Raw genomic sequence first — 288,358 nt, 5'->3', positions numbered from 1 at the left:
CCGCGATGCCTTTCTATCTTCACCTCCTCTTGGTAGGATAATAGCAAAGTGTTTTCTTCTGGTCCCGAGCAAAGATCTTCTCACCTACAGCTGCTGAAAAAATGCCTCTACTTTCCGATGATTCTGCTTTTTCGTCGGACAAAGACACATTAGGTTTAATTTCTTTCCCCAGCTAAAACACCAAAAGAGCCTTTCAACTACATTCAAACAGGCAGGAAACTGTTTTGATCCCCTGTCCCTATGATGTTTCTGCTCTTTCCACTGGATTTGAAGGTGATACTTTGGCGCATGTCGTAGCTCCCGGTTACATCATGAGCCGGCTAACAGGCTCACGTCCTCAGGGCGGCTCCTGGCAAGTCCAGTCCAGAGGAAACACAGAGGTGACTGAGCTGTGACAGTCAGAGCATCTGGGAAAGCCCTGCCTGAGGAGGTTTGACTAGTAGCAGCTGTGTTGAGAGAAAAAAAGAGACACTTTGAATCAGGCTTATTTTTACTCTCGCTAGATTTTCTTTTCAGGGTTTTTGTTTTACTATAACTTCCTAGCTAAAAACATTGCTAATTCTTAATGACGAGTGCAGTGCCTGTTCTAAACCTGCCTGTTTGGAATGGGCTGTTCCTTCGACCTGTGTTAATGCTCCGGAGATGCTTCAGAATGATTCCAGGTCATTAGTGAGTCCTCCTCGAACACTTCTACAATATACTGCCACTTTTTATTGTTTGAATGCAGAATGCTGTGTGCAGAACTTTTTTTAAACGGTCTGTGTAGCAGAGTGAAGTGAGAAAACTATGTGTTCATCCTACCTGGTTCATCCGTACTGAAACCATGATCCACTTAATTCTATGATTTAAAAGTTGTCAACCAACCTGAATTTGCTTTCTTACTTTTCACGTGTGTGGTGATGATTAACTAAACCACTGCTACATGCATTTTATTTGGGGTATTTTTTCAAAATAAAAGCACCGCAATTCAGCTCTATAGAAACCATCAGAGCAGCACAAAATAACACTGTGTTTTTATTTTGTAGATGAGGAAGAGGAAGTGATTATTTTAGCATTGTTGCCATGACGCAGATTGGCCCCCGACAACAACGCATGTCTGTCAGTGTCAGTCCAATGTGGTTAATTAACTGATAGATGATATTGCTGCAAGGCAGTTTATCTGAGGACGTAGAAAAGGACACGTTCAACTCGATTCAGAGACTGACTGTTAATTACTGACTAACCGCTTATTCTAAATGTTTTAATATTGAACGTGTCACGTGTCACATCACACCAAGTTCGTCGATCCATGATTTGCATTCCACACACGGACAGACAGAAAGAGATTTTAGAAGATAGCAGGTAGATTACCTTGGATTTTTTCATTTCCTCACAGCAAATAATAATTAATAACGATAAAATGTTATGAGACTCTACATGCAGAGGTTTGCTTTTACTTAGTGGACGTGAAGGAGTGTCCTCGTGCTCGCTGCCCCTGCCAACCTTTCATGGCTGTCAGATTGTGTCCTGGGTGCCCTGGCCTGCCGTGATACGGAATTGAATTGTGCTGCAGGGACTTGGTGAGGGCAGATTGCTCTGAGAGTCAGGAGCCACATTCCGGCTGCTCGATACTGTTATGCCTCCATTTTAGCATCTCCAACCTGCTCAGGGACGCCGGCGCCTCTCTGCGTGCGTACCAGCAGCTGATTCCTCAGATGGAGGTGAGATTAGACAGTCAGTAAGAAGGACTGTTATCTGCAGCCTTGTTCTTCAGAGGAAATTACACAGTGCAAGGCTGTTTTTAAAAAAAAAGCCCCTATAGGTGAGATCAATAAGTGAATATAACAATCTGTGGGCTGTGGGATACATGGGTGTGTGTTTTAATTTACAGAGAAAAATGAAAGTTTTATCGTATTGATATGTATCAAACTTCTCTGGCTTTGTTTTTAAGTGAGATTTGATATCAGTATGTATTTCATCATTTCTGTAAAAGGTTAGTTTGACCTCTGTTGTCATATAACACTCTGTGTTTTAGGATTTACTTAAGTGCAGTATTTGTTTGACTGGTATAAGACAGTATCAAAACACCCGTGATTATTAATTATCTTTAATTAATCACAATTTATAATTCACTCAATTCTAATCACATCATTAATGACTTGCTGTTTGCTGCTGTATTGTAAACTTCCCAGCTGGGCGGACATGTGACAGTTAATAGTGAATAAACATCAATAAAATAACATTTCCTGAACACAATTTTTCATGGTTTGCTCAAGGTGGCACAGTCAGATATTTGCCAGCCGCAGTTTGACTGGGATTGTTTTTACTGTGTGTGTGCGTGTGTGTGCGTGTGTGTGTGTGTCATAAAGGCGAGATGTCGTCCTGGAAACAGAGTTTTTTGGCAGGTGGTTACATGTCTGTGTGTCAGTCCCTCTGTGCACACATTTTTGTCATTGTGATACTTGTGATAGGTTTGTGGTTGACACTTCAAAGACAGGTGTGACATGACCCATGAGCACCAAGCACTACTTCAGTATTTTCAAGGCCACATCTTCATGGTGAACCTGTGGAAGATTAATAATTTCCAGAATAGATTTTACATAATGTATGGTATAAAAACATGAAACACTGTTACATATGTTTTTTTCTTTCCTTATATACACAAACCATTTGAGACATCTTCTCAAAGCATGAACTAGCCATGTCGTCAGATCCGGCTTCCATCACAACAGCCTTTCCCAGAAGTGTAACCATGGCGACATAGTTTTTGGAAAATCCTCGCTAAATCCAGTAATAACCATTAACAAATTCACAAAAAAGCCGCCTCCCAGTGTTCTCGTGAAAGAGCTGCTTTTTAGAGCGGGAACAGTGACTGATCCAGGACTAGTGTAAACGGTAAAAACATTTATCGTAAACAGGACAATAAGAGGTGCTCGGAAAACAACAGCACTTGAACTGTTGAACTGAACAAACCCAAATAGAAAGAGAGCAGCAGCAGCGTTGGCAGCAAGTTGATGTGGGTGAAATCAAAGTGGTGAAAACAACAAAAAAAAAAGAGCTGTAATATCAGTCGTTTTTCACTTCACAGCTGACGCTCTCAGTTGGCCTCAAAATGCTCCTCTTCACCCTGATGATGCACCGTGTGATCAGAGCCGAGAGCGAGCCGGCTCCCGACCGGAAAACCTGCAGCATCACACCGGCTCCCCCGACCCAGACCCCAGCGACTGAGACGATTTGAAACCATGACTCGGTTAAATCTAGAACTCTGCTTGAACTCTAACATGCTCCTTTGGAGAGATAACAGCTGAATTGGAACACAACCTACGTGTCTATTAATGTATTAAAAATATAGTGTATCCAGAAAGTAGTCAGAACCACTGGCAGTTCTGAGGCCGGTACAAGATTCAGCTAATCTGTACACATTATATAACTGTCTGAACATGTTTGTCCTATTATTATTTGGATTGCTTAGACCCACTCGAATCATCTTTTTTAATCATTGGTCAACACTAATTATCAAACATAGCTAATTAAGCAGCAGACAATGTGTGTGCTTTTCAAAATTAGACTCAACAAAACACAATGATCTGCTCTCACTGCACCTCATTAGATTGAGAAATTCATTTTGTAGTGTGTAGGTGAGAATCCAGCATTAATCCAGACACCAACAACTATTCTTTTCATTAAATCCTCACAAATTAATGCAGATTCAAATGAAAAATAGGGGGGAAATTGAGTAAATAAAGAGGCAAGAACTTATAATGTACTGTAATAAATTATAAAAATGTGTACAATATGAAAATATGTGTCATAGATTGTGAGGAAGATGTGCAAGGTGAGAAAGTAATTGAAGCAGGGCCGGGTCTAGGCAGGGGCAAGAGGGGGCCTGGCCCCCTCAAATAAATGTTGTGCCCCCTCAAACTAAATCCCAATTTATAATAATAATAATATAATAAAGCACAATGCCCCCTCAAGATTTGTGGCTGCCCCCTCATACATGCCTGTCTAGACCCGGCCCTGAATTGAAGGTGTGTCAGTTAACGCTTAATGCCAATGAGAAGCTCAGTGACGGTCTCTGAAAATCTGTTGAAGACATGTTGAGATAAGTGGACTCAGCTTGACTTGACCAGGGCTCTGGATCTGAAGACTGTATAGTTGACGGGGGGAGGAGGGTCACAGCAAATCACTGAAATGACACATGACAGCCAGAGACAGGAGAACAGATTTAAAGTTTGACAGCAGTGAAGTGATTGGCTGATGGAGATCATGGCAGCATTAGTTTGGTTTACTGTAAACATCCTAGAGTCGTCTGATTAGAGGAGGCGGGGGGAGTGAGAGAGAACTGAGTGGACGAGACACACAGAGAAAGTCTTTCTGATTGAACCCATGTTTAAAACCCAGCCTACGTCACTGCAGAGCCCAGTGACAGGAAAGAGAAACGATACAGAACAAATGGAGGAGGTGTTGGGGTGGAGCCCTTCTCACATGAATCTTTCTGCAGGAAAAACGACTGTGTAATAGTTGCAAGGACAGAATGATTAAAAGGGCAATAACAAGGAAAATTATGAGTTGCCGTAGTAAACAGGGAGGAAAGTAACATGATTAAATGAAAAGACGTGGAAGTGGCAGGTAGGACAGAGCGTCCTTCCCTGAGCGAACCACAGTGTGTGAGTGCAGAGCTACTGGAAGACCTGAATCAACGTTTCACTGGCCAATGATACACTGTGTGTTATGGTCCTAAGGGTGAGGATTAGTGACAATCCACACTGACTAAACATGACAACAGGTTTGTTTTTTGCCAAAATATCTGGTCTTGCAGCGCAGCATTCATTCCCAGTGACTGTGGCATTATGAAACTCTGTAATGGTTGTGTTGATGCACTCGCAGCACGCCGTTATGGTTTTGGGAAACATCCTGGTCTGGTTTAATAAAGAACAAGATTCATGGTGTTTAGTTACATTTAATAAAAACCACAACCTTTCCCTAACCTCAAACAAAGTGCTCTCCTCTCCTCGACCCCACCACAGACTGGTCCGACTGTGAAGCGCCCCCCCCGGACTTTGATGAGACCTCTTAGCACTTTGTCTGCCTACTCTCCTCCTCCACTTCCTCCTGGCTGCTGCCGGTATCCAGCTTCATTCATTAAGAGAGAGAGAGAGAGAGTGTGTTGTTATCCAGCAGGTGAAAGAGTTTATGTGTTGGCTGCTGCAGTTCAGTGGTGTGTGTAAATGTAATGTGGGGCCGACCTGGGTCCTGATATCTACGAGTAAACCTGAAGTTGTAGATGAAATAGAGCTGATTACTTAAAACTGAAAGTGTAGTTTACAATTATTTTTTCCACCCGTAAATTAGGTATACAAACAGTATTGATTTAAATACTTTCATTATCTCTCAGTCAAAGGTTGTGCTGCAATATACACCAATCACCCACACAAAAAGAGTATAATAACTGGTTTTAATGGTGTGGCTGATCGCTGTGTATCCATTGCGGCTCCTTCTAATCCGTGAGTTTTTTTGATTTAAACCTTAATTTGTAGTTTCATTTATTTTTCATGAGATCATGCCTCGACTAAGTCAAAGATAAAGCAATTACCCACAACAGTGAAGCCCGTCATAATGTATGTGATTGGTGCGTATTGTATCGCAGTGGCAGTTAATAGGACATTTATTTGGAGATAATAAGTATTTAAATCAAAATGCAAATCACAGACACAGGCAATAAGAGCTAAGCTGCTTGTCAAGCAGAGTGCAGGGACGAGACTCTGCAGACATAGTCCACTGTCTGTCTTTAGGGTTTCTGCGAATCTTAAGAAGTCTACAATTCAATTATCTCAAAAATATATTAAAATATTAAGCACCAACATCTTTAGGAAGGTCTTAATTATATCAACGTTTAATTTAAAGGGAGTTTTAAATGTTTTGTGGACATGCATAATTCATTAGTTCATTGATATAAAACTAAAATCAAGACCTAGTGGAGCTGATAACCAAATTAGACTTGGACAAATTGTATCTCCGTACAATCGGCTGTAGATTCCGAAAGTCTCTGAGATAACTTTGCATTTGAAGGGTCATTCTCTACAAGCTACTTCACCTTATTTTCAATTATAAGGATGTGTAAATAATTCTGGGACACGGATATTATCTCCAATGTCTCATATTTGACACAAGTATTGAATCTAATTGCCTACGGTGTTCAAAAGGGTCTTAACAAGTCAAACTTTTAACATGTCGCAACCTGCAGAAACCCTGGACTGTAACTCCAGAGTTGTCTCCTCCAGGTGCAGGCTATAGTCTGGCCTGTATGGAAAGTGCCAACAGCAATAAATAGCCAAGGAAATGAGTTTGGAGAGATTTTTAACACTGGATGGTCTCTGCAGCGAGTGCACATGTTTATGGAAAGTCTCGAGGGGAATCAGTCTGTTCCGGTTTAATGCTTAAAGCAGGCGAAAGTTTGTCGCACAGAACTTGAGTGAGTTTTACATAAACTCTGGAAACAACCGAGTAGGCGTTTTTTATAAAGCCAAATTTGTGTGTGACCCTATGGTTGTACTTGCCAGCAGTGGCGGTTCGTCATACAGGGCGCTGGGGCGCCGCCCACCCTACAATTTGTATTTTCAATGTCAAAAAACATTATATATCAAATAATTTAATAAGAAATGTATTGTTTTAAGGCGTTAAATGTGTGCCGGAGACCGTAAGCCCCTGTCAAAAACCACTTAATATATTATATTTGGTAATATATTTGCCATTCGTTATCACTGAGAGAGAAGCCACTCCTCCCTGTGGGCGCCGGGCAAGTGGAAGTCTATGGAAGCCAACAAAAGGGGCAGGAACATTTGAGCAAGGACAGCTTCTCAATGGCGGATGACAGTTCGAGCCATGGGCGCACTTCACTTGCGCCTACAGCCAATGAAAGGGTTTCTTATACATCATGCTGACAGGACTGTCCAATCAGAGACCTTATCACTGATCTACAGGAGCTGCATAGTTAGCAGATACTTTTAATCTGCACGGAGGTGCAGCTCCGGTCCCGGAGCACTGAGTGAGACAGGTAGAGGACAGACAGTGGACAGATAGAAGCATTGTTGTTTACTGTGTCGTGTGTGTAGTTTTATCGATCAGTAATAATCAGCTGAAATTTTTAACCACATGTTAACGTGCATGGGGACGTGCTCCTCCGGGACCGTCCCCGGGGACATCCCGGTCTCGGTCACCTCCCGGAGCACCGGAGCCCCTCCCCGGGGAACCGGGACGTCCGGGACGACCGGGACGCGACCGGAGCACCTCCCGGGTGCACCTCCCTCCGGTGCTCCGGAGACCGGGACCGGAGCACCTCCCGGGTGCACCTCCCTCCGGTGCTCCGGAGACCGGGACCGGAGCACCTCCCGAAGCACCGGAGCACCTCCCCGGGGACCGGGACGTCCCCGGGGACGTCCCGGAGACGGTCCCGGAGGAGCACGTCCCCGGGGACGTCCCGGTCCGGAGGTCCCCGGAGCACCCCGGAGTTTTTTTTTTCTCATTGCGGTGGGCTATTTAAACCGCGCCGCCCAAGTGCGCCCCCCCCAAAAAAAATGTCACCAGCCGCCACTGCTTGCCAGTAAGAGTGTGGATACCCAACCCAAACCCATTGGTCCGTGTGGGTTTGGACAAAAGAGTTTAAATGATATCACATTATATTGTTATACAGCTTCGGGTCCAGTTCAGCCACAATAACTGCTTTGTTTACTGGACTTTTTACACTGTACATGTCTGAACTCTGGGAAAACATTTGTTTTGGAGAAAAACAGAATGTGTGTCGTGTTCGGACAGAACCCAGGCTGCACTCGGTTACCAGTGTAAACCTGCAATATGTATCAATATATCAAATGCACAGACGTATCAGTGGAGAAGAGCTGTTTGTTGGTACAGTGCTACCCAGCTCACTCTACTGCTGCACGGGAACTTGTCTTCAACACAGCATCACTATGTCTCGAGCAGAATGCATTTTTTAAAACCACCTAATAAATATATCATACACAAAAACTTTTAGGGCACTGGAGGATTTAAAATAAATGAGGGACCATTAGATGAAAAAGCAATTTTGCAAATGATGCTGGCAGTTGCCGGGTGACAAATTGCTGCATATCCAGCATTTGTGTTTGTTTAATGTGAAACCGCGGCGTCAGTCCGTCAATAACCACTGTAATCATCCTCCGAGTTACCTCTGTCGGCCATTGGACAGCACTGATGACGATTTAAATCATTTAGATTAGCACATTTAGTTCCTTTGAGGCTTTGCGGCCATGCCAGACTGTGACTGACAGGCCATAAAACGCCTGTAGGACAGGAGGACATTCACAGTGGGAATGAATGGACAGAAGGAAACTAACACTGCAGGTGTAAATGTGTTTGCTCGACTCCCCTACAGCTGAGGGAATTAAGTCATCTGTGTCATATGATGTCATCTGTTACAGAAATAGGTTTGAACTGTCAGAGCCAATGATGTTCGAGACAGAAACGTGCAACTCCGGGAATGTCAATGAGGGATGATTGCTGCAGTGTTGCGTCAAATTGATGTGCGCTGATGGACTGAATACATTCCGTCTGAGGTGTACACGGCTGTTCAGGAGTCATTCACAATAAAGTATGACTCAATTATTAATTTCCCAGTTTTAATGCAATTTGAGCGTTAGACACAAAGTGACCGAGCCGTCACCGCCGTTCTTTAACGTCACCGATCTTCACCGGCTAAATATATAGTATTAAATGCGTCTTAAAGCTTTTTTTCAGACAGATGACTTCTCGTGATGAGAGCGTTGAGTGAGAGCGTTGTCGCAGGTGCCGCCCGAGGCTCTGATGCAACCTGCTGCAAATACGTTGAGGAATTATTAGAAGGCTCCTTGAAAAAGATTTTCGTCGAAACTTTTAATGGCTCTGAATAATTAAGTTCCTTTAAACAACTGCCAGGCCTCATTATTGTTTCCCTGTTTGCCTGAGGTGACTTGGAATTTTCCTCTCCCCCCCCACTTACAGTTTTCTAAACAATTAACATCAGATTTTATTACTAAGCTGTCAGCATTTTTTTCTTCCTGTCTGCTTTTTATGTTTTGTTTTTTTCATGGTTATTCAAATATCTTCTCTATCTGAATTATCCTTCTTTAACAATCTCTAACTTCTTTAAAAAACAACATCTTATTTTCACTCTTCGTAGACATTTCAATGCTTCTGTGTTCATGGCACCTTCTCTTCTTCTGACAATGTTTTCCACAATGTGTATTAATTTGCAGCTACTGCATTTATTCCCTCATCTAATTCTTACACCAAGTTTCTGTTACTGTATGTAAAGATAAGGATTTTACAATTCAGCGAAGCAATGAGTGACTACATGACACAAGTTGTTTATTGTTTCTGATCCAATTTTCTGACTTTCATTACAAACACTTTACCAACATAGGACTTTTATTTTCTTTTGTTGGTTTTACTTCCTCATTGTTTTTTTCTACAGACACACTTCTTTAAAATTAATAATAATCAACCAATTTCTTATCCATAACCAATACCGCTTATCCTTTGAGGGTCGCAGGGGGGAGCTGGAGCCAATCCCAGCTGCCATGAGGCGAGAGGCGGGGTCACAGGAGTATTACAGGGCCAAGGCAGGAGGACAGACAATTTTTCACACATATATTCTTCTTGGAATCTTCGGTCACACAGAGACACCCCCCACCGAGTCGACGATGCTCACACCCACCGCACCTCTGTGACGCCCCAATCAATCAATTTTTCTTCTACTTTTCACCTCATTAAATCCCACTATGGAGGAAAATTAATATGTATTATATGAGCTATGGAAGAACAGTGTGACTTGAGGGGCAAGGTGTAATTAAAAAAGTATGATTCAATGATATAGAACATATGAAAATCCACAGTATTTATACATGTTGTAAAACTGGCCGTTATTCTGCATGAAACCTGTAAAACAGGTCGTTAATCATGTCCCCATATCATCTTTATATCTTTATATCCGTGAACTACAGTAGAAGTTTTACCCTTTAAATGTTATGATAAAAATAGGATATTCGTTGCTCCAGCCAATGCCACAAAACCTCTTAAGTGCAGCTGTGGGAACACACATCACCCGTCGAGCAGCAGCGTCTCCTGTGTCCCGTTTAGAGATTTCCTGCAACACTCACAACTAATATGTCAGAAATTTAATTGAAAAAGTTGCTCAGCCCCTTTGTTTCAGGGAGGAGCCGCTCACAGGCCACCGAGGAAATGAGACGGGTAAAAAAAGAAAGCTGCGCCTCGGAGCAGGAGTCCAGTGAGCTGGAAGCAAAGTCATCACACACGCTCGCATCATTTAGTTCTCAGAAATGGAGAAGTTCTCCTTCAGACTGTGGACGCACTTTGGCCATTTTGTGTCTTGTCTGTGTTGTCGTGGCCTGAGGGTTACTCTCCCCCTGGGGGTTCCCACTGGATCTCCATGTGGGTGGAAGTGTTTCGCTCACGGCCGGGCTACGAGGGGGGGGGGGCAGCCTTCCAGCTCGGCTCTGATGAAACCGAGGAGACAAGAGTGTGTCCTTTGGTTATGTATATTTCAACCTCTGTGCTGGAGACGTCTCCCTGAGATGCTGACAAAACCGTGTTCAAATCCCCAATTTAAACGCTCAGTTTGCTCAGCATTACACAGCACGTCAGTCACTCAGTCGGGTCGGTTGTGCTGTGTCACTGTGAGGAACAGAGAGGGAAGTGGATTATGTTCAGTGCTCTGTTCAGTAAACATTGTACCAGGTTACGAAGAAAGATACAAGACATCCACGGCCAAGTCATGCTTCACATCCGGGTGGAGTGCAGTTCCTACTGAGGCAGTGGAGTTGAGAGTAATAATGTCTGTCTGTCTGTGGAATGCTTATCTTATGAACTGTTTACCTCATGGGCTTCCCACATGTTTATGGCCCAGGGAAGAGCGTCCTCAGTTTTGGGTGCTGTGTGGACACTATATTCATTATTAATAAAATCTGAACAAGCAGGCAGACGGTGCCTTGCAGTCAGCGGGGGGTTGCCGCTTCACAGGCAGCCTGCAGACCGAGCCGTCTCCTTCTATGTCCTCAGACAACCTGCTGCAGTGGTTTGGTAACTGGTGGCACGTGAGGCCAACACTGGCCCCAGCAGTAACAGCTACTTTATTTTTATTTCACTGTATCTGATTGACACATGTTCACACGAGTGACAGTTGCTGATCTCCATTATTACAACACTCATAAAATCCCTTCCTTCTTAAAAAGGTTGTTTACATTGTAAAAACACAATATTTTAGCTGTTTGAGAGCTTTTATTTTGGAAAGTTATGAACTTTGGGGTAAGATTGTGTCGACTGCTTAACAGACCTCTGGAATAGTCGATATCAAATAATAAACAAAATGTAAAATAACAGTTAGGAAATCATTCAAACTTATATATAAACCACACATGTGAACAGTAATTAAGTTAATTCTGTTTGATTTTATAAAAAACATTGACTATGACATCTTCATTGTAGATGAACCAGGTAGGATGAACACAAAGTTCCCTTACTTCACTCTGCATCATTGATTGTTAAAAATAAGATCCACACACAAACTATATTGTAGAACTGTTTGAGGAGGTCTCACTAATGACAAGGAATAATTCTGAAGTAACTCCAAGGCATTAACACATGAGAAGAGAACAGCCCATTCCGAACAGGCACTGCTTTCATTTCATGTTGTTTTTGGCAGATCATTTTTTTCCACCAAACAACTTATTGCCATCCGAACCCACACAAAACCTTAAAAAATGCAAATAGTGTGCTCGCTCTTTTTTAATAATTCTTCAAAGAATATTCCCAGAAACTGCAGCGTCTACTGACAAACTGTGTTCTCTCAGCTTTTCAATCCATTGTTTAAGAAAACCAGCATTATTTGGGTTATTATTTTTACAGTTTTTTTACACAGTTAAACATGTCAAAGGGTCAAATGCAGGTTATGACTCAGCTCCGACTAAAGAGGTAATTTGCCTTTGTGGAACAGAGATTTTTTTCGGTCGTGAGAATAAGAGCATAATTTCTGCAGGTTTTTCGAAAATCCAACCAGTCTTGTCAACATTTATTATTTATGATAAATGTCTAAAACCCTAATAATAAACTGCAGCAGCTCTCTAGGTGGAGGAAGACATGGTATCATGAAATACAATACAACACCTTCAGGAACTTTGCATCACATTATAGGGAAATAATAATGTGTCTGTGAGCGTCTGTTACTCAACCAGTGCTAAATACAGAAAAGTGTGGAATTTTAAGGATCAAAAAACTTGCCAAAGGAATTTTTCCTTTTTTTTACTGCACAAAAGTCAGAAGTAGTTCACTCTGCAGCAGACATTTACCCTGGATGCTGTAAACGCTTCACCGCACCAACACATATTTGTGCAAGTGCCATGGTTTAGGGATAATTGTGTCCAGAAAGAAAGAGTTTACAGCACAATGATGAATGTGGATGCTCTTTCCCACTGAGCAGGGGCGGCACAGGCTGACCCACTTTGGACCCACATGTGAAGGTGATGTATGGGGGGTGCTGGGAGGAAGGAACAAGGCTTTCACTGTGAGGCGTGAACGAGAACCGACTGTGTTTCCCCTCCTGCGTCTTATTACTCCAGTTTTATCGGCTGCTGGAAACTGTCATGTCGCCACGTCACCTCGTCTTTTCTCCACAAACGTGCGGTCATGCTTCTTCTTGAGATCCTGGCACTTTGAAAAAAGGAACCCGGGGAGATGTGGTTTAATGATGGTGATAAAATATTAAAAATGTAATGACTTAGAGCAATGAATTATGGACCAAATACGGAGCCCTGTGGATTCACATAACAAAGGCTCAGAAGTAGACTTGGAAAAAAGTAGTAAAGTAGAAAGCCACTGTTGGGGTATATTGTGCTGCTGCTGGAAACCAGTTCTCCAGTCAGGCGTGTTTTTAATATTTCCAGTCAGAGGAAGAAACCTCCATATTTGAGGTCAAACTCTAATGTGGTGGCCACGTTGGGATCAGTTGGGATTTGTGGGGTCCTCAGATAGTTGCTGAGAGTCAATGATACATGATACCTATAAGGATGCAGGGTAATTGCCGGTTACATTGAGAACATGACAAATTGCCTCCACCGCGGCGAGGTCCCTCAAGTGAAACAAGCCGCCACCGGGTCACTCCCGGGTTAAGAGTGTTATCAGCTGCTGACCTTGACTGTTCCCTCTCACTTGTGCGTGGCATGGGGTGCAGGTGGCGGGGGGATCGAAGCTAGAATGACCATTACAAGTCTGATTGAGATCGACCAAGTGTTTGGGAGAGGAAACGTGCACAGGCCTGCAACCCAGCTGATGTCTTATCCGTAATGAGCCATTGAATTTTAAAGATTATTCCCTTTAATTTTGGGTGGCTTAGGTTTATTTCTTTGATAAATCTGCACATGAATGCAAATATAAAGCTATGTCCAGCCAGGACATGACACATAAACCCTGCAAATCCAGAAATTGTCATTTTCAGTACAAATTAATCAAACAAACACAATACCTGGGCTTTCGAGGATCTGGTTTAGTTTTTATGCACATTTGACAGATCCAGGCTGCGGCTGCTCCTCCCTGCCTCCCTCCCTTTGTGCACAGATCACCAGCTGCTGGTGGTAGCTTCATATTTACTGTGAGGACGCAAGAGCGGTATTGACCGTCTTGTATGACTCTCTGGCGCAAGAGTGAATTAAGTGCATATCCCAAAATATCGAACTATTCCCTGACGGCCCGGCTCGTTAGCCTGTCTGTGTCCGATGGTAAAGTGTTCTATCTTTTCTTAGATATGTGTGCCCGTCTAATGATGTAAAAGCTGAATCACTTACACTTGGGTTGTTTGAAGCTCTTAATATTCATAGAGCTCCCCATCAAAAAAAATAAGTAAATACATAATTTATTGCATCTTGTGTCCCATCATTAAATCACACCCTGTGACATTAAACTTCGAAATATGAAAGCAAAGCCTTTTCAATGACCTATCAATATTTAATTTGTCCTCATCAAATTTGCCTTTGCGGCTCATATTTTTAGATGGAATTTGTTATGCCATAATTCAGTGGGTGGCGCCTCATGTGTATCCAAATGGAGAATGTGGTGAAAGGATGATAACTCGCTAACTCCCTTGATCTTTAGCTGGCTCGGCTCCACGGCTGAATCCTACGTGGTAATGGTTGCTGCTATTTTAAACGGGGGGGGGGGGGGGATCCATTGGGGATGCATCTCTTTTGCATTAAACCATTTCATTCTGACAACTCTCCCTGGGCTGCTGACAAATACAAGTTTGGGAGGCTGGATAGCTGCTCACACTTACATATTAGACAAGAAAGCCCCTGTGATATTTCAGCCATGCTACTTTTTCTTTGCGTCCTGGAGGAGTGTGCATGAGATAAGCACGTCCAGTTCTCTCACTCTAAAAGATGTTTTGGGAACAGCTTTAAAAAAAAGAAGAAACCCACAGGCAGAAGATTTAGACGCTGCTGTACTGTTTTGCTGCTTTCCACGAGGTGCTCACACAGCCGAGGCTTTGAAATCAACTCCTGATCTAAATATAACTCCCTCAGTTTTACCTTTTCTCTGTGTAAACAGGTGAACGCAGGACCGCCGAGCCCCTGTGGTTTCTGCAAGCCCTTGTTTGGAGAGAGCTGCCGTGTTACAGGTGGAGCGAGGGATGTTAATCACCTCGGTGGATTCACAAGATGCTGCCTTTCTCCTCTTTCTTTTGTTCCGTCTCTTTATTGGTCAATTAATTACGCAACAATGCACAGGTGATTCATCTGAGAGCAGAAAATGTTTAAGCCTTTCTTCTTCCTTTTCCGCATGTACACAGTAACCAGGGGGGAAGGCTTTTTATCATATGTCAGAGAGGTGCACGCTACCCTCCCCCCCCCCTCCTTTAATGTACAGGAAGCTTTTAATGTAGCTTCTGAAAGACTCTTTCAAGGCACTGACATCAAAAGGATTTGCGAGCAGCCACCAATTAGGCCTTGAGTCTATAAATTGTTGATTTTAAACCGTTGAAACTAAATACTGCAAAGTGTCGACACCAGAAATAAGGACACGGAGCTCGTGGTGTCTCTTGAGGAAAAACATGAATGGAGGTTTCGCAGCAAGTTTAAATATTCACTGTGTTGGTGGTTTTGTTGCGTTCGTTGCCTCACACGTGGAAAAGTTCCACGATGCGACTACACACTCATGACGTGACCATTCTACATAGAGGAGTCTGTTTCCATTCTTCATAATGTTCCTGTGGGGAGCCCGGCGACAGTGAACAAGAGCATCCCCCCCGATCTCGCTACTACTGCTTAGCCCATGTGAAGTTATCTTGCATTCGGATGGCTTGTGTTCTCCCCACAGCCGACCTGTCAGCTTAACTGTAATGGAGCAGGGAGAAGAAGTGATGAAAAATGTATAGAAATCAGTGTAACCCCCGACATCCCTGCAGGCTGCACGTGGAACCTGGAGCTTCGCACTGCAGCACTTTCCTCCATCCCGCACCTCAGTGGGGAGGTCAGCCGTACTATTTCCCACACTCCACTCGACTAAGTAAAAAAATAAATAAAATACACAATGGTTTTTCCCTGCACTGATGTGACGGCCACCTCTGCTGACAGCCCTGTCAGGAGCACATCACATTAAACAGGGAGGAGTTCTCAGGGGAGGTGTCACTCCTTTATTACTAAACTAAAAGTTCAGTGCAGACTTTTATTTTTTTTATTAATTATTTTTTACAACATGGTGGTTGATTGGAGAGAAATATGTGAATGGTTGGATCCTGTCGTACTTTTGTTTGACCGTAAAGACTTGTTCATGCTGCCTCCATGTTAAAAAAAGATTTCAAATGATGAATGAACTGTCACTGCCTCCAGACTTCCATGCATCCTTTACATTGGCACTAGAAGGAAGCGGAGAGTGGAGAGCTTCTGAAAACAAGAAATAAGGTGTTGTGATAATGTTCGTCTCAAACTTACCAACTCTTAAAGTCCTACCTCAAAACTTTCCGCCATTGTTGACATTTTCTTTCTCCCGTTTTATCTGGTCTGTCCGTGAATGAGAGCTTTGAGAAGACGTGCAGAAGTACGGTTGAATTGAATGCAGAGTACGTACGGAAGTCTCCGTCTAGTGCTGTGTACGTATTTCACATTGAGCTCAAATGACCTGTAAAGCTAGGGTTGGTAATCCTGGCTACGCTAGCAAGAGCAGGCTGCATCCCAATCCTACCCAACACTTGAAGCCACATTGTCTAACAACTGTCAGAACTTTTTGTATGAATCCCCAGCTGAGGTCCCCGGTGCAGTGAGAGCACGGGAAGGCTGTGTGCAGGCGGGATGGTCATTGATCGACAGGTACGCCAGCCAATCATGTTATTCAGGCCGAATGATGGGATTGGTCATTGATGACTATCGAGGTGTGAAGAGTATTTCAATGAATAAGATAAAAGCCTGTCAGAAACAACTTTCAAACTCTACCTTTTAATAAGCTCACAAATAAAATCAGCTTGTATGTGAGGGATTTTTTTATGTCCCCAGTTGGCTGAGTTTTTTTTTCTGTTCGCAAGTTTTTTTTTTACAATCACATCACACCCCATCTATCCCAGTATCACCCTGTATCTATTTATTTTACCAGCAACCATGTCTATTAAAGTGGCATCAACATGAATAGGTCGTATTTCAATCATCATCTTATTCTTCTTCCCCCAACCTCTGCTCTGAAACAATATTATCCAGGTGGTTTCATATTAATACATGCCTCAGTTCACATGACTCCATTTGTTGCCACCTCTTGCATGTGACCTTCAAGATTCCTAATAGCAGGGTATCAATGACCTGAAGGAGTGTAAACGCCCGGGAGCTCACAAAGCCTCTGGGAGAATTGTTGAAACATCTTCTACAACAACAGTGAGGAGTCAAAAAAAATAAAGGATTTGATCTCATGAAAATATCAAGAAAAATGCTTCAGAACCCCTTGAATTTCACAAACCCATGGGAGTCAGAGTAGTGCAATGACAATGACGACTTCAAAAGGGAGTCACACTGTACGTATGGGAGATAAATGAAACAGTAAATTGCCGTCTGTCCTCCTGCGCCAGACAAAGGAAGAGAATCTGCTCCTCTCTCTCTCTCTCTCTCTCTCTCTCTCTCTCTCTCTCTCTCTCTCTCTCTCTCTCTCTGTCATCTGTCGCAGGGCCGGAGCTCAGCCTGGAAACCATCAGGAAGAAGATGCGTCTCTAGAGGCAGCGACGCCTCGTGAGAGAGGCAGCTCTTAATCATCGGGGACCCAGTTATCTGGCATGTTCTGGTAGATGCGTGCTCACCTTGCACCGGAGCCGTGTGCAGGGGTCACCTGCCTTACGCACAGCTGAGCGACTGAGTTACAAACACTTAGGGATAATTTATGTGACAGATGTTGCCCTGTGACAGCTTACATCACAAAATATGTTGTCCAGTGGCACAATGAATACAAAATGCATCCAGGAAGGAAATGTGTGGTTTGCAGCACAAAACAGAAATGGAGGCAGTGAAGCTCTTTCAGTTTTTGACTCTAAACCTTCAAACGTGCGAACGATATTCAACATCTCGTCCTATATTCTCAATCAAAGGGAGGCACCAACAAAACCAGGATGTTTTGGGTTTTATCTGAAATACAGTTGCCATAAGTATCGGTAATATTCCTATAAACAAACTGCAAAACGGTTGAACGACTTCAACGTCACCATCTGTCGTGCTTAAGCCGTCTGCACATGCCTGTCCCCTCAGAAATTTAGTAATAGCTTTGCCTTTAGAGCAAGAGTATAAACACAATGAGGCTGTAAAGGTGAACTGGAGAATAGATCAGAGTCTTCATGTTTGGCATGAGGATGTTTATTGTCCCAGATAACCGTCTCACTTGGCCTCCTGTTGACAATTGTCTTTTTTAAGAGTCTGTAAATTTACTGATGTATTTTCTTCGGCAGAATAAAATGTCTGGAGCTTGTGTTAACCACAAGTATTGTTTTTGTCCAATTATTTTCCAGCCAGTTTGGTTGAATTACTTATTTGATGACATGGAAACAGGATGAATTGGCATGATTGACAGCTGAAACTGACAACCACACAATTAACTCCAGTTGCTGTCGGGATAGAGACGGATACACAGGGCCAGGAGATTCTGGACTAACCAACTACTTCAGGTTACAGATTAAATTCTTTAAAGACTGTTCTTTGGCCTCAAGATGGCAAGTAGACAAAACATGTCCAATTGGAGAATGACACAGGGAATCCATCTCCCCTCCATTAGGTCGGTATGGGAGTAGCAGCCACTGAGGACTGTTTTAGCCGGGTGCTGAGAGCAGCCGGGAGGATGATCATTTGTTACCAGTCATTCAAGAGGCCCCGGACCGATCTGAGATAGCAGGAGGGAGAGGCTGAGGTTTTTTTGGGGGGTGGTTCAGGTGTAATGGACATACAGCACAGCACAGGGGGATTTTTACAACACTTTCTGAAACCACTCGCTGATAATTGAGACCGAAAAGCAGGAGATGGGCATTTACCAGGCGGCTAAGATGCGAGACACGATGGAGAGGTCTCACAAGATGATGTTTACACCGGTTCGTAGTCGCACTGCATGTTCTCATATCACAGGTTGTGCCTGGTCCGGTCCAACAATCTGTCAAAAAATATCAATTTTGTAGTGTAGAAGTCATCTGTCAGACTTTGCTGTACAGCTGTGGTTAACCCACTGATCGCCCACTAAGCTCTGCTACATCTGTTGATCCTTCCACTCTTGCACAGCACATAAGCAGTTTACAACGATCGCGGCAGCAGATTCACCATTTAAATATAGCGTAGCGTGAGCAGCATGTCACACCAGCTCGGCTGCTTCCTCTCGGTCTGCAGAAGATGCGTTCAGGCACGGTAATCATGTTGTAAGTCACATGTGTTTTGGAAGCGTTCAGACACCAATCACTGCATGAAAAATAGATTAAATGTGTAAACATATGCTTGAAGTTGCATGTGAAGCACGACAAGGCGATATGTCACATCGCCTCTGAAGACGGCTGCATTCTTTTTTTAAATTATCTTAGTGAGGTGGACGACTGACAATGCTCCTGAAACATTGTGATGATTTGTTCACTGGAGCAACTTTACTTGTGCGTATTGATTGAATCATTATGCACATTTGCACATGAATGACCGATTCCTCATCCATTACAATAAGATGCCATCAGGGTGATATCTAGAATCTTTGATAATCCTCAGAATCTCCATCTGTCATCAGATCACAATGTCAGTTGTACATTCCTTATGCCACTTGCCAAAAGCTAAAATGCTTAACTTAGTTGTTGAACATGTTAAAAAAACAACTGCAATACAATCGTGTCAGACGCCATTATCAGCATATTTGAATTCTATGTAAAATGTTATTTTACTGTCAACATTGAAAAGTAAAGTTATCTTATTTAAATAATATGGATGGTTGCATTTGTCCATATCAGTTAAATTTGGAGGGATCTAACAAAATGTCCCAATTACAATGACTTTGTCTCCTGGCAGCGTAAATATGCCGCGTCCATAATCTGCATGTGCACACACCCACGCACTGTCCTGACTGAGGAAAAAGTCTTGGCTCGAGTGCACGACTCGGAGATACAGCGTGGAAGTTCAAACAGTTCTCCTTCAACACAGATATGCAGAGGAAGTCAGGTGGAGCGGAATGGCGTGTGGCGATGTCGACTGGCAGGCAGAGGTCAGCCACAGGTGGGCAAGCACACCTGGTGAACAGGACAAAGGGGAAGGCAACATGCAAAGTCATTAAAAAAAAGAAGATAGATAAAAAGAGGAAGGAAGGAATTATAGACAACTGGCGGATTGAAAAAGCACCAGTTTACAGATACGTTAGCAAAACACTCAGCCTGACATCGTGTTGTGTTGACCGGCCGAGTTGGAATCAGCAAGGACTGATGGACGGCATCTGGCAAATAATCCGATTTTATAACTGAGGTGAAGTCAGACTGGTGGACAAAGGCCACTAACCTACAACCAAGCCAGTTCCCCACAAGTGCCAGTCTTGGCTCATCACCAGTTGTGGCAGTTGCCAACAATGGCTTATTTTAATTAAGCCATTGTTCATTTCCTGCCATTTCCCCCCCCACGCCAACCCTGTCATCAGTTGAAGGATGGACTTGAGTATTATGAAGTGATGACAGCTCTTTTTCTAAATGACGCATAACTCGACCAACTCTCAAAGACACACAGCAATGAATAAACCAAGTAACATGAAGAGAGGAAATAAAATCCATAAACTTGTCCATGTTGAAAAATTCATAAACTGCAGCAGCAAGTGAAGTTCATGTCCAGAACTGTAAATAGAAGTCCAGCAGCAGGTGTGCATGAAGACCACTTCCTGGACTCCTGGTCTGGATGCTGCACCCTGAGCTGAGGACCAGAGTCGACAGACAGATGTTCATATTCTGTCCACAAACTAGAAAGTATTGCGGAGATACCAAATTGTCTCACTCTGAAGAATTCTGTTATAAATAATTAAAACGATTTCAGCACTTTCACAAATCAAACACGCAAAAGTTACTGAAATGATAAAAAAGTAATGAAAACCTTTAATGTGACCTGAGCGACAGAAAGAAGACTGGAGAGTTCTGGAAACTGGTCAGTAGTGACCTTCCAACTGTAATGTGTCATCAACGAGCAATACAACGCAACAATAACCCTGAAAACAAGCATTTCACACAACCACAGCAACACTTCTCTACACACATTCAACGCTTGCAATGTAGGACACATTCCACAAAAAAATAAGGACTGAACAGATGAATGTTAACAGGGAATTGGAAAATAAATTACTGATAAATTCAACCCAACCCAAGCTCGATGTTTTCCCTGATTAAACCCAAATATCATCAAAACCTTTTGGACTAAACCGGGACTCTTTTGTCCGGGTATCTGCGCTCCAATACACAATCATTGCAGCCATAGCAACCAAGGAGGCCATCCTTGGAATTCTTGTGAAGGAATTCTCTTAAAGCTTCAATATACACCTGGTGTCACGGTCTCTGCCCTCTGGCTTTCTGGAAGATCTGCTCCTTACGCCGTCAATAGATGAGAAAACCAAACAGCAGCCGGCACATTTGTAGAGAACTTTCAAATCCAGTGTTAGCATTGCCTTTTTAACAGAGTGGGGTTTATATTTATTCACTGCTAATTGGGCAACACCTCTAGCACACCCAATGAGAGAAATCGCACCTTAATGGCCATTACGCACCTTTTCGAGCACACACGTCGTTCACTTCGGAAAACAAATCAAAACTGGCCAAAACATTATAAGCTTGAAGGTGCCCCTGCTTTTCCTCCTGCTCCTCTCCCATCTGTTTTCTCTCCAGGTTATAAAAACCTGATTGTTTTCCACCTGTGCAATCCGGTCAAGTCCGTTCATTGGTTTCCTCGTGGATTTCAAGCCGGCCTATCATCATGGTGGGGTCCTCAATGAAAGGAAGAGTTCAGGGGCTCACTCTCATTCACTGTGATCTCGACCCACCCGAGCTGCTGCCCGCACCATTAGAGAAAACTTGTTAAGGAATAATAGAAGAAGGTGTGTGGAGGGAGGCAGGACAACAGGCGAGTTGGGAAACCGTTCACATTTCACACGTAGTTGACTTAATGTGTAGAGACATTAAGTTTAAGGGTTGGTGCCACCTCCGTATTGGTTTTGGTGAAGCTCTTTTTCTCGGTAATATACAAGTTTGGTCTTTTGTTTGTATGTTTTCGGCTGTCGAGATTTGTTAGCCCCAGTTTCATTGTATCGATTTCACATGGTTTGGCACAACCACTGTGTCGTGTCCTCCCCCACATGTTTATTAGATTTGTGTTGAGATGAGTTGTATAGTTGTATGAGTTGTAAATAATTTCTACCCCTTCTTTGGATGTCGTGCTGTTGTCTCTCTGGGTCTCAGTGGGGCACTGACTCTGTGAATCATCGCTGGTTGTGTATTCCATTAAAATATCGATTAGATGTCCTAAGTGACAAATGAAAGGGTGGAATGCAGGAATGGCATTACTCTTTTTAATCAAAGCCCCTGCATTAAAAGCTATTGAGCTCAAATGATGAACTAATACAGCACAAAAACATACTGTGTAAGGAAAGACTTCACCATCATAAATCAAAAACATTTTTAAGTCAAAGTCCTGCTTTCATCAGTCAGACTACTGATGTTGTGTAGTGGAAATTACTTTCAATCTATGGGGGAAAGTAAGTTTGAAGCGACAGATCTCATCCAGAATTTCCAATTGGGCTTAAAGTTGAATTTGTCAAACTTCCATTTTGTTGTAAGAAATTTCACAGACGTGTTATGGCCTCACTAGGTCAGAGGCCCATTCACTGTTCAGGAACAAACACAGATAAATGGGATGTCATCGCTCATTCTAAAGTTCTCCCTCTGGTTTCGGGCTTTAGGGGAGATGCTGTTTGTTTGCAGCAAGAATGAAATGAAAGTACAATAAGAGACATTCCCACTAGAGGGTCTGAGGGGAGACCCCTGACACATATGTCAATGCAGTGTTTCCCATTCATTATTTAGACTGTGGTGGGCCGCCATATTCTAGGTTATCATCTATTTTTGACACCTGCAATTAAAAAAGAGATCTGTAATTTGGCGATTTACTCCATTATTGCATTGTATAATTGTGTTATATTTTTACTGTCCATGCAAGAAAGTCAAGACTTCGTAGTTTCAGCTGCAGTGGTTACATGCGATACAGATCTCTCTCTCTCACGTGAGAACTTGTCCTTCTCTCTTTAGTCTGTGTATATGTCACTTGGAGTCTGTCTTTGTCTCCAATGATAGATTGGATTCAGCTGCTGTAAAGAAACTGAAAAGTAAAATCCATGATCCTGCCAATTATTCGGATTCCCTCCAAAACTTTACGGGTTCTTCCTCTGGTCATGAGCCACTCATCCCGAAAATGGCACTGAAGCCAGTCGAGTAGTTTTTGTATAATCCTTGTAACTAAAATACAAACGCAGATACAAATATAACCACCTTGGTGCATCATGGTCTTTATGAGCAGCAAGAATAACTGTCTCAAAGTTCTTTATGATTCTTACACTCAGTTAAGCAGCATTAACACCTACACTGTAAAAATGGTAACTAGTAATTGTTGATCTCATAAGAATTTTCTAATTAAACTGACTCAGAAATAAGGCTTTGCAATATGCAATCTATAAAATCTTGTCTGTCCAGCAATTTTCTCTCATTGTTGTCCTAACTACTATTTTAAATCAGCACAACAAGGATTTGTAAATTTTTGAGCAGATTTTTGAGTTAAATTGGGCCAACTCAGTAGATTCCAGTTCCGGTTTTAACGGCTCTCTGCTGAACCTGAGCGGGACATTTTCTGGATGGACAACGACGTGGAGCCCACAACAATTTTGCTCAAGAAGGTATGGTAAGTGCGTTTTTACTTTTATCACATTAAATTACGTTAGTTCTGGCATAGACTGGCATGTTTATAGCACTTCTGCTGTGGTTAAATTTGTTAAGATAACCCGTTTTGTATTTTGCCCATGCAAACGCGAGTGGTCATGCATACGCTTTCATGGGGCAGACACAGTGGCGGCTGGTGACATTTTGGGGGGAGCACCTCCGTGCACCTCCGAGACGTCCCGGACCCGGGTGCACCTCCAGGTGCGGGACCCGGTCCCGGTGCACCTCCAGGTGCTCCGGGTCCCGGGACCTCCAGGTGCCTCCAGGTGCCGGACCGGCGCCTCCAGGTCCGGCACCTGGAGCCGGACCGGCGCACCTCCAGGTGCCCATGCAAACGCGAGTGGTCATGCATACGCTTTCATGGGGCAGACACAGTGGCGGCTGGTGACATTTTGGGGGGAGCACCTCCGTGCACCTCCGAGACGTCCCGGACCCGGTCCGGGACCTCCAGGTGCCGGACCGGAACCGGGTCCCGGTCCGGGACGTCAGTTGCATCCCGGACCAGGACCGGGTCCCGGACCGGGACGTCCCCTCCGGACGAACTTTAGAGGCTAATACAGACTAAACACAGAGGAGCATTTTATTCTCTGCAGCATTATGTGTTATCAGAATCGGTCAATAATTATGGAGTTATATTTCCACATTTCTATGATGTCATTTACTGTATTTACAGTTGAATGAATGATGCTGACTGTGAGTTATGAGATTATAATACTGTATTTGTGTCTGTTGAATATAATGCAGCTAAATAAAAACATTGTGAACTACTAACAGCCTCATAATTAACGTCAGAGAATTTTTAATAATATGAAAATGCAAAGTTTTATTTCCTGCATCAAAATTTCAAATGCACAAACAGCAGACTGCCCTCCTCGCATAATAGCCTAGCTCTCAAATTTGAATGTATTTATCCTGTTTATAGTCTAAGACAGACGGGCTCTGTTTCACTGGTAGAATTTATATGCTTATGGACAAATGACTCGTAAGATCTGGATCTGTTTAGTGACTCAGAAAGATTTGAATCCCTAAAAGGATTCAAGTTTGACATCTGTAGTTGTGTTATAAATTACAGAGACTGTTGTGAAAGTGATTGTAGCAAAACTGACTTTGTGTTATATGTGTCTCTTGTGTTTCAGAGGTGGATTTCATGCACTGTAAATTTTGCAAATTTGAAAGCTCCAGCCAAGAGACTCTTCTCAAGCATTTGCGGCTTCATCACGGACAAGGTGCACACTGGCCTTGCATTCATACAGACTGTGTTTGTGTATTTAAAACACCTGGAGCGTTACGATCACACATCTCAAGATCACACTCAACAGTGAAATCCCATGAAAATTTTACATTTCAGTGTGAATTGTGTGATTTTAAAGAAATTTGCAGTGAAAAAATTTTTTGGAACCATCTCGGACATCATTTAAAGAAACGAGAAACTGTACAATGTCCCTTTCTAAGGTGTACCTTTAAAACAAACACTCGCCCAACCTTCAGTTCTCACAAAAGTCGAAACCATAAACATTTTACACTTAAGGATTTCCGAACAATAGCAAGAACTGTTACTGAAGATGAGATAATTGATGATGAACAATCTGATAGTGAAGCAGGGACATCAGCTCATAATACTGTGAGACTAAATGAGGTTGAAGATAGTGTTGAGGATGTAGATAGTGAGACTCTTGAGCACAAATTAGCTTCTCTCTTTTTGTCTATGCAAACTGTGTTGCATGTTTCTCGAGGTGCAACACAAAAGATTGTAGAAGATTTGCATAATCTGCTGTCTTTCTCTAACATTCAAACTTTGAACAGTGTCAAAGAGATCCTTTCAAAACATAAAATTGAAGTAAATGATTCTGTTTTGCAAGAAATTTCTAGTGCTATAGTTCAAACTAATCCACTCATTTTAACAACATTAGAGAAAGGATCCCTATCTACAGATCACCGAAGGAATATATATTTCAAAGAGCACTTTCCTGTTATTGAACCCACAGAATATCTGTACAACACAGCCCATAAAAACTAATTTGTATATATATCAGTCACCAAAGTACTTGAAACTTTACTTGGATGTTCAGATTTTTTGGACAAAATTGTATTTGATCAAAGAGATTTATCTGGTAACTTTAAGTCTTTTCAGGACGGCAAGTACTACAAGGAGAACAAGCTACTGGGACAACAAAACATCTGTATCAGTTTGGCATTATATATTGATGATTTTGAAGTTTGTAACCCACTGGGCACCTCTAGAAAAATCCATAAGATTACTGCAGTATATTGGGTAGTTCTAAATTTACCAGTCAGGTTTCGATCGAGTCTCACTTCAATTCAGGTAGCTCTCTTGGGTAAAAGTGTGGATGTCAAACAATATGGTTATGAAAAGTTTCTTGAGCCATTGCTTAAAGACATAAAGTGTCTAGAACAAGAGGGAATTTTTGTTGAAGTTGTGGGTCAGTTTGTTAAAAGCACTGTATATTGTGTTTGTGCTGATAACCTTGGTGCACATGGTCTTGCAGGCTTTCAAGAAAGTTTTACTGTTGAAAAGTTCTGTCGGTTTTGTTTGATAAGTCGGGACCAAATTGCAACCACTGAAGTTAATGATTTCCAATTGAGAAGTGTTGAGCAACATAACTTGTTTCTGGAAGAGCTTAGGCAGAAGTGCGTTAAAAGTGTTAATGGGGTTAAAAGTGAATGTGTCCTGGGAAAACATCTCCTGTTCTTTCACCCAATAACTGGATTTCCTCCAGATGTTTTGCATGACCTTTTTGAAGGAGTCATCCCTGTGGAATTGTCCTTATGTTTGAAAAATCTGATCTCAAAAGGCTTTATGACATTTGATGCATTAAATGACTGCATAAAATCATTTCCCTACAAGTATTCAGACAAAGTAAACAAGCCTCAAAAAATTCCAAAAGCAAGCTTTGAAAAAGGAACAATTGGAGGTAATGGGCATGAAAATTGGACACTGCTGCGCTTACTTCCTTTTATAGTTGGACGTAAGATACCAGAACAGGAGCCTGCCTGGGAGATTTTGATGGACCTCAAGGAAATTGTTGACATTGTTGTGTCAAACTGTCTCTCTGAGGAAGCATTGTGTTATTTATCTTGTAAACTACTGGATCATCGCAAGTTGCTCACCAGTACCTTTCCAGAGTTCAGACTGAGGCCAAAACACCACTTCATTGACCACTACCCACAACTTATTCGCTGCTATGGACCTTTAGTGGAATTGTGGACAATGAGATTCGAGGCAAAACATAGCTTCTTTAAAAAGGTTGTCCATGACACTCACAACTGGAAAAATGTGCTGCTCACTCTCTCCTCAAAACACCAGCAGATGATGGCCTACCATCTGGACAGCGGGAACCTTTTCAAGCCAAAACTGTATGTTGAAAATGTGAAAGTGGTCAGGGTTTCAGATCTGGATCCATCAATCAAGTGTGAAATACTGAAGAAGTACCCACATCTAGACAGTGTGTCTCTGTCTAAAACAATTCACCTGCATGGGACACAGTATGCAGCGGGCATGATTTTATCTGCTGGACAGTGCAGTGGCCTCCCGGAATTCCATAAGATTGTGAGCATTCTTGTCATTGCAAAGGATGTGGCATTCATTTGTAAAAGACTGTCTTCCTGGTACGTTGAACATTTCAGGTCCTATGAGCTTGAATATCACACCTGTGCAGACCTTCTTCTTCTGGATCCAGATGTGCTGACGGATTACCACCCTCTAGCAGCATACACAGTTGGTGGAAAGCTTATGGTGACCCCAAGGAAGTTCATTCTCCATTAAAGCTATTCAAAATGGTATGTTCTTTTCCCTCTCCTCTGCTCTCCTCCTCCTCTGTGTCTCCTCTCCTCACTCTCTCTTCTCTCTCCTCCCCCTCTGTCTCTCATCTGCTCACTCTCTCCCCTCTTCTCCTCTCTCACCACCCTCTGTCTCTCCTCTCCTCACCAACTCTCTTCTCCTGTCCTCTGCTCCCCTCTTTCCTTTCCTTTTGCTTTTCTTCTCTTCTCATTTGGACACTAAATTATTTGTTAATCAAACATAATCAGCTGATAAATCTCTCTCCTCTCTTTTCAGACTTTGTTACTTCGGGTCGTTCTTTCTACCAGAGAAGCCCGGCGAATCCAGCTTCCTGAAGTCCCAACATCTGTGGGGCAATTTATTGATATACTGAAAGAGAGACTTGAACTTCAAGGTGATTTCTCACTACAGTTTGAGGATCCAGAGTTTGGAAATGCACTCTGCAACTTAACAGAAATGTCTGAATTACCAGCTGAGCGTGCAGTCTTGCATATAATGTGGAACAGTGATTCATGTCCACTTGACCAATCCACTAGTTCAGTCTCCTCTCAGGACACACTCAGTGTTCACTCTGAAGATTTTAGGCCTAGTTGGACTGATTCTATCCAGAATAATTTAAGGCAAGTCGCAGAGTGGCCATCTCCATTTCCTATCCCTAAGTTTGCATATGATGTGGAACTGAAATTGTGTAAGGCCAATGACACATATGAAAAGTCAAAGAAGGGCCTTGCAGTGACAAGAGACATGAAAATGGAGATACTGGATAAAATTGCACAGGCAATTTTTGAAATCAAAAGCTACCCCGAGAAAGATGAGCTTGAGTCAGTTGCCGCTGCGCTGGTTCATAAGTATCCATGCCTGAAGGAGCCAAGTGGCATCACAGGCCATGAGGGATGGAAAACAAGTATCAAGTACAAACTTGGAAACTACAGATCAAAGCTTCGCCAGGCAGGATGCAATGAGGTAAATGTGAACAGGAAAAGAAAAGAGGGGGGTGAAGATGACAGCCCGTTCACCCTGAAGAAGCCCAAACGTGGAGAGGTCAATCATGTGCCAGATTATCCACAACACCATGATGATTCTACACTTGAAGAGGAAAGAGTTGCTCTGGTTGATGAAATGAAAAAGAAGAAAAGGAACATGACATTGATACAGCAGAAGATGGAGCTGACGTTTTCCCTCAGGCGGAGAGAAGTCGTGGAGCGTCAGCCTATGGTATCTGAGGTCCAAGAGAGGTGGCCTGCGCTGTTTTCGTCTCAGGAGGTAAGGATGTCCTAATTTATTTAGCAATTGTCTTATACAACTACATTGGCTTTTCTTGAAGAAGAACAGTATCTACTGGGGAAATGTGTCAATTCTGTCTTGCCAGTGTTACATTTAAATCTATGATCCATTTGATTCTGTGACCTGTCCTAATTTTCTTACCCTAACCATCTCACTCCTATGGAAGCCCATTTCTTCCAGTTAAAGAAAAAAAAATCCCCATGCTTAATTGAAATTGCAATTACAATTAATTACAATATTTTGTTGATTTTCTTGTTTAGATATCTGAAGAATTTCGGCGTATCACCAGCAAAGACCTCCTGGGGACTTTTAATGCATCTCTTGAAAGATTTGGACCTGGCCTGCTAAAACTCTACCGGACTAAGAAGGGTGGTTTTGGCCAAGAAATGGAAGACCTCCTTGATAAACTCGATGATCAGGTGAGTGAAGTGCTCCTTTGCCTGGCATTTTTAGAAGAGCATGAATATACTTTCTTATAACAGACACAGAAAAAGATGTTGGCTGCTGTAAAAACTACCTTAGTGGATATGCTTCAGTAAAAATGGATGTCCGCAGTCCTTCCTTTGTGTTTTGGTGGCATTTGGTTTAACAGTATTTTAATTTGTTAAAGTAAAGTTGTGTGTGCTTCATCTTCAGTACTATAAAAGATTTCTGATTTTGCATTATGTGTATGTTCAGTACAGTACTATACTTATTGAAATACTTATTTTCTTACTCTTTAGACATCTGACATTGTTACACACAGAAAGACAGCAGCACTGAGAGGCTTGCCCATTTTCCTCCGCGAAGATACCAAAAAGTTTTTCATGAAGTGCTTGGTAAGTACTAGTAACTGTAGCAAAAAGATAAATACTTCAGGCCATGTAGCTAATTCCTCATTCTCATGAGATGTTTTAAAGTAGTAGTTCATCCAAAATGGAAATATACACCTCCCCAGTGCAGTTTATCAGTGCAGTAATCATATTTCTCTGATTTGTTCATATTTTCATACATTGTTCACACTAACTTTTTTACAATTCATGTAAATCAACCTCCTTTTCACAAGTTGTACTTCTAAACTACTAAATCTATTTTCAGCTATTACGTCAGCTATGTTGCCATTGCTTCATCAATTTTCTTTGGCTGTCAGGTTCCAGTGTATAGCTGCCCATTTTCTTATGCCTTTTTAACATTTCAACTGTTTTTAGCCGTTATGAAGCCAATCATATCTCAGCCTACAAATTATACTTTTCAGCTTTAGCACGGTCCTTCTCAGCATTCACACACATTTTCTTCAGAAAATGCTCTTTCTAGTTTGTCAAGGCTCAAATGCATCTGTTATTTTTCCTCAGGACACTGACATTTTGGCACCAGTGCTGGAAGGGGCGTCTGTGGCCATCCTCACCATCCTAGATGACGAAGCCGACATCTCACATGCTCGAGACCATGCAGTTGTTTTGGAAGGGGGCATCGTGCTGCATGAAATGGAAAACCTCTCCTCTGCGTTCGCCTACCTCTTTGGCCTTCTATATGCCCTCAATATAAATTACCCCAAACAGTTGAGGTATACATTTGAAGCCATCCAGACTATCTTTTTTGAGCTTGGTGGCTCTCGGTGCTCCCAGCGCACAAGATCTTTGAAAACGAAACTTTTATTTTGAATACACATTGTGTATGTGTTTGAATACACATTGTTTATGTGTTTAAATATACACATTGTTGTATGTGTATGTGTTTAAATATACACATTGTTGTATGTGTATGTGTTTAAATACACATTGTGTATGTGTATGTGTTTCAATATACACCTTGTTGTATGTGTATGTGTTTAAATATACACATTGTTGTATGTGTATGTGTTTGAATACACATACACAATGTGTATGTGTCTAAATATACACATTGTTGTATGTGTATGTGTTTGAATATACACATTGTGTATGTGTATGTGTTTGAATACACATTGTTGTATGTGTATACAAAAATGGTTAGTCATTCAATTTGATGTTGCGAACTAATTTGAGAAGAATGTTTTTTTACAAAGGCGCTTAACCCGCCTGTTCAAAATAAATAAAAAAATATAAAGAAATAAAGAAATATTTCAGATAACATTCAGCTGTACTGTGTTTTATTTATTATCTGATTATTTATACAGATAAAATGTATGTTTATTCAACAAGAATATTTGTGTTTGGTGCATCTAGGAATATATGCCATTGAAGGGATAATTGTACGTTTATTCAACAAGAATACCTACGTTTAAAGGAGGTACAAATGCATGACATTGAGGGGCATAATTGTTTATTAATTCAACAAAAAAATCTGCGTTTAGTGAAGGTAGAAATACATGGCATTCAAGCAAGAATTTCTTTATTAGTCTCACATGATTATCCTAATTAGGTGAACAAGAAGATCCAAGTTGGCAGAACTCTTTGCAGAACTTGAAAACCTTAGTTAAGTCAACAACAGCAGGCAAAAGTTGAGAAAACTCAAAAATCTCTTGCATCATGTTGCCTTGATATTTTACGTTTTCTCAACTTTTTCTTTTTTACAGTGTACGTTCCAATTAAATCCAGAAGAAGAAACATGGAGAATCACTGAAAGTTCCAGTTAAGATAGATGTTAGTGGGCAGACACCGGCTGTGTTATCTGCGCTTCATTAGTTTATTATTTCATCTCCATTAAGGTTTTTGTTTTGAAAGGCATTGAAGGTAAATTTGAATGTTAGGTCAAGTGCATAACTGAGCAACACAGCATGCCACAAGCATTTGCGACTGAAGGGATCGTGTTCAGTACGTTCACATTTTCAATTACAGTGAAGTTACTTATTTTATACCTGATATGTGGAAATCTGCGGTCTGATATATGAATAAGAAAATCAACATAAAAAGTCATAGAGAATATTTATCTTCAAGTTGAACTTATGAGTTCTTCTTGGTTTAGTTTGCCCACATCCTCCCCCTCACTCATGATGAGACAGTTCAGCAGAACTCTCTTCTTGTCCATGTCAGCTCTGCAGCGCTTCTACAGCTCGGGCCTCTGGTGATGATTTGGATTTGCCACAACAATGTCCTGCATTAGATTGTAAAGCAGTTGCATAGATTTCTTTGATTCCTGTTGAAACGAGTAATATGTGATTAAATGTGCTATTCACAGGTTGAAACCTGGAACAACAATGGTCATGATGTTTATTTTGTTATTGTTGTACAATCTGAGACCAGTAGATCTTTGCTGTGTTTAATGTTAATTCAACATCCAATGTGTATCGTATTAGTCGCATCCACTCCATCAGCTGTGTGCAACCTTTCGCTTCAATTTCACATTAAATACTGTATTGCCCTTGACTGTGATAGGAACATTAACTGGAAAACTTGTCTGCGGAAGATGTATTCTCAGTATTTGTACCTGTCAGAGCTCCAGGTAAGGGTTAACACAGCCCGGTGATCTGGTCTCTCGTCCTCAGAAAGCTGTTTATCATCAACATGGCATTTCAATCAGGGGAGACACAGTGGATAAATAAAGATAATTGGTTATTATACAGAAGATGTAGGGATAATAAATGTTTGGCCTGGAAAGTCTCAGACGCTCAGACTCAGGAGGAAGATTTTAATCGAGGGGCTTCAGCCCTGAGCAGCAGCATAATAAATTCCCCCATGGAGTCCGGGCACTGATGGTGGTGGTTGAAGACTTCTGATGAGGCTGATGAAGTGATGAAGCAGATGAATCTCCGGAGGCGGTGGAGGGGCATGAATAAATGCAGCATCTTTAAACAAGATCAGGTCGACACCTAATACGTATAAAGCTGGAACGTGTGTGGTCGAAGTGAGAAATTAAGGAAGTTGTTAAAAACTGTTCTGGTACCGCAATACCACAGGAGGAACTCCCAACACTTGGCCAGTCGGATGTGTGTTTGTGTGTGTGTGTGTGTGTGTTTATAGATGTCGTCTTTGTATTTGCAGCAGATGCCGTCCAGCATCTATTTAATTTCTGGCACCAGTGCTGTCCTGCTGCCCAGCTCAGGGAGATCCACTGGGGAGATAGAGATTGACAGCAGGTAGGAGGTTTGTGGCGAGGAAGTCCCTGCGCCGTCCTGACCACCTGCAAGCCAGCCTGTCAATCCAACATCCAATCCCATTAAGTCCACAGTAAGACTTGTGGCTTCTGCTGGCCCCCCACGACCTGCAAACCCACAACAGCTTATCTGGGTTTAGTTTTATCTTTTCCAGATATTCGAGGGGGAAATTGAGCCGAACACACATTATTGCAATGCACTGATTGCGTATACTTCTATCGTCTCTTACTCATCGTTGGCGGAAGTTATTTCTGTGAAGACCGCCATTGAACAAAGTGGATTATGTTCTCCTGTGCAAATTTGAAAGTCTGCCTTTTGAAGAGGAATTTGAGCAAAAAACGCTTGAGTGCACGCCTGCAAGAGGATAATGCCAGAAACCAAGCTGCTTGTTAAAATAATTGTGGCATTAACGGGGAGTGGTTCGCCAGGAAATAACGATAACTGTGAGTTTGTCCCAAAAAATGTGCTTCTCGTATCCTCGTATCCACGGGAACTGTGCATGGTCAAGAACAGACTCTCATCTTCTGAAGGGTTTCTGGGAGGGTTACAGAACATGAAAGGAGCAGGAGTGATCTGACAACTCGGATAAATTGGGCTTCCTCAGCAGAGCAAATGCAGCTACTCTAATTGACAGCACAGCACTGTACAAACAGGGAAGTGAGCAGACCACCAGCAAGTGGAGGGGAGGAGGTACCTTTTGTATTATCAACATTATTAAACTATTAATCGCTATAAATCACGGTATGACAAATTGTTAAATTGTGTATTCTGTCCTGTCAAAAAACACAAAAAAAGGAGAAAGCTTTAGAGCAGTGGTTCTTAACCTGGGTTCGATCGAACCCCAGGGGTTCGGTGAGTCACTCTCAGGGGTTCGGCAGGGGTCAAGACACACACAGTATAGCCCGGTTCACACTGGCAATATCTGGCCGTTTTTGTTGGCCGTCAAAAAATCGGCTGCAGACAATTTGGCAACACACAATTTTTCTTCGCCGTGTCAGATTACAAATATTTTGTTGCTTAGTAAAAATTAGTTACATAAAAGAAATTCAGCCCACTCGTATTATTCGTGAAGTCCCCCTCCGCTTGGCCGTCATTGGCTGCAGCTGATCACGCCACATTGCTTATCTTTGATACCTCTGCTGCTTGGTGCGCTCAGTAGTCGACTTGTGGCTGTTGTGATTGTACGTCATTCAGCAGAGCCAGCTTCAACAGCAACTCTTCAGAACAACAACGCCCTCAACGTTTTGGTGACCCTTGAGATACTCACACCGTTTGTTACAACTTATTTTTGCGAGCAATACTTTTCGAGGATGGTAGACATGAAAATTAAGAAAAGGAACAGACTTTGTTGTGAAAATGATATGAGAGTCGCACTTGCCAAGGTGAAGCCGCGCATTTCTGAAGCTGTATCTGAAAGGCAACAGCAAAAGTCACATTGATTTGCAATAAATATTATTTATTATATTAGTTATGTTTTTGTGTGAAATTCCTGTTTGTTGGTTTTGTTCTTTGAACACAGTGATTTTGTGTGCACTTGATGCATGGTTAATTTTGTGCACTAACAAAATATATACCTATGTTTTGAAGAAATAATATTTTATTTGTCCAATTATGAAGGGTTCCGTGAATGCACTGATGAAGCTTGCAGGGTTCAGTACCTCCAATAAGGTTAAGAACCACTGCTTTAGAGGGTTCCTGTGTCGAGTTTCAGTCAGTTCAATTGGTGGTAAAGTTTGACATCAGATTTACTCTTTGAGGATATTGATATTTTGTAAATGTCACGGGTAACGATTAGGACTCAGACTGGGCCCCCAAACGCTGTTAGAGACGATCTACATAGAGGGAGCTTGTCAGGGACCATTCAAAAAGGCTCAAGGACAAGGTGTTAAAAAGGACATTTTCTCCTTTTAATATTGCAACTGTTCAAAAGTTGCTCGCAAGTTCAAAAAGTACATCAATTCTGTGTGACATAAGAAACGAGAAAAGAGCTACAAAATGGGCAGTAACTCAAAAAGAGGTCACCTCAGCAATAAAGAGGTTTAACTCAAACAACCTGACCTGCTCACAAATGACACAGGGAGCTTACAAAGACGTTGACTAGTCCTAGACAGTCACAAATGTTGACTGTGCTAACTACTAAAATTAACTAACCAACAAACTTGTGTGTTAAGCAAACGATGAAGAAACCATAAAAAGATAGGATTTGAAAAATCTTAAATCAATGTTCCTCCCCTTACTGTTATGAAAATACATACTTTTTTTTAAATTTATATATTTATTTCTGCAACAATGAAAGATACCTAAATTGTAGAATTAATTTGGAACAATAATGGTACAGAGGTGCTATTTGCAGATGGGTGAAAGACGGTAATCTCGGTCCTTGTTCTACTGTGTGCACATCTCCACCACAGCATGACAAGCATTTTCTCAAGAGCACTTGTTTATTCTCAACTCGAGACTGATCTCATCCCGTCTAGGAGAAGAGAGGGAAAGATAAAAATAAAAAGCTAGAGACAAGCGGAGATTGTTTGATTCGGACAAACAAGCTATTTAACCTGTATCAAGAACACACAATGAGGCCTTGTCTGATCTATGCTTCAAGACAAAGCGTTCTGCTGTGAAATATAGAATAAAGAATGTAGAATACAACATTTATTTGATCCGTGAACCCTTTTCAGAGTTCAGTTAATGCTGCGCTAGTGTGAACCCGAAGAGAGAGCTGGGACTGAGAGAGGAAACCTAAGACATTAGCAAGGCTTTCTCCGACCATCCATCAATCAGGGTAGGCCATTAGGTAAGGTGGCAAACCACAACCACAAACTGTCAGGTTCTGTAAATGCAATCAACACCAACTCATGCAAGATTAACAACAGAGGGAGGGAGAGCGGAGGGAGGTACAGCAAGGGAGGCCCCGAGTGCATCTCCCGATAAAGACTCTATGAAGGATCAGCTGTCTACGCCGCCGCTGATGTAACACTGAGACCCTGTTCCCTTCTCCAGCACTCCTCCTCCAAGCATCACGGGTATTATAGAAAACAGATGGCGCCTGTCTGTAAATGCATCCTGGCTGATGGCGACCATGCGGTTCAGCCGCGGTGTTTCAGTGTTTCCGTTCTTGAAACCTTTCCGAGGGGAAGAGCTGCGGTGAGAGTGGAAACAAAGTCGGTGTTTGAGTTCAATCCAACTGAACCAAAGATCCATAGATATTCTTAAATTTAAAAGCAGTTAAGTCTACCTCAACAATTTTTGCTTTTGTGCCAAATAGAGGAGAAACGTATGATAATGGCTTTCGATTTCCTTTAAAGACAAAATCAGTGTTGGTCAGATTGTCAGACTGATTGGGACTGAACTCGAGAGACCAGCAGAGACATCATAGCCACTGCATGGACGGAACTTGTATTATGAGAAATTCCCTCCATGTCCCATTTGCTAACATGGATGAGGTGGAGTTTATGACCTATACTACAGCCGGCCACCAGGGGGATATGAAGACGTTTCGGCTTCACTTCCCGAGAGCAGTCATGTCATCCATCTTTACATCAAGTCTATGCACCGAGGCCAGACTGCACACTACAGTGACTCTTTGTCGCCCCTTGAGATGCAAAGCGGTATAACACAACAGGGCTAGCCAGTTAGCATGCTATCTAGTTCTTATTTAACATTAAAACCGTTACATTCTGTTTATAATCTTAGTTAATGATTTAATGTTTTAAACTAATACACTTATAAGTTGACAACACCGGTGTCTCTTTTCATTAGGAAACAGGTCGAGGTAGGAAAAGGCACAGGTGTCAAAATAAAATGAATAGTCGTTATGAAAAGTCCATTTCGCTGCTTCAGTTTCAGGGTCCTGGTATTTAGCAAGCTGGCTCTCTGTCATATTTTCATGGATTACCGGGACATCCAATAGTGTCACAATTTGCCCACCAATTAGTGAACAATCTACTGTAATGCAGGCAGTGTCACATTCAGTGCTACCTCATCTACTGCGATGAGATGTATAATACATTTTAATATAAGTCTAGCTTGTGTGCATGCATTGGCTCTGCAAGGCTGTTACCTTGTTTTATCAGCTTTTAATAACCTGATGGTCTGATGATGTTTTTCAAGTGAACATTGAAAAAAATAGTTGTTTGCTCTTGATGAAAGGATTAGATGCTCGTGTTTTACTTTCCAGCTCGGAATGGAAAGGACAGAAAACCCCAGAATCATGTTTAAGCCATTTATTTTTACAGAGAAAACATCATGGCAAAATCGATTGGTAGGATTTTGGTTGTCGATAGAGCAGCAAGTGTGAAGAGTAATTGTAGAATCTAAGTCGTACAAATACCAATTTTAGGTAATGATGGGTATTAAACTCCTGTTCAAAATATCAGTACAAAAGAGTTTGATGTTTCGCGCATAGTTAAAAGGACTTAGTTACCAAAGTTACCAAACCATTTACAGTATAATTCTGCCTTCCCAGCAGTACTGGGAATTATTGAATACATAAAGCTTAGATTAGAATAGAATATTGTTATAATAAAAATAAAGATAATATTAATAAAACAGCACTTTTCTGAACAATATCACACAGTGCCTTATATTGAAAAAACAACAGTGGAACATGATCATTAAAAAAAGAACAAGAAAACAAGAGAAAATAGAATAATATGAATAAATATTATTAGCCAGTGGATACAAGAGCCAATGCAAATTTTTTGGAAAAGCTTTCATAAAATCCATAGTGTGGAAAAGCTTCGTCACCCTTTGTTGCAGGTTGAGACCAGCAGGGCTCCATCCGTGGATCTCAGCGGTCGAGAGGGTTCGTTCCAGGTCAATAAATCTGAAAGGTATTTGGGTGCAAGGCCATTTAAGCCCTTGAAAGTGAGCAATAGAATTTTAAAATCAATACAAAATGCAAGAGGGAGGCGAGCACATGCAGGGTAATGTGGTCCAGCCTGTTTGTCGCAGTGATGAGCCGGGCAGCAGCATTTTGTATTAATTGAAGACGATGGAGGGAGGCCTGAGTAAAGTGCATTAAGGCGATGGAATCATTCATTCAGACTTGTATCTCGTGTTTGATAGGGATGACGACTGAGATCCGAAAACCATGTAGTATCCCCACGAACTCAGCAGCTGTCTGTCTGTCTGCTTGTTAATGTTGGAGTAAGACCAAAGACTGACACTTTTAAAGGAGCCTCCCTTTAGCAAGTGCCTGCTTTATTTTATTCATTACTTACAAGTCTGGTAACTTTCCAGGATAATGTAAAGCTTCAAATACAAGCTGTCTCTCTCCCGTCCCGCTGGGCATTTTGCTTCTTCCCTTCCAGGACAGATCAGAGACACAGCAATAAAACCAAGCCTCTCCCTCCCTCCCTCCATTTCTCAATCTCTCTCTCAATACAATGTATAGGCATTTATATAAAGAGAAAGTGCTGCACACATGCACTGTATGAAGTGCTATATAAGTGCAGACCATTCACCTCATATACTCGCGCTCCAAAGTTGTCTTAAGTCCTATTCACCACATGTATGGCTGCCAGTCCAGTTTTGAAATTGGGGGAAATGTCAGTGAAAAACTTTTTATTTGAACACGTACATGGGAAAGTAGAGAAACCTGCTGTGGTCAGTTACTTTTTTTCTCCCAGAGCTTATTACTTGTAATGCTTCAGCTGCTTTCAGACATTGGTGACATTTGTAACACAAGATGGAATAGACAAAGAATAGATTAATCTCAGGATGAAAAAGAGGTGGCACACATGTGACATCCTGCCCCCCCATCGCCTCCATTCACCTGAGTGCTCCGGAGGTTTCTGTGTTGTTGTGAATACGTCCGAGTGGAGAATCTCCTGCTGTGTTGTTCGTGTGCCAAACACAACCCTCCATTGTGTGGTCGTCCTCCAGAGTTCATGTCTGAAACATTTTCTGTGTCTGGGATTTTTATATTTGTTCAACAACGGCAACTACAATCTGCAGAGCTTTTAAAAACTCAAAGTAAAAAGCTTTTCACTTCCCCACCGCCTCAATTCTCAGTTTTTTTTTGTTTTTCTTGGCTCTTTGCTTTCTCACCTCCATTGTCCCTGCCTACTGTACTTTTTTTCTCTCTTCACATTTAGCGCTGATTAGACTGCACATGACATCATTGAGTTTTGATAGAAAATTACAGACTCGGATCTGGAGCTCAGCGGGCACTTATCCGTGTAGAACCACGGCGCATATCAATAAGCCCAGGCAAAGAGAAAAAGAAAGAAAGTAAAATTCCTTTCCCGAGGCCCACGGCTAATATTCTTCATTACGAGGCTGTTTTGACGTCAGCGGCTGCATCTCCACGGGAAAATCTCCAGGTCTCCATTGTATTTGATTTTCCTCTGTGATCAGAGGAGGCCAATTTCTGAACCTTCCCATAGGCATGATGAAAACCCGCAGTATAATGGATTATTTCTGCTCGTATAGCCACTCGCCCTCCAAAGACCAAAACTCCTTTCTCTCTCTCTCTTCCTCTCCTGCTGCTCTTGCCCTCTCTTCCTCTCCTCCATCCAGCGCTGCAGGAATATCGCACGTTTTTACAGGTTGAGACAGACACAAAGCCGGAGGCAAACCGAATCGCCGACATTATTGCTGCGCCGCTCTCCTCCGACAACAATAACACTATTCAGCAACCTTACTGGGACACTGTTAGCCATTGCCTGTTGATAGGCAACTACCTCTCTCTCTCTCTCTCTCTCTCTCTCTCTCTCTCTCTCTCTCCCTCTCTTTAAATCTCTGACTGCCTGTCCACTTGGAAAAGGTCATTAATATTCCTTTCCTGAGTGGAGGCTTTAGTTTCAGGCGGATCACGTGGAGCGTTCTGGCTGCAGCCCCCCCCACCAGCACACCAGCCCACTCTTACAACTCAGATAATTACCTAGCTATTTAGATGTTGCTGAGGAGGTGTGTGTGTGTGTGTAAGTGTGTGTGTGTGTGTGTGTGTGTGTGTGTGTGTGTGTATAGGCTGTGTGTGTTTGTGCGGGTGTTGGCCTGCTGCCACAACTTGTGAAAGAAGCACCATGAAGTGGATCTGTCACTATGAGTTAGAGACACCGGGCGGCTGCTGGGTCAGAAAAAAGAAAAAGGCACAGGACCACGAAACCAAACTATCGAAGCCGCCCAATCAGACTGCGTGTATATTCACGCTCAGTGAGCGGATTCTGACATTGCATTTTCTTTTTTTTCTCACGTTGCGGTTGCTGTTTTTGTGATACTAACCGCAACAGTCCACATCTCTCATTCATGTCCCGATTAATTACGCAGGATCTAATCGAAAGCTGTCATATTTCTTCAGCTAATAGGCTGGCGAGGTGAAAGGCTTTTTTCCCCGAAAGGTCAGCCGACTCACATCCCCACTCTCGACCCCCCCTTCGGCTCAACCCACCCACACCTCTTAAATCTCTATCAGGAACGGGAAGAGCCATTCATTAGCTCTGTGCCTAACGCCTGTTTCCTTCATCTCGCCCCTCAGGTGCCCCATGCCGCCTCCTCACTGCTGCCGCTTCCTTTTCCGTCCATCTTCCCTTTTCCTCAGTAGAAACACTTAACATGGAAACACCCCTGGAGGAACAGTGAGTACTGCTGGGTAACTGCTATCACACCCTTGTAGCTCACACACACACACGCACAGGAACCACCTTGTCTCTCCTCTGCTGCCTCCCTGTCTCTCCCTCCTTCATGTTGAAACCATCACTATCCTTCTGTGTCTCCTGCTTCTGCCTCCTCTGGACTCCTCTCCTCTCCTCTGCTGCCAATCAGTGAAGCATTTCTCGAAAGAAGCCACTTGTGACAGCGAGTGTGAATGTGCAGTGACGGCACGCTTGTGTGTGCACGCGCGTGGATACTGTACGGGCAACAAAGCCCTCGCACCACACTGAAGACGGCTTCAAGCACCTTCCCACCCCCCCGAGCCAGGAGCTGAGATTGGGTTCATTATTCACTTGAGTTCCATCTGTGAGAGGAAAGAGACGGTCTGTGTTGGGGCTCCTCTGACCTCACAGTCCACTGGGAACCAGCAGGAAACACTGGGCTTTAACTGTCACATAGGTGGACACATAGCTATTGGACTTGTTCTGCCAGTACGGTGTCTAATGCCTCAGGAACATTTAGCTGATGCTGGAGTTTTTATATTTGAACATAAAGTCTATTTTCTATTTGTCCCTTTGGGCTTATTATCGTATAGCGTCATTGCATGAGTTGTGCCGCTGATGTGAATATGACGAATATGTGAATAACACATGAAGCAGCACTTAAATAGAATTTCCATGCATCCCTAGATGGCAGTAGTAAGTTAGATATCAGTGCGCTGCCTGCCACAGAGAAGAGAGGGTGTCTTTGAATTTGTATGAGCGTGTGTCTGCTCGTTTGTTTTCCCCTCGTGGTTGATAAAGTGTGCCGGTATAATTTCAAAAAATACATTTAAACGAAAAATGTGATATTGGATGGGGGGGAAAAATGCATGATATTCAAAATCGCCCTGCTGTTACTCACTTTCACAACCCAGGTTTCTCCTTCACTCCTGAATAAATACAGATTGGGGAAGGAAATTATTATTTATTTTTTAGTATTTTTTTCCTTCTTCACGCGAAGGCAATTAACTTGAAATTGCTTTGTTCAAATTGCTCCTGAAACAGCTTAGTACCAGAACAGGAAGCGGCATCACAGCTACTCTGTATTTGTGAGAATTAAATGTATCATGTTCATCTCCTCTGTGATGTGCATGAAATTGCACAGTGTTTGCACGAACGCTGGCTGTTGATGGAATTTCTGTACGTAAGCAAACAAGTAATATCTCCGTGATGGAAGTCATATTCTGGCAAAAAAACATCTATATTTAGGAGAGGAAACACAAAAGCAAACTATTGTTTTAGCCACGGCCGACTGGCTGTGAATGAGGAGTCTTTAATCAGTTGTGAAGGGAGCTCATCCCAGTGAAACACACACAGCTCTGCCCTCACGTTACTGCGACAGGAAGCAGCAGTTTAATCTCACCCCTCCCAAAAAAAATGCAAGTCACTTTCGTGCAGAGTGCAGTGATTCATGCAGCAAATGGGCCTGTCATCCCACTGCTTGATTAACAAGCCCAGAGACCCCCGGAGGAGCCCCGGAGGGTCCTCATCACTTTATGGCCCCGGCGGAGAATCGTGCTCACCCTTCACAAACAAGACGGACCTGTTCTCCATCTGATGCCATCCCTTATTTCAGGACGATAACTGTCAAAAGAAACAAAACACACACCTCAGAGCAGATTCGTTGGCCGATCTTCGCTCATTCTTCATTTTCTAGAATTGCGTTTTTACCTCCGAGCAGGCATCTGAGTGCAGAGGCTATAGGCTGGGGTGAAAACCCACGAGCATCGGTGTTATTAGCCTGATAATGAGCCTGCGACTATGACCGGGTCAAGCAGGGTCAATGGCTGCTGCTTATTTTAGAGGACGACACTGCCGTCTGAAGCGAGAGTATCTCAGTGCGGCCAAATGCTGTGTGAGGAGTAGCATGCTGAGCAGCAGTCATCATGTCAGTCAGCGGGAGGAGGTCCGAGGGCAGAGAGTGACCCGCGGAGCGTCACTGCACACAGATCCAGTTTGACCCTGAGGTCACACGGGGTCCTGCGCTGTGCGACCGCAGAGCCGTGTGTCGCTGTGCCCGCTCAACAGGGGGCCGACAGGACCCATCCGCTCCTGCATGTCAGGACCTGCACCGCAAGTGAGTGACACGCGATGCCTGAGCGGCCTGTTAGGCTGCCCCAGCCTCTGCCCCTGTCTCCTGATTCCCTCTGACACATCTGCACTGAAGCAAGGCCTGTGCCGGACCGCAGTGAGCATTACTTTTATTGACAGGTTCATGGCTTCTTTGTGCACATCAACACTCAGATTTACCCCGAAGGGCGTTGAATCGAAGCTGATGCGATTGTGTAGAGGGGGAGGACTTTTTTTTTTTTTTTTTTCTAATTAAGGGTTAAGGTGAAAAGATAAGGACACCCGGCATTGACAGCTCACACAGCTCGAGCCATTCAGGATGTACATGAAGCAGAGCTCTGTGCAGCGGTCAGAACAAGTTGGGAGCATTTCAATCACAATCCTGCCTCTATGATTGCCGCGGAAAAGTGCTGTCTGCTCGCTCTATTCAGAGGAAAGAAAGCCTCATGAAATTATTCTGCTTCTTTTTTTTTTTTTTTTTTTTTTGAGAAAAAGAAAACAGTGCAAACCTGGCACGGAGAAACAGCAGATAGTCTGTGAAGAAACTATCCTTGAAGACTTGGACTTTCTCATTTCTCTGCGACAACTCAATAATAAAACATGACACATTGTTCCGCATGAAAGTTGCCACCTCATCGAGGGTACGTTTTTTTTTCCTGTCACCTTAAACAATGTTTCGCTTAATGAATTCACGACAGCGTGACGGGTCCTCGTCTGTGAGTGGCACTAACAGCTGGGTTCATCAGGGGATAACACACGTGTTGCGGTATCATGTGTGTTTTAGAAAGGCCACATTTAAAACAGGATATGTGAATAAGCTGATAGTGATGCAGCTGTTTAATTTCTGCCTGCCATTAGCTTCAGAGGCGGGTGTTAACAGAGGCTGGGCTCACTGACTTCATTAGCGCCAGACGTCACCTATTAGCGGCGGATCTTTTATTTGCAGTCGCTCCATTCTTATCACTAAAAGCATTGCACAACAAGTGGTAAATGAAAGGAGATAGGGAACCATCCTCCAGGTTGAGGGAGTGCTTATCGAGGATTCGAGCTTGGATCCTGGCGAGGCGGTCGGCTGCAGGACAAGTCTTTACAAAACTGCTCGTTGCCATTTACTTGCCTTTTACCTTTGAGATACCTCACCGGTCCAGAAGAGAGAACAGCAAGGATTTTTCTTTTTTCCCCTTCTTGTCTTCGCTGCAGTCGATTGCCGGTGTAAACACTGAAGCTGGAAACCGCACTATCCCTGTAACCGACCTTATTTCTCTCGGATATGAAAAGCACCTTGTAGGATTTGTATATATGTAATGTTTTTTTCTTAGGCCAAAGATGATAAATTAGTTATTTACTTGGAAAGCAATCTCTGTTCGGGCAGCTGCTGATTCCAAGGTCATGACCCCTCCCTGCACGGACAGAGCACATTTGCATTTGTTTGCAGTCAATCTCTGAGTCTACTGGGAGTTTCTGCACAATACCACAGTATACGAGTACAAGCCAATAAGCTTCCACCCGCCGAATTCCTCCAGTAAAAAACAATGCACCTCTGCATTTGGCTTCAGTCACTATTGCTCAGATCATTTTGAATGATCTGGCTTTCTTCTCCTGCGGCTCCTGCGCAGTGCGATGCCGTCCTGCTTCTCTGAAGTTCTCCCACTCTCTCGCTCAGAGGCAACATCCACAGCATATAACAGAAAAACAAAATGCAGCAGACTCCTCCAACGTCGGCCAGTGCTCCGGCAGACACGAGAACGTCAGTAACACTTCAGCCATGAGGAACAGCGCAGAGCAAAGCATTCTGAGAGATTTTCATTGCAGGGAAATGTCAAAAAAAGCAATGAAATAGGTTTCACAGGTGAGTTCTGGACTGGGAATGGCAGACGTGAGTGTTGAGGCTAGTGTAATTGACAGTATGGGGACCACAATGAGCCTGGATGAAATGAGATAGGAGGAAACCACACTGAAGTTCAATAACTCATTCCTCATAACTACTGTCTTTCTGTCCTAATTCAAAAGCTATGTTAGGAAAAGAGTGATTCTTTCCTGGTAAAATACTTGCACTATGGGTACATTTAACTTTGAGTTTTCCTGTAATACATACGATGATGTAATGTGCTTCATTGTAGTTTTCGATACTCTGGTGAACCATTTGAACTTGAACTTCATTTCCATTTCATGACTCAACATGCAGGAGCGTTATGTAGAAGCATTGTGCACATACACTTTGCACTTGTGTTCTCAATGCACAGTTCATGCAAGATTCAGCAGCAGGTCAGGCCAGGAGCGACGGCACTTCATTCTTTCCCATTAAAACCAGGAGATTCCTGAGAAGAGAGGAGAAGAGAGGAAGAACCAGACTGCAGCGACCAACAAGGGACAGTTTATCTCAGCGGCCAACATCTGTTAAGCAAACATCTGTTAAGTCCTATAGGGGCGTTCAAGTTCATGTCTCTTGCTCTGGCAAAAAATATCCACACACACTTGTCTTGAAAGGCAGCAACTTATTTATCCAACTGAATGTCATAAAAAACAATCTACAAATTATAGCTCACTTCATTGGTGTCACTTCACAAATACCTGGAATATTTTCACTCCCGGTATTTTTGCATTGAATTGGTGTCATGTATCTGGTTTCTCTGCAGAATAGGATCTATCCTAAACCAGACTGTGGTGTGATCTGTGTGGTCCAGTGAGTGACGCTCTGACGTGTCCTTGAAAGTGAAGAGTCTGCAGCTTCTCATGTCACAGATTCACAGATTCACAGATTCACCGTGGGATCCGTGGCACGTTTCTCCCGCTGCTGCCTCCATCCCGCAGGATGGGTGCTTTTCGTCTATTTCGATTCACTGACACTGTGTGCTGGAGACAATAATGCGAGCTGAGATTACTCATTCCCTCATCATATGACTTTCTTTCTTTCCTTCTTTCTTTGAGGACCCCCCCCCCACAGGACCTCAGCCCGCAGCCTGACTCCCACTCCTCCTGACTGTACAGCTCTAACCTTTCAGTCGAGCTGCGCCACCTCGCCGGCGTTTAATCATTGAGAGGAAGACAGGGAACGTACTCATTCTTTATCCTCCATCCACACACTCCCACCCCGCCTTCCCTCTGCGCCTCTGCCACACTCTCTCCATCCCTCTCTCTCTCTCCCTCCATCCTTCTCTCCGGTGCATGTGCATGTGTCGCGGGAGCCGGGGGAGCGCTGCACGGCTCTGCGCACTGGTTCCACTGGACAGCTCCCAGTGCTCGTGCTGGTGGCGGTGGCGACGGTGGTAGTGCATGGTGGAGGGGCAGACCGGACCCGGACCTGGACCCGGAGCGAGGAGCGAGGACCGGGAGAAGCACCGCGGCTGCAGCCCGCAACCCGCTCCACCGAATCATGTCCGAATTCGTCCTGCTCGCCTTCCTAGCCTTCCTGTTCTCGGGATTATTTCCACGCACCGAGCCCTCGCTGCTGCTGCCGGAGGAGGAGGAGAGAGGTAAGGAGGAACCGGGGCCGGTCGGGAATGCGCAGTCCGGGGGACATTTGGCACGATGTCCTCCGTGGTATACCGGGGGCGCAGGATGTTGAGAGGCTGCTGGATGCAAAACCTCCTGTTCTCACCTGGGGAGGTCCACGGATGCTAAAGAGTTGAATCCTCCTTTAATTCTATGGGACGCCTGCATCTTTATTGTGTGTGTGGTTGTTGCCATCATCATTCAGGGGCTGTTAGAAATGTTGGATTATTTGGCTGATAAATCACAAACAACGCTCTCTCCTTCCCTCCCTCTCCTTCCTATATAATAAGTCTGTGAACTTGCTCTGTGCATTCAGCAGAGATGCTGCTGCTGGGTGTTTTCTCAGGAACAGTCTGGAGGCTTGTTGGGAACCAGTAGAGAGAGAGAGAGAGAGATTGAGAGAGATTCAGCAGCCGCGTAAATAGCGGCGACATCCCGCGGTGCAGCAGGTGAAAAGCTCCCTGTGCCAAAGAGGCTTCTGTGCATCACCGCCGAGGATCGTTCATTGTTGCAACGACGCGATTGATGGAGAGAGAGAGAGTGTGTGTCTGTGTGTGTGTGTGTGTGTGTGTGTGTGTGTGTGTGTGTGTGTGTGTGTGTGTGTGTGTGTGTGTGTGTGTGTGTGTGTGGACGTCGGGGAACTCATTGTTGAGCCGCCTATTGATTGTTGCGTGTCTGAATTTCTTATCTCGATCATAATTACGGAACCATCACAGCTGCCTGTCTTTATGGAACATGCATGTGGAGAGATCATGAAGGTTAATCAATCCTTTCACATTCATAGAGTTCATTTCATTTTCTATGGCAACATTGTTGAAAGTATCACAGTCCTTTAACCAGATGGATACTTACACATAATGTATAGGAAAGAATTGTGAGGATACTTGCTTTCAATGAAAATGTGAATTCCTGCTCAACATAGTTTCCCTCATGCTTGAAATTAAAAATTCCCACATTTTTAATTTGCTCCACTTGCGCACACACACATGCAGAATAACATGTGTCTGTCATACAAGCAGTAGGATGTAGTAGAATACTCTTGTGGAATGTGTATCCAAGTATTGCATGCCTAGATGTCATCCCCCCCACTCCCCACTTTTTAATTCCCCCAGCATACAGAGCAGTGACTGCTCGGCTTGTTGTGACATCATCCCAAATGTCACCAAATAACCCCCCCACCCCCCCGCCGCCGCCATCTCTCCACACCCCCCCTCACAACCCAGCGTGCATAACAGCGTCCTGGAGTGTGCCCTGGCAATCACACCCCCAGCACGAAGAGCACTCTTTACCTCTCTGTGTGCATGAAATGAAAAGATGAATTTGTGTTTCGAACTTCCCCGAGTCCACTCTCTGAGAGCTGGTGTGTGTGTGTGTGTGTGTGTGTGTATGTGTGTGTTTGTGTGTGTGTGTGTCTGGGGGGGTACTTTAGGAGTTTGTGTTTGTCAGCATTGCTGGACTGAGCTTTATTAGTGTAGCTTGACTCAGAGTGAGGAATTGTGTCCTGTCAGATTGTCTCCTCTGGGCTACTTGAACAACATTAAAATTGTTCATGTCTTGAACAGTTAGGATGACACACACGCACATACACACGCACGCTTACAGACACACACACACACACACACACACTCACACACACAGATCTTAAAGTAGATGCATCTCAGCCAGGGCCGGGTCTAGACAGGCATCTATGAGGGGGCAGCCACAAATCTTGAGGGGGCATTGTGCTTTATTATATTATTATTATTATTATAAATTGGGATTTAGTTTGAGGGGGCACAACATTTATTTGAGGGGGCCAGGCCCCCTCTTGCCCCTGCCTAGACCCGGCCCTGATCTCAGCCCACATTTCGATTCTGTCCTGCCCCCTCTGCTACGAACTGATAATAAATGAAAGCTCTCATAGCTGGGTCTAATTGGACAGTAATGATAATAGCATTTCTTATTTCTTCCAACACCAAAGCAGGTTGTTAGCGTAATTAGTTTGAAATTAATTTGCCTTGTGGTAGCGGCGTTATAACGTTGAATGCCAAGTAGTGAGGCCGTGGTTCTCTCTGCACGACTCTGAAGCCTTTCCAGAGCTCCATTCACAGAAAGGGATTGTCTGTTTGAAATGCCTCGGCTGTGTTCTTCTCCTTATCGCTCGTGTCCATCTAACATTGAGCGGGCTTGACCTGGCCGAGGCCGGCATGCAAGGCAGCGCACTCTGCTGATGTGACAGAAACGACAGGCGGCGAGAAGTTTCAGCACACCGCCGCCTGTTTATTTTTGAAAATGAAAATACCCTTGGTCTCAGCCAGCGACCTCAGTGCCAGATAAGCATCATCCAGTACAAACAGCTCAAGGTTGTTTGAAACGTATACCTCATTTAAAAGGCGATGGTATAGCGGGAGACAGAGATAGGTCCGTGCACTAATGCAGGGGAGGCTGCCTTCAGGAGCTAATTGAATAAGATAGTGAGATAATGTGGCTGAAGTGTATTTAAGTGGTTCTGTACAAGTGTGTTAGAGTCCAGCACAGGAAACCTGCACGAGGGAGAAGTCATTCAGTGTCTGTGTGCTATATCTGCCATAAGTCTATAGGTATCCTTTATTTTAATGGCTCCCTTTACATTTTTCAAAAAGTCATTACCCTTATGAAACGGTTTCTAATGAGTTTTCTTTACATCCAAAAAGTATAATTTTAGGTTAAATGACAATGTAACCAAACAACGAATGTTAAGGATATTAAATAATATTAGAATAAATTTTCCATTCAACAAAATTAAAAAAGTGTTATGAAGACCTTCATAATAAATAAAGTGTTTTTTTGTTTTCTGTCATTGTTTTATAACTAGTTCAGTAGAATAACAAAGCCCAGTGACGACATTGACCTTTCACATAGAGAACATTTGAAGAGACACGGGTCACCATGAGTACAACTCAACCTGGGAAAACAGTTGTTAAAGTGCTAAAGGCAAAAACTAACTCGTCTCTACTTAGACTTTTGACTTTTTGATTTATGTAATTATTACATTTTAATAAATTCAAATTACATTGTGGGAAATGTAGGAAGCAGTGTTCTTGGAACATAAATGGACTAAATCCAGGGTATTTCAGTCCATTGATGTGTCCTGTGAGTTAGTTATTTAGAAACTGATTTCTTCCTATTTTTTTATATGTACCAGTCCTCCGACATCTATGAAGCCTAGCAGTAGAACTAATAGTAATAACTTATATTTCCTAGTCCCTAACTTGTAAAACTTGTCCTGATTCCATTGAGTCACGATGTAATCAAAGACAGTTGTGATACAGCAAAGGGCTTCATGCTAAAATTGAGGGATTTGGGCATTAATAATCTCTGACGTCTCCACAGTGACTATCTATAACTCTCCTTCCCTCAAGCTGCAGAGTTAAGTAAATGTTCATCCCACTTAATGTCATCATTGTGTCCTTACTCATTTAATAGATGGCTTGGAAGCAGGAAATTGGTCACTAAATAGCAGCTGGACATGATACATTGCAACCAAATGGAGCTTATGTAAATCATTGCCTTTCATTACGCTAAACCCAAAATTCATATTCAGCCGGTTCATTCTGAGACACTCGGCACCGAGGTTGTTGTTCTATGAAGATCAGGATGTTGTTTTTACAGGAGAATCGCCGGGTAGTGACTAATGGTTGACCTTCAAAGGTTGGACAGAATCCTGTTTTCATAGCTGTTTTACGTCTTTTTCTGGAAGGTATCAACAGAAAAGGAGCTGAGCAGCGGCGCGGCTCTCTCCTTTGTAGCTCAATTTTCCGCCCGCGTCCTTTTTTCCCGACCGACCGGCCAGCGAATGTGCCCACATCAGCAAAAGGTGATCCTGGGGACGGAAGGTGGACCAGCTGCTCTGTCTTTAACCCGCTGATTGAAGAAACCACGTGGAGATTCGAGTCAGAGCTGGTTTGGAGGGAGTAGACGAGGTGAACGCGGGGGGGGAGGGTGGTCTGAGTGGAAGGTGATGCAGTCAGCGCTGGAATTAGAACTCAGCGGTGGAAAACCTGTGGAGCCGGGCACTGCCTGCTGTTTTTATTGGCATCAGGGTCACATGAGCTGTACTTCAGGTGCTTTCTTTTTTATCGAGTGTTTCTTCCCGAGTGTGTTTTGGCTTAAAACCAGACGTGTCATCAGAACAGCGACTCAGCTTTTTACCTTCGGTGAAGGTCAGCTTCAGTTTATACAAATATGTATATAAACTATATAACTGCGGTTCTACCAAACCTCAGTGTTTACTTTAACTACTTTAAACATCATACAAGTCATCACAAGTTTAATGTGAAGCATATGTGCGTGGGCAGCACTTTTGCAGAATTGTCTTCTATAAGCCCTGAAAGGACATTAAAGCAGCTGACACGTTCATCCGGTGATGTCAGCTAAATGTTGCCGCCATTGTGCTCTTAGATCTATATCAGGGCAGAGGTGAAGACTGGCCTGGAGCTACAGGAGTGCAGCTGTGAAACCGGCCCCCACCCGTCTCGCTTCAGTCGCGCGGCACAGGGGGGGCAGCTCAGCCCTCCTGTACAACAAAGTTATTGCATGAAGCCGCTGGATTTTGATAGTGTCACCTCTAATATCACCCCCTCACAGTCTTAATGGGCCTGAATTGAATCAGTAATGGATTTTCTCAGGTTGCGAAAGCCATTGGCTGCAAATTGACTCGCAGCATTGATTACCGATGGGAGGAGGAGCAACGTCTGTGACCCACATGATCTATTTGTGTTGATGTTCCGGGCAGACTTAATTATGTGAGTGTCACAGGGTTTCATATTAAATTTTTCCAAACTAATACATAATTTAAAAAGTGAATAATGAATCAGTAATTTTTTTACTTAGATTCACTACTTCTGAACCCAGTGGCTGGGCTGAGCCGTGCACTGGAATGACTGCTGGATTAACAAAATATGTAGATAAATTATTAATGGAGTAAAGTGTGTTTTATGGCCAAATATGCTAATTAAAATAGGTCTTATAAGGGCAACTTTATTAGTAGAGTATGAGGTCATAATGGGTGATGGATGAGATTGAGAGCAATTTAAAAACAAAAAATATAAAGCCCCTTTTCTAATAGTCAAAAAACCCACTAACACCTGGTTCATCTGAATTTTGGCCCCAATGGGGATGGATACAATCGGCATTCAAATTTCTTCATCTTCATTATTTTGGCAGTGGAGCTGCTGTCACTGTATCTTAACCTGCATGATGTTAGAACGTGCATTGAATTTCCAGCCTTGGAGCAAAAATACCCATGAACATTTCACAGTTTCTTTTTAAATCAGTTTTTTCCTTCATATCGTGCAAAATGCAACGCTGGCAAGGCAGCGGGTTAGAGAGCTTCTCAGTTTTCTGCGCTTTTGTGATGTGGAACATGACTCACAGGGGACAGAAAAGCAAATTTGTCTACTGGTTATGATAAAAAACTATGTATACCCGCTAATTTTAATGTAATAGAGATATTAGTTTAATGTAAAGTGCCGCGTGAACAAGAAAAACCTCTAGTCATGCACAAGCGAGACCTTCAGCTGAAACAGACCTGTGAGTCTTCCGTTGCACGGCAGGTTGTCTTGATGGTAACACTTCCAGTTAGCAGGCAGCTAGGTGTGAAAAGCACAGCCTGAGCTGAGCGAACTTCTCTGTGGAAGTGTCTCGAGGAATCGAACGAGTCAGTGTCTCAGGCTAAAAGTCTGTCTCTCAGTTTGAAAGGGGGGGGACAGTGAGGTTGATGGAGGCGGCACCCTGAGGACATGTCCGGTGCATCACGCGCTCGGCGGCGGTGGGTCCGTGGTTTGAAGATGACAGGACTGAACCTGGAGCCCTCTCTTTCTTGCTTTAGCTTTGGCCAGTTAGTTGACGTGTACACCTCAATCTTTCACCTAAATACTAAAATAGCTTTTTCCCGTCAGCGGTTGAGTTGCAACGGGTGTTGAAAAGGATTGTTCAGATTTATAGAGATTTTCTTAACGGTTTAACAATTCAACCTTACACTTGACTGGCCGGCCCTTTCTGTCTCTGGTGTCTGGTTTGTATCGGTGCCTAAAGGACGGCACTACTTTGATTGATTAGCTGAATGCTTGGCAGGCTGCAAGCTGACCTAAATCAGTTTGGTGTAGGTGCTACTCCATTGCTCTATATATAAGTCTCAGAATGACATATGACACGGACAATGTGTTAGTGTTATAAGCTGTCAAAGGTAACATGATAAAGTACATTTAAATAGAGTTAAGCTGTCTGTCTTTTCCAGTACGTGTGTGTAACGTGTTTCAGAGGTGGCCATCTTTCCAGCGAGGTCAGTCCACCCTGCACAAACAGATTTCTCATTGTTGTTTGAAAAAGGTGTTGTATTTCTCCCTGCACTCATTTCCAAGTATCAAATTGACAATCCCCTGGTCAATGTTTGAGCTTGAATGAGCTAAGCATCTTGCTGACTGATACTTAAAGACTCGATTCATCACTTTTCGCAAGCAGAGAGCATTACCTGCTTGTGTTCATACCAGACGCAGCAGAATTTAATTTAGGAGAATAGAGTGGAGATGGATGCTCCACCCGTGCAGCAGCCCCTACTTTGTGATTGAATATGATCAGCTCGATGAAATTCCGCAGGCATAAAAAAGAAGAGGGAACGGTTTTCAAAAGGGCGATTCACTGAATGGAGGGGCACATCTGAAATGATTGGCTGACCAAATATATTGCGGACAAAAGGCAGTTCCTCAGGCGAAGTGGATATTGCCAGCGGAGCGTGACCAATCAGCGGGTCAGGAGTGCTGGTGTCAAGCCCCGAGTGGCAACGGTGGTGGCCAGAGGACCAGAGTGAGGGCTGCTGAAGCCTGGCCGGGGACTCTCTCTCTCCCAGCTGCCACCTGGCACGGACCGAGGGCTCAGCGCCCCGTCATGCAGACTTGGCTCGGGAAACCAGAACAGGGGAGGGATTCATCCGTCCCCCAACGAGCTGCATTCAGCAAGACAAACCCGCGGCCAGTTGGTGATGCTGCGCCGTGTCCTTCATAAGAGAGAAATTGGTGCACGGGGTAATTAGGGAATATTGAGCCGTCAACGTGTTTCGTTTTAACGTATAACTCTCAATCATATCAATCATCCGTAATATCCTTTTATGGATTTAAGGATGAAATGCTTATGCATTAACAGCTAACCACAGAACTATACGCCTCTTGCCTGATGAGTTCTTCAGTCATCCTCACAGCCCATTGCCTTTTAAAGAGCTGGAATATATTTCGGCCATTAAATAGACGATGAATACATAGAATGAAACGATCTTTAGAAAAGATGCAGGGCAGTGCATTGTGCAAGATATTTAACAAGAGGCACACAAGGCGTCCTCGGCTCACTAAACCTTCTGTCACACATGCAGATCATGTGGGATGCTATGCACACTACACAGGGACACGCACAACACACACAAATTAGATTTTTGTAAAAAAATAGCGCTAATGCCCTGTCTGTGTTGTGGCTTCCTTCCCTGGCTCAGCTCAGTGTCGTCCAGTCCAGTTAGATGCAGGTTAGAACGGGAAATTATTGGCATCGTTTTCATGCCTGTGTGTGCAGAGCAATGAGTGGCTAACATCTACTGTGCAGCCAATTCATTGTCAACCGCTATGAATCGCTGGGCCGGGCTAAGAACATCTGACAGTCCGATTCGCTCAATATCAATTTAGAGGAGTCAGTCAGTGTGCACTCTATGTCCAAGTCTGACAGTGCACTAAAAGAGGTTTTAGGGCCTAAAATATTTGTGAGATTGCCACTGAGGATGAATGATTTAATGCACTTTGATGGCAAAGTGCACGAAACAGAAAATCAAGGCCCTGTACCTGCACCTGCAGTAGGAACACAATTCACTGTCGGCAGCTGTGATGCTGCCGGGCCCGGGAGGATTGAGTTCAGTCTTGTGCTCGCACCATCACTGAGTAACTTTGTGTTAAAATTAGATTGCCAGATACATCACCACCAGCTGTCATCAATCTGATTCTGTATGTTTCCCTAACATGCTTCCGAGCTGCTATTGATCTCCGTTCCCCCCCGCCGCCCGCCCGCCCCTCTCACACACTGTCGGATCGGGAGTCCTATTAACTGTGTTCCCATCAATCACAGTTCACCCATGTTTGTTCGTAGAAGTCTTTGATACGATTAAAGCGTCTCGCTCATGCTATGTGGTTTTTCTCCCCCAGTTCTTCTGGTTTCGGCTGATTTGAAATGTGTGAAGTTTTTTCCCTGTTCGCTGCGGTGATGTGCTTCACTGCTCTGGAGCAGAGACCAGAGATTAACACTTGGGCCTCAAACATGTTGACTGTCGCAGGTATCTCTCACTGCTTGCCGCCTGATAACGGCCACTTGTTCCTGAGACAGACCCTTGCCCAGAACAAAACCCCAGAGAAATAAGACCCCCACTCTGGTCTTACTGAGATTTAATATGCTTCTCCTGGAGAGAGCATTCCTGTGATTGCCTCTTTGGCCTTGTACATGTCAACAGCTGAAGTTTAGTGCTGACATTTGTTCTCTCTTTTTTGAGGAATGATTGCGATCTTTCTCAAAAAGTGTCTCACATTTTTCTATTTAATGGTTTATTTTCCGCATGCCTTGACATGAATACCTTTATTAAGCTGTGATATAACTGATTAATTTCCATTAAGTTCCGAAGAAAGAAGCCGCCCAGAGAGCCAAACAAAGCCAGCAATTAGTCTGGGGAAAATTTCCACTATTATTTTGTACTTTAAAACTGATTCCATTTTCTGTGAAATTACCATTCCCTGCCAACAAGAGGCAACACAGGACAGGTAGTCTTCAGGGGCTGGTGTTACATTGACTGAAAAGGGGAAACGATGAACATTGAAAAGTTAAAGCAGGATAAATCGTGCTTTTTGTAATATCAAAATGGGAGGACATTGATACCAATCTTAAAACGGCAGTAGAGATGGTAGGTACACTGTCCCTAATTATCTTGGAAATACAATTAAATTTTAATTGGATCAGTTAGTCCCCACGTCATATTACTATCCAATATGAAATATTTCACGATGTGAGTAGTTTCTTCATTGTTTCATTGTTCATAAAACTATCTATATATTTCTGTTAGTGTTTATTCATCATCCAATTTGTTATATTTATTTCATCAGCATATATATCACACAGAAACTCACGGAGACACTAGGTACAGCTTTGTCGCAGGCTTACATACACACACACGCACACACAAATTCACACAGTGATGATTACGCAGTTTAGGGTCACCCCATCACCACAGGTGCACATATATGGACTTTGCAGGAAACCCAAACCACTTGAGAGTCCGGGAAAGCATTCAGACTTCACACAATAACAGCCAGAGCTTCTTTCTCGTCTGTGGAGATGACGGTGCTAACCACTCAGAGCCGCTCACATTTATACTCCCAAATCTGTGTCAAATATTTATAGAGAAAATTGACCCAAGTAAAGTGGATTTCAAATGAGAAAAACTGAACTGAATATATGGACAATGAATCTGTCTGTGGAGAAATGTGTGTGAAAAGTCTGTGTAGGTGTGTGTTGGCGCTGGAATGCATGCATGCCTGCTGACAAATGTAGAAGGGGGGGGTTTGAGATAAGGTAAGCAGTCAATAGGTGTAAATTGAACTGCACGCGGCAGGAGGCAGCCATTTGTTTAGAGAATTAACAAGTGAAGCAGCAGGATGGCGTTCGCCTAGCGGAAATATATCAGCTCCCAGTCACTGTCATCATCAGACGACAGCTGAAAATTAATACCTGAGGTCACGACGAGTTGAAATGAACCCCGGCTGTGTGAGAGCGAAGGAGTTAGATCAGCCGCAAGCATCTCTCAGTGGCTGATGTGGGATTTTAGTAAACCAGGGGCTGTAAAGGGGCCACAACTTACACAGAGCGGCTGATTATATGTCCAACATCCATGCTCAAATTCCTGATTCAGTGTCAGTTTGCTCTATAGCTCTGTTTCAAAGCCACACGTCATTGGATATATTGTGAGAGTGAAATGGTGATGGTGTTTTTAGAACACAGAGACGGAGCAGGGCCTTGCTCCATCCTATCCACGGATCTACCAGGTTTTACAGTACCTCCAGGAACGGTGCACCAACACAGTAGATGACGCTAATGCACTTTGACCTTGGTTTCCACCCCCCGACTACTGAATAGAAGAAGAAGTGATGGTGAGAATCGCGGTACAATTATTTGAATTGAATGCTGTATATTTGAATTGATCTCGGGTTGATGTGCTGTTGGCAGGTTCTGATAGTCGGCACTGTTTTGCTACAACTAGTTGAGGTGGAGAAGAAGGAGAGGAGAGGGAGGAGGTGATTAGGCCTTGACTCGTGTTGACTCAGCTGTATTGGGACCTCACTAAAAGTACTCAGTTAAAGGGTTGGACTGATTTATGTCTCCGCACCCACCCACATCGTGTGCACTGGGAGCAGTGGTGAGATGATGACGATGTGAAATATCGTCTTGCGGGATCCTGCTCAACTTTGTGATTCTCTGTATCTATCGGCTAGACCGCGAGCTTAGGTTTGTTCCTTGTTCCAGCACATTGTGTATTTCAGAAAGCGTACAATACAACAACAACTGAACAAATCGTCACATTTCTTGTAACTACTAGTACGTGACATGTTTATTACAGAAAACGATTACTGACAGGACGGGGGCACTTCAGGGGCCAATCAGATTCCAGCCTGTGCCCCCTCTTTCCCCTCTCGCAGCTGGATCCGCCTCTGGCTGAGTTGATCATTTCAAACAAATGCAATCACTTCATGACAGCAGCAATTATATCGAGTGTGGCTGCTTTCAGGCGTATTTAGCTTGAGAGGGGAGATTACATTTTGTGTGTAGCATTGCCAAACACAATTTAAATAAACATACCGACGATACGTAAATTAAAAGTTTGACTCAGTTCATGTAATCCAATAAGTGCGAGCGGGTGTGTGTCTAGCTGGGCCACTCGTGTGTAGACGACTGTGTTGTCTGACGTTATTGTCTCATCATTCACAGAGCAGGGTTATTATTTTAATATGCACTCTCTTGTCGAGCGTCTCCTGTCAACTCTCTCTCCTCTTTTCATCCCTGCCCAAGGAATTAGCAGCTTTTAGTGGAGGCATAACTCTAGTGAAGTTGGGTGGGGCCAAATGAACAAAAGGCGGCACAGACGTGCACTTCTAAAGGTATTTTATGGAAATAAGAAAGCGATGAAAAGTGCACTGTAACGCCGTAAAGACACGGAGCCTTTGTAATCTGATCCTTCTTACCGAGGTGACGTTTATGTAGATGTGCAATAAGCATGGGCACGCGTTCAAAACAACAGATTGCACCAAGGCTGTTTGGTGACATAGGTGTTGGAATGGGTGTTGTTCCGTGTTTGCTTGGCTGTGAAGTAACACTTTGAACCCCCCCCCCCCACCCCCCCCCCCCATTGATGTACAAACGTTCTGTTTGAAAAAGAAACAGGTTTGATGTTTGATGAATTGTTGTCAACTCTGATTGTTGGAGCTCTTGAAGGAATCATCAAGCTGCCGAGCCACCACATCTGCTGTGATCATTAGAGAGTCACTTTATCATTAATCAGGACGTGAGAAAGAGAAAGTTGATTGTGCTAAACTGGAATGTAAAGTGAATGTAAAGCATCGTAATGAAACACAAACTTGACAGAACTGTCTGGCCTTGCAGCTCTGAAAGAATCTTTTTTAACGGTCGTATAAATTATGATGTATTGACAGTGTAATGGACTTTATCATGACCACATTAGAAAGACAAACAAGGCCAAGGCTCAACAGTCTCTGTATTATGTTGTCCAGGAAGTACTCAAATGTTTTACTTAACTGAAAAGTACCCGGAAATAAATCTTCAAAGTAAATTACTCTGTTACATCCCACCACTGTCTTATGACATTTAAATTACCAGAATCTGGATTTTTATTTGGAATCCTGGTGATCCATCCAGTGGAATTTGTGTAATGCTGCTAACAAACTAACAAACAAATGCTGAAGTAAACATAACCTCCTTGGCAGAGGTAAGAGAACAGAAAAATAGAAACACCAACACAACAACACAACACAAAGAGTTTGAACAAACCTTGTGTGTTACAAACATTGATTTAGAGTCACTTAATTCCAGTCAGAGCCACAGAAAATGGACTGAGCCGACGCACAGTTTGTAGATTAGTAGATAGTCGACATTATGAAAACCTTAAAACAGAAATTGATTGAACAACATGGATAAAGTGTAGACCTGCAAACACACACACGCTGTGCGATGAAAAATAAAACAATACATATATTAAACAGACATTATGCATTTCAGCATTATGCAAACCACATTACCCCTGCAAAAAGATTAGGACATGTTCAATTATTGCTTTTGAATACATTTTTTGTATCTACAATAATGATGATTTATCTGGTGATTTTTTTTTTTTTTTGCTTCATTAATGATAAATGGCTTAGTCGGTAATATGTTGGGAAATAATGAAACATTCCCGTGACAATTTCCTGTAGCCCAGGCTATTTTAATCAAAGATAATGTTTTGTTCAATGAACGGTCCAAAACACAAAGATATTGACATTTGTGATTAACGACTGTTCTAAATTTAAATTCTTATCAGCATTGCAGGTTATAAGCTGATAAATCACAAACACTTCAAAATCAAATAGGAAAATCCGAAGACGTGTTTGATGATGATGTTGAGATACGGTATTGACAGAGGGAATTATTGTTTCCATAAAGGTGATTAATGTCGTGCTTCGGTGTTATGTAAAAAACATTGAATTGAATTGATGGAGTGTTGATTGTTCTTAAAGCGATTTCCCTCCTGTTATTAACCTCTGAGATTATAAAAACAGCGTGCCTAAATGTTGTGAGACATTGTAATGACAGTAATTGGCTATGTGACTCTTCCCCTAATCTCTGATGCGGTGACAGAAATTACCTGACAAGTGGCTTCAATAACGGAGCGACCTCTCCTGAGAGGCAGCTCACCAAAGCAGCCGATTAACTGTGTTGACAAGTGTCTTCTTGTCTGGTATGTCAAGGCTTCTTTTTTTATTTCTGTGAAAATTCTTAAAAGTGACTGCAATACATACAAAAAATGAATTCTAAAAATAAACAAAAAATAAATAAATTTAAAAAAGCGCTGTCATCATCAGTTGAAGCAAGCAGGACATGGCAGTTCTCATTTTTAGATACACTCCTCTCGACCTTCGTCTTGTTCAGCTAACCAACATCTGCGTGTCTGACTCAAATCTACCTCGGCGCTCTGATTCATCATTCATAACAGTCGGTTAAGACGAGACATCTCTGCGCCCTCATCGTCTTTGATGTGCAATCCAGAAAAATGAAGTCTGCGGAAACATTCGGAGGCAGTCTGTGTTTTTCTTCTGAGTGCACCGCTCCTTTTTCGATTCCCTGACACAGCAATCAGGGGTCGGGCTGCAGCAGCTGTCTACCTGAGACACTCCTCACACAGGACATGTCGCTTATCTCCGTGGCTACAGTATCCCTGAGGAGGTCCAAAGGGGGTGTGTATGCCGGAATTGAACTTGTCAGATGTAAGTTAGAAGTGCACATTGGTTAAATAGGTATCTATAAATAGCACTGCAGCTGTGGTGATGGCTGATTGGATAAAAGGAATCGATACTGGCGGCGGTATCTGTCTAATAATTCTGTTTGTGGCTCCCATCTCATAAACCATTCATCTTACCATGCGTTTGTTAAATGTTAAATATGTATATAATTGGGTAAACAGACGACCAGCGGCAACTGGGACTCATTGACATAAGTGATGTTGTCAATCATGAGATTGAGGTTCTGCATACTGAGACGAATAAACAGATTAACAGCAGCAGTGGCATTCAAGGTTCTATACGAGGTTATATATACATGCGTGAGGGTCGGGTGTGCATTGAGGAATGTCTTGCTTTTCATTTCACCGCTCATGTAATCAGGTGAGAGCAGCCACACTGCCTGCGTGTGAGTCGTGCTGCTCTCCCGGTGAGTCGGGTTCTCATCTCTTTCATCCTAATAGACAGTGAAATTGTCTCTGTCGAAATATATCACAAACATACATATTTGCTATAGTTCCTGTACCTGTTTCAAAGTGAAAGCACTGTAGTGTTTCTTCAGGCTGAATTCATTCATTTATTTTAACAGGAAAGCTTCTTACCGTATAGTGTCCTTGCATTTAGTTATATACATAGACCTAGTTTATTGGAGGAAGAACATTGGTCATATCAGGAAACACACGTAGCAGCTCGGCAGCAGGCATGCAGCAAATGTGTTCCCTCTGTGAACAACACACGCTCGCGATATGCAGCAGATCAGTGAGGCCCAGTGTGGCCCAAGTGTAATCCGGTTCTCGAGAACCCCTTCATCCTTTCGCCTTCACACTGGCCATGTGTATCGTTAAGGGCCCAAGGAAGTGCAGTGTCGAACACGGTGCAATTTGGAATTGCGATATACTCAATATTGATTCATTTTGAATAGAAAGGCAACCCCTGATTCTCCAGTTCGGGGTTCTGAGAACTTGTTGAGCTTCACTGAGCTTTGAATAAAGAGGGCAACAGCTCTTTGTGCAGCAGCGGTGGTGCAGCTTCAGGGTTCCATAGACCGATCCAGCAGCATTTCTTTACTGGCTCAATTACTGAAGGTCACTTTTACAGCTGCAGAGAGAAAACTGCAACTAGCATCACCACAGGCAAAGCAAACAGCTTATTACAAACCAGGCAGGTTAAGCACGTCCATTGCACTAGTTTCCTAGAATTTGGATTTACTGCTTTAATTTCAGATTTGCAGTCACTGTTCTCGTTTATATTTTATGAAGGTGTACAAATACTACGTAGTTATAGCCTCTTGTTACAGTACACATAAACTAATGATCCCGATCAGTTCCACATCGTCTGGGACACAGATTTAAAGAAATCCTTGTCTCAGATTTAATATCTGTTACAGGCTATAACCTGAGAGTATATGTTGAAAGTAGGAGAACAAATGTGGGATGTGGGGCTCCCCAGTGACCAAAAGTGGAACGGTAGTAATATAACACTACCTTTTGCAGATCTTAATGCCTTGATAAGCCGCTTCTTTTATTGTTAAAGATATGAGGCTGAGGGGAATAGGACTGATGTTGCTTTCTTATTGCTTGATAAAAAAAAGAAGCATATAGCACAGGGTCAGCTACAGAATGACAGGAGCTTATGAGTGTGTCACCTGATAGTCAAGCTTTGTCGCTCTTGCTGTGACATGAACTGAGCCCGGCTATAGAGCTGTTTGAGGATGCAGTGTGCTGCATGTGCAGCAGCCAGTGGAGCCGCTAGTCTTCACAAATAAATTGCAACCGAGACCTAAATTTGGATGTTCATTCAAAGCAGTTAAGTCCCGGAAGAGGATTTGCATCTGCCCATGTATTTTGATGTGCCCAATTCCACTGGTGTGTGTTCTGCCAGTGCCAGAGGTCTCATCCACTTCTCGCTTTGCTTTTTATTTTCTGCCTTATTTTGGTGCATATGATGTAAATCTTTTAATAGTTTGATGTGTTTTTATTGACGACTTGCTCGACAGTAGAATTTTTATTCATATTCACATTTTCAGTCTAATTCCGTCTCAGATTAAAAGGCTGCCGAGCAAATCAAACAGCTATCACTTTAAGGAGAGTTAGCCAGCCCGTTTTCCTTTAAAGGCATGCTGGGACCTTTGTGCACCTCAAAATCTTTCATTTCCATAGCCGCCTTAGTGCGAGCGCCTGCTGCAGGCGGTGTTTCCCTGTGGAACACAAGCTCTTCATTATTAAAGGCCCCTTGTCGACCATCCTCCACACTTCTGACCTAATGACTTTCTGAAGAGTGGAGCCGCAGTTTAAGGCTCATCCCTGTTTTGCTCTTTCTCTGTATTCCTCTGGAGCCGGAGACTAAGCATAGCATCCTCGTTGTTGTTGTTTTCCCCACAAATAAGTAGGATATGAACATGAGATTGGCCTCCAGATTAAATATTGATATGTTCTATCTGACACATGCTGGGTGTCTTGTTATTAATCATTTCAAATTCATTAAAAAATCAACATGTAACAGTTTTTGGGTGTTTATGTAACTCCTTATTTCAGGATATAGTGAGCGCTATCAATAAACCAATTAATAAACTAATGAGAGGCAATTTCCTGTTTAAATACAAGCAGTAGACTCTTCTGATGTCATGTGCTGTGTTGTGTTTGTACCATTCACTAGAAGGTTGACAACAAATTGCACATCAAACGTTGTTTCATATCTGGCTTCCCAGCCACCAGACCATTTACAGTTGCTTTGCACAATAAAGACAGTTAATTGTTGCTCGCCTGGATGCAGCTCTCCACCGATGATCGTCCCAGAACAAATACTGTATCCTCCAATAATCAATCGCCAATGAAATGTGTTTAATTTACATCATAATGACTCACACTGTGTAATGAGACAAGTGCGCAGTACATTTTTTACTGGTAATTCTGCGCTAATTTACACAGGCAACAGAGGACCCAAGGAGAGAAATGGAGAAATGGCCACCGTATATAATTTATTACACATATTTATTTAAATTAAGGTTTATTAATTGTTTTTACACTGGACATCAGAACTACAGTGTAAATACCCTAGCCGAGTCTGTTGGGACCATGAAAAGGTTCTCACAAAATCTTTGAAGATGGGGTTGGGTTCAGTCACGTTGCCTGGGGTATCTACTTAATGTTTTATGCTGCTGATGCTTGTAATCAGGGAAAACATTTGGCTCGGTTAGGTTCGGACAAAAAACAGAATGCCTGTCGCTTCAGGTTGGGCTCGGCTCATTTTATCTGGGGCTCGGTCGGGTTTGGACAGAAAATTGCTGCCTGAGCCTCACTCTCATCACAAGAGTCATGTCTTGCTTATACACAGGAACAAGCAGCATGTGTGTAGTTCTACATGAAACACAACAGAACAACACAACAGATTTAGATTTGACCCACTTTGCAATATAACAAAAAACAAGATCAGACAGAGTCAAAATCAAAAACGGCTCTGGTTTTACCTTCAAACTGTGTATTACATTTTAAACCATTGCGTGTTATTGAGAATAAACAAATATTTCAGTCTTAAAAATACCTTTTTTCTGTTTGTGCCCGAGGGTTGGTATTAATGAAAAGAGATAAAAAAGACATGCAGCATCGAGACTGCCTGTGCAGAAAGGAAATCAAACACGCTGTAATTAAGTATATAACGTTTCCTTTGCAAATATTTTATTATTATTATTGTATTATTTTGCATATTTTTGCATTTCAATTGTTAAAACGGTCATTCCAAGCCAAATCACTCAGATTAGAAACCTCTGGATTTGTAGTTCATATCATGAATTTTCTCAAAAGAAAATCTTGTAGCCCTCACTCCAAGTACTTCAGGGGTTTTGCCCTTTTGAACTCAATTTCATAATTTGTGTGATTCTCTGTCTTTCTGAATCTCATGTATTGCTTGTATTTCACTCGATTGGGTTTAAATTAATAACCACAAATTTCGAAGGGTAATTTTGGCAACCTGTCATAGGGTTAGGAGGGTGGTCAGTTAGTTGATGCAATTTGTAACCTGACCTCTAGAAAGCAGTAAATCTTGATAGGGCAGTTTGTTCAAATATATTTAAAGTTGCTTATATAACTGTTCTATGTTGCTATGGTTTTATGGAAAAGGTTTTTGGGTTGTCTTGCTGAATGGATTGTAATGTCCTCCCTATTTTTCTCATTGCTTAGTCATAGTAGTGGTAGCATTATTTACTCAGTTGCTGTTATGATTGTCTTGCTCTGTGCATGGATGGAGGTGGGGGGGGTACTGTTCTTTATTGTTTGTATTGATTGTATTCTATGAAGCCCTTTGTGTAACATCGAGTGATTGAACATACCCTAAAAGTACACACAGTGGAAAAGAGTGGAGTCCTAATTTAACTCCTCATTAAACAGCTTGATGAGATGGTGAGATAATGGAGCCTTGCTCATGTGGAAAAGAAGGCGAGAAGAATAGCTCAGTTCTTACCATTCAGACAGCCTGCACTAATGGAAAAGTTGATCCTTCCAGTCTGAGTGAAGAACAGACAAGCAACTATAAAAGCTGATGACACAACATGTCTGGTCTGCGCCTCAGGTCTTATACATGTTTTTCAGTCTGCAGGATACACGCCGGGTTTTACTGCATGGAAAACTGCGAACAATTTTTTTCTGTATCCATGAGTTCATGGAAAAGTTACCATCAGGATGTCAGTGTGAGGAATTAATGTGCTTAATGTGCTGCATCTAGTTACCATCATGCTGTTCCTTACACTGCTGTGAAAACACAACAGTGATTGTGTGTTTGTTGGCACATGCTAATTCGGAGCTGCAGTTGTGCGGCTGCAAACAACAACCAGCCATCAGAAAGATGTGCACACTACTTGTAAAATTTGAAATGATATGGCAGGAGAGGGCAGAATATAGGAACAAGTCAAAATGAATCGACTAAGTGTCTCTCAAAAGGAGTGTTAGAGAGAGACAAGTGCAAAAGTACAACAAAAACAGTGAAATGCACAATACTGTGGAGTGTTTTTATTCCGTTTGATACATTTAAAATAGCAATATCAATCAGGTACCTCTGACTGTATTCCCTCATGAACCGTGGTTGGCATCTTGTGGATAACAAGCAGGTTAGATAAGGACATGAAAGGGTTCCTATGTAACCTCATCAGCTTGAAATGTATAATTACGATATGAATATTGTTGAATTTGACCCACGTTCTCTTTTAACCTGCCTGTGAGTCCGGCGTGAGTCTGGCTCTACATGTAAAGAGGGTCGTCCATTAACCAGAAGGTCATCGTTCTCATTGGTTCATGGGTAGTGAGGTCATTTAATTTCCCCCCTGAGCACAGCATGTTAGCTGGGTGTGTTTTTGTTTATTAGCAAGCTTAGTAGGATTTTTTTCTGGAACTCTGGACACAAAATAACTCCTAAATTGCTACTAGCTACTTTTCATTAGCCTAGCAGCTACTCTGCATTAGCCTAGCAGAAAGTGTGCAGTACGCTAACAGCTACTCTCCCATAGCATTCCTTTGGAGTGACGCTTCTCACCACATGGCAAATGAAAATCCAAAATTCATCTTCCTCTTAATTGTGTTTTGGTCCCTTTCCACTTCTGCTGAATATGAATATGGATTTTTGGGAGCAATGCACATGAATCAGTATCTCTGTAGGCTACACATGTCACTGTTAGCAAGCCGGCTAGTCCAAAGCTACAGTTGTGTTACAAGCTAATTAGCATTAGCTGCTCGTCCTCAAGTTGTCTTCTGAGAGAGTCAGCGTCCAGTGGGTCTTCTCAAAGTTTCTCAGTAAAAAAAGCTGCCAGCTGCTGCAGAGACTTGAGTGCGTTAAATGTGTGAGCTGTAACACAACAGTGAACCGAGAGGCTGAAAGGCTTCGAGTTGGAGGATAATCATCTGTGGGTTTGTCACTTGGAGTCACACACTGTATACATGGAATGAATGATGAGGAAGCCATTAGTATATAATTAGAGAAGCGTCTTTTTCTTTTGGCGCGCTGGATTACTTTGATGTAAAAACAGCCAAGAAACAAATGACGAGTTTAAAATGCAAACAGCTGCTCATTACCACACGGGTTTTATTTGATTTATTTATCCAAGTGCTCTTCATCACATGGTACTCAGCCTGAATGAGCTCACTATAGTGTGTGTGTGTTTGTGTATGTGTACAGTATTGTGTTATAAGTGATGAAACTGAAATCAAATTCTGCTTAAGGTCACCATTAGGCCAGGGGCAGCCTCGAGAACAGTATATCTCACCGCTATCTTTCACGAAAATGCGATTTGTCTCGGGAAGAAAGCAGTTCTTATCTGGAGTGGGGGGGAACTCCGCTGCAGTCTTTGTCCCGCTGCACCTTTAATTAAAGGAGAACATGAGCGTGTATAAGGCACCTTGCCCCGTGGGGAGCTACACCATTTCATATTTCATTTTAATAGCTGGTTGTATTTTTCAAAGGACCTTCACCTGGCACCTCTGACTGGTACTGATCACAGACAGCAGTCATTTGCGGGGGAAAATTGATTTTTACTCTGCCTGTCACCATGACTCGTCCATGTCATGATCTGACAGCGTGCTTCTGTCTTTTTACTGTGAGTACGAGCTGTCAGATGAGGGGTTTTGCCAGTTGCATGGGAGTGAGAAGGATGTTTAGTCAGTAATGGTGGTTTAACTTTTAAAAATGCTGCAAGGTTTTGTGATAGGTAGCACATTTTATTATATGCACACGTTTGTGGGATTGCTGCGTGTTTGCAGGGGCAGCCCTCGTGCTTGTGAGGCTTAACGAGTGCTTAATCTCAGTAAAGAGAGTCTTATGCCTCCTGTATGGTATCGTAATTTCCATAGGATGTGCAGTCAACTGTTAATCTCACCAAATGACTCTGAGGACCAGTGGAGAGACATTAGAACAGCTGGCATCAGGCTGTAAAATGGGAAACTAGAGTGTGAAAAATCTCTCTGAAGAGACGGTGTGGAAACACTGTGGACCATCTCAATCAGCCCGGAGCAGCAGGAGGCTGCAGCTTCACATTCAGCGTCGTCATAGATGGGTGCAATATGTGCAGCAGTGATAACAACAAACAACACCATGCAAAACCCTCCTGCTGGCATGAACAGGCCGAACTTTTCACATATCCTTTGAATTAGGGCTAGTGTTTTGCTTTCAATTTGAGCAATGCCTATCTACATTGCTGAACAGCTCTATCACCATGCTGAGGAGCGGATCAGAAACCATGACACTGAAGCTACAAAACATCTCCTGTATACATGTATGTTGTTGGAACTTATCATAGGTCACTTATTAAAGATGCAGGTGATTTAGAGAGAAAAGAAGCTTCATATATATCATGGTATGTCAAGAAAAAGATGAATGATTCTTAGACTGTAATATTGACAGATATTTTTGATATTTGATATTTGCTGCTTCAGGAAAGTGAAATCAGAAACAAGTGCTAACATTTATCATTAATTCAAATCATTCAAAATGTAGTTCATCAGAGGGTTTTATAAATACAAATTTAAAAATAAATCCAGTGACAGCCACTTTGGAAAAGTCACGAAAAGATATGTGTTTGTCAATTATTGATCTAGTAAACAAACTACAGATATTGTTTGCTCACATGAAAATAATTGGTTTTCATTCAGCATCTCGTTTAAAACACGCAACACTTCATGAATCTATATTCCATATCGGGGAATAGCTTTTAAAAGGGCGGATCTGCTGCCTTCAAATCCAACTACTCTGTCACTGTGAAAGTTACCTGCTTGGAATTGAGTGTTTACCACATTTGCTGCAATGCAACGCATGTTTTTCACGTCCAGACGACTGACATGGAAACAGTTTCTGTTGCTACATCTGACAGTATGTTAACTCTGTGGGTGTCACACCATATACCACTGTCATTTTGACTGACTGGGAGACAACATATCTCCGTCAGTTGTGCAGTAACACAACCTTTGTAATTTCATCACACCATTTTTGGCACCGGAATATGCCAACAGAGAGCTTAGCTGGGGACTTGCCACAGCATCCGGCTTACTGCTCTGTGACTATGATGGGATTTACTGATAATGTTAATGTGGTCCAAGAACCCCTCTGTACACCGCCATCCTGTCTCCCACCCCCACCAGTGCCCACCAATGAAAGATGGCCGCGGACCAGAAAATGGAAACCTGTTACGCCGAGCCAATACATTCAGTGTGAAACATTGTGCTTACATTTAAGAGATGCCAGATTTACTGCTTAAGAGCAACCATTATCAGTTCCATTGAGGCCAAGATAATTGACTGAGGATTAGATTTTCTCTGGACAAACATGATTATGGTGTTGCTTAGTAGGTGTCTGTAAATGCTGATTTGTAGCAGGTTGTTGAGGCTAGAATTCAGCTTTTGTCCTTGTTCTGAGTTAACAATGTTTCAACAAAGAGGTGGTTGAATAGAACAATGTGGTAATGTTTACAAATCAAATACCTTATTTCTTTGGGAAAACACATTTTCTTCCCGGTGAGCCCTAGTCTGTTCGCGTTATTATATTTTCTCAGAGGATAACTGGGATGCACGATAGGAGCAAGTCTAACCAAATGCATCAATATGATCAATGTTTTTATTACATTATGTGTTAATGAAACAGGAAGAGTAATATACCAAGATTGAAGTGCTGTACATCCTTGACGTATTTAGCAAAATGTGAAAATGTGCGGATATTGACCAGCTAGTCCCAAGGTCTGAAAGAACCTGGTCTCTATCCATCATTACAGTATCTAGTGCGTATATGAAGGGAACCGGTAACAGCTGACATTAAGCCCTGTGGTAAGACGTCCCATGTGGCCGGCCATAAGGCCAGAAGCAGGTGGTGAGGAGTCTTCGACATTGACTTAGAGCAAAGTGCATATTAATCAGTGTGAAGAGTTCAGACTTGAATTAAATGGTCCCTCTCATTTCCAAACCTTGCCTTGATATCACATTTGCTTTTTGTCAAATAAAACACTTTAGTATTGCTTTTGATCCACTGCAAACACACTTCCTTAATAACTTGGCAGTATTGCATTATTTTAGCAATTAGCTTTACTGACAAATGCTTATTCAAAAAAAAAAGTGATCTATTCTTATTCAGAAATCTTTGTGGGGAAAGACGCTGTAACCCTCACTTTATAGATTTATATCGCACGATAGCAGGGTTGTATACTATTGTATGATATTCTCCTTGTGTCACTTATTTTTGCTGTACCAGCGCATCACACTGTGCGATTGTGCTGAACACATGCTGTTTAATACACTAGTTAGTAATCATTGAGAATATAAAGGATTCTGTAAAAGCTGTAGGTTGCAGGTTCTTATAGCCCCCCTGCAACTAAGCTGCAATGTAAATAATAAGCAACCAATGCTTCTGACATTCATTCAGACTGCAGCCTTACTGACATATAAATATCATTCTAGCGCCCGGGCCATGCTGGCTCCGTCTGTCAAATATGTCACAAACATAGTTATTTACACTTCCCATACCCATTTCAAAGTAAAAGCACTCCAGACTTCCTGTTGACTGAATCTACTCATTTATTTTAACCAGGTTTGATTGTTATCGCAGGATAGGAAGATGCTCAGCTTTACACCGGGAAAATACAGTAGTCATACTAGAAACCTCAAGTAGCAGTTCCCTCTCCAGACCTGCAGCAGAGCAGCTTCCTGTGTGAGCAGCAGACGCCCACGACACCCAGCAGCTCAGCGAGGCAGCCGTCACGCCCTGCACATGCAGCCAGTGTGGCCCAGGCGTTAGAGGGCTACTTATGGAGTTGCCAAGGAGCAGCCCGAGTTAAAATCTTTCTCTTGAGAATGTGTTTAAACACAACATATGCTATGCAAAATGCTGCCTGCAAGTGGAAGATATATTATAAGGCACTAATAGAAGGGCACAAGAATCCTGATGTGTATAGTACACAATGGAAATGGTTCATGCTTTATAAAGCATAGAAATATGTATCATATTTAGGGAATTTACTTTTGTAATAACAAAAACAACTGGAATCATACATTGAATAATTTACCAAATTTCATGAGAAGCTGGCCAATAGTTGTTGAGATATTTCAGTTTTGACCAAAGTGCTGAAAAATATAACTAAATCATAGTTGCCCAGTTATGCTGTGCTCTGAAATATCTATAAAAAGTCCAGATCAAATCCTTTAACTTAGCTGCAGCTTTTGATGCACACCCTCACAAGTGTGGACTTTCAGTTTTTGTTCGGATGTGTTATTTTGAGTTTGACATTGGCTCAAGGTGGCACAAGAAAAGTTTGTTTCATATTGTAGTGAAGAATTCAGTCACTATATCTTCTGTGCCTCGACAGTAAAACTCTGCCACCGTAGTGACGGAGGCAATTTATCGAATGGCTTCTAATCATCTCTAATGTTCCATGTAAGAGTCCAACCTGTGTCTGTCCTGCCTCGTCCCAGAGGCCACACTATGCGACTATTAAGTGTGTGTCTACGTACACGACTGCATGTGTACGTTTGCAAGGCAGGGCTCGAGAGCAGCACATATGGCTTCTCAGTGGACCATGGAAGTGCAACTCAGATTTGGAAGTGCTCAGATGTCGCTTCATAGCCAGGGTCTCTTGGCGCGTGACCTTATTCCCTGTGACATTTTCAGCCATTAATCCGCAGACGTATAGTGATGGAGTGGGCCTCTTGGGTTACATTGCACTCATGTCACACCATTTTCCAGATAACAGAGGTCGCGTAACCCTGTGGTGGTGGGGACGCTCAAGTGAAGTTTAGCTTTGATTCAGTCAACCTCCATGGGAGGTTGCTGTTGGTTTATTGACATTTTTATGATATTAACAAGCACTGCCATTCAAATATACTGAATAGTTTGGGGGTGTTTTTGAACCATTGCTATTTTTGGCCCTTCAGATTGATTTTTCTGTCAATCCAATTTAATTTCTATCGGGGATGGGATGGACTGAGGTGTGCAGGGATTCACTGTTCTCTGTTAATACCAATTCCCCAGACGTATGGGATTAGAATTGATGATAATATGATTTCAACTTAAGAGCACAAAGCTCAGATCCAGCTACCTAGCACACCATCCATTTCATCATCATGATTTGCTGCTAAGGTCATTCGTCTCATGTCATGTTATGCCCTTGTTATGTCAGTAGGGGGCAGTTATAAGTACTGAATTCACACAGTACTTGAATTCGGCAAATGGTTGAATGTTGTAAGTGTTTTTCTATGTACATGGAGATACATACAGCAGGGATCCTTGTGAAGTCAGAGACTATGAGTTTTAAAGTGGTTAAGTTAAGGCTAATCGGGTTTAGGTAACCCAGCATAACACATTCTAATTGTCCTCAGCCTGTTTATTTCATGTAGCTGTTGTGGAATTTCTCTGTCAAATTCTTTGTAGCTGAGTTGTTTTCGGAAGAGAAAAGTGCTTTGGTGAATATGCTACTACAAAAAAAAGTCACTTTAGATTTGTCAAAAAGGAGCGAAGTCATCACATTGTTTTACAACAAATGAAAATACTTTTAGCTTACATTTTTGTTCTAATTAGTTTTATATAGGCAATTATATAGGCATTTTTTTATAGGCAATTATAATGACAATTACAAATTGCTCTAGTAAAACACCCACTACCAGGTGTCAAACTGATTATATGGTCTGATATTTATCTTAATTAAAAAAGCTCTAATCCGTCAGGAATAGATTTGGTTCTATATATTTACAGTCTGTAAATTAAACACTTGAAACCTGTTGTGTATGGGTCAACTGATCTCATTCTAGTTATCATAATCATCATTTTAAAATATGTTTTACCTCTTGTCATTCAGCCACAGTATCAGTCTAGATTCGACACTTTGTGGACTCAAGCAATTTGCTGCCCACAGCTGATGCTATATACATATAACACGTGGTGAAGGCAGGAGCAGAAACATGACCAGTCGCTAACTGCAAAGCTAAAGAAACTAGTGAATCTGAATAGTGAGTAAAATGTGGCAGAACTTGGAAGGAAGAAGTAGGATTGTCACTAGATGTTTACAATCAGGAAGGCAAACTCTTACAATATTTGAGATCAGTATATATTGTAACAGTGGCATTAAAATCTACCAGAGGCCACCAAATTTAGAATTTTACAGCCACATTTTTGCATCAGGATGGGTATGAACCTGCCAGGTGGCTATTTTCCCCTCATCGGTGAAGCTCTGTGTATTCAAAGCTTGTAGCCCGCACTGGTAATCCAAATCTTTTATCACTTTGTGTAAGGATCTCCTGTGGGCTGAGTTTGGCAGAAGACTGATTTGGTGTCTCTTGATATAGGAGAGCAACACCAGGGTAAACCGTAGAAGTAGCAGACATAGGCTGTCAGGTGTGTTGCAGTGAAAGGTTGGGCCCGTCACTAAAACAGGGATGTGGAACAAAGCTGACACGTACTTACAGCTGCGCATCCGTCCCCTTCTATCGACTTTGCTTTATCTTGAACAGTAATAACATTTTATAGATCTGTTGACGCACTGTTCACGGCAGTCATTACACTCCGCTCCTCTCTTATCACAGGCGGCTGAAATTGCATTAATGTTTGATTTCTGTTCAGTGGCTGACATGCCTACAGGTTTTAGTGAGCCGGTGTATCACAATTCCTGGTGACATGAAAAATTGAACTGATAAATCGTGAAATCAATGCTACCGATGGGGGGCTTGAATTCCAAGCATCCATTGAATTTCTTTACATTGCTTTTCTTTCGATGGTGGCAGATGTTGAAACTGTAATGACTTTTTTCAGCACCGAGCTTTCAGCAGTATCTCCAAAAAGAGAATGTATCTTTTTGAATGATAAGGTATTTCTCTCTTCCTGCTTTTCAGAGTCTTAAGACTGTGTATTTTTTGAGTGATACAATCCACCTTCCAAAAACTACCTCCTGCTTTTTGTAGTTTATTACCATGGATAGCGAACAAAATATGGATTCAGATGGCGCTCTGTCTTGACCCGACATGTGGGCAGTAACCTGCAATCTCTTCTGGTGTCGGTATTGACAGGCGGGCCAGAGAGAGAAGCCACAGTATTACACCTCCAACTGTTCCAGTTTCTCATCTCTGCCTCTGAAATGATGCTGCCACTGCTGTAAGCCTGAAACTGAATTAATAATGAACAAAGTCAATAGGTCTCAGGATCCCGTTTTCCCAGATATCACCTTCAAGTGACTTTGCTCAGGTACTGAGGCTCCAAGCATGAAGGGAAATCCAACGTATTTATGGCCAGAGCAAGGACAAGCTATAGCCGTTAGTACGTATAAATGATTGCTGCTGTTGGTGTGTTATCGTGTCAGGCCTCTGATTTGAACTCCTTACGAGGCTTTGTTGCCCAAAGTGAGGGGCAATTTCTGGAACACTTAAAGTCATTTCAAACAGCAAGTGGCCTCTTTGTATTTTCTTCTTTGAAAGCAAAACCTTTAAGAGTAAGCAATTTCTCAAACTGTAGCAGTTCTGTCACATGTTTTCTTTGCCTTAATTGTCCCGGCCGTCTGTGATCTCTGCTCAGAGACATTTCCGTGTGTGCAAGTACTCGGGAAATGAGATTGTTCGACATCTGTTTTGTTTTGTGCAAGCTAATAAAATATGCATCCGCTCTACACTATTTGGAGCCCTGCTGATCGATACATGTTCCCGTTCTATGAGAATTCTCCAAATAGAAGCCTTGTCAATCTGTCAGAGATCATAAGCAAGGCTGGCGATGTGATAGATGTGGCTCAGATGTGAGAGAAAATCAGGTGGACCCGACATTGAAATCTGAGTGCCAATTTTTCATTTGTCCTTCTGTTACAAATTTATTCTGAGAAATGTATGCAGAGAAAACAGACGTAACTATTTCATCGCTTATGTAATTCAATCCAGGGATAAAATAATATCCTAAAAGATAATAAAGGTATTCATGCATGATTCACAATATATCACACAGCGTTTAGATTTTGTATTCTTTATTAATGGTAAAAAAACATTTCCTGATTTATAAAAATATATGTGACCTTTCAAGTGCAAGTCAGTCAATCTCACCTCAAAAAATGATTCACCACAAGGTGTTAGTAGTCAATTAAATTCAAAATTACTCCATTTACCTTTCGGTATAAAACTTGCAAGGGTTCAAAACCCAAATCAGTTTTCATTTCTGGCCTAAATCTGACATTTACAAGAAACCAGCAGGTGGAAATGTTGCATCCAATTTGTGCTTTTGTTACTCAACCATTTTTTAATACAATATACCACTTCATCTATATTTGTAGTATAAGTTATGCAGTGTATATGGGGTTGAAGTGAAACAAACAGGTGCAGTATGTTATAATAACTTTAATAGATACGATAAGAAAGTGATTTGATTAAAACTCTGGTGATATGATGAAAACATTTTTACAAATTAATTTGTTAACAGTTTCTCAGATACAATTGTGCTGTTGTTACTTTCTGCCGTCTACCATTCATCATTCACAAAACCCATGTGACATTTGCTGTTAAAAGCAACGTTTGTAAATAAGGTTATTTGATATAAAATTCAGCTGTATATTTTCAGTGTATATATTTAACTATTATGTCTATAAAGTCCTCTTTTGGAGCCCACACAGTAAAAATGAACAGATAGCCAGGTGGCAGGGGCATGTGTATATGAAAGCCCAGTTTTCTAGGCTGTACCCACTTTGTCTGGAAGGTAAATTAGATTATGAATGGACCAGAATATACTGCCAGCTCTAGTGTGTATAACTCATGGTTTTAGATATTGTGCAGCTTTTGTGTTGCAGCGCCATTTTGGATTTGATTAAAACCATCAACATGTCAGTTCCCTTCTTCCTGTTAAAAGTCCATTGGACATGTTCACACACCGTCCAATAAAACCACACCTCCAGTGGAGGAGGTGCAAATTCAATAAGTGTTTAGCTAAAGGGCGCCACAAGGGTGCAGAGGCATTTGAGAGAGAGGGGACCGGCTATATCCGGATTTCTTCTGGAACAAACAGAACTAAATCTTAATAGCAGAACTGCTGTAGACAGTGCGACTTTACACTGGAGGATTGTGTGTTTGTAAAGAATTGCATCATGGGGCATGGCAACGTAAAGACTGACACCAGAGTGCTTTACTTCTGACAAATAAATGGCCTGGGTGCAGCAGTGCATACAATTCATACACTCAACTATTAGAGAATGTATTTGGAACTGAATGCTGGGATCACTTCACGTTTTGAGTTCGAGATCAAATAATAATATGGAGGAGTTGATCTAAAAATGTATAATTCTTCTCTTAAAATAGCCTCTTTGGACACTACATGTAACGTTTCTTGGTTCTGCAAGTTAATACTGTTTTCTTATTTTCTGTCATGACATTTGACCTTGATTAGACTTGTCTCTATTCTCTTTCTCCAAGGATGAATTGTAGTAAAGAAATGCTAATGGCATCTTTATTTATTCTTTGGCAGGAGGCAGTCAAGATTGTGTGTCTGCTGCTTGAGTGAAAACACCGGCCAACGGGCCAGCTCAATTACTGTCTGACTGGATGTCTCTCTCAATCCACTGTAGCAGTAAAAGGGGGGGGGGGACAACTGCATGCTCATTATCCCTCCTACAAAACCATGCTTCATGCCCATTACTATTCTATGCACAGTTAATTGGGCAAGATACGAAGGGTGACAGCAATGGCCATATTGGAAACTCTCACTATCACTATTGAAACTCTTATTTTTGCCAATTGGTGAAACAACAAACCACAATCCTCAGAATGGGCAGTTTTTAAATTTAGATTTTCAAACACTCTTTTTCAAAATGACAATCATTAACTCTTTCTTAATTATTGATACTAAATAAATAAGAGGGGGTATATAGCCATCATACATTTTGTAAATCAAATTTACTTTTGAATTGCAGTGTTCGCAGTGTGATATGATCACATGAAATGAGAAAAATAATTTTTGCTCCACTCAATAGACTTTTATGGGCCTTGTTCATGGATGAAGCACTTTTGAGTGATTCAGTTGAATAACTGCTGTAGTCGCTCAACAATTTCAGAATGAATAGAGAATAAAACAGTGGGACAATGGGACGAGTACCTGCTGGAATTATTGAACTTGTTTTAGGGCAAAAATAGCTACTACATGATTTCCAGCAAGATTAGCTGATCATTAAGCAATGGGTGGCCTCTGGCAGCTTCAATTGTGAAACTGCTGCTCCATCATTTACTGTGTGTGTCACCAGCATTAAAAAGGCTTGATACTTGGTTAATTAAAGGAAACCTCATGGTCTGGTTTCACAGAAGAAAATGTCTGCACTGAACCGTGACAAAAGTTTTCTCTTGTACCCTTAGTTTTATAGAAATGTCAGAAATTATAGAAACATTAGAAACTTCAAGGAGAAAGGGTCGTTCCCTGGAGAAAGAAAATACCCTACTGGCTAAAAGATCCCCGAATAAAATTAGTAAGCCAACAGGACTTTCAACATTTCACACAAGAGTTTGTTGGTGTGCGTCCCTGTGTGTGTTCGTCTGTGCAGGAAAAATGTCTCATCCACAGGTGCATTCGTCATTGAGATGTCAGGCTTTCGTCCCACAGATTTATTTCGACAGCAAGGACAAGAAGGAATGGGAGTGTGTGCGAAACGATAGGTAGAGCTAGTGACAATTAAACTGTAGCTGTTAAGCAAAAGAGAGGATTTGGATCCGCCAATGTCCCTGTGCGTGTCAGTCCTGTCTCTGTCCGCCGTGCCCCTCCAGGCTTAGACGGACAAGCTTTGCTTGCACCTGTGCCGACTGTAGTGGGCAATTATGCAATCACAGCTCTGCGTCTGCTGTATTTCACTGCTATCTTTTAATTGGAGGAACAGGGGAGACATTTTATACCGAGGATGAAGGAGATGTGTTGTACCTGCCCTCAGCTTGCTAAGAATAGAGTTGAATAGAATAAGAATCTTTAGCCGTCTCTGTAATGTGATTTCACCCCCAGGCCACAATTTTAATAGCCAGGGAAGGCTCTCCTATCGAGGTTACTTTCATTTCACTGGCATGATGCGTCTTTTGTGCTGGCCTTGCACAATAGGGATGTAGGATTTTTCAGCTTTGTCATTTATTTGTCCTGTATTTAAAAACTGCCATCACATATCTGGAGGGGTTACATTAATCATATTAGCACAAGTGGACAAGTGAAGTTAAAAGTGAACGAAGGATGAAATGTAGTGTTGGTGATGAACGATAGAATCGGGTTACAGGCGTGGTACTCCTCACCTGTCCTTGGGAGCAGAAGGAAAGTTCTAACCAAGAATTAAGTGCGAATCAATTTGATTGATTTGCCCAATGACATGGTAAATTATGCATAACTTTTTAATTGGCTGGAGGATGGTGGTTGTGGAATTTCTTCTGAGGATATGTGACGTGAAAGGTGAGGGCATGTTGTGTCTTGCAGGGCTGGATGGTTTCCAGAGGTCACTCAGCTGAGCAGTGGGGAGCTGACTACCTGCTGTGCTGCCTCCCCCCCGACACACCTCTCCCACTGACCCCTCACCTCACCATGCCTCTTGATAGCAGCCAGTTTACCCTCAGGCCAATAAACGGGACACATACCACATGTTCTTGCAGCTCTGATTCACTTTCTGTATAAATAGTCTTAATATAGCCGCCCTTCTTCTGATGAAGTTGTTAGATAAAGGACATGCGTTTGACCTTAGCAGGTAATCCTACAAATACTTCGAATGGAAAGGCCAAGCTATCCCTGACTTAATCCTTTGAAAGGGATTCATATCCAAGACAATGGTTTAGTTTTATTTATAAAAGCAAAATAAATATAATAATTTTCAGTATAGGAAATTATGTAGGACATTGAGAGTTTACAAAGTGGTCTAGGTGACAACACTGAAAAGGCATTTTTCATTTCACTGGACCCTAAGGTACAAACTAGTTTTGTGCTGTTGATGTGAAAGCATTTGTCCAACAGGTTTTATAATATACATGACCTTTGGCTAACACCTACCTGTGAGCAGAAAAACAAAGCCCTTACATGTTGTAAAATGTAGCTGACATTTGCTCCAACGGTTTGCTGAGCCCCCTTTAGGAGCCAATACATGCTATTACTGAGATTTAGGTAAATCACTGTACTGGAAAGATGTAAATTATTGTAAAAGCTTTTTGGAGTTTTAAATCAAGTTAATTAGCAGAACTTTAGCAACAACTTTTCCCACAGCTAATGATCCATTAGCTTTTCTACTGCATGGTGTCTTCTGTTCAGCTAAAGCCATCTTGGTACATCCATATTTATGGAAATAGGATAGAGAGCCGAGAATTGAAAGCGTTACATTGATGGGTACTTTTCCATTAGCTAGGTGAAATGTGTACTTACATAAAGATATTAATAAAATGCCATATCTGCAGTAAGAGGTGATTTGCAATTAGCAGTGCGATATGTAAGACTGTTCTGTACTGTATCAGAGCTGACTTAATGAGGTTTCTTTAGATAAGACTGGAGAAATTGGCTTGTCTAAGCTTGGGCAGAAAGTGCAACTGAGGCTGCTAATGCATGACTTATTGTTGAGAAGTAATTAAAGCGTTTCAATGCACTGAAATGAGATTAACAAGGACACAAACTTTAATGTTGCACTTGGTTTACATTCAGGATTGTAAAAAGTTAGAAGATGGATTCGTTTTTCAAGTGATTTGCCACATTTATAGATTCCTCTAGTTTCCTTTAGCAAATCTTGCACATCTGTTAAAACTTTAAATTCAGTCAATCCGCGACATATCACTTTCCCATTGTCAGTTCAAATGAGATCTGTGAGGCACAAAACTATCACTTGGTTTAAAAAAGTATTTATGAGACTACCTACAACTTATATTACATAATACATAATATTGTATTATTTTTTTACATGGTGGGCTATTTTGGAATTTGATTTAAATTCTTAGTTTGTATGATTAAGACAAAAAAACTAAATACAGCATTTGAATCCTGATTTGGACACTGATTACCAAAGGTCTTTCAGTCAGCAGTTGGACTGTTGACAGGTTTCCATCTGTTTCTCAGAAAGTGACCTGCTCCGAAGCAGGTTCTGTGTTCGGCTGGGTTACCATGGTGATTTACCTCAGTAAGAAGTGAAACTGCCACTCTGAAAAGCCCGGGTTAAACCTGAAGGTACCTTGCTAACCCCGAATCCTGCGTGCCAGTTTGACTCTGTGCTGTTTTGAACTAGAGGCTGAACCTTATCTCTATAGATGCTCACTGTAATGGGTCTTTTAAAAGACGACACATAGCCTGTCCACTCTGCCAGCTGCTTTATAAACATTGGCCACGGTGCATATTGCTCCCAACCCCCCCCTAATAGTCCCATAGGTTACCATTTCTTTTTGTAGCAATGCATGATGGGAAGAGCATCCAATCTTGGAAAAGCTTCTATAGAAACAAACTGATTGTATAACTACACAAAAATAGAATGGGAGACAAGATGTTGCTGTCCTTGTGACAACAATAGAAACACACATTTAATGTGGCAAGTCTGAGTGGCCTCTCTAGATCATGATGCTGTTTGTCCATCACCTGGATATAGCACGATAGATCTCAACTAACCTTTCTGGCTTGTTATTGAGGTTCAAAATAGATTCAGATTTAGTTCAGTTGCAGCACTCTTCTTCTGTTTTACTGACATGTTTTCCTATATCCAATACTTGATGAGCTTTATAGTCTGATAAGCATAGGATAACGGCTTTGGGTAAAGTTCTGTGGCTGCGCAGAATATTTTTGCTGTTGTCATCTCATTGATATTGTTAATGCAGCAAACTTCAAGCCTGCACTGTGTAGACAAAGTGGTGTGAGATTGTTAGGACGCGGAGTGTGTGGGTGCTTGTTTGTATCTATGTGGGGCCGTGATTAGTGCTGATGCACAGAGGAAAAGCCAGGATGAAACACTTATGCCCAGAGCAGCCTCCAAAACCGAGCTCGCCTGCAGCCACACCCGCCAGGCACCAGTGCATCTCTTTCTATTTACCCGGGGGACTCGCCCGGAGGTGTGATAAATGTATTCTTCTTAGATGCTGCTACAATGTGACTTTGAGTACGACGGCTGGTCTTCGATAAAAGGAAATGATCCAATCCGGTAATGGCAAGATATGTTTTTCAACGACTCCCTCTGTCTGCACATTAATCGCATCTTATGCCAAAACCTAGTGCCGTTAAGACATGACTACCTAATCCCTTTCATTACAGTATTGATATTGGAGCCACTGAGATCATGGACTTCAGTTTCTTTTCTATATTTTGTTACCGTTTCATTTAAAATGTGAATAACTGCTAAGCATGCTGGGTAACAATTCATCTTTTGACCCTCTTACTTACTCAGTAGTTATGGAATTCCTGGAGTTTTGTTATCCGCCACTTTTCAATTTGCCCTTTGTTTAACAGATTATATTTTCAAATAACTAAATGAGGAAGAAAATGATCTTATACCCTGTGTTTAAACTCAATTTTCTAAAAAACCAGGGGGCAAGTTATTTTCGTCATCTTCACAACAGAACCCTGTGGCAGGGGCTGATTGCTGCTCTGCTGATTCCCATGGAGCCGCTGGGCTGTGCAAATGCCTTTTTGACATGGGGTGCATTTTTAATGTGTCGACTGAGACCTAAGGCAGGCCATGAACTAAATCCCAGGAACATTGCTTCTGGTAGTAGAAAAAAAAAACAGAGACTTATGAGACTTTCAGGTGACTTTCTCGATGTTAAGAAAGATCTTGACTGCCGGCGTCAAATGCTCATTTATCTGTTAAAGGCCGTTTTAGTGTTATATAACCAATTATCATCTTTTCACCAATCAATTAGATCAGCTAAAAAGTTAACATTGAGTTTCACTAGAGGCTATTTTGAACACTGTGTTGACTAGGTAATTTTCCAGCTGTGGACCAGCTGTGAGTCGGGAAACCTCCAGTTCTCCACACCAGAGGGGGGGAGTTGCAGAGAACTGCTGTTTGAGCCACCACACTGAGAGCTGACCTGCATTCTGCCCATAGCTGATGGGTTTATCCTACACATGGGTTGATCTCATGGTAGGGAGCTGGCTGTTTGTGCTGGCACATTATTTTGCGATGCCTTGGTGAGCACTGTCACGCACCACAGTCGGGCGTCTCTGGATCCGCGGATGGCCAGGACAAAACAAAATCAGCTGAATAGTAACAAAGGGCTTTCTATTACTGTCAGAGAAAAGAATTGCATTATACAGTGGCATGCTGAAGTCTCGGATTTTGCAGTCCTCACAGCAGTGCAGTACTGCTTATCAAAACAAACTCAAAGTCTGGTCTGCGACATGTCAAAGATAAGTCTTATCATCAAAAACATAACAGTTTTCCTTGAACACAGAAAACATAAAGGACCGGCTTACAAATGCTGTTGTATTAATCCGGTGTCCCTCTTAACGTTTCTAACAAGCTCAGCCGACCTTCAGGTGATACAAATCATTTGTATCTAATTGCTGGTTTACCTGAGTCAACAAAAGGTTTCTTCTATACAGCTGTACAAACATTAATCATCACACATAATAAGAGTCCTGTGATGAGTTGGATAACAATAATTAAAGTTTGAAATATGGAGCGATGCTGTCACATGAAGACATTGTTAATTATCTCAGGTGACATTTTCTAAACAGACAAGGGCGTTTTGAGCTTTCAACATGACTCTGTCGTGTACTTTCAAGAAACATCTGAGGTAAACTGACATTACAAAATCAAATAGAGCCTGTGATGAAGGATTTTCTCACTATACGTTTGGCTCAACCACCATCACACAAGATGTGTTTGTTTAACTTACACTAACATTTCGTGGTGTCTAGCCCCAGGTTGCGCCTTTCATGTATTGCCATATGATTTGAGACACAAAAGTAAGCCACACATTTTGTTCTAGAGGATATTTATATTATTCACACCATTTAGATTAAAAAAATATTTTATCTGCTGCATAATATCTCTTTTTTTACCTGCTTCCCCATTCACGCTATCAACATTTTTTTTCCCAGAAAAGACCCTTTAAACAACTGCCTGCTGTGGCTGATAAATATGTTGTGGGATAGGGAACCACACCAGTGTCATTAAATCCTGGATGATAGGTCACTTCATTTGGTTAAATACAGATAGAAATGAATGGATTGTCTTTGGCCTGAAAGCACATCAGGAATTCATGAGGCACACTTTAACTTTTCCTCTCATATCCATGACTTCACACAGCTATCTGTGTGCTCTGGAGCATTGTGAGGATACAACACTTTCTTCCATTCCACTACACCAAACCCCTTATCCGTGCCTTTTGTTTAAAGCCAGGTGGACTACTACTATTCCTTATTCAGTGGCCTTCCCCAGAAATCGATTGACAAGTACTGGAAAATATGACCATTTTTTTTCCTGTGCCTTGCACTACCTGTGGCGGAAATTGACTTTAGACTTATGGCACATATTCTGAGGCACAGATACAGTAGGTCTTGCTGCACCTTGTACAGTTCTGACTTGCTTTTCCCCTGTAGTTTTCTAGCACGATGTGCAGTTTACTGTCCACAGGTTTAGGTGGCTTTTAATTTGTTATATTTATCTTCTTGTTTTATTCACATAATTTTCTCTTGATGCTTATTTTTTTCTCTCAATTAAAATGTTCTTTAATTCAAGTACCATTTCCTGTCCTAACCTGACAATCAGACCGATAATCACCTTTCATCCGGCCTGATACACTACCAATTAATAATCCATTCATAAGGTTATCAGCAATTAAATAAATGTGCTGAGATAAGAGTTGTTTTCTCTGTAGCTACGTAGGAAGACACACTTCTTAACCACATCAACACTTTGTCCATCCTTTTGGAAATATCCATTAGTTGGCACAACACCAGATTCACTATAATAGAACAAATCAGAAATGTGATGGCCTAGAATTGGCTTACTCTTGTCCCACTGTTCTGAAAAAGCTTGGTCTCTGCCATTTTTAATCCATTAGGGTTTAACCTACAAACACAAACTGTCTCTTTTTATGATACCATGGATACATTTATTTATTACAGGTCAAGGTGATGCAAAGTATTTCATTGGTGGTCAGTCCAACTCTTTCATCTTTGTTTTTTAAACAGATGCAGGCGGCAATGGAAACAGTGACATGCAGTTGTTATTGTGACTTTAAGAGCAACATATGTTACTAGTTATAGAGAGAACCACACAGACTCTTATTTGTAATCCTGCGTCTGCATTTTATTTTTTAAAAATGTGTGCTGACATGTTTGCATGTCTAATATAAAAGTTGATTTCTCAGTGAGTGAATACATAGAAATGTGTATTTCACAAGTTTGAGCAACAGAAAGCTTTATGTTCCTTTTTTTCCCAATTCTTATTGTTGACAACTTTGAATAAAAGTTAAAACTATCAATTAATAATCTATCCAAAATGTTATTGGCAATGGAATAAATAGGCAGATATGAGAGCTGGTTTTATTGTCACTGGCTTTGTGTCATCATCACTTTACTCATCTGTTTGGATTTCAATTAGCATAACACCAGATTTCCCTTGTTGCATTGGAATAGATACGATTCATTGGTAGTTACTGTTAGTCAGCGTTTCGCATGTATAAACATGTCAGACCTTACAAATTACAAGTGGAAAAAAGCTATCTCATAATGTGTGTGTATGCTTCAGTTTCCATCGGTTGGAGCTTAACACTTAATTTCATCTTCATATTTGACGGTGAGGTCTCTTCCTGCCTTGAAAAACAGTCAAACACATTTTTTTGTTTGGCACCAAAAAAATTACTCTCCTATTGTCACATAACTTCCCGAACTTTTGAGCTTTCTCGTAGGACTGGCGCAGTAAGAGATTAACTAAAACATGCAGAATATATTATTTCTAGACCTCTATCATTTCATTTCCACCTATCCCTCTGAGGATGCTCATAGCTAATTCGCCCTTGAAGCCACATTTTCCTTGTTAAGACTCGAGGGCTTCTCTTTTATCTCAGCCGTGCCTGTGCTGTTGGAGTATGCCTGATGAATGTGTAGTGAAAGGCCAAATCTTTGCATAGAAAGAAAATTGGATCCGCTGTTACATTCTTACGGAGGAAAGCATTATTTTGTATCCCAAGGAATCGTTGCTGTTGGGCAAACATCTGCCATCAGGTAGACCAACAGCCAGGGTGTTTTTTGTAGCGATGCTTTATTCCAAAAGACAGCACATTATTCAGGATGTGCGCCTCCACAAATTACTGGGCAGCTTTTCAGTCCTCGCTGTCTGGAGGGATATTTAGAAAGTAATACTGAAAGGAAACACCTTGGTGGTGAAATCTGTGGGGAATAACGGGAGCTACAGTACATGGCTGTGTGATAATATTAAGGGACTGTTAAGTGGTGGAGCACAGTTTTTAAAAAGATAAGTTATTACTGTAGCACAGAGCGGATTATTTTTAAATGGAAGGTTTTAGGAAAAGATTGAAAAATGATGGATTGATAACAATTTTAATTTGTTTCAGACACAGTTAGTGCTTTTTTATCATGTGGAAATATAATAAAGTACCATAATGGGTATTTGTATTTTACACACACAAACTCATACACATATGAGTTAAGCAATGTGCATGTGCAGCTACACATCAGATCAAGGACAGCAAAGTGTGGAAAGGCCCAGAGCATACTGATTGATTCACAGCTTTTAACAATACAAACACATTTACATTTCAATGCATTTGACTCCGGGGAAGTCACAGCAGTGTCAACACATCTATTAGTGTGATTATTCTCTCCCTGTGAAAATTGCGGTCAGACATGCCGAGAGGTCACAGTAGTTTCAGCCCTGAGTTGTGCGCACAACCACATGAAGCTCCAATTATAACAAGTCAGAGACTGTATTGTTCGGAGCCAAAGCACAGAGCAATACAGTTCATACTGAACTCACTGTTACTGTGAGTATACGGTAATGACTTAAGGCAAACTGGATAAGCATATTTTTATTTTGAACTCTGAGCATTTCTCGTCTGGAGGCAGTTTGGTGGTAAGAAAGCCTTGCAACGAGATTCTGGAGTGTAAATCAAACCTAAATTGAAGAGGTGGAGACAGTGTGCTTTTTTTAATGTCACTCCATGCAAACAGGTTTAGAATAAACAATCTAATCCAGCAGTAAACAAATTGAATCAATCAACCCATCTACTTGTATTGATATTCTTCCTTTCCCCCTCAGGGCCTTGAAAATGATGGTAGTTAACCAGGAGAAGCAACAGAGCAAAAGTAAAATAGGTTAAATTGGGAGTCGGCAGGAATGAAGTTTATACTGTTACATAGCATTCTAACATTGTAATGTTATCTAGGCTGTATATACTAAATTAACCAAAACCATACCTCAGAGAACTAGATTGCATCTCTTGCTTGTTCAGTGTTTGTTCCATAAGAAGCTGGTTGTTTGTTATGTTTTCAGACACCATGCAGCTTAGTGCCCCATTAACACCATCACTGAGTCAATAGTGCTTCATAGAGCGAGAGCTGTGGATGCTTGGTTGTAAGAGGAAGCTATTGTACCTGAACCTGTCCTGGCAACCTGCTATTCTCAATGTTGCAATAAACTTAGTTCTGCAATATTGTGTTTGCACAACTGTAAGACCAACTCAAAATATCAGCAGCTCTAATGTATAAATATCAACAGTGTGATAATATCTAGGGCAGGTTGATGTTTTCTCTCTTTACAGATATTTCGGGACTTGAGACAGAATGAAATGAATGTAAAAACAAACTCACCTCAAAGGTCCTTTTACTGTGGAGCTTGAGTCTCATCACACGATCTTCATTCATGAAACACTAGAAGCCACATGTGCTCAAACTACTTTCACACTGTAAACCCATGTAATGCTCATTGTTGGACTGACTGGTATTATTCAGATTTTGTGTTGCTCTTCAACACGTTGCCGTTTGGCCCCTGTTCCTCAGAATGTGATGCGGGTGGGCATGACGTTCACGTGGGAAAACATATCAGGCGGAAAGATTGGGCACCAGAGTCACCTTGCCTGGGTGGTGATGAGGACATAGAGCTAGTGACTCATGCTGGCCCAAGGCCACTGGAGTCTATCACCTTCAGATGGCCGTTTGCCCATTAGTGTAGAGTTGCTCTGACGGCTGCTGCTCAAAGGCCCGGACTCCTACACAGAGCAGGTGGCACCAACATGCTGCAGGGACGTCTTTACATCTTTTTTTGTGTGCGATTTCCAAGTGGAAATAATCTTTCTCTCCTGATTAACTCTTAAATTTAAATGTGTGGAATGTGCAGCAATCTATAGCAACTTCTTCTGACTTCAATATGATCAACAATTAAAAGGGATTTCTGAAGCTTTTCTGTTTTATTTGCACATCCAAGCAGTGAACTGAAAGAGATAAACCGGTGGTTGAGGGTTGGTTGATAGATGTTTGTTTTTAAAACTGCACTGAGCTAAATTCTGCAATTGTGAATCCGAGGTGGTGTGTGGGGCTATTAATTGAGAACATCAATAACAGGCCCTGTTTTCCTCTCTCTTGAGGAGCACATTCATCATGTGAGGTCAGTGCAGCCAGGCAGGAGAAAATAGGGCAGATTTGGTCATAGTAAGCAGGGTCTGGCTGAACTGGAAATCTCCCCTCACCTCACCAAAGTGACAGAGTGCAAAAACATCAGCCACACTTTAGTGTGAAATTACTACAGCATGTTATTGCCCGTGGTCGTGTGCATGGGCGACAAATCCAATCAAATCTTAGACGGGTTTCTTTTTTCTATCATGTATCCGTTTTTTTGTCTTGTGCCTGAAACACACATTTCTGGGTTTGTAGAATTCACCTGAGTTCACATTCATCCCTATTACAAATGAATGAAAATTTAATCTAACATTTTGTTTTAATTGTCTAGTATAATCACACAGGCCTTGAGCAGGTTCTCCAAAACTAAATTCACTCCTCCTGATCAGTTTATAAATAGTCTTTTTTAAATAATCCACTTATTAATTAGGCCTTAAAAGAGAGCTATGTCTCAGGGCAGGGTGGAGGGTAATTCACTGGAAGATACCTCCAACAAGTACCTGGAAAAACCCAAAACAGAATTGTGCGTGCTGATACACGGATGTCTGTGTTCCACTTTGGTGTGTCTGCTATTCGGTATGAGGACCCTCTGCAAGTACACAAGATTGTCTTAAAATAACACACACATACACACGCGGGATAATCTCAATTTATAAATTATGTTCAGTCAAAAAAATTCTAATGAAGATCTCACCCGTAGTGACACTCCACTAACCAATTTCCGATTCAGAGTGCACATACAAACCAGGCTCATTAATATGCAAAGATACACATGTGGCCCCTACATTATGTACAATACATAATGTGTACAATACATAATGTGCATAAGAACATCTGCCTTGTATGAGTTTGTTCATTTGATACTGTAAGCACATTCACTATAGTCCTGAACTGAGGCAGACGGTTATACGCATCTCCTGACAAGCTGCTTTATATGTACTGTATGTAATTCATTGTGACCCATTGTGTTGCAACTCTTTGTGTTTGTCTTTTACTGTAATTTGAAAAATGTATGTATAGAGGTACACACTCTTCTTAAAGTGATTTGTTTTCATGTTGTTCTACTGTCAGTGTAGTTAAGCTCATGTACATGATATTTATTCACATCTACAGTGATGATGATTGAAAAATGTGCAACAAGTAAACCTAGCGTGGTTAAATTGAAGTGAATTTTCAAATGACTACAGAAGCATTGTCTGGTTTGTCTCATGGTGAATCAAATAGGACACTAATGAATTGGTGTTTTTATTGTCATTAAGAATGAAACATAGGACTCAAGGAAAGCACAATCTCTCATATCTGTCTTGATCCTTCATTGTCAATGCTTAAGGCCACCAGCGTTTAATCAACATTTCTATTATTTATTGTTGTTGATTAAAGCTAACGTAATAATAGCCTTGTAATTAATTACAAATTCTGGCAACACCTCCATCAATGTGTTTGTGTGTGATTATAATACATGTTGCTATTGTTAAAATTCACATCAGACATGCTCCATAACTACATTAATAAGCTTAAATTAAAAGCTTTTCAAATGTACATTCATTTCATAATCTACAACATGAATATAATTATAAATGGATGAATCGAGTAATGTGTGCCCACGACTTAACATTACAGCAGAGGAATCGGAGAAACCACAGTATAGAAATGATACTCCATTTATAGAGTACAGTGCTTAGTGCAGCACTGTGGCCGCTGTAGGAGTGTGCAGACATGTTTTCAATCATCTGCCGAGATTACTTCCTAATTTAAGATAAACTTTATGGCCAACTGTGAGCAGCTACTTCACAGGGAGCAGTGGGGAGCCTGGTGTATCTGGTCATCTGTGTAGACTGGTGTGCAAAGCCTCCTTGTATTCTCAATTAGATCAACCCCTTGTGCCTCTCCATCTCCTGCCCTCTCTTATCCAAATAAGATCGCTTCTGGTTCCCAAAAAATAAATAAATAAGTGTAATGGAAATGTAATGGAGCAAAAAATGCCACTATCATGGCTTCACAACTGCATTTCACAAACCAATGGGTGACTTGACAGTGGTTTGACACCCGGGTCAAGACACCTATCCCGGCCCCAGAACTGTAGTTACATTCCCCCCCATTCCTTTCAAACAACCCCTTAAACAGCTCTGACCTTAGCCATTGGATTGTTAAAATGTAATTCAAAGCACTAATTACAAAGCATCAGCACTGCTATTACCTTCCTGGTGTGTATTATTACTTTGCATAAATCTAGTTTGCGATTGAGGGGTAGTAGCTGTGTGCCAGAGCAGTAAATGTCATTGACTTCAACACTGCATGACTGTGTTCTCTGTGCTCTCTCTCCATTCAAAATTACATAAATTGAGTTCAATGTATTATTAATGTGAAAGAGTCTTTTCTTCAGTGAGGCAAACGCGGATAATGTGGATGGATAATTAATTGTCCGTCAAGATATCAAATATCATTTTAAACTATAACCATGGCAATACATTCACAGCTGATTATCCATGCCAGCCAGGTACCAAGATAAAGGATATGAATGTGGGTTGTGTGTGTTCTGGCTTCGTCTCCGACAGCACAGCTTTATCTGAAGTCATTCTTAATAAGTTAGAGCAGTCATCGCATTGCCTTAACTGCTGTTTTCTGAGAATTGTATTACGTCTGGTTTTCATACCTCACAAACCCCTTAAGGACTGAGACTGATATTTTCATTTTCACTGTTGTCAGTCAGAAACCATCTTTGGGCAAAATTGATTTGACGTGTACTTTGATTTTTGTATTTTGGTGGATGTCCCGTCAGCTAACATTGAGGGGGCGGTGTTTATGACCTGCTGCCAGCCATCAGCGGGGCATCCGGATGTTTTAGGGAGCTGTCAAATTGTCCATCTTTTATATACAGTTATTGCTCTAGACCCTCCTGCTTCAAAGGATTCATACTGACATGTTCTCTCTCAGTGTTGGTCTTAACCTTACAGTAAAAGTTGAATGATTTAGGGGGAGAAAGTGAATTAATGTGAATATTCTACTGCAACACCTTGACAGGACGGCAGAATACAGCAGCATACTGTGAGAATAGTCACTTCACAGCTACATTGGCAAACAGATCGGAAAACCCAGTCCTACAAACCAAAGTTATTCATTAAGTGAAGTCATATGTTGAGTCTAGTGGCTCCACACCTGTTTCCTGGGTAGACAAAAAAAAAAACCCACAGACATTCGGTGAAAATGAGTCATGTTTTGCATGATGGGTGAGAGTATTAATGTAAGGTTTTTTTTCTTCCTGCAGGATTTATGTGAGACAGCTTTCTTTGCCAAAATCATTTCAACAGTCAGCTGGAACACGGCTTTGACATCGCGTACCTAATGAGATCTTTATCAAAGCAGCCTTTTCACAGCCTTTCATAAAATATGTATACTCTTAAATTCAGGTGTTGACATGATTTTTCTTTTAAATTTCACTGAGCATATGTTACGCGCTTGCACCATTCAATACAGAGCTAAGTCTCCAACTTTGAATCTCCTCGTATTACATCATGGCTTTCTTAGGCCAAATTACCCAAAGGAAAAAAAACATCCATACTCACAGAAGCAACCCCCCCCTCTCCCTTTTAAAAAAAACATTCATTCACTTTGAACAACTTCAATTTTGAACAACTGTTTCATGTCTGCTTCCAACACCCCACTGTGCTCACACTGCATTGGCATCGCAACTCTGTCTTGGAGGAATACCAAAATACCGGGCCATATTCGAGCCCCACAACTCAGCTACCAGCTATCTTGTTCCTCTGAAAAGCAGCCGTGAAACAACCCGTAGCTTATGTCTTGACATCATTGACAGGCAAGCTTTAAAGAATCCCAAGAAGGGAGATAACAGAGAAGCACAGAGTACATTTATAATCGTATTTTATTAAAACGGTTAATGTCACTCTTAACACAGTTTTTCCTTTTGCATTATCTCTGGAGTTTAATTCCTTAGATATAACCTGATAAAAAAAAAAAAAAAAAACTATATTTATAATATATAATACAAAGTATTGATCTTTTTCTTTCACATTTCAGACATGGGCATTTTTCAGACATTCAAGGTTTGATGTCATGGCCTCCTGCTAAACAAAAGTAGCGAGAGAAGCTTAAAAAAGAGCTCCTCCATTATGCCGTCCAACAGACTTGGTATCAAAGTGCTGTTATCATATTTTTTCTGTTTGCCACAAAGTGAATGAGTTGAGCACCCATACAAGTACAGAACCCTTTCTTTACTTGTCAAGATTGAAAGCTTGAAAGCCTTGCCTTCCTTCTGAGAAGTGGAATTGCTATCATTTGTCTTGCAAAGCTTGAAAGCTTTCAGCTTCTTTTTTCCGAGGAGGAATTGCAATAATTCATAGAGCAACAGGGAAAACGATGCTGAGGTATTTAACAAAACTCGCAAAAATGTCAGTGAAGAGAACAACACCAAAAAAAAAATCAGCGCTAACTTTTCTTAGAAGCTGCATCCAACAGATAAGCATGCCTCTTCCTTTAAGATTTAGTTATGCTCTTTTTTTTTTGAAAATGACTTGGGCACACATGGTACGAGCCTCGTCCCCGCAAATGTGATTGTGTCATTTTCAATTAGATGCCATTAAAAATGCAGAAAGTAAACGGGACTTCCACAAGGACCTGAAAGAATCAACACCTTCCAAAAGCACTTTGGCGGCAAAAGTGAGAGTTGTCACTGCTCCTGATTTCACCAGCTCTCCCTCGGAGGAAAAGATGAACTTTAGCTGAAAAGGCCTATATTTTATCTAAAGCATCTCTCAGTCAGTTACAGTAGTTTTTCTCACACATATTGATCTGTACTCCTTGAGAGCTGTAATAAACCTTTTTATTGGTTCTCATTAAACAGTGAAGGAGCACAGCAAGATGGCTAAGTCTTGGTTTGGCTTTGTGGTCAGAGTTTCTATCCGACTCTGCAGTTTTCCCTCCATTTATAACAGGATCTTTGCTTTGCACTGTTTTTTTTTTCAAGGCACTGCCGCAGCTTCCTGCAACCCTGATGTGGGTGTGATATGAATATTTTGCTGACAATGTTGACTAGTGTACAACAGAAGCCAACTGACAAACATGTTTCCGCCTTTGTAGGGAAACCCCTGAAGAGCACTTGCACTGAGTTCAAACCTAAATCTGAAAATTATATGTTGTGTCAGAAAAACACAAAGAAAAGGGAATAAATTAAGTTGTATATAGAGCAAAATGTATAACGAATTTAAAACGTAGTGAATACAGTTATTTCGATAAAAAGGTTCAGGGTCAACTATTGTACAGTTATGCAATTAAATCAGACTTGAATGTTGTACCTTGAATCCTTAAAACATGGCAGAATATGGTGAATATTCCTCTTACATTTCCAGGTTACCAACCACTAGCACATGTTAGGGACATATCATTGGCTGTGTACCTTGGTGTCAGTGGGTGTTTTGGCCGGGCAATCACAAGACGAGATTCTGCAGTCCACGATATTTAATTTATGGTCAACCTTGAATATTAATCTTTGAAATATTATATAAACTCCAGTATTTATCTTGGATTAACTGTGCAGGTGCTGTGATTTAAAAAACATTTTTAGCCGACTATTGGATCTCACTACACTGTTTTTCTAAAACAAAGTTATTACAGGGAACAAGGTCATACAGCTTCATCTTTCCAACCAGTCACCACTAGCTTTACCATTAACTCTGAGTCTCATTATGTTGCATTAGATAGCTTGGAGGACAGAGGTGATTAATATTGTAACAGGCTTTGGATGGCTTCATAAGTACAGCTGCATATTGGATATAACAGAGAGGTGACAGAGGCAGAGAGGAACAAGTTGATGGAGGTAGAGTATGTTAGGCAGCCGTCAGTTATTGGCTTAATCTTCTGTGTCTTTATCTTTTGGTAAAGAAAAGATACAGGACATGTGTTTTTCTATTGATCCACTGGCCCACAAAGTCTGTAGTTTTGTGGTCACATCTTTGGGGGGTAATTGCTATATGCTTGAGTCCCGGTGTTGATAGATTATCCTTCTCCTGTGGTTGCACCACATCACATTTAACAGACTACTGCTCCCACAAACCTTTGCCACACTTTATCACTGTTATGTGGAGAAACCCAATGGTTCTCTAAAAAATATTATTAAGGGGTCTGGATTCAAAGATATGAGTACGGTACAATAATTCAGTTCTGGGGGAGTGCTTATTTGTGGCTCTTTTTTATAATTTAGTTGGTTGATGTGACAAATCTGTGATCCATTGTGTTCCTCCCAAAGATATACAGACAAACACAGGGTGAAGTGTTTTCCAATCTGCTCATTGTGCCATAGAAATGAACATAAATTGCTGTTTTCCCCACTCTGCTTTCTAGTAACAAGCACCGTGGGTCTCTTTTTTAAAGCTTCTGAGCTCCCTCCTAGTGGCTCTTTTGAGTTGTTGGGATTTTAAGGTACAACGAGAACGTTACGTACCAATTTGCTGCACAGGGCTTTGCTATAGTTTCGTTCAAGGCTGTGTGTATCATGCTGTTTTACCTTTTCTCCCATGCGTTCTCAACATATTAACCCAAATTCAAAGTTGATGACAACCATGTTAATTATCTGTGTAAAGGTCATCTACCGAGTAATGAGGCAAGTTACACAATTCCACAACCATGACAAAATGTTCTTGGTAATTTCGAGGAAAAAGGTCACACTGTTGTTTTCACACTTAATTACACAGGAGAGTGAATGAAAAAATAAAGCTCTAACTGGACATTATTTTGCATTGATATGGATTGGATATAGTTTTTTGCTCTGACAAAGCTGAATCACATCAATCACGCCCTGTTCACTATCTACTTTGTCATTTTCATAGAGGATGAAATGAGCCGAGAAAGCTCAGGTCACATGTGATAGCTGTTGAAAATGAGTGGAAACATGTAATTGGACTAATTGGATCTGAACTCACATGCAGTGAATATGTAGGTTATTCATTCTCTTACGGGAGTCATCATTACCAGGGCACGTCAAAATAGTATTTCATAATCTGTCTGTTTTGCATGATGGCACACATCTGATGACCTTTCTGTTTTATTTCCTGTACCACATGTCATGAATCACAGTCATAGAGATGTCACAGCGTTTTTTTCTCTCCACACACTGTTCTGTAGCGAGAGAGGAGGAGATGCTTAATCATCTCCCATTGCCTTCGCTCCACCTTCAGCATTGGACACACCAAATTGATTTTAATCAGGCGATAAAGCAGAGCCGATCCTCCCTCTGTTGACTCACTTTCATGCCCCAAAGAGGCCGACCCGATCGACTTTCCTGATGGATTCTACTCATAACTGCCTATGGCCCTGTTCAATATGTACAATCTCCTTTTATTTTGGTTGCACTCGGAAGAAAGACTGATGCTGTGTTGGTGTTCGCTGTGAGGTCTCAGCAGTTTATTTACTCAATTCCTGTCCTGTTGCTGAGCTGCTGCTCAGGAAGAAACAAGAAGCTCGAGTCTGAAAGTGAATGTTTTTTTTCTCCTAAAAGCTTATTCTGGAATTAGCTTGGAAAGATCCAATAACACCCAAATGACCCTGAGATAATCAGCCTCCCTGTCTTACTCTCAGACACCTTTATTTATTTAGTGATTCCTGTAAATAAGTAGCTGCACTGGGATGTAATTACTAAAAACACTGGTGTTGCACTGGTGTTCACTGAAACGTGTAAAAGTCATGAAAGGACATTTATTTTAGGATCTGAGTATCCAAGAATTGCTATTGTATAAACTAAATATGAACTTACCTCCCCCCAAGGAGGTTATGTTTTTGTCTGCATTTGCGTTTCTGTCTTTAGTAAGATTTCTTGATGAAGAATATCAAGCATGGGGATGGATATTTATGAATGTGCAACAGTGGTGGAGATCTGAATAAAATGATGAGACTGTTTTGCTTTGGTGGATATATACACTCATTAAGTGCACTTATAATATTCAAAGTAGAAAATATTTTTTTCGTCAACTTGTTTTGTGCTGATGAGTTTAACTGTAACTGCACTTTTATTATATTGTACCAGATCCTAAAACAAAACAAACTGAACGAAAAAGTGCCGGTAGACACGACTTCCATCTTCCATTAGATTCCATCTGTTATTTTATTTAATTTCCCAAATGAAAGGCAATCAAATCTGCATAGACTAAAGACTCACACAAAATCCTCCAAGCTGTGATATCCATGGTTCCACACTGACTAGTTATTTCACATATGACCTTAAATCCAAGTTAAGAGGCAGCTGCGACCGCTCATCAATATATTGTCCCCCCTTGTCCATCTTGGCATATGTTTCAAATTGCCTTTAAGATTTAAAGTCCCATAGGAAATGTTTGTGTGACCTGAACTCTGCAACAACTGCGGGTAGTAACTGTCACTGTGAGCTATGTGCTGCAGAGTCACAGAGTGGGTTTGTAAAAACACTGTAAAAAGCCAACAAGTGGTCATAGGTCACCATCAAAAACCACAGAGGCCTGGTTTTGCTCTTTTACGTTCAATCAGGCCTTGAACATAAGCCAGTGACATAACTTACGTCATAAATGTGTAAAAAGGCTGCTGTTCTTGTCCCACAGCTTTGCAGAGAAATCGTTTCTCTTCTCGGAAGTCTTAATGGAGCCAGATTAGTCTTTGCTTCAGGCCGAGATGTGGAAAGCACTCCGTTCTCAGCTTTGTTTAACAAGTAATGTGTGTTGCTTATCATTCCCTTACTTTCATTAGCTTCAGGACCTACGGCAGCTACTAAACACACAGTACAGCCACTTATATACGCATTGGCATGTTAATACATAATTAATGCATTTGTCCGCAAACTGGTTGAAACTCCCACACCATTTCAATTTGTAATATGTAGCAGATTTGTTTATTTACATGAAAGTCTCTCTACTTTTACAAGGTTTGACACCCCACTTCTGTCTCATTTTTATAGCAGCATCCTTTTAAATCCTTGTTTAGGAAATTGGTTAACTTACGGCTTTCCTACAGCAGTGTAATTAAACACAGCCTTGACTTACTAATGCAAACAAGTCCTACAGGTGCCCTAACTGTTGTTGATGACTTAAAAGCCTCTGTCTCTAAAAAAGCCAGGGTTGGAATAAAATGTTACAACATCCTCTGAGGCATTATATAGACAGTACTCAGCTGCAGGAAGCAAAAGAGTATATTTAGAGTGGTGAGGAAAAAAGATAAGTAACAAGCCTGATTGGTCATGGGTTCAACCTACAGCAAGATAATGATAATTCACATAATGGAAGAGCAGCACAGTCTCCACACTTTAACCCCTCAGAGCTGGTTTGGAAATAATTTGAGCTTGTAAACCAAACAAAAAATGCAAAGTTTGCATTAATAAATCGCCCTCTGTAGATCTAAAATAAAAATTTAATTAAATCTATTTTACGGGCTTATAAAGGGTAATTTGAAAATGAAATCCTTTACAAGCAAAATTAAACAAAACATACCAACCATACTTTTACCTTTTACACAATTACACCTGAACCAGTGCACAATGTCCACTGTGGTTTTCTGTAAAATCTTCAGTTTGATGAGATTAAGTCAGACTTGTTGTGTTATCAGTGTGGATCTAGAATTTTGGGCATTAAGATATCTTATATTTAATGTGAAAAAAGACAAGTCACTAAGATAAGGTTTGGCTGCTGCTTCTCGGTCTGGCTTATCAACTTCAAATCTGCTGCAATCACAGTTTGTAGAGGTGAAGCTGTAGGTTCAGCCAGAGCATCTCTTCCCTCAATTTTAACACAATCGTACTCAGTCACAGTCTGAATGATTAGTAAATTAAGTTTAAGTTAGAGAAAATATTGAGAACCAACAATGTCAACACTGACAACCCCCCCCCCCCCCCCCCCCAAACGAATGGTGATCTGCCCCCGAAATGATAAATCATATCGGTAGATCAATAGTGATGTAATTATTTTTATTTCCTCTACTGTCTGCAGAAGTGTGTGTGTGTTTGTGTGTGAGAGCCCGTCTCTGTCTCTCTTCACACAAACTGAAATTATCACGTTTATCTAGTTATTAATCGATGATGTTGGAGCATGAATCCGGATCCTTCCAGTCACTTTGACCCTGATGTCCGGGCTTTGCGCATCATGTCCAACATCATGTTGTAAGTAGCAGGTGAACCTCTTATCAATGTGTTACAATACAGTACATGGCTAATAAACTCTTGAGCAAACAGAGTAAACTTCAAGTACTGTACGTGTCCTTATAATGTCTGATAAGTGATGGTGTTTATTAACGTGTGAAGTGAGCGCAGGTCAGCGGGGGAGTGAGGAGAAAGGAGAGAGGAGAGAGGAGAGAGGAGTGAGGAGAGAGGACACGGTAATACAACACAAACATGCCCTCACATAATCTGCGTCTGCCCTGATGCTGAAGCAGCTGCAACAATAATTTTTTGCTGCAAAAATCACTATTTTTATTCTCCTTTGACATGGTTGTGCTCATACTTAATTGGTATCATTTTACAGTAATAATTAATCAAATAATGCTGCATTTAATTGAACTAAATTCTATTCATATTGTATATTTTTAAAGCACCGTACCTAAGTTGTTTTCTGCTCTTATTGAAGTTGATGCTGCGTGAAATGATGCCTCTTTGCCTCTTAGCTGCTTCAGCCTCAGCAGTGTTGAAGTGTCTGTGGCTTCCCCGGGGAATCTTAGATTAGCTGACACTTGGGGATCTGTCCAGACATGTCACTTCACTCGACAGGGTCAATGCTTAATCTGTTTACACAATATAGTTTCTGCATTCATGTTAATTTGAGTCTTAATTGGTTTGAACTGTTGTCACACACAACATCTAGTTCATGAAATATTAATCAATTTTTCAGCCACTGGGTCATTTCTTCAGTGATCTTATTTTAAATGCAACAATGCTGCAAATCTTGTTAGGTTGTTTTTCCTCAATAATATCAGTGTGTGGACGTATTAGAAGCTAAACAGCTGGGTTAGACTGTCAAGACACCGAGATGTCTGGAAACATTGAAATGATTGAAGCTTAATTTATTAGGTTTAGCGTACACATATTTGTACCTAGAGTTTCGGTATGAGCCTTTCAGTTCGGCACTCATGTGTACTGAGCAAATGCAACCCCTGCAGGTGCAGAAGTTATTGCAGGTTTTAAATAAATGATGAAAGTCATCAATCCATGTAATACATTCTTTGATTTACTTTAAATATACTGAGGTTAGGTTGCTGCCAGTTGTAGCAGTGTAACAGACTGTAATACAGCCATTATAAATAAAATTTAAAAAATATATATAATATATATAAATATATATATAACCAATCTGTGATTGTAACATCCCTTTTAAAAAGAGTTTACCCCTGAGACTCCAGAAGTGTTTAGTGCATTGTTGTGAGTAGATAATGACTGAATTTAAATTTTTCTGTGAGCTATCCCTTTAAAAATAAAGTAATTTACCCAAAATTTGAGCCTGTTGGCTGAAAAGAGATTATTAAGCTACACATACCCTCATGATTTTTATACAAATGACTTCCGAACTACTTCGATAAGGTCTAGATTTTCCCTCACAAGAAGAATGCTTTTTGCTCCAATATGGCACTGTCTTCAGTACCCAGTTCACAGCACAGTTTAAACAGTTATACTGCTATCATGGCTAATAAGGCTTCTTTATATTGTGATTCACATTGGAAGAGACACGTCTCTCCGCTTCTAATGGAACAAAACTAATCAGATTCCCAGCTGTGCAACTTCCACTGAGGAGAGGAGTGGAAAAACTCAAATAAAGGGCAAGTCCATAGTAATCACATGGTTCTATGGTCCAGTTTGCAGCCAATGAGACAGAAATGCCACATTAGCAATGTGTAGGGTTATATTTAAATCATATAGAGAGTTAAACCAAAGTGCCGTTGTGTGATTTTGGTCTTTTATTGGACAATTCATTTTTGCAGGTTGACAACTATTCAATATCGTATCTCACAGTACGTTTGAAAAAAATACACAATTCAAAATATTGACTGTTTCAGAAGCTCTTTTGTTGAGTTGCATTTTAACCTAAAAATAACTTAGACAGGAGACTTGCAGCAGATCGAACTGTTTGATCGAGGAGCTGATGGGGGGGGCTTTCGGGTTGTTGATTCAGAGATACGGGTGGAGCCGGGCAGGCGGAGGTTGCTGGACTCTTGGCTGGAACGTAGATTGTGAAACAGGCAGACTGAGATTACAGGTAACAGCCTGAGGCATCCTGAGTTAGACAATGTTCAAGCAAACACAATAAAAGTGCAAACTTGACCTTAGGTTTGGCCTCAGTGTTATTGCCACCCTGGCGAAACCAACAATCTGCAAAAGACTGGAGTGTGGGGCTGGAGAATAAAGTGCACTACAGAAGCTTGATGGGAGGATGGGTAGTGGGTGCACTGGTGGATTGGCTGCATGAGGAAATCGTAGCCCAACAACTAAACAACAAGAGAGGGGAACAATCTGCAGAAACACTATAAATGAGGGAAAGGCTCTAGTGGCAACATGACATAAAATGTTATCATTGTGCTGTGAATGTTGATTATTCAAAATTATTGCTGGTTCTCGATTACGGGCTTCATCCTTAGGAGAACGATTTCTATCCAGCCTAGAAAGGCAGAAACCAAATCCTTTATTGCTGTTGCATTTAGGGTTTTAACGCCCCTTGGCTTTTTAACATGTGTACCGTTAGCTGTTCGATTGAGTTGAAGTGCTAAGCATCAGACGTCTTGTCGCTTGCCTCAACCATTACCCCTTTGAAAACTGGTTGGTCACTGAAGTGCAATGAATCCTGGGATAGGTTAGGCCAGGGAGGGTCCCGCTTTTTGAGCCGTCGTTTCTCTGGGATGGAAGGATGCATTAGTCGGCAGCATTTGAAGGAGCCTTTGAAATGGGACTTTGGGTCTAGTTGCACTAGTGTGACTTAATTGGTCTTGAAATGTAACGTCTGAAGGATACAGATTCAAAATAAAATAAAGCTTTTGTCTTTAAAAATCAAAGGCCAATATTTATTTTCCTCTGAAGATGTCCTTCAACCATGTCTGAAATCTGCAAAATGCACTGCATGGTAAATCGGTCGTTAAGAAAATGTGTCTGTGAGGCTCATCCTGCCTTTTATCATTTGTTTTATCTCCTTGATTAATTACTTCTTCTAAACAGCTTAATGGTCAACTTGATTAAAATCAACTCCAGTGCGTGATTAGGCAGAAATGAAAATCTAACAAACCCCAACTCCATTTTGTGTTTAAATATATACAAAATTATATCAATTTGTGGTTTTTGGATTTAATGATGAAATGTTGCTACAGTTGAAGTAGGTGATATTTTGGTACTATCGCTGAATTTCAATTTATTCTTGTTTGCACACTTTTAATGAGGTTAACTTCGTGGGAGTTTCAAGGTGGATATGGAGTTGTTGGATAATGGACGGCTCGATAAGTGCCTGCTGTGGTACAGTGACGGCCGGTGAGGATGTGATCTCCTCCTATAACAGCTCTCACTCCACTCCGATAATGCAGTTTAATCTGGAGGCGACACCCAAGGCACTGCCATGCCCCACAGAGTATCAGCCAGCATTGGACCAGCTCAGCGGGAACCTTGACTGGCACTTCACCCCTCAGTGATGACAAAAACCCTGTCTGCTTAAGCAGCCATTACTCCACCTGATTGGTAATCATGACATGGAGTGAGACATAAATCCCTCAGACTGCTCCTGGTTAGGATAGAGGTCTTTGAAGGAACATGGTGATTAGGTGACCTTGGGTGGAGCACGGAAAGGGAGCCAGGCCATGAGAGGCTTGGGGGGGTGGGGTTGTTCTTTTCTATTATTGGCAGTATAATGACACATTCTCATGCAAATGAATTGCACGTGTATAGGCCACAAGTCAGAGAATGACTCAGAGCCCTTTAAAATGTGTAGAAGGATTTCTTATCGGAGGAGTTTAAATTACAATTCATCTCAATGGTCTTATCTGCCTCTGTCATAGTTTTTTGTATTTGAACAAATTGTGAGATCATTTGGCTAACATTAATTTGTGCTCTTTAACACACACATGTACAGTACTATCCTTCCATGAGCTTTTTAAAGTATCCTGTTATTGGGTTTAAGCATATATGTCATATCCTAATATCAGTATCTGGGACCAGACCTTAGCCTGCTTTTAATAGACCCAATTTTATGAGCTAGATTACTCCATAAGTATTCCGGATACTGGTGCATGTATACATGTTATACTGGTTTATAACCACAGCAAACTGTGTGTGGAGGCGTGGCTTCAGCCTGTGGCACACAGCCCGTACAAGGATGCCCTTCTTGTGCGGAGCATTTTCTCTCCGTTCTGTGTCACTGAACTCAGTCATGACGACACGATCCCAGAGGTCACGACTTCAAACCCTCATCCACTACACCCTGGTTCTGTGCGGTGGCAGTAACAGCATGACACCAGCCAAAGCGGAGAATATGTTCAATATTTGTGGTCGCTCTCGTCTCTCATTGCTGGTTATAAGCCAAATCTTTAACATAATGTTGGAATTTAATAGAGCCAAGCCCGCTATGAGCCAAATTAACAACAGCCACCATTCAGGAATCAAAATTGAATGCTGGTTACGACAAATCACAGGCCATTGCACAAACAGACCAGTTTTGGGTAACATGGGTAACGGGAACACTTTTTTGTACGATGTTGTTAAAGCTCCTCACACTACAGTTACTGCAATCACCAAGATGTAAGAAGAGAATTTCATTCATTAGCAAATATTACATTTGTGTCGACTGGTAATGAATTTATATGTCCAAAACAACACATTCTTCCTGCTAGTTCACAGAAAAGTGGCAGGTCTGAGATTAAGCAGCAAAATGGCTTTTATTTACAGCTGTTATCAGTAATGAGTTTTAGGTTTTTGTCGCTCAGTTCGACGCCGTAGAGCACATGCACTTAGCAAGGTTTGTTGTGAGAGGTGTCATAAAATAATGAGACGAGGACTCGGTGGCAGAGAAAGAGTCAAGAATTTAATCAAAGTTATTCTCGTTTTTGTCACCTCTGGTAAACTTTTAGATGAAAATCATGATCTCAATCAGAAAAGAAAAGTTCCCAGGCTGTGGCTCAGGGGGGTGAGCGGTCGTCCTCTTACTAGAAAGTGGTCCGTTTGATCTAAGTCTTCTGTATGCCAAAGTGTCCTTGGGCAAGATACTGAACCCTGAAATGTAACCTTTTCATAAAGAAAGTGCTGCACATAGATGCACCATATGAATGTGTGTGAATAGGTGAAAACTGTACTGTTAACTGCTTTGGGTCGTCATCAAGATAAGAAAAACCCAATATAAATACAGACCAGTTACCATTTACACATTCTAAATACACTTAAGTAGCAACATGTAGCAGTAAATCATGCTTTTTGAGATTAATTGGCACAATGTTAAGATGCAAAGGCAATTTTAATTGAATAGTATGCTATTTAACATACAAATAACTCAAAAAATACTCAAATTTCTTGTAATGTTGTTGTTTATTTGCAAATGTGCTGTAAGGTAAAAGGCCACCGTACAGCATATAGATTCAAATTGGTTTTTATGAGCTACTCATTGTTTACTAGTGATGGGATTCATGCCGAGGAGCAGGAGGCCATTCTGCGATTGTATTCTGAAACTTTTCATGTGGTGTTCGCGTTCAATAATTTGTTGACATGCCCCTGCTGTTGTAGAGAAAATAAAAGTGACTTCACTCTGTGCTTAAGGTCAGGCAGTATCTAATGAAAACCCCAAAGTCTTCCAGCATTGATTTCTTACCCATTTCACGGCTAGAATGCAGAGTTGTTCAGCGTTGCCATGGGGGATGGCCCCGGGTACGAGCGGCCGTTTCCTGGAGCCTGTTAAACCTCAGATTCTGTAAATATAATTACCTCTCGCTCTTACCACATCCTTTCCTCTCTCTTCCTCGCTTTCTCACTTTCTCTCTATCTCTCTATCCTGAGATGGCTTTGAGATTTCTAAGAATTCCCCTTTTTCCCCCTCTACAATCAACAAGGGGAGATGAGTGCTGCAGAACTGACACGCACATATAATCTTGGGCTTGCGTCCAGAAAGTGCTGTGACATTCTGAAATCGTTCATCAGTCAGCGGAGTCACGGTACTCTCTCTAGTCTCCATATTCTGATCAGACTTGACGCGGTTGACATTTAAGTCTAAATACCACATGGTGTATGTGACTTCTCGTGATACGCTTGTAATAAAGATTTATTATGCAGGTGAGACTTCATTGAGATGCGCCGCACTGCACTGCATCTTTTGGCAGATTCAAGATATGGAAACCAACTTATTCTGTTGTTGTACTTAATAACCTGGATCGTTTGGCTCATAAACACGTGCTTATTCATGATGCATGTGCGACCTGCAACTGGCCACAATGCCAAGTCTGCTGTGACACTGTAAAAAGGGTTTAAGGTCACTCTATATGTACATGGGTTTCTACTGTGTGAGTGTGTGTGTGTGTGTGTGTGTGTGTGTGTGTGTGTGTGTGTGTGTGTGTGTGTGTGTGTGTGTGTGTGTGTGTGTGTGTGTGTGTGTGTGTGTGTGTTTGTAAGTACTTGCAGAAGAAAATATTCCAAGTACATTTTAATGTCTGTGCCATAGTACACTTGTCCTCAGAAACTAGTGAAAAATGTATTTATTCATTCAACTCAGGTTACAAAACCCATGAATCCCTGAGCAGAATATTCCAGCCTCATACACTCACAATGGTATTCATATTAACAGTCTGACATCAGGGTGATGGAGGAGTTTTACTTCTATTTTTTGCACATACTTTATAGCTACTCATTTGGGTGAATGATTTGTACATAACCCCTGAAACCCCAGTAACTAATTCGTCATTCAAGTTTTGTGCAGGTGTAGAAATGAATTGTATTGGTTAGAAAAGGGTCATAATAAAGTTGAGGAACGGATTGTATCAGTGGTGATGCTACACAAAGATTATATATTCAAAGAATCCAGAGAGAGGTCAGATCCTTTTGTTGCCGTAGTGTAGCAGTCGTAACCATCTGGGTCATGGAAGGACGCTGCCCCTTCGTTCATTTCTTTTTTATAGTATCTTTGTGTAGCATCTGCAATCATTTCAGATATCGATCATTGTCTCATCGTCTCTTTTACTTTTCAAATATTTAACTGCAAACCCTGAACATCACTCTACACATTATTTTTGTCTAATGCAATTCTTTCCAATCCAAGAGGCTGGTAGGCTGCTATCTTTGCTTGGCTTCGGAAACAGAGAAGCAACATGATAATCAGTTTAAATAGTTGTATATCATTTGTTTTTTATTTTTCATGGTAATTCGGGGAACTGCAAAAATAACTTCACTCTGACTAAAATGTCAATTTATACACAAGAGGCAAATAATGAACCTGGAGTAACATCTAGCTTGGCTCTCGAAAAAAATATCAGAACCACTTATCTGTACTTTTAAAGCTCACTTACATTAGAGGGTTGTCATGGCTATGAGGTTGCTATGAAACCAAGAGAGACTCTTGGAAGTCCTTGACATTGGCCTATCACCTAATCCCATAAAACCGCTACTTGATATTTTACACATTGATTTTACAACTGTGAGTTAATTAGTGAGAAGTGGTTGTCGGTGATTTTCAGGTTTGCTCTTCCCCTCTTCTTCCAATCTCTGTGGCGAGCTGAGCTAATGTTCAGTGGGTAACAGACAGTCAGTTTCCTACTAAGTTTCTAAGTGTGGGTTCGTGCAAAATTATTATTTTTTTTGCTTTTGAGGACACAATGTTTTTGCTGCCATGGTTGCAATGTCCATGGTTTTATTTCATGTCACCTTCGTCGCACGTCATCCCTGCTCTCTCTCTCCCAATGTTTTCCGCCTGCTTGTACACCGACAACTGAAGTGAAGTAAGAAATTAAAAAAAAAGAAAATTTTTGAAACACATTATTCAACTTAAATCACCAGCTGCAGCTCTTAGTTCAAGGACTCAAATTATTTGTTTGGCCATTTTTCTCTTCAGGAGTGAAGCTTTCTTTGAGTGTAAAGTAAATTGTTGTTTATGCTTCACAAATTAATTTCTTGCCAGAGCTATTCAAAGACTTCTTTCTCTTTCCTCTACACTAGTTTGCCGGGTGACTTTGAGCGCCCTGAATGCAACATGGGTCTAATGGACTATCACTGCCCTGTCAAGTTCACACACGGCTTTCTATGGAGCGCGGAGCAGGTTGGAGGAGCTGCAAATAGCTTCTCTGAGAGGCAGCTCCTCCTCAACCTGCAGCCGTAAGATAGCCCTGACTTAGGAATATTCTCAGATCTTCCTTTTTCCAGCTGCACAGCATAGCTGACGTTTAATTTGCCAGTTTGAGCTGTGCGCTGCACTGCTGCTTTTATAACATAGGTTTTGTTTGAATAGGCCCGTGGCTTACGTCTTATCCACTGTACCATATTGTGAACTGTGTGTCTGATGCAATTCAGGGGATTGTAATGCCTTAGTGCGTTATAGCTCTGGAATATAATATTGTTTAGAGGGATAAATGAATACCTAAGCTCTCATGTAATTCAGACTTTAATAGGACGGAGAAAATGGGAGTGGATGCTGTATTGCAAAAATGCAGGATGTAGAGATTTGCTGTGTGTTCATGCAGAATACTGGAATTATTTTATAGATATGATAGTTTTACTCACACAGGTGTGCACACTATCTAAACTGCCTACCTTACTTTGCTGGAATTTTGCTCCTGTAAAAATCGGTTCCTTTTTTCAGCATCGCTTCAATGAGCCACAATTTTGTGCCGGTGGTGGCTCTAGTGTTTCAGGAATATAGCCCATCAAAATGTGCCTGGCTGAGTGCATCAGTGTGTCTCCCACTGTCATGGTAATGGAACCAGGTTTTCCACACTTACTGAAGGTTGCTGCTGCCTATATTCTATTCCTGCCGCGCATATTTCTATAAAATTACCTGAAATTACCTGCCTCTCTTGTGCAGATCCATTATTAAATGGAGGCAGACACAAAGAAACAACATGGGTTTTCCCATTCAGCCTTCTCCTTGACACTGGCTGCAGGGATAGCCAGCGTCAAGGAGAAGGCTGTTTGGAGAAGGAGAAGGGCGAGATGAATTTACACAAGAGGTCATTTGCCTGATTCATATTTGGCCTTTTAGCTTTCAAGGTGAAGTGGCATGAAAGGAGGTAGAACATCAATAGGTAACTGTCTGCTCTGAGATTCAGGGGCAGTTTCTTTCATGGCTTCCATCACGAGCTCAGGAAATGGCCCTTCTGTCACCAACCCCTCTGCTTTTCAGTGGTAATCAATTCAGCTTTAGAAGCTTCGGAGACATCCCTGTAGAGACTTCGGCAAACTGAACATGCTGCTGCCAACCTCCAGCCCAGCATGGGCCTTTTGATGCCTTGGGTTATTTTTTTATTTTTTTTTGAGGAGAAATGTAAATAATGTAGACAGCAGCACACTCGGCTCACAAACACTTGACATGTGTTTAAAAATGCAATTAATGTCAGTGTAATTAATGTCAGAAGAATGTGTGACCCTCATTGTAATTCACCATTAAACTGTCAAAGCAGGCACAGTCCATCATACTAAAGTGTCCTGTGCTGAAGCTGACAGCCTGTTTCTGCTGAAGATCACAGCAAGAATCTCGGCCTTGCTCAAAAATAGTGTTTTAATGAAGTTAACATTTTATTGAGGAATATTTCTCAGACTACATTGTTTTGTGTCGGAGGTATTTCACAGTTAATGGGCAGAAATAATGATCGTGGACAATTTCCTCGAGTAGTATAGAGGCTACTTAGAGTTACCTTATTCTCTGATCAATATGACATGAATTTTATTAAATTTTTTTCTTTGAAGGTTTGATGGCTTTGGTGTGTAATTTTACGAACCCCCCCTTCTTTAAAAACTGGGGAAAAAATGGGCTTTGAATATTCAAAAGAGACCTTGATTTAACTTGTATGATTATATTGCATCAGCCTGAATAGAGGAGGAAGAATGGATGAGATGTTTGACCTTTTCAGATTTGTCCCCGGGTAGTGAATCTGCTGGAGGGTGCCGGGGCAGGGAGCAGCCGTGCGTTGAATTATCACTCCCACTGTTCAAACGCTGCAGACCTGATCTCCCACTTGCTCCACTCCCACCACTAATGGGTTAGGAACACACTGGGAAAAGGAGACGGAGATAGGGAGAGGGAGGGGGGGGCGGCTGCAGCCTGCCGGATGGTCTGCGGGTTAAGCTAAGAAACAAATTACCGTTTTTCCTCTGCTCTGAGGAGAAGTAGCGACAGGTCACTTTGTGGTGTCAAATCTTTAGCAAAGGCTTATGTCATTCTGCAGAATGATGGAGCGCAGTCTCTGACAGCTACCGGCAGGAAACATGTCAACACTTTGACGGATGCTTGCTATATTGAAAGGCTATGATGACATTTTAGTTGACTGTGCTTTCACCCCCCCTCCTCCTCCTCTCTCCCCCCCCCCCCCCCCCCCCATTCAGCCATCAAATGCAAGTACAACACCAAGGAGGCAAGACGATAAGAACAAACTTGCCAAACTGCTTTGTAATAGTTTGCCAAGGCGCGAAGGACATCTTGTCTTTGTTGGAGGAAAGCAGCTGTCAAAATCACAAAGCCAGGGCACCGCCTGCTTCTGCTTCTTTTGGTTTTAATCTTCTGGAAAAAAAATGTTTAGCCTTCTGCTCTGTCAAAGAAGAGTGCTTTGCAAAAAAAATAAAATGCTGACAAAAGGACATGCAGTACTTGAGATTAAGCAGTACATGACTGTACATGCCTGTTGGCTTTCACCCTGTTCATTCAGCTCCATTCTACCTGGAAAGATAATCGTGTCAGTGTCTCTTCACTGGATCCATTTATGTGCACATGGTTCCAAAACAAGTACACAACTGTCGCTCCTCTCACACTCATGCTCAAGTTTACCTCCAGTGCATGTTTTCTGGTGAATCATGTGAACCACCTGCTCAGTGCCATCACCTCATGCTGCATCTTCTCTGTCTCTTTCTCCACCCCCTTTTTCCTCATGTCATCCAGAAGCCATTGTGTGTGACATTGGGGAGTTTCACTGTCATGACAAGAGCACCTGCGTCCCCGAGGCCTGGCTCTGCGACGGCGAGCCTGACTGCCCGGACGACTCAGACGAAACTGGTCCAACTTGTAAGTCAGCCATCACATCCATACCTCACTAATACAACACTGTCAACACCTCATTTGTCAGGAATTTTAATTTTTTGTTGTTTTAAGACCTGTGTTTGTTTGAAATGAGCCTTACAAGTGGGAATCCACACTCTGATTTCAATATGAACATTCATCAGCCCTGTGAAGAACTGGTGACCTGTCTGGTGTGTGTCCCCTCTCACCCAACCCACTAAATACCAGTATAGGCTCCAGCTTCACCAGCCACTGCACTAGATTAATTAGACAGAGATAACTTGTTCGGGAACAATTCGTTTTTTTTAATTAATACAACTTTATCAACTGGTATGCTATTACTTTTTATTTATTTAATTTCTTTTTTTTTATCTTAAAAAATGTAATGAAGTTGCACAATAATGACATTAAGCAGAACACGCAGTTAAACAAATGCCTCCATCCCAGCACAGAAAACCAAATGAATAGAAACATTAAAAAACCACAAGTAATGAATGATAAATTCTCCAAAGCCAAAACAAATTAAGTATGTAAAAAATTTGAAAAACAAGGGCGAAGTAAAATTGAAAGTGTGGTGACACAACACGCCTCGCACCATAGATGTGACAGATAAATTGCCATCTAATTTTGCAGCACATTTCAGCTGCGTTCAAATCTCGACACAATCATCCTCAAAATGTTATTTTCACTTTGCAATTCTTAATGTGTGTGTTGGCTGCCAGGCCTTCTGAAGTTTATCATTAGATCTATTCAGATTGGATCCAACTTTCTCTAGTTCCAACAGCTCTCATTACTTCTCTCATCCAGTGAGTGGAGCTGGGGAGAAGTAACAGGACACGTGTGTTGTACATTCAATAATTCAGCAATCATCACTGTGACTCTGGGGTTTTTCCTAAACTTACTCTATTGAGGTTTTCTAGCACAAAATCGGATTATTGTTAACAAGATAATTGCATAGTCCTTGATTCAAGTGTTTTGGAAATTTCAATCAAGTCTTATGGAGCACATAATTATAAAAATTGCAGTTTCTTTCTTTAAATAGATTTGATCCATTTTTATGTTTTTTTTCTTTGTTGGCTGAAGTGCTCATTTCTTTTTCTTATCACTATAAATGGTTCAACATATTTTTTCAGTGCAGTGAAATGAGAAACAGTTTGTGTGATCGAGCAGTTTGAAATTTATTTGACTGTACCACCTATAGATACATTTAGTTCCACTGCAATACTTTAAATATTTAATGCTGCATCTGATTACGTTTGAGCTATTTCAATTACAGTATCATATATCACATGCCAGACATGCAATGGTAATAATTATAATACTGATACTGATAAATTATGTTTATAATAATATATATATAATATAATCTGGGATAAACTAAATCTCTAGCTATTAAAACAAGTACAAACTACTGACAATATAATATGACTACAGTATAATGTATTTTTGTTTGTCCTCCACATTAGGATTGGCTCGTTACTATCATTATTTACATACTTCTCAGAAATAGATTTCCTTTAATGGATAAACAGAGGATCAGTTTCATGTTATTATGAGTTTAATTAGCCTTTGTAAATAATGAGCCAAAAGAAGGAGCCAAATTATAACCATCATTCCTGGTTCCTCATCCCTGTGTCATTACTCTCACTGGCTAAAATGAGGCCATTATAGTTTCTGCAGTGACATCTTCACAAATTGACCACAGTGTGCGATGATCATGAATCCCCCAGTGTGCAACAGGTCATTTATATAGTATGCTACTTGTGGCTGGAAATGCTTGTTACAGAAACAGATATCATACTGGTTTTCTTTTTTCTCAGAGAGAGCATTCAAATATTTGAAAAAAACAACAACCACTAATGATATCATCAGAGTCCAGAGACTTCTCAACTTTCCAACTGCATTTGCTGAAACTGAGCAGCTTTAGGATTGTGTGCTTTTTGGAACTGGGTCCACACTGGGTACTAAAAGTCAGGATGTCTAGACTGTCTCTGGGCATTAGATGGTTATCAATCAATGGGTTGAACCTCCTTTTTTAATCTTTTTTCCTCACAAGTAACCCCAACTTCAAACGTCCCGTTAACCACCTCAGATTAGCCTGCCCAGTTTGGCAACAGCTGCAGGAAATGTGAATCTGATTCTGTAATCAAAGCACAGAACCAATAAATGTTAAAGATTCAAGAGACAAGGAACAGCTAATTGAATGCATGTGGTGTGTAGTCTGAGAATTTGTTTTCAAAATAAGTTTAAGATTTGCTGTATATTATAGGTACAACCTGTCACTTTGGCTTTGTGAAATATGTTTTAAATATAAATTATAGAAAATAACCTCTGCTCTATTGCTGTGGGCCAAGCCGTAATCTCCAGAAGGCCATTAATTATCACTGCTATTAATGTTGGCACTGCTTTAATTTACAATGCCTGCAACAAAATGACCTCGCATATAGAGGTGGAATCTGGCTCAACTCATCATCATTGACTATGTATTGATTAAAACAGGAATTAGATCAATTTACCCTGCAAACAAAAAGACAAGGTTGGAATGTATTCTGCCTTCTTCAATGATAGCAAGGGCTGCAGTAACCTGGAAATAAAAGATCCTTTCGATAGGATGATATACACCGAGCAAAGCGGTGGGGGATTAAAATAATGGCACAAGAAACGGTGCAAAGCATGGTGCGCAGCCATCAGTACTCTGATACGACTGTGAATATTTTGGGCATTATACAGAGGAATTTATTATCTTTGGAATAAGGCAAGGTAATACATTACACTCCTGTCACCTCGAAATATGAAAATGGTGCCACTGATGGCCTCTCTCTCCCCTGCTCCCTCTCGGTCAGGGAGATGTAATCTGCATCTCCACAGCCTGTGGGGAGGAGGAAAGGGAAGGTGGCCTTGGATTGCAATTCCAAGAGACTAGAAGGAGGCATTGGTTTATCCGCTGAGCCGCTGCTCCCGTGGGACTGGGCAGCTGACGACAGTTATTCAGGGAGTCAGGAAAAACAGCTTGTCCCCACTAATGTCTGAAGAAAACCCAGCAAAGAGGCAACTCTCCAATTGGTCAGCAGCTCAAGCAAATGCTTTCTGTACAATGAGTCAAAGTTTTCGTGCGTGTTATGTTATGACACCAAACGGCATCTTGTGATGTGACAGTTAAAGTGGAAACATTAAAAATTCACTGAGAGCGTGATAATCACATTCTTAGTTTGTGTAGCATACTTAGAAGGAAGTCTAAATGCCAAGGCTGTCTGTAGACATGCACGTCTGCTGTTTGCTCTACGTGTTAGATTATGTGGGACAGTCATAATTTACTTTCTGTAAATATCACTTCCAGTCGAAATGTATAACAACTCTCGATTCTAATGGCTGTCTGTGTGCAGCTCTCTCCCTTTTTGGATGCTTCACGCTTGGGAAAAAAAAGTGTCTCAGAACTTAAATCCATCATGAGTCCTTCAGGAAACGATTTCATGGACTTGGCTCGATTCGGTAGTGCTGCTCTGAGACACTTTTTGTGAATCTGGCGAAACATGGAGACCAATGAATCCTCTGATTAAATTGTCACTCCCAGAGGAAAATACAATATAAAGGGTCAGCGGCTGACTTCAAAAACATGGCCGCTGGAGCTGTAGCCCGACCCAGTCCAAAATGATGTTGATCTCAGTGTCCTCTAAGCACAGGGGAGGAGAGCTGTTCAAAGGCGACTCTCTCAGGGGTGCTTTCACTCATTCCCCTTCAACTACAGGGGAGGGCATGTCTCCCCATGCATTCCTCTAAACTCCTCAGATTCTCTACTTTGGGCTCATGGGTTTCCTACAGAGAGCTTAAAGAACAAGCAGCATGTTGAAAGACCAGTAATGAAAGAAAAGAAAATATCCTCCATGATCCTGCACAGGTTGCAGCAAGTTGATTTCCTAGGTTTGCCAGTGGGTATATCTGGGTTACCGACTTCTTGTAAATGCCACTTGAATAATAATGAGAGCAAAGTAAAGACATCAACCAAATAACATTGTCAGTTTCTGCTCAGACGTGCAGAAACACTGCCGCCTCCAATGTTAAGTCTCATCACATTAGTTTCCGAACTCCATCTTGTATGTTTGATTTCCTCTCTCCAGTGTTTTAGTATCCTTGTTTTGATTACCAACATTTACAGACAGGAAATGAAAACATTTGATAACTTAAAAATACGCTATGCCATATGCTATTTTGTGCAATAGCAATTAAGACTTTTGATTCTGATTTCTCCGATATCTCTGATATCCGCAGCTTCCTCCTCCTCCTCAAACATGTCTCTTACCAGCTGAGCCTTGGTCAGTGGGTCAGAAGGAACATCCTCGGGTTCTGAATCTTCCTTGTTATTTTCGTTGTTGTTTTCATGATTGAAACAATGTGTTCCCTCGCTTAGATCGTCTGAAACGCAACTTGAATTCTTCTTCAGGAGGCTACGAGCACTGAAAAAAGGTTTATATAAATATGTTGCACCAGGTCTAATCGCAATGTTTCCTTTATCTTATCCTTACCTTGTTTTTCATAATTGAAGAAAACATAAAAAATTGTTGATGCTGCTGTTTGTTGTTTTTTAGCTGCATAATAGTATCATGGGAAAACTGCAGACAATTACACCAAGATTCCTCTAACCATACTCGACCGTTAATGCTGATGACGCACTTTTGATTCTGATCGTGACGCACATTTGTAAGATGTTACACTCTTTAAACATTCAAGCATGTGGAAGTGGTTGATAAAGCCCCTCTGGAAACTCTGCTTACAAGTGCAAATACTATGAGGTGGGTCTGTCTGCGATGAAGCTGCAGTAACCATAGTGAGTGTATTTTAAGTTGCCTATCAACCTCCTGCAGGGTATTCTTTCTGGCAAGTGCCGTATTGAAATAAATGTATCGCAAATGTGCCCGGTCCCCATGAGAATTGGTGCCAGTAGGATGGAGGTTTAGGGGGTAATGTAGCGTAGCACCTTGTTATTGAGCTGAAGGACAGGGCCTGTTGCATTATGTAACATTTATTTTCCCTCCTCTCCGTCTCGTTCCTCCTCCTGAGAGGTAACCCTCCTGTTGACTCATCAAAAACTCCACTGCGTTGCATGCTTATTTTCAAGCGCCACTTTTGCATATATATCGGTGAAGGAGATTCACGGACAGTGCTGGACTTTTTTTTTAAATTTATGAGACAATTACATCACACTTCAGCTTTCATTCTGCTGTCTTGCGTTAGGAGAAAACATTTTCCCTCCCTCTCACCATTTGGAACAGAACTTGTGTACACTTCCTTAGGCTCTTTCCATCTGTTTTCACAATAGTTCCAATAGACAGGGAGCCGGCACGACAATTACTGTGTGTATGTGTGTTTGTGCCTGGAAACATAAATTCCCATGAAGACACTGTCTGCCTCTATACGCGTCTGTGATCACTGCCATCAAAATTTGGCAGACACATCATCCTCTTTGCCCTTATGAATTGTTTTTATGCAGGTCTCCTCTTGCTGCGTTGCCCCTATTTCTGTAGTTCTACACATCTCTCCATGTTTAAGCATTAGGCAAAATCATTAGTGTGGGAATGAACGTCGTTGCTCGGTGACAATCTTGCGCCCACTCTGTGTCTCATCCGTGTCAGAAGTGATGCACCAGCAGAAGCTGCTTTGTCTCTGCTCCCTCAGCCCCCATCCCAACAGTTAAGCTGCACTGACACATTTCCCCCTTTGTATTCCCGGCTTGTATGAATATTATAAAGGACAGCGTCCCAGCTTGTCACCTGAAGAACCAAAGAAAAGAGCATACTTTATAAACTTGACACGCCTGCTGCCATGGCACCAGTGTGACATTTAAGCGCTAAAGTCTGCATTATCTCCCTGCTGCCACAGCAGAGAACAAAGCATCGCAGCGATATGAGCTTCAACTCCGAGCAAACACAGTGACACATACTTACAGACAGCCAATGAGAAAAATGGCCTGCAACATCGATGAGTGCTGTTCATCTCTCAGTTATACAGTAGCCGGGACTCGACTCTTAATGAGCATGACTCTGTGACTCTGGCCTTTATTTATTTATTAATAGTGAATAATGGATTGTTTAATAGATAGTGAAAGGAATGAGCTAATGCCCTCTCTTCCAGTCACTCTATAAACATCGTCATAGTCCAATGATTATTTCAAGGGAGCTGGATCAGTGCCAGAGGATATGTAGAGAAAAATACAGGTCCTCCCATTCACTGTGTGTATTGTACTCTCACCATGGTCCTCATTAAATGGGCCTTCAAGCCAAATCAGATGACTTATTTACTCACTTACGATCAATTGGTAGAGGCCAGCACACCAATCAACGCACTGACACTCATTTCATAGTGTGAAAACTATAAATAAAGTCAAAGGTCAAGTCTTTTCATGAAAACTGTATGGCGGGATCCAAGGTAACGGTATAAAATAACTCCAATTTATTTTGAAAGATGCAGGGTTAGTTTATTCTGTTCTGTTTTTCTCTCTCTTTCAACCAAACCCCAAAAACGTGCGTATTTCCACCTTGATTTATTGGAAAGAACTCACATCCTCCTTTCAAATGCCAGAGGAAGTTAACCAGTAGCTTCTGCATGTAGTGGAGGTGGTGTGGATTGAAACTGAGATAGAAGTGAGTCAATTATATGCTAGAATTTTTTCCACAACAATCTAATCAGATAAAATGGCAAAGCTTTAAAAACTTGTTTTGCTGCTCTCACGTGGCCACATACATACATAAATAAAGACTGCATTTAGATTTATGAATTTCATGATTGAAAGTGACAGTGGCTAGATTATAGGATGCGGACAGCAGTGTCTCGTGTTAAAGTCACATACATTGTTCAGCATAAAAACCCTAAGTTATTTTACGGTTGTAAGCAAATAACCAATATTGTTGTTTTTCTTGTCAAAATAATCTCTTTAAGGGATATTTTCTCGAAACAAAATTGACTGTACACACATTGGAATGGTTATGGCTGCAGTGATTGCATCCCCCCCCCTCCCCCCCCGTCCACAAAGAGACCCCATCTTAAAGCTATTTCAATGAAAGCGATGGGGGTCAAAGTCCACTGTCCTCATTCAGGGGGAAGAAAAAATTCCATTCTCACATTCAGCTTCCTGTAATTTGAGTTCTCAGACGTCTGAGCAATACAAATCAAGTGGGGATATTTAGTTTGTTTTAATCAACACTACAAATCTTCCTGCAGGGGATCTCAAGGTGCGTGGAATCATGTCGGGGTCTGTATGCTGTGTACTCTACCTGTTGGAACATTTGTTATCAAGAATGTGTTAAGAGTCATTAGCCCACAGCACCACATATGGCGCAGGGATTGAAGATCTGAGCTGTAATAACTCAGTGTGTGAATCCCACATGACAACGTCCCGACATGATAAACATGAATTCAGTTCGGGCAAAGCAATACATCAGAATCTCAATGCAACAATAACACAATTGTGTATTTACTTCATTGATGAAAGAATGGCAGCTTTAAATGCAGCACTGTGTATTGTCCTCCTAATGAGATCATTCTTCTCCGTGAATATTGGCTTTAACCTCTCTTACTGCAATATACAGTATGCATTATTCATTTGAAGCTGCCCCCAGAACAATTAGATTGTAACATTTGCATAATGGTCGGTCACAAAAGTATCTCTATCGACTAATTATGTCGGTGTTTTCCAAATAATGATAAATAGGAACATTTGCATTTTTTTTTTGTATGGTGTTTCTGAAGTGCCGCTATAGGGCGCAGTCCCGAGGCCACTCGAGTTCCTCTCCACAGACGGATGTATTGATTCTTTATTACACAGTAGAGCCAGGATGACATGGATGCCAACACCTGGCTTCACTCCACTGCACTGAAGCAACATCTCCCCTCTTTCAAATAGGTCTGATTGAATACGCTGCATCATTTACAGCAAATAATAAACAAATGCACACAGGAAATTAGAGCTTTTATTCATGATTACGCTCTTATATACTGGACCAGATGCCTATAGTATGTAGCCGATTGTATTGATTTCGGATTTCTAAAGACATTTTGAGTGAAGCCATGTATTATGCATGAGCTAATTTGTCATTTTTAAATGTGAATGCCCCAGAGGAAGGAAAAAAAAACGTTAAACAGGTTAATTCTTCAATGTTAGTGTTGGACTGGACTGTTGGAGGACTGGAGCATACATGCACTTACAATGCATGTTGCACTCACAACATGAGGCAGGTAAGAAACAAGGATCCAGATAGAGAATTATTACAGGAAAAAGGCAAGAAAAAGGCAATCATAAACTACCTTTCACATATGACGAGCGCAGCAGGGGATTTTCGAGTCAGAGGCTTTCACAACAACACCAATCTCCGTAGTGCTCTGGTAATGGGTTGTGCAGCATGTAGAGGAAGGAAGTAACATTTGAATTGCACTGCCGAGATGATGTGTTTCTGTTTAAAGCACATCGACATCGGCCTGCTCCACCGAAAGCTCTCAAATCTCGTCAGCATCTTCCATGGGTATGACACTGCTTTTTCAATCCTCACATATTTGTGTTGTTCTTGGCAGTTTTTGGGTCCATCGTGTGTTAGAAACCTGATCAATATGGCCACTCACTGGATAATCTGTATTCCCACGTGGTCTCACAGCGGCAGTCGATCGGACTTTATACAGAGTTCTTACTCGGATGAAGGCAGGAGAAACTGTGGAGAATGTCCACAGCAACTGACTCGGACATTAGCGTTCTCACATAGGCAGATGCTAAAAGTGTGATTTAAGTCTAGGGCTTTCGTTCTCCAGAGCAGTTCTGTTCTCAACATACATATATTGACTGTTTTTAATTGGTGTGTCTATATGTAATGATTGCGTGTGAAGAATAAATGTTCATCACTCTGGGTTCGCTGATTCTGGAGCACGCCACTTGTCAGAACTTTGACTTCAGCAGCCTCGTTTTAATTTCTGCTGTGCACGAAGATACGTATCCCCCTACATTTCTTCTGATTTAGCTGCACTTGGATCAGGCTGCACTCATTGGAGGTGGTGTTCCGATGCCTCATGATAAATTAATTTTGGGCAGAAGTTATACACCTTTTATCTGTGCCTCGCATTCAGTGTATTTTGTTTTGTATTTTACTCAAATTTGTATTCATGTCCTATAATTATACAAGAAATAAGATATACTTTCAAATCAACTATAGTAAACAAAGCAATAGTTGTTTTGTTTTGTAGTTTCAGCAGTTTCAGATCCACACCTACAAGCCTTGCTGGTTTGCAGCCATCCCACCACCTGTGATGGTTGAACTCATGAACCATTTAGTGGAGCAATGGAATATGTTCTTTCAGTTTAGTGGGTGTTACACTTCTGCTTCATATAAACCTGTTAAGTTGAAAAAATAAACAGGCTCCTTACTGTGTGACTGAGAAATCCATCAAATCTGTATTTTAAACTCCTGAAGTCAAAGAGAAAAGTTAATGATAACAGCTGTGAAGTGTGAAACATGGTGCATTGTGATCTCCTCTCAGAGGAAAGCTGCGTCTCTCCGAGCTGTGAAAGTAAAGAAGTGTTGAGCTCGAGAAGTAAAGAGAAATAAATCCTGCAGCCACAGCCTCGATCTTCACTGAAAGTATAACGGGTATCGTTTTCATGACGAGAGCCTAAAGGTGTGAATGTGCATTTCTCTTTCTCTGGCTGTGCCGATGCAGACTCACTATTTTTCATCATGAATAAACAATGTGAAGCAATATATTAAATCAGATTACGGGTCGCCAGGCAGAGAATATATTGAGGACATTACAACTAAGCAGTCAATCTGTCTGGGGCGAGCACACGGCAGTCGAGGAAATGGAACACCAGTGTAGACAATAACACACGGCACAGTACACGGGAAAAAGGTAAAGTTTGTTAAATTAACATTGACAATGCATTTGTTATCTGACAAATTATCTGATCTTGCAGCAGACGACAGTATCCAGTTGCATCGATTACAGAAATACTAAACTTTTGTCTGGGTATGTTTGGACACAGCATCACTTTGAAAGATCCTGGTCTGGTTTAATACAGAGCGTTATGTCTATTCTACACCTAAATGAGCACATATACATATTTTTGGGCGGGTGAACCGCTGATAAAAGGCAATTGACTGTTTTCCGATTGTCATTAGAGGAGTTTTCTCCCAATGCTGGTCCTGTTCGACATCATGAACGCACCAGAATCTGAGAAATTCATCTCACTGTTAAATAGCTGTTAAAAACAATAAGTACACACATGTTCACGATAGTTGTAGTCGTAGCAAACAAAACACAAGAAAGTGCAGACTGACAAAATATTACAGAAGATGAAATTAGTGAATTTAGTTTGAGTGAAATTCACATTTTCCAATGAAAACCTGTGCCTACTGCAGAGTCATTTGACCTGTGAGTGAATACTGATTGTATCCATTCCTCTTGCAGACAAGCTGCAAAAGATTTTAGTGTTTTTTTTTTTTTTTTGAAAACCGGGCGTTGAGTTGCAATCTAGGCTCATAGCAGCAGCAGCAGCAGCAGCAGCAGCAGCAGCAGCAGCAGCAGCGGAGAATCAAGATGTCAAACCTGCTCCCTGGTGTCAAGAAGTCCTCCACTTTGCATGAGCTGCTTTCATTGCAACAACCCCCTGGTGAATATCCTGCCACTAATAAATACATCACATCATTCATTTTAAAAAGATCTTTCCTGTAAAAAAGAATAATCCAGCCAGAAATGATGTTTGTCATCACAGCATCATTAAAATGAGTGAACAGTTGTCACAGCAGCCGCCAAACCCTGAGCAGCTGCTGCCATGACAACATGAAGCACCCGTCCCTCCCTCCAGTCATATTGTTAACAGGACAGTATATATCTTTTTATAGATTGGTGATGCAAAAGCATAAAACCATGATAATCTAAAAGCTCAGGATTTTTCCTCTGCCTTGGTTTCTCGTTAAAGTACGGTTTACAGTAGGTGATGCAGACAATATAGTTTATACAGACATAATGCAGCATGATGGGACATATTGTTAGTGGGCTACCTGGGAAAAGCGGTGTAAGCTCAGCACCATTAGACTGGAACACTGCAGCACGGATCAGCTGTAGTCACGTTAGAGCTGCGCCATTATTGTGGACGGCTGTGACACTTTGAAATGCTGCCAATGTACTGCCCTTCTGAAAAGTCGATTCAAGAGGTGCACTACTTGTTACGTAGTTAGTAACTGTATTCATTCAATTGTGAAATTCACTAACTTTGTGTATTCACTGGTCCTAGTGATTATGTTTTTCCATCATTTTGTCAGCTTTTATTTTTTTTACTGTATTACAAGAGGTTTGATGGAATGGTTAATGTGACTTTTATCCATCTTTTGTAATTGGAGAATTTAGTCAGAAAAATTTTAGCCTGGGGGCTGGAGATGGAGAACCTCTCCCGATGGGTTGACACACGTGTAGAAGACACAGACAAAGATGTCAAGAGAGTTTGTGGTCATTAGAGCTTGATAAACAAAACGTGATCCACGCAGCAGAGTTAATACGTCACTTCCTGCCTCTGTCTGCTGCACCCGGCTGCTCCACCTCCCGTCTGAAGCATGCGGAGGATTTGCTGCTGTTGTGAACACGAGAACCTCCCGCTGTGTTGTGCATGTTTGAAATGCAAACTCTGGATAAACCCTGTAGCCAATTCCCCAGGTGTTATCCAGGTGACACTTTTCTGTTGTGGAAGCTTTTAAATTGTTGGAGGAGCCTTTTCAGAGCTTGACTGAGAAACACAGGATAGCAAAACATTGCAACTTACTAACTAACAAACGTACGGCTGCAGATCTGAACCCTTGTGTACGCACACACCAAGGATTGTTTCTAAAGCCAAACCGAAGAACAATGCTCTTGACTGACCAAGTCGGCCTGGGTTTAATGTGCTGAAGGTGTAATGCTACAGAAACAAGAATTGAGGGAGATTATTGTTCCGAGCATCACCAGAGGCTGGCCATGCATAACCACATGCATGCAAAGCCATACACACTTTCCCAGCAGGGAGTCGTCCAGCTCATACTGTGCTGCTGGCTGCTTCTCAATAGCTCCACATGATTTTAGTCGTCGGATGACTACTCATTGTCCTGCTGATGCTGAGGAAGCGGGCAGCAGCTACACATTATAATTTCCCAAAGGCAGCTACAGCTTTCTCTAAATGTGGTTGATTGAAAATCAAGCATTTGATTTGCTCATAATTTGGTAAATGTGTTTCTCTGTCCGGGTAGAAACTGAGTGCTTGGTTTTTTTTTGTGGAAAATAATATAGACATATTGCGTTAGTGGTCAGACGAATACTGCAAGATAAGCTCTTTTGGGAAAGTAAATCACTTTAAATGTCAAGGGTAGAAAGGCCACACGGTAAAGTAATTCCTCTAAAGCGCCCTTCATGTTAAGATGAGTTTTTTGGAGACTGTTGCTTTGATGTCACTGTGTTTCTCATGCATTGATTATTTTCTAGCAGCCGACCACATTATCAACATTGACAGCCACATATTGATTTTCTATTTTTTACTACTTCAAACGACTCAAATCTAAATCTTAAAGAAAACACATTGACGAGGACCATCTGTCCGTCTGTGAACAGCCTCTCGTCTCCGTGCACTTTGAATCCAAACATGGTCACGTGCAGGAGCGAGGATGGTTGTCGGCTTATCTCTTCAGAGAAGATGGCTGGCATAGCTGCTAGTCAATATTGACTTCTTGCACAAGTTGATCACTTTAAAGTTAATTCTTCAACTCTGACACTGAATGTTTGCTCCCTCATTCCAGACGAGTACGCGTTCAAAGACTCGTCAGGCTTGTGGATGAGCAAAGACAGTCTGGACAAAAAAGAACAGGGTACCTAGAAACCTGAGAAGCAACATGTGGGAAAGCTGAACAGTGCGACCACTGCGATTAGCTTTCCAATTAATTTGTTCTGAATAATTTCAGGCTTCAACCAAGGTGGCTGTGGTAGCTGAAGCAGAGAGAGAAGGTCAGACAAGGATAGCAGCTAATGAAGAAAGAGATGTCGAAGTGCAGGAGGACGACAGCCAGTTACAGCAGAAACAGCAGGATGTATTGGCAGCAGACAGGGATACAACTATAAGTATTTATTCATTTATATATTTGTCCCAAAGTTCAAGGAAATACTACATATAGCATCTCATTCTGAGGGGAAAACTGTTATTAAACTCTCATTTATTTTATTGCACTGCATATTACTGCTGTGAGGATTCTTTGCCTTTGTGGTATTAATGCAGAACTGCACACAAGCAGCACAGACTCAGAGGAAGCTGTGATTCTGAAAAAAATACTGTCACACAACTCTTGTATATACACAATTCCTCCAGAATGTTGCAAAGACAATAATGAATGCAAAATCAACCAATCACTGATTCTTGCACATCTCACAACCCTGTCTAGTCTCTGCTACTTATTTTACTAATCATCATACTTTCATGCACGTTTCAGACATAGCAGCCTCGATGCACTTCTTTCTTGTTTGTGGTTGTGAAGGAGAAGCAGACTTGTGTGACACAAATATCTCACATTTACCAGCAAAAATTACTGCTGCACACAACCGTGCAACGCAATTCCCCAGTGCTCTGCATGAAAGCAGAGTTAATTTGATTTGTACCAAATGCAACGTTGTGTGGAAACACAAACACACAGAAAAACTAGTGGAAGGATGTGTAAAAATAGCTTAGGAATAGAAAGTAAAATGTTTAAACATGAAGGGAAAGCTTTATACAAGAAACATTGCGATGGTTTTTGCTACTTTCAATTGCTACCACAATTTAATTGCAGTAAACATGTATTCTAATGTTTAAAAAAAGCTGCTGTGATCCCCAAAAAAAAGCAGATAAAATCCTGGAGGGTCGGTGTTGCATTCGTTATTCAAGTCGAGCCTCAACATCACACATTGCCCAGACATCTTATAATCCAAACATCCTCAAGCTTTAACAAGGACAGATTTGATGTTCACACGCACACACACACACACACACACACACACACACACACACACAAGGTACACAAGCAGAATACCTGAAATATTCATGCCTTTTACGCTTTTTAGTCATTCTTCCACACCAGTGATGCAGCTCATCAGCTCAGAGATTAAACATAATTTTGTTGAACTGTTTGTCCATGAATTTTGTGAAAGTCGTCAGTTTTGGAGCTCAGGACGAAGAAAACTTTATTCATATATTTATTTATTAGTTTACAAAAGTACATTACTTGCTTTTTTCAACATTTTATATTCAACTTTCAGTGTGTGCATATTTAACTTGACATAGTTCACTTGTACATTTTCCCATACTGTTGTGACAGTAAGGGGACATTTACCATATATACTCTCTCACCTCTGCGGATGGATTTGTCATGATGTATGAGGGACCGTATCAAAAGGACTAATTGTTACTGCCTTCAGGCTCAGTAGCTGCACCACAGCACAGTGCATCGGGTAAAAGCTTCTCCTGTCTTGGCTCCTTCTCACAGTTCTGCTCCGGTTCATATTTACCTCCATGATTTTGCACTGTCATTGTACTTATGATCATATTAGAGATTTGTGTAAGAGGATAACGAGGTTAATGATGAACAATGTCGAGCAAACAAGTCACGGTAATTAAATATTTACCACCAAGGCCACATATACTCTTTTGGAGCCATTATAGGAACTTTACATTGGCGTTGTCTCAAGTCAGTTGATCAACATTAATTTTATAAGACAGTTAAAGTATTTTTCTTCTTTTTAATAATACTGAATCACTTTATATACAAGCTCAAGAATCTTCCACTGCTGATAGATTATCTGTTATTTTCCTCTAGGTTTTCAATATTCCACACGCGCTGCCAGCTGCTCAGATTAAAATAATTATCATAATGAACATGCTGTGGCTGCTGAAGTTTTAGTTTGGCTCAACTGATTCGTTCTCAGTTACTCAGTGGGGAAATAGCATTGTTTAATTATCATATCCTAGTGTGTAAATGCTTGGTAGTGCCACCTACAAGCCAGCGTTTCCATTAAACCCCCAATGCACAAATGTATCCTTCTCGTTCTAGAATAACAACTAGCTGGCACAAGAAGTGTGTGAAAGACTGTGCATTTAAAAAAAAAAAATAACGTTCATCCTCTGGAAAGCATGACACACTCGACCTGATTAGAATCAATTTGCATTTTCATTGTGACCAGGATGAAACTGATGTAAAAATGTAGCTCAACACACTGTTGTGTCAAAGCACAGCCTCACAGCACTGTTAGCACAACTGTAGAATCCTGGAACACAATCAAACACATGGCATATTCGATAACTGTGTATTTTTGCAAAAAATTCACTTAAAAATAAATCTCATTAACGGACATTTACATTTATCCGAGCAGTCCAGAGCATGTCTGGTCACATCTGGTAATACTAACCCTTGACCTGCTGCCCTACACTAGTTAATTCCTGTAATTATCTTGTCGTAAATTATATTTTTTAATATGAATCTTGTTTAGTACAGTTGGAACACAGATATGTGCTGGTTTGCAGAAGCGCTGGTAATATATGTGAAGTATTTACACTAGATGGGGATGTTTTATTTTAATTAATAGTTGTGTTATTGTAAAGTAAGACATTGATAAATATTGATGCAGAACTTAAATGTTTTCCACTTTGCCTGAATAAGCATATCTCACTGTAAAAAAATGTTTTGCTTACCAGGGGAAAATCTGTCTTCCACTCAAGGTGTTATGATTAAACTGGTTTTGTGCGCTTGCCCATTTCATCTGCGAGCATTATTCATTTATCAAACCATTACTGGGACAGCCTAGTTTTTACCAAAAATAATTAGAGATTAGGAATTCCCCAGTACTACAGGGATCTAGCACAATGTATCTGCTTTTAACTCTTTGACTCTCTGTCATCTGTCATCCACTAAATGTTAGAAGTGTTAAACTGCTGCACATCCATATGAATGCATTAAAAGATAAAAAAAATATACCGGTACTTTTGATATTTTTTCGGGGAACAGAAAATTGCATTTGGTGAAAGACTGAATGTAGAATTGCAGTTACACTTTGTGACATGTCAAAGACACATATTTGCAGCTGAAGCGGTGCTCATCTCAATGCTCATCATCATGAATGGTCTTCAGGGAATCGTATAAGTACCATTGGGTCGCGTAGCTGTCAGCGGATGTGTTCATTGAAAAAAAACAGCACTACCCTGCATGTTTGGCTCTGGGCCGCGGTCCAACTCAGTACAGTAGTGTAGGACCTGACACAGGAATCCCGAACACCTCAGTCGTTGAGAGACCATCTGTGTACCCCTGCATGACAGATCAGAGCCACTGAATATTCATGCTCCATCCTTTCCCCTCATCACATTAGATTAGAAGCCATGCGGTGAGACAGCGTGGGGAAAAGGCTGACAACACGGCTGCGTTGTCAGAGACTCTTACAGCTGCGTGTTAAATAGCACATTTGCCAAAACGGACATGAGCTGTAGTGTTGCGCCTGGTTGAATGTTCAGTGACAGAGTTCCATATATTTTATTCACCTCTGCTGTATTTTAATACAACGTTAATTATCTATTTATATTGAAACCTCAGGAGGAGGTGTTAACAAATACATCAATAAACACACATATCTGATTACAATAAAATTGTTTGATTATATTTTACCATTAGGTGACTGTTAAATAATAAGATCTACCACTTATCGAGTTTGAGTTTGATGTTTCATATGTTTCAGCTTTCTTTTCCTTATAATTCATCATTAATCACTGACATAAAAGTAAATTGTGTGAATACAGTACGGCCTCCTTCACCATTTTGAAGATGGAATCCTCCTCTTATTGATAGCAGAACAATGCAGATTTCTTAAGCAATATGTGCCTTTGTTCTTTGTTTTTTCATTATCATATATATCATACATTATCATACATTGGTACGATGGATCACAAATGTATGTTTGTACTTGCAGCTTGAAATAAGCACACATATCAAAAAGATCCATCCCAAAAGCAGCAGGGAGTGAGGGAAATGAAAAAGGCAAATGCTTTAAACATACTGGAGCTCAGCAGATGAGGCTGCCAGTTTGCTCATGTATGAAATATGAACTCTCAGAGACAAGGTCACTTATATTTGACTTACCTAAATGTGGCATAAAAATAGTGCAAATCACTGGGGCTTGAAGAGATGGCCAAGAAACCTTCATTAAAGAGGAACATCTCCCATCACCATTCTGAGGCAATAAAATTCTTGGGTGGGGAAACTAATGTGAGTCATTATTGTGTCAATACAGACGCTCTCCTACTCGTCCACATATTCCCTCTGTAAATCAGCGCCGGGATGACGGCCCTCTTTGTAAGAGTCGCATTAACTGTGGCATCTCTTACCTTCCAAAGTAGAAATGGAAGCTGTGAATAAGTGATTGCCCAGTCGAGATGGTCTAAGTGTGCCGGCATGTGACTTCTTATGGGCGGGGGAGCTCCAGGGATTGTTACAGATCCCATCACGTGGGTGATAAATCTTCCCATTAAGTGGCTGCAGCGGCGCACTGGTAATTGATATCAATGTAGTTAAGGTGGAGATGTGACACATTTACAGAGGCGGTGCAGTGGTCAGCTGTGTTTTATGTGCTCTTGTGGCTGAGGGTCGTCTATGTGCCTCATGAATCCTTAAGCAGCAGCTCGCTGCTGGCAGGGAGAGCAGTTTGTTACAGGACAGTGCGGCGGCTGCAGGAACATCTGCTTTGTGCAAAGAACAATGCTGTGAAGTATAAATACATTTGCATATGCATAGGTTTTTCCGCCTCCTATAAAAGAGGTCATATAGTCTCAGCACTTGGAAAGGCACTCAAAAAGAAAAATAAATTTACCTGCAAAAAAATGATAATGACATTGAAATATGCAATATGCTCTATTTCACATATGGTCTCTCTCTCATAATGTCCCAGTTCACGAGCTGATGAACACACTGTTAAAGCTCATGTAGCTTTTGCACTAAATACGTACTGATACCGAGCGTGAATAATGACTGTTATTAAAAGTAGTTCAGAGAGTTGACTGTTGTTTCTCTTGTTATTTCAGGTGCACAGGAGGTGGTGATCAGATGTCCACTCAATCACATACAGTGTACGGGGACAAAAAAGTGTATTCACTTCAACAAACTTTGCAACGGGGCTAGAGACTGTGAGGACGGCTACGACGAGGGAGTTCACTGCAGAGGTAAGAGTTAATGCTGTTTTCATATCCTGATTCTTGCCTTGGGTTTAGCATACATAATATAATAAGCATTCTCATTATTATGGCAATTAATTAGATCAAGCTCATCTTCTCTCCTCCGCGTCTTTATTCTTTTCGTGAAATTTATTTGACCAATTAAATCTGTATTGGATTTGTAGAATATAAATCGGTGGAAAATGTTAATCTTTTATTTTGTTTCCTGCTAATGTGCTTTGCATAAGATGCTCACTATTCTAAACGTTTAGTCAAGTCAATTTACGCCGGAGTGTGGTTTTGTGTTATAGTGGGAGTTTGAGGTTCATTTTCATGTGTACATCGATAAGCATTGTTTAATCTGCACTTTGGCACATGGTCATTCAACCTTTATGGCTTGAGGTTTGGATTAAAAATGGTCATTTGTAGTTATAGTGCAGACATATTGAGAACATGCCTTGGTTGGAATGGGCTTTAATAAGTCCAACTATTGAACCGCAGTTTGACTCAGTAAAACCACTCTTGTAGTTTATCTGAGGACGTAAAAGAAGACAAGTTCAACTCGGTCCACAAACTGAAGGCAAACTAGTGAAGCCGATTAGATGAACGAGATATGATTTCCATGCACAGAAAGACAGACGGACGTTTTGAGCTCCAACTTTCTAACTTCTGCTGTTGACCCGGTTGCCAAGGTGACTGCTCATCATCCTTCATGTCAGAGCGGGCCGGAAGAGCAGCAGGACAGCAGCACCAGGTGTTGTGTTGTACATACGTTTTTTGTTGTTCCTCCCATTCTTAGCAACTATTTCAGGCTGCTATACGGACACCTGGCTTGTCCGATAAGGCAGCATCTGCCTCGTGATGGCCGTGGTCCTGGCACAACATTAGCCCATGTCTGGCAGGAACCATGACCTTTTTTCTTGACCTATCAGACAGTTAAAGTCACGCTGAGCTTTTTCTCTGCGTGAGTGCAAGGTGCAAGGAAACGCTAGCCTCTGACTCCGAGTCCAAAAGGTTTGTGTGTTGGCGCAGAGCAGTAAAACTCTGGTGTTTCACTCCCAGACACTAATGCTCGCACTAAAGAATTTCCTTGGTAGACTGATAGACTGCCTGTGACGAGAGGGTGAAATCAAATCAATATTGATTGATGTGAGAAGACATTGTTAGGGTGTGTAGAATAGCTGGTTTGGTTTACAAGTAGCAAATTAAGTTTATAGATTACCTTATTGATGGGCGTAGAAAAAGTCTCAGTGCTACAAAGGCCTGGGAGGGTTTATAATGCAAACACATAGATATAAATATGATTTCCTGCTTCTCAAATTTGCCAAATTGTTTCTGACGGACTCAGTGATTTTCAGGGTTAATACTTCAGATCTGTTCATCCAACTACACAGCAAAACAGAATGAGGTCTGCGAGCGTGGTACAAACAGAAGACGCTGTTCATTTCATGTAAGGTGTAATGAAAATGCAAAATGCCATCTGGGAGAAATGCTCAACTCAGCCCCGGTAAAAAAACACACATGAGGTTTTTGCAGCCTCAACTATATCCCATCCATTTCTTTCTAGCTGCAAAAGTGAGTCATGGCAGGCGGATAATGACAGGTGATCCACCGATGCTGGAAGAACAAGATGATACAGATCTGCATTGTCAAACTTTACATTCAGATTAATATGCAGACTCTTCATAGGAGTCCTTTACACCTTCATCATGAATTGTAATAATACGTTAGTTCTGCTTCCAACTTGTTAAATACCGTTCATGTTACACATCCCCCAAAAGGAAACGTGTTAGACCAGAAACGTATTAGACCAGACATGGGCAAAGTACGGCCCGCGGGCTGTATACCCGTTGGGCTTTTTAACCCGGCCTGCCGAACTTGTCCAAATAATTAAATAATTTTTTTTTTTTTAGTATGTGCCACTTAAATGGCACATACTTATAGCACTTTGTAGTTTTGCTTTATTTTTGAAGAAATCTTACTTTCTTGATTCTTGTTGTTTTGGGTTTGAACCCTCGTGGTTGAATGTACTTATTGTAAGTCGCTTTGGATAAAAGCGTCAGCTAAATTAAATTTGCCAGGGAGTGTGATGTATAGGGATCGAAAGGGCACATGATCTCCCTTCACTTTTTCCCTTTGCCCTGTGAGCCCTTCTGTAAAATGAGAGGATCAAGGAAACGAAAAGTGGACAATGAGTGCCGAGTGTTTAACACGGAGTCGACAACAAAATATTTTTTCGCTGATGTCCATTCGAAGGCCGTATGCCTGTTATGCAGAGAAACTGTCGCAGTTTTCATGGAGTACAACATCAGCCGTCACTTTGCTACGAAGCATGCTAACTACGCTAGCAAGCAGTCAACGCAAGAACGGGTGGCTGCAGCTCAGAGGTTGGAAGCCAATTTACAGACTCAGCAAACATTTTTTTTGAAAGACAAACTGCGATTAAAGAGTCATCTACCAAGGCATGTTTTTTGGGGGGCATTCAAAATAGCAAAGGCTAGCAAGCCTTTCTCCAAAGGCGAGTTTTTGTTAAATGGCCTTGCAAATAAGTGCTTTGCTACTTGGTTAAGGCCAAATCCTTTCATGTAATGATTTTTCCATGTCATTTATATTAGTTCACAAAAACACTCTATCCACCTGTTCCTGGCCCGGCACCTCTGTCAAATTGTAGAACCCGTTGTGGCCCGCGAGTCAAAAAGTTTGCCCACCCCTGTGTTAGACACTATTCCAACATCCTGCTGGCTCACAATTAAAATATAGATGAGTAACAATAAGCACGACTTACCTTGCTGCATCGTACTGGGAACGCTAATCCCTCGCCGTTGGTGACGATGTCTCCAAGAAAGAAAATGGAACTCGGAAACCTCCCTTCCCGTTAAAAAATGTTAAATGAAGGGCAGAGCCACAAATGAAATACCAATAAATCCAGAGGCACACATTTTCTCTCGTTCATCAGTTTAATTTGGACGTTCTGCTTTGCATTTTAAATTTCAAAGTGTCAGGGTTAAAATGTTTTTTTTAATCTAAAGCTACCGAACGGGCGAGCAACTCACTGTTGCACAGCAGTATTCACCGTTCACTCTCCAAACAAGGTTGCAATATCTGCAACAAACAGTATATTTCCAGAATAAATCAAGAAGTTCATGCTTTTTGTTTTTTGCATGCCCCCCCCTCCCTTGTTTGCGTGGGTTTTCTCCAGGTACTCTCCCACAGATCAAAGACATGCAGATTGGAATCAGGTTAATTGGAGACTACAGGAGTGAATGTGAGTGAGAAAGGTTGTTTGTTTTAAGATGTTGACGCTGCAATGAACCAGCGACCACCCCCCCCCTGCTTTCAGCTGGGATTCGCTCCAGCGCAAAAGGATAAGCGGATATAGATAATGGATGGAACTACACATCGACTTTCTGTAGCTTTCAAATAAGGGCCATTTTTTTCAGACTACAATTCATACTGAAATCTTAATTTTTAGTACACAAAATGATCGTTTATTTTCACAGAAGAGCAATATTTATAGCTCCTTAAGATGTCTCCTGCTATCCGCTAATGCATTCCTGGTTATATTAATATGGATTATAAATAATGCTCTTTATTTTAATGACCACCATAACTCCAGCTACATCTGCTTTTGTGCTCATTTCATATTGAGTACTTTTTTAGTCCTGTTGAATTGTATAGATTTTATCACTGATTTATCTTTGTTGGCTTCATCCCCATTGTCTGGCCTTTTATTACTGCTATGAGTTCAGCTGTTAGATGTCCTTTCACGCACCCGTTGTCTATGGAGGGGAATCGAACGTGTGTAACATGGCACTTCTGTGTTGTAGATACTTTTTAAAAGGAAGTTGATGTGTGAGGATGAGCGATCTGAATGCTAACAGTCATACCTCATTATTCAACACCGCAGTCAGCAGCCTTGAAAACTTCCTAGCCTAAAGTTATAAAAAAGATCTGTTCTTTACTCTCGTATAAAATATAAATGCATTTGTTGACTTTTATAAAAAAAACCTCAAAATTTTATTTTAATGATAGGGTTGTGGTGATTTCATGGCAACCTGCTGCCTAATTTCCACTTAGGGACATATGCTCTAAACTTTGTGCTTCATCTCGCTCGCTCGGAAGCAGGAGAAATTGAGGTCACAGAAGAGAAGTTTTAGGCAACCAGCTGGGTCTCTTGCAAAACTTTTTTTTCCCTCCCTTTCCTGCCCACCTCTTATGAATATACATGCCGAACATCCCCAGAAGGGATTGGTTTGAAGGTGCCCTGATGGAAAACCACCAAACTCTTTGCGTTCACCTTCAGGAGACTTGCTCGTTCTTAATCACACGCTCGTGGCTGTGCCGTGGGATCTCTGACGTCTCCAATGCTCGCCTTGAGAAAGACAAATGTAGGAATTAGATAAACACAATTCGGCTTCAGACTTCATGTGTTATCTTTAGGGCACTCCAAGAAAGTGAACACAAACAAATTTATATCAAATGATGGAAAAAACGAATCAGCCTGGAGCTGCTTAGAAACGGAATTTGAAGACTTTGTAAAAGCGTAAAGCCCGGGATTAGATTTCTCCTAGATTTAAAAAATGAAAGCTTAAATCTGCTGCCAGGCCTAATCCATGCCTGGACACTGCTCATTCAATATTTTCACTTTCCCACAAAAATAAGTTCAATATTGAATTAGTGTTATTAATTCTAAATCAGAGGATATACTGATATCCTGTTCAGGACATTATTCTTGTTAATATCACAGTCTCTATCTCTATCTTTACCAACTAACGTATCACATCATGACAGAGGGAAATATAGATACAAATATTTATCAGTGACAAGTTCACAAGTTTGAAGCAGTGATGGGATCTTGACGATATCGTGTTGGCACATTGACATCAGTGTCAGTGGAAGATTGATCTGACACGTTGGTGCTTCAAAGTCAATGTCAGCTGTGCAGCCTTGATCAAATAAAGTGCTGGAAATAACCCCAGTAATGAAATCCAGTTATATTTTGATGGAGACTTAATTTATTATGGGGAAATTATGATATTTGATTGATTATGATATGAGATCTTCATTAATTTTTGTTGTATTGCTTAACACATCTGAGCTCCTCTTTTAGGTTTTTTTTTTAGACTTGTGTTGTGATAACTGTGATTGATGAACTGACACAATGTCGATTTATTTCCTACTTCAAACCAAGTCTGGTATGATGCATCTATATCACCAAATCGGATGCAACCTGTTACTGCAATATGAGTCATTCAGAAAGTCACCGGAGAAAAAAACTTTAAAAAATAACCTTGTACAACAGTTTTTGGTAGACTGAGGGTCAGGGTTAGAGAGCAGGTAAAGTAGATAAACCGCTAAATAAGTCATGTAGTGCAAAGGTGTATCCTCAGCCTATAGGTTGTCGCAGGGCTTCTCTCCTGACAACACGACACAGTGACTTTTTCCTCTCCACCGCATTATATCTGAAGGGGGTCTAAAGGTCAACCTGTTTTGTTTTCCCGTCATGTTCTTTCCGCTTCACTGTGTGTTAACTGATCTCCTGGAGCCAGCTAGTTTGAGGTGAATAGCTCGAATCAGCCGATATTTTCACCGTGCACGGTCGTGCTGCAGAAATATGAACTAGAAGCAAACAGGGAGATAAATGTGCTCCACTATTCAAATAAGGTTTTCCCCTTTTCTGTCAACCTAAATATAGAGATTTAGGTTTTTAAATGTTTTAATGTTGTTGGTCTCATTGTCTTCTTGTCTTAGTCCCAAATAAAAAGTTAATGATCAACGTATTTCATTGTAGTAGCTGTTTGTTAAAAAAATTGACAATATGAGACTGGAGAAATTGTTTTATCAAGCACAAAGCCTTAATCACACAGAATTATAATTATTGATTTTGAATGGCATGTGGCCTATTACAGCTGAGTTGTCCTCTACATTCTCTTTACTTTAATAGAAAATTAAGTAAGCTCTTGTCTTACTATATTTCTGAGTGATGGAATGTTTAATTAATAAAAAAAAAAATAACAGGCCGGTATACACGTACAAGTTGACTGCATACACACGGGTCACATCTTGTTCTCCTGCTGACATTTACACAACACATTAATAAGTACTCTGGTGTTTTAATTCCTGACTAAGCTCGACCCACATAATTATTTTCATCTTTAATAACCTCATGATTGTAATAGCTCATGATTGCTCGACATAATTGCTGATGATGTGGAGAACAGAAAATGGAATTCTATAAAAGGAAAACAACAGATATTCTTCATCTTTAGTTAAATTTCCATTTATTAAAGCACAAGGCGTGTGAAGTTAGCACAGAAAGCTGGAGAAACTCTGCGAAATTCACATGATGCACTAGACTCTCATTCTGTTCGGATCCCTTCACTCATATAATGCTCTGTTTAAGCTGTTAAACATGTGTTTACCCTCTCATTGCCAATGAAAGAGCTGCTTCACTGCTCACAATACAACCATAGCAGCCGCAGTTATTGCTGGCTCTTACGATTCCATCTCATCCTGCTGCATGCCTTGATTCGGAGTTTCCCCCCGGTGGGGAAGTTTGTTGCTCTCAGATCTCTCCCCTCTCTCTTTGTGCTAAGCTTTCAAGTGTGCTCTCTCTGGGTAGAATCGATCAATGTTCTGTCTCGACTGTCTAATATCTCCTTTTGTATCGTGGATACTTGTCTAAGTGAACTATAATTTTGTCCATGAGCTTCCACAGCTGGTAAAATATGAGGATTTCAAAACAATGCTTCCACTGATTGTATGAGGATTACATCAAGGATGCATGAAAACACTTTTCCACTTCCTGTTCCATGTGGTTCTTCAGCTTACTTTGACAGGGAGTGTGATTGAAGGTCAGTTGGCTCGTTATGCGGCTGTCGGGTAACGTAAGGCTGCTGATGGTGACAGACGTTTTTAAAAACACGACAACACAAAGGCTGACGAAAGGTCGATGCACATTATTCAACTTGAAATGAAAAGGAAAAGCTCAAGGAAAGAGGTACGAGTGCCATTTCTCTACATTTCACAAGAAAGGCCTAAAATAAACCGCAGATATGGCAGTTGAAAAAATGTTCCCTCTGCACATTATTTCAAAAATGCTCATGACACCACAGTAGCAAGGAAATTACGCAGGGATGACATGTCTGTTACACACTGGCCCTTTTCTGTTACTGAGTGGAAATGGGCACAAGAGTAAAAATACCAAGTGAAACAGAAAAGGAAAGAAAGTGAAAATCAAGTTTTAGTGTGGAACTTCATGGATGAACAGAATCAGCAGGCAACTGATTACTCTTTTGGTCTGGGTGGGTAGTATCAACATTGCTTCCAGTTTCATTTGCTTTGTGGTGCATTTTGGCATCTGCCACAAGTGCAGTGTCTTTTCTGCGTCTTTTTAATTTCCTTTATTCTTTAATAACATATAGTTTTTATCCATATATACAAAAATAGTTCACCTGCATGTTGTAATCTTGCCTAAAAACATGGCTGCACTCTGGGCTGAACAATAATCAGAAGCAGATGATTAGTTGTTAGTTGTTCACAGTGTTTGGAAGGATACTTTCAAAATGTATTTCGTTACAGAATACAGAATACATGCCCAAAAATGTAATCTGTAACGTATTCCATTACATTAACTAATCTGAGTAACGTATTCTGAATACTTGGAATACTTCCGGTTTGTATTGCATTTTTTAAGTGTATGATTGCGGCGTTGTTATAGTCAGTGGAGCAGCAGCAGTTTAAACTCTCTCTTGGCTGATGCGGCGGGCCAGCTGGATGTCCAGCTCCCATCCACTGCCACCTCTGTGCGGGTCCCACCGGAGGCTGAAGCACCGCACTGCGCCAAGGCTGCCTCGCGTCGTGCTGCGATCGTTTCGTTGAGTCTATTTTAGTTTGCGCTTGACGCGAGCGTATCGCTCCAGGAAACACACTGAAAAATGATTTTAAACGATATTGATGACATATTTTATATGATATAAATGATAAAGTATGCATACCATAGTTTGTATTCCCCTTCTGTTGTCCTGGAGTTTTAATTTTACCAATTTTACCAATCACATTATTAAATGCCCCCTTCTGACCATCCACTACAGACACACAAGCAGTCATAAAGATAAAAAGAGAGAGAGGGGGGGACTCCCCATTGGCTTGAGTGGAGAATACGTAATTTACCCTCGACACCCGACATTGAACGGAGCTAACAGCGGAGAAGTTCTTGAAGATGGATGACATTAAATTATTGATGATATTATTAGCGCTGCCCGGCGCTTCAGCGTCCGGTGTGAACCCGGCGTGCCTCGCTGGTCTCCTGCAGATCCATGACAGCGGAGCTCTGGAAGCGCAGGTCGGTCTTCTCTCACCAGGCGCTGGAAGGGCAGCTTGTGGATCAGCAGCTCCGTAGATTTCTGGTAGCGACGGAACTCTCTCAGAGCCACGGTCCCGGGCCTGTAACGGTCCCGGGCCGGTAGCGGTGAGGCTTCTTCACGCCGCCGGGGGCCTGGGCGCTCTTACGGCAGCCCTGGTCTCCAGCTGCTTCCTGGGGGTCTTTGCCGCCGGTGGATTTACGAGAGAGGGAATAAACTCGTGAAACAGAGAAGTACCGTCATGTAATCCACTGATTTCAACAATGTAACTGTATTCTGAATACCATCTTTTTAATTTGTAACTGTAACGGAATACAGTTACTCATAATTTGTATTCTAAATACGTAACGCCGTTACATGTATTCCGTTACTCCCCAACACTGGTTGTTCATCATTTGAAACCTTGTGCAGGTCAAGGTCTCTGATCTCCTCTTCATTGTCTTGTATATGGTTGCCTTTCCGATTTGTTAAATGAAAGCTTTTCATAAAGCAATCGTTATTATCAAATAACCCTGAGCCTCAGTTGAGTACTGATTTCAAGAACTCATTCACATATGCATTGTATCATAATAGTGTCCACATCTTGTTGAAGCTGTGGTTTTGTGAAGTTCTTTTCCGGGCAAAATTAGTATAACTCGCTGAAGGTGTTTCAGCTAATAAGTCCAATGACACATGCCCTTTTGATTATTTTTCAATGTCACTGTCTGGCCACCAGAACAATCATTGTAACTTTGAGTCATCAGGTGCAATCTCAACGTAATGGTACAATCTTTTCAGTATAAAACTGCAAGTGGGTCCCAGTGGAAATGTACACACTTATGGAATAATAGTAAGATGGGCCATAGAAGCAGCTCTTGGTTCGGAATGTTCTTGCAGAAATGAGACACAAGTCTTTTGAACAAGGGCCCCACTCCTTTTTTAATCATGTTTCCAGGAAATTATTGCTGAAATTCAGATTAAACTTGGGTTTTTTCCAGTTGGCGACTGTAGTGGAACAGAAATGTTGTGTTATGGTAATTTGAGCTTGTTCACAATTCAGTCAGGCTCATGTGGACAGGATGTGCACAAATTGGTTGTTGTTCCATAGACATTTCAACAACATATTTTTAAACACATCTAATGTCTATCGCCTCCCATAGCTCCATTATTTTAGATGTGCAGATCCAATCCAGTCCACTATCTGCATCAGTCTGGTTCAGTTTAACATATTTTCGGGAATAACCTTCCTTCTAACCTTCTTATAAAGTGATTTATTTCTTTGCATCAGGTTGGATGTCGGGTTTTCCAGGGGAATACTGGCTTACTTTTTATGACAGTATTTCATTCCTGTACAAAAGGTGGCAGCACTTCCTGAATCCAGGAAAGCACACACACACCTTAATGATCTCATTACCATTTGGCAGCTTGACCTGGACTGGCACAATCGCTAGAGATGGTTATCGCTAGGAATTCTCTAAGGAAACTAGTGGAGTATTCACTTGTGCTGCCGTAATTGCCTCAGTGCAGCGGTTCTCAACTTGAAGAGCTTTGTTTTTCCCAGCATTCAACATCGGATGTTTTTTTTCACACAACACACTTTCTGCTGAGCCTCTTCCTGAAGTCCTTTCTTGAGTGAGTAAGTTTGTTCACACATGCAAGGCAAACTGAATTTAAAGAATACAGCCTTCTCTTCAAGCTTTCTTTTACTCAACTTTTTTTACAGTTTAGAGTGTTGCAGGCCTTTTCACAGTTAGACACGATCTGTTTTGTGCTGTTGTAACTAATGGATCTCCAAGGTAATGCCCTGGCTGTTCCAGCAGTGTAGCTGCTCTGAAAGACTTTCAAGTCTCTCTCTTGGTCAAGGCGTTGTGTATTTTCCTAAAAGGAAGGGTCACATGTGATGTTTGCTTCCCTTTCATTGAAGTCAACCAGTTGCTTATAACTGATTCTTTACTTATTCCTACGCAACTGAGTCCTTCACCTGTGTCAGCTTCATCCACTACATCAGTACCATCATGTCAAAACATTTGCCCTCTATATGTTACAGTTTCCCTCTGACATTTCATCATGTCCTTTATATTTTCATATTCCATCATTTCTTTAGCATTTACTTGGCCTCTTCTCTTTTCCACAACAACTTTCTTTAAGACCCTCTGCTTCAGCAACACTGCTGCCCTCTTCTCCCCTCGGCCCACTTCACCCTTGTTTCTCTCCATTCACTTTGTCTGCTTCTAGCGCTCCAGTCTTTAGATTCTGGTGTGTGTATTTGCACTCGTCAAAAATCCTCTGAATGTTGTTAAATGTTACGGTGCTGATGACGTGTGGCAGCTTCCTCCAGCCCCCTGATTTTAAAGGCCCTCTAATATATACGATATGTTTCTGCCATGCTAAGTTAATGCCGACTTTTACACATCAATGATTTCCATATCATAGCACAAATTGTCTGAGGCAACGTGTTTGCCCTCTGCAGAGACAACGCTGATTTAAGCCATTTGAGGATTTGAATCAAAGCACTGGCTGAAAAGTAGGAAAATAATCTCATTACTGATGTGCTCGTGAGAAACTACTGTCTCTCGGTTCATGTTCTGGGGAAAACACAAAGCATGAGTGTACACTTAAAATAAGTAGTGTATACTTTTGTTCGGGACTTTGAGCCCTCTGCAAAATAAACAATGTCTAACATGCACCTTCCCTCCCACACTCTGTTTCTACACAACATCAAATTCTCTCACTTGATTAACTTTTCATGACAACATCTCAAACACAGGGATGAAGGAGCTTAAGATAACTGATGCGCTTCTTCCAATGCGACTGGTCCTGAATGCAACTCTTAAATTTTGCTCCTCTAATGGATTGAGAACATTTGCAGTAAATCGTCAATGTCATCGCTTTCCTCTCTCTCTGGTGACATGTGCCATTCTTTCAGTGCAGTAATGGACATTTTACTGATGAAGATGATTTTGTATTCACCTCCACCAAGGATGTTTTCTTATGCATCTGTTACTTAGATCAGGGGGCGGCTCCAGTAATTTATTTCCTCCTTCTTAAACATTGCGAATGTGGACAATTTCATGCAAATCCAAATAAATGCTTGGATCTAGTGACTTAAAATGTGTTTTTTATTCAGGGACTGTAAGAGGGGATCTATACAGATTGTGATTCATAATTTCAACATTATTTTATATATTAATTCAGTTTAAGATCCAGATAGATCTGATGATTGGAAGGCCCTTTCTCAAAAATGTTTTTCTCTTACAATTTTAGATTCTAAGGCACATTTTGCTTCGCTGTTTGAGAAGTTGAAGATCCAAGTGTTGTTGTCCTGATAACACTTGTTTCGATTGACTGCCAGACCCGACTGCACACTTACAGAAACACAAACAACACACACATCAGCAGACACTGACAATCAATATTTCATGCATCTCACTTTGTTGTTCCACAGTCTGGGAAGATATTGTCACTCATATCATTACTTCCTCTAATATGAGGAAACAATCTGGTGTCATCAAATCCTATTACGGCGGATTTCCTTCCTCAGGAGTGGTTAGAATTAAAATGTCATTGTTTGTCGCAAGATTTCTACACCCACACCCAAGACGTTTCTTCCAGTATTTAAGGGCATGTCAGAAACCTGGCAGTGCACCAGTTCTGAAATCCCTCAGCAAATTGTGCTTTGAGGGATTAACAACATTTACTGTCACATTTGAGCCGTATTTGAGCTACAGGATTACATTTTTTTCAAAAGTACATGTACATGCACATGTAGCTCTCAATTTCTTGAGGAAATTATACCTTGTAGACCATCCGGACAGCTCCACGTCACATCAAAGCTGACATACTTGGGCTTCTCAGATAACTATCTAAATACTTAACTTGTGTCACTGCAATCACAGCACATCTTATAGAAATGATATTTCCCTGCACACACGTCTTGAATGTTTGAACCCCAGAGAGTATGTGACCCAGTTTCATCGTTGTGGAATCAATCTTGTCTTTCTTGCCACCCAGAGGATACCAACCACAGCTTTCCACTTGGAGAATGGGTTAAGCTTGTAATTTATGGGTGGAAACTCCACTCATTAAAGGTCCGTGTGCCGGCCACGGGTGTATACCTCCTGTGTTGGGTTTGCATATTAATTTAGTCCCACATTAAATACAGGCTTTGCTTGCAAACATAGATTTTTTTGGGGGAAAGGCTGGCTATGCACAGGCAAAGGCATCCCTGAAGGGAAGCCATAATTAGGCCAGATGGGGCAATCTGACTGTTAGCCTTGGGTTAGTTTCTCCTTGTCCATGGTCGGGCTTCTTGTGTGTGTTGGCAGAGGAACAATGCCACAGTTACCATTCATACTCTGCCATCTGTTTGGCTGAACGGTAAGGTCTGAGAAACTCCTGCTCGAGTGGTTCGCTATAGATGTGTGAGTTTTTCCTTTGACTGATGCTTTGGAGGGAATTCTGTGTCCGTAATACTCACCATTGCCAAGCTTTTCATAGATATTAATACCTTTCCTACACAGCTTTTGTGTAAAGTAACATAAACTCTGCAGCAACTGTGTTTTCAAAAGGATAAACCAATTTTGGCTGATTTGAGGAAAGATTACATATTTGGACTGGATTTACTTGTCCGAGGGATGTTGTGCGGTTGTAGCATAACCTTCACTAGTCAGTTATTTTCATCTCATCGGTTTCCATCTCAAAAGTTGGTATTTTTTCACCCCATCCCAATAATAATTCCAGCCGCAATCACCCAGTGTTTCTCTGGGAGCTCGCTGTTTCACATATCACTTAAATCCTATCTGAAACAACGTCCTTGTAGTTTTACTTAAGCCTTGAATTTTTATCATTGGTAAAATAGCTTTTTTGCTTATTTCAACGATAGTCTGATGTTAGGGAAATAGTCTCGCGGTATTGACGAGGTATTATGTTAGTAGACATGTTGGCTGCCATGGAAACATAGTGTTCATCCACGCAGTACTACCTGGTCGAGCAAAAACCTCAATCCAAAGATAGTTCTGGATTTTCCTACACAACATTCAGGAGGAACGATGGACCGTTCGTCCTGAAATATTACTTCAGTTGCCGGCTGAGAGCTGCTCTCACGTGAGACTATTTCCCTAACATCAGACTATCGTTAAAATTAAAATGCAATTCGACCTGGCATGGAGCTGCAGCTGGTGGATAGCCACCTTGACATTATCATGTGACCTCGATAAACTTGGGAATTCATTTTTCCATCCAGGATGGTCGGCAGGCAGGAAACGGAGGTAGCAAAGCCCCCCCAAATCATGATCTGCATGTTAACCCTTTGATACACAACATGGGTCAAAGTGACCCGATGGAGTTTTAATTGTAAATATCTTTGCAATAAATGTATTTCATCATTCAGAATTCAAGGAATTCCTCAATTAACTTCTTTTTGATCATTACAAATTCTTATTTTTATTTGTCCTTATTTACTTTTTTAATAAAAATCATTTTTGTATCACTACCCCTCTAAGGCACAACATGGGTCAAAAATGACCTGTATTCATTTCACATGTTATTTCATGCATGGCTGTGCTTTTTTGCTATATCTTTTAAAATCTATTTATTTAATCATTTAATATTAAAAAGTATTAATTAAAATATCTTGTTTTTGATTACTACAAATCATTATTTTCAGTTTCTCTGTCTTAATTTTTGAACTAAAATAGTTTTTGTATTACTACATCAAGTTTACACACATGGGTCAAACATGACCCATGTAAGAATTTGTGATGATCAAAAACAAGTTAATTGAGGAATTCCTGAAATTCTGAATGATGAAATAAATTTATTGCAAAGATATTTACAATTTAAACTCCATCGGGTCATTTTTGACCCATGTGTGTAAACTTGATTTAAAAATACAAAAACTATTTTAGTTAATAAATTATGAAAGATAAAATGAAAATAATGATTTGAGGTAATCAAAAACAAGATATTTAATGAATACTTTGAATATTAAATGATGAAATAATTAGATTTCCAAAAATATAGCAAAGAAACACTCAGCCGTGCATGAAATAACATTGAAAGTCAATACGGGTCATTTTTGACCCATGTTGTGCCTTAGAGGGGGTTTGCATAGCTTGTGTATCAAAGGGTTAAGGAAAGAAAAACGAATCTGTTATAACAATCATCAACTCGACCAGGACAGATGGGATAAAAGGCCTGGTACAAATGTTTGGAAGGTATTTCTTTATGACGTAATAGTAAATGATGACTTATTTTTCATTCACTACATGCTGCAGTTGCACTGTCTCTAAATCGGTTGTTTCTCCTCTCGAGTGCGAAAGCTTGACCACACAGTTTGTGCTGATTTACGCTCACCATATGTTCCGCCAGTGATATGCTGACATTTCAATTTTCAGATCACTGATAGAATTTGAGGGAATCATAACTGGCTCAAAGTCCCGATTTAACAAGGCAGCAGAATCTCCTGAGCTTTGCATACAGTATCTCAGCCAGTATCTTTTTTTTTTAAACCAGGCATAATGTGATAACAGATGGAGTTAATTTTGTGCAATTGCGAGAATCATTCTGTTGATACATCTGATTATGGAAAATTACACTGCTGTAGACTGCAAATTAGCACTGGGCTTTCTGCTGTGAATATGCATATGCCTCTGTGCTTCAGACCGACTAACATTTGACCGCATATTCTCAGTGATTCAAACATTTTACAAATCCCAGCTTCCCATTGTGTGAAAGGGTATCGGATGACAAGGCACAACTGTTTGTTGAGCAACGCGTGAATTTTTTTCTCTCCTTTGCTCTGAACTTCAGCCGTCACCTCTCAGAATGTGTCGTCATTGTTCTTTTAGGAGAAATAGATCTGAATAAAATTAATCATGCTGCCTCTGTATCATGCCTGTCATATATTGACAAGTTTAAAGTATTTTTATTTAATGCCAATTAATGCCGGTATATATTAATAGTAAATGAGAAAGGTTATAGATGACAGGGGGGGAAAGAAGCTTTTTCACAGCGTGTGATTTTCATGACCTATTTGCAGACCATGGTATCAAGGCTACTACATGCACTTCTCTATTGACTCATGCTCTCAGTGGAAGCACTGCATAGCTCTAGATATGTGCACGGAATCAAGCAGGCTCAGTGGCAGATATACAATCCCTGCAGCACTTGGTGTTTGCCAAGAGGGAAGGCTGATCATCTGGTGTCTTTGAGCTGATATAAGGATTACGTTTGAATATCTTCAGCCCAGCATGTAATCATTTTGCACAGTGCTTCACAACAGGGAAAGGTGCTACTTACCCGTACCACGCGATGAATAATAATAAAACACAGGTCACATGGGCACCATACTCGAGCCGGTGAACGAGCAAACAGAGACGGCTGCAGCAGCGTCGGTTTTTGACCGACCTGTAGAGGGCTGAAAAATTGTTCAAAACTACCTCAAAATACTTAACAGGGCAACATTGTGGATGATTCTCACTGTAGCATAAGGATTTACTGCAGCCACATAGAGAGATAGAGTATTTGGATCTGAATTGTCAGTAATTAAACTTTATTTTAATGCAATAAGACGTCTCTCACTGCTGCATCCATTGAAATCCATGCACAGAGCAAAACAATAACAGGAACTGAGGAAACTCACGCATCACTATGCATAATACATGACTATTACACAGCCTCTGGTCCACATTTCCTACTTCCTGCTAATTCCTGTCCTGCTTCTATAGAAAAACTCATCACAACTAATCTACAGATTTATTTTTAAGTTTCCAAAGAGCTTTCTATTACAGCCCTACTGTGGAGCCACTCTAACAGCCAGCCAGTCTGCACCCTGTTCTTTCACGGAACCATTGTTTTTCTTGGTTTTGACTGACATACAGTGCATTCAAAGTGTGTGAGAGTCAGACGGGCCTGGGAGTCTGTTTATACTGAAACCATTCAAATGCTAATGCCTCAGAAAGATGGCAGACTGTGACAATGTATCGCATGTGGCTCTTTGTAGCTCGGTGTAATTGTGGTTATTTTCAACCTGAGGCCCTTTTTCCCCCCGGAGCTATCATGATGGGCGATTATATTTGCCATTTTTGTCATTTCACTCTCAACAACTTCATCGCTCCATTTTGCCTGGAGTGCAGCCTGAAGTCCACCCCAATATGTCCGCCACAATCTCACTCCATACAACCCACAAATAACCCAAACACATGCTTGTCTTCTAGCTGGACGTGAAGGTTTTTGGTTCCTAGCTTGTTGCTTATAGTCACAGAAAATGTCCGTCAGATTGGGTGACTTGGGATATTTAACTCACTCCAAAATTATGGCACAGCCTTTAAATATAGCAATTCATGCTGATGACAGAACTACAAATTTAATGTTGAAAATGAATTTAGTGATCCTTAAGATTCAGACCCGGCTTGTCTCCCTGGGAACCCAGGCTTTAGTTCTGAACTGGAGTTAATCAGGTTCTTAGAAAAAAATAAAATTAGTGCATGTTTCTAATTTACGCCTGTAATGAGTAATTCAGCGCTGCACAAAAGATGCACTTGTTTTATGTAATGTCATAATCAGCGCCGCATTGTGTCAGCACATTAAAAATGTGAACCAACAGACTGTTACTTTCATTCTCAGAGGGTAAAACTTTAATGGTGTCTTGTTAAATCAGGCTGAAAATGCATCCCGAGCCACAGTGTGATCATTCTGTGTTTTCCTGAGTGCCTGTGTAATTTGTGTATGTATGTATTTCTTTTTAAGCGCGGCGCTTCCCCTGTACATCTGAGAGATTTACATTTTTCACATCTAAGCAGTTCTGTCTTTAAATCAAAGAACAGAGTAACGGAATGAGCTCCTGAAACACATCTAAAGAGCGGAATGTTTCATAAAGAAAGAAAAACTAAATGTAATTTGGCAGCAGTACAATTCCTATAAAAACCTGTGAGCCAATGCAAATATATATCATATATTCATAAGTTAGTGCATGAAGGCAACTGGACTTGCTTGTGTGTCTTGAAAAGTCTTCTTCAGTTCTTACTGACTTATGGGAGGTTTCAGGTGTTTAACCTCTGTGGGTCTGTACCTGTGTTGAGAGTCGTTACGTTGAACAGGCAGGTTGGCCACCCCACCGGTTATGGGTCGTTGGGGTCCTCTGCGTGTGATTGGTTGTTAATAAATTGCAGACCCACCCTGCTACTGGTTGAGTCATTATGGTTAATGGAGTTGGGTTGTGATTGGGTGTTGAGCTGTCAGGGGAGAGAATTTAGGACATTGTAGGTGTAAATTGTTGTCTTATAACACTTCCTCTGTTCAGAGAGGGATTTTTCAGGGTGACAAAGATTAATTCTTCCACCATCTGTCTTCTCCTGGCCAAATTGGGGCCAGCTGCGGCTGAGGGGATAGAGCGGTCGTCCTCTAACCAGATCAGAACAGTTCGATCCCGGGCGAGATACTGAAGAAATCAAGCTGCTCATAGATGCACTGTGTGAATGTATGCGCGGGAGGCAATACAGTGTACCGATAAGAGCTTTGAGTGCCCATCAAGATATATAAATACATAACCATTTACCATTACCATCCACAGAAGAGTGTGAGTGAACTGCTGAGTCCTGGCCTGTGTGAAAGACTAACATCACATCTAGGGAACAGAGTTAAAGAAGTGCAGCTCGCCCTCCAACTGAACTGAAACATCGAAAGAAGAGTTTCTTTCATCGTCTTTTGTCTGAAACTGTGAGGCCCTTGCTAACCTTCCTGATATGTTTAGTAGTTTGAAATAGCTATTTCATTTTTTTATCCTGTAAAGATGTTACCTTGCTTTCAAGTGATAACTTTAAGGTCTCTCTTAGTGGGGGTAAAATTACTTTGTCTGAGAAAATCTCTCCAGGCTACGTTGTTAGAAAGCTTCATTTTCTGCACAGTTTGAGTCTCTGGTAGTGTTAGCAGTGAGGAGAACAATTTGGCCGGTGAATGTATCTCCGAGGTCTTTTGACATCATTAGAGAATTTCAGACTGAGAATGAGCAGCACACATGTTTTTACAGGATGGGAAATTGCTCTCAGAAATTAGGCCTTTTTGATAAATCGGTTCCCTGCTGATTTACATAAAATTATTCATACAAAAAATGTTGGTTTATATTTCAATGTCACAAAAATGTAATGGATTAATTTGAATTTGCATGGACAAAATGTTTTTATGCACTGGGTTTCAGAACAGAGCTATTCCTCTGGACCCACTGTATGTATTTGGGTTTTGTGTCTCTCTGTATTAAATAGAACCTGGATGTTTTCTCTATAACAGTAGAAGATCTTTTTTTTATATTTAGATATTTCTTTTGGGGCTCATGATTCTGTGTCACGCCTTGTCTAGTGCAGAGACTTATTTTGTCAACCACCTAGTGTGTTTGAGCTTCACTTGGCAACTTTGGATAAATGCCTGCATGTTTAACTTATAGCAAAAACCTCCACCTGACAGTCGCAATTATCTAGAGTAATGAAGTATGGAGCAACCCCAGGATGATTTATGTCAACAGCATGTCCTTTAAGCACATCAAAGCAGTGCCTTTCTGCAGGAGGAGTTTGTTTCCAGAGTCAGCTTCAGCTGTTTGCTGCCACAAAAGCATCTCCTCCTCATGAGCAAGCATCCAAGCAGGCTCTCTCTCGGTCATGGAGGACCACAGCCTGCTGCCGTTCACCTCGTTCAAACGTCTGTGTTTCCCTGTTCTCCATCTGCTGCAAAGAATAATCCCTAAAAATTAAAAATTCAGTTCACTCAACCCTCTGTCAGTCAATGCCCCACTGAGGACTGTGTGGAAACCAAAATGAACATAAAGTTCAGCCCTGTGGTCCCATCCCAGCCCCCTGTGGAGCTGTTAAAGGATGCAGGCTTATCATTCTGCACCATTTTGTTTTTGAATAGCAACTCTTTGTATACACTTGAGTGGAGCTCACGCTCACACAGTTGTGACTATTTCCTCCAGTTATATGGTGTAATTATTTAAAGCCCATTCAGATCTTAACACAGATTAACAACAGTGAAGAAGTGGAGTTGTGATTATGTACGTTTGTCAGAATGCTTCATGCCCGGCCTCAGCTTGTTAGTTACACGCCATATTTCTTTGCTATATCCTCATTTCCCTTCGCTATTAAACCGATTTTATGATTATCAGTTGACGTATTGCTCCACAACAAACATTCACTGAGCTCTGCAGCACATATTGCTCTCCAAACAATCCAGCGGCACCATCCATCTTAATGTGTCAGTGAGCTGCAGAGAAGTTTAGATACTGTAATGAAAAACAGACCTCTGATAACTCGCTGTTTTTTAAAAGTGACTGATCCACTGACATTGCATAATTCCGACTTCTCAGAATTCGTCTCATTTTATTCAGAAAGCAATGATAACTGAAGCTTTGATTTTCATTCAGCTCCCATTGTGCTGTTGGATTTAAGTACACCCTGTCAAGATTTATTTTTCTTCTTCATACCGTCTTGAGCTTGTTTTCACAGGAAAGAGCAGGGACAATCAATGCAAGCTTTTATCTTTTGACTGTAAATTGACATTAATTAATGTTCTGCTATTGGCATATCAATCATTGTGCTAGTAAAGCTTAATTTTGAGCTTTTTTCCTCTGTGCCATTTGTTCTGCCGAACATTCATCTTACCATAATTAGTTGTTCTTTGTTCATTTCGGTTGAAAGATTGGTGCAGAGCATCCTCACCAGTCACAATAATCAGAAAATACACAGGAAGTTGGTGTTTCATGAGATCCGCTACCAGTCAATTAATGTAGCAAATGATTACTTCACAGAAAAATGGCGGAAATATCTTTTAACTCCTTATTATCAGACGTCTCAGAAACTTTACAACAAAGTTTTTACTCCCCAGCTGCCGATGCTATGTGACATTCAGATGGTAACTTAATGACAATTCTTTTTGTTCTTTTCCGACATAAAAACTGAAAAGTTACATACAAAAAAAATAAGTGAGTGGTAGAAACTCTTGTCTAAAAGCTCGTGGTCAGCTTTTTTTTGCCGAATGACAAGGGAGCAGTTGTGACTGAAAGAGCCAAAAAAAAAGGAAAAGATCTAAAAACTAATTTCTCATTCCACCGACCCTTTCTTACCCTTGTTCCTCCAATCTCGCCCCCCCCCCCCCCCCCCCCCCACTCTCTTCCCCCCTGCAGAGCTGCTGTCAGCCTGCCACGAGCTCAGGTGCCGCTACGGCTGCGTCATGACGAGAAACGGCACCTTCTGTTTCTGCGCTGACGGCTTTGAGGTCGGCGAGGACGGGACGAGCTGCAGAGGTAGGATTTTTTTGCGGCGCTGGTGGGAGGCCTCCTGCCACGGAGCCCCCCCCCCCCACACACACACCAATCTCTCCTTATGCCCTCGGCCCAGACTTCCTTCAGATGAATAAGCGGGAGGTGCTGGGTATATGAGAACCATCTGTCTGCAGGCAGGGCCTTATGTACAGCACATTACATCCCGAACACACACACACACATATTGCAGACAGAGTGCACGGTTTCCCGGTGTCTCTTTCTCTTCTTATTCCTGCCCTTGTTATGTGCCACAGGCCTGGTTACTGACAGCGAGCGAGGAAGACAGGATTTTGCTGTCGAAGGTGCCTCAAGTTGTTGTGTCTTACTTGGACGCTGCTCCTACCTTATACCAGCGACATGGCATAACATTGCATAATTGCACTTGAGGAAAAAGGTTTAACAAGTAGCAGCGCTTCCTGAATTTGATCCTGTTTTGAGGGAGACATGAGAAATTCGGAGGGTGCTGAAGCTCCGAAAAAAAGTCTCATTGGTTATAGCAGTAATTATAGGTAGAGGTTCTAGAGTGAGGCCACATTAAGTATACTTTATGTATTTGGGTCATGTTTGAGCACACCTAATTTGTTACAAATGACTCACTTCCTTTTTCCATAAGATCATGATGAATGTGCCGTATATGGCGCATGCAGCCAAACTTGCACGAACACCTACGGGTCATACAGATGCAGCTGCACAGAGGGATACATCCTACAGCCTGACATGATATCCTGCAAAGCCAAACAAGGTGAGCGGCACACTTGCAATCAGGGTAAACAACTTCATCTGCATCGTATGTATTTCACATTTTCCAGCAATAAACAAGGCCAGTTTTCTTCAGCCAGAGCGGAATTCTAGCTTATAATCGCCATGGCGCTGGCCAAGATTAATGTGGTTTAGCAGTGACCACATCTATCACCCACATGGGAATGGGTAGACATGGTCAGGCCGGGATAATGATAAAATTAATGAGCACGAGACTTTAAGTGGGAGCAGTCTGGAGTATTTTGTGCGGAGACAATGCCCAGCGTCACCCTGATTTATGTTATTGCCTGATGCCTGTGACAAATCTGTCCCGATGAGTAAAACAGTCCACTTAGAAATAAAACATCCAAAAGAGGTGTTGTTTTTGGTTGTCCGCCATCTTAACCACGTGCAGTGTATATTTGTGTCTTGCGTTGAACCATAACATCAAACTGATTTTTTTTAGGATGTTGTCACAATGGCACATACGGTCTGGGTTGAAGCTAGCCTGAGGCCCAACACAACTAGCTGGGGAGAACGCCACTGCTGCAGCTTTTAATCAATGTGACTGGTGTCCTACCAGGAATAAACTGAATATGATTACCCATAAACTTAACTGAACCCCAATGCTCACATGCATTAATATTAATTTAGCAGAGAGCGATAGTGGTACAGGGATAACTATGGGGTTACCCTTAGTTGTAAAAAGCTTATGAATATAAATTTCAAATAGAGCTCTCTGAGGCCAGAAGATGAGGAGCAGCAGGGTATGAAAAACATATTAATGTGCAGAGAGTAAGATTAAAGTTAAAACTCCACGGCACAATATTTGGGAGGCGTTGAGGGGATTTCATCCTGATTTAATCTCTTCTCATTTGGCTCCGACTAAAGTGAGAGGTGTAATATTTTTTTTTTCTATTTGTACTTTTGTCTGCAAATCCGACTCCACTGATGATTTTCATGTCTTCTTGATTTTGCACTTCACTGACTCATGTGAAGAAGCAAATTACACATTATGCAGCAGAGGGATAATTGTATGTTGGAAACAAACGTATTTATCTGACTCCTGTAGAATATATTAAGTGGCAGGAATCATGCTGAATGTCTGAACAGCAGACCCAGCACTGCAAACAAAAAACAAATAAAGCATTGTCTCTACATAAATGCATTTTTAATTCAACAAATTCATAAATGTTGATTCAACGTGCATCTTTTTGTTAAAATTGCCCCAAGCTCACATTGCTCCTGCTTAGAATGTAGATGTATTTAAGGTCCAGAAAATCTTTTTTTTCAGGGAACTAGATTCTTGAATATTTATGGCAATGATAGTGTCAACATGAACTAGGGTCCTTACGTAAAAATATGTAAGTAACATCTGATGCTAGTACATTTGGTCTTTTAGTATTTTTCAACAATGGAGATCTCTTGCACAGAGCAATAGGCTACATCAGGTTTCTGATTCTCTATACTTTTACATTTCTTCATAGGTTCTGGTCTTTTTCTGGGACGTTTCCAGGAGGAAAAATATAAAATTAATTTTAAACTATTGTTACCGTTAAACCAAAACCAACATCAGACAAGCAACACGTGCACAATGCAACAAAACAATACAAATAACACTTATTTTGCAAAAATGCATCAGTGCTACATGTTGACTCACAGGGATAAAGGAAGGAAACACCCACTCTGATTACAAGAGCGACCCTCGACTTGACTGTGTCCTTCTGACGTCGTTAACCTCATGTCGGAGAATGTGCCTGCACCTCATGCAGCCAAGGCCATAAAGCAGCTGATCTCAGTTTTAGCACCGTGGACACCAAGCAGGGAAAATAGTCTGTTATGGTTAATGTTCCTTGTTGTGTTCGATCAACTCAAACAGTTTTGAAAATCATTTTTGTTTGATTGCTTTGGGGCTGTTTCACCCAGTGTTGGATTTAAGTTACACCCTTTGTTTCTGCCTTGCTGTCTCACTGTGTGTCTGTGTTATTCTTGTTTTCTCCCTCTAATGGTGAAGGAATCTTTAATCATGGAAACCTTCTGTTGTGTTTCTTTTTCTGTGTTCCTCAAAAGTGTTTTGGCTCCTCTTTCAGTCCATATTTAGAAATTATTCTCCCTCTTTTCCTCTTTATCTTTGGTCTCTTGATGTAAGATTAAATAATTGTGAAATAGAGAAAATAAATGCCTCCATATTTTCCACTCCAGATCCCGGTGACAGCCGACCGGCGCTTCTCATTGGCGGCTCGGATCGTATTGTCATCACCCATCTAAATGGAACGGGCCTCAAGCCCCTGAGGTCTTTGAGTGCAAATGGAACTCTGGCGCTGGATTTCCAGCACAAGCAGGAGAGTGTGTGCTGGGTCCTGTCGACAGAGTCCTCCGGGCAACTCCGCTGTGCTGAAACAAGGAACCTGCGTGGATTCACACGGGAGCAGCAAATAAAAACACAACAAAGTCTGCAACGTACGTTTTCCGCTGTTTTTTCTCCCACATCCTTTTTCTTTACTCTGATGATAGCCTTTGATTAATAACCTGTTCTTGCATCATCAACACTTTCATTTACAAATAATGATACACATCACCCAGTGCTCTCTGACTCACACGCAGGCTTTTACTTTCTCTCTTTTCTCTTTCCCTCTTTCTTCTCTCTCTCTCTCTCTCTCTCTCTCTCTCTCTCTCTCTCTGTCTCTTGCCATTATCTCTGTGGTTGAATGCAGATTAGACTCAGTGGTCGAGGTGGCACACCTTCTCTTACAGCTGTCCGTCAAAAATGCAGGATACACAAGCAGCAGTTCTCTCTCTCTCTTACTTCGCCCAGTTGATCTTGTCCAGATTTTCACACATACCAGACACGCTTGACATTCATTTTGAATGTTCGTTTTCATGTTGTAATTTAACAGTTTAGAACTGGAACTGGACGCCTGTCCTTTAAAAGAAAATAAGCAAAACCTTGTAATTAATCAGGATTCTCAGTGACTTTGGTAATTTAAATGTCCACTGCACCAATTTCACACATCAAGATAAATTTCCTCCTCATGGCGAGAACGTTTTTTGATTGCCACCTGTGCCTCTCAGGGGGCTTTTCAAAATGTTTTAAAAATAACTCTGATTATGTCATTAGGGTTATTTCAGCTTTGACTAATGAAATACAAAAGACAGAAACTCTGCACTACAAAGTGGTTCCTGGAGTTTGAAAGGTGTTCAGAGATCCTGACAAGCTGCATTATGAAAAGAGAACAATCAAATATATTTGCACCTTGAATAGAAATTAAAAGTTGACAATGCTTAGCCTCCCTTTGCCTTAATAATTTCTATAATAATTCAAATGTGTCCTTTGGCTATCAGAAAACCTGATGAAAAAGTGTTTTATATCTATTTATACATGTTTTACACAAGACTCTAACTCAAGCGCGTCCCTTTGCAGATGTGGAGCAGATGGCCATTGACTGGTTGACGGGAAATTTCTATTTCGTCGACCGGGCCAATGAAAAGATATTTGTCTGCGACCGTGGCGGGGACACGTGTGTTACTATCCTACAACTAGACCTCCTCAATCCTAAAGGAATAGCTCTGGATCCTCTCATGGGGTGAGTGTCCTGCAGCCTACATAATACGCCATCTCCGAAAGCCCGGCGAGGCTCATTTATCATCATGCATCTTTTGTTAAGCTGGAAAAAAAAATCAGGGAAGAAGTAGAAGAAAAAAAAATCACTATGCATAACAATTGACTTGTCTGGAAGAATATGAGTGAGTTACAATGAAGGGATTTAAATGATTCCCCGTCCTTCGACTCAGGCCTTTTCTCTTTGAGCTGTGTAATTTGGTGGATAGCTGTTGACAGCTTCTGCTGTCTAGACATTAATTTGTATTCACTGATTTCACCCTACATCCCTCACTAGAAAATTCCCCTGCAGGACTTTCCATTACAGGATTTTTGTCTCAGCAGAGATCACACACATGCACACACATAAAATTACTTAGCAACTGTGAAGAAAAAAATATATTCCCACACCGCACTCAGTGAAAACGAAGACATTTCCAGCATGTGGCTGACAGTCACATTGACGTGGACAGGGTTGCAGAAGTTATTATGTAGGTTTCTTGGCAGTTTCCCGTGTCATCTTGTGTCATTGTGCAAAAGCGCAAAGCAGCCAAATAATTTAAATGAATTGCATGCAGCAGCTGAAGCAGAATGCGAAGCAGTTACAAGCAGCTCAGTCTTTTCTGGGCTTTAATTTCCAGTGAGCAATAGAAGAGGTTAATCTTGATATCATGACGACTCAAGAGCAGGTAGCTCGGGGTCAAAGCAAGTATTTAATAATACATTTTCTTTTTATGATTTTGGAAATTGTAAAACTAAACTGAAAAAAACGGTATTAGCCCTGGAACTTGTATCAAAGAAAATAACCACTAAACATTAAAAACAATGGAAGCATCTTGCTGCTGTACGTGTCATGACCTCCATAAGACCAACTTGACATAATTCTTTTATTTATCTTGACTAAATTAATTTGCAGGTTGAAGGTGAACTATGTTGCTTCATTGTGGATTTTTTTGAGATGATAAACTCTCTTCATTCAACAGCTACTTTACCACCACTGGGTTTTCTGGAATAATTAGCTACTGGCTTCTCTGTGTTCTCATTAGATTCCGTTCAGCCACTGGAAAGCTTCACGGCTAATAATACATATTTTGTATGTTAGAGTTTCTACTTTGGCTGGCTCCTTGTGAATGATCCCTCACAAGTCAGCTTGTCGATTCTGTGTTTTTGATGGAATCACACATGAGTCATACAACCGCCTATTCTGTTGTTTGTATAGAGGTATGGTATCATGGATATACTCTGCTGGCCCCAAAGGGAGATGGACATGCAGGCTGCAGGCTAGATTGACATTGTAAGACATATAAGTTTTCCAATGCCTCCTCCCGACTCTAATTGGAGAGACACGGCTGCTTCTGTGTCTGTTTTCTGTTTCTGGAAGAAAAAAAGAAAGAATAGCCTGAGAGAGGTCTGTCAGCCCGGAGCAATGGAGTGAAAACAAAAGAAATCAGGGAGGTGTTATAGAAGCATGGCGTGTGGAGGTGTTTATAGAATATGCTCTGGTTTGCCGATCCATTTTTATTGTTATTTGACTTCCTGCCTCTCACACTATCAGGTACGGCGTTTTACACCGGAAAAAGGTTTTGACAGTAAAATACTTTTTTCATTGGCTCTTTTTTTTCTTTTCTTTTTTCGCATTTCTACAAAACTGAAGCTTCCATTGAGTTGCATTTTTAAGTTAATACCTGTTCCTGAGAAGAATGTGCTCTGTTTTTGAAAGTCCAATAAAGTCATGTTGGACAAAATGAGTCTAGTTTTAGCAGTATGCCACTTAGTGAGCCATGTGATTATATACAATAGATTTGTTTACTACTAATTGTTTTACAAAATCCATTTTGGAAAACGTTTGCTCCCTGAATTGTGTTTTGTGACTGTGATGTTTCCAAGTGAAGGGAATGATATGTTTTTTACTGATGGTGCCTGATGTTGGTTTTAGATTAAACATTAAGGCCTCACCATTCGTCCTGTGGGAGCCATGAATGTTTGTTCTAGTTTCCATCGCAATCCATCTCATAGCTGTAAATGTTCCTGCCATGTTAGCTCTTGGTAAAATCAGGGCATCAGCAAAGTCACACTAAGTCACCCAGCCTCATGCAATAACATTTTCGTATGCTTGCTCTAGTATTTTTAGTATTTTCTTATTTCTTTCTCTTACGCTTGTTAATATGAATCAATCCAGAATCAAGCAAACTCTCTAAACTTGACAAATGTGCCACAAATAGCTGGTTTATATAGTTTGTTTCTGACAACAATGTCCCAGAAGAATCTCACACTGCAGAAGCTTATCAGAAATCAGCAGACAAACACATTACACATTGATTTTGTCAGTTGTCGTATTAGAGGACACAAAACAATAATTGTGTCAGCGACAAAGAGGCGATGAGAGAAACAGGCTGTGATGAATGTGGGAGTATTTCAGCCTTCAGTTGGTGACATGAAGATGGCGTTTCTTATAACACAGGACACTTACTGGCAGGAACCTGTATAACGACTTTGAGGCTTTTGTCAGAATGAAAGAATTAAACATCTACTGAAATGTATAATCACTCTGAGGAAATAGGCCACTTAAAAAATAAATATTATATATTTGTCATTTTCATGAAGTTCATTTTTGTATCAAAGTTACTATACACAGATTCAGCCACTGTATTATGACTAAGAGTGTTTGGGTTGAAGGATTAATTTCACAAGGCCAACGTGAATTATGACTCATGTCTGTCAGGAGCAAGGGAGGAAGCAGTGTGATGATGGTGTTGCTCGACGTGTAAGACTGTCCACGTATAACTAACAAAGTTTGGACTATGACACTAAATGATATTGTTCATAAATGATTTTTACCACCATTGGTCAATGCTGGTCACCATTAGCCCTGATTTTCCAAACGCTAACTAACGCATTTTGTCCCTCAACCGAAAGAAACCTCAACAGATGTGGTTGCAGATCATAAAATAAAAAATAATAAAATGCTTCCAGTTACATAAAAAAAGCTAAATGCAAAAACTCAAAGGTAACACAAACAGAATAATTGCGTTTTAAGGGCTCTTGAACATTAAATTAAAATAAGATTTAAATGATGTCAGAATGTCTTTAAATGTCTCATTAAATTTCCCTGCGATGCTGCTCTATGATACATAGACACTGGAGGCACAATAAAAACAGCATTTCCTATTTTCTCCGTGGCAATTTTGGGGATATTTAGAAGGCAGGCTGCAGAGGAGCTCAGGGTGTGTGAATAGACATAAAGTGATAGACAATATGTGATGCACAGAGGAGCAGATCCACTTAGTACCTCAGAAACCATAAGGACAGCTTGAGAATCAATTCTGAGAGACACAGGAGCCAGTGTAACTCATTGAAAACAGGTGTTGTATTTAGCCTAATTTGTTTCTTGCAACAGGGACCGAACAACACCGCACTAAACCTGAAATGTCCTTTAACCGACGTGAAGACGCCGTGCACTGCCTCTTTAAGTATTTCAAATTGCTGGGTCTGCACAACCAGTGCAATTAGCATGAGGCGCTGGCCACGCTGTCTCACTGTGGCACTGCGAGGACAAAGCTCCAGCAGCTTCCACTGGTAATGAGCTTCAGCCAGAGAGCAGCAGGAAGCCGACTTAATCTGCACGAGTCAAGTCAGGGGAGAGAGTGGGCTGCCCTTTGAACCACAGATCAGGCTCCTCTGGAAAAGCGTCGGCGTCAGCAAGGAGCACGGCTCCCCGAACAGGTGCACCTCCACGTGGCATACAAATCATGGCTTTCTGAGATTAGGGTGGTGCTGAGGCCAGACCTGGAAATTCTGCAGCCTCAACGAGATCCATGGAATATGTTTGGAAATGAGCCCCCCCTGATAAAATGATGGCATGGGACCAAAGCAAAAAATAATCTCATGGTAAAATAGAAGATTGAGCAGACGGTGTTACAACTGACAAAACATCTACGGCGTATAAACTGCCAAGTCATGTTTTATTTTACCTGTAGCTTTCTGTCTCTTTTCATACAAGCAGCGGTAGAAAAGAGTCGATTTCCTTCAGCTGCTGTTCAGGTTGGACTTTTAGGCTGAAACATCACTTTTACAATAAATGAAAATGAAAGAACAAACTTTAACACAGTATAGAGACATTTCTTCCTCTTAAAGAATATGAATATGTTATCTCTGCTGCAAAATGACTGGCTGCTTCAGCTGAGTGTTTTGTTAATTCAATTTTGCAAAATCCTTACTCTTATAATTATTTTACTACGGCAGTGAAAGTGGTTTAGGGTTTTAAGGTGTCTGCTCGTAGTTGTAATTTTTTGCAATTTTACAGTTAAAGAATGCAAGATAAGAAAATTATGAAGATAAGAATGTGTATCTTCAACATTTATACTAAATTAGGTTTTCTATTGCCAGCACCTCTGTAATCCACATCCAGCATTATTCAACAGTTTTTGGGGAGAGACTTTCACAAAAGAAGACTTGTTTTTAAAGCCAAAACTAGCGTCAGTATAATAATTTGAAAGCTGCTAAAGCCACATCAATGCTCTAGGGCTCAGTTATACGTAAAACTGATGCTTGGTTTCTGAGGCGAAAGTCTTTCCAACATTTGTAATGGGCCCATTGTAGGTGTGTTGCTCTAATTAGGCAGAGAAGTGGAGGCAGGAGTATATGCAGCTGTGCTACAGAGCTATGATTGGATGATCGGTGTTCAGATGAGGCTGTATATTACACTGTCGTTGTGTTTCAGCGAATGTCAGTGATTTATGTGTGTAGATGAAATACGGGATCAGGAGGATGGAATGAGACTCTGCTAAACATCCCCATGTAAATAACCATTTAATCACTCCTCTGTCTGCAGAATGCTCTTCTTCACCGATTACGGGAATGTGGCCAAACTGGAGCGCTGCAACATGGACGGCACCAACCGCACCCGGCTCGTGGATTATAAAATTGAGCAGCCCACTGCTGTGGCATTGGACTTGGTCAAGAAGCTGGTGTACTGGGCGGACGCCTACCTGGATTACATCGACGTGGTGGATTATGACGGCGGGAAAAGGCACACCGTGATCCATGGCAGCCAAGTGAGTATCGCATTCCCCTGAAAGCTGCATTCTGTCCTCCACAGGCTCCACACATTAAGGGGCTATTGTGGACAAATGTCAATGGGGACCTGAAGTGACAATTTTCCGCTTTTATTAGCACTGTCTCCCTATTGATTTGAGAGACTTCTGAGATTGTGACATGAGAGCGTGTTTCCGTGTTCATTCTCTGTTATAATTCAGCCTTCCTTTTAATAGAGAAGGTCTATTGAAAGGGGAATAGCTGGTTTATTAAATTGAAGGAGCAGAGGCACATGTGAGGCTTTCTTCTAAATGAGCGTATCAAGTTTCTCTTCAGTGGACCACTTTGAGGCCTTTCATCACAAATTATGACTATTCATTAAAATTACCCTTTTAAACAGCTTGGACTAGATGTTCAACATTCATGAGGAAAGAAGATAAAGAAGTGTATTTCCAATGAGTTGTTTTGTAGGCAGGTGTTCATTTCAAAAATAATTTCCAAGTCTATTAGTTTGCCACCTTATTGGAGGATCACTGCTTGTGCATCAAAGTTGTGATGAAAAAACAAGAAGTGTATTGTTTCAGTTCAATTAAACTCCTCGTCTGCCACTGCTCTGCTTCCTGGTCTCTCCTCTGATGCGGCTGATCCTGATTGATGGGTTGATGGGTTGATTCTGTCATTGTATTCACTCCAGCATGTGGCACCACTATAGTATGCATTACTTGTGCTGCAGGTAAAGATCCTTTGAAGCTTAGTGTCTGTAAAGTTACAGTGTTCCAGTATAGTGCTGGGGCTTATTCCATAGGGGAAGATGGTTGAGTGGTTTGTGCTTTTCCTTTTTTGTTGTAATATATTTATTTATTCTGACGCATGTTTCTTGGTGCACCTCATGTTCAGGTGTCACCCGGCGAGCTCAGGGTTTTCTTCTTGTGACTACAGCTCATCCAGCCATGTCGCTTAGTGTCAGGCTGCTAAATGTAGCATGGAGGCTGTGTTGTCAGGGCCAGTGGCTTCCCAGTGGACTCCAGGTTTTGACCCTGTGTGGGTAGCCAAATCTACAGACTGCCCCACCCCCCTCTCCAATCCCCTGCATGCTCGCAAGATAAAAGCCCTCTCATTAATTTATTTGAGCTATTCTTTTGTTTGCATTCCTCTCGAGGTTTTACTTATTTTTGGCTTCAGGGATGAAGCAAACAATCACCAATGGTTCTCTCTTATTTTCCAGGTGTCGTACATTTATGCACTCGCTGTGTTTGAGGACTTCCTCTATGCTACCCACTCTGACCCTTCCAAAGGGAGTTCCTCTGTGGAGCTGCTGCAGATCCAGAGGTTCAACATCACAGCAGATAGCACAACACTTGCCAGCCTGGGGAATACCAGAGGACTCCGGATTTACCACAAACTCACGCAGCCACGAGGTAAAGAAACAATTTCTATATAGGTTAATTTGAATCTACCTCACATTGTGGCTCACACACTGGAGTCTGTTTTCGTGCAGACAGAGGATGCTTTTGATGGTTTACAATGATTTCTTGTCCTCTTTGATTTCGTCCACAGTCAGGAGTCATGCATGTGAAATAGATTCATACGGAAAGCCAGGTGGATGCTCCCATATCTGCCTTCTGAGCGGCAGCTACAAGTCCAGATCCTGCCGCTGTCGAACTGGCTACAGCCTGGGCTCGGATGGACGGACCTGCAAAAGTCAGTGCATGCATGTATTTTTCCTTGGGTGTAAATAGGGTACATCATTGGGTACTTTAGTACATGTCTGTAAAAGCGATTCTGTTTCTTCCATGCAAATTGCCATCTGAAGGATTGTCACTGCACATGTCTTCTGTTAATCATGAATAAGAATCGTGACATATGCCCGAATAGGACTTCACGCAGCAGTGTTCTCTTTGATATGCACCTATAAAGGTCATGTGTCATATAAGAGCTGCGGGTGTGCCAAACATACGTCAGCCTGCGACCCACAGGGATGAAAATCAGCGCTGGTAGAGACAAACCGTTTGAAAGGGACATTCCCCTTTTCAACCTGTCTCGAACCTGATTGATTATTGTCATAATGAGGTTTTAAGTTTCTCTGGATTTGTTGTCTTTCCTGATCAATTGCTGGACATTGTGTAGTTGACAATAAAAGCATAAGATCAAATGGATGACACAATCAGAGGGCCCACCATGTTTCGATCGGGGTAACGAAGCACTGGGAGACTTGGCATGACAGATTTGATTTATTCCCCTCTCAGAGATGTTCTGATGACACCAGCTATCTCTCTCTCTCGCTCACGCTTTCTCTCTCCCAAAGCATAATGAGATTCAGTGCTAAATGGTAGCGCTTCTTCATACAGCAGTCACGGTGGGGTTTGATATCTAGGTCTCTTGCAATGTTTAATTGTCTCTTGGGTAGTTGGTCTCCCCCTCACAAAATGATAAATTGAAGTGAGGCATGTGTGGTCCTCACCCCCAGCATCCCAGTCTCCTGGGTAGGGCCTGAGAGCGAGGAGAGGTCTGCTTCTCCTGTGGAAACCCTCCTTCATTCCTGCTCTTCGCTCTCCAGAGCATCCCAAAGGGTTCGGGAACGTACGGCCCCCGAGCGGCTGGCGGGCCGCCGAGGAGTTGCCTCAGCTTTCTGGGCCTCTGTTTGCCTTTCCACCGAGACACCGTGTTATTTTAGATCAGAAGCGTTGTTCTCAGCCAAGGTAAGTATTGCCATTGTGTGTTTGCGCAAGCCTTTTCCTTCTTTCACTGTCAAGGCAGCTATGTAGCAGGACCGTGATTGAGGGGGCAGAGTATAGTCATTGGCACTGATTACTGGCTCCATTAAGGTGAAAGGATAGTGCTGGCTCTGGCTCACATTTAAGAACAATGGGGCCGGTAAGAGGGTTTAATGCTGGGATCAGCATTGATGAATTAGGCCAATTAATTGACAATAACAGTAAAAAATGGTCCCTTCTTGCTTTGTAGAGCCCAAAAGCGATCTCTTCCTGTTCTACGGCAAGGGGCGTCCCGGGGTGATCCGCGGCCTGGACATGAACATCAAGTCCAGCGATGAGCACATGGTGCCAATCCAGGACCTGGTCAACCCTCGAGCCATCGACTACCATGCAGAACTTGGACACGTCTACTTTGCTGACACCACCAGTTTCCTGATTGGGAGGCAAAAAATAGATGGAAGCGGCAGAGAGACAATTCTCAAGGATGGTGGGTTTAAATGCTGTTTTATAATAAGAGCAGGGATACCCTAAAATAAATTATGCTTCAGTGCGATGTCTTAGTATACTGAGACTTTAGTGTAAGGTTAAATGAATTGACTGCACTCTAATCTATTTTATTCTATAATTTAAGTTGTTCTTTAATTTGTTATACTTATCTGACAAAAGCCATTTATGTTGCCGAATTTGAGTTCTGTGTTATTTATGCAACCATCCATATAACTCAATGTTTAATAGAGTGAATTGAATCAGGTGATGATAATTAAATACTGATATTCTTTTTTGTAGAAAGAAACTAAGTCATGGTACTGCAAATAAATGTTTGTTTTTGGTGCTTGAGTTTAATTCTGTGCTGCTGATTCTGTTGTAGATCTGGACAACGTTGAGGGAATCTCCGTGGACTGGATCGGGAACAACCTGTACTGGACCAACGACGGCTACAGGAAGACGATCAGCGTTGCCAGGCTGGAGAAAGCCTCGCAGACCAGGAAGACTCTGTTGGAAGGGAATATGTCGCACCCACGGGCTATCGTGGTTGACCCTCTAAACAGGTCAGGGAAATGGAAGAAACTATACAATTTGACTAGCCTGACGTTGTCAGACTCATTATTCTAGTCAGAATATGAGTCTGAGACCGCTCCATTGGGCTGTAATTATGGGGCGTGTTTCAACTGAACCAGGAAACCAGATGCCTCTTCGCTCAATTGGATAGACCTACAACCAATCAGAGCAACCTAATATGTGACGTATGTCAAGCGACGCATAGTTGTTGTCTGTTTCAGGAGTTTATTCACTCTCTAAATAAATAAATGGAAATGCCGCTCGTATATCCACCGGAGGCAAAGCCCCCAGGAAGCAGGGCTGCTCGTGAGAGCCCCGGCCGCCAGCGGCGTTAAGAAGCCCGCGACGGATCTCTCTCAGAGCCTCGCCACCGGGACCCGGGACCGAGACCCGCCGGTCCCGAGGCTCTGAGAGAGATCCGTCGCTACCAGAACTCCACGGAGCTGCTGATCCGCCAGCTGCGCTGCAGAGCTCCGCTGTCATGGCTCTGCAGGAGCCAGCGAGGAGGAGAAACGGCAGCTAATCGTTTTTTTCAAGCATACACTTCCTTGTTGCTCCAACATTAACAGCGTCCCAACCTATGTGTCTTTTTGTCTCATATGTGCTGAGGAGCGTAGCGCCCCCCCCCCCCCACTCTCTTTTTATTTATATGACTGCTTGTGTGGCCGCAGCATCGGGGCCAGCTGATAAATTAAACTTTTTATGAATCCCGTAGGAGGACGGCAAAAACATCTGTTCGATCTACAAATGCCTTGATCACGTTCCTCTGTTCCTCTTTCAAAATGAATGCGCTGTCGATGTCTCCTAAAACAGACTCGATGGCAGCATCGACACATCTCAGCTCTACAGCGGCAGGCAGCGCTGTTTGGTGACGTGGTTGATTACGTCACTGTAGATCATCTGTCAATCATCGTATAAAGCCCTCCCTGACGATTTGATTGGATCGACCAGCTTCGGGTCTATCATAGTTTCTCCCCAACGGAGCGATGCCAGACCGAACTTCCCGAACAACAAATGTTGTGGGCGGGGCTAAGTTCGTCTGGCACCCAGGCTACAATTTGACAGCTATTTGAAGGAAAACATGCTTGTAACATGTATTGCTATGGGTAAAAGTACAGGTATGAATAAAATTGACTAAATTTGTACAGGCTGTGCAGTTATAGCTTTGATAGTAGTGACGCCTGGAAGTTAAATAAAATAGGTTTTATTCAGAACTTAGAAGTTAAACTTACTGAAAAAATATGATCATAATTAAATCCTTAAATCAAACTCTATAAGTGCCATGTTAGTTGTGCTTTTTGAACACCTCACACAGGATTCATAACCCATACCCGTGGAGAAGGTGAAAACTCGTCTGCCAGATCCAAAGACCACTGTGCTCTTTACAAACAATTTATTTAATAATACACATTTTTAATAGACAGGCAGTGAGTGACTACTATTTAAATATCTTCCAAAACAAAATGCATAGGCCTTTAATGTAATTCCAAGTAAACCAGCTGGGTTAAACTGATGCTGAGAGCGATCTGTTGTTCCCTGAACCTAAAGCGCAGCTGTGAGCTCAGCAGTTCACCTTTTTGATAGGTGTTTCTCTGTAGCACTCACGGATCACGCACTCATCTCCGCAGTATTCCTATGCAAACGTACATATGGAGGATCCCACCAGCAGAAATCGTAATTAGCATATAGAGAAGATGCTGTAAAAATTCATTGAGTGTCTTAAGGATCTGAAGGATTAACACTTTGGGGCTTAAATAGTATTAACACACACCAAATCCATTGCAGTCAGAGATTAGTTTTCAAGCCTCAAGGGGGTTGTTGTGAACATTTTTCTATACTCTGCTGTTCCACTGCTGTGCTGACGGCACATAAACCAAGCCAAGTTAGTTTTGATTTATTTTCTTTCCACTCGTCTGCAGCATCTGTATATCTCCAAGTCCTAAATGACAATTACCTGTGCTGTTTGTCATCTTTCTAGTGTTGTGTCCTGTTCTCCGTCCTAATCACAGCACTTATTCGACATTTCATATTGAAGTCACACACAAGTCACAAAGGTGCAGACTGGATATTGAAAGAAATTGACATTCGTTGGCGCTGATGTGACACAGTGATTTTAAATAATACAATAGAGACATAGCGGGCCGGCCTCTGTTTAGACTCCCTTCATGAATCGTACAAATCATTAGAAAAGCTACTTGTGGGCTTCTGAGGGAGCGCTCAGCCTGAACCCGACGCTCCGTTGATCTCAATCTGGTGACTTCAGGTGAAATGGATGCGTGCCTCCTGCAGATTTCTTGAAAGCATTCTTTTGGCCTAATTTTCTGCTCTGTTTGCTTCCTTCAGTCTGTGTTGACACGATAAGGACTACTAGTGTCAACTTAACTGTGACCGACCCCTCTATCTCGCTGCATTAGGAGCCTCATACATATATTCACATAAAACATAAATCCTCTCACAAATCGCTTTTGACAGGAGTGATGCTTTACTCAGCTCTGCTTATCACTGGATGATCTCCGGTGTTTGCAACTGTTATGACTTACTCACGTAAACAGCTTCGTAGCAACGTCAGAGCATTTTTAGTTTAGGTTCAACTTTATTGTCCACAATGTGGAAAATTGTCTTTGGCTGCACAGACAAACAGCATCAATTCAAATTCAATCAGTTCAGTTAAACCAGGTTCAACAGACCCATTACAATTTGCATTTAAAATGAAATTAATTTTAATATTAATGACAAATGTATTCTTAAATAACAAATGCTATTTTAACATTTAAATTTGTTATTATTTGGCCGAACTTTTTGAAAAAATTATCAAATTGATGTCTTTACTTTACTTTCCAGAGCCAGAAAAAAATGAAAACTATTTTCCTTGGAGAAGCTGTTACCTGTCTTACCAATTTTCCTTGAAAACTACTTAAACAATTTAACTGACAAAATATGAATAGAAACCTATAGTGATGGGTAGTATCATATTTACATATAAATTCTGATTAACTAGTGACATAAACTTTAAAAACAAATAAAATTAATAAAATACTGTACACACAGATAAATGTCTTACACTCTCAACTCAAACTTTATTAGCACCTAAGTGCGTGTTATCTGGAAAATTAATTCACATTTACAGTGTAAATAATAATCTCGTAATTGACATTGCAGCTCTAAATGTAATTATGGCACATTAATTATGTTATATTACTGTTTTTGATATTCAGAATAAATTAATATTGACATTTTCTTACTATGACCCTGCAACTGCAGTGTGTCTACCAGCCCATCTGTTGTCTGTCTATGCCTCTGTGCATGTAGACATGTGTGAGTGCATGTGAGTGTGGCACACCACTGAATGATTCATGAGGTTGTAAAGATGACTCTGAGCAAGTCTCCGTTCACCTCCATATCCCATTCCGTCACATCTTCCCTGGGCCAGTCCTCTGTCATTGATGAGGGACAGGGGGCCACATGGTTCAGTCCACAACACTCAAACGGAGCAAATCCCCGGAGCATGGTTACCAGAGAACAGATCACGTCAATTTGTGCGCCCAGACATGTTTCGAATACCAGCGGCCCACTGAGAGTTGCAGTCTCCGTATACACTGAAAATACTGAAAAGTTGTTTTTTTTGGTGAGGAATATGGAACTTCAACGTGATCTCATGGGATTGTGTATAGATAGCGCTGCACTTCTAGGACATTCCCTGTGTTGTGCGCATTTGAAGCACTTACCACAGTTTCCGTTTCAGTTAGGAGGAGCTGGAGGGTTTTTAGGGGTAAAATCAGGAAGCTTGGATGGACACAGGAAAAAACTAAAAAGGCTGGACACATCTGGATCCCAGTTGATTTCCACTTCACTCTGCAAAACTCTTTTCATGATGTAAAACATTGTGTATTTGGAAATGCAGGTTGGAAAAGGAGCACTGGTAAAAAATCCGGATTGGGACCACACATTGGGTTTTTCCAGGGATGTACAGAACAAAGCACAAAATAAATGTGACATTTTGGGAGAAGTCTGCAGAAATGTGTTGTTACATGTGTGTTGACTGATAATAAATCAAAGCAGGAGGATGCTGGTGGGGACAAATGAGTGACAAGGACAACCACTGGACTTCAAACAGTAAATGCAGAGATGAGTAAGGAGCAGACAGATCAGCTCTGAACCGTCTTAGTTCGAACATGAGATATTGTAATTGTGGCGGTCTGGAGGTTATGGTGGATGAATGTTGCTGCATGACAAATAGCTCCCCTCTGAACTGAAGCTACGCCTCATTATACAAGTTTATTGGTGCGATAATTGTTGTGTTCCTCTGCTTGCATCTCCCTCCGCACGGCAGCTGGATGTACTGGACGGACTGGGAAGAGGACGAGGTCAATGACAGCATAGGGCGGATAGAGACAGCGTGGATGGACGGATCCAATCGCCGCATCTTCGTCACGTCCAACATGCTGTGGCCCAACGGCCTGACGCTGGACCACGGCAGCAGCACCATGTACTGGTGCGACGCCTACTACGATCACATCGAGAAGATTCACCTCAACGGAACCGGGAGAATGGTGAGAATCAACACAGTGTCGGGGAACTCATTTGCAGGAATTATGTTTGCTGTTATTCTATTCAAATTGAACATTAGTCAGCTAGTTAAAGTTTAATAGAGTTCAAGATCCCAACGGAATAAGCAACATTTTATAAACACATTTTAATTCTAATATATCCCCCTTAGTGGTTCTCTTGAAAACAAATTCTAATCGTTATCTAAATCATATTCCCCAGCTTTTGTCTCGTTGTCCCATTGTTAGATTTATACAAATGAGATTTTAAGTTATGTGTGATCAGAAGAAAGTTTCTTATAGAAGAATATGAAGAAGTTTTAGTAATTATACTTTAATCTACATCCACGTGTCCGCCTACATTGTATTGTTGCTATGTAAACTATATAGTAATGAGTAAATTATTAATAGATTGAAATGATATCCACGTCTTAAACATCTGAAAATACATTCGTTTGAGAGTTGTAGAGTCGCTAAATCGGTCAAGATGGAAACGCTACAGGCCCAGGTTTAATCTGAATGAGACTGGAGGGAAACGGATGTTTGGTCACAATATCCTTAGCCTCCTATCACATGACTCCTTCTGGAAGTAAAACAAAAAACGGCAACAGCCTCGGCCACCAGGCTAAAACCTATATATACAGTCTATGGTTAAAACGCAACATGGATAATCCATTACAAGTGTTGCTGACAGTGTTCTCTTTGCTTACAGATGTTTCCCAGTTATATCCTGCATTGTACAACAATTCCACTGCTTGTTATTCCATACACACCTCTATGCATATGCCCAGTGCACGTGAGAGGTCACGTGATATGCGTTTTCATGCGTGTTGGTATTGGACTGGGATAAGTAGAGTAGTAATATGAATGTAGCCTGAGAACAGACCCTCGTTAACACCGGAACTAATCAACCACCAGCAGCAGTGGAGAGGTGTGTTCACCTGCTAAACATCACTGAGACAAAACCACTGTATCTCACTGCTGCTGTTATGTAACTGAAACTATTTTTATAGATTGTGTGACTCAGCAGGTCATTCACTCTCACCCCGTCAGTGTATTATTTGACCACACTGGGTGATTTCCACAGCTGTCATTCCAGGAACACACATCTGGATTTATAGCTGATCGGCTACACATGTTAACCTAAGTGTTTATCATTATAGGATTATTTGTGTTAAACCTACCAACCTACTATGACTCATGTCAAAGGACAAACCTGCATTATCCATATCCTCATTATAGTTAATCCCAGTGTGTGCGTGGAGCATAAGTAAATAGTTTATTAATGTGATTTTGCAATAGTAGAAGTGGTTAGTGGAGAGTTTGCCTGCAGCTTAGTGTCCTTCTGCTGTCTGTCTGTAGTCTTCTCTCAGCACCAGGTGTTATGTGGGGGCAGGGAGTTTTAACAATGTAAGGGTTGTTTTAAAAGTTTGAAAAATAGAGAAGGAGCCATCACAGAATAGTTCTTCTTCCTCCGTTTTGCACCTTCAAGGTCCAAAGATGGTTTTTTTTACATGTTTTAACACGTTATATATTGATTTTGTTTTCAAAGATGTGAAATGATTGAGAACTGCTCCTCTTCCCACATTAACTGCCAAACAAAACAGCCCCTAATCTGCAACTGCTCTTGTCAACTGTAGCCATGCTGGAATATTAAGCTAATGAATTATTTGCAAAAGGTATTTAATCAATGTCAAGATTCCAGCAAACATTATTATAAGCAGACAGCACTGCTTGAATAAATTTGTGCAAAGAAATTGAATCACATTCATCATATACTGTGATCAAATAATTTCTAAGCCCATATTCAAACACCGAGAACCCTGTTTGAGGTGATGGATTTTTCTGTTGCTGCTGGTGTCCCTCTGTAACTCCGCTAATCTTTTGATTACACTGCATGTTTGCCTCATGCCGCAGGTGGTGTACAACGGGAAAGAGCTGAACCATCCGTTCGGAATCTCCCATTATCGTAATTTCATCTTCTGGACGGAGTACATGAACGCCTCGGTCTTCCAGCTTGACCTGACCGCCAGTGATGTCACTCTGCTGCGGAGCGAGAGGCCGCCGCTGTTCGGCCTGCGTGTCTACGATGCACAGAGTCAGCAAGGTTGGCCGCTATCTCTTCATTCACTACCCGCTGAACCGTGACCTCCCTAAGAGAGAAAGTAGTTGCCAGACGCTGAAAATAGAACAACTCCCTGCTTTATATAGAGACATCTGTATCCATCTGTATATACGCCACTTTATTTGATAAATATACACCAGAGAATTACATACAGGCTATGCCATATGGTGTCAGATTTCCATGGTGAACAGCAGCACATTGATCAGCCCTGATACCGACTGAAAACAGCTGGGGTTCCACTCTATGAAGTCAAATAAGGTGGCTGGGGTTTAGAGGTGTTTGCTTACTTCTGTAACTAATGATGATGGATTCATGCTGTAGGAAAAGAGCAGATAGCCGAGGCTCTGGATACAGCTGACAGTGGACAACTGCATGGGGCCGTCACAGCAGACATTACTTTTGTTGTTCTGTAATCGGCACAATCAGAGAAGCCTGATGCCATGACTCTCACTATAGAGAGACAGAATTGTGCATAGTTCAGTGATGTATTTTGGACACATCACTTGGGTTTGGGTACTGGACTCCATGTGACAATCCATCACGAGTTCCTTCTCGGCCGGTACCGACCAGACAGATTGCAGTGCCTCATTTTGGTGCCATAGGTCTGAAATAGTTGCACCTGCTTGCCAGTGACATAAACCTCAGTGCGTGTGTCTAGTTAACATTAAGGCTCTGGCAGCATGTAATGTTAGACTACTGTTAGCTAGTAGCTACCTCAAACCTGAGTGAACAGTACAACAAAATACCTAAAGATAAAGAGTATAAAGTGTGGCTGGTAGAATTGATGGATTCGCCAGTAAACTGAGATTGATAATTTTTTTTCTTGAAATTTCGATTAACCATCGCAATAAAAAAAGCAGTTCTCAATGTTGATAGTCCTTTTATGCCTTAAAAAATAAATATAGTATATATATATATATATCAGTTCTGGCACAGTTGAGGTACTGGTACCATTTTTAAATTATAAATTTTGTAAAGATACCAATCCAAGCTCACCATACTCGTGACATGAGTTAGTTTCTTTCTTGAACGGTGATTTTCAGAACCTCAAAGCTCTGGATTTGAAGGAAAAAGTCCAAAACACCTGATACAAATGGTTGGATATTGCAGCCACAGTCCTGTTCACACAGTGCAGAGAATTTCTACCAGACACGTCTCCATTGTTCATGTCACTGGAGAGATTAATTGGCTCTCCAGTCCTGTGAGTATTACTCATTGGTTCTCACAAAACCACAAGGTTTATCTCATTGGCTCAGGCGCTGCCTTTGGGCTCAGTGTTAAATGAAAGTGACAAAGGTGTCTTATGCCTTGACTCTATATATATGACAGTATTATTTTTTTTGTGCATTTAGAGAATGTCAGCTTTGTCCAGAAAGACAAATTATTCCTCTGAAAAGGATCAAAATGTCAAATGTCTTCCACCCGCAGTGTTCCCAATAATTCAGTTCAAACATAGTCATAGATCACAGTTCTCACCCTCGGCGAGTCGCTTCAATACAGGGAATGAGTTTTTTGTATCATTTAAGATGATGCATGTTTTCATGATTTGAAGTGACCCCATGAACCTCTTCTCTTCACTGAGCCGAGGGGTGAATAGAGAGAAACAACTCACTTGAGATGGGCGGTAGAAAATGTTGCTTTGAATGTGCAAGACACCTTATTCCTGCTCTATTCCTCCAGGTGACAACGCATGCAGTGTGAATTATGGGGGCTGCGGTACCCTCTGCCTCGCCATCCCAGGAGGGAGAGTGTGTGCCTGCGCTGACAGCCAGGTTCTGGAGAAGAACAATGTCACCTGCGCAGGTAGGAGGACATAATGAATCAGACGGAGTGAGAGACCTGAGCTCCTCTCGTCCCACGACGCTGCAGTCCCGGCTCCGTCCTGTGGGACAAATATCAAACATTAACCCTATTCGCATGCAAATCTGCTAATAAACAAGTAAATAGGTGGTTTTCCACAAATATGAGGCAAATCCCAGTTGTAAGACTTGTTACACGTAAGGTCACAAGACATCATTAACATGTGTTAGGTGCCATTACAGCTATGCCAATAATTTCCCTTACACACATGCTTCATGGGAAGTCTCTTGTTGATTTTACCTCACCACTGTTTCCCATTAGAAACATCCAGCGGTGCTTCAGAGCCGCAGCGTTGTAAAAACGATGAGTTCCTGTGCCACAACTATCGCTGCGTGCGGTCCGTGTGGAAGTGTGACGGAGATGACGACTGCCTGGATGGAAGTGACGAGGAGACCCACATCTGCTGTGAGGAGCTTTTTAAACATATATTCAGGCAAATACACAAATGTGTTGTATGTACAGATACTGAAAAGTACTACATTGTAGTCACATTAGCTGTGATAAGATGTAAGATGATTACAGAAGTTATCTGCCCAATAAAGTCTGAGATGGTACAAGTTGTAATTCATCATTCACCCACAGGTGTGTCACAGTATCTCAGAACGACACCAAAATTTGCTCACGTTAATTTAGTGTGATTTATGAGGGGTGAGCTGAGATAAATCGAAATGGTCACTGTGTAATTAAAGTGTGGGGGGGGGGGGAAACAGCCTGGTTTCTGGCTCCAGAGACAAACAGACTTGAAGAACAAACCACAAAGGAAAAGCATGGGCAAGATTCTTTATATGCAGCAGCTGATGGATCATTTTGTGTTTTGATTAGTTGAGCCAAGAAACTGTGAAAACACTGAATGTGAACATTTGGGATGTCTTCCACAGAACTGAGATCAGTCAGATCCGCCGGAGAATTGATAAAGTTTTAATATTCAAAATTCCAGATGCCTTTTGCTACAACTACAGAAACTGAAAGTGTGAAGTTTTGTTATTGGAATACAGTTTAAATATGACCGATATGTCTTATCTTTCTTTAAAGTTGTTTACTGGCTTTATTAATCTATTTAGCTGCAGCGTAACCAACTGATTGATTGTTTTGGGGGGGTTTGATCTCTTTGCAGACAATCACAGTTGTCCTATTGATCAGTTCAAATGCAGTAACAATCGTTGCATTCCCAAGCGGTGGCTCTGTGATGGAACAAACGATTGTGGTAATAATGAGGATGAAGCCAACACTACATGTGCAGGTATGAACTCTACCACTCTGTGTTTCTCAATTATGTTGCTCTCACCGCAGGTTTATCATTTTACGAATATATGACTTAAATCTATATAATTCGTCGTAATTTCAGCATTTTATAGAAATCTATTGTCTGGTTACATCGGCTCTCTTTGGACAGATGGATTTTCAAATTGTTTAAACTCATTTGCCTCTAAACGTAAATCAATCATTCCACTTCATTTTCTAAAATAGAAATTTAAGCACAAGCCATTATGGTTTTATCAACATTTGTTTTTTAAAGCAAACTTTCAACAAGGAGATGTTGACAGAAAGAATTCAAGATAAAAATGTCTGTCTCCTATGCTGTAAGGCAACTTAAAATGTGTTTACATAAATCATTGAAAACAGTGAAGAGAGTAAAAGAACATCAAAACATCTTCAGTTGATACTTGATATAGCCAAGTCTTGACCGGGGCTCTGCCATGTTGCCAAAGCAGTCTTTTCACTTGACTCTCGCATGTCATTCAAGTTCAGTTCGATCAATCTCATAGTGTGAGAGCATTGTGAGAGCATCAAGTGTTGTCGAACCCCGGAGGACAATATATCACATCACTTCTCGTCTCCTCCTTGATGCGTCTCAGGAGCTTTGTTTTATCCTTAAGTGATCAGTCAGTGAGCATTAGAGGATGATGTATGTTCTCTTGTCGACAGATTGACATGCACAGCCCACATCAGAGAGACACGTGTTCTTGTGTTTTGTATGTGACCGAGCAGCAATCGACTGACAGCAGCTGTGCATTTCCGTTTGGCCTTAAGACCTTCTGTGCTTTACCGTGTGATTGAGTGATAAAGAGTTCAAACCGGGCAGATCCTGAAATCCTTGGTGTTTTAGTGAGGGTTAAGGTTGCTTTGCACATTTCTGCATTGACTTATGCACATGTGATTGACTTTATGTCTTCCTCAGCCCAGTCCTGTCAGGCCGAGCAGTTTTCCTGCCAGAACAGACGATGTATACCTCAGGCCTGGAGCTGCGACCGGGAGGATGACTGCGGGGACATGTCAGACGAGACATCATGCAGTGAGTCACACGTGGCTATGCACCAGGTGTCACATGTGTCACCATTTGTGTTGCTCTGTGTGGATATAATGTAAAACAGGTTGGCTGGATGAATTAATCAATTACGCATAAGTGCATTTAAGGCAATGGCTGTTTGTTTTTTCAACAACAATAATATTCATAACAGGTATATCTAATCTTTTAGATTTAAAGCTACCATAAGTAAGATTTTTTTAACGCTCTTGTAAAACTGATCGGCTGCAACTTGTTCAAAATGCTCTTGCTAGAATCTGAACCGAAACCAAGAGAAACCAGCACGAGCATCATGTCACTGGTTGCCAGTAACACAGAGGATAGAAGTAAAAATTCTCTTGTTTTTAAAAACAGAAATGTTCCGTCACCATCGTTTCTTTTGGAATTATGTTCCTCTCTTCTCCCCATGGTACTTGCTTATTGAACGTGTCTAATGCAAACTACAACAAATATGATGAAGGACCATTTCTGCAATTACGCACCGAAGATTAAGAGCAAACCCTCCACAAATTAAAAACACATTCTCTGTTGAAAAGTTGACAAACATTTTAGCAGTTCACTCTTAAAAAGGGAGACTTCAGGCTTCACCTCTAATGGACAGACAGGAAAAATGGTCTGTAAATCTCTCGCACTGGATAATTTCATATAATTTGATGAGTGCATTTTTTTTCACATAATGCCTTTAAAAGCAGACCACAGAGAAAAAACTAATGTCCCTATTGAAAATAATTGGGCCTATTTACTTTTATTCACATGATTTTATATAATTGATAAAGGTGTCCACCTGGACGGTTATTTGTGGTTCAGGAAAGCAATTTATAGATTAGGCAAGTTTTATTTGGGCAGGATTGGGAACAAAGATGATGAAAACAACCAATGTTTCACAGTAAACTGGCTTAACATCTGCATTTAAGCATCATTGGCAGCTTGCTGACATTAGCATAGCAGCACTCTCCCAGTGTGCAGGCTTATTTGAAAACCTTTGTTCATACTCTCATTTAAAATGTTAACAAGTTAAATTGCAGAAACAGAAATTGAGGGCAGGTGGGGGTGCAACAACAACAACAACCCCTATGTTGTTGCACTTAAACAATTTCACAATTTACCTAAATTAAGTAATTCAAAAAACATTTTGGTTGGAACAGTTTGAGGGATCAAGATTTAATAGAAAAATAAGTTAAAACAAGACTTTACGACCTCAAAAAGCTCGAAGAAATACAATTATATGAGCCCAAACATTTTAAATTCCAAATAAATTAGTATGAGCCAATTGCAACAGGGAACATTTAAGGCCAGAAGTGTTCTTAATTTAAGGGTTTGCTTGATTTCATTCCACAAGTCAGGTGCACTAAAAGAAAAGGCTGATCTTCCAGGTTCAGAACAAACTCCTGGGACGTGAAGTGAAAGCCAGTCAACTGAGCGGGTTGTGATAAAGTCCATCTGACTGCTGGAGTAATGCTGATAGATGCCCCGGCCTTATAGAGCCTGTGTGGCTGCGGCTTGTTGTGCCGCTCTGCGCTATCTTACCCCGAGGTATTGAGAGAGTTTTCTTTTTAAATCGTATTTGCTAAGGATTAAGCAACTTTTATACATTTTTTTATTGTGAAAAAAAAGGAAACACCCATGTTGGTTGTAGCAGATACTTTAAAAATAATTCTACTCACACCTGCTTATCATTTCTTATTCCTTGAATATGTTTGCAAGCCTCTTTCACATCCACCACCTCATTCAATGGAGAGAGTTTTAGGAGTTGAATTATTGATGTTGCGTTTCTTTGGTCCAGGAACTAGACAAGCCCCCACTGAAGGCATCAGCTTAGAGGGAGGGTTAACTGCATACTTTTGTATGCAACAGTTACTGTTTTTTTAAAAAGTGCCGTCTCAGTGGTATTATACAATCTGTCAGCTCCAGTTTGTAAAAGTCTGTTTTTGGTTTAATCTCGGAAACATGAATGAGAAAAATACATGGCTCGACAACTTGGTGGCCTGAGCTTAAGGAAGTTCTTTGAAGTAGAATTGAACCTTTTCTCTATAGTAAGGGAAAAAAGTGCATTTGAGGCTGAACAATATTTTCTTCAGGAAAGGGAAAGTTAAACTGGATAAAAACCCGACGTACATTTAAAGGATGCGTGTAAAGGTTTAAAGATCACCCTTTAATCACTACTTGTATTAAATCCGCGTGTTACAGTGATTGATGTTTGCCAAACTCTGCGGCGGCGTGCTCCATCGCCCCAGACTCCCTTTGTGTATCCTAAGCTGCTTCAATACACAGTCACAAACAGCCAGGGTGTAAGCAGTAATTAAAGTTCATGCTCGGCTTCATTCAGTCATAATCAAGCTGTGCAGCAAAACATATTCTCTCCCATACTGTTGTCTGCGCGTCCTCAGGCATCACTCCTCTATAGGCACTCCACTGTGCAGTGCTGGCAGCTCACTTAGCTTCACTGGAGCTACTGTGGGTTGTGGAACACCTGAAGCTCAGTGGTGGCCCCAAAGAGATTGATGCTAATTTGGATTTTGTTTGTCAGTAGTTTAGTAGTTGTCACACACTGTCTCATATTGGGCTCTCTTTTCACTTGCAGCAGTCATTATTTATGGATGCCGGTGTTACATTTTTAGCCAAGCTCACTGTTTACTTGAAACCTTCATTATTTATGGATGTGCGTGCTTCATTTTTAATGAATGTTAAATTCCAACCCGTCATGCGCCGTCAGGAAGACCGAACGAATCTGAGGGAAATGTAGAAGACACTTGTCTGATAGAGATACGGTGTCTCCTCGACAGAGCCGGAGGAATTCCGAGGCACCGGCAGCACATGCCAGGAAATCAATTCAAAAGTCAACATTTCATACTGACGTCAATAAAGCTTCAGGCATCCGATAAGGATATCTGGGAAAGTAATATGTATGTATACAGTATCTCGAAGTCGGAAACAAGGCTGGTATCTGATGGGAATACAAATGTTGATCCTGACTGTCATGTCATCAAGTCTGGAAAATGCAGGACGATCGGTGCAACATTCGAAACATATACTGATGTTTCAACGTGGATCAGTTTGGTCTCATTGATGGCAGTCGTGCACGTTAGATCAGATATTTGCTGACTAGTAATTAAGTTTTACCCACTTGCTTTGTAAACAGTATAAAGTTGATGTGGTGGACATGTATTTTGGATTGATCAAAACGAATGGGTCTGTTTTGAGACAGCAGGGGATGGAAAACGATTCTAGAGATTGAAAGGCAGAGCAATGGAGCTCAGAGTAACACAGGAAGTAACCCTTTCAAAATAGAGGTTTTATTCATCAGCCACAATATTGTAACACTCAAATGTCGACCTACCATGAACTACGATATTGTGAGACAAGGTTATAAGCTCCTGTAGAAACCACAAGTTTCCACATAAACATGTTATTTGCAATGTTACCTTGGACATGTTTACCACAACAGCATAAATAATGTTGGCTATGATTAGATGGTTCTAACATACTGTGGTTTTTAGAGAAGAGTATAAGAGTCTGAAGGGTTGAAAATCATTACAACAAGGTTATATTCAAGGTTATGGTTTATAGGATACGTGGATCATTCATACAGTCCTTCCATTTTGCAATGTTTCTTTTTTTGCTTTAAATTATATATTTGATTGGCCCTTGAAAGCCCTTATTTCTGAAACGTCAATGGAGACGCTACACGCTGGTCGACATTGCATGGCTACTGTAAAATGTCAGGACAGTTAGTTAATTACAGCATTCACATTACCTGCGTGATAAGAATCTACCGATGCATCATTTATGTCCCTCACTCTCTGCCTTGAATGCCCGATGTGGACTCAGCTCCTGGTGTCAGACTCGATTAGCCACAAGGATTCGACTCTATATTAAACCATTAGACTCAACCAACATGTGGACTTTGGGTCGCGGTTCTTTGTGGGATGATTCCTACATTTTTACACCGTTTTACTTTTCTCCGCGGTATTAAACTGACTCACATCATAATGCATCATAATTCACGTTGGCACAGTGTTTTAGCACGTGGACTTTTGCCAGTTCCCAGTGAAGCAAGCTGCTCTCTACTTAACTTCCCCTCAAAACAACAAGATGTTTAAATGTTTCTTCTCATCATTGGACTTGTTGACGTTTGTATTTTTCAGCCTTCCCCACCTGTGAGCCCCTGACCCAGTTCAGCTGTTCCAATGGCCGATGTATCAGTGGGAACTGGCACTGTGATGCAGGTGAGGACAAGAGACAAGATAATCATCACTCATTGAATTCATCAATGGTGTTGTGTTTGTGTTGTGTTGGAGAGATTGTGTAGTAGCTATCCAAAGCTTTTAGGCATGTTTAGGTTCATATACGTCATTGCTGAAATGTATTTGCATCATGGAAAAGTGTAGAGGTCAAAGTCACTGGCAAATTATGTCTGTGCCAGGAGAACTTATTGCCTCTCTCCTGATGGATGTCTTTTCAAAAAGAAACTATTTTACATGTTAAAAGTTATTGTGCCACGTTCACGGTTTGGAATAAATCCGTTGTGTGTGTTGAACTTTCTCCGTTGAGCCTTTCCCGCAGCAAGTAGAGACTGTCTCACCCAGAGCTTCATTAAAAGCGACTAAACTGCGAAACCATCATGTGTCCGGATCCAACCGTCCTCATTAAGACTCGTCTCCGCCACCATCTCAAGCAATAACCGGCTGTCATGTGGCGTTTTGTGCACGTTTGTAGATGACGACTGCGGAGACGGCAGTGACGAAGTGGGCTGCACCCACTCGTGCTCCAACAACCAGTTCCAGTGCTCCAGTGGCCGCTGCATCCCGGACCACTGGGCCTGCGATGGGGACAACGACTGTGGAGACTTCAGCGATGAGAACACGACCTGCAGAGGTGGATCAGCATGTAAGGATGCCAGCGCTACCATTTTTAAAAATGCTGTGACTTATTGAGTGAGATAAAAAGTAGGTAGACAAGCTCAAGCCCTCCAGCTTGACATGAGTCCTGTTATTTTTCATGTTTTATATCAAAGTCTTAGTATGAAGCCAGTGTTTTTTTTTAAAGATCATACCATCATTTATTCATTAATTGCAGGGATGTTCTGAATTTCATCAAATACCTGCCTCGCACAGTTACACAGGTGGTGTTGCTCTTATATATGTTTTAGTGTCCTAATTATTTTTGTCACAGTTGTAATCGATGTGTAAATTTAGGTGTGCAATTACAAGTCGAACAATTAATCAGCTTGAGTCCAATAACTTTGTTTTCACACCCACATGGGACTAATCTTATCTAGTCTCTGTTTGGGGGGAATTTCACCGTCAGGAGTTGAATCATTGAATCTAATTACCACAGAAACCTCATGCAAGCTCCTCGAAAACTCACAGCTCACTTGCTTGTCACTAGAATGTGTAGACTATTCATCAAACCGTTTCCTGATGGGAGCTGCGGGCTCCTGCACTCCCCCGTGTCGGCTGCTGCGTTTACCCCAGGGGAACTGAATCTGTCTCTGCTCTGCTCGGGCTGTTGAGGAAATGTTGTTTGGATTTGACTTTTACATACGAGGCAAATGGTTAATCAGATTCCAAAGCATCATATTTACTGAATGTTTTATAGCAGGACTCAAATTAATTCGTAATTCTGTCCATTATGTTATTTGCAATTTTGTTCCTCTTAAATGATTCAGCAATATTAAACCATTGAGGAAACATCCCAGAAAGCCTGTGATTTATTTCTCCCGAGTCATGTAGCATATTTTATCTTCACAGCTTGTGTCCAGTGACTCCAGCAAACTGCAAAGCAACACATAGAATTTAATGGTGTAGTTCGACCTGCTTCTTTTATCTGTGATCAACCCCTGCTGTAGAAAGATAGAATGAAATAAGAGTCATTAAAAAGACTGAAACATCTTAAAGACATAAAGCTTTAATGCTAGGAGTGAAATAACCTCCCTCTTTGGAGCCCACTGACCTAATATAGCTGCCAAGTGGCCTGTTGCAAAGATACATGTTTTAAGCAGTAAACGATCCTAAAATAATACTTGGGCTGTGTTGTCTCTGTTGTCCCTGTTGTCCCTGTTGTCCCTGTTGTCTTTGCCCATGACAGTGCGCTGTAGATGTGTGGAGCAGTAATTGCTAAATGACTTCTGTTTCAGTGCTGCCATCTGTGATTGAGTGCAGCGGGGAGGAATTCCACTGTGTCACAGATGGAACCTGCATCCCTGAGCGCTGGCGATGTGACGGAGACAAGGACTGCGAGGACGGAAGCGACGAGAAGGAATGCGAAGGCACCAAGAGGATGTGTGACCCCAAGGCCAAGTTCACCTGCAAAGATACAGGTAGTGAATACAGTAAAATCACACAATGAGCTGTAGAAATATTTATGAAATGTGTATTGACAAGAGGATGCTACAGGCGATGCTTCCTTTTCACTGTAATGCTCAGGTTTGCTTTTGAATAATAGAAACCGGTAGATGTTGAAATAGCTTTAATGGTTTAAGATCAAATCTGACATATTTAAACGCTATTGTACTGTTGATTTTTACTCTATGCTTTGAGTTGGTAGTCACAGCCTTTTTCTGTTTGTGTTTCTCCTACTTCCTGTGTTAACTCATACAGTATTTTAATATTGCCACTTTCTCACAAAAGCTGTCCTTGTTCACATGAGGGATGAAAGCCTCCATGCAGCAACAGTTGTAGCCAGTGCTATTATGTTGTTGGGTTGTCTGACTCAAGGTCTCACCCTCTTGGACTCAATATCATAGGAACACCGTGAGGGAATTTCTTTGAATATGGTACAATGGTTTATTCAGACTCGGACTATCACAGGAACACCTTCACAGAATCCCTTTTAAATTAGGCTGAAACGTTTGCTTGGACTCAAGTCTGAACAAATAGCTTTTGATGCTCAAAGGTCAAAGACACTGCGATTTCAAGACACTCTTTTCTTACGTTTTGAGAAATCTCAAGACTGTTTTGAACGATTTGCTTCAAGTTTGACACAAACACTCATCTGGACCCGAAGAAGGCAGCAAAGTCACTAATTAGGCAACACTGCCTGTCAGCACCCTGATACATGTAACATGAACTGTTGGGGCCAAAAGCAGCGGCCAATGGGGAAAGTCCAACAGTCGGCCAGTGGTATAACTCCATTGTGGTCCAGCCGTAAAAGTAGTTTATTGTCAAACCCTTCAAAGAAAGCCTTATGATCCTCTCCACAAATGAAATACAATCTTCACTCCAGTCTGTTCCTTAGAGAAGAGCAAAGCATCTTATTCATTCCACGAACATTCTCCTGTGCACCACGTAGAACTCAAGCTGCCAAATGGCTCGCTCTTTTCATAAAAGCTTCATTCTCCGATGGACTCTCGAGGTTTGACTAATCTCCACCGTGGAGCCCTGCGGTGAAGTTTGCATGTGCTTGTTTGACCAATTAGAAGAAGCCGTTTGAATGGTCTGTTGAAACAACCCGTGTCCCCAAACCCAGCAATCTGCTTTCTTTCACTAACTGTAAGGAGAAGGTCAGAGAGGGATTCAGTCGCTTTTCTGTTTTTAGCTCCGCGGCATTCCACTCATCCCTCGACGCTATTATCAAGAATGGAGGCAATGCAGCATGGTGAAGGGTCGGTTAGACCACACAATTATTATTCACTCTGATTGTGCTGTGTCACACTGCTGTGCCCCGGTGCAGTATGTTCTGTCCTCCCCAGAATAAGAGTGCCCTTTCCAGCAGTTTAAAAAAAAAAAGTGTTTCTGAAAAGACTCAACTGTTCTTTCAGTTCACTTAACAAGAAAGAAAAAAGTCTGCTTTTATGTTCCTACTTATCTACTCTATTTTTATTTAGCATTTTCATACAACACAATTTGGATGTAAAGTGTTACTGTATTATCAATAAAGCATGGGACTGATGTGGTTGGTACTAGGGACTAGTGGTACCACCTGTCCTTGGAACTGGGATCCTATCTTAAGCAAATTGGGCAACAACAGATCAGGATCACTGGCTATTACACTTAAACACTGCCTGCAGTGGTGTTAGTGCAGTATACTGTGTGTATACTGATGTCTTCTTTTCAAACATGAGGTTGTTGCTGAGGAGAATATTTTCCAGACGGCAGAAAATGTTTCAGATGATGTTCGAGTTGCAATAAATAACCTTTACTGTCGTTGATGTCAAGTGACTTTGGGACTTATTACAGGTGCTTTAAATTCCACTCATTAAACATGAAATTCAAACAAATTGATCTAATATTTTTCAAAACCAAACAGAGTGACACTTAAGCAACAGCTAAATCATGGTGTTATACGAGGTTTTATTTCATAACATTTCTGAGTTGGAAAACACAAACACATGGAGGACCGCAACAAAGTTGTTGAAACAAAAAAGAAGAAGAAAATAAAAAATAACAAGATTATGATTTACTTTTGCATAATTTAAAATAAATGTTCCTCGAGGAGCAACGTAAACAACATAAATTAAAAAGTTACCAAAGTAAAATAATTTAAAGTCTGTAGGCAATCGATCTGTTGACGCGCTGCAGTGGTGTTGGATTAGTAAAGATGAAACATTTAGAAGTTGGAGCTTTTCTGTATTTTGCTAGAACACAATTTATAAATATATTCAATCTATTTTCAACTTAAAACAATAAAAATGTTTATGTTTGATAAACTGACCCAGAACAACTTATTTTTGGAGCCTCCTGTTGTTTTTTCCTTCCTCATCTAACCCAGCTGGCTCTCCTCCTCCGCTGTCCTCAGATAGACACACTCATCAGACTGAAGATGTGGTTCTTTGTGTGTGTGTGTGTGTGTGTGTGTTTGTGTGAGTGTGAGTATGTGAGTGAGTGAGTGTGTTTGCGTGTGTGCGTGTGTGTGTGTGTGTGTGTGTGTGTGTGTGTGTGTGTGTGTGTGTGTGTGTTGTGTGAGTGTGTGCGTGTGTGTGTGTGTCGTTCAAGGTGAAATTGACAGAAATAAGAGATGTTAATTAAATTATACAAATGATTAACCTCCTTGTCAGTGTGCATTATCGCCAACACACACATTTTGATAACACTTAAAATTGGAACAGTTCTCTGCCCCGAGTGTCATCCATATTACATGCATGGAAAGGCTTGTACTCCCTCGAACTCAAATAACTTTTCCTTTTTGTTTGAGCAGCTAGGCTGTTCTCACATTACACATCTAGAATCTCAAGGCACTTGAAGGGTTAAATCCCAAATGTTATGGGACAATATTTTTGTAGGCACAGCTGGAAAGCTTGAAAAAATGTTATGAAACCAAACACATACACAGAAATACCTGAAAAAAGCACACCCTGTGTAGACGCTGCAGCCCCCCCACGTCGGTTTGCACTGATCCAGCACCGAGCACAAGCCAGTGGGATCTCAAAACACTGTGATGTAGCTTTGATGGAAAAAACTGTAAATTGGAATATGCTGCGATCCTAGCCTCACCTGGGAGAGAGCAAAAATTATGATACATCCCGGTATCTGAATCTCCCCCCCCCAACCCCCATGTGTGTTTCCACCTATTTCGAAGTTGCACGGCGAGGGAATTAAACTCTAGCGCAGCTATCAGCATCAGGGATATTGATCTTCAGTTGTTTCTGTTTTTTTCATGAAGTCAAACATTTAGTACGCAACTGAGAGAGTTTTAGGCCCCCTGTGAAAAAGAAGCTTGGCAATTTTAGCTATCTTATGTTTATTCCAAGGATACAAGTAAAAAAAACCTGAGAAATGCAACTTTTATCGACTCCAAAGTGAGGAAACATTGAATTCACCAGTTAGATAAGGAAATTCAGCCTGTTCAGGTGCTTAAATAAGTCTCCATGTGTCTTGCTCTACAGGCAAGTGCATCACAAAGAGCTGGGTATGCGACGGGGACATCGACTGTGAGGACCGCTCGGACGAGGACTCCTGCGAGTCCGCTGTCTGCAAGCCGCCCAAGTACCCGTGTGCTAACAACACATCCGTCTGCCTGACTCCTGATAAGATCTGCAATGGCAAAGTGGACTGTGCCGACCGCTCGGACGAGGGACCCATCTGTGGTAAAGTCACATCTCTTTCTTTGTTTGTTTTGTTTGATGATCCTTTAAGATATGAAATGATCCAAAGTATGTGGGTGAGATTGAGTCCAAGCAAGGACCTGGAAATAAACTGTTATCTTTGGACCTGGCTTTGTACAACTGTCCATTGTGAGCTGCAGGGTGTTGGTCATTGTGGCAACAGTCTTAGTAAGATTGTCAATACAGAAAATTCCTCTACTTAGTGCATTGTGATGTTTAAACATGAAGAAGGCCTCTCACAATCTTGGAATAAAATGTGAAATGTCGTTGTTTTCTGTAACTACAGTTGCTAGTTGCCTTTAGTAAGTTCATTGGAACTAAGGGGCCTTCCAAGCGCAATAATCAAAAGTATATCCAAAGTTATGAGTGAAAACTTTAAAAAGAGACAAGCCGAGGAGAGAAATACTAGCTGAGAATAATATATCTGCTGGTCAAGGTTCACAGATGGAGCATTGTGAATCTTAGAGTTCCAGTGGGTGGGGGGGGGGGCTGCCACACAGTATCCTCTGTCACCATAGGTCTGCTGGCTGGAGCAGACCTGCATGTGAGGCCTGTGGGTTCTGTGATGCAGTGGACAAGGTCAGACAGGTACCGGTGGGCCGAGTGAGGAGGAGGATTTTGTATGGAAGCCAGTGTGAAGATGGATTATTCAAACTTTTCCTCTCCTGAGGCTTAGAAAGTTTGTCAAATGGTTTTATAGTGGTTGAATTGTATCATTGCCGAGGGATTAAAGCATTCACAGGTTACACGGCAGACAAATGTTAGGAACACATCTGTTTGCTCACTCCCCGTATAGACTGAATACACTCCCTGCGTTCAAAAGAGGGGTGATAGGCTGAAGGTACGATTTTGTCCCTTTTGAAACCTTTATATTGATATTTTGGATACTTGAAGAAACATTTGAATCTGTCGTAACCAAAATTCAAGCTGACCAAAGTGCTTTTCTTGTTGAGGAACATTTTATAGACACCTTTTTAACCCGCCAGAGGGTGAGTGTTTGATACTCAGAAGATATATTTTGGGCAATGAATCACTTGTGAAGTGAAAGGACAAAGAAAACCTGTCAGAAATACTGATTTCCACGATACCAGTAGGCATTTTGGATGCTGCAGTGCCGCAGCTGTGTTTGAGTTCCTTTGATTGTCATATCTTCAAGGATAGAAACACTGTGGTGTTGTTTTATGAGGAAATAAAAGAGCGGTAAATAAATAAACCTCATTAACATTGCAAATAAAATCTGCTGCACAATCTTCTGTGCAACTCTATGTTTAGCTGTATAACCTAATTCCTCATATTGTACATTACAGTAAAAATGTGGAAATATATCCACATTGTCACATCTTCCAATGAGGACATGTTACCTGCTGAGGCCCTTCTTATAAGCTCATATCATGGGATGTTAAAGTATCTCTCATTGAGGATATTCTCTCTCATTCTCCTTTACATTCAGCTGCTTAGAGCCTGACTAGGAGCCGATATATGTTCCCTTAGAGACCTTAAGGGCCAGAACATGAAGCACATGATGGCTAATGTTTGTCCATCAGCCTATAAAGGGGAAGAAATGGATCTCATGTGACCAGCTCTCGCCATCTAATCTCCTAAAGTGAGCAGTGTAAACATGGAGGTTCATTTTCTAGAGTGTCACTAGCCAAGCCTTGGGGGGGGGAGCCCACAGGACCCTTGAGTGCCTGTGTTACGGTGGCTGAAAAGAGGGCTTCTGCCTCCTTATAGACAATTAGGATGTGTTCAGAAGGACCTTGAGGATCTAATTGATTTTCACCAACTCAGCAGGATCCAAGCTCGACCATTGACAACTGTACCCACATGGTCTACCCCCCCCCCTGCTGAGAGAGTGCAAAGCTGTCCTTGCACATAAAAGTCTTAATCACGGTGGGAAAAGAGAGGGAGGGCAGTTTCATTCCGTTCCGTCTTGACCTGGCAGCTTTAAACAAGAACCAGGTGTGCAGGGCAGAGGAATCAAAGGATGATAAAGATAAAGAGGATGAAGTTAAGACGTGTCTGTCCTTCTATCACTACGAAGGGAAAAGTGCATTATGTTCCCTTTTGAAGCAGGGACAGATATGAAAGCCGTTCATTCCCAGGTGACTCCACACAGGCTGCTGTCTACAGGCACGCTCATTATACAACACCTTCATCTTCCTTAGATTAAACACAATGCAGGTTCTTGACGTTCTCTTCATTATATAAAGCAAACCATTTCAGATTCATGGAATAATTTGAAATAAGTATAATACCACAGTCTTGCCGATTCACCACACGCATTACTTCAAATGCTTTTCTCTTTTAAATCTCATCCTCTCTTCCAATGTGTAGCTTCTAAGAATCGTTGTTCTCCCTTCACCCCAGATATGTGTCTGGTAGCCAGAGGGGGGTGCAGTCACCAGTGCACCGTGGCACCGGGGACAGGGGTCGTGTGTTCTTGTCCCCCTGGGCTTCACCTGGACTCCAGCAACAAGACGTGCCAGGTGGTCGACTACTGCAGCCGCCACCTGAAGTGCAGCCAGGTGTGTGAGCAGTACAAGACCACGGTGAAGTGCTCCTGTTATCCAGGATGGATGCTCGACGCAGACGGAGACAGCTGTCACAGCACAGGTAACAGACGTTGGTTTTTTAATGTTTGTTTTACTGATGCTGTTTGTTGTCTTGATGCTGTGCGGCTCTGCGCTTGTGTCTGCAGTAATATTAAATTGTATCCTCAGGCTTACTAGTTCCTCTAGTCTTCAATATTTGCTGCTGAGATGGAATGTTTGGTCTTAGACTGTATTCTTGCAATGTTGGTGTGGCCTTTATTAAGAAAAAAATGGAGTTTTGCATGTTATTTAAAAGCAAAGATTCCTACCATAGTGAAGAAAATAAGAAAAGTCAAACTACAGCATTGTACGGCTCTTCTTTGACTGCTGAACAAGTGCAGGGGTGGTCGGAGGAATAGTAATAGATGGTGATTGAGAGTACTGTCAGGTCAAATTCAATCAGTTTCAAATCTGGAGAGGCATCCGGGTGATGAGTCCTGTCTGTTTCCATCTGTCCTGATGCTGAGTGAAGGAAACATGCTCTCCCTCCTCAAACCACCAGAGCTCTGTTACTTCATTGAGCTGAGCAAGAAGTTCACCTCAGGCCTAATCTCTTACAACCAAATGCTTCACCATTGTAATATCATGTTATAAATTAAAACTGTGGGCTGTTCTGAAGCCGTCGTTGAATAATCTATTTGATGAGACAGCTTGAAATACAATAGTTACACACACTCACACGTGCTGCCGGCTTGTCACATTCAGATTTATGGACCTCGCTCTGATTACTTGCCTCTCTATTTCACTCCAAGATTGATGGCGGCCGCAGCTCTAATCGTACATTAACGCAGGAAGAGAATACACTATTTTCCCAGGAAGCTAATCAGAATTCTACAGCCTCATCATAAATCAAATATTCCACACAAACATTCCAATTTTATATTGAGAGAGGTGTTATTGGATTGTTTGCAGTCCCGAGTACACATCTGCACCTCCATTTCCTTTCCTTATCGCTGTAGTAAAACATTTGTCAGGAAAACCTGCAAATGCAAATCCTCTCTCCAGTAGTAGGGAAGCTAGTTTGGTTACAGCACTGAAATGTGTCATTGAAGCAAGGACACAATTTTAATTGCATTTGTGTGCAAACAGCGATGTTCCCTAAAGTATTATTTAGTCTAGAGTGCTGTGAAGATAAGGCTTTGCGGAAAGGCCCATATTTGAAACCCTGTGTGTGGATGTACAGGGTGGATTCTGTGTGTCGATAAATTAGTTTGAAAGCGCAAGTGCGAGTGTGTGTGATGGATTTTGAGTTTTAGTTTTACAAACATTTCTCAGAAGCAGAGCTGTTCTGGTGCTGGAAATAATCCGGCTGATTGAGCTAAGCCTCAGTGGGCAAGACGAGTTCAGTATGCGAGCACTGTTGCCAGCTTTAGGACTTGTCATTAGATTTAGCCACTTCTCAGAGACCCTACAAATGTTATTTCTCAAAAGAGACTGCTTACAAATGTATCTCCTTTTTCAGAAAATGGAAAATGTAATGTGTTGATTCCCAAAGTATTTGGTAGCAAATTGGTTTGGATGTAACCGATGCACATACTGTAAATTTCCGCTACGTGTTGGTGAAAGCATGTCCTCTAGACAGTGGATCAGCAGAGCAACAGCCAGCTGAGTGAAATAGATACGAAACTAAATTAAGGGCATTTGTTCCAATTCCCCTCAAGATTTGACTTGATAGAAGCAGATAACTGTAATTAATCTTTCACTGTATTGTGATATAATTTAAAATAACTCAAAATAACATCTCTAACATTCAGTGTACCCTCTGCTTTGGTTTTTGGAACATAGGAATTGCCCTTCTGCTCGCTAATGTTTTACAATATATAATCCATCCATCCGTGTTTTGCTGATTAACCGGAGTCGCAGTGGCTGCAGTTTAATCAAAGTAGTCCAGATATCCCTCTTCTTAGTAATTCATCCAGCTCCTCCTGGGAAACCTGAGGCATTCCCAGGCCAAATAAGATACTGTGTATATAATCACTCCACCAGGTTCTGGTTCTAGCCTAGGGACACCTATCAGTTTCATATGCCCGGAAGACCTCAGATGAAACGCACCTAGATCTTAGTCAGATGTCCATGCCACCTTAACTGACTCCTTCCGGAGCATCTCTGCTTTTGGAGCTGATCCTCGCTTTTGGATTCCGTAGCTCCTCACCTTGTCTTAGCCATTCTGTGGAGGGAACTCGTGTCACTGGCTTGTATTCACAATTTTCTTTGTCACGACACAAAGCTCCTGAACATAGGTGAGGGTTGTAACAGACATTGTGATGTAAATCAAAAGCTTTGCCTTCTGGCTCAGCTGCCTTTTCACTTGGGGCAGAAAACTCTGTCCCAGCCCAGAAGACCGCAATTCACCATTTTCTGGCTTTTTTTTCTGACGTTTCACACACACACAGCTCTAGTGCATACTGAGGATCACAGTCTGATGAATGCAACAGAACCACATAATCTGCAAATGGGAGAAAAGAAGTTCCAAGGCCCCTAAACCGGACACATCACATCCCATGGCAGCGCCTTGAAGTCCTGTCCATGAAAATCACAAAGAGGATTGGTGATGAGGGACAACGCTGTCAGAGGACGATGTCCACAGGGAGTGTGTTTGACTTCCTGCTGAAAATAAAAACTCCACTCATGCTTTAGTTATACATGGACTAGATGGCTTGTAGCAGAGGCCCAGGAGCCTCATATTTCCACAGGAACCCCATAAGACTCCCTGAAGGACCCAGATGGAGGCCTTTTTAAAGTCAACAAAGCACATGTGGTCTGAATGGGCAAACATCCATGATCTCTCAAGTAGCAATGTGAGACTTAAGAAGCAGTCCACTTCCTGAATCTAAGGTTCCACAATCGAAAGGAGCCTACTTTCCAGACCCATGGCATATCCTTTCTCTGGAAGGCAGAACAGTGTGATGCCCTGTTCCATCAGTTCATAAGTGATGTCCCCAATCTCCATACGATAATAATGAGTGTGTTGGCCAAGTTATCCCAACAATGTTTAGAGACTTCAGCATCTCACACCGAATCTAAACCACTTCTGGCAACTTGCCCCTGACTAGCTTCCTGACTACCGCGGCAACCTTTTCCAGGGATATGGGTGAGGTTTCCTCCAAGTCCGCTCTCCTTCTCAAAGGCTGTGTTGTTGGAGTTCAGGAATTCTTCAAAGTGGTCCTTACATGGACCAACATCCACTCAGCAGTTCTCGTTACCGGCCAAAAACAGCCAATGAAAGTGCACCATTACATAATGACTGTATGACAGTAATCCACTATGACAGCAGCTAAATGGAATTCCAGCTATTTTTTGTTTTACTATTTTAACCTATTGTTTCCTACTGTGACATGTTCCAGATTATGATAATCAGTGCCTATTGGTTCTGTGTGTTTATTGGTTTACTCTGTTAACTCATGCTCTCACTGCTTAAACACAAGCTGTATGTTTTCATTTGAGGAGTTTTATTGAAGATTTTAACTACATTATTTACTTACAGGATAGAATGATACCAGAGCACGATGAAATCGATAAAATGCTTTTCACAAAACTAAGCTAGCATTGGTAAATGTGATGTGGTCGCTGGGTAAACAAGCTAGTTTAGATCTAATTGCATGGCTGGATGATAATTCAAACTCCATTAATGCGTTTTCTTTGATGTGCACTAGTGTAAACAACAAATAATGATCAACACAACGCTTAAAGAATGTGGGTAATTAAATGAAAGTAGGGGAAGACTTTATGAGAGTTTGCTTGATGTTCATTATGAGTCAACTGTTGGCACTATAGGGCAGAAAGGTAATTATTGAAGATTTAAGGACCCTGGAGGAAAAGTTGTGTCCAAGGAGTCTAGAAATCTATGAGTACACTTGTTTTTGTTTGTTATAAACTCTGACCTTAACCATCAAGTTTTGATGAGCTTTTCTGGATTTAAATACCAATAATTTTCCACCAAAGAATGAATATTGATTCTCAATATTTGCACAAGGATGGACATGCCCCCATATGTGTTTGTGTATTCGTAGATTATTGCAGGTAGTTTTCTCTTTCTGAATTATGTTTATGTGCATGGCTGAATAGCTTGGTTTTACTTCATTTTAGTTATTGGGTACATGGTTTGTATGCCAAACATATTTGCCAACTATATCGCTCAGATGTACTGAATGTTTGTGTGAAATGTCATTGATGAATACCAGTTCACTCCTTTTGATAAAGGGTTCGGTTACTGCTTTTTATCCTGTTCAAAACACTCTCGACTACACAATGTCAAACCTTTTTTTATTTACAATTTACTCACGACCTCGGCGAGCCTGTGGTCCTACGGTTAAAAAAAATGTGCTGCTCGTTTCCTATCTCTCCCCATGACCAGATCCCTTTGAGGCTTTCATCATTTTCTCAATCCGGCACGAGATAAGACGAATAGACCTTCACAAGCGGGACTACAGCCTGCTGGTGCCGGGGCTGAGGAACACCATTGCACTAGACTTCCATTTCAATCAAAGCCTACTTTACTGGACAGACGTGGTGGAGGATAAGATCTACAGGGGAAGGCTGTCCGAGTCTGGTGGTACGTACATATACACAAACACACAAACACACAAACACACACTGCCATGTTCACAAACATTTGCTATAAATCTAAAGGCTGCTGTGATGTATCGGCTAAAGCGAGTCATGTCTTGCTCATCTGTGCTCCAGTAGCTGTAATGGAAGTCAAAGACACTGCCGGTGATAACGCTGTTTTATTCTACTTTCTTTACACAAAGTCAGTTCTGATATATTGGGTTGATATTGTCGCTCCCTGGACATTTATCTCAGCTCATCCTATTTAAAAATGTCTGCAGGTCCGGAAACCTTCAGCTATTGTTGTACAGTATCTACCTCTCGTAAAAAGATGAATCAGGACTTCTCCCTTACTGTGTTTTTTTTTCTGAGTGGAAGAACGTTCACACAGTTCTTTGGCCTTTATTTCCCTCCATGGAGCTAAGCCCCAACAGCTGAGAATAATTGTAAACAACTGGATTATAAATATTGTGGGAAAACCCTTTACCGTGCTTAACTGAAGCCTGTAGAAAGCAATCTTATTTATATTAAATAGCGTTTCTCAAGAGTCTCTGAGCTTCCTCTTCTGCTTTTAGAATGTTTTTCCCAACACTTTGAAGCTAAACCAACCAACGCTGCCTCTTGAATACATTTACTGCTTCATAGTCATGTTGTTGTAATGTTTATGTCGTCGTTTCAGGGGTGACGGGGATTGAGGTGGTCGTGCAGCACGGCCTGGCCACCCCGGAGGGCCTGGCTGTGGACTGGATCACAGGGAAACTGTACTGGATAGACAGCAATCTGGACCAGATCGAGGTGGCCAAGCTTAACGGGGACATGCGGACCACACTGATCGCTGGAGGCATGGAGCATCCACGGGCCATTGCTCTCGACCCAGGGCAGGGGTAGGTTTCACACTGACTCCTGTGCAGAGCCTCCTGGTAGCTCTATCATCCATCAACCAGGGAGATTATTGGAATGAAGTCAAATTACAGCTTCCTTGTGTTCCTCACGTCTGCATCTGCCTTGATGTATGGAGATGTCTGCTGTGTTAAGGTCCATTAAAGCAGCAGATATGGAATACATCAATAACCGTGCAGTGTTCTCCATTCCAGTAATGTCAACTGATGTAGCTAAAGCACCTCCAACCATCACTCCAACCAACGCTTTACTATTGTTTAACCCCTCTTCTTGAGCCATGCTTTTCTACATTTTAAGCAAGACCTTCCACTTAAAGCCGAAAAATATGCTTAGTTGTTATTTGTCCATCATTCCCCTGTGGGCCAAATTTTTTAATTATAGTTGTTTATCCTGCTGAGATGCATTGGGAGAGTGTTAGTGGGATGATCTGCGGCTCTGAAATAGCAGCCTCTCATTTGCCTTAGCAAGCAATCATTAGAGGAAACAAAGCACCAATTGCATTGCATTGATCAACTTTCATTTCCTTGTTACAACAAGTGTTATGATTAACCTTTTACTTTGTTAAATGAGGTTGTTAGTGGGTCAACACTGACATCAAACTGGGGGTAACAGGTCCGGCTCCCTCTGAAGCTTCACACCTGCAATAGTTTGTTATGCTGTGCAACGACTTAACACTTTGCCTTCCTGCCATTTGAAAAAGAAACAGAACTGCCAAAACAAAACACATTTTCATCCTCACTTCTAATGTGCAACACACTGAGTCCGGTTCTTAAATGTTCAGGTTTGTCGTGAAAAACAAACTTTGAATAAGTTATCTTGTTGTAAGAACATATCAACTTGGTATCTCCTTACAAACATATTTCATATGTTAAGATAACAAAAACATTGAACATTTTAGTCTATGCAGAACAAGGATGTAAGCCTATTTGTAGCCCTTGAACATTGACCAAAGGATATGTATGTGTGTTTGCTTGTGTACACTTAATTTGTATTTAATGTTAACACAATTTACTGAGCAGTGAATTGTTTTGTATTGCCTTTACGTTTTGGACTCACAGTGTTTTAATCCAGACTAAGGATCATAATATAAGGCTGGTCATACAATGATTTGAACAATGCACATGTTGTTGCCCATTCTCTTTAGGATAAAGTGTTTACTTAAACCACCAACGACCAACAAAGTGTCAGGGAGGTGCTAAAGAGCAATAAACACAAAACTGTAGGTTGAGTCTAAGTCAGTGTTTACATGATTGTTGGGCGTCTGGATCAATTCACCTTTCCTTACATTCCCCTTGTAAATCCAGCTGTGGCAGCGATATGCAAAGTGAGTCGCTGGCTTCGCATCGCACTGCGTTAAATGATGTGCACGATGCAGAAAATGTACAGTACTCATATTAATGCACAAGTATTTGCAGGGGTAGACATGACCTATGTTTGGACAGGCAGAGGGGGGGGACATGAGGAGAAGATGAAGCAGAAATCAGGAATGAAAATAAAGGCATATTTTAGTTATCTGAACCAATGTAATCTCATCAGGCCTCATGACAGTCTGCCTGCCTGCCAGCCACCCCACTTACATCCTGGTGATTCTGCTGCTGTTAATAAATGTAGCGCTTCATTCACTCAGAAAAAAGGAAAAAACATTTAGCCTTTGAGTGTAAACCAGAGAGTGCTTATGTTTGTTACAAAACACATTTGCTGGTGCAGTTTAATCTATTTACACCTAATTGCGAGGAGACAGGGTTGGACTGTCACTTTCGGTATGTGGACAGATCATTACTGCAAAATCAGTTATCTTTTTTTTTTCTCTCTTTGCATTTTATCATCACCAAGTGGGAGCGTGTGCTGGGCGCATTTGAAGGACGGTACATTTTGCAAAACGGCAGATAACCTCAGAAAAAGCACAATTCAAGTTGTACCTAAAATAAATTAATGAAATGAATCTTTCAAAGTGAGTAACTGTGTAGTGCACAGGTCTATGTGATGTTATGGGAAGCAGTTTGGTCAGGTTCAGATTGGATTTAGAGATATGAAACCTCCTGGTGAGGGTTTAAGAACGGTTTAGTAGGTTTGTCTTAACTTGGATTTCAACCATCGCTCCCTGGACATATAGACAGTGAGAGCTCAGGGTTGAGCCACCGGCGAGTGAGTAGTTAATGACTCGATCAAGCTCCCGAACAAAAAGAGCGTCTATTGATTAGGGCTGCCACTAACGACAATTTTTCTATCGATTAATCGGACGACTATTTTTATCGATTAGTCGATTAATCTAAACGACTAATTTTCCTCCAAAAAAATCAAATTGACCATTCATTTCAGTTAATTTTATTTTGACAACAACAAACTGTATGTCATCGTATAATGCAGCACAAAACAAAATGTAAACAAAGGCTCAAATATTAAAGTGCAAAACTGTAGATTTAAACTAGCAACTCCAACGTGATAAAAATAAATAAAAAAGAGGGCTTATAAGTTAAGTCAGCAGTGCAACTCAAAAATATATCAAAGTTTCTATTTAACCCCCTATCAAAATAAAAAGTTAGGTCTGCATATTAAACAAAATGCAACATGTTTAAAGTATAAGAAACAATCGTGTCCAGCTCAAAATCAAACTCAAACGTTAGTTAGACATGTGTGTTGTAATCTAAGAATGTCAGCATGTCCACATGTTCTGGACTCAGTCTAGCACCCCCCCGCGCGAAAGGAGCGTTCCCCCAGCGGGCACCGTAGCTGAGGTGACGCGAGAAGGACCCGACCCGCAGGGCCCGCCTTGCGCACCTGCGACGGACACCGCCCCGCGGTACAAGAGAAAGGAAGCCCCCCGCACCAGCGACGCCGTAAGGCGCCGTGGACGAGGACCCCCCCCCCCAAAAAAATCAACTTGAGGCGGGCCGTACACCGAGCCTCCGGCTGCGTGGAGGGGAGGGGGGCGCCGGAGCGACTGCTCCCCCAGCCGCGGCATGCATAGTCTATGGCAGCATGTGCCCAGCGGTTTAAAAAAAAAATGCGTCGACGCATTTTCAGCATCGACGTAATCGATGACGTCGACGAATCGCGGCAGCCCTACTATTGATCCATTACGCACTTGTAAATCAAACAAACACCAAAACCACTGGTGCTGGATTTTGTAGCAGCCAGATGTTGACATCCTTTTTGTTTGACTACTCAATTTCACTTCAATACTGTGTATTAGAAGTTAAGAACCGTTGCCTAGCAGCAGCTGCTGTGACTCAAAGACATGAGCTCTGCGAGGAGAGATAGATACTGACCATATTTTTAAAAATTTAGGGGCATCTGAGTGGGGGATATGGAAAAAAAGTGCACACCCACCACTGAAGAGAGACCGAGGTTCACTTCCCAGCAGGCATGCAGTTCTGTCTTGGCCTGGCGCCCCATCAAACACAACTGTCAGTGTTTGCCAGTGCTGTCAGGTGGAGGAGCCGGTGAAGGAGCATTTCCGTGTCAGTGTGCTGTGACTCTCCTGGCTGGTTCAGGCACTTTGGTAAACAAGGTTGCGCTATTGGCAGGATGCTGTGATTTGTTTGTTGTAATGCTCCTGCTTACATTAACTCACAAGACGACTCTGCACTTAAACCTGTGAAACATATGCAATGTCTTGATTTTGCTATGTTTTAATAATGATTAGTGGAGTGGTGGTGTAGTGCATTGGTTTGTGGTCATTGTCTTGTGTATTGCAGGTCTGGGACTTAACACTGTGCAAAATCAATGCACTTTGATTTTGTCTTTAAAAATGTCAAATATTTCTCTTTGAACAGTACAGGCTCTCAGTGGCTATATTTAGTTGTTTCATTATTCCTATTCATTCTCAGTGAAACAGCAGGCTAGAGTCACAAGTTAGAAAAACATGTTCTGTAGCTGCCACCGAACATGAGAGCTGAGCCTGTGCGTGTTGCAGCTCTGGTGTTCTTGTTTGGCCCTCATGAGTGTTCTGATCCACGGGAGTGACTCAGCTGCAGCCACAGCACTGGAATCTGTGTCACACGGGTAACATCATCATGCAAGGCTGGTGGTGGTAGTGTTGGCGAAGCAGGTAGGCCTCTCACAGCCCTGCTCCTCATTTAATGTGGGTTTTAAATACACATGTCAAAGATAGGTTCACCCTACTAGCAGGATGTTCTCAGGACAGTTCAACGTAAGGACATCTGCTCTGCTGCTGTTTTTGACGTGTTTTTTGCATCAGCAACTAATAATGAGTGAGACTTGTCGCCGTTTGTGAGACTTCAGCTCTGATCCTCCACTCTCTTTATGCCTGTTGTCATCTACCAATAAGCTATCTACTAAAATACACCTTATATGACATCCACAAAGTTTTAAAATAAAAAGTCAGATGGTAAAGTTATGTCCATGTAGGTACTTTCCACTTTGGTAGATTTATAAACATGTAATGAAATATGTTACTTTTACCAGAGAGTGATGGTAAAATAACCGACTGAATATTATCTATTAACTGAAACATTTGGTTTACTTTCTCACAGTAACTGCTTGAAACACAGTTTGGGTTATTTCTGTCTCTTCCTTTTTACATGGCACATTTTTTTAGATAATGTGTGAAAGGGCAAATTATACCAAAACTGGAAAAAAAAAAAATGCTCTGCTGCTGGCGAGATGCTACTTATTCATACTGGGTGTTACTTCGGATTAATGCATCTGAGATCTCGCCAGTGGTTGTATACTGTGGCCAGTATATTTCAGATTAGAGCAAAACCCAGACATTCTTAAAATCAATTTAACGCTCTTAAAAAATGACTAATCTGCTCATGCACTCTTTACAATACTACCCGTTCATTTTGGGGAGGATGACTACGTTTCATGGCTGTGCAGAGTAGGATTAATGGGTGCTTTTGGTGCCTAAAGACGCTTTTCCATCCCAGGGTAATAAATATAATCTAATTACTTGAATCCACTCAAAGGAGTGGGTCATTGATCAGGGAGGCCTTATCCAGTGAATACTGCTATTGATCTGGACAGGGATATTTCTTCCCAACGCTGTTTCGTTGTCGTCAGTACTTGACTGAACAGCCTGAACACCCATTTTCTCTGGCATTCTATAGCTGACTTTGTGGACCATGTCAGGACAGAAGTGATGTTTGCTGGGTTGGAGTAGGACACTGTTCATTTTCAGGCCTCATTGAGCTGTGAAAAGTAATAATAAAACAGATGGTCTGCCATTTCAAGGCCTGTCACAGATGCTGAGGGTTGCACTGGATCGCTGGGGCTGTTCTTGGGACGGGCATCATCATCACTGTCTGTTAATGCATACTGTCAGAACAGCATTAGTGTGTTTGCAGTGTATGGTTCATATTGTTAAAATGTCTGACATCCCTTTATTTTTTAAAGAAATCACATTAGGTTAATTGCTGCTATTCCTTGTAAAAGCAAACAGACAGTGATTGATACTAACTGCTGCCTTTTTGGGTTTCTACACCAAGGATCCTCTTCTGGACCGACTGGGACGCTACTTTCCCCCGAATCGAGGCCGCATCAATGAGTGGAGGAGGTCGGCACATTGTGTTTAAGGACATGGAAATTGGCGCCTGGCCTAATGGACTGACTCTGGATCATCTGGAGAAGAGGATTGTTTGGACAGATGCACGGTATGCCATTTAGAGTTATCCTGCTGAGTGCAGAAGCTTTCACACCTTTCGTTTGTATGTATGACATGTTCTACTGCAAAGGATTCAGTGGATATTCCCCTTGAGTCACTGATGTACAACCAGTGGGCGTTCAATAATGGATGACATCTAGTATTTAAAGATCTTAGTACAATGGCCATATTTGGCTTTGAGAGGGTCTTGAACAATTTAACAGTACCATCAGTGGACTGGTGGGTTAAACTTTGATCCGCCTACTTGTGTTGATCCCTTTCAATGCATTTGAAGAGCAGTTTAAACTTTGATGTGGCCCTTGATTTTCATCTCTTTTGAACAGCTCTGATGCGATTTTCTCTGCACTCTACGACGGCACCGGGGTCATTGAGATCCTCAGGGGCCACGAGTACCTGTCCCATCCCTTTGCTGTGTCTCTGTATGGAGGCAACGTGTACTGGACGGACTGGAGGACCAATACTTTAGCGAGAGCCAATAAGTGGACTGGGCGAAATGTGACAGTCATCCAGAAGACAAGTGCCCAGCCTTTTGACTTGCAGATCTTCCACCCCAGCAGGCAGCCACAAGGTGAGGACAGATTTACTGGCTTTTCTGCTTGTGCTCATAGAAAAATGGAAAATGCTTTTTTAAGCTGGAATTTATATATTTTTTTAATATGTCAGTTTTGCTGAAGGGATCTGTTACTTATTGGCATACCAATTTAGTTGTATACATTATCTATACATAGTTTGAAAGCATAAAGTCATGTACTTATATTGAGGATTATCATTCATAGGTAATTCATCGCACAAAAGGGGTTGAAATTCATCACATCCTATCATCTTGAAAGTCCTTAAGTCCCTCCAGTACTTGGGTTGTTGACGAATAATGAATTGTCCTTTAAAACAATTCATTCTCATGAAGAGACAGGAGGTAAAAAAGCAGCACTATGTCATTCATTTCAACTTCTGCCTCTGCCTTCATTTGGCCCGTCAATCAGTGAGCAATTGTCTGAATGAAAAAGGTACTCATGCAAAGAATTAGCTAGCTTGAGTTAGTGGTACCTCCAGGGCTGGACTGGGAGAACAAAACGGCCCGGGCATTTTTTGGCTCAGACCGGCCCACATAATTAGCCGAGCACATCTGCCATTAAATTGACGTAACTTATGTCTTCTAAATGTCTTAAAGTAGCTCATATTAAAAGTACTTAAGTATCAAAAGTATCTGGTGTTGAAATGTACTTAAGTATCAAAAGTACAAGAACTAAAATTAAAAATGCAAAGTGCTTTTTATAGTAGGTCTATACAGACACAAAACAACCCAAAATGTTTCTCCTCAAGATTTATCTCAACTGACTGAAAAATTACAACAACAATATGCATATAATGTATAATTTTACCAATTTTGAACCCTAGATGCTGAGGTTCAAATAGTAATGGACCAGTGCATCTGAACTTCTAATTAACTATAAACAAGTGCCTCTTGTGTCTGCCCAAGAACATTAATAAACCACAGTATAACCACTATACTATAGGCACACAAAATAAGACACTATCTCTTATCCTATTCTAGAGGAAGTAAAAGTCGTAACAAGATTTCTGAAGGTGAACCTGCGGAGGGATAGACCAACATCTCGCGCTGCCCCCCCCGACGGCAAACACGCCACCGGGACCTGCACATCTCAGGAGGGAGGGGGCAGCGAGTGAGAGAGAGAGAGAGAGAGAGGTGCGCCGTGGGTAGAGGCGTGCGACGCCAACCTCCGCTGCTCAAGTAACGAGCCAGTTTGGAGAATGTATTGAAAATTGAAAATGCGCGCTCACATGTCTGCCTCCACTCGCTCATCATTGTCGAGTCCTCCTCGCTCGTCTCCCGGCGCACCTGCTGCTGCTGGGCTGGTGAACCCGGCACCACATAGGTCCGTCAGTTTGGCACATTTAGCAGCCTCCACCTCCAGAGACTTCTGCTTTTTTCCCCCGATGCGTTTTTTACTCTTATTATCCATTTTAAGTTTCTGTTTCAGCAGCAGCCCGTCCCGCGACTCCCCCCGCCAATGCCATGAGGTCCCGCCCCACCCTGGTTTGTGTTGTGATTGACAGCACTGTCACGGCTCTCTGAGCCTGTCAGCCCATGATTGATTGACAATGACAAACAATAGACCAATAATATGTGTCGATGCTGGCAACACACTGCTAGCCCTCTGTAGCCAATTGGCCGGCCCAATTGGAGGGAATTTAGAGAGGAAGAAGAGAAAAAAAACAAAACAACAACATAGCGGACCAGACCGGCCCACATTGGGTCAACGGCCCACCGGGATTATGCCCGGTATGCCAGATGGCCAGTCCACCCCTGGGTACCTCTGAATGTGTTTTCTCATAATCCAAATTATTGACTTACTACTATATATTAAAACTTCATCTTGTTTTCCCCCCGCACGTGAAAAAAGAAAGCTTCAGAATGAAAACCACATCTGCCTTCGAATAATTGTGGCACATCCAATAGACATATCAATTAGTAATATGAATAGTGTATTGTGATGCCAGGAAATACATTAAAAAGGTCTGAGCCTTCATTAATATTCTTAATATACTTCAGTGAAGGCTTCTGAAGTGAAGTGTCACAATTGAATGAGTAATCAATATTTGTGAAAGCTGAGTATTCAAAGATTCTGACCACAAAAGTGTCACGGCTCATATGATGTCTGATAAAATAACTAGATACATCAGACCATTTTTATTTCATATGCAGATCAACATGTATGAGGATAAAAAATAATAATATTTGCTTTCAATTCTCTTTCAGTCCCGTTAACAGTCTGTATACATAGATTTTTGATTGATTTTTAAAGCAGCTCTGCCAAAATAAGACACTGGAGGATGGATCATTTTGTCTAAGGCCGACTGACTGAGCACTCTGTTCAACAACTGCCCTTTCCTGCATTGCCAAGTTTCCCCGTCCCTCAATGGGCATTACTCCGGTGCTAATGCACTGCTCCGTCAGTGTGTCACAAGTTCATTTGCATGTTTCCTTCCTGGATCTGCATCCTCCTGACTGTTCACTATAGATAAGTGGAGGCAAATGGGACTGCTTTTTTCCAAAGAAGACGGTAAGCGTTCCTAATCCGATTTAGAAGAGCTCATCTGGGTTGGAGGGAGGGGGTGAGGGGTGGGGGGGATCTGGCTATTATCCACTCTTGCCACAAACCTAGGCCTTAAAGATGTGATGCTCCGCTAGACCCCGATCAGCTGGAGGGATGTGGTGAGGGGGGGGGGGGACTGAGCAGCACATATGAGGCTTGTCTCAGGAGCTGTTCAGCAGGTGCAGGTCCACTGGAGCCCGGCAGCCTTTAAATGATTCGTCATTTGAAAAGCAAGGTAGCAGTATAACAAAAGAATGGGGAACTAGCAGTCACAAATCAGGAGGTTGATTGGCCTGTTGCTACAGTTACAGTTATTATATAACAAGTGATTAGTTGATCATAGACTGGGGGTCATAAAGTAACTATAAGTATATTCATTACTTGCACTATTATAAACACCAAAATAATAACAGTGAAGAAAATAATGTCCCCTGTCAACAGCTGGGTTGGGTTTAATCAACTTAGTAGGAAAACAATGGTGGTGAGAAGTACTTAAGTACATGTTACTGTACTTAAGTGTATTTGTCATGTATCTGTACTTGTATCAAGTGGATTTATCGTCAGGTACTGTTTAATTTTACTTCACTACATTCACTACACTACACACTACACAAAAAATTGATATATTGAGAGGAGAATTGGTTCACTGATGGAAAATGTACGTATACTTATGTTTATTCAAAAGGCAGTACTTGAATGAAGAAGGTGCTGAGGATAATTTAGTTGGATCGTAACCTTCATAATTGCTGTTTGCTCTATATGTGCAAAGCTTTCCAAATACAAAAGGATATTTATGCCATTTAGAAGATACATTTACTGCAGGCAGACAAACTGCTCTATAATTGTGTCAACAGACGTTTGACACAGGCAGAGAAACAAATAAGTACAGCAGTTATAGGTTTCTCCGTGGCAGGAATAACTTGTGTATTAAATTGTATAGTCGCTGATATTGATGCACCTGGATCTTAATACGCTATGAGAGAGAGCAGAAATAATGAAAAGCAACTGATATATTTAAAGTACCTTGAAATGAATGAGTTTAATAATATTATTTTTGAAGGAAGGCCACAAGATCAATGATAAGCAGGAATGTGTCTTTATTAGCAAGTCATTGTGAAACTCTTTACATTCTGAGAGGTCAATGCACTGCAAGACAGGAAAACGCATGCAATACAACAAGTTCAGAGAACATCTTTGTCAACATTGAATGGCCTGTGCAAATACTCCCTACAAAATCAAATAGACACATATGCAGCGTTAATACACACAGAACAATCAACCAAGCCGTCTCTTGAATCGAGGACGAGCGGTAGTGAGACAAAAGACTTCTTTCCTTTCATACCATGAAATGAGACTTGGAACCTGTTGAAAGTCATCTAATTAGGCTCTACGTTATTGAAAAGGGATTAAACTGTCTCATCTAGAAAGACGAGGTGGAGGTAACAAAGAAAGAGCCTTGTGTTGTCGCTGGATTTTTGTCAAATCCTCACATTGCGAAAAAGTTCATGTGTTTTCTGTTTTCCACTTATAAAGTAGTTATTTACATTTGCACTGAAAATTGCAGGAACATTTTCTCCATCAAGCCATTATTCCTTCAACTGAATGTTTTATCTTTATCTTTTATAGTTTATATTTTCATTTTGCAACCCAACCTGTTTCTTACAGATCTGTAACTTGCAGATTCATGTCATTTAGTTTTTTGAACAGACACAGATAATGACGTCTTTGAACATCTAATCACGACGCTGCGTCTTTTCACAATATGCTTTTTGAGATTGAAAATAAGCATCTGCTCATTTCCTCTGAGTACCCTTATTTCCTGCAAAGGAATCCGACAGGTTAGAGCCTCGTCTCGGTTGTTGCTGGTTGTCATCTCTCAAGAGCACGAATCAGGTGAATACACCGCTGCTGTGATTGGTCCCCACACTGACTCAGCTGGGTGTTGTTTCCTGCTCGAAACACTGCATTTTTTTTCTACTTAAATAAGCCACATTTGTGTTGCTATGCCGTTCTTCAATGTTCTACTGAAGGAGCCCTGGAAATGAACTTTGAATGAGCTTGTTTGACATGAATCACCCGCGGTAGATGGAGGAGTTTGATGCATGAAATGTGATTGCAGAATAATGGGAAATAGCTGAACTGTGGGCGACGTCCCTTTTTTCTGAATATGGTCCTTCAAATGTATTGTGCCTTTAAACGTTAAGAGCTGGTGAAATTCAGCTTGCTGTGCATGTCTGCCGGGAAGTGACAGGTCTTAACCTATTATGCTGCTGCCCTACAGGAACATGGTGGTTGACATAATGTCACCCTCAACCTCTGACAGGTCACAAAGACTAAATATAGCTATAAGTTTTAGCTAATATTTTTTTCAAAACCTAACTTTTTCCTTTTAAAAAAAGGAGTAAAAAGGACATTGTGTCATTTCTCCTACTTGGAGCTTGTTTTCTGTGAGCTTGTTTCAAATTGAATCTAAAAACTGAATTGATTTTTATATTTCTCTACGGAACTATCATGGTTTCATGCTTTGTAATTTTTTGTCAATAACAGAGAACATTAATACGATGATGATTGTTTTCAGCTTTGCTTTCTTTCTAGAAATTGCATTTTCTTTGATGGGCATGATGACACAGGGCTATAGATGCAGCGTGTAAGTGTGCAGGATCATTCAAATAATGTAATGTACTCTCTTATCTCTGTTTAATTGTTTATCACCCTCTGGATCCGATTCAGTCTTCCTCTCTGAGTTCTCCGACTTCCTCTTATCAGTGCTGACTCTGACACGGTTATTACAGTCTGCTGTTTCAAGTAGAAGATTGTTCAAACTCAGCCGTCTCTGAATTCCCATGTATCACATATTTATGTATATTGAAACAACAAATATTGCTAACCATGGTCACACGCTTCACTTGGTGTACATACATGTTTTTAGTGTTAACAACGTCCGACCTCGCTTTTTTTGGATACCATTACTCCAATCTATTGTCAGAGAAACTAGTTCTGATATTGTTGGACCAGTACACAACTTTAATAATCTTTGTATCTTTACTCTCGAAAATGTTGCCCCTGACAAAGACAAATTTGAAAATAATATCGATCTTTCACTTCTGCTCAGTTAATCTGAGAGAAAAGAAATCCCAGGAAATCGTACTATCGAATCGCAATACCCACAGAAATCACAATACATATCGTATCTCCACCTAAGTATCGTGATAGTATCATATCGGGAGGTCCCTGCCGATTCCCGTCCCTAGTTCCTCCAGGTTCTCCAGTTTCCACACAGTCTAACGGCATGCACATTGAGGTTAGGAGGATTAGAGACTTCGAATTGACCGTAGGTGTGATTGTGAGAGGGAATGGCTGTGTGTCAGCCTGGTGATTCTCTGGTGACCTGTCCGGGGTTTTAACCAGCTTCCCACTGACATTGGGATTAACTCCAGCTCCTCCTGAAACCCTCAGTGGATAAGAAGTGTAGATGATGGGAGGATTTTTTTTATAGAGTTTCAACACTGGCTACCAAATCTTTTTATTGATTTTAATCTTGTTTTTAATTCCTTTTTAAATCTCTTCATAGCAGACTTTCTGATTTCTGCTCCTCCTCGACCAGCATGTGTGCAGCCTGAGGTTCTCACTCACAAACCAGATAATACTCGATTCATGAGTCTAGGGAATCGTTCCTTTGCTGTTTCGGCACCTCAGCTCCTGAATGACCTGCCTGAGGAGCTCAGACTCACCAGCTCAAAATCTCCTGTGAAATTTCTTCTCAAGCTTAATTGTTCTTGGTTATACTGATGGAAGATTTTATGATGACGTCTGTCTCTCTTGTTTTTACTCCGGCAGCTCTGTTTATATCGTCTGTTGTGACTTTGGTTTTGAAAGGTGCTATACAAGTAAACTATAATTATAATAATTATACTTGATTATATTGCAGAGGCTGTTTGTTCATTCCATGTCCAATATTTCTCCCGGCCTATCGATGTGCTTGCCACCTTCCCTGCTAACACCCTGTGTTCTGGCACATCCCTTTTCTCTTTGTCTCCCTTCTCCTCCCATCAGCCTCCAACCCATGTGAAGAGAATGATGGACGTGGTCCCTGTTCACATCTGTGTCTCATCAATTACAATCGCACTGCTTCCTGCACCTGTCCACACCTCATGAAGCTCTCAAACAACAAACAGTCCTGCTTTGGTGAGTAAGACCTTTCTCATTTTGCATTCTTCTTATTTTATCAGGGTAAAAAAACAAAATAGATTGTGTAAATAAAAGGGGGGAAGGTGTTTTGTTTACATCCCCTTTTACTGATCCTAGTATTTACATTAGGGTATAACAGTCACACCCACACTCGGATCTGATAACTCAAATGATTATTCTCTGAATCCTCACACCAGCACTGAAACGGTTCCTCCTGTACGTGCGGCGGTCTGAGATCCGCGGTGTGGACATTGACAATCCTTACATGAACGTCATGACGGCGCTGACGGTGCCGGACATTGATGACGTCACCATGGTGGACTACGACGCCCAGGAGGAGAGGATCTACTGGGCCGACATCAAAACACAAACCATCAAACGGGCCTTCATCAACGGCACCCAGCTAGAGACCATTATCTCTGCAGGTGGGTGTTGTTGGTTGTAATTATTATATGTGTCTGTTGTGTCTGTTTGAGATGATTGCATCAATTTAGAGTAAACATCGTTTGTTGAATATCATAGTATTTGTACCGTATTTTGCTTTTGTTCGATGAAGCCAATTTACCTGAGCTCATTTGCATTATATTTTTGAAAAAGCACACAGTTTTTATCCATGTTCTTCTCCCGACAGACATAGTGAACTGCCGCAGCCTGGCTTTAGACTGGCTTTCAAGGAACTTGTACTGGCTCAGCTCTGAAAATGACGAGTCACAAATCAATGTGGCTCGCTTTGATGGCTCCCTGAAGACCTCCATCATCCACGGCATTGATAAGCCAAGGTGCCTTGTAGTGCACCCAGCCAAGGGGTAAGTAGATTAGAGCCGTCTGTTCACTGTGTCAGTTCCTTACTTTCAATGCATGGTCTTAGGAGACCCGACAATGGACCACAAGACGTACAAGTAAGATCAGAGACTCGTCGTAAAGACACGATGTTCTACAAGCTGGATATATTCACAGGTCTTTACCAAGTTGACACGTGGAACAGAATCTATCAGGTTACTAGGCACAATTAATAAGAAACATGTATTGATTGTTATACACCTTGTTATTGCTCGTGCCTGACTGGATCATTACATATTCACCTCACACCTCCACACACAGGAAAATCTATTGGACAGATGGCAACACCATCAACATGGCGAACATGGACGGGAGTAACAGCAAAGTCCTCCAGCAGAACCAGAGGGATCCTTTGGGTCAGTATCTCACACTGAACTGGAACAGTTGAAGCTCACATGTGACCGAGCTCTGTCTGTTTATAATATGTAAACGTGCATTTCATAATCTGATTTACTCTGAACGTAAATGACAAGGTTACATGGTTTCTAATAACTCGGTTTCCCCGATAACTCAAGGGCATTTGATTTGTCATTGTAGCCCACTGCAAACATCTTAATACCACAAAACAAGAAATACATCTGAGGGAATTTGTCAGTTTTGTTTGGTTATAGATTCAATTTATGGTAATTTAATTCAATTAAATTTCCCGGCTTCAGCAGCTGTTTCACTGCATGCACCGCTTTGCATCTGTGCTCACTTCATTCCCAATTCATTTCAGGCAATTCCCCTATTTGAGCTGCGATATGATGAAGATAACACGACGAAGGTGTTTAGTAGAAAACTGTAATAATCTCACTTTGCCATAATCTTATTATCATAAATTTACTCCACGCAAGTACACATATCGACTTTTAAAAATAGAATCAGACGTGGTGTTTGTACCTGCTCTGACATTTTCTCTGCTTCAACAACGTCAGCGAGAATCAGAAAGAACAGCCACCTCCTCCGTGGTGATGTTATCGCAACAGGCAGCGTCAAAGAAACTCTTTGAAAATGTCAGTGTCTGGTAGAGACTGTCCGAGGCTTTGCATGTGTGCCAATGCTCAAGTCCTTTGAAATCTATACGAATTAATGCAAAGCTAAAGTGTTACATGTTTGCACTTATGCTTAACAATTTGAATCCGACATAATATATTTACTTTTAAATCTCATTTATATGTAAATTTATCAAAATAGAATAATATATTTGATGTTATTGATGATATTCTTGTTCTAAACCTGAACTGACAGACTTGTGTGCATGTGTATTGCACAGATTACAGATGTTCTTACAGCAAACATGCATGTTTATTCATGCAGATTCATTATTATTATTAATTTTATGCAATATATAAGATTGTAGTGAATCCATCATTCTTATCCTTTAATGTGGACAAGTCCTGTTCAAATATTTCCCTCCAACAGAAACATAATCAAACAGAGTGCATCCATCTATGTGGCGGCTTTAACATGGCGGCTATGAAAGGATGAACCTGGTTTGCTCTGCCGTTAAAATACGTTTCTTCAATGTGTCGCTCTGCAAGGCCACAGTAAAGGGATCATTACACCATGTCACATTCAAAGCTGCTGGTTGTTCTCTACATTGTGTTGTAATGGTAACAGCTTTCATTTGGATTGCATATTGCTCGAGTTCACCGCCTCCCACTTCCATCTGCCAAACACAGCCTTCTGCGCTCCATGACGAGGTCTTAGGTTCAGGTTCATCTGTTAAACATCATTGAAATTCTCACCTTTGGAGCAGGTGAAGCATCTCTGCAGCAGCGCACAAACCACTCTTCTGACTCGATAAGGCCTTTTTATACAGACTGAACAGTGTATTTTGGCAGGTCAACTTTAAGTGAAACATGTAAATAGAAGAGGAGAGTTAATATCTTCCAAAAGAGAAAAATTTGGATTGTTCCGCCCCCGGAAAAGAAACGAGACATAAATCAAAATCAAGTTTTCTCAGCAATAGATCATTTTTTATTATAATTTAGCAGATCTTAACAGTAAAGAAATACTCTGAGGTATTAAAATAGCCGAGGGTAACAGTCTAAGTACAACTTTCTTTCTTGGAAACTTAGCCCTCCTGATTCTTTCAATCATGTCTAACTTGCAAAGCACTGATTCCAATAGATTAGTGTCATTGATGAGTGAGTGCTGTCACCATAATTATCCTTTCTCCCCTTTTGAGTGTAAATTCATGACATGAAGTGTGCTTGATCGAGCAGTTGTTGCCTGATTTAACAGAAACAATCATCTGGCCCTCATCTCTTGTAGTTGTTGCCACACAGTTGAAGGTCAAACCCTTTTTACCACAAAACTGCATAATTGACTCCACTGTATTTCCTCATTCTCCTGGGCCTGTCAGCGCCGCAGATAACAGAGCGAGCTGAATTTGACCGGCTTCATTTATGAGTGCCGTGCGGACCTGGGGACGAGGCTAAATTAACGGCACATTGTGACTGTGAACCTGCCAGACATGAATCTCACACACGGTGGCATGGTGTCAACCAGGAAATGGATTTAAAAGCGTTCAGTCTCTGTCTTGTCCATATTTCAAGCCAACTTGTTTTAAAGAGATCCCCGGCAACACTAGCCAACAGACACATAACCATTATATCAGACCTCAACCAAATACAGTATTTAGCTGTTACATTCACTACGTTTACATGATGGCATAAACCCGATTTCGGCTGAAGCCCGGTTTCTCTATCCATGGGGGGTTAACTGCTCTATCTCAGGGTACATGGCACTGAGAAATCCGACTCTTGTCCGAAAGCATTTCATACCCCGCTACGATAGGTGGCGCTGTTTTCATTACAGCTAGTGGTGACTACCAACAAAAAACAACAGCAGCCTACAACTACGCATGCGAGAAAGATGACGAACGGAGAGCAAGGTGAAGCTACGTCCCTCTACATGATGTTGTGCATGTTTACTCTAGGAGTACTGAGAATGCGAACGGCCAGGGAGGGAGGGGGGGGGGGGGTGCAGGATCTCAAGCATGCGCAAAGACGTCATCTCCAGTTGTTGTCTAGCTTCCAGGGTTACATGCGCGCGTTGTCCGATATACAGCCAAATCCGATCTACTTATCTGGGGGTGGTTATCCGACTGCAGTAGGACACAAGAAATCTAGATTTGTGGAGTTACATGAAATGGATCTTCGATTTAAACCCGACAACGCCAGAAATTGGGTTTCAATCGGACACATGTAACCACAGTGATTGATGCAGTTCTGAAATAATGATAATAGTTATAATTTTTATGGCACATTTCCCAGGACCCAAAGACGCTTTACATACTTACAGGAGTAGGACATTTTGTGCTTTAGCCAGAAGAAGCGTTTTTATTTGCAGTGCTGCGTATAAGTCAAGACAATATGTTATGCGTATAAGTCAAGACAATATGTTGCCATCTCTTGAAACTCTTAAGATGGTTGAGTGTGGCGTTTATTTAATCTGAAAATCTGTGTATGTAAAAAACTTCAGCTGTGCACTTGAGACAAACACACAGAACTTTATCAGTGAACACGTCTGCTCTGCTTGCCAGCTGTGGTTCTGCTCACACGTCACTTCCCTACACACTGACTACAGCTCAACAGTTGCTCGCTGATCAAATCTCTAATCATATCTATCATGTCTCAAATTATATTTAAATGATGTTCATATTACAGGTCTGACCTTCTATTGATTTACCATTCTATGATTCAGTTTTCTAGTATCCATCTCTATGTCTCTGGTTATGTTTGCAGTAAAAAAGTGAAATATCTGTCCATGTTTTGAAAGTCACGCTCTGTATCCTAATGCATCCTTGCACAATGAGAGCTAACGTGGGATCCTCTCTTCACATGTCTCTCTCTCCCAGGTCTTTCAGTAGACTACACTGCCAGCAAGCTCTACTGGATAAGCTCGGCCAATGGCACTATCAACAGGTGCAATCTTGATGGCAGCGGACTGGAAGTGCTGGAGTCTCTAAAGGGGGAGCTAGCCAAAGGCACAGCTCTGGCGGTGATGGGTGAGTGCGGCTTGTCACAAGTGCATCAGATTGCCATTGGGGGGATTAGTTCAAGAGTTGCGGGGGGGATTACTTGTTTAACCAGTTAAGTGGCTGGAGAGCGGAGCCATTAAGGCGGCACTCGCAAGAGTTGTGCTTCACGTGGAGTGAAGCAGCACGGGCGGCAGATAATTAAAACACAGGACAGCAGTGATTGATGATTGATTTTCTCACCCTCTTTCGTAATGAAAAGAGACGAAAGTGTTCATTACATGTTGATTCCTGGTATCGGTGCTGAATCCGGTGTGTCGCCCTATCCATCACCTCATAGCTTCATTTGGAAAATCGCCCTGAGATCCAAGTCAACGAGTTCAGGAAAAGAAAAATCTCCTCTTTAGCTCGAAGGTCCACCAGACCTTTATTTTCGTTGTGGCTTTTCTTTTTCTAAATGCGTTCAAACTGCCAATAGGACCATATGTCAGTGTAATTTGGTTGTTATTCATCAGCGTAGCCGAAACACATTGTAGCTCTCACATCACACTACCCACAAACTGTGCGATACAACAGCAGCAACGGGCACTGCTCACAGTTCTCAAATATCAACCATTATTTTTTATTTTTCACACTGTGCATGTCCTGCATATAAAAATCAAATTAATTTCCGGTGATTCATCCCCTTTCTCTTTGGAATTTGTATTTATTTTCTACGGCAGACGGGGATTTAAATTGTACATCGCCTCACTTCTACAAGCTTGAAACTGGGAAGCTTCCCAGTGAGCCCTGTGAAAATGTGAATGCATGTCGCTTGCCAAATATGTTAATGTGAAGGGAGCAGACACACTGGCAATAAAGTTGTTAGTTGAATTTTTTCAATTTTTTAATGAAAGAATGTATAATAATAAAATCAGCAAGTGTTGTCAGGGTGATACTTGAAGTATGTTATTAATCATGGCAGCTCTCCACTTCCTGTGTGCTGGTGTCTGTCCGTATGTGCAGAACATTAATTACAAGGTCACAGAGTTACACAGCAGTGGCAGAATGTTGTTTTTGTTTGTTTTTTAACATTCTGCCACTCTAAGGAGGAAGAGTGTTTGTTTTTGTTGTGGGCCATCCAGATCTCATTATTGCATTTTTCTTCGTTGGGAGGTAGAACACAAGGTGACAGAGACTAATGGCTTTGTTCCTGCACAGTAGCACGTACAGCAAAATGATGAAGTCCTGGTCTCCATCAATCACAATTAATGGCATTTTGTTATGTTGAGGAAATTGTTTTGAATGGTAGAATGAACATTATATTATCATTGCATTTGTTGCATGATAATTATTTTCTATACAGAGACGATAACAATCTAGTGGATTTGTACATTTAAATTCATGCAACCATGAAACTGTATTTTTCCTGTTTTAATGAAATATCACAGCTTGATGATTGGCTTCACTCTCGGCACTGTATATTGATCTATCCAATATAGTAATTATAGTATATTAAACACGTATTAATATTAAGCTTTATGTTTTATAAATCGTAGAACTAATATTACCTCTCCACCAGTTTCCAGATTATAAATCGGCAATGATAAAACACTTACAACCTCCAAATATACTATGAGCTATGAATGCATATCGAACTATTTGTACCAATTTAACACTACAAGATGAATATTTACTATAGACTCTGTTGCTATGCATATTCAAATGCATTTATATGTAATGGTCCCTTGTTCCTTGTCTGTCAGACATTGAGTTTTCCTCATTCACTATAAGCTATTGGGCCTACACTTGTAAAACGTATTGGGTCAGCTGAAAATGAGGCTGGGGTAAGACAGCATGACAGCAGCCAGACAGGTCATTTTCCACTCAGGAGCTTCTTCTTGCTGTTGCCAAGTAAATGGACTGTTGGTGAAAACCATTACAGAGTAATGTCCCCTTCTGCAGATGTTTGTTTTGTCTCCATGGTGAAAGATGCAATTAAGTCCATTTTCTGGCCATTCACTCTGTTTACCACTAAGTTTCCTTCAGTGTCCTCTCCGTGTCTCCTCTGCTCAGCAAGCTGTGATAAGACACCTAATGGAATATGAACAAACATGCATTATAAATGTTATTAGAATAGCGATATTCATTTACAGAAATAATAGCAGTCTACTGTGGCAGGGACATAACTTGCAGGCATCATTAGGTGGCTGTTGGTATTGAGTTTTCTGTGGGGATTTGACCAATCAACATTAATGAGCATTAATCTAACAATGGCTCTCCTCTCTCATCTGTTCTGTGATAGCTTTCATTGATCAGTTGGTCGTGTTTGAAGTGGTTAAGGTTGCCCCCAAAGCAGCATCATAAATAAATGAGGAAGGCTTGAATTCTGTCAGGTCTTCTGGCTCCCACACAGCAGGAGGTGCAGACACACACACACACACACACACACACACACACACACACACACACACACACACACACACACACACACACACACACACACACACACAATCAGGAGAAAGGGTTTCAGCAGCAGCTTGTCTCAGTGCACTGATAGTCTGTGGAGGGCAGATCTCAGACAGGATCCTGACATGTTGTCTAGCTGAGATGCTTGTGTTTCCTTTTTTTGGGCTTTTCCATTTGCTGTGTGTGTGGTAGTGATTGCTGGCTCTGGTTGAGAAAAGGCATAATGAAGGCACTGTTACTGACACAAGGTCGATCCACTCAGGTCTGAGGGCGCTGTAATAATTTGATTGGCTTGAGGGAAAGGTGACGGCTTCTATTTAGAAACTGTGATCCATCAGCCCTGACTTGCCTGGAATCAAACTAGCAGCTGAGATGGAAATTGAATATGATGTACCACAACCGAGCAATCACAGCAAGCCGGCGGTCCCCACGGCATCAAATTAACACTGGGTGCAAAGCTAATCTTGGCTAGTGCGCCCTCCAGGGTCAAATGTTTTGTAAACTGCATGTAGACTGTCTTTCTCACTCATGGGAATCTGTCTGATTTGTGGAAATGAGTTCTACATTCCTTTGAGCCTGAAGCTACCAACGCATGAGGGGATTGCTTGTATTTGTATATGTTGTTTCTATATATTAAATAGACCTTAAAGGTTGTGTCGACTTCTGGGGATTAAGGAAAGTGCATATGTTCCTTTAGTGTTTGGAAATGAAAAAATGGTGCTCATTACCTGATGAGTAATTATTTATTTGGGGCATACTTCACTTTTTATTTTCATTCCAGGTATAGGATTTCTGCAGGGTCTTAAAATGTCAAAATAGACTAAAATTATATAATCTGAATTATAGGCCTTAGTCTTGCATGCATTACATTATTATGCACTAGGTCTTAAATAAGTTTAGTTCGCTCTTAATTATGGTAACGTTCATCCAACGCCACTTCTGTTGAGCTCTAAAATGTTGTTGCGTTTTTTTAAGAGAAGCATGCATGCACTATGAAAAAGTTTGAACATGTTGAAACGTGCAGGGACCCTGTAGGTAGTCCAGTTATTTTTGCTTAATTAGACTGAATGAAACAAAGCGGTTGCTGCAAGTGGTTCCTTATTGCAAGGACTGGTGCAAGGACTTTTATTTTCGGGGGGGGGGTGTTGTTTATTAAGATGAGTTTGTCTTTCTCGATCTTGCCTATATTAAAACATGCCACCTTAAGGTTATATTTTTTCAAATTTGGCCAGTCTAAAATGACCTACAAATTATGTTCTTCTCCCCATCCACTTCCAGTGCCTATTCTTAGAGGGACGGGAGCCACCTGATTCGTCTCCACTTTGCACTTCAATGGGATTTTAAAATTGAGAGTTCATTACCCCGTCAGTAGAGGCTGTGGCAGAGTGCCTGGACTGTGCGTCGCTGAGGACAGAGCAGGGGACCGGAGGATAGAGTGGCTGTGTTGGTGGTTTGGCTTATTGCGCCATGGTTCGGAGCCTTTTTGTGTATGTAATGCATTTACAAAGAAAGGACACAACAGCAGTGCTGCTGAAGCCTGGAGGTTCAGTGTCTCACAGAGCCAGACAGGACAGAGTCTTACCTAATGAGGTTTAAAATAATAAAGATGAGGATATGCCAGATAGGCTTTTGCATATAATAAAACCAAATGTAAATATGCCTATACATCTACTGTGTTTGTAGATATTCCATTGCCCATTTCACTTTGCTATGGCCACTCGCAAACTGTTGAAGTACATGGAGGATCGAAACCTTTCTACTATGTGCCCAGGCTGCAAGATGCCCACATCTTCATCAGAACTGGCTGTGCAGTGTGTCTCACTCTCTAATCTCAAATCAGCTCGGAGAATGCCTCAATTATTTAGGGGCTTAGACGATATAAGAGTGCGAGCCATGGTGTGTTAGACTGCAAGCTGAAGCTCACTGTTTACACTCGGCATTGGTGTTGAAGGGCGCTGTGTGATTGTGCTCGAGTGTTTCTGAGGCATCGATCCCATCACAACCTTGTTTGCATACTTCAAAGAAGATGTAAAGACCGTGTTGCAAAGAAGACAAGTGTCACCTGAAGGAAGAAAATGGAAATTTTGCTATTACTTTGTGGCCAGATTTTTTTTTTCACAAAATGACATTGATGCTCACAGGTGGAAAACTGTGGTGGGCGGATGAGGAGTCGGCTCAGCTGGGAACAGTTAACAAGAGGGACGGGCGGAACCCTGTGATTCTGAGGAACAAGACGAGCGGGGTGGTTCACATGAAGGTGTTCGACAGAGAGGGTCAGAAAGGTAAGCGGGGGTCACACATGCAAACACACAGGTACAGACCCACATTGTACATATGTTTTACATGTTGTTGGTTGTGCACGATATTCAGGAAGAAACCCGTGCCAGCTGAACAATGGAGGATGCTCCCAGCTGTGCTTCCCCACCTCTGAAAACACCCGGAGCTGCTCCTGCACCGTCGGCTACAACCTGCGCAGCGACCGCATGTCTTGCGAAGGTAAGTTTCCCAAGTACTCAATCAACATTTGACATTTCATGACTCTAGCTAAATATTGAGTTATCGCTACATAGGTCAAAGGGTATTCAAAGTTGACCGTGCTTTAGTCCATTTGTTTCAGGGTGTAATAGGTCTTGTCTCATTCTTTAGGTGTTGACTCTTTTCTGATGTATTCCATCCACGAGGGAATCCGGGGAATCGCTCTGGAGCCAAATGACAACAGTGAAGCCCTCATGCCCATCACAGGAACTCTGTTTGCTGTGGGAGTTGACTTCCACGCAGGTATGATACCATAAGACACACAGAGCGGTTGTCCCTGCTGAATGAGTGTTTGATATTGGGTTTAACGCAGCAGATACATAAGCCTGAAACCAACTGAATTTATGTAGCTAATTTAGTTATTTGGCAGCTGTGTAAATGCCTAATGACTATGGTTTAACAGGTTAATCAACTTGATTGTAAATTTGAAAAAACAGCAGTTTTCCTGATAGAATAATTCCACCATTAAATTGGAGGAACCTATACCACAGTATTACTTAACAGGATGCGGCATGTTCCTAATTTGAGACAGGAAACGTATTAATCCTTATGAATTATAACTTTATTATGGTAAATGTAAAACTTAATCTCATAAATTTGGCTTTTATTCTAAATATTACACATTTTCCTCTTAGAGTGGCCCTGCTACTGCATCATTACCTGTCAGTCTGATCTGTTTTTCTTGAACCTATTCTTGACCTCTAACCTCACTTTCCTGTGTGGAAATTAACTCTTAAAACTAGAAAGGTAAAGATGTGCTTCTCAACAGTGGTGATAGCAGAGGACGTGTACAAACCTGATTGCATCCTTATATGTGAGAAGATTATTTAATTATTACTTTACCTTAGAAATCCTTTATCAAACAGAAATTATAATGTAGGAGAATTTTACAGTGACTAGAAAGGCCATGCTGAGATGCACATTCCCCCCCGAAGTGTCTTCAAATGTCAAGTGGAAAGATAATCAATGAAAGTTCCTACAGTCTGCTCTATTTTACTGTTAACAATCAAGCAGGAAATGTGAATTATTTATTACACAAAATTTGAAATAATAACATTTCTACGTACAGCATTTAAAACATTCTACTGTGTTTTGAAGTGAATTCCTCTATGTAGCATTATCAGTGTTTCACTAACGCTTTTTCTTTTCTTCTTAAAACACTATTTTTCTTTGGTATGCTGGGCTCTAACCTTTTGAATAATGGTCTGTGGGCTTGCGGAGTGCAGTGTAGATGGAAGAGTAATAAGTTCACATTAGAGGGGAACCACAGCATGAATAAGATCAAACTATTTCCTCACAAGCTTCTGGAACAATCGTAATACAAAGCAATTCCACCAATATGGTATGAAATGAAGGCACCGTCACATACCTAGCAAAGCATGAACCCAATAGCTTGTGCTGTCATTTGTTACATCCCTGCTTATGATAAAAATGATAGATTCATTACACAGGCAAATACTATGAATATACTATAGGCCGGTACCGTTCTATATATGCAATAGGTTGCTGCTGATGCATGATAACAAACCCTTTGTAGAAGAAATTGCATATGCATGGCTGAAATGTACTACATTTATATACAAAGGATTTGCAAGGATTCTTTTTTATAAAAAAAAAAATACCTGAAGTAATACTGAGAATTCTGTTTGAGTAATTCCATATGTATGCTATCAGTTTGCTATGTAGCTCCACAAAACACAAGGGTGGGTGATGTAAATTTATACAAAAGGTTGCTGGAACAGATTCCTCACCGGCTGTAGCTGCCTGACTGTGCCAGAGGCAAAGATCAGCAGATCCGTCCTCACCTCACAGGATTTAATATCTACAGACTGTTAACTAATGAAGGGGGACATAAAAAAGCACACAATAGAGGTCACAATAAAAACTTCTTGTTATATTGACAGTGTTTGCGTTGGGACATTGTTTATGCCTTTTGCACGTGTTTTTCCAATTAAGTAACAACCCAAGATAAGTGATCTTGTTTGTGGTTTTAGAACAGTTCCCTGCTTCTCTAGTCCTGAGGATCATTCATCACCCACTCACAGAACATTTATTCTCCATTGCACATAGTCTCGCTGGCTGAGTTGGGCAGGCTGGGGTCGACCCTCTGGTTAGTGGACGACCCACTCCTCCTCCTGAGTCAAGGCCATTAGATGCCAGATGGGATTTTTGGTCATTCCACCACTTTGGTTCACACTGAACAGATGTTGGATGGACTATTATTCTGTTTGGTATCCATTGTTATCTATTGTGGTCTGAAACCACCACCACTGGAGCTTATCTGGTGAAAAACATGAACCTATAGCCTGCAAGATAGATGAGAGCTGTGCTCCTGTTTTAGAAACTGCAAAGTGCTTCCTGCTAAGCCTCATTTAATGCTAATTAGCGAGTATTGGACTAGCATGTTAAGCTAAGACAACAACATTAAACCTACTTAATGTCAGCATGCTACTATTGTCATTGTTGGCACATTTACATGCTGACATCGACATTTACAGTAGCTCAGAGTGCTTCTATGCCTCCTTATGTATAGTTAGTACCTCACATACACGCTTTATGGCTGTAAACTTTTAATCTCTCAGTTTGGCTGATCTGATCTTTTAAACACACATTTTGAGGCAAGCATTTTAAAAGGCTCAAGAGAAAGGACACTTGAATAAATTATGACAGAAATCACTATAAATCAGCCACAAGGAATGTGAATGCCCACAGTAACAAAAAGCTTTCCAGATAAACTTCCCCTCGCTGAGAAAGGCGCAGTGTTAGTCGGCATGAGTCGGTTTGTTATCCATTAACAAGAGCCTGATATCTGAAACTGAAACTGAGTGATCTTGATGTGTTACCACAGCTTTTGGAAATAGAATAAAAGCTGAATTCATGCCAAAATTAGACATGATATTATAGAGCGAGATTGCAGATCATCCTCCCCTTTGTTATTTTGTGCAGGTGAACATGCAAATGCATTAGTAAGCCCATCCAAAAAGAAGCAGCGGATAGCATAATTTACATGTCATTACAGGAGCCGGGCTGCTAGAGCAGAACAGATGAAAGCCTCGCAGCTGTATTCTGTCATATGTGAGCTACGTGTTAAGTGTGTTAAGGCAGCAGGAACAAGAAAGTACAAATGAACATATAACGCCCCCTAAACTCCTAACAACCTGCGCAGGGCCAAAGTGACAAGCAATGCACAGAGATGCACCTGAAGACTGCACCGCAGATAAATTACCAACTATTAGAAATTCCTAAGTAATAGGGTTTTAAAACCAACACCATGTTTTACATGAAGCAATATACTGCACTGTCAAATTTGGCAGACGACAGCCTTTTCCTATTCAGGGCGCTTTACATCAACCAGGAGCTAAAAAGGGTTGACTGGGCAAGTATTTTTCACCATCACAGTTTAAAGTCCCACTAAACATTTGGCGAAATGGGACGAGCTGCTGTAAAATGCGGTTTCATTAGCAGCTTTTGTTTGTGGCAGCTGCATTCATCAACCTATTTTCTCCTGTCATTAACTGTACGGTGCATTCTGCAGGAAACGACACGGTGTACTGGACGGACATGGGCCTGAACAGAATATCCCGAGCCAAACGTGATCAGACCTGGAGGGAGGACATCATCACCACTGGCATCAGCCGGGTGGAAGGCATCGCAGTTGACTGGATCGCTGGTTAGTATCCAGGCTTTATCACCACAGGTTTTAATGTTGATATTTACTGTTTAATTCTCACTTTATAGGCACTGCTTCTTGTTACAGCATTAGGTAGATGTCTTAGTCTTAGTGACAATGGCGGGTACTCTCCATACAATGAAAAGTAATTACACAGAACAAAATGTGTTTTATATGTATAAGTACATGCTCAATCAACCGCTGCTGTATTTTAACACTTGAATATTGCTACTCTCTACTCAGGAAACCTGTATTGGACAGACCACGGTGTCAACCTCATCGAAATCTCCCGTCTCAATGGTGCATTCCGCTCAGTGGTCATATCTGAGGGACTGGATCAGCCCAGGGCCATCGCTGTTCACCCACAGAAAGGGTAGATAATGTCTTTATTTGTGTTTTTATGTTTTCTTTTTTTTATTGTAGCTGTGCACTATTTGATTAAAAGTATAGCATCCCTATTAACGGTGGCTTCAAAGGACTTTTCTTGCAGAGAGAAGTGATGTTTAATGCATTTGCCTCCTGGAACTCTAAATAGTAATATAGGAAACAAAGACATGGGTGGAAAGTAAATACACAGATTGTGTATTCAGTGTGTTGGCAGTAATACAGAGTGGCCACAATACTTTATGTATAATGTGTTTGGGTCTTTATTTCCCCTTTAATTCATGTTGAAATATTTTTAGTTGGTTTGTTTTTATTCTCAATAATTTACAAATGGCAGTTCTCGAAAAGCACTTGAGGTTTATGCTTTAAATTGCTAAAGCAAACTGTTTTTGTGAGAGGAAAATTGCCCGACTAAATTGGAGGATTCTTAATTATATTACAGATATTTTTCAAGCATGCATCGCGTTTGTGTGTCACTGTACTGATCAGGTATCTGTTCTGGACCGAGTGGGGTCAGAACCCCTGCATCGGCCGCTCCCGCCTGGACGGGTCAGACCAGGTGACCTTGGTCAACTCGGGCATCATGTGGCCCAACGGGATTACTATAGACTACGAGGTGCAGTCACACACAGTCACATCCACCTCCACTTCTTATCTACATATACCCTACCTCCTACTTCATCTTTAATATGACTATGCCTAAGCCGTTCAGTGTCTGATGTGCATTTTAAAATGACCCTCCAGGAAAATACATTATACTGGTGCGACGCCCGCACAGATAAGATCGAGAGGATCAACCTTGAGACAGGTGAGGGCCGGGAGATTGTGTTGTCGGGGGCCAACGTGGACCTGTTCTCAGTGGCTGTGTTTGGGCCTTACATCTACTGGTCTGACAGGTAATTTATTATATACTTAAATGCACACACAAGCATTGGCCTGAAATGTTAAACCTGACATTAACCCTTCCCTTTGCAGGTCTCATATGAAAACATAAAGAACAGCAGCTCCTTCTAGCAAATGCAGAGGGTCACCACCTATTTTTGTAAATACTCCAGACACAATTCAGCGTTAGCAGGAAGGGGAGATCCTCCCTCCACCATCTGTAAAATCAGGCACACAGTTAAATTTAATGGTGCCTTATTTCTTGTCGTTTTAATGCATATTTATTCTCTCCTGCAGTTCTTTGGGACAGTGTTGGCTCTCTGTGGCTCAGGCAGATTTTAAACTCCTGCAAAATAAATTGTTGCGCAGTAAATAATGTGTCCTGTTTGTTGAGCATGTTTTTTAACATTTCTTGCATGACTTGACAATCAATCATCTCATTCTCTCCTTTTTACAATGAGGGGGACAAAGGAGAGAAGCTGTTAGCTTTATTGCACTTTTATCTTCTCCAGCTTGAATTTTGTGTTAGAATGGGCTGATAGCAGTGTTTGGATTTTAACATTTGTCAGATAAAATGCTCTTCTGTCTAACTTTGTCATTACATTTCTTCAGTGTGAAATCAGAATGCAGGAGGCTTTCTGCTCTGAAAATGAAACTGCTTCTTTTGCCTCTGGTTTTCTTCAGAGCCCACTCCAATGGTTCAATCCGACGTGGCTTCAAGACTGACACCAGTGAGGCTGTGACCATGAGGAGTGGATTAGGGGTCAATTTGAAGGATGTGACAGTCTTCAATAGAGGCAGAGAAAAAGGTAGAGCGTTCATGTTTTCATTTACTTTCTCCTGCTCTGCACTTCACCTGTGATTCTAATCTGTGTTGCAAAGTGACCAACTATTTAAATATATGACTGCACAAATGCAAGAATCTGAGCCAAACCAGTAACTGCACGTCTTGTGTTTTGAAGGCACCAACCCGTGCGCCAGGAGTAATGGAGGCTGCCAGCAGCTGTGCTTCCACCTGGGCAGTGGTCGCCGGACGTGCTCCTGCGCCCATGGCCGCTTGGCCGAGGACGGCTTTGCCTGTGAGCGCTACGAGGGTTATCTCCTCTACTCTGAGAGGACTATACTGAAAAGCATCCATCTTTCGGACGAGAGCGACCTGAACTCGCCGGTTCAACCGTTTGAAAATCCTGCATTTTTCAAGAATATCGTAGCGCTGGCTTTCGACTACAGTCAGAAGACCGCTGGGACCAACCGCATCTTCTTCAGTGATGTCCATTTTGGAAATATCCAGATGATTAATGATGACTGGACAGGAAGATCTATTATTGCAGAAAGTAAGTGAATGATATCCCCCCCCCCACTGTGTTTTACATTAAGTGTTTAAATGTGTTATCATCAACAAACACCAAGAAGCCAGAGTATCCAGAGAAAAACCTTGGATTTGTTAACCTCTATTTTCTGTCATGTTGTATTCATGGCATATTGTGGCAGATACAATGTAAATGCCTTAATTCTACTGCAGTCTTAACTATAGGACAACATGTATATACACACACAGAGCAATAATAGCATGTACCCTTCCCACTCCTTGGAAAATCCATTCTTTATTGAATCACTATAGCATGATACTAAAATGAGAGGCTGCACCATTACTGTCACTGGCAACATGATGGGACCAGTCCCTCTCAATGTCTCCTATAAAGCTCAGTAAGTCATGTCTTGATAAGCATGACCGGATTCACATGAACAGCGAAAGCCTCTGTTCTGCTCGACTTGCACCTTCTGCCATTATGTGAAGTTTCCAGTGGGAGCAGAGCTCAGAACCTTCCCGCCCCCTCCTCACACTGGGGGACTGGCAGATTATAATGATCAACTCGCTCCCATCCTCTCCAACCATCTCCCACTCTCCTTCTGCTGGTGTATTTCTCCTCTAGAAATGAACAAGCATTATTCCGACCATCTGTCGAAATTGTTAAGTGTTCCTCGCACCTCGTGACATGGAAAACCTAAGTGATGTAAACAGTTGAAACATAAGGGACGTGCACTATAATGCATAGCAGTGTGGATTACGTGATTGTAGTTGGTGTTGAGTGAAAGCAGCATGTCCTTCTGGTTTCTTTTGATGGAATCAACAACTCCAGGCAGCGTCCAACCTTGCACTGTATGTAAAATCAACACTCTTCTCTTTTCCTCTAAAACTTTGTGCCTGCATCTCGTCATTGAAGAAAGGTGAAGATGTTAATCATCCATATTTCCCTAATTAAACTCCATGTCCTCCATTAATTACTCCCTTGGCCAGCCAACAATTTGTGAGAAACTCCAAGCTGCCAGACAGCTTTTATTGCAAACTATTAATTAGTGATCGGCTGACTCAGGTAGTGTCTTAAATATTCCCGGGTATGGTTTATGCGTTGGTAGATAAGAGGAAGCCAAAATCAGTTGCATCGGCCACATGCTCACCATTAAGGCAAATTAATGGGCAGCGTGGATGGATGAAAGTGTGTGTGTGAGCTACAGCAGAGAGATCAGGCTCGCGGGTGTTTGCCAAATGACGGACACTCATGTTATTCCAATACAAAGACATTGTTTAATGTATTTACATTTTTTAATTGTCTTGTTGTCAATTTGTGGGTGTTTCATTGAGCCGAGTATAGACAGAAAACTGATTCCTTGGGCTGACCTTATGTGTAGGTCTTATGAAAGGTAATACCTTATTTTGTCAGCAGTACAGAAACATGTTTGCAGATGGGGGAGTTACTCATGAGCAAACACACTCAGAGACCCTGGTTCCTGCAGGTGATTTTTCCAAAGCCCTAACAAAGCCATTTTTCCTCTCTGGTATAAACTAATATCTGACAGCTTAGGCTTCACCGGCTTTGCAGAGTGTGACTCAATTGAATTTTCATATATAGGCTCCACTGCTACATGTTTTTCCCCAAAAACACATTTTAATTTTCCTCAGCTGACATTGCTTTTTTTAGTTTGATACGTGTGTATTACTGATACACTGGACACCATATTCACTAGGTACATTAATGACAAATGAGTGAATGATAAACCCTGAGTATGACCAGCTTCTCTTTCTGTGATCACCGTCTCTCTCTGGAGGTCCCCAACCTGTCACTCACTGGCTGAAGTCATTTTTTCCAGATGTGTTAGGAAATTGGTTGGCAGTGGAAACATTCAGTCGCTGAGTGACTATTGCATCAACAAATACCTTTTCTGTCCGGTGTAGTGAGGCGTGAAGTTATTTCCCTGTCAGTCCCCAAAGAAACATGATCCCAATACTAACACAATATGAGGCTGCCATCTGTTAGAAACATAGTCAGTGGGTTTATTTTTACCTACATCTGCAGTAGAGAAGACTTTATAGTTTAGTGCCCCCCAGATGTCAGTGGCAGAGCAAATTGTTCTATTTTGGAAACGCAAAAGTATATCAATGAACTACAGAAAGACTTTTTATTTTTACTCTCACTTTTCTTTTGGCCCAGAGAAGTAAAATCAACAATCAAAGAAATTAAATACATTTCTATTAGTGTTGAGAAAATCAATTTAACATAACACATTTATATGTTCAACTAGTGAGAAGAAAGTTTTGATCAGCTTGGCCAACAGCCAGTAAAGTCAAGTTCACTTCCATTTTGGCCAATCAGAAGTTTTCAGCCCACGTCCCGACTCATAGCTTAAGATATGGACAGAAAGGACACATGTGAACCACAGAACTTTAAAACATCTGATTTAAGATTATATGGTGTTCACTCGGGGCGGCTGTGGTGTAGGAGATAGAACAGGGTCGTCCACTAACTAGAGGGTCGGCAGCTCGATTCCAATCGAACGCTTTCTGTGTGCTGAAGTGTCCTTGGGCAAGATGCATGATCCTTAATTGCCCCTGATGATTGAGCCAGCAGTGTATAAGTGATGAGTGATAGAGATAGATGCACTATATGAATATGTATATGAATTGCCAAGCTGTACTGTAAAGTGCTTTGAAATTAGAAGACTGGAAAGGAGCCAGATAAATACTGAGCATTCACCATTAAACTGTAGCCCTGCATGGTCTGACGTGTCTGTGGTTTCAGATGTGGGCTCAGTGGAGGGCCTCTCCTACCACCGGGCCTGGGACACTTTGTACTGGACCAGTTCCACCACCTCCACCATCACCAGGCAAACTGTGGACCAGACACGGGTCGGTGCCTTGAGCAGGGAGGCCGTGGTCACACTGTCCGAGGAAGACCATCCACATGTCCTGGCCCTGGATGAGTGTCAAAGGTCAGTAGCTCTTCTAAGTCTCTTCACTCACTCTCACATTACCTACGTCAGTTAATACAGTTAAAAAACGCCTGTACCAAAATCCACTTTAATGTTTATACGTTGATATGTGTTCGGCTGCGCTCAGTTTTATTTTCACCAGGGCTCATCTTTCTCAAGCAGCGTATTGTTTTGCTTTGCTGTTCTGACAACGCTGTACACTTCGTAGCTTTTGATCCTCATTATCTCGCTTAGTGTCAAGATGAACCAGCAAAAGGCTGCGATTTTATTTAATGGTCTGGGAAAATAGCAATATAACATAACACCATTATGTATGCGAGCAGCATAACTATCGTCAGGGCTTTTCTGCTTCCCTAAGATACAGAGAAGCTTGTGCATGTGGCTCTTCACAGGAGGCTTGACTAATGCAATGCATTGCTCTCAGATTTTCCCATAAAGTCCTTAAATAAATTTCATTTAATGCAGAAGGTCACTGTCAGAGTTTTAAGTAAAGGGGGGAAAAATGCACATTACTGATGTTTTAAAATCTGGGCTCTGGCCTATTAGTTTTATGACATATTTTAAGATCTTTGTACTTGTCTATAAATCTATTCATTGACTATATTGTTGATATGCTGCCAAGATATATTTCAGACAGAGCTCTCAAATCCATGTGCTGTCTACTGCTCACATAACATAAATGCAGAGCAGAGGAATACTCTGGATCAGAGGACAGAGGGAAACTGAAGCCGTTACTATTATTTTGGGGCTTTTTTGTCCTAAATAAGTGTTATTACATTTTATTATGAATCAATTTAGCTGTTTTGCATAAATAATCTATCTAATAAATCTCTGTCTTTATGTTGCTTGCATATCTCAAGAAAAAATCTGTAGCTTTTTTTAAAGACCTGATTTCACAGCTTCTTTGGTTCTTCATAATATAGCACATAAGCATTCAAATTACACAAGGTTCAGATGGTGGGGAAAGATTGAGTAACTTGCTCCAGCTGTTGGACCAACTAAATTAATTTCTCGACCCCAGACTATATCCTTGGTTGGCAATTTGGCACCATATCCATCCCACCCCAGAAACACTGTCTGATAATTAGAATTCAAACTCAAGTGATTAATTAGCAGTCCCTGGTTGTGACTTCTGACCAGAATCCTTATTATCGTTCTACAGTGGACTTCCATGACTTCATTACAGTACGGAGTTGGAGTCCGGGAGCTGGAGAGCGATAATAATTTGAAAATAGCCTTTTTTTTCCAGTTCTTTCTTTCCTGTTATTTGTCAACATAGCTGCTGATTTAAAACACACGCACCCTCCGTCTCACAAATCCATACAAACAAAGATAGATATTTTTCATTTATTTACTCTAAAGCTATTATCTGCTTTTCATACTCCTAAGACCTCGCAGAGAAGAACATGAATAAATGACCTCTATCTGAAAACCTGTGATGCTAATCTCCTTTATCCAATGAAAACTGAGCTGCACTTTATTACTGATGAATGCCCTCTGGGCTTATAAAGGGGAAGCCGATGGTCGTGAAGAATATGTGAATACGTGAAGAATAAACCTCTAGGGATTTAATTCATTAAGGAAGGATTTTTCCCATTTATTAGGGGTTTGTTTTATCTGTGCTGTAGAGCTTTATCTCTAGAGTAAGAGCACGCACTGAACATGAATTTTGTCGCAACGTATAACATGTAGACCAAATCATAATTTCATGAAAATCTACTTTTTATTACCAATAGATGACTTGGGTAAAGCCTCTTATCAAATATATAAAATTTGAAGCAGTCTTGATGATATATGCTTATGTTACAACAATTTCCTCTTTTACAGTGAAAATATGCTCTGTTGCCAAGGCAACACCATTCACAAAAGCTCACAATTTCCGTGATATAGCATCATCTAGATCTTGAGGCTTTCAAAGGTATTTGCTTTTATCTACAGACCTTGAAATTAATGTTCTGGTTTGCCTATTGCACATTCTAGCCTGATGTTTTGGACCAACTGGAATGAGCAGAGTCCCAGCATCATGAGATCCACGCTGGCGGGAAAGAACATGAGGATCATCATCAGTTCAGACATCCTGACGCCCAACGGGCTGACCATCGACCACAAAGCAGAGAAGCTCTACTTCTCCGATGGAAACCTCGGCAAGATTGAGAGATGCGACTACGATGGTTCCAGCAGATATGTAAGTGTGAAAGTAAACCTCCCCAAGTGAAAGATTTGAACTGTGTTTGCAGTAAATCGTAAATTAACTTGTCGGATTTACAGCGCCCCCTCTTGGCTGGTGTTTGCTACCTTATAGCCAAGTTCTTACTAATAAGACGAATGGCTGCTAATATATACAATACATCCTGTTTTGAATGCATTTGTAGCCAATGATTACTTTTTTTCTTAGATTTGTATTAGTTATAACCCTGACACAAGGTATGGACATTCCATTATTTATGTAAATTCCTGAATGAATAAATGATGAACTATTTTCTATGAACGAGAAGCAGTGGCTCACCAGGTAGAATCTATATTCCTCTTTTGTTTTTGAGGAATGGAAATGTTTCATTACAAAACATCGGAGAATCCAGGCACATATTCAAGGACAGAATGTCAAATTGATCTGCCCCTTTTTCCTCCTGGAATGAAACTGTTTTTGTGTCTCCCATTTAATCTCCCATCCCTATTGAGCTTCCGGAACATGATCCTGTATACGCGGAGAAGGATATGAAATACCTCTTGATGCTCTCTCTTATATCTCATCTCTGGGGGTACAGATGGTCTCCTTAATCACCAAAGTCATTCCATGCTAAAGTAAACAGGCTCAGCTTGGAGTTAGGACTCAGGAGTTCTCATTTTGCCTGTGAAAACTTGCATGCATAATGTATGACATCCCACCTGGTTGTATATCCCCTGAATCCCAATGTGTGCAAAAGATTACAGTACAAGATGGTCCTTTTTGCTGTGGATTCCACTTTTGCTTAACATGACCTCTGCCGCTCATCTCCTTGGCCCGTTTCAATTAGTTTCCCATATGCTTGCTGATCTGGGTCACAAGGCTCGGGAAGTCTTCACCTGTGGGCCCCCCCCCATCCTGCCCTCACTGCAGTCAAATCCTGCTAATGAAGGCTTTGCAGCGAGACCACTCCAGGTGCGGATCCTCCGTTCCAATTAAAACGTGCGACTTAAGCAGTCCTAGCTGATCGTCAGCTTCAGCTCTTTCCCCCCCGACGCTGTAGTCGTTTGAAATCTTGAGACAACCCATCCACCGCATACAAGACATTAATACTGCGGAGATGGCAGCGTCGGGCTCCCTGTCACTTTTAAAGTCCTCTGATTGCCTCATTTTTGTATTGAGTCAAATGAATGTCAACTTGGATGGCGGTGAAGTGCCCCTCGAGGGCTCGGCTACTCTTCGCTGCAGCAGTGCCATCTCATGCTGCCAGTGTCGTTGGTGACAGAGAAGAATAAAAGCTGTGGCAGGAGTCTGTCCCCTGTGCCACTTTGAGAGTGGAGACCCATGTCATTAATGCCGGCCGGGCAGCAGAGTGCATGAAAAGGGAGGATGTCAGCATGTATAACCACGAAGAGAGGGACTGTAAATAGAGAGCTGTCGGCGGGTTGAAGTACTATATTTAGATATTGTCGAGTAGTAAATGAGTGATAAGAATAAATGAATTGTGTATGTTCACATTTACCCAAAACACGAGTTGGGCACAAACGTAATGTGTCGCTGGCTGTAAACCCTAATGTGTCCCAAATCTAATTTTGTATCAATATGTTCCATCCTCCACCATCTGGCGCCCCCCCCCCTCTCGTTCTCTCTCCGTCTCTGTCTCTCACTTGCCTGATGGCCATTTGTTGCTTCCACACGCTGGGCTCCTTTAATCAACACCTGTCCTATTAATCCCAGTATGGCACAGGGCTAATGTGATGCCGCTTACAAGCCTGTCCCACTAATGGCTTAGACTGCAGAGCTGCTGGAGGCCCTGATCCCCCCCCCCCCCCCCCCCCAGAAGCCCAGAGAGTCCCACAAGGAGGCATTTGATGGATTCCTGCCTCCCTGCCAAAGACACTGTCATTTACTCCTCCAACATCTGGGTTAAGCAGTCATGTGGGCGGCCTGGGTGATGTGTTGATTAATGAGTCCAAATATGACTCTTCACATTTGTTCCTATGCGCTTTCACCTGAACCTCTGCCGGTGCTTTCTTTACCCACATCCTAAAAAAGACCTTGGTTTATCGGTGGAAGTGAAAATATTGACAGTATGAAATTAATCTTGTGCTATAATAGAATAATTCCCATAACCAAAGACTTAGGTAAACGCCTTAACATCTGCTCTGTACTTGTAGGTCATAGTTAAATCAGGACCAGGAAACTTCTACGGGCTCGCCGTCTACGCAGACTTCATCTACTGGTCAGACTGGGCCCGCCGGTCTGTGCTGCGGTCAAACAAATACACAGGGGGGGACACCAAGGTACTTAGAGCGGATATACCCCATCAGCCAATGGGAATCATTGCTGTGGCCAGAGACACAAATAACTGTGAGTATTTAAACACCTTGGGATAAACTTTTTTTCATTGCAGTTGATTCTGAAGACCCCTCTTAATTCACGCCTTTAAGGCAGATGGCGTGTGATGGTGTTAGGCCCCGCCCACACATATACATGTCAGTCAACACTGTCATTCTTCACTTCTTGCTCTTCACCTCACCTTGGGCTAACTAGGTACTGCTAGTTAGCTCCATCTATCTTAGATGCATCGCAATGCGGACATTGACGACTACATCGAGACAGAACATAATCGAATCATGGTTTACGCCATGTTAACTTGTTTTATTGATGTCCTTCCACTGCATAATTATAACCACCACTGCCTCATGATCAGGACAAACACATAATAAATGTCCAGCCGTCTTTGACCGTGTCAGAGTCTCTGTCTGAGTGTCCTCCCTCCACTCGCCCGCTGACCTACACTCACCATTCACATTAACAACAAACACCAGCACTATTAGGAAGTTATTAGGACCAGGACGTTTACTTTGTGTTTGTTTATTCGCTTTAGAGTTAATGAGCCACGTAGTTCACATGCTCCACACAACACCAGACGCACACAGTCAGGACATCATTGTTAAAGTGATTCATGATCAGACACCATCGATTAATAACTAAATACATGTGGTTATCAGTTTGAAGGGGTATGTGATGACATCTGTGCCGCAGCTAGTTTGTCATCACCGCACGCTTTTGTTTGGTTTCACCGTTCCGACGTCACAACCCCTTCGGTGGCTCCTGCTGTTCGTTCTGCTGGTTCAACACCAGATGCAAAAATGAGAGTATCAGAGAAAACTGTTATTATCAGTGTCACTTCGACAGTTTGAATGCACTTGTCCCTCACTGTCTTGACATTTTTCAGTTGCTATAACCAGTAGCGAAATGCAACATTTACTCAAGTACTAAACCTGTGTGCTCTTTTGAGGTATTTTTAATGTACTTGAAGTACTTCAACTCGACTGCATTTCAGAGACAAAAATATTGCACTTTCTAATCATCGCATTCATGTAACAGCTGTAGTTGTAAGTTGGATTCCACACAATGGAAAATATGAAAAACAAGATTGAGCCTTTGGTTTCCAGCCTTTTGGCCAGTGGCTCATGCTGCCCTAAAAAATATATTTTTAAAAAGTAATTTATCAGCTCCAATACAATATTTATACAGCATATATTATCTGCATGGTTTGAATTCAATAAATACTGAAATGTCCAATGTAATTATAAAAACAAATGTGTGTCTCAGAACTTGTTTCTCCTTTACAAATAATAATGCACTGTCTCAAATCGGCTCCAGCAGCTAACATTTACATGCTGCTCACTCACTGATGCTTCTGTAATAACCATCAAACAATGTTATAAATAGAAATCAGTCAGTCAGACAGACCAAAACATTTATTTTACTTTTAGACTTTAACTATATTTCACTGCTACTTTCACTAAATGTAGCAGTTTTTCAAACACTTTCACAAAACTGTTAGCGATGGATACTGTGCATTTAGGAAAATAAATACTTTTTGCAGAGTAATCTCAATGCACTCTTAATAAAATATGTATTAACGATTAGTTGACACTGGTGAATAATACTAGTCCATTGGTATGTCGCCTGGGTTTTACTAAGTAAAAGCAAAATATTTAAAAACTGGGCCTCGTTTGGATGAACAATATCAGCGCGGATGATAAATGAACATGGTCTTATTTGGAATGTCCAGAAACTAAAGTTTCAGAGGTAATTAATTTAAAAAACAGGCCTATGTTGTATTGGGAGTCTCCGAAGTGCCATATAAAGTTGAATTTCCAAGTAGGACAAAGGGAAGTGGGCTTCGGAGTGTCCCACTGGTTGGACTTGGACGCCAAGAGCCGTGCTGTTCCTTGTTTATCCCATCATGGGAAATAATCCCATCCTACGAGACGCCAGGTTATAGCTTCGAGTTGACGGCTTCATGTTCAATGACCATGATTTTACATTGTGAAACTCTGATTACATTTTTCTTGTCATGAATGTCCTGATTATTCATAATCATACAAATTGGTTACCTGAGCTGAAGACCAGGAGCCGATTCTTGTCTCATGAATAACTCGTAGCTAAGGGGCAATTAATAACTGAGGGTCTTCATTGAACATGCATGTTTCTGAACACTAACAAATGAGATGTTGTTGCCAAGCTTCTTGTATGCATAGCTCCTGAGGACTGAAGCAGCCCTTGCTTTGTTTATTTGTCTTTAATGATTAGAGTTGGTGATTGTGGTCTATGTATTGTATTTGTATATTCAGCACTATGATGCATTCAGTGACAGAATGGCACTCAGTAGAGAGAATACCTCTGCCAAGACATTCTCCATATGAAACCACATTAAATTTACTAGAACCAGATTTTTATTTTTTATTTTATTTTGCCAATAGCTGTATTCTTTTAAGTGTTTTGTTACATACTTGTTTGTAACTTTAATTACCACCAATATCCTGCCAGAGACCATTACATCAAGATGCCCTAATTCCATATACAACTAGTCAATTTTTACTGGAGAAAGATCTATGTCAACTATCTTATTTATTAACGGCAAAGGTCAGTCCCCATCAGGCCCTCAGATGAAAAAAAACAAAGACATAATTCCTTGAATTATAAATCATTTAAGGGATGTTTTTCTGTTGCTATGCAGACAAATCTGTGCCAGCTCAATCCATTGAGATTTCTAAAATGTATTTGGGATATGTGTTTGGAATATCACGTTTCCTTATTGCTAATAATTAAGGTGGTCTTACCAGCATTTTGAACATTACTTACCAATATATAAGGATGCCTGAGTCCAGTTGTCAGGCACGTTGCAGTGCTTCCTCAGAAGAGGAATGTAGTGAAAGTCTAAGACTGATTAAATCTAAAATAGAAAGCTGTCTGGGGAGAGTGCTTCTGACCTCCTAACCAATTCCTCTCTGATTGTGATTGAAGGTGAGCTGTCCCCGTGCCGACACATGAACGGAGGCTGCGGTGACCTGTGCCTCCTCACTCCGTACGGGAGGGTCAATTGCACTTGCCGAGGAGAGCGTTTGCTGCTGGATAACAACAGATGCGTGTGTAAGTCATGAGAAGCTTCATAATTAATTCTCCTGAGGGCAAAACCTCTAACCTGTCGAACATCCACGGTATTAACTATTGATTTTTATTGGAATTTTGAATGGATTTATTATTTCGAAATGCGTCACTCTTGAATTTGTATTCACGCTGTAACCTGGCATCTGTTTACACCCTGGTAAGACATTCTCTGTGCTGTTTACACAAACCCTCTTTGAATATATCGCTTTGTACATAACCACACACAAACGGAAAAGTGTTGACCAGCTGCTGACTCTTCTTCTTTGGCTTGGCAGTGACTTTGTAATGATTCCAGGAGTCCTAGTCGATACCGCTCAGGGAAGATGCAGCTATAATGCAGTGCTACTTTAAGTTTAGCCGGAGCAGAAAACACACTTGAGAGGAGTAGGAGGTTTTGTCACAATTAGTCGCCTGAAGTCACAAGTGTGGAGCCTTTTCTAATTTGACACACGGCTCTGTGAATTCCATATGCAGTGTGAGGATATAGAACATAAGGTGGGAGGAGCTGTTCAAATGAGGGAAGTTTGGCTGGACTGAACATGGCAAGTGACTCAGAAGAGCTGGATGGAAGCCTGGATGTCACAGTAGAGGACAGTGGGCCCGATTCCACTCGGTACTAGAGGAGGAAGAAGTTTCAGATCGCTGAATTGTGAAAACTGCAAGAAGCACAGGCTGGGGTTCGTAGATAGAAGATAATTATTGTAGAAATTTGAAGTAATACCATATAACTAACATAACTAATGGCATTAATTATTCAAATGGTATAAAGTATAATACTTTACCAGGCATTTCCCACTTATTCAGGCTACTTCCAATGGAAACGCTTGCTGATTGGCTCTTCTTAGTCACAACGTAGCCTTGGGGGATTCATAGGGCTCCTATCACATGACCCCCTTCTAGAAGAATACAATGTCCCTTACCCTCGGCTACCAGTGTAGAACATGACATGGAGAATCAAATACAATCCATGTTGTCGTTGCTAACAGCTGTTGTACAGTTAAATTCTCCATTTTGACAGGCAAGATCCGTCATCATCGTTATTCACCATTGTCTTCTTCTGCAGCAGAAAATTCCTCCTGCAACATCCACACTGAATTCGAGTGTGGAAATGGAGAGTGTGTAAACTACCAGCTGACCTGTGACGGAATAGCCCACTGCAAAGATAAATCAGATGAGAAGATGCAGTACTGTGGTAAGAAACACTTCACAGCTCTCAATCTGAAGTCAATACGGATTAAAAACACAGATATTGAACAATTTACCTATCCATCGCTGTTTGCCATTTACAAATATGTGGTTATTTCCTACACGTTGACACAATTAAATGTGTTCAGACAACAGAAGCTGTCGGAAGGGTTTCAGGCCGTGCTACAACCAGCGCTGTGTGGCCAACAGTCGTTTCTGTGATGGGATTGATGACTGTGGGGACAACTCGGATGAGGCTTTCTGTACCAGTGAGTCACAGCCGTTTGATCTCCTGTTCTATCCGTCCTGCCTCTGAGGGCAGGATCCAGCCACACACTAATGCTCATATTAATACAGCACGCTAGGCTACATGCTGGGCTAAGCCTTCACTGTCTAATGAGCCCCAAGATCATAAAGAGTGCACAAATTCAAAGAGGATTCCAACCTCCACCCTGACAAAGTTGCCTCTGAGAAACCTGCATAGCACAGATTTCTCTTTTACCTCGACGGGGAAATAACGCAGGAAAAAGAGCCGTGGTGTTTATTTTCACTCTGTAATTGGTGAAAGAGGGAAAATAAGGTGAAGAGCCTCTCACCGAGCCGATTGAGCCCGGGAGGAGACAGAGGGGCTCTCGTAATTAATGTGGACTCGGCTTTTGGGGATTTTAGGGAGGAGTTAATCTCATTACGTAGTGTCATCTTCAGCCTGGCATTTTTCTTTTAATGGGACATCAACAATAACTTTTCCCATTGCCGCTGGAACATTTAATTATAGTATTATGTTATATACGATAATAAAATGCAGCGAGGTGAAATGACCAGAACCATTGTGCATTAGGTGGTGAATGAACAGCACAACTAAGGAGCCCCCTCTTGCATATTAAGTGTGATTTGCTCTTGCACAGCACTTAGGGGGTCATGAAAGTCGAGCAATTTTTTTATAGCCAAGGAAAACCAACTGCACAGATACTGCAACTCATCGCGAGCCCTTTCTTCTTCTCTGTCAGTCTGCGACCCGGAGCTAATTTTCACCCAAGAGGTTCTCGGCATTGTTGTGAGCTGTACCTGTTAACTCCGTCTGAGTGCTGCGTCTCTTCTGTTATCTTTTTTGAAATGCAAATTTTTCCTTCCCCGAGATGTCACGTGCGGCTCGTCGGAGTCATCGTGCCGGGACGGGAGCTGCGTCCCCAGCTCAGCCTGGTGTAACCAGGTCATCGACTGTGCCGACGCCTCCGATGAAAAAAGCTGCAGTAAGTTCTTTCTACCTTTTGCTATGCATTGCAGGTACAATGGAAATATGACAGTGGCAGTCAGTAGAGGTCATACCACTGCAAAGGCCCAACTTAAATTAAATCAAGCTGAACCACATTACACACATTCATAGAGAACAGTTGCATGTATGTATGCCTGTTTTGTTTTTTTCCATCACGACCCATGAATTGTTTCCTGGGTAAGTTGTGTAAATCATCATATCCTTCCACCAAGTTTTTTATGGAAATGTCTTCAGTTGGTTTTGTGTGATCTTGCTCACAAACCAAACACACCAACCGACAACACCACCAACTCGTCACTGGGATCACATTGAATGCTGCCACCCTCGTTCTCGCCTCCGCCATCACGGCGCTGTGACAAGACAATTGTTGTTGTGCTGTGTTTTGTATTCAGACCACACCGACTGCTCGCACTTTCACAAGCTGGGGGTGAAAGAGAAAGATTTCATCAGCTGCAACTCCACCTCGCTGTGCATCCACCACTCGTGGATCTGCGATGGTGCAAATGACTGCGGCGACTACGTTGATGAGACCAATTGCCAGGGTGGGTACAGCACACACACACACACACACACACACACACACACACACACACACACACACACACACACACACACAGACTCACATTTTGCCTGTGCATTGAGAGGCAGATCAAGTTAGCCAGCTTCAATTAGAAAAGACTTAAAACAGATCTCAAATTTGAGAGATGATAATGACAGTGGAATGAGAGATTCTGAGAGCTTAGTATTAGATAATGACCTCAATCACGACTAATGCCCAGAAGACTGACTTGGTTCCGTCGCTCTTCCCAGTTTCCCATGGACAGAAGTGCGAGGAGGGCCACTTTGCGTGTCCGAGCGGGAACTGCATCTCCAGCGTGTGGCTGTGCGACGGCCAGAAGGACTGTGAGGACGGGGCGGATGAGTTCCAGTGCGGTAAGCAAACAAATCCAACCTCACACGGAGGAGCCTCCACACAATAAACTGCAATGATGTTTTGTTTTCTAACCGGTAAAAATTGATGAGGTGTGTGGTTGCTCTAAACAACACTGTCGGTGGTTGGAAGGATATTTATTATCCATTAACAAGAAGCTATTTGTTGTACCATATTTTCCATATAAATAGATCCAGTGCTGCAACGGATATTGCGTACAGTACAGTTTATACTGAGGAGACAGAAGGACAAGAGATGATTGTTCATCATGCCACATGGAAATTTCTCCCCACTTTGTTTTGCTCCCCCGGATTGTCTGTGTGAGATTTCTCTAGTAGGTGTCTGTGAATTCAGAGTGCGGCTGTCGAGGGCACAAGTTTTTCCCCCCTTTCTCTCTTTGAATTATGATACACAGCACGCCAAGTGTTAACAATTCATGAATGAGCCATCACTGAAACGGTTATATTAAAGACGGAATTGTGGACTGAATGGCAACTCGTGACATATGAGAGGATTACACATTACGATGCCACTCCTCTTCCCCTCACTCCACTTCCCTCACTCCACTTCCCTCACCAGAGGCGGCAGGAGCATCCCTCCTTCTTGCTTTGATCCACGCTAATGTATGCAGAACCTACCGTGACAAAGTCAGAGACCTCCGCAATTAAACAGGAGGGCCATAATTATGTCATGGCACGGATTAATATAATTTGCCCTCAAAACCAACAGCTCACTCTCGTACCCGTTCACGTGTCATTGCCCTTGGCATCAAAGCAAAATTGACTGGTTGCTGTGATTCAGGTGGTCAGAGCGTCTGCAAGGATTCATCACGGTCGCACACGTGTTCCACATACACACTGTCACAACACTCACACTCTGTATTTAACGTGGATTTAAAACCTTTGTTGTAACACAACAAATATGTAACCATTATAATTTGCAAAGAACCAAACATATAATTTTCCACACACGCACGCACACACAAACACACAAACTCAGAGCGTGGATGCATGGCATGGAAGTTCAAGCAGTGTTTTGCGATACGTATATTGCTGTTGTTGTTGTTGTTATGTTATATATCGTGCAGCCCTAATAGACATCATAATCATAATTATTTGTTATACGGGATCAGGTCAATAGTCCTTGTCAGCTTAAGGACTGTTGTGCCCAAGTCCAGCCTCATAGACCCACTAGTGTTGTAATTTTCCCTTTAAATCATCCAAACCTCAGGGACTAACATCCAGAGTAACACAAATAAAATGTGACAATACAACTTACAGGTCTTGTAATGGTCAATGTTTCACTAGGATGTATTAGATCTCTAATTCTCCCGGTTTCCTCTTCCTGTATGATGAAGCAGCACCTCTGTTTTTTTTCTTGGAAATGAAAAGCAATAGGAACACTCGTTTTCCTTTCTTAGTGCTGCTCCACTTATCTGATTTATTTTATAAAGGGTCCATGAATGTTGTTAGAGAGATGCATAACACACGGACACCATTTCCATCGTTTTATCTTAAAATGTCATTTGTGCCCGTGCGAAACGATAACATCCCGTGCTTCAAATGTTCTTTTATCAGAACTGATATGAATTACGCCTAAACTCTTTGAGATGCTCTGAATAGTTTTTTCAGGACAAAAAGACAATACTCCCATTCCTCTGAGTTAATTATCATATAAAAAGCTCCAGCCACTGATAATCTGTCTGCAGAGGGAAAGTGGTTTGAGGAAAATGCCATTACATTTCCGAAATGTCCTATTCCACATCTGATTAGAGGAAATAGTCATTTGTCACTTCACAATGCATACTGAGCGTTTCTACTCTGTGAAACACTGTTGAAAGTAAGTCATGAAAGGATCTTTGATACAGTCTATGTGCTGTGGACTTGCTATGTTGCCGCACACTGGAAGCTCCCGCTCACATTTGATCTGGAATAACATACAGAAAGTCTAGATAATCAGGAATTCCACATTAAGCCATTTTATGTTTATCTCATCCTTATCTCACATCATTGTATCAGTGAACGTAAAGCTAACACAATGTACAAAGCATGACGGCGAGGAAAGCAACCCAGTGGGAGAGATGCCCCCGGTCCCTCCCCCTCCACGCTCAGTGGGATCCATAATGCCTTGCACTGTGGTCTGACCCGGAGCACACATTCTCCCTTCCTTCTCTCAACGTCTCATCAAAGCTCTGGCAGACTTTTCCAGGCCTGACATCTGAGAGGCAGAGACCACAGAACAACTCTCCAGGGAGAGTGGGTGGCTCAGTGACACAGACTCAGCACAGATAATGAATATATCCACATGGTTCACAATGACTTTTACACCGTGATCAGCAGCATGCTCGTTATTGACATCCGACAGTTTACTCTCACCTTAAGTATCTTGCTCTCTTTTATAATTTGATAGTAGAAATGAATCTGAATTACGAGTAACGCTGAGCATCTATCAAAACACCTTCCTTTAAGAGACAAAAGGGAAAACATAAATCTACAATCCTTTGAGTGGCAGCTTTACTCCTGTGGTGACACTAAGCAAAGACACTACACAGAGAGAAGAGAACGAGCCACTGGGGCAAATAGGAGCCACTTCTATAGGCTTTGCTGCTTTTCTTGTTGCGTCCTCCCCACTTTGTTTGATTTATGGAATTGAAATGTCCCTGCTCTCCGCAGATTCATCATGCTTGTGGAACCAGTTTGCCTGCTCGAAGAACAAGTGCATCGCCAAGCAGTGGCTGTGCGACGGAGAGAACGACTGCGAGGACGGCCTTGACGAGAGCGTGCAGATCTGTGGTGAGTGCCCTTTAGCATGTCACGGGAGTCTGCTGTCAGTATAAAAGGTCACATCCGCTATAATTCATATGGCGGCTCCATGTGTTTCCTCCATCAGAGCTGGAAATTAATGAAAAGAGATGAAACAATCTTAATGAGACAACAAAGGGGGCTGCAGGCATTTCTGATGACTGGAGTGGGCACTGAGGCAAATAGATTTTTCATCACCGAGACCCAAGAGGCACAGTGATTTCAATTGGCAAATGAGATGTGTGTGTGGGTGGGTGTGTGTGTAATGAATACTACAATAAAACAAAAAATCCAACCACAATAAAGAGACAAGAATTGCAGTGAACATTGCTTGTATAATTGGATTGTAATGGAGTTTCAAGGAAATATTAATGAAATGGCCCGTGGGTTTCTGAAGCACAGTTCTCGTCAAAAACAAGATATGCATGTTAGCGCTACATGCTTCACTGAGCTACTGTATTTACCTTTGTTTCCCTGTGCAGCAATTTTTTCCTCTCGTCTTTGTTCTAATCCAAAGTAATGATGACTTAGAGGATTGAAGTGGATATTTTTACTCGCAGTAGCACGATCTTTATGTGTTAGCTGTGAATAAGGGCAACTGCTGCACAATGAACGTTTGTTTTATGGGGATCAAAAAGGGACGGACATTCCAAACCGTGACCAAAGCTTTTATTGAATGAGTTCCAATGTTTTATTGTGGAGCACTGGTACTTCTTGTGAGGATTACTTTTTACTACTTCTCTTCTGCTATTTCTTCTGAGCCATATGTAGTAGAGTGCAGAATTTGATTTGAACCCATCTGAGTCCAAGAGAAAACTAACCCAGTCCAACCCAAACCCAACAGGGATTCTTCTTTTTCTGATGCAATTTGAATGTCGCTTGCTTACAATGGTCACTAAAGGAACAACCACTGCTAGTTTTTGCACTGTCATGTTCTACATTATGAGTCAGGGAACGTCGTGACACTGTCTGACCAGATCCGAGCCTGATGCAGTTATTGTAAGATGAACATAGAGGCTGCAGAGATGGTGTTACCGTCCTTCACACATGGTTATTGCTTGTTTTTCCCTGATGACATGTGCATTGTGAAATATCATCCAAGTCAGCTGACGAACCCAAACCTGTAAATCATTTGAAAAGCTGTGTCCGAACCCGGCCTAGACTGTTTGGTCCCGACAGGCTCTGGTATCCACACTCTGATATGTTGCCCATTTCCACTCATCTTCTTCCACTACAACCCTGCAGTATGGAACAGCTTGTTTAGTTTTACTTTGAACTGAAGTACTCTCATATAGTGCTACCGATCAATAGGCCTGGTTATATAACATAATAACATAAACAAGTGAAAGTAAACAAATTCTTAGATCAAGAAGTCTCTAAAGGAGAACGCAGTCGGCCTTATACAAAATACTGGCCCTGACCCTTCAGGGGCTCAGACTGACATATTCTATGAAATAACTGAACCAAAACCAAGATACATCCGCTTCAGTTCAGATGTACCTATTTTTCTCTGTGCTGCATTTGACCCATTGTATTCTTTGGTGTTTGAAAGTAGAGCATGTGCTCCTGTTTTCCTCTTAGGCTCAGTGACATGTGCTCCGGGGCTGTTCAGCTGCCCTGGGTCGTATGCCTGTGTTCCGAAACGCTGGCTCTGTGATGGCGAGCGGGACTGCCCTGATGGGAGCGATGAGCTCTCTGCAGCTGGCTGTGGTAAACTGCGTCTTCTAGTTCACAACCCCTCAGTAGCTCATTGCAAGTATAAAACTTTATGTAATCCCAGGGCAAAGGAATCACTGCCTGTTTACAAATGATTGTCCTTGTGTAACTTTAGAATACCACATGAAACAATAGCTCATAGATCATGAAACCAGTACAATGTGGACAGTTATGCACAACTCTATGCCTCTGTATGGGGATTAGCATAAAGTTTATTAATATTGACTGGCATACTGATTGCCATGTTCAGAAAAATTGTTTTTCTATTGATTAGCACGTTGATCTCACCTCTTTCCTTGCATTAGCACCCAACAACACATGTGATGACAGCTCATATCGCTGCCGCAACAAGGCGTGTATCCCCCAGCGGTTTGTCTGCGATCACGATGACGACTGCGGAGACGGAACCGATGAGTCAGTGGAATGTGGTGAGTTGAATGCAGGTTGCGCTGTGGTGTAAATTGCTAGTGTGTAGAATAAAGTGACATCTATCTGTGGGTGTGCAGATTGTATTTGCAATGCGCTTCTTTCAAAACACGGCGCTGCAACGTGGCAAACTCTCTGGAGGAGGACCTGCTCCTTACGTAGCTATAAAGAGCTCATTCCACGCTAATGAAAACGCATTGATTCTTGGTTTCAGGTGATTGTACACTAATGAAAACTTAACTATGAATATTATATTCAATTTGTGCTGATAGAAAAAAAATTAATATGGAAGGCAATGTTTATAAAGGTACAGTTTCTCTGGACTTCAATCAGGCTTTATGCAAAATTATGAGGTTCAATACAATTGTTTTGAATGATGGAACAATTATCTAGGGAGATTATTGTGTGTGAGTATGTGCAGCCAGTTCTTTTTCGAGCTGGTTTATTATAGATCAATCCATAAGCAAGTTTTGATGTCAAAACTAGAGGGAATTCTCTGTTGCTGCTTTATTATGTCGAAGTAATACTGATGATGTATTCATATTTGAATTATTGAATAATGCAGCTATAGACACCATTATACATCCAGATGGCTTCGGCTGATAAACAATATTTTATAACACAAGTATTTGTTGAAATAATCAGACAAACATTCCCTTTTGCAGCCTAGTGGAGCCCATCGGATTAGTACTTCATTCTACCACCACCAATAACTGACACCATGTCACTGCCAATTGGAACTTGATGAAAAAACGCCTCTTTCTCCTTCTCCAGTCTATCGCTCCTGTGGTTCTGAGGAATTCCGCTGCAGGGACGGCCGCTGTCTCCTCAGCTCTCAGTGGGAGTGTGACGGCCATGCAGACTGTCCCGACCACTCTGATGAACTGCCTCTGAACCTCAAATGTCTGGCTGCAGGTAAGACTGCTGTTTGGCTCGCAGCTGGAATCTCTTCATCAGTGTCACAGGCAGCACCACTCGCCAAGGAAACTGGTGGGGACATATGGTGGAAACAAAAGCTGCCACCACCAGGAGACTTTTTCCTGAAAAGGATTAATCTGTCAAGCCCCATCGTCTGGTTAAAAAATGTTCCACAACTTAGATGAGGAATTGTTAAAGGATGTTGTGCCAGTGAAAGTCATATCTCGCTTTTTTCAGGAAGCTTGTGCAATGGCTCCTTCTTCATGTGCTCAAATGGACGCTGCATTTCTGAGGGTAATCTCTGCGATGGGAGAGACGATTGTGGAGACAAGTCCGACGAGAAGAACTGCAACGTGAACGAGTGCCTGAATCGCAGAGTCAGCGGCTGCACGCAGGATTGCCAGGATCTTACTGTGGGATACAAGGTAAGTGACCATGGTCCCGGTTCAGCTGCTTGAAATGCATTCTGCTTTAGAATGGCTTCCTGGCTGCAGTTAGTCGATAAAGCCTAACTCCTCGGGCTAAAGGTTAAATCAAGCTATGGGAAGATAACAACTGTAGAAATATTTAAAACAACAGATAACACAGTCACCGGGGTTCAGTGCTAGAGCAAACACCCTCCTGAATACAAATCCAGTGATCCCACTGCACAGCAAGAGTCCCTTCATAAATATGACTGAGAGATGTGTCCTTCAAACAGTGTGACAGTGCATCGTAAGATTCAAGAATAAAGTTTAGTACACCGATCAGTTCATAAGCCGTGTGTGTGTCTGTGTGTGTGTGTCTGTGTGTCTGTGCGTGCATGCGTGTGTGTGTGTGTGTGTGTGTGTGTGTGTGTCTGTGCGTGCATGCGTGTGTGTGTGTATAACTATGTGAGTGAGATTTTAATTTAAACACTTGACTGACCTGCGGTTCTCGCCTTTAACATAATTTCCAAATCATGGGTAGATAAAATGTGGAGCCTATATTAGTAATAGTGTGGACATGAATGATTAATGACCAATAATGAATCAAGCCTAACTTCTCACATCATTAAATAGATAAAGATGGGTGGGAGCGTACATACATTTAGTCGCTCCCTTCTTGAATAACCTTGAACGCTGTAAGGAGTTTAATGATATGCCAACAAACGTCTGCGCTCCCTGAATGTGCCGGGCGATTGTGCCGTGCCTGGTAATTGTGGCATGTCCGGGTTGGATCCTGGTCAAGGCCACATCTGCCGCCGTATTCTGTCGGTCAGTCGCTTTGTCAGTCTGTGATAGTTTATGTCTTCAGACCTGGATTTTAGTTCAGTTCAGTGGCTCAGAAACGTGTCTGGAAGCTGAAAGTGTCAGAAACCTCTCTTTGCTGCCATGACAGGAGCAGAGCTGGACAGAGAGCACATCAATGCAGACCCTTCGCTCACCCTGAGCAGGGTGACCAGTGGAAAAGCCTTGGAGGTTATAATGTTGGATAAAAAGGGATTTGCACTGACTCCAGAGCAGCTGATACAAGCACTTTGTTATTTTTTGGAGGCCCTGGTCTCTGAAGAGTGGTCAGATTTTTGGAGCTTTGGATATGAGTGTGTATCACAGCTTTGACAACAAATAATTGCATGAATGAATAAATCATGTATTTTGTAGTCAGGCATAAAACCTTGAATTATTTGTTACCCTTCACTTAAATAGCTAGGTGACCATTAATGTTCGGTGAAACTAAGCCTCTTGTTGCTTGTGCTCACATTTCCTGCCTCATTATCGCCAACACATATTTCTCATGTTTGTGATCAGTGTAAATGCTGGCCAGGATTCCACCTGAAGGATGATGGGAAGACTTGTGTGGACACTGATGAATGCTCCACTACCCTTCCCTGTAGCCAGCGCTGCATCAACACTTACGGCTCCTTCAAGTGCCTGTGTGTGGACGGCTACGAAGCCTTGGAGCGCAATCCCAATAGATGCAAGGCTTTGTCAGGTCAGCCCGATTTCTTATTATAATTAAAGCCTCAATGTGCAGGATTTCAACTCTCATTTGACCTCTAATGCTGCATGTCCCTCATTTCAGCTGAAGAGCCGTTTCTCATTATGGCCGACCACCATGAGATCCGCAAGCTGAGCGTGGACGGATCAAATTACACCATCTTGAAACAGGTAGGTGATTCTTGCATCATGAGGAACTTGTGACATACTCACTTGGCAGTGGATCAGTTAGTTTACCGGTACTAGATTGAAATACTGCTAAGAGGCATCAACAGCTTGTCAATACGATTACAGCCTTGTCTTCTATTGGTTTTCACACTACAGGGAGGAAATATGGCTTTAAATGAGTTTAATGAGATTTTAGTAGTAGTGGGATTATGTTCAGTAGCTGAATGTGTGGATTAAGTATTAATTGTAGAAGACAGGATATTGTAAATGTAAATGCATTGCTTTGCATTACCAGACTGAAAGACAATAATTCCAAGTAAGACTTACTGACTGTTTTCTGCTAATGTCCAAGGACAAAGTTAATATGATAATATGATAACAATGTCAACATATTATCAATTATATTTTAGTATGAGAACCATGCAGTGACAGTCTGCAAAAAATAAATCATATTTCAGTCATATTGTATTTTCTAGAGTTTGCTATTTGGATCTGAGGAGCACCTGATTCAGCTGCACATTCCTGAATGATACACAGACGACCCATTTTCCCTATAACCTCAATGAAGGACAAAATGCTTCTGCATTAATAAGCAGTAAAACAGCGTGTGGACGTGAGCGTCACAAGCAAGTTATGTGATTAAACCTGAAAATGGGGCACAAGCCTCTGTACAGCATGTGTAATGTATTGTCCTGTTTTGAATGAGATATCTAATGGCCCCTCATGATTTCCCAATCCCCCCCCCCCCCCCCTACCATATGGGCAGAGGAACATTGCCATTCTGACTGGCAGAGATCAGAATCACCCCATTGAGGACCCCATGGAAAAGCTATTTCAATCATGCCTAGGTCTCATCACAGCTGCTCCGGGCAGCGCTTGAATCTGACTGCTGATTATCATAAATGCTCGGCTGTGACTTACTGTAAATCAGCCAATGTATCCTAGAGCCTCCTCTTACAGTCACATTAACCTCTTTACTGGACGTAAATCTGCCGTCTGCCCCTCCGTTCTCCAGAAGCCACTACTCACTTCAACCATTGCATTTTAGCAGCAACTGACCTCAAATCACCTCCCCACTCCATTACCTTCCCTGTTTAAGAGTCTACGTACTGACATTGCTTTTAGAATACATTTGTCCTCCCACCACAAACACAGGTGACTCACAATATTGTATAACTCCAACACATTGTGTTATAGAGGCACTCTGTTCATGTTCTCCTACATTGTCAAAATTTGCATGTGTAAAATATTGTGGGTAGTTAGAGCTGATTAGTACAGTGTCCTTTCTAACCCTGTCTGTTTGGAATAGACTTTTCTCTTGATGTGTGTTGATGCTCTGGAGCTACTTCAGTATATCAGTTCATATTTTATAAATATTGAACATATTCTGTTTCCAAATCGCATCAGATTCAACACTCTACCCCCTTGGGCCCATTGTGCCGATCCGTTGAAATGTTCTGTAGATATGTGATCTAAAGACAGACAGAGATATCTGAAAGAAATACATGTAGAAAAGTATTATATATTAATATTGAATGAGTAGTAGTTATGTTGAGTAGTGACTTGATAATAAAGTTCTATATAATTTGCCCTCTGAATCATTTCGTAGCCACTGGGTCTCTGGTTGGTTTGTGGGGATGAAGAGAAAACACACAGCAGTTGTGGATCAAAGTGGGGGCGCAGCTCTCATCTCTGCAGCTGATGCTTGTAGTGGGAGAGGCTCCCCCAGGACACTTTGGCGCCTGTCTGTGAGGGTGTTGATGATCTGATGAAGATGTCTCATTTTGTCTGTCAGATTACCCGACACCCTCTCTCAGCACCCACGGTGTCAGACAGCAGGGTGGGGGCACTTGTTTGGTGAGCGGCTCCCTGTGACTGACAGTGGGGTCCTGTGAGCATGACAGAGAAGCCAAGTAGCTTGCTCCTCTGCTTTGAAAGGACCTCCACTCGCTTTTCACAGGCTCTTCAAATGCTTTGTATAGTGGGAAGCAGTGGAAGCTGTGGGAAAACCATCGGGATCAATACTGCGTGTGGAGTAAATATCACATCATAAACAGCCACTGTAGTGTAAGTCGGGCTTGTTTTGATCCGTCTCTTTCTGCTAGTATTGCCCGCTGGTGGGTATTTCATAAAATAATCTCATTTAACCTCAATCATCAGTCTATCTGATAACAGTGTTTGCATTGTGTGTGTTAAAATAAGCATTATCTCCTAAAATGTATAAAAAGGAGAAAATTCACAAGTGATTTGAAGACCTCTTATTCTATGCACTCACATATTAACATTTAGGATTCGTGCTGTGTGGGCACACCCTTGCTGCCATTGAAAGGGTATTTCATTTATGTTTAACCACACAGGGAACTCAAGAACAAATCTATTTTTCATTTAAACAAAAAACGCGTTCTTATGTTCTCATTTGTCTCTCTCCTTTGTATTTGCAGGGCCTCAACAACATCATCCACATAGACTTTGACTACAAGAAGGAGTTCATTTATTGGGTGGACTCATCCCGGCCTAGCGGGCGAAAAATCAACAGAATGCGTCTCAATGGGAGTGACCTCAAGGTACCGCAGGATTTAGCTGCTTTGTGTCTGTGCCATATGTGAGCGTGCCTGGGGCTGGTTTACTCAAGACTCATTGGCTTTACTTTTTTCCCCTCTGGCTCGTGCTAAAAAAATTGCCTTTTCCATCAATCTGCTGTCTTTTTCTTTTACTTCATTCCTTTTTTCTACTTTTTCTTATTCTGAAGATCTGTCATTTGTGCGAGACTAGGAAGTATTTCTCTTAAGTGGCTCATTAGAACTATTCAGCTGATGATGGGCGCCCTTTAATCCTTTTAGAAGTCACTGAGTGGATATTATCTGTCGACAGTAAGCTTCACCAATGAATGAGTGTTTTAGCGATAATGGGAATATCACCAACGGTTTTCAGATAAATACAATAAGCATAATGAGTCAATGCTGGAGAAAGGATGCTCTGGGTCATGGGATCAGAGCCCAGACAGTGGGGACACTGGGACTTCAGCAGAGCACCAGGTGGGTCTTCATCCTACATCTCATTAGCACGGGTGTGTGGGGGGGCATTAAGATCATTCAGCCCAATTACTTCCACAGTCTCTGTTTGAGCCGCAGCGAAGCAGGAGGACAACCCGATCAGGGAGCTTCTCACATCGGGTTAATTTAAAGAGTCAGTCACACAAAGTGCTTTTAGTATAGCGTTGTCGTATTAGTAAGAGAAGATTGGGGGGGTGCAGGGGGTGGGTATTCACTGAGAGTAATTGAATACTGTGGTTTAACTAATCATTTTAGATTTGGGGCTTTTATTTTGTTTGTTTACTCTCTTTTTCTTCTTTTTGAGACTTGAAGTTCCGTGCAGTTGCATTTCTCACTACACAGTGGACATGTATTGCAGAGCCCACAACGAAGGGCTTGTGATTGCGTCACCATCTTGTCTCGCCTTCACTGCTTAGCAAGAGAAGTGGAAATAAACACGACAATAAGCTTTTAAAGCCCCTTCATGTGCACTCTTAGCTATTCGAATGAATTGAAGCATGATACTCAAGCACCGGATGTATTTTCGTGAGCCGGTGCCATTACCTCTTTGAAAAGAGTTCAGTGATTGAGTTGGCCTATTTGAAGGAGGCTTCAAAATGGGACAATGTAGTTGGGCTGGTGCGGCAGAGACGGTCAACAAATGCAGCCTACGAACGATACAGCACCTGAAATGAGAAAAGGAAGGCCCAATCCTATTCCACCCCTTCTCCACCCCGTCGTCCCGATTCTTGTTGGGATGGAGGGGTAAGGGCATTTTTCAGACCAACACTTCAAACCTGGGGCTATGAAAATTTCCAAGATAGCTTTTTGAAAATCACTGGCAAGATGGGCGAAAAACCCGTAAATGTAGTACTGTCTCCATTAGACCAAAAATAACAATAATGATTGTAATATCTAACTCTAATATTGTTGATTTAAGATCTCAACAATTTTATCACAATTACATCACCGGCAAAACTTTTTTTTGCGTCTGTTTACATTTTGTATTGATCTGGCACTACTCTTTTGTTTTATCCCATAACAGCAGTTTACTGTCTTATATAATTGGTTTTATTTTCAACATCCAAACAGATATGTATGTGTCCATCTTCAGGGCCAAGCCATCATTGTGTAGCTGTTGCTTTAGTGACACAAAAATACAAAAAAAAAATCTTTTGAGGAACATTTCAGTTCTTTATTAGCTTGAATATAAATTCTAAAAGGAAAAAGAAAAAGTCTTGTGTCAGCTGAAGGTGAAACAACAACAAAACTGCAAAGATCTCTCATCCTAGATCTCATAGACACTCTCTCTGAATAATGCAGTCTTTATTTTTTTTGAAGAGCCATATTCAAATGCTGACATTTGTTGAGTTAACCTTCAGTTCTATGTGAAGCTAAATCTTTTTGATCATTACAATGAGAAGCTACGGATCAAGTGAACCAGAGGGACTTTGTGTAATCAGGATTGGCTGCTTCTTCACCGGCTGACTTTGATCCAAATCACTGCTTCAGGAACGGCCCAGTCTTTTGGCAAGACTGGATATTTCCTCGCAAGTGCTGAAAGCAAAGGCCTCAAAGCACCCCACGCTTCTTAATGACAGATTGCATGAGAACAGAGATTCTTTTTAATTTTTTCCTTTTTCATTTATTTATTTAGTGTGAAATAAGTTTTTTTTTTTAAAGGCATTTGCATTATCTGCCAGCTGGCGCAATTACTGTTTATTTCGAACAACTGCTTTTGCAGATTCAAAGGATCGACTATCTTGGGGATATTAGTTGGTGTTTCTATATAGTTCCTAGTTTGTGCTTAAGAGAAATAATCCATCAAACAGCAGTACCAATCAATTTTTTGCTCTCCATCTGTTATAGGAGAACTGCACTTAGTATGCTAAAGATACAAAAAAAATTGCAGATATTATTGGCTTCTAAGGAAACTATAATCCCTGTATTTTCAGTGTAAATGTATGTCATTAAAAAAACTGTTTCAGGTCATTTGATACAGTTTTCCGTCTGTGACACATTTGTTGAAAAAGAAAATTGTCAGCTCCTGATGTGCAGTCAGGATCATTAATGATCCCCCTGGCGTACCCTTTAGCAGCCGTTCATTACAGAGGAAATACATGTCTGGCAATTGTCATGGCAACACAAGTATTCCTGATCTTAAACAAATATGTGGCACTCATCACAAGACTGTCCAATTCAGAGTGTATTTGAAATGGAAAAAAAACTAAAACTTTGCACCTAAATTATATTTCGATGCAGGAGATGCATCATGTGAACAAAATCTATTGTAATATTGATGTTTGTGGGACGTTTAATGGTTTGTGAGTGACTCAGATCAATTTTTATTTTTGTCTGTGTTAACATAATTTGCCACTGACAGATAAAGACCTGTCACTTGTTTATTCCCATTGCTTTTCAGTGGTTAATCACTAAAACATCGGTTTATTATATATATATATATATATATATATATATATATATATATATATATATATTAACATAAATCAGTGAAATGGATTGAGACGTTCAAAGCCTGGTTTCCCTCTCCCTGCCTCACCAGATAGTCCACAGAACAGCAGTGCCCAGTGCCTTAGCAGTGGATTGGATAGGAAAAAATCTATACTGGTGCGATGTGGAGAGGAAAACACTGGAAGTGTCCAAATCCAACGGGCTCTACCCGACCATCCTAATCAGCTCGGGCCTCAAGAACCCCACAGATCTCGCTCTGGATCCCCAGACAGGGTAAGCACATTATTATTACTCCAAAACATAACACCTGAGGCCACTGATTCCCTAGCTTGAGGGAGAACAGGGATAGAGTTACTTTGTACAGATGCATACCCTGAAATAAGTCTCTAATATAAGGAATGTAATCTTGTGACAGTACTTATTTTTTGTTCCCATGATGTGATGACTAGTACATGGCTTCTTAGAACCTTGCTAATCTTTTCTCCAGATACGTATTCTGGGTGGACTGCTGTGAACCCCCACACATTGGGCGTATTGGCATGGATGGCCGAGGGCAAACGGTTATCATTGACACAGAGATCTACAGCCCCACCGCTCTCACTATTGATTATACCAACAAAAGGCTTTACTGGGCAGACGACAACCACATCCTGTTTGCCAACATGGATGGCACCCAAAGACGCAAAGGTCAGGCTTAAGTGTTGCACGTGCAAAGGAAGTGTCTGACCCTCTTGTTTTCTTGCCAAAAGAAGAATCACACCTCTTCATCTTGTGTCTCACAATTATTCATTTTCAACGTGTTGTGTTCTCACCAAATGGGAGGCAAAATGTTTGTGTGATGATATTCCAAATTCAAGACACGAATAAACGCACACACACTCTCCACGCAGTGCAAGTGGCTTGAATTGAAATATTTAACTTTTAAATATAACTGCTGCTCATGACGTTGGAACATTGATATATCGGCAAAACATATAAGATCATTGGTAAACATTATAAATGGATCTGTTGCTATGGTTGATCAGAAGTTTAAAAGAAATGTGTTCTTCAAGTGCAACTGTTACATCACAACACCCTGTTGGCTGAAGTGCACTAAACGTTATGTAATTGAAGCTTGTGGCTACTCTCTGTCCACCTCCAGTGTCCTATGATCACATCCAAGGGGTAATGGCGCTGACTTTGTTCGAGGACTTTGTCTATTGGACGGACGGGAAGTCAAAATCGTTACGACGCGCTCACAAGACAACAGGCACTCAAGGGATGGAGCTCCTCAATTCCTGGCAAGCCATCAAATCCATCAAGGTCTACCACTCCCTGCGCCAGCCCGAAGGTATGAAGTCCATCTGGTGCTCGTGTTCGGTCCGGCCTCCCATGCAGAGCGGTGGTCACAGGCCTCCAATGTACCTTTAAGTAGGAAATGGTTTGTGTAATTCAGCTTGAACTCAGTCATGTATTCCCTCCTTCTGTGCAGTGCCCAAGCACCAGTGTCAAATTGCGAATGGGGGATGCAGCCACCTGTGTCTTCTATCTCCTGGTGGGGATCACAGATGTGCCTGTCCCACTAATTTTTACTTGGCTGCCGACAATAAAACCTGCCTCTCCAACTGCACCTCCAGTCAGGTCGGCAGCATTTCTCCAACTTCTTACATCTGAACGTACTTTGACCATGTTTTTCCAGCTCTGTTCTGATCAGTAATCCCCCTGAAGGCAAATAGCTCCACTCTCCTATGTGTTCTCCTTCTAATATCTAAGGTAGCGGAGGAAATGTTTGTGTATCGATTGATTCAGCTTTGAAAGTTGTTGCAGCTTTTTAACAACAGAGAGTGGAGAGTTATTTCTGATGTTTCCTTTTACCTCTCCAATAATTTCCTGTGGTGTTAATAGTTTCGCTGTGGGACAGATGAGTGTATCCCTTTCTGGTGGAAGTGTGACACTGTGGATGACTGTGGGGACGGATCAGACGAGCCTACTGACTGCCGTGAGTGACACTTTCTTCAAGGTTGTTTCTCTAATAGTAATAGATAAAGGTCGGCGCCTATTTGTCAAATTCCATATCATTTCGAACCATTTTTTATCAGAGTGTCTTGTCTCTGATTTGACATTTGGGGTTTACGCACCGTTTCGCTGTAACGATTTCCTTCGCAACAGCGGAATTCAAATGTCAGCCGGGGCGTTTTCAGTGCGGCACTGGACTCTGTGCTCTTCCTCCCTTCATCTGTGACGGAGAGAACGACTGTGGCGACAACTCAGATGAAGCTAACTGTGGTAAGGACATAACACTTTGTCTTTGATTTGATGTCTTTTATGTTTTGAGCTGTCTCTGCATTTTGCAGAAATGCGTCCTTTCACTCAAAAAGCATTCAAAGGGCCCCCATCTCTTATTGATTTTTTTATTTTTGGAGATGAAATCTGAGTTTGTGAGGATGGCACTGTTGAGTTCTCAAATATTTATTATATTTGTAGTTAATCAATAGAAAACCATATCAATACATCAATCATCGGAAGAATTACCAAATATTTTCTTGTTACTGCCTACAATTTTTTGGAGTTATGCCTAAGACTATATATTTGAGGGACATTTTAATTGTTGTTTGACATTTACAGACTACAGTGCTTTAAAAACATGTTGGTACAGTAGATTAATGTATCACATTTATAATTAGTTGTCAGCCCTAGTGCTCTTATATACATATATATGTATAGTATTTTATTTTAATTTTTGTATTATCCTTCATTTATAGTATAAACTTCTCAATGTTTGATGTGTAAACATAAAATGCCTTTTCATCTCTACCCAAGGATTTTGTTTCACTGCAGGAATCCTACCAGACACCAGTAAATATTAGATACGCATCCCAGTTTCTGAAAACTCTGACATACATATCTAATATCTACTGGTGTCAGAGTTTTCAAAAGCTGACTATATGCATGACAGGCAGCCTGTCAGTTGTAGTTATATAGATGTTTTTCTTTGTTTGGAACCGAAGCATTCTTATTGATCCGTCCTCCCACTGCCTATTTTCTCTTTCAGAGACATACATCTGTCTGTCGGGCCAGTTCAAGTGCACCAGGAAGCAGAAGTGCATCCCTCTCAATCTCCGCTGCAACGGTCAGGATGACTGTGGCGATGCAGAGGACGAGACAGACTGCCGTAAGTCATCACTTTAAGTCTTCTTGTCTTAGAAATGGTTTTGATGAGCTTTTACACTGGGAATCCAATGAATACATTCCACATTTGATCAGTCCGCCCCAACATTGCAGCCGGAGAACAGTCAGTGTTTAAGGTTTTATGTTTTTAGTTTGAATGCTATATTATAACTGGTTGACATGAATTACCTTGAATTGTGTCTTGTTGAATTGCTTAATTCCTTTCTGTGCTTGGACAGAATATGTAATGCCATTAACATGACATACTCCTCATTAAGTATTCCAAAGGCAACCCGTGTTATAGCCGGTGCCTGTGAAAAGGGATTAGATATTGAATCACACGGAGGACAAGAGCAGATTTTCTCTGCCATGATGTAACTCATCAGAATATCACACCCCATTCAAGTCTTTCAGACGGCTGCATTTGTCTTGCATGTGATTGCGAGAGGGACGAGAGTGCGGGGGGGGGGGGGGGGGGGGGAGACAATGCAAGAAAGTCAGGAGGAGAAAAGGAGACTTAAAAAAAAAACCTTTAATTAAAGTCAGGCTAATTACTTCCCCCCTTCTTAGACTTTCAGCATGATTGGATGAGGTGTTGAATGTACTTTTGTAATGAACACTACACTGAAATTAACATGCTCTCTGAAACAATGTGAGGAATTGGAACAAGCAACTACTGCTTCCTTGCTATCACGCTCCGAAGGTATTACTTACCCAGTGGCTGCTTTATCAAGTTGTTCTTTTGTGAGCTGAAACGTTCAGGTTGCTTCCACCGATCCAGATTTCCTCCTGTGTGGTGATGTAGCTTACGTTCCTCTCTCCCACTCACCACCTGTCTCTGTGCCTGCAGCTGACAGCACCTGCTCCCCAGACCAGTTCCAGTGCAAGGCCTCCATGCACTGCATCTCCAAACTCTGGGTTTGTGATGAGGACCCTGACTGTGCAGACGGGTCAGACGAGGCTAATTGCGGTGAGTTGTGTTAACCCACTTAACCATAAATCACACCACTCCACCTGTTTTACCAGTTGAAGAGCGACCACATAGATTTAACCTGAATTCACAGATGCCTTGACTCTTCTCTTACTTAGTCCTTCTGCTTGTTCTCACCATCTCTCCTATTGTGCTGAGGGAAGATGCCATGAAGGACACCTGTCCCTGTCATCAATAAGAGCTCGTCTTTATTATCTCAATACGTCTGACATTTAATTTTCTAACACACACACACACAAGCAATTTGGATTTTCTTTTTCTCAATACTGTGAGTTTTAGGTCAAAGTCATTATCTCTAGGGCAGGTAAACAACCTTGGTAACTTTTCCATCGTCAACAGAAAAGCATAAAAATAATATATATTTAGCTTTTCAGAGGATTAGAATATGACAATGCCACAATGAATGCTAGGATAAAGAGTTGGAACAACTTCACCTTCCTGAGAGCTACATGAATCACTGCAGTTATCAGAGATTCAATTATTTAGTTACTGAAGATGATGCGAGCTGTAATCTGCTCTGTTGGCTTTGTTTTAATTGTGCTCTATTGTTATTTTACTGTTATTCATTTCTCCTTTATCACTAAATCCTTTTGTTAGACTTCATTCAGTAAGTGTTTTTAAATCTGAAACTAGCACATCAGTCCAGGGCTGATCTCCATGAGGACTGATTATCATTCCCCTTGTGAGAAAGTACCCTTTTCACCAAGCTTTTAATTTGTTGTTTTGGTTTGGAATGATAATTTGACATTCACCTTAAAAGTTTTTGTTAGTAATAGGCTATGAGGCAAAGTCGAAAATAAAAGATTTGAATTGTTATCTTGCAGGCTTGAACTGCCGTCAGTGTGACAGAATTATACATGTTCATGTTTTGCAATAAGTGGGTTTAAACTTTGTATCTTTATATCGAAATCCTCTTTACGTCCCGGAAGCCAAACATAAAAAAAAATTTGTGAAATGAGAAAAAGAAGAAAACCAGGCATCTTTGGCCTCTAATTTCAATGAAATGATACATTGATGAGCTGTCATTAATCAACCTTGCTGGTGCATACACGTTTATTTAGTCACAAAATTTGCAAGCTAAAATAAATAGCATGCTTTTGCTTCCTTTTCCAGGATCACCAACCCTAGCTTTAAACAATGATTTATTTAAATCAATCCATCTTGGAAATATACCCCACAAAAAAATGTGATAGAGTGCAGATAAAAATATATTCAGTGAGATTCCACTTTCATCCACAAACTATACACAACATGTACAAAGATAACAATATCCTTTAGCTTTGAATGTTTATTTTTGTGTTCGGTGACGTCCCTCTGTCGTTGGGCTCAAGTAGGTTAAGCAGCCCAGCGCTTGTCACTCATGCTGATGGCCTGTCTGTCTCTGTCTGTCTTTGGTATGATGAAGACATAAATCTACCGTCGGCAAAATAGAACCACTGTGTTTGGTTCTTGGTTGTGTCAGTAGTCTTTTTTCTGTTATTCAGGGATTCAGTATTTACCTAGAGGTTGAATGAAAGTGGAAGGTTGCACAATGGGACTTTTCATGCTTGTGCATGTGAGGTGATGTGTGACAAATATATGCTGCCCACAGCTGCAGGAGACAAAACACCCCCCCACACACACACCCTATAATGTGTGCGTGTGTATCCGGGGCCAGGTGTCATTTCCTCATGGGTGTAATTGTGGAGGAATGAACTGTTGTTTGTGTTATCTCCATACATGACAACATATCAGTTTGAATACCATTAATAGAGCTTTCAGGCTTTAACGTTTGATGCCTCACATCTCCCAGTAATTGTCGGTGTGTTTCATGTTGTGGTTTTGTTGTTTCGCAGCCGCTTTAATGTCTATTAACTCAACGAGGCCCTGATGTAATATGAAGTCATTGTTAATCCCGCTTTGTGTCGTTTACTGATGTTTGACTTCCGCCCCTCAAACTGCATTATCTGTTGTGTTTATCATTGTCGACCACGTATTCATCATCTGAAGTGCGTTCACCTCTTCAGAGCACGTGAGAGATGCTGCTGCTTTGTTGATATTTCCCTTTCCTTTTCCTGCCGTGTGTCCTTTGCTGCTGCTGCTCTCGCTCCTGATCCTCTCCTCCTGCTGTCGTGTTGGAATGAGATCCAGGCACAATCTTCCACCCTCTTCTTTTGACGCATCCCTTCCCCTTGCTGATAACAGTATTACCTCGGCCATTATCCCCGATGTTATCTGCGCAGAAATGACTTTTTAAACGGAAGCTCTCAGTTTAAATTTGGCAATCCATTCTGAGGAAGTGCAGCCAGAGCAAATGTCAAATTTCTGAGATATTTACTAATCCTTATCCTGGCCATCTCTGAACTTTTCAGTCTCATTAATATGATATTACAACCAGCATAAGTGCATTTCATCAAAGAACCGTCTTATAATTTAATCTGCAGCTCAAAAACACATTTATTTGTGCAGTTTTTCTTCAAAAAGATTGCACTTATAATAACATTAATTATCAAATGTATCACGTTAAAGTTTTGAGCTGATATACAAAGGAGCAACTCATTTTCTTTCTTAGTCTTTCAAATATCAGTACCCCTCTTTTCTTGGTGGTTGTGATTTCTAACAGGCACAAACACTCAGGTGAGGTTCGGTATGTTACGAAGCCAAAGTCATCAACATTTGAAATATTCCTTCTTTTCTTTTAATTTTTCTTGGATGTTTTCTTTATGAAAGTTCAATTTTGCCAACTTTCTGTCATAAATCCTGAGGTGTGGGGATGATTGGTAGCACACTCAGGTATTTCATCTTACGGCGTGTTAGCCTCTCGAGTACAAACTGTGTTTTGAACTCAGCGTCAGACTTGCTCGGCGAAACCCTGAGGAAACGATGATTACACATACAAAATGTGATAGCTAGCACACCATTAATATTCATGCTCTTTGAAGCCATTTTCATCTTCATGTTTGTTTGCTCCTGATGAAAAAGATGAAAAGACCTGTGGACCACATGAATTCCGCTGCGAGAATAACAACTGCATCCCCGACCACTGGAGGTGTGACAGCCAGAATGACTGCGGAGACAACTCAGACGAGGAGAACTGCAGTGAGTACCGGCTCCTTCACTTTCTGTCAGCTCGGTTTGTTCGCTCATATCCACTGTTGACGCTCTACACACACTTAGGGAAGAGTTTGACTTCTCTGAAGACACCTGAACGCCCCCCTACTACCACAGCATGCCTAACACACAAACACACACACACACACACACAGACACACACACCCCCCCACCCCCACATTTGTACACCCTCTGAGATGTTTACCACTATCGAGTGAGCCAGGCCCTTCTCTCCTTCAAGCCTTCTATCTGTGCTGCTTCTCTGAGAATAATGAGGCTTTTGAGCTCATCCCTCCTCTGTAATTTACCAGGCCCACATTCCCTTTTGTTTAGATGTTCATCACCTTTAGAATAAAAATGTGTATTTACTCACAATATGACACCTCATTAAACTTTTGTTCTTGAGGACATTTGACTCCTCGCATGTGTGTGTGTGTGTGGTTACATGATGCGAGTGTGTGCATGTCCACTGTGTGTCTTTGCTGAGTGGACATCATGTGTGTGATTTATCAGATGCCTATTAATGTCACTTAAAATGCAAATAAAAGCCAGTCAAGTGTTGGAAGGCGACGGATTAAGCAGGTGGACCAGCAGACAGGGGGGAGGCCACAAATCATATTTTGCTGCAATGCCTGCTGGGAGCCTCTGTTGCAGCGCAGCTCATAGCGCATGCCCCTGAGTTCGCTAATAGTCCATGATAACAAGGGGAGGGCCCAGACGGTGCATCTGATGCAGCTGTTTAGCTGCGTCCTAATATCGTCCTCAGGGACAGTCGGGCTCTAAACGGCACACACGAGATTTTTTGGCTTCAGAGAGTTTGTTGCCCCTCCATTGTGAGAGCGGCAGTGAATGTATTTACATCCTGATTACATTTCCTGGGTTCTCCACTCCTAATGCAAAATGACTCTAATTAGCTAAAGCGATGGTTTTGCCAATGCATTAGCATGTGATTGTAAACACAGAACATTTGGCTCATAACTGTATCAGGGGGACGTCTGTTTATTGTGTGTGATGCTGGAAACAGATACAGTTCGGTCTGATTCCTGTATCCGGTGTGTTTCTCTCCACTCAGAGCCAGTCACCTGTAACCACAAGGACTTCGCCTGCGCAAACGGAGACTGCATCTCCTCCCGATTCCGCTGTGACGGGGACTACGACTGCCTGGATAATTCAGATGAGGCCAGTGTTTCAGATATATTTTCCTAGGCTTACTTTCTAAATCAAAAAGGAAGGTAAACCCACGAGAGTCCTGCTAACGAGGGACAGCAGTTAGGAAGAGTCTAAATTTAGAAGGAATGACTTCAAATGGCTCCGAAAGAAGAAATCAAATATCAAGCATATCAGGCATGTTGCCTTTTTGTCAATGGGAATAAATCATACCAGACAGTCTTATTGTTGCTAACTGAATTATTATATCACTACAAGGTCATGTCAAAATGACAGGTCACACAAAATCTAATATTGTGAAAACAATATTGCGGTAATTATAAAGTATATGTATGAATTGTGTAATTTGGTGTTTAATTGATCTCTGGGAAATGTCTGTTAGTATCTGAACCTGCAGCTCAAACACAGATTGAATGCTTTCGGGGGGAAAGTGAAATAAGGTTGGTAGGGTATATTGCCACTCACAATGAAATTAATCCCATTATAAGCATAATTAATTGCGCTGGTACAAATCTCCTCATCACGGTTGCTATGTTCCAAAACAAAGCTGGATAGAAAATGTCACTGTAATGAGTTATTGTACCTTCAACTTCACCAGTGCTTGAAACACCTCGTATTTCAGAAAAACAAAAGCTGCTTGTTTTGTTCATCAATGTGCTTGAATATCTTAATTTATAAAGCTTAAAATTTGCCATTGTAATTGTACTTTAATGTAATATTTGAAGCAATTCACTTAAAAGGGCCATCATCCAGTGCTGCACGGTGCAAAGAGATTTCAGAAGGATTCATACAAAACGCTGCCCCATCATTGGTAATGATTCAGTGCAGTGCATAATTCAAGGACAAAGCCTTGTTATTATGATCCATTACTCGTATTAATGTATTGCACTGTTCAACATTTGCAAAGCAATTTTTTATATATCTCTCTCCATGCAAAGCAGTGTAACCCTAATTAACCCTTTGTTCAACCCTTCCCCCAGTAAACGATCTCTGGGTGAGCACAGTCAAATAGTTTCAGGGAAGAGGAGAAAAGAAAAAAGTTCATTCAGCATTATAATGCAAAGTGATTATTAAAATGTGTTACTGTCTGTAGGCGTCATGGGGTGGATTTGGGCTAATGGTTTCCTGAACAGGAAACAGTGACATGTTGGGGATGAAAGTAAAAATAAAATTCTAGATTTAGAAAACCATGAAGAATAAAATGTCCTCTTGTTCATCCTGATTAATAACAGATACTTAGAATATAAGTGATGGAGGACAAACCACTGTAAAAAATATATATTCTTAGGACCAGCTAAAGCTAACATGACATTCAGCATCCTTTTTATCAGTCAATTGTTGTTGGTATGTGTCCTTGTTGACCTGCAGCTGAGAGGGGGTTACTTACCCATTGAAACGCAGACTTTTCCTCATATTCACTGTATTTCTTACTTTACATTAAGGAACAAGACTGTGGATTTTGTCACTGACGACATAACAAATGAAGAAGGTTCCTTTAATAAGAAGCAGTATGAACAGAAGGGGATGACTCCAGCAAGCGAAAAGTGTTCCAGTGTTCAGATGGGCACCAATTAAAAGAAAGCTCCCTGTCCTGATCTTTTGGACTGTTCTTCTTGATAATATATTAATATTTTGTTTTTGCTGTATTCGTTAACAGAAAGGCTGTGAGGAACACTGTGCAGACGACCAGTTTCGGTGTCAAAACAACCTCTGCATCTCCCTGAAGTGGCTGTGCGACGGCCAAGAAGACTGCAAGATGGGGGAAGATGAGAAAAGCTGCCAGGGAACAGGTGCAAAACAATATTTTTCTCACTTACGAAGGACTTCTGAGCAGATGAAGGCATAGATCATTGTCTGTCCCTGTGTTCTGCACCATGTGTTCTCTGTACAGTGGCTGCAGAAAGTATCCAGATCCTTTCACTTTGCCCACTTTACTGTGTTGTAGATTAAATATCACTTGGTAACCCATGACGATAATTACAACATATGTTTTACACCCTTGTCCTCATCTGTGCCTCCACACAATTTAACCACACACGTCCACAGAGAGTTTTTTGGCCGTGCTTTTGATTTTGTCCTGACAAGCAGTGAGACTTGTGGGACCTTGTTTACACATGTGCCTTTCTCAGCTGTGCCAAATCAATTCGGCTTTGCCACATGAGGACTCCAATCAGGTTCCAGAAACATCTTAATGAGAATTCAATCACATTTCAAGCACACCTTGCCTTCTCTAGGTTTGGATATTTTGTTTTTGTAAGTTTTGAGTTTTAATATATCCGCAAAAAATTCTAAATACATGTATTGAATTTGACATTGTGAGTAACTGCAGTGTAGGTTGATATCCATTTCAAAGTAAAACTTCAATTCTATAAATTGTGCCAATGGCAGCGTGATTTGAATATTTTCTGAAACCACTCTAAATATTTCCATATTTCCTCAGTGTTTGCAGCTGTAGCTACAGATGCATTATGTTTTAAGAGCAGTCCTTTGCATGTCCTACTCGTTTAATGCAATATACTAAGAACGCTTCAAGGGAATTTTTCATATTTGGCACAAATTACGAGTTGATGACATTCTCTATTATTTCTCTCCTATAAGATCAGTAGCTTAGAATATTGTGGAGTGTGCTTTAGCAGATTCAGCATTTCCCTGTGTAAGGTCATTATTATCCAACATAATGTAAAAGCCAAATGACAAATGTAATAATAAGACTTGTATTTACATCAATGAGAAGGTAAGTTGTATAGCATGGACATAAATCCATTGTGATACATATAAATAATCTCTTTAGACATTGTTTGAGAAAGTGGTCAGCATGTTGTTATTCTGGCTTTAAGATACTCCACGCTGTACAATACAGAGTATAAGAAGAATTAGCATCACAATGTGGCTGATTATCAAAGAATTTCTCAATTCTCTCCATCTACATATATGGTATTTGTAGATATTCTGCAATTCAATATGAGATAATGAGTCGAGACGTAGAAATAGCCTGAGCTCTGCTGATTTGCTCCATTGAGTTCCACTGTTCATTACAGTGCTGTTCTCCAGCAGGAGCTACGACACGGTATGAACTCTTTGGCCTGAATGGACAACATTACTCAGTATTAAGGAGTGACAAGTGCCAACAATTCCCCTCTAAAAGCCTTATTTTCACTCAGAGTTACCCCAACCTGGCGTCCACTTGTTCAGAGAAGAAGAAACAGAAAAGGTCTCGCTCGAGTGACTTCCCAGGGAGAGAAGGTTGGGTTGTTACTGACTGATGTTCTTTGCCCCTCTGCAGTCGTCCCCTCGTGCTCCGTGAACGAGTATGTGTGTGCCAGCGGAGGATGTGTTTCCGCCAGCCTGCGGTGTGACGGACATGACAACTGTCTGGATGGCTCAGATGAGGTCAGTGTACCTTCACATGATTCGAAGGAGCAACCAAAGACAAAACATTTCCCTTTTAAGTAGAGCACTTCCACAGTGAACTGCACTTCCATGGCGAGGTTCCCAGCTGTCCGATAACGTAGAAGGATTTAAAAATGAGAATCCGAAATGTTGTGGTTTTCCTGATTGCAGTCAACACCTCTAGACATCAGCAGTTTTGACGTTTGCCGGTGTTGTTGTTGACAGATTGGCTGTGTGAAGGAGTGCAGAGAAGATGAATTCCTGTGTCTGAATCGTGCTCACTGCATCCCCCGACGCTGGCGCTGCGACGACGTGCTGGACTGCATGGACCACAGCGACGAGGAGAACTGCAGCCAAGGTCATTCCAAGAATGATTGATGTTTGACTCTTCGATACTTGAAAGTGAAAAAAAAAATTCACACAATTCTCGCAGTGATCCAAAATCTTTACACTGCAGATATCATTACAGAACGATAAAGCCATTTCAGAGCATTTAATGTCAGCAGAGAATAGTATGTGACAGATAAGACGAGAGCACATCTGGCACAGGTAGGGACTTTTAATATGAGAATGAGGGATTTGAAACTGAGATAAAGGACAGAAATAGATGCCTACTTTGCTTTTGTGAAGCTTAATGGTGCAGGGCTGTGTGGATCATTATGTCCAAAAATCTGTCTTCTAATCTTGTCGCAGACAGGTTGTGAGTCATATCTTCCTCAGTATGGAAGGCACTCCTCCACTTGAGTTACAGTGCTCACAGGTATCGTGGACTTATCTGTGTAATTGCAGGTGCTTTCTTCTGCCGGGCTGATGAGTTCATCTGCAACAACACTTTGTGCAAACTCCACACGTGGGTGTGTGACGGCAAGGACGACTGCGGAGATAACTCTGACGAAGACACAGACATGTGTGGTGGGTTGTTGATGTAATCTCTCAAGGCTATTTTGTTTCATGCTTGTTTTATAAGCCACTCTTTTTCCCAGGCGAGAATATTGCATTGTCTGTTCATACAAGATTTTGTGCAGCATCGTCTTTTTTGAAGATCCTTACATTAGCTCTTTCTGTACATTTCCATCCACAGCAAAACTCCCGTGTCCACCTACAAGGCCGTTCCGCTGCCGCAATGATCAAGTGTGTCTGCGCACGGACCAAGTGTGCAACAAAGTGGACGACTGTGGTGACAATTCGGATGAAGAAGAGTGTGGTGAGCACAGAATCTGCCAATATATATCTGATATTATATCTGCGTTATTAGTGAATTGTCATATTGAAGCAAATTTAAATTTAGGGTCAGTTTATTTAATAAAATGGCAGAACAAAAATTAAGAGAGACTCAACAATGTGTTACAAATCAGTGGTCCTCAACCTTTTGAAGCATGCATTTGCAAGTTGCTGTGTTTTCCTCCACCCTGCGGCCAAGATTGGTTTTAAGGTGTTTGTGTGTGTACAGATATCTTAGTGAGGACCATTTTCAGCCCGAAAACCAACAAAGTGAGGATATTTTGGCAAAGACTTGGTTTTAGGGTTAGAGTTAGGATTAGGTGAGGGTTAAGGGCTAGGGAATGCATTATTCTAGTGTCCTCACTAAGATAGATGCACAAATGTGTGTGAGTGTGTCAACAATGGCTCTAGAATGTCATTGATATGCTCAAGATACAGTGGCTCTGACAGCACTGCAGCAGACATATGCAAATAGATGAAACACAAGCAAGCATATTAAGGCAACAATCAGTTGACAACAATCTTGCGATAAAAACACACAACACACCCAAATAAAACACACATGTTGTGAATTTGCACCTGTTTCCTTGAATCACAGTGTATCGATCTCTCAGGGCCACCATGCCAAAGTCATATAGTGTCCTGACATGTTCCCTCATCACACGTCCAGCGTGAACGATCACACACAGCAGACAGGAAGGAAAGGGACAAATCACTTCTCTCATCGTTCACTCTTTCATTCCCCTGTCCTCTATTCATCTCACTCTCTTATTCCATTAATACGCCCATCCATCTCATACCTCACTCCATTACTTCCACCCATTGTATGCCTCTTCCCACCATCCATCTCTTCAGTCTCACCTTAATCCCATTGTTCCCTTCATCTGCCTCTCCATCACTTTGTCCCTTTCCTCCTCTCGCTCTGTTGTGCCGGCCGCTGATGTCACGCACCCGTTCTTCTTTGGAATATTCAGGGAGAAAATGTCACTGCAGCATATTTGCATCGTACACCATAAGCTTAGATATGAGTGTTGTTGTTGTGTTTTTAACTGACACTGCTTTTTGAAGCAGAGGTGGTGGCCGGCAGACCTCGGCCCTGCGGGAAGACCGAGTTCACCTGCAGTAACCGGCGCTGCGTCCCAATCCAGCTGCAGTGCGACCTGTTCAGCGACTGCGGCGACGGCGGCTCAGACGAGCAGGACTGCAAGGCCTGTGAGTGCAGCCCCCCCCCCCCCCCCCCTGTCTTTAAGCGACAGATCAAAGGAGTATTCAGAAGAGATGAGAAGTAACGCATGTTTCTGTGATGTGATCAGGAACGTCCTCATTTTAGACCTGATGTCTTATCATTAATGGTAATATATGTATGCCCATGTTTGAGGTGTGTGGCTTGAGATGATGAACATGCCCGTTTGCCTTTTGCACATCAAAAGAAAAGCACAGCGGGTGTTGAGGTTGCAGAGGACCGGCGTGTATTCAAAGTCCTGCCTTTATTTGTAGATTCCAGCGGAGATGTATGTGGAAAGAAAACAAATCCATGTGGAGAAGACGCAATTTGCAACCAGACATATGCAAATTCTATATGTCAGTGCAAACCCGGCTTCAAAAGGAACCAGAAGTCAGGTCAATGTGAAGGTAACATATGATCATTCTTTTTCTTTTTGCATTAGAGTTTGCATTAAACTTAATGGTACGGCCATTTCTAGTGAATTTAATGACATTGCAGATAAGACATTTGCATGAACAATGTCATAGAATAAAAAGTGAAGTAACTGAGCGTCTAGTTTCACAGCAGTCACTGTTTGTCTGTGATGACGATACAAAGATGGAGAGATTAAAGCAAAAGTAACGAGAACATTAAGATGAAGTTCATAAATCTATGATTTAGTTGTATTAATACGATGATTATTATTAAAGATTAACATGTGGCTCAGGAAGATGCATTAATTTCTTCCGCGATCCATCTACTTCATTACATTTCATTTAGCTGACGCTTTTATCCGAAGAATCACATCCTTCAACTAAAGGATATGATGAAGAACATTGTATGTGGTGCATTATTGTCTGAAGAGAGGCAGCTTTTGATTATTGAGTCAACCCTGTGACCTGGTTCTTGTTTCCCAGCTAATGGCTTTTTTCACTTAGTTAAATCCTCTCTGCCTCTTTCCGCATGCAAATCATTTCCTCCTCACGATGGGTCATGGACAGAATTGAAATAAGTTGTAGACTGTTTGAGGATTCGATATAAGCTGCTTTTGGCCTTGACTTCTATCATTTATTATCTTTAAACTTGTGTTAGGTGTTTCAATCATGTTGTAAAATAAAAATAAGTAATAAGAGACTTTTCTGAAGCAATGTTTTCTATAGAGAATCAGTTTTCTCTCCTTTTTTTTCAGAGAAAAATGAATGTCTGCAGTTTGACACATGTCCTCATTACTGCACGAACACCAAAGGATCTTTTAAGTGTACGTGTGACCGGAATTATAAGGAAATCAATGGCAACTGCATAGCAAAAGGTATGATCGCGAAGTTGAATATCACAAACATATATTTATACATGCATAAACTGTAATACTGTGTCCTCAAACTGTTGTCTAACATCCAAAATACCCAACTTTCCCCTGTTTTCTTCTTTTCTAACTATGAATAACTCAGGACCGGAAGATCGAGTGCTCTACATAGCTAATGACACTGAAATCCGAAGTTTTGTGTATCCATTTAACCAGAGCCATGGACACAAACTGCTCACTCACATTGAGGACAATGCCCGCATTATTGGGATGGACACACTCTTTCACCACCAAAAGTTTATCTGGGCTACCCAGTTTAACCCGGGTGGGATTTTTTACAAAGACACTCTAGAGAGGAGTCAAACAAAAACAAATGTCAGAAACATCGTAAGTATATTTGATCTATATCCCATCTTAGAAATGTGTGGTAGCCTTGTTATAAAATATGTTTACTTGTTTAATTTTGTTTATATATTGTTATGTGTCATATTAATTCATTAATTTATAGGTACATTAAGCTTAAAATGTCATATGTGCTTGTGTTGGCAGTGTATGACAGGGTGATAAAAGTTATTACCCGCCATGTTAAACTGTTTAATATTGTCCCAGTGTCTTTCACAACTTAAAGTCAATCTCTGCACAGAAGTGAATTAGAGCTCCTGACATTGTGGCTCTTATCGTGTGCAGTGTTCAGACTTCCGTCGCCCGAGAGATATTTCTGCTGACTGGATCACAGGCAACATTTATTGGACTGATCACTCTCGAATGCACTGGTTCAGCTATTACACAGCCCATTGGACTAAATTACGATATTCCATAAATGTGGGCCAGCTTAAAGGACCAAATTGCACCCGCTTGATTACGGACATAGCAGGAGAGCCATACGCCATCGCTGTCAACCCCGCCAAAGGGTAAGTAGTGTGATATTTTCTAGCCATTCTGTCTTCCTGCCGACAATTCTTTACACACATATTCACTGTCTTGCCGGTGCATCACATCAAGGACATTTCACTTCAAGTGTGAAACCCTTTTGTCAATCGAAATACTGCAGCTATGAGATGCTAAATGAATTATTAAACCGTTGTCAGTTCATGTTTTACTGTGACTCAATTTTCTGTTTCTGTTAAGAGACAGTGTAGCTGTGACAATGTTATACACGTAGGCTAATCATTGGTAAATACTAAATAATTAAAAGTCTAAGTTTGTTATTAATTACTTGGCTATAGTGGAAGTAGCCTAATCACTAACGTTACCTATCTCATAATGATAACTCAGACCAGCGATATCAAAGGTGCAGACAAACAACAACAACAACAACGTCATTACATCCATGTAATTAAGAGATAACTTGTCTGGTAATTGCACTTACATTAGACCAGTAGATTATATCATCACCAAGGACACAAGCATCAATGAAAATCTATACGCAAACACCAAATGTGTGGCAAAATCAGACTCTATACATGTTATATAGAAGCATTTATTTATCTAGACTCTTTATACTATAGATACAGTACAAAGTAAGTATTTTACAAGAAGATGGTGTCAGGGCGTTACAGTATTTGCCTTTGTCTACTTCAGGATGATGTACTGGAGCGTCATAGGCGATCACTCTCACATCGAAGAATCCGCCATGGACGGCTCTTTACGGAGAGTACTCTTGGAGAAAAACCTCAGGAGACCCACTGGTAGGCATTTCATTTAAATCCCATTAATTACTCACATCGTGTAATATGTCTTCCCTGTTGTAACTTAGATACCTCGATCAATAAGTATTAAGGTTGAATGCATTTCCTTTCTCATAAAACATGCATGTTTACGAAACTGGGACACAACACCACTGCTCTGTAGTGCTACTGGTCACCAGAAACTCCACAGGGTCCCTTTATGATTGGGCACATGTATGTTTGTACATGTATGATCTCCTGATCTATTTTTGTTATGTTTGACCACCTTTTCTTTTTAAAACGTTTAAATAAGGATCCCCTCTGTTACGAGGGAAGACGTCTGCAGCACAGGCACCTTTTGAAGTCAGTTCCATGATCATAAAGGATTGTGGGATATCATTTACTTGGCTGAGAGAGAGTGGACTATTGGAGCGATGAAGCAATGATGAGTTCAGAGTAACATCAGTATATTAGAAAAAACATCATTCAACATCAATACATGTCAGGGACATTCTTCAGTCTTGTTTTCGCTGGAGTCTCTGTGCTTTGCCATGAAACCTTGAACTGTTCGACTTCAAAATGTCACAATGTCTTCGCATCGCACATTGAAAGTCTTCAGCCGTACTTAAACCAGTATTGTATGTTTCAATTCTGTAGAAATACATAAGAACAGACATTGGATCTTATTCTATCACAAGCACAGAGAAAGTAATAAAACCATGGTAACTGCCATAACACATAGGATAACTACACACAATCGTCTGTACATCACAGTGATGCATGGTATACAGAAGGAATAATATAATCACACACACAATATTATGTGTATCCCTGCACAAGTAAGGTGGAAATACAACTATTTAGAGATGCCACATATGCACTGTATATGATGCTTGTTGTGCAGTCAGTGTATTCATTGTATCCACCAATGTATGTAGCTCTAATATAGAAACTTCTATATGGTACCTGAAGATACATGTGAAACGGTGAAAAGGTTCTTTCTAACCAAGAAAGACGTGCGTGTCTATAAGGAGACACTTAGTGGTGATCTAGATTTGAAGAGCTGCTTTTGCCTCCTTTAATTCAAATGATCCGAAGCTCTCTCTTGGTCTTAGAAAGAGGACTCTATCATTGATGAAAAAGCACAAAGTTATTTAAATCCTGCCGCCAGGTGCTCTATCAATTAGTCCAACTTTTTGGGGGAAAGTTAGAGTAAGTCACCGCTTTGAAATTGTAACGAAAGTGTTCCTCCATCAGAAGTGCAGTGCAGAACAAGAAAGAAGGTGCATGAACACATTGAATATTGAGCGTAAATATTCAACAGAAGATCTAAACAAAAGAAAACGTGTCTTCTCATCAAGTTTGGAGCATCATGACCTGAAAGGGATAGTTCACAGAAAAATGAAAATTCACTCATTATCTACTCACCACTGTGCCGATGGAGGGGTGGGTGGAGTGTTTGAGTCCCGTACTGAGAGATTCCATGAGGATCCCTGTGTAATTTTTTCTGGTAAATAAGCTCTTTCCGTTATTCTCCCACAGGACTGGCCATCGATTATTTCAACCAGCGTTTATACTGGGCTGATCCGGAGCTCTCACACATAGGGAGCATGAGATTGGATGGCTCAGACCCTCTAGTGACAATCAGTGACAGACACGGTAACTGCTCGACAAAGCACCACTCTCTTCTATTAAACACAAACTTTGAGTTCTGCTCGGGTTTTTATCAAGCAATTGCAACAATGCCACTGCTGCCCTCTTCCAAATAATGTGTATTAAAATCAATTAGCCCACATACATACTGTATATACATCCTTCTACTATCTAACACAAAACAAACTTCCTTTCCTTTATTTGCTGGTTCTACAGGAATTTCCCAACCATACAGAATTGATTTATTTCAAGACTTTATCTACGGAACTGGACTAAAACACGAGGTGTTCAAGATCCACAAGTACGGCAAACAATCCGTGGAATTTCTCAGTCTGGGGGTGGAAAAGCCCACAAATATTTTAATCTCCCATCGTTACAAACAGCAAGATGGTAAGTTTTATTGAAAGTATATTGATAAACATGGCTCTTAACAGTGTAATTATATTTTATTCTTTCAAATTTTTGTTTAATAGTTTTCACTAAAATAAATTTCTGTTACATTTTCACTTCATTTTCTCATTGCCTTTGGCATTATTGTCTTTGACGTGCTGAGTCTTATTGCCTTTAGTATTTTATCCGGGATGAACAAAACTAATGTTCAAGTGAGGTAATTAACCACACATTAGATCCACCTTGAGAGCGACCACAAATATTGTCCTGAATAGAGCTTCTTCACCTTCAAAAGAATAAGCATCACAAAGCTTGAATTGACATTGAGGAGAAGTGGAGAATGTCAGCCAAAGAAGGCTATTAAACATAATTGTGTATAGACAGTCGTTCACGTTTCATCCTGTGTATAATGATAAAAGAGATGTGGACAATGTTCATCTGAAGAGGGGTTGTTAAAGGTTCCTGTGTAAGATTTAGGTGAGAGGGATCTATTTGTATTTCAAATACAATTGTATATATTGTATTTCTATTTGTTTTCTTTACCCTAGAATTGGCCTTTATATACAAATACTTTATATTTACGATAGGAGCAGGTCTTTTCTACGGAGGCTGCCATGTTTGTTTACAGTAGCCCAGCCTGGACAAACTAACCCCAGTTAGTGAACAGAAAATTGTGCAAATGTGAGATGTCCAGCTTTCTACCTGCTCTGGTCAGCAGTCCACAAAGTGAAAGTGAGGATAATACAGGAGCTCATGGAGAAACTACTAGGCTGCAGTATGTGGAGCCTCCTGGTTACACAGTGGAAGATGGGTTAACTGACGATTGTCCTCACTGGGGCCCTTAGCTCGTCCATTTTATCGTATTCAATGACAAGAGCACGTCAAGGTCAACGCTATTCAATTAGACACCGAGAAATTATGTCTCTCACTATACCTGACTATTCAGTCTGGAGACGAGACGAGTCAAGTCATTCACATGATTTAGCCTTGAGTCTCTGTGGGCTTTCAAGAAGATAAACACCCTTCAAACAGAAATAAATTGTTTTAGTCCGAGAAAGTACAAACAAACTTTTCATAAACAAATCTCATTACAAGTCAGACTGACGGATTAGTTTCTTTTCTTTCCTTTTTTTCACGCTGCTCTTTTCTTTTTCTTTTTTACTTTCTCCACAGCTTCAAATCCATGCCTGAGAATGTCTTGTGACTTTATGTGTCTGCTCAACCCAACGGGGGCCAGATGTACCTGTCCAGAGGGGAAGTTACTGCTCAATGGCACCTGTAGTGATGTCAACATCTCAGGTAAGCATGCTCTTCTATCCTCATGACACAGATAACAATAGGGTAGGTAAGCAGTTTGTGAAATCCTCTGACAGCCATCAATAACAGGGAATGACCGGAGTCTTCAGCCGGGGTGTAATACAAAGCTGAAGAAGTGTAGCCTGCTCTTGCTAAATTTTCCAGAATTACCCAACCCTGGCTTTAAGTTGGTTTCTTGTTACTCTGTGATTCAGCAGTAGATTTAATGATCAATGCAGAGTCTCTTGGTCAAAAAGACGAAAGAATCACAAACATATTTAGCACCTTTCTCCCCCTGAATAGCAAATCACCAGCAAATGGGCTTTTTTTTTCTCTGCAGACATTTTGACATTTTCACAGTGGTAAAAGCAGAGGTGCAAATAATAGGCTGAATGAGGACTGGATTTCATTTAGCAACTTCAGTTTCAAGGACCTGATATTTTACATGTTGGTTCACTGTAGCAAGGTCCTCTTTTATACCTCCTTTTCATCAAAATTAGCAGGTATATGCAGGTTTTTTAATACAGGAATGTTCGAACTGAACAGAGCCACGGTGAATCTTTTCAGTAACACCTGCTTTTCCTACTATGACATGTCAAGATGTCTGCTTTTGAGAAGGCAAATACTCATGAGCACAGCCCAACCCCTAGATCCAAGATTCAGTCTGGTTCCCCAGTTGTTGTACATGCTGATCCAACAATCCCTCCACAGCCGGCATTGTCTCACACCGGCATCATAGCACAGATTTGACGTGACTGGCTGCTCCGCACGCTGCAGCACAGAAAGTGATATAGGCTTTTTTACGGTTGTGCAGGTGAGCTGTGCCGTCCACCCTGCGAGAACGGAGGCCGCTGCTTAGCCAATGAGAAAGGGGACTGGAGGTGCTACTGCTGGCCGGACTTCTCCGGGGAGCGCTGCGAGGTCAACCACTGTACAGACTACTGCCTCAATGGAGGCACGTGCATGGGCTCACCTCTTGGTAAGTCATCTTCAAAAATCTGAATCTGAATCATGATTCTTTCCTGCGTGCTTTCAAAAGTATTTTACTTTTGATCCTGTTTCCGTGGCCACCCACTCTTCATTTGTATTCTTTGACTTGTTTTTGTGGTTTTGCATCACAAAATACTGCAGAATCTTTTATATTCAGCCCGAGGGCAAAACCAAACTTGCTGAGAAAAACTTTTCACCGGCACATACAGATATTTCCAATTCAGAGTCACCTGCCCATTTCCTCCCTGCACAGTGACCCAGTGCATGATGGCGTTCTGCTGCATTTGTCTTCCTTTAAACTTTCACGCCTTCCTTACTTCAGCTCAAATGTGCCACATTACATCTGCCAGTTCAGCAATTTTGTCATTGATGCTCCCGTCAAACAGGCTTCAAATATCAACCTTCTTTCCCGTCAAGGTCTCTGTTCATGCTTTCATGCTTCCTGGAACAACCTGTTTTACCTCACAGTTTAGTGAATGTATATGGCTGTGCTCCGATGACAGTGGTGGAATTGAATCAGGATATATGTCCTTATTAAATATGCATCCCTTGATTTACAGGGCTGTTCCTCATGGTCCCATCATAGAGTCTTGCCTACAACATCTTCATTTCCATTTGTTATTAAAAAAAAAGGTACCCCGAGAACAAGGTGCTGATACAGATTGTGCGGCTTCTTTTCTCACGTAAATATTTCTGACGGCAGAACCTCATTCAAGTGATTTGAATTCATTAACTATGGGTGTGACCTCCATAAATGGAATCTGAACAGGGGCAGTTTGTTTGTTTGAATAAAACATTCTAGTTATGCCAACGACTGGGGAGTAGAAAAAAAGTAAGCTTTTGATTTGTGATGCAAATTATTTTGATTGCACTTTTATTTCTTCCCATTTCTTTTTTACCTTCCAATTTTAAAAAACGTAGAATATCTGTGTTTATCTTTATCTTTTTACAAGTTTTTCTTTGTGTTAAAATGTGTTACCATCGGATGCTCAGCTGGTAGCTTTTCCTTACTGGCCATTCTTCTCTCAGCATGAATTGGCACAAACAGTCCAGCCATGTACTCTGTTTTATCTCTTTTCTTAAAGGAAGAGCTTTTTTCTGCACTGAACAAATGTCTTTGAGGCAAAAGAACATCAGTCTGAATGAATGACCAAAGATGAACAAGGGAGGGATTAGAGTTAAATGAGTTTCCTCAATTCGCTGCTTTGGTGATAAAAAAAAGGAACCAAAGGCAAACTCACAATCAATTAGAGGCTGGAATTTTTCCAATTGTATCTATAAAAGTACAAGGTGTCATTGAATTACGGCTCTCGTGCTTTTGGCTGGTTTAGCGGCACTTTAATGGAACTTTTGGCAGTAGCGCTCACACATTCAACCGCAGACATTCACGTCTTCTCTCGTTTTTCTATATTTTTATGACATTAATGTGCGACAAAAAACATTCCTACTGGGTAGTTGCTGAATGATGAAAAATGTCATGCATAAAATTACTATATGGACATGTAGTCAGACCAGAAACAAAGTCTTTCATAACATCTTTCAACAATTTTTATGGATAGTTGAAATTCGGGACTAATTTTCTGAACATCATGGTTTATGTCCAAGTGAGATCTGTGTGTATCGCTAAGCTGTAGCTTATTATTAACGTGCATTGCAGGTGAAAACATTCCATACTGATATATTTTATATATATATTTTTTTTTATTATCAAGCTAAAACAAAGATGCCAAAGCTAAGGTCTGGTCTCACAGCTTTTGCAGTGTGTGTTTCTTTTACCTCATTTACTGTGGCTCAGTGCAGTGACACATGAAATATGTGTTAGTATGAGGGTAGCGATAGCATTGACCCAAGGTATCTGTACAAGTAAATCTGTCCACACTTTCTCCATCCAGCACAGCCTCTGTGTACACCTGAAACCTGTTTTATTTCGCTCAGAATTGTCTTTTTCCCCAAGTAATTTACATCCGGGTCTATATCTTCTTCCTCTTGCAATATTTATCTCTCCACACACCTCAACTATATTCCATCAGTGTCAGCGTGCACACATCCTGATTGGCTGTAAAGTTGATAAGGGGCATCGTCACTGAAGCGAATAGTTTTTAATATCTGCTCCCCTGGCTGATGTGATAACATAATTCTTTATGCTATAAAAGATTTTGAAGATTTTCCTCAGTGAAAATTGCTCTTGGTCAGTTATATAAATTCTAAATCTCGACAAGAAAGTATAGTTCATGCTTTTGAAAAATTATCAAATTTCCTGCCTAAGTTTCCAAAAAATAAATAAAAAGCGTTGTGAGTTTTCCCTTTGAACTCCATGTTGTATTAAGCGGTTTCAAACTATTTTGTGATAAACAGTCTTAACAAGTGAACTGCTTTAACACCTCGTTTTCTCTTCCGATCACTCTTACATCTCACTTTCCACCTTTTCACAGCTTGTTCTCTGCCTGTTGCCTCTCTCCTCTCCGCTGTGTGTGCATCCCACTCACCGTGTCAGTCACAATGATTGGCTGAGTAGCATCATGTGAGATGATTTTCAATGCATCAAATCAGTCTGTGATATTCCTGCACCACTAAAACCATGCAATAAAATAAAGGCTTGAACATTTTAAATGGTTATAAGAGACACACTGTCAACATTTCATTATTTTTAATGAGTTATCACCTATAGGTGTGGGTCTGAATAGCTAGCTAAGCTAAGCTGTGAGAACATAGCTCTCACCTCCAGCAGACACTGTGGATGCTGCTCACACTGTCCAGGTTTAACAGGCTGGCTTTGTATTGTCTCTCATGTATCACATAAGGTTTACATTCACTCTGACTAAAGTGAATTAGTGATGTTTTGCTGCCTTTTCATCTTCACTTGTTAACTTTAGCCTTGTAGAGGACGCAATTCACTGACATTCAAAGGCAGGGAGCACAACCCCAGCATCTGAAGGTGCTATGTTTTCTTATGTTGTTACTTGGTGTGATTACTTTGACCACCACTTGAGAATTCGATGGCGTTGGTATGGTGCCCTTTGACAGCACTACACCTATTAATGTTCCTAAAGCTGTGTTTCAACTCAGGGGCCGTTTCCTTCAGAGGACGTGGTCCACCCGGCCCACGAAGCAGGGGGTCTTAATGGGCTGTGTAGACCTTGACACGGTCGTTCTTTAAATGCAGCTTCTGAAGGATGCAGCCCCTGAATTGAGACACAGTTTACATGTGACAGTGGTGAATCCCAAACCACAACATTTATGACTCAGTTGAGGTGGTTAAAGCTAAAGTAAGGATAAACAGCAAAAAAGGTTAACCCTAACCCTTTTTTTCACAACCTGAAACCTGAAGCGATTATCCAATTTTAACTTGAGTTTTACAGGAATGAAAAACAAGAGCTCAGCACAGAATAGGTAGTTCAATGGCCCCTGAGCTGCCCTGGCTCTGCCCGTTTAGAAAAGCTTAAACTCCAACAGTCACTGAGTTAACAGAGAAGTGGCTGGGGGGGAGAGTGATTGTCTCTCGAACATTTCAAACCCAGATTATCCCTGCCCCAGAATTGTGGAGTGTGAAATTACCAAGAAGCGTAGTGTGTGACCCACATGGCGAGACCTGTATCCATGGCAACTTAGTTGTCCACTATGCAAGCAGGATTAATGATGCTCTGTTTGTTCCAAGCTTCCCGGTAAGACCTGACAGTGTGACAGTGACTCAGCATGTAGAATATACCAGCTCCCAGAACCTGAGGATGCTAAAGGGAATTCAGCCATCTGTGTTTTTTTACACCTGCACTTTTCTGACTGTGACATGTCAAAATGTCTGCTGCGGAAAAGGTGGAGGTATTCTAACGTTAGGAGCTAACTGGAATATCTCTACCTGTTGATTATGTCTCACTCTTACTAACAAATCACACACTCCAACAGAGAAAAGCTTAGATGGGGAAAAAACAGTTTTTCTAGTGCTCTTGACTCCAATGAACAATACTGCAATATCTAGTGTCATATGTCAGGATCGTGTTCATGGAGCACGAGATTTTAGCTACCATTCCATTTTGGGTCTGACCCTTGTGTTGAATATGAAGCTGAGCCTTAAGCTAACGTTCTCTATTTACATTCTGATCTATTCAGTCTAAGTCCTGAGTGTCGGCTGCAGGCATGAGTTCTGTGACTGAGACATTAAAGCTGCCACAATCAATATTTTATATTCATAGTGGATCTAATTACTGTATGTACGTGTCCTTCATGGTATCAACCCACAGAGAATTATCACCTGCCTCTGTGGTCCAGCTGAGATCTATCAGACAATTTCAGAGTCGCTCACTCTTTTAGCTTTTTGCTTTACTGTTTCATTTCACACTTATTAACTTAGTTGACAGCTGCAGTAGACAAGTTAGTATAGTGATAAAACTCCATTTACTTCCCAGAATCAACGTCACAGCATGTACAGTCAATGCAAGAACATAACGGAGCATTTAGCAGCTGATAGTCCAGATATGCTTGTGGGAGTTGGAGACCAAAGCAGGACAAGAGGAAGAGGAGAGAGATGAAGAACTGACCAGAGTGACCAGAAACGATCCCCAAAAGAATGATCTGTGTTATTATGTAGACGAGTTGCCGTGGAAACAGGAAAACGCACCAATATTGTCTTCTTCTGATTCACAGACTTTTTCTGGCAGAAGATATGATCCACATTTAACTTCTTTGGGTGTAACTATCCATTCACATGTGTGTACTTTTAGTTTGATGACATTAGGAACAGTGTGCAATAGTTATATTTCCTTTGTATAGTGTAAGATTCAACACTGGAAAGACAGCAAGCAGACTTAGTTTCTGAGTTTCTGGTCATGTCAGGAAAAAAACTAAGGCAAACAAAAAGGAGTCAATCCCCTTTTGAATACGACCATACACCCACTAGTTTTGTTGTAAAAGAGGTACATCAGAGAGTGTGATTAATTAACAGGATAAAACAGAGGGTACAACTTGTGAGAATTGAAAATATGAATAGGAAAAGATATGGTTGAACCTGGTTGAGGTCACCAGGACATCTGATTAGGATGCTTGCTGAACATCTACCCGTTAGAGATATTCCAGACATGCCCGTCGAGTAAGGAAACCGGGCAGACCCAGAGCTCACTTATATGCATCTTATGTCTGACCTGGAATGATTTGGGTTGCCTGAGATGGACCTGGAGAATATAACCGAGGAAAAGGGGGCACCTTACTATGCTGCACATGTGCCAATCTGTGTTCACCTTGACCCACACACGAATTTGTGTCTGAAAATGATGGATATATTTTACTACCTCTGCTGCTCTGCACCTGTCTTGGTCACTGTGGCCGTGTCATTTCCATACGACACGCAACTCTGACTGACAAGAGTGTGACCCCATCGGGATGTGGCTACACAAACAGTACTTGTTAGGGTTTTGTCTTTTCATGCTTTTTACTTTATGTATTTGTTTACATCCAGGTAAGCCCACTTGCCGCTGTAACGTTGGTTTCTCTGGGCCTTTCTGTGAGAAGAGGATCTGCGACAACTACTGTTTAAACGGAGGAACGTGCGACATCACTCAGGGGAACCAGCCCGTGTGCCGCTGTATGGCAGAATATACTGGGGACCGCTGTCTTTACCGTGAGTCCTGCACCCACAGTGGCAACAAACACAACAAATAATGACCATCGTCCAGTTAGCCCCTCATGATTGACATTAGCCTTTCAGGAGCAACCACAACAAAGAATCCCTGATTATTCTGCGTAAAATCGTTACAACTTTCAAGCGTTTCAAAGTTCACACACTGAGTTCGGAACAAAAACAATCCCCAAAAGTATTTTCTTCACAAAAACACCACATTTGCCTTTAGTTGCAGATAAACAAAATCCAAATACCACCATCAAATAACCTTTGGGTGTTTTCCATCTGAAATTATCGTATCTTCTTTTGCAAAGCGTTGACATAATGGGTTATGGTGAAAACAATTTCAACGGCACGTCATTAGTATTTTCACACTCTTGCTTGCCCGCGGGGTAATGTCGTTTCATCCGTGGCTGACATGTCATTTGATGTGGGTAATTAAGTCCCATTAAATCCGAGTACGATTCCAATATAAACCAGCTTAAACTATGTTCCCAGTTTCTAACTATACGCTGTCCCCTCTCTAATTATCTCCCTGAATGTGGAACAGACATCTGTCATCACTACTGTATGAACTCCAAGGCCTGCACGCTATCCAGCAGTGGCTATGTGGAGTGTGTGTGTCCTGCCAGGTTTGAGGGAAACAAGTGCGAGGTGGACAAGTGTCTCCGGTGTCACGGAGCACCCTGCCTCATTAACGAGGAGACAGGAGATGTGGTTTGCAAGTAAGTGCCCGGTATCTCATCACTATTCTTGTCCCTCATTCCCTTTTGTTATAGAGCTGAGGCTTAACTCTTCATTTTTTTGGAAACGCTGCATGAACTGATATGATTAAACTTCAATTATTTCTGAGGTTTTGGTAACGTTGGTGAATTAGAAGGCAGGTGAACTCTGCGTGGTTGTATGAATTATACATATGTTTGACAAAACCACCTACCGTGTCATTTTTGCTTCTTGTGAAAGTATAGCCCTCCGCCTGTCATTTACATCCATTATTCCTTCACCCTGCAGTTGCACAAATGGCAGAATAGCACCCAGCTGCCAGTTGTGTGATGGATATTGCTACAACGGAGGCACCTGTCACCTGGACCCCGACACCAACCTGCCTTTCTGTCAGTAAGTCGCTGCTTAATGGGTAAAAGAAAAAAAAGAGAATGTTCTCCCCCTATTACTCACGCTTTTACAGTTCACAATCAAATGCTGGCTCTGTGCCCCGGAAAGGTCCCGCCTTAGAAGCAGCACTAAAAATCATCAGGAGGTTCCACTTTCCTCCTTCAAGAAGACGTCGTCCTCTGGAAAGAAATCTCTGAGTTTAGGGGGAAGTTGTGATGTCGCTCTGTGGAGGCCGTGGCCCAGCAGGGGGTCGGAGTGCCAGTTCACAATCTTATGCTGTGTGACATCTCACTGTGGCTTAAGGTTTTTAGGCAGATAAAAAAAAAATGGTTTCAAACCCTTCCAAATCTTCACACGGCTCCTCTGTGCAGTTAAGAGCTGATGTCAGGCCTCTATGAGTCTTTGGGTTTTAGAAATGTTCTCTGAGGTGTTTGTCAGTGGTTGAACATGTCACCAAACTCAGCGGCAAAAATATTGTAGTCCAAGGGCTGCCAATATATTAATAGCACCTCAGCTATATAATAACATGCATTGCTGTGTTAAACTCTCAGGAAATTGGAAATCCATTTCAAAAGGCAACTCTGTATTTATTTAAATGCCCATTGTCCACTGTAGTTAAATTGAAATTGGGGATCCTCCATCACAAATTCCAGGGGATAGAATCAATTTCTATGCAAATGATCCCATCTTTTTCAATGAGGTTAGCTGATCTTGATAATGTGGTTTATTATTTGCTGAGAAGAACAGATATTATGGAGATGATGGATATGTCTGAGTCAAGAAATCATAGAGTTTGACCTTAATACTCGGAGTAAATGTCGATTTCATCAAGCCGCTCCAAAGTGTCAACCTTCCAGGGCAGAGTTGCTTCAATTGTAATTCCAATGATTCCTGCATTAAAGTCCTGAAGAGGTTGAAGAAAAATTCAAAATACAGCAGCACTGCAGTAAAGACAACTGTAGTAAACACTTCAGTCCACTAACAGTTTTCTTTAAAAGTTATTCAGCTGTACAAACACTTTGTATTCTATAGTAGAGAAAATCTCAAAGGTGGCTTAGCAGCTGCATCTTTTTACAAAATAGTGGGCGTCAGTCTTTTTCTTCAGATGGAAATATGTTTTTGATGCAGCAGTTTTAAACTTTTGTATTGTTTTATTCCTTAAATAGTTTCCCATACAGACTGAATAGGAAGAACCTTATTAGGTTGTATTTGTAGAACATAATCCAATGGACCTCAGTATCAACAGATTCAAACTCAACATGCAGATGTACATTATTATTGGACCACCACATTGAAATATTCTAAATCTCCACACTGACACATTTCACAAGGCTGAATCCATGCAGTCATGATAAAGTGCAATTTTGTCCAACTGCAAAGAAATGTAGAGAGCCACAGTCACAATGTCATTTCTGGGCTTCGGTACCTTAAGCTTCTGTATCTTGATGTAGTCATTGACTCATTTTATTGATTTATCAAGAAACAAGAGGAATGTGTTTCCTCTTAAATTCAAAGCCTCCTGGCAGACTAGTTTGGGTAAAAATAGTATCAAAGGCAACTAAAATCTGAAATATAAAAGGGAGCAGAACTTCAGATTTTACTTTGGCTCTCTATATAAATTCTGCTTTTTATTGTTTTTATGTTTATGGATGACAACGTATTTAGCAGTAAAAAAAAAAGCATTTTGTGATTTTTGTTTACAGTCTATTCTAAAATGTAGATGCAGCCCACTATTGCATTTTAAAACATATTTTTGATAGTTTGCACAATGTATGTCTTCCACAATCATATGGAATTGCATGAATATAATATTTAGTTTGAATTTTTGTTGTTTTGTTTTATTAATGATATATATGTTATATACATTTTGTTCATCTCAAAGCTGAGATCACAGTAACAGACTCTTCCCTTGCAGATGTTCCTCTTCACCTGGTGAGCAGTGAAGTTGATTTGTGTTTATATCATTTATTGTTCTGGTTTGCTTGATGCAGACACAACTCTGACTTAGTCCATCTTACAAGTTATGATGCTGAATGGGTTTTTCTAGTGTGTCAGTCTCCTTTCACCAAGCAGCAAACAGTTCTACAGTTCTACAGTTCTACAGTTTACATTCTCTGGGCCCTGTTATCACTCCCAACACAATGTTTTGCAGCTGCACGTCAGGGTTCAAGAACCAACGTTGTGATGAGCTGGCCAACCCCTGCGATTACTTCTGTCAGAATGAGGGGATGTGCACATTAACAGCTCATAACAAACCACGCTGCAAGTAGGTCCCTCTCACCTCTCCAGCTGTATTCAGAGCCCTCTCACACCCTCTGTCCACACCCCCACCCTGACTCCATCCGGCTTCATCCTCAGTCCAGCCTCAGTCCAGCACATGGGATCGTTGTCACACTGCAGCCTTGTAGCAACTCATCATGTAATAAGGGACAAAGTAATCAAATGTCAAAACGTTTTTTAAGGTAGAAAATACTCAACTGAAAGATACTGAGATCATTGTTTCACTAGATTATGACCATTTTTAAAAAAAATTCTTATATTCTACACTCAGAAGCTAAAAAGTACTAGTTTAGGACAACCCTCACCCACTTAAAAATACAACATTTGTACCCATTGTTATTGTATGATTATTCAAAATTCTTAATTGTAATTGACATGGATCCAGAACCTGCAAAAACCAACAACCAACCAGCAAAATCACAAAAAAGTAAATCCAATATAATTGTATTTGCATAGCTACTGTTCACATTTCACAGTTTGCCACACAGGGCTCAACAATATGTGTCAAAAGGTGTCAAGACTAACAGAACCATGACCCACATAGAAACGAAAGAAAACCCTCACTCAAAAGGAGCAAGTAATAGTTATTGTAAAGATTTATATATATTTTTAACTCATGAGTGGGTACAACATCAATAAATTCAGTCCTAGATTGCTCTGACGACCAATTGTGTTTTAACTCTGGTAATATTCTAATATCAGATCTGATAAAGACATTGGAAATGTGTTAACATTGGTCAAATAGGTCGTATAACAATAAATGTCATATGAAGCTAACATCCTTGACTTAAGAACTTTAGCATTTATCCTTTTATTCAATTTTGAGCAGGTATAAGCTGATGTGGCACTTATTACATTATCAGTTGCTGCATACCGCTGCCCCTCCGCTGCCCCTCACTGCCACCCAGTCACCCAGTCACCCATCCCATGCAGTCCGTACACACCCCACTCAAACCAGGGGGGGGGACTAAAACATGGCACTGTGTTTGTGATGTTGGAGTCAGTCTGTGCATTTGCAACCTGTGCATGACGGAGAGTTGAATGTTTGTCATGGACCAGTCATCAACGAAGCATAGATACCGTGCACCTCGGTAGGCTGAAGGAATCTCATCAGTAATTAGTCATTCATCGTTAATGCCCTGGGAATCAGTATTTCTGTGGTTTACACTTCCCAAAGCAGATCAAACTCCCCATTGCCCCAAATCTCCCATTAAAATTCATGTTGCTGTGACATTTCGTCTGACGAAGGCGTGATTCATTTCCTGCGGGTGTGGGGCTGCATTCTTATTTTTGATAGCCTGATGTTCAGATTCTTGAAGTGCATGTAATTTAGGGTAATTTCATTCTGTCATCATGCAGTCACACCCACCGCATCACTCATGCTTTACAGACCCATCTGCGTCAGTCGTGTGAAATTAGATATCACCTTCACTAACAAGGGTCATACATCACGGCCATCAAATCCCATTGAAACACAAATGAGATGACGACTTGTTGTCCCGCTGTCATCCTTTGATTTTTTTTTTTCTTTCTTTCATGCACTGAATATTCAACATGTAAATCCGCCGCACACCGTGAATGGACACAACATGTACACATAGTGCTCTCTCTCCAGGTGGTGTTTTGTTTTTGTCGGATCAAAGCACTTCATAACAAAGTCTGAATCATAATGTGTTGTACACGTGAGCCACAGTCACATCGTAGTGCAGTTCATTTTGCAAAGGTGTTTTCTCAGCAGTCTATTTGCTTACTGTGAAACGTACGCTAATGAGAGTGTATTTATACTCTATTCTGACCTCCTTCAGATGTTCAGCCAATTGGGCGGGAACGCAGTGTGAGAGACCCGCCCCTAAAAGCAGCAGATCAGACAACACCAGCGGAGGTGAGGGAATTTCAAGAGGCCTTATTATCGAACCTTTCAGTTTCCCACAGGAACACATGTATGTATGTCCCATTCTAGCTGAGTTGCTACATGGGAGAATATCTTATTTTTGAACATCCTGTCTTCGAGTTAAAGGTTGGGTTGGTACCTTGTTTGTTTGGAGTTTGGGGGGGTTGGCTCAGCTTTGATGGGGGGGCAATCTGGAGGGGGTGGGTTGTAGCGTTTGCATATTTTCAAAGTGTTGCCTGCTCATTGCAGCTTTTCCAGGATTACCAACCCTAGCTTTACGTTTTCAAAATACAGTTAAGGGAATATGTTGATTTAAAAAAAGACTTTATAATTAAGATCCAGAGATTTACTTATCGACTGAGTTAAGTATTTATTTTACACCATTTTATTGAAACTACACGTAAATTACTCAAGAGATCACATTTTCTGAGGTGGGCGTTTTGTGGTCATGATCAGACATGACAACATATAAAGTGTGACTGTCTGACATCATCTCCTCATCAGTCCACGCCTTCTCCCCTCTGTTCTGCAGGGAGCATAGCTATCATTGTGCCTCTGGTCCTGTTGGTCATCTTGATCGTGATGGTGGTCGGGGGTGTTTACATCTGCAGACGGCGGCAAAGGTGGGTAATGACGTGGATACATTAAGATAATAAGAGACGTAACAGCGCAGCTCTCTGAAGATGAATGCATTTATGAGAGAAAAGATTTGCGTGTTTCAGCATATTCTGCAGAACTATCACAGATTTCTGGGTCTCAGCTTTTACATCCGCCCAGTAAACCTATCTTCTCCATGTGTGTCGAGCAGTGTAATGTGATCTGCATGTGGAACAGGGAGGCGCTGCACAGTGTGTTGACCTGCATGTCTGTGTATCACGTTAATGATGAGTGGCTCCACACACACCTCAGGGGAAAACGTGTCCAGAGACAGCCCATGACGAACGGCGGGATAAACGTGGAGATTGGGAACCCGTCATACAACATGTATGAAGTGGACCATGACAACCATGCTGATGCAGGCAGCCTGCTGCGACCCAACTTCACCCTGGACCCTCACAAGGTTTGATTATTGAACTATGTATTAAACTAAACAGCACAAAGCCTTAAGCACAAACTAAACCTACAACCCGAAATGATCAGATTCAAGAAAACTTTTTATTTATATTCTCACATTTATCCAAACAAGGTTACTAAGTGCTTCACAAAGTTGATGGCCACAAAAACTAATTAATAAAAATAAAAGATATTCAGTTTAATTCAATTTTAATTTCATGTTAGCACTGAGCTGTAATTATCTGTTTTGCTGCAGCAACAAAGTGATTCTTTGTGTTTTACTAAATCGTTGGCACTGTTTGTCCTCCAATGTGGGAAAGTTCAATGTTATTACAAGTTTGAATCATCTGCTGCGACAGGGAAACTTGCTACACATAGGTTTTGTAGAAATAACAAGAAAACATGTCATAATATGGAGAAGAGCTGGTTATCTAACCAATTATTAATTCAACTAATTAAAATCAGACACCTCATGTCTGTGGACCACATTATTTTAGAATATAAAATATGCAGCTGTTGATAATGTGTTAGTGTATTAAAACATCCTTATAACAAGAATTTCACTTTTTCCAATATTAGGATTTTGCACCACCTCGTTTTGAGACATTTTGTTTCAGGCGTTTGTTTTTAATTAGTATTTGAGTTGCTATGTGCATTATTCTGTTATAAGATATACAAGATTAATAATTCAGTGTGAGGAGCTGATTTTAGTGAACTCGATTGGTGCAGATCTGTATCACATGATCAGTCCAGCTGCAGCAGGTGAGTAGCAGCTTAGGAAACGCCCAACCTCAAACTTTCAATTTCCCAGCTTCATAGAAAATGATTTGGTGTTGTGTTTCTTGTCCCTGCTCCAACTTCTGTTTCGATCAGATATCTGGCAGCGGGACATATCAAGTTAAATCACATTAGGCTTTGTAAAGATTTTTGTGTAAAAAACCTGGCAGGTGTACGGGAATGTGCAGGTGCCATGAACCAATAGGACGTCTCATCTGGCTGGTGATTTATTCCGTTAATGGCCCCCAGCCCTGAACTAACACTCCCGAATGAATCATAACACCTTCGCCGATGTTATCCCGCTCACCTGCTGGAGCTTCAACTCGAATGCTGCCGCTTTTTCTTTGCCAACTTTTTCACCTGCTATTGTCGGTCCAATCTGGCTGCTTTTCCAACCGAGACGCTTTGGCTTGAATCTGAAGCAGCTTCTATGTTCCACTACATTCTCTCCGCCCCCAATAAATCCAGACTTATCTAATTCAATGCTGTTTTTATTTTTAAATGAACGGGTTCTGTATATAACCCGGAACTGCACCGATTACAAAGTGTGCACATGCAGATAACCAGTAGACTGTGATCCCTGTGTGAGTCTAACTTCATAAACACAGTCGGTGCTTGTTGTGTTGCAGGGCTGGTGTGTTAAATCCAGCGACGCTGGAACCTTGGGCATGAACTCCGTGCCCAAGGAGGTAATCCCAGGACAGGTGAATTCTTACAAACTTTACAATCCAGCATGAGTGAAAAAAAAAAAAATCATCCTCATGTAGATTGTTAGCAAACACTGTGCGGTTACCTGGGAAAGAGTTCGACTCTTTGGTATCTGAACCAAATTTAAGTTCATATTTAACGTAAATCAGACCAATGTGAGTCAAGGTAACATTCACAGTCGTCCATCACTCACATCTGTGAAACAGTCAAGTGATTTTAATAGGATTCTGGACCTGCATGGCTTTGTGTTGGACTCGGCTTATTCCTGCATGTTGCCATCAGCTGTTCATGCTTGTTGGGTGATCGTTCACAGAATCCATGTGTCTTGTGCTTTTCGTTGCTCTGGTATTTGTACTCAAAGCCTTAATCACAGTGGAAGTTCCATCAAAGCTGCACTTATCATTAGTTTAAAATAGAAAATGTATAAAAAAAAAATGTATTTGTTGTTCGATGACGTTGTGACGTTTCGTGGGAGACGTTGTCTTCACCAGCACTGATCTGCAGTGGTGGTGACATGACTCTCTATGGTTTTTCATTCATGGTTTATTTTGTCTCATTTGTTTTCATCCCATGTCTTTTCATTCTAACAAAATAAGTAGCATTAGCTAACATGTTATGAAAGCTCTCTCCATCCCGGAAACAGCCCACTCATTCTACCCCTGTTTTTCTTCTATAATCTCCAACTGTTGTTTGTTTCACAATCAAGTTTCTGCATCATACTGACAGAGCGTCTGTGACAGAATGTGGCAACAAAAGGCAGAAAATACACACAATCCATCACATGTAAACAATGGAGGAAGAAAAACAATAGAGTGTCTAATTAGCTCAGAGATGCGTCATTCTGTAATTCTTCTGACCGGTGATCGGATCAAAAGGACCTTATTAGTAGTGTTTTCATTTCAATGTCACATTTTATACCGTAAATTACTTCAAACATTTAATTAGTTAGTTAACAAAACCGCCATGATTTCTCTCCTGCGCGAACATTGTGACTGTCCTCTACCTAAACCCACCACTAGAGGAGCTGGAGCTAAGAGTGAAACAATGACTATAGATGAATAATAAAATATGTCAATCGTTTTCTTGATTTGATTTAAACAGGAAACTGTTTGAATCAACAACTTTCTGTATAGTGATAATATTTCATTGTGTTTCTATTTTGCTCTGCTGCCCCTAGTGGCCAACAATATGTTAATGCAGCTTTAAGGCTTTCACTGTTGTGAAGTGATGTATGTGTACATATATTTATTTCCTCTTCTTTCCTTTCCCATACAGCCAATGAACTACGCCAACCCTGTGTATGCAAAGATTTATATCGACGGACAGAACTGCAGGAAGCCGGTCATCAGTATTGACGAGAGGAGAGAGCTACTCCCAAAGAAATTAGAGGGGACAATTCATGAAACCGCCGCATAGCCTAACTTTACACTTTGTACTCCGTTTTTTACCACAGTGTATAATGTATAATACGAAGAAGGATTTTTATTTCTATTTCCTAAGATGCTTTTAGGTTTTACTGGTTTAGCATCAGCATAATGTCCTTGTTGGTGTGCTGAAGAGTTTTATTTTCCATTAGCTGTTTGCTTTCCAATGTTCGTCAAACACGAGTTACACGGCGCTGTGCTGTAAACCGTGTGACACCGAAGTGAAGCTGCTGATTTGCAAAAACTTTATTAACACCATAAGCCACACCTCGTGCACAGTCTGGACCTTAAAGATGCAGTGCTACAACCTGTACCCATATCTGTTTCTAGTTTAAGCTCAATATGGACTCTGTCTGTTAGTGACGGTAATGAAGGCAGGTTAGGACAAATATACTATCGTAGAGAAGAGTTACATCAGTTGTTTCTAAGGCTTTTTGTTCTGTTTTGTTTGTATGTCACGTGACATTCGGACAACAAAGCTTCACGTCCGAGCAGTGGAGCTCGGCGCTCGCGAGGCTTTTCTTTTTTTATCCGCGGTACCCGACGGATCTACTGCCTGGATTTCCAGCGAAAGGCCATAATGATCAAGATGATCTTTTTCTCACACACTATGTAACTCCACAGGTCCTCTTGTCTTTTTCCATTTCCACGGATTTCGAGCTCTTTTCACCCCCACGTCTCCACGGTAATATATCACATGAACTTGTCTTTTGGTGAAAGAGATTGAAAAGCCCACCTTGAATGTTCTCCGATCAGATTCCCTGGATCTGGACCTGTACACTGAAGAGACAGATACTGAATAAACCATATTTTTCTAGGTTATCGACAACAGATGGATTGAAGATGCAGACACGGGAGAGATTTACCACAGTTACCAGAAGGTTATAAAGAGTTACTATAGAACACATCTGTTATTTCAGAAAAAGGGAAGATGATAAATATAAGAAATTTTATAATTTTGTATTTGATTTGTATGTTGTTTGGCTGCTCGTATTTTGAAGAAATGTACTAAATGTAAGTAATTTTTATATAAAAAATGTAAATCAATATTGAATAAAGGGGGCTTATTTCCACTCTGTGTCCCACAACGACCCTTTAAAGTCAAACACGTCTCAAGCAGAGTAATGTGATGTGTAAGTGCTGGTGTGTGTGTGTGCACTTCTATTCTATTCAAGCAGTGATCACACAAAGTTGTTCCACATGGTCGGTGACCTGACGAGTCAATCAGCAGTGTGGGGTCTTTCACCCGCTGCGCTGAGGAAGGTGGTGGACTGGAGATTACTGCCCCCCCACCCACCCACCCCCAACACCCTTTGTTACCTGGTGGCGAGCAAACACACAAACACACACACACACACACACACAATATCAGCGCCACCCGCTGAATGATAATTCCGTCTCTCTCCCACTTCTTTTTTTTGCAATTGCTGTCTCCTCGTACACTTCACTTCCTCCCTCACCATGGCAACCAGAGGAGGCAGCCGCACTCCTGCCCTTTCTCCATCTGTCTGTGCTATCGGCTGGATCTGCCAGCACCCCCGTCCCACCACGTTTCTGATGATGTACAAATGGAAACCGCGGTTTCCAGCTTCCTACATTTCCCTCCACAGTAACAAAAAACTGTAGCAGCAGTGTCGTAACAGGACATTTCAAAAATACTATAAAACCTGAGAAATAGTCATTGTGGGTTGATCAATTTAGAAGTGCACATCTTTTTAGACTTTATTCAATTTAATGCTAAATTAATATATAATAGTTAATTGACTGTTTTTTTCACGAATGCAATGTGTTTGGTTCCTGTAGGAATTTCATATTTTACTGAGAGTTTATTCATTAAGTAGATAGATGGATGGATAGTAAGATAGATAGATAGATATATAGATAGATAAAAGTCAAGTGATTTAGACTCCCATGTGTTAAACTCTTACGACAGACTTGCATATTATGCTGAATTTGACAGGACAGTGGTTTGGGACTTGACACTATGGCGGATTCCCATATGTTGCTTTCCTCAGAAGACTTGCAAATCTGGAGGAGTGACAACGTTTCACATGCTCAAAGTTCTGGAAGTAAACATCCTGTTAGTTTTCAGAACAGACGATGTAAGATCAGCGGCATCTGGAGCATTCCCAAGGCTTGGACCGATATGAGACTCTTCTGGTTTTAATTATCTGGTACTAAAAGGATGAGCAGCTCTGTGAGGAAGAAAATAAAGTTTCTGTGATAAAAAGTTAAACCTCTGTTCATGGAGAAGAAAAGTCAACGCCTGCTGCCCAACAGCGTTTCCTTGAACTCCACATTCTGCTGCTGCTGCTCCTGCCAGAAGATGTGGTGACACCCTCAGCAGTTTGTTCACGTTCAGACTCCGGGTCAGTTTGAGATTAATCAAGTACAATGTTGTGTTGCTCTGATCTACACATCCAAGGGCTTGTGGTTATTGTAGTCGGTGCCATATCCCATAACAAGCTGATGGGGGTGAAAAGCTCTAACAGCAAAGTATCCAGGAGCCTCCTGTGTTTCTACATCAAGGAACATTGTATTGAAAAAGAAACCAGGAGCTCTTAGACACATTCAACCTAATGGTGTTAAAACAGCAGTGACTCAATGAGAGTCGTCGACTGCAGAGTAGGACCTTGAAATAATAAGTTTTACACTTTACACTGAACAATATACAGAAGGAACTGTACCGGTTTGAGTGCTGCTGCTTATCATTTGCTCATTTCTGTCTGAGTAGCTGTGAATTGCACAAATTGTGTCACTGCTGATCACTTTAACAGCAGACCATTTTATATGGTATGATGCTTTACCTCTTTGACAGTCACTTTTATTCTTAAAGCGATTCAGTTGAAGGAATTCACTCTTTTAAAATATCAGCTTTGATTGGATGATGTCACTGCTCACTGGAGAAATGGTTTTGAGTTCTTTCAGCTCTTATTCTGTATTAACTTCGCTGCAGCATTTGTTTCCTGACTGATGATTTCCAACAGCAGGACTTGAAGTTGGTGTCAAATTCCTGACAGGAAATGGAGAAGAATGAGGTTTAGGATTAACATGTTCTTGCATTGTTCCGAGTGTTTTGAATTGCAATTTACAGTATTTGTTGCTGCATGTGGTATTAAGCAATCTTGCAATTAACAAAAAAGAATTAAACTCCCTTCGCTCATCTTCATGTGCGAAATGCAAATATATTTAAATATATTAACATTTTCAAATGTGTCTAAATTGTATTTGAATACTAGGCTCTGCCACCACCACCAAGACCCAACAGTCCCCATCAATTCCTTAAATATGAATGTTAGGGGGTTTATTTTTCATCAAAATCCATGAATAACTTTGTATCAGATTTGTATTTTACTGGTGTCAAGTGTTCACACTGGCTCTCTGATGTGTAAGTGAGGATTCATACAGCAGATGCATCATAAATAAGGAGGCGTGTTCTGCTGTCTGATAAACACAAGTACAGTAAAACTTCTCCATGCAAAAGTCTTCAAATGATGAAGAGCTGCAGCTCCGCGGCACATGGAAAGAAAAGGAGGAAGCAGCTGCCGGCCCACTCACTCAACCCCCAAAGTGCATCAGAAGAAGAGTGAAAAACAAAATTTGAAAAACAAGTCCTGAACTATGAGATTGCTGGCACACCCCTCCCTTCACCTTGCCTATTGATTTTTTGTCTCTTTTCCACTTAGCACGCATCACCATTCTCCTGCATAAACATTTGAAAAACCCAGAGGGCTCATCTCTCGGACAGAATCAATAACAGCAGGAGTCGTATTCACATTATAAACAACAGGTCCTGCATACTCATCCTCCGGCCTGCACCGAGGCTGCTGATCGCTCAGTGTGCGGCGAGCAGGAGAGAAACTGAACCAGGAACTACGAGAGGAACGATGGAGAGCGAACTTGGAATCGGTTAACAAAGCTGATAACATCCCAACACACACCGGGGACACTAACTCCCATTACCACTTAGAATAAGCTAGGGAGTCAAAAAACACATCTTACCTGACTTGCATCACTATATGCATGAGAAGAAATAAGTTAAAAGTACTGGAAAAAAATTCTATTTTGACCCAACAAGGATCAGGATTCATCCTCTGTGGGACATGAACATATGTACAATATGTAAATCCATCCAGTAGCTGTTTGTGCAGTTTTTCTCCCATCAACCAACTTTGTCGTTTTTATAACCACGCTAACAGACTGGCTCAAACAGCCGTGAAGGCAGTAAAGTGTATATACGACTTTTTATGCACTAACTACAGAGCTTCATTTGCTCCACCTGCAGATTTGGATTAGCATCTATTTTATTGAACCTGGCAGCTCCTTTGTCACCATCAGAATCCCATTGAAGTCACTTTTAAACAGCTTGTTTGCCAATTTTGGCTGCGTTTTGAAAAAGTGAAGAAAGAGAGAGAGAGATGTCAATCACTCGGGTCACACAGTTAAGTGTGTGGAGTGTTGTTTGTTGTGTGCAGCGGCTGAGCGTAGACCCACTTGAATGGAGAAGAGGAGCTACAAACACATAGTTAAGTTTTCTTTTGCCTGTCGACTGAAGAGAAACAGGGAAGTGAAGGGAAAATTGACGAGAAATGAAAGAGCTGTGAGTCGCACACTACCCAGCTGCCCCTGCTGATTCTGAGTTATGTGAAAATGCTCTGTTATTGACTGTGAAAAATGTTTTCTTAGTTAAGCAATGACAGTTTAATTTAGTTTAGACATCTAACACTCAGGTGTGTAAGGTTAGTTTCCAGTCCATACAACGCCTGAACTGGCCATCAGAGGCACCAGGATAATCCCAGTGGGTTTGCGGACCCTCTAAACGTCCGCAAACATTTTACCAGCCCTGTCGGCCTCCATGTGTCATTTAAGCTGTGCATGATTCTGCTTCTGCTAAAGGTTCCCGCACTGTTTTTCTATTCTGACGGAGCAGTCCCCTCTCCGTTCTGTGACCCTCTAACTTACAACTGAAGCTAAAGCTGATGAGGTTCATGAATTAGTTTTACCACCTACTGAAAGTCTTCAAACATCTGTTCTGTCCCTAAAAGAAAAAAGAGCAGAAACATCCGTTCAGATGCTTTTCTTACCCACTCCCATTGATCTCCTTTCTGGAGGCTGTTCGCGACACAAAGGATCTTTTGTTTTAGAAATGTTGGTCAACGAGTCAGGGTATTTACATGCATCAGGGACGGCCCGACGTGGAGGATGTTCTCTGTCCTTGCAAACCCCTGAGTAACGACAGGATTAACGGGGGAAACGGGTCTGAATCGTAATCCCGGTGGTGAGAGCGGCTCTCTGAGTGGGCACGGACAATAAATCTGTGGGAGGGTCCACTCTCTCTTTGGCAGCTTTTATGTCCCTGCAACAATTCCGCTCTCAGCCCTTGATCACAGCAGCAGTGAAGAACGCCCGCTGAGCGCCGGCTGCACATTTCATCCACTTAATTCTGACACTTTGACACCTGTGTTGATTATCGGACACTTTTCTAAAAATATAATGCGGGCTGCGTTTTAAAGAGCTAAAGGAAAGGAACAAAGGAAACAAGGCTAGAAGACGTGAGATGAATATGACGGCTAACCTAGCCCAGCAATTTGATTTACATAGGTGCCGTCACCTGGTTTAATGCATTCATCTTAGAACCAATGAAACTTTATTTGCGTTATTGTTGCTACAGTCGTTTCTGTATCTGATATGGTGCAACACAAATACAGACCTAGAGTCCGTACCCACATAATCTCTATTCAGATGAACATGTAGAACCTGAGGAGGCGGGGGGGATTTGGGGGTTGGGGGCCTTTTGGTTTCCGTTTCTAGTTTGATAATCTCCTTTGAGCAGGTTTCAGTCGCCTGCAGGTAAATCGTCCGAGACTCTTGTAACTCTTTATTACTCTTGTAATAAAATAAACTAATTGGACAGAAAACAGAATCTTGGCAGGGACGTCCGCTGGCCAACGGATACCCCACAATATTGGCCGTTGCCTCCAGAATCTGATTCGTCAGAGTGCAGCGTTTCAAATAGCCAGGAGGTGTTTCCAACTTTAAACACATGACAGTCCACAGTTTACATTGGAGTGCATTACATAGACCTCACCGGTGGGATTAATGAATCCAGGCATTGTCCTGACTGTGTCGTATCTAGGGTAAGACCAGAGAGAGGAGAGATGTGAGAGGTTTAAATTAACCCCAATAAGCTCTTCACTGCAGTCATTAACCATAAAATGCATTCGCAAATAGCCACCAGTGTCTCCACCTCTCTATTTATCCCCTTCCTCCCGGTGGACCTCCTCTCAGATGTGCTGGATGAGAGAGAGGAAGCATCGGGGGGGTGGGAGGAGGAGGAGCACAACAACTGCTCTCTACCTGCAGCGATATATAGTGTGAGGGGGAAATGAAAGAGGTGGAGTGGAACCGAGGTGCTGGTAGATCTTATTTGTTCTGATCCAGCCAGATATGCACAGCTGCAGGGAGAGTAAACAGAGTGGACACATCTGACCTATTAGTCACAGACTGACCACCTCCATGGACCATTACGTGTGATGGATATATACAACCATACTATGTGTGTGTGCCAAGTGAGCAGGGGGATGGGGGGTGTACTCCTCTCTGGAATTGTATTCATCTGAGCACAGGGGGACAAAAATGTTAACATTCCCCGAGTAGCTCTGGGCTCACTTTTATCTTCCATCCATTCCTCAGTGCCAAATTGGCCTCTTACAGCCGGTCTGTCTGTGGCCTGATATGGAGCCGTGTGAGGTGGCCTTAAGTACCAGAGCATTCAAAGTGTCTGGCAGATAATAAACAGAAAAACTGCCTCGGTCACCATTGGCAAGTCCGGGCCCTGTCTCGCTGCAGCAATAATCACGCCATCGGTTTAAATTCGCTCTGTGTCAGTCGGGCTGTGCTCCTCTGGCCTGCAGGAGGCGCCGGCCTGCAGGAGGCGCCGGCCTGCTGCTGAGTGGATGTGGAGGAAATTATACGTTTGCTCTTTTTCCTCCTGGTGTATCTGTGCTATTAGAGCCCCACAGATCACAGAGGAGGAAGAGCTCCTGACCCTCTCCGCTGCGAGAGGAGTGACTGGTGACAGTCACAGGAAGTTCACTTACATTTCATGGCCTGTCAGAGAGGATACAGAGATAACTGGCTCTGTTCAGACAGATGACAGCTCTGAGACCAGGTGGGAACACACCCAAGATGCATTGAAGACGCATCAGAGGACCTGTTCAGACCTCATATTAACATCGGTCATGATGAGATCTCACTTCCCCAGGTCTACATGAAAATGATCATGCACGTCAAAGATCAAATTATGTTGCTTTTGCCCAGTTTGAGTACAGAGATGTGTCCAATGACGACATGTGTGTGTCTGTGCGAGCGAGAGAGAGAGAGAGAGGGAACGAGAGCGTGATAATTCAGGACGGGCTGAATGGATGAAGAAGCTGCAGATGAGTAGCATATAGAAAAATATTTCCGATTCATTGAGAAACTGTAGCAGGTTGGGGGACGTCAGCTGAGTAGGTGGTCCTTCACTTGTGGCCCCTTGTCATCAGATCACTC

The 288,358-nt window shown here is 41.5% G+C and overlaps 2 protein-coding genes across 2 annotated transcripts; both read left to right on the top strand.

The window, feature by feature from the left end:
• Positions 1-23,399: 23,399 nt before the first annotated feature.
• On the top strand, positions 23,400-30,214 carry LOC133022158 (uncharacterized). Its single transcript, XM_061089186.1, has 4 exons — positions 23,400-23,448; positions 28,835-28,993; positions 29,297-29,392; positions 29,906-30,214. The coding sequence occupies exons 1-4, from the start codon at positions 23,407-23,409 to the stop codon at positions 30,212-30,214; spliced, it is 606 nt and encodes a 201-aa protein (XP_060945169.1). The 5' UTR covers positions 23,400-23,406.
• A 70,370-nt stretch (positions 30,215-100,584) lies between these two features.
• Positions 100,585-280,799, top strand: lrp1bb (low density lipoprotein receptor-related protein 1Bb). Its single transcript, XM_061088066.1, has 92 exons — positions 100,585-100,588; positions 106,978-107,100; positions 125,174-125,311; positions 145,814-145,933; positions 146,565-146,693; positions 148,892-149,149; positions 150,111-150,273; positions 155,119-155,341; positions 156,547-156,739; positions 156,879-157,022; positions 158,286-158,522; positions 158,904-159,084; positions 163,425-163,644; positions 165,556-165,745; positions 167,444-167,566; positions 167,885-168,028; positions 168,738-168,863; positions 169,803-169,916; positions 174,074-174,154; positions 174,645-174,815; positions 176,065-176,247; positions 179,752-179,952; positions 182,338-182,583; positions 186,916-187,113; positions 187,789-187,993; positions 193,460-193,624; positions 193,959-194,203; positions 200,805-200,936; positions 201,137-201,364; positions 201,571-201,745; positions 202,041-202,135; positions 205,627-205,776; positions 210,336-210,476; positions 210,565-210,690; positions 210,841-210,972; positions 214,265-214,399; positions 214,643-214,772; positions 215,273-215,399; positions 215,528-215,679; positions 216,350-216,474; positions 216,628-216,999; positions 219,745-219,934; positions 221,915-222,119; positions 224,276-224,468; positions 227,421-227,546; positions 228,628-228,756; positions 228,899-229,018; positions 229,886-229,999; positions 230,415-230,564; positions 230,833-230,955; positions 233,626-233,745; positions 235,336-235,464; positions 235,776-235,898; positions 236,671-236,811; positions 237,052-237,239; positions 238,584-238,767; positions 238,858-238,943; positions 241,382-241,504; positions 244,536-244,717; positions 244,932-245,131; positions 245,586-245,774; positions 245,916-246,064; positions 246,329-246,422; positions 246,593-246,709; positions 247,476-247,595; positions 248,442-248,561; positions 251,544-251,660; positions 252,745-252,851; positions 254,497-254,629; positions 256,123-256,229; positions 256,455-256,587; positions 257,019-257,141; positions 257,311-257,433; positions 258,519-258,662; positions 258,948-259,082; positions 259,844-259,963; positions 260,103-260,344; positions 260,645-260,868; positions 261,539-261,645; positions 263,167-263,283; positions 263,494-263,667; positions 264,841-264,966; positions 265,778-265,942; positions 271,400-271,561; positions 272,112-272,286; positions 272,573-272,677; positions 274,827-274,940; positions 276,760-276,836; positions 277,378-277,468; positions 277,755-277,905; positions 279,305-279,379; positions 280,659-280,799. The coding sequence occupies exons 1-92, from the start codon at positions 100,585-100,587 to the stop codon at positions 280,797-280,799; spliced, it is 13,848 nt and encodes a 4,615-aa protein (XP_060944049.1).
• Positions 280,800-288,358: the final 7,559 nt, after the last annotated feature.

Source organism: Limanda limanda, chromosome 16, assembly GCF_963576545.1.
Source record: "Limanda limanda chromosome 16, fLimLim1.1, whole genome shotgun sequence".
NCBI lineage: Eukaryota > Metazoa > Chordata > Actinopteri > Pleuronectiformes > Pleuronectidae > Limanda > Limanda limanda.
This window is presented reverse-complemented; position numbering and strand designations above follow the sequence as displayed.

Coding starts and splice junctions, on each gene's coding strand:
- LOC133022158 (XM_061089186.1), top strand. CDS start 23,407: ATGGACAACGACGTGGAGCCCACAACAATTTTGCTCAAGAAG. Junction 23,449..28,834: donor CAACAATTTTGCTCAAGAAG/GTATGGTAAGTG, acceptor TTTCTTGTTTAG/ATATCTGAAGAATTTCGGCG. Junction 29,393..29,905: donor AGTTTTTCATGAAGTGCTTG/GTAAGTACTAGT, acceptor ATTTTTCCTCAG/GACACTGACATTTTGGCACC.
- lrp1bb (XM_061088066.1), top strand. Junction 179,953..182,337: donor GGACGAGGGACCCATCTGTG/GTAAAGTCACAT, acceptor CCTTCACCCCAG/ATATGTGTCTGGTAGCCAGA. Junction 202,136..205,626: donor GAACCAGAGGGATCCTTTGG/GTCAGTATCTCA, acceptor TCTCTCTCCCAG/GTCTTTCAGTAGACTACACT.